The sequence below is a fragment of the Oncorhynchus kisutch genome, linkage group LG24 (genome assembly GCF_002021735.2).
Source record: "Oncorhynchus kisutch isolate 150728-3 linkage group LG24, Okis_V2, whole genome shotgun sequence".
Lineage (NCBI taxonomy): Eukaryota > Metazoa > Chordata > Actinopteri > Salmoniformes > Salmonidae > Oncorhynchus > Oncorhynchus kisutch.
Genome location: NC_034197.2, coordinates 13968595 through 14242806, shown reverse-complemented (window position 1 = coordinate 14242806; position 274212 = coordinate 13968595). Strand labels below are relative to the sequence as shown.

Below are 274212 nucleotides of genomic sequence, written 5' to 3'. Positions count from 1 at the left end.
TTGAAAAGGTACAATATTTCCTGTTCTGTCTTTCTACCACAGAGGACGGCCATCCGCTTACCTTAAAGGTAAAGTGGCTCGATTTTCAGTCAATTGCTGTAGGTGGTTTTTCGATATCACATACACCTCATCACCTTTTGATGTTGTGAATTATTACACATTAAGGACTTTATTTTCTGCAATAGTGCTGACCGCTTGGTCCCTCAACCCAGATGGTTAACTACTATAGGAAGCCTAGGCATAGAGCTCTGTAATTATTGTACAAATGTGTTTTTTCAACTTTTAAAATTGTATTTTGATAACAATGATTTTTTATTGCATATCTGGTGGTTTTGAGCCACGGATTTGCGGTTGACTGACAGGTTAAATATTTTTGGCTTGGCTAGCTAGTTAATGTTTTAGTTTTAAAAAATGCACCTAGAGGGCTTGTAGTGAGGACGACTGGCTACTATTCTGAACTTTGTGTGGTGAGCTTTTTGATGCCCAGAGCTGCTGAGGCATCAACCAAGTGGGGGCTACACAGAGTGGAAGCCCAGTGGTTATAAGACAGGCTGGTTCCAAGACTTGCCCTCTACAAGATCATCAGCAGACTCCATCACCTTTGTCTACCATCCTCTGACCAGCTCCCTTCACTCAAGCCATGAACTGACCCTCTCCATCTTCAGAGGATGCAGCATTCAAAGACTTCGCCTCTCTTGGTTGACCTGTCATGATACTGTACATTGCCTGCTTGTTTTTTGCTCTTGAATCGCTTTGAGATTATATGAAAAGCTCTTCTTCATCTTCTTTTTTTTTTCTTCTTCTTCTTCTTCTGTGGATTTTATATGGCGGTTGGCAACCAACTTGAAGGTGCATTACTGCCACCAACTGGACTGGAGTGTGGACCAGAGACAGTGAAGGTCTAAATCCTACCCAATAATCTAATCTCCCTAAGGAAATGAAATACATCATTAAATACTACATCCCCTGAAGATTTCCCCAGCAGTTCACTTTATCCTGGTTCTTCAACCCCGTTACTCCACAAATCCAATAACATTTGCTCCCTTTCTCTCACATATTTCTGGCACTGAAATAGAACATGTTCCACTGCCTTCATCTTCTGACAATGATCACACCTCCCAGTCGGATGTTTCCCCACCACTTTCAATGTACTATTAAGCCTTGTATGTCCAAGTCTCAGCCTTGTGACTACACTTTCCTCCCTTCTCTCTCGGCCTGAGGACCTCTCTGCCCCCTCCTTTTCCTGGATCTTATACAGGTGTCTTCCCTTACACACCCTGTTCCACAACTCTTGCCACTTATTTGTTAACCACTATTCTTATTAATCCCTTGGTTTCTGCTTTACTGATTGACAGTTCCATCTCAACATAAGGATGTTTAAGAGCCTGCTTGGCAATAATATCCACTTCCTCGTTCCCCTCTACTCCCTATGAAAAGGTCTGTAGAAATTGTAATGTAGAAATGTAATAACTTATTATTATTATCACTGATTAGTCCATTATTAATGTAGGCCGCTCTGTGTAGTGTCGCTCTGTGGTACAGGAAGGATATAGCTTTCCGCAGAGAAACACTAAGCACTACATGACTCAGAGATCCTCTGATATCATCCCCTATGTCACAGGGAACAGCACTATCTGTAGCCCATAACAGAATTTGGTCTTGTTTCTCTTTGGTCTTTTCTAAATAGAAACTCTGTAGACATTGATTACAATATTGTCTGTGAGTAGGTTAATGTTGTTGAGCCTATATAGTTTAATCTTAAATTAAAATAAAATGTTCACACTACAAGATTATCACCATGTGATATAGTTTGAATGGGACCAACTTATGAATCACCATGTGAACTCTTTCAGAATTGTGATCATGACTACGTCCCCTGGCCTTCGAAAACCTCATCCCCATGCAACACAGCTTTTTAGAGCTCTGATCAGCTCACTCCTATATGTGCCTGCCCTGCCCTATATAATGGAGCTATATACGGGGAGCACCAGTACCAGATCAATGTGCAGAGGTACGAGGTACTTATGTACATGAAAGCAGGGTAAAGTAACAAGGCATCCAGATAGATAATAATAAGAGGAAAATAAATAACAGTAGCAGCAGCAAATGATGATTGTAAAAGTGTGTGTGTTTGTTTGTGTTGTGTCGGGATGTGTGTTATGTGTGTGTGTATGTGCGTGTATGTAGTGTTTGAATATGTGAGGGATTTGTGTGACAGTGTAGTGTGTATATGGTGTGTATATAAAGTCTAGTGAGTGAGCGAAGGGTCAGTGCAGATAGTTTGGGTACCATTAATTGACTATTTAGCAGTCTGGCTATTTAACAGTTATGGCTTGTGGGTAGAAGCTGTCTCAGAGCCTGTTGGTCCTTGAGCCGATGCTCCGGTACCATTTTCCGGACGGTAGCAGAGTGAACAATCTATGGCTTGGGTAGCTGGAGTCGGGCAATTTTTCAGGCCTTCCTTTGACACCGCCTGCTATAAAGGTCATGGATGGCAGGGAGCTCGGCCCCAGTGATGTACTGGGCTGTCTGCACCACCCTTTGTTGTGCTTTGCGGTCAAGGGTGGTGCAATTGCCATACCAAGCGGCGATGTAGCCAGCCAAGATGCTCTCGATGGTGGAGCTGTAGAACATGGCAAATCTTTTCAGCCTCCTGAGGGGAAAGAGGTGCTGCCATGCCCATGACTGTGTTGGTGTGTGTGGATCCATGTTAGGTCCTTAGTGATGTGGACGCCAAGGAACTTAAAGATCTCTACTCGTGCTCTCCCCTCTTTCTGCTATAGTCCATGGTCAGGTCCTTGGTCTAACATGCTGACCACACCACTCGTGTCACTAGCGGTACACCTACACTGCTCTCGTAACTTAGCGAGCATTTGCGTGGCCAGGCGCTAGAATATTTGTGATGCTCAATGCGCCCATCTTCTCATTGGTTTTTCGGAGCATATACCTACTTACCATCTCCTCATTGGTGTTTAGGAGCATATACACACGTGGGTGATTGAAAGATGAACTGACATCCGCACTCCAGTCGGTTGTAGTAATGCACCGTAAAGTTGGTTGCCAACCGCCATATAAAGTCCAAAGAAGTAAAAAAGAAGCCTGAGGAAGGAGGAGAGATGACGGGAAAGGAATTTGGTTTACAGTTTTATCTATTTTATTTATTTAAACAGCGAGTAGCAGCAGTGTACAAGGGGTGGGGGGGGGAGTGTCAATGTAAATTGTCCGGCGGCGATTTTTATGAATTGTTCAGCAGTCTAATGGCTTGGGGGTAAAAGCTGTTGAGGAGCCTTTTGGTCCTAGACTTGGCGCTCCGGTACCACTTGCCGTGCGGTAGCAGAGGAGACAGTCTATAACTTTGGTGACTGGAGTTTCTGACAATTTTATGGGCTTTCCTCTGACACCGCCTATGATATAGGTCCTGGATGGCAGGAAGCTTGGCCCCAGTGATGTACTGGGCCGTTTGCACTACCCTCTGTAGTGCCTTACGGTCAGATGCCGAGCAGTTGCCATACCAGGTGGTGATGCAACCGGTCAGGATGCTCTCAATGGTGCAGCTGTAGAACCTTTTGAGGATCTGGGGTCCCATGCCAAATCTTTTCAGTCTCGGGGGGGGGTTGTCATGCCCTCTTCACGACTGTCTTGGTATGTTTGGGACCATGATAGTACGTTGGTGATGTGGACACCAAGGAACTTGAAACTCTGGACCCGTTCCACTACAGCCCCGTCGATGTTAATGGGGGCCTGTTCGGCCCGCCTTTTCCTGTAGTCCACGATCATCTCCTTTGTCTTGCTCACATTGAGGGAGAGGTTGTTTTCCTGGCACCACACTGCCAGTTCTCTGACCTCCCCCTATAGGCCGTCTCATCGTTGTCGATGATCAGGCCTACCACTGTTGTGTCGTCAGCACAACTTAATGATGGTGTTGGAGTCGTGTTTAGCCACGCAGTCGTGGATGAACAGGGAATACAGGAGGGGACTAAGTACACACCACTGAGGGGCCCCAGTGTTAAGGATCAACGTGGCAGACGTGTTGTTGCCTACTCTTTCCACCTGGGGGCGGCCCGTCAGAAAGTCCAGGATCCAGTTGCAGAGGGAAGTGTTTAGTCCCAGAGTCCTTAGCTTAGTGATGAGCTTCGTGGGCACTATGGTGTTGAATGCAGTCGTGGGTAAACATGGAGTACAAGAGGGGACTAAGTAGACACCCGGTGGGCCCCCATGTTGAGGGTCAGCATGGCAGATGTGCTGTTGCCTACCCGCACCACCTGGGGCCAACCCATTAGGATGTCCAAAATTCAGTTGCAGAGGGAGGGGTTAAGTCCCAGGGTCCCTAGCTTGGTGATGATCTTGGAGGGGACTATGGTGTTGAACGCTGAAATCTAGTATAAAAATTGAACTTTTTGGCAACAATGCAAAACGTTATGTTTGGCGTAAAAGCAACACAGCTCATCACCCTGTACACACCATCCCCACTGTCAAACATGGTGGTGGCAGCATCATGGTTTGGGCCTGCTTTTCTTCAGCAGGGACAGGGAAGATGGTTAAAATTGATGGGAAGATGGATGGAGCCAAATACAGGACCATTCTGGAAGAAAACCTGATGGAGTCTGCAAAAGACCTGAGACTGGGATGGAGATTTGTCTTCCAACAAGACAATGATCCAAAACATAAAGCAAAATCTACAATGGAATGGTTCAAAAATAAACATATCCAGGTGTTAGAATGGCCAAGTCAAAGTCCAGACCTGAATCCAATCGAGAATCCGTGGAAAGAACTGAAAACTGCTGTTCACAAATGCTCTCCATCCAACCTCACTGAGCTCGAGCTGTTTTGCAAGGAGGAATGGGAAAAAATGTCAGTCTCTCGATGTGCAAAACTGATAGAGACATACCCCAAGCGACTTACAGCTGTAATCGCAGCAAAAGGTGGCGCTACAAAGTATTAATTTAAGGGGGCTGAATAATTTTGCACGCCCAATTTTTCAGTTTTTGATTTGTTAAAAAAGTTTGAAATATCCAATAAATGTCGTTCCACTTCATGATTGTGTCCCACTTGTTGTTGATTCTTCACAAAAAAATACAGTTTTATATCTTTATGTTTGAAGCCTGAAATGTGGCAAAAGGTTGCAAAGTTCAAGGGGGCCGAATACTTTCGCAAGGCACTGTATTTCCCCTCTTGTCCAGGTGGCAGAGGGCAGTGTGAAATGCAATTGGTATGCTAATTGGAGAGGTTCTACTCTAGGGATGATGGTGTTGATGTGTGTCATGACCAGCACTTCATAATTACAGATGTGAGTGCTACAGGGCAATAGTCATTTAGGCTGTTACCTTGGCGCTCTTGGGAACATGGACAATGGTGGTCAGGTTGAAACATGTTGGGATTACAGACTGGGACAAGGACAGATTGAAAATGTCTGTGTATGCTTTGAGAACGTGCCCTGGTATTCCGTCTGACCCGGTGGCCTTGTGATTGTTAATCTGCTTAAACATTTAGCTCACATCGGCCTGGGAGAGCGAGATCACACAGTCATCTGGAAAAGCAGGTGCTTTCTCGCAAGGCACGGTGTAAAATTAATCGAAGCGAGCATCAAAGGCATTTAGCTCGTTTATGAGTTCTGTATCGCTGGTTAGCTCATGGCAGGATTTCCGTTTGTTGTCTGTTATCGTCTGCATACCCTGCCACATACGACATAGCCGATGTAATATGATTCCACCTTCCTCCTATCTTGTCCTTTTACATGTTTGATGTCTCGTCGGAGGTCGTAGTAGGATATCTTATGTGTGTCCATGTCCCGTTCATTGTAAACGGTAACTTTAGCCTTTATCCCAGCGCGGATGTTGCTTGTATTCCATGTTTTTTTGTTGGGATACGTTGTTATAGCCACGGAGGGGGTCATATTGTCTATGCACTTATTGATGAAGCCTGTGACTGTTGTGGTAACTCCTCAATGTTATCAAATATATCCTGAAACATACCCCAATCTGTTCTAGCGAAACAGTAGCCTCGCGTCTGTTTCGTCCGAGCACTTCTGTATTGAGCGCAACAAATGGATTGATTTAATTATTTCAGTCGTCACTAAATTAAGTCTACTACACATTTGTTTTAGGCCTACAGTTACATTAAGAAGTGTGTACATTTTACAGGCTAGGGCATCACTGATTAAATTAAATGAATAGTGCTACACCTTGAAATATTACAGGCTCAACTGATAGGCCTAATAACTGTTGTGCACATGGAACTGCTACTGTGTGTACTGTGGATGATAGTGAAACTTGTTGTTGACCGTCATTTTCCATGACCACTTTTTTATGCTTTGTGGAACCAGATTAGATCATGGAGTGCGATTTAGAGAGGGAGGGGCTTATAAAACGAAGAATTGCTTCGTCAACTTCCCCAACAACTTGTTTCCAAATTTCAACCAACGCCTCACATCGCTTCGCCGCCTCCACTTTCCAACTTGAAAACAAAGGTAAGTGTTATTTCATTCAAGTTTGTTTTTCAATTCTTTGATGTTATACTATGACTGTTAAATCTGAAATCAATAAAGAAAGAAAAGGTTAGAGAAAGGAAGAAAAAAAAGTTTGGTTTTGAGAATGCGGAAACGTCACGTTTAACTAAAGCTGTAGTCTAATATACCTTTTGTCTTTACGGTTACTTAGTAGTCAATTTAACTAATTGAATTTGGTTACTAACGATAAGCTAGAACAATAGTTACATTGTATCCTGCGCCCTCTGATTAACGGTTTGGTTGGTCATTGTTGCCTCAGCGATGGGTGTCGCAGTCTTGATTTTTAAAATGAGAATTTTAAAAAAAGTCCGAATTCCTATTACGGTCCCCAGTCAGTAATTGTTCCAATATCAATTGTTTACTCATGATTTGTTTTAAATGTAATTAATTTAATAAACCCATTTGTCACGTCAATCATACGAGGCCTTTCAGGGCTAGCGGCAGAACGAATCAATTGTACGGATCTTTGATTTCCATCGGCGTGCACGTTTTTTCACTGGACCCCATGTGTGCAGGCACTTGCGCGTTGACATGTTTTTAATGGGTGTAATAGTAAAGAACATAGGCAGCTCGTGTGTTTCAAGTTTGGTAAAGCTTACGTTTTAGCCTACCATTTCTACCGATCTGCGTGCCAGTTATGATTTTTTTATATGCGCAATTTTCGTGGAACAGTTTCATTTCAATAACGTTTTCATTTCTGAAAGTCATTGTCATGTGTTGAGTAATAAACATCTGAAGTAAAATGATACAAATCTTAGTTTTATTTCAACTATGGCGAGAGCACTAGCCTCTGCCATATGGACACATTAATACACTGTGCTCCATTGGAGGCTAAAGAAATAGACTATAGGCCAGTGCCGCAGTCGGCATATCTATCTTCCATAGTCTACTAAGTAAAATGCATAGGCAGAAAGCCGACAATTAAAAACAGTGGAAAATATCCTGATGAAAGAACTTGCATTTTCGATCACATTCATCTCTACTCCGCCTGTCTGCCTCCCTTTCAAGCCGTCTTCATTAGCTATTGAAGTTCAACGTATTAAAATTATGACTGGGTCTGGCCCAAAGCTGTAGCTAGCGACTTTCCAATATTATATCAACTAGCCTATTCAAACTTGAGTAAAAGTAAAGATACCTTAATAGAAAATGACTCAAGTGAAAGTAACCCAATAAAATACTACCTGAGTAAAAGTATTTGGTTTTAAATATACTTAAGTCTCAAAAATAAATGTAATTTCTAATATATACTTAAGTATCAAAAGTAAAAGTATACCCACATTCCTTATTAGGCAAACTATTCCTACCATTAAAGTTTGGGGTCACATAGAAATTCCCTTGTTCCTGAAAGAAGGAAAACATTTTTTTGCCCTTTTAAAATAACATCAAATTGATCAGAAATACAATGTTATTAATGACTAATGTAGCTGGAAACGGCTTTTTAAAAATGTAATATCTACATAGGCGTACAGAGTCCCATTATCAGCAATCATCACTCCTGTGTTCCAATGACACATTGTTTGCTAATTCAAGTTTATCATTTTTAAAAGGCCAATTGATCATTAGCAAACCATTTTGTAATTATGTTAGCACAGCTGAAAGCTGTTGTTCTGATTTAAAGAAGCAATAAAACTGGCCTTAGACTAGTTGAGTATCTGGAGCATCAGCATTTGTGGGTTTGATTACAGGCTCAAAATGGCCAGAAACAAAACAGAGCACTTTCTTCTGAAACTCATCAGTCTATTCTTGTTCTGTGAAATGAAGACTATTCAATGTGAGAAACTGAAGATCTCGTACAACGCTGTGTACTACTCCCTTCACAGAACGCGTAACTGTCTCTAGACAGAATATTAAAGGAGTGGGCAGCCCCAGTGCACAACTGAGCTAGAGGATAAGTACATTAGGGTCTAGTTTGAGATATAGACGCCTCACAAGTCCTCAACTGGCAGCTTCATGAGATAGTACTCGCAAAACACCAGGCTCAACGTCAACAGTGAAGAAGCAACTCTGGGATTCTGGCCTTCTAGGCAGAGTTGCAAAGTAAATACCATATCTGACTGGGAAATAAAAAATATAAGATTAAGATGGGCAAAAGAACACTCACTGGACAGAGGAAGATTAAAAGTAACAAATAATTCAACAGCAGCAGTAAAATAACAATAGCGAGGCTGTATACAAGGGGTACCGGTACAGAGTCAATGTGCGGGGGCACTGGTTAGTCTAGGTAATATGTACAAGATTTAAAGTGACTGCATTGATGATAAACACTGTAGCAGCAGTGTAAAAGAGGGGTCTGGGTAACCCTTTGATTAGGTGTTCACGAGTCTTATGGCTTGGGGATGGAAGTCGTTTGGACCTAGACATGGCACTCCGGTACCGCTTGCCATGCGATAGCAGAGAGAACCGTCTATGACTAGGGTGACTGGAGTCTTTGACAATTTTTGAGGCCTTCATCTGACACCGCCTGTTATAGAGGTCCTGGATGGCAGGAAGCTGCTAATCATTCAAAATGTAATGAGTACTTTTGCATGTCAGGGGAAAATGTATGGAGTAAAAAGTACATTATTTTCTTTAGGAATATAGTGAAGTTAAACTAGTCCAAAATCTAAATAGTAATGTACAGATGCCTAAAGAAAAAACTGAATAGTACTTTTAAATTATTTTTACTTGAGTACTATATACCACTGAACAGCAATTAAAAAATATATATATTTTTTTATGCTAATGATTCTCTGGTCATGCTCCCTGGTGAAGTATTTTTGAATGATTCTATTCAGACAGGAGTAACTGTATAATTTTGTTGACACATCAATTTACCTTGGGCAACCCAGCATCCTAAAGGCGTCCTGCATGCTTGCCAGCCGAAAAAGTTCGGAAGAGTTTGTGCATATATTATGACAACAATTTGTGACGTTATTGTTCGTTTTGGACGTCAGCAAGTTTTTTTCCGGCTGTTCCGGCACAACGTTTCTCTGGAGGCAAACCAAAGTCATAGCCGCCTACGCCCCTTCGTCAGTGATTGGTCAACAGTGGGATTTTTCACACAATTATTTCATTCAACGAGAAAGTTTTCATGCACATTTGTTCATTAAAAATACTGCATCAAACATCTTAGATGTAAAATTGTGTGACTAAGATCTCCTTGGCAAACCGTCTAAATGAATGACTCTTAACAATGCACTGTGAACCGGCCAATGTTACTTTCCAATTCGCAAGAGGCTGAAACCAGAGATCTGTAAATAATGACAAGATGCTCATGTCTCCGACCTAACAATGGGAGTATTTGTCCCAAAGGCAAGAGGCAGGCGACAAGCTTAGGTCTGCATATAATTCCCATATGAACTCATTTTTGTTTATCCTGGACATATTTTGGCGAGCGTGATCCCTCTCGCTTTGCCTCTTCCTCTCTGCTGTAACTATCAACAGAGGAAGCATCTGGGCGAGCGAAACAGCGCCTCCCTATATGTAGCCCATGTATCTGATGCTGTCTGGACCAAAAGATGTCATACTATTTCTGGCCAGACGGCATCATGACATCTTTTGGTCCAGACAGCATTAGATACAAGGTCTACACATTCTGAGACAGAGGAGCGCTGTTTCGCTCGCTTGGATGCTTTAACTGAAGTTGATGAATCTTTCTGTCGGCGTGCGTCTCAGTCAAATAAATGCTCAATATTTTATTTTTACGGGCAAGGGGGTACGGTAGGGCGGGCCAAGCCCCCTAAGGCCTACCCATAAATCCAACCCTGCATGCCTTTCCAGATGAAGCTCTGTGAACTAAAGTAGCCTAACCTGAAATGGGGCAGATTACAAACAATTAACTTAATAGCCTATGGTGGCCTCTTAATGACCTGTCACCCAATAGACACTGAACAAAAATATAAACACAACATGTAATCATTTCTAAGATTTTACTGGTTTCACTTGACTGGGAATACAGATATGCATCTGTTGGTTATATATATATATATATATATATGAGCATGCATCAGCAAACCAGTCAGTATCTGGTGTGACCACCATTTTCCTCACGCAGCGCGACACTTCTCCTTCGCATAGAGATGATCGGGCTGTTGATTGTGGCCTTTGGAATGTTGTCCCAATCCTCTTCAATGGCTGTCCTAAGTTGCTGGATATTGGTGGGAACTGGAACACGCTGTTGTATATGTCGATCCAGAGCATTCCAAACCTGCTCAATGGGTGAAATGTCTGAGTAGCAGGCCATGGAAGAAGTGGGACATTTTCAGCTTCTAAGAATTGTGTACAGATCCTTGTGACATGGGGCCGTTTATTATCATGCTGAAACATGAGGTAATGGCGGCGGATGAATGGCATGACAATGGTCCTCAGGACCCCATCACGGTATGTTTGTGTTTTTAAATTGCCTTCGGTAAATTACAATGGTGTTCATTGTCCTTAGCTTATGCCTGCCCATATCATAACCACATCGTCACCATGGGGCACTCTATTCACAAGGTCTGCCATCTTCCCGGTACAGTTGAAACCGGAACTCATCCATGAAGAGCACACTTCGCCAGCATGCCGTTGGCTATCGAAGGTGAGCATTTGCCTACTGACGTCAGTTACGAAGCCAAACTGCAGTCCGGTCAACACCCTGGTGAGGATGACGAGCACGTAGATGTGCTTCCCTGAGACTATTTCTGACAGTTTGTGCAGAAATTCTTTGGTTGTGCAAACCCCCAGTTTCATCAGCTGTCCGGGTGGCTGGTTTTAGACAATCCTGGCTTCTTCACCTGCAGATGTGGTGGTGCTGGGCTGTTGTGGTTACATATGGTCTGTGATTATGAGAAGAGTTGGATGTATTGCAAAATTCTCTAAAATGATGTTGGAGGTGGCTTATGGTAGAGAAATTAAATTATATGGCAACAGCTCTGTTGGACAATCCTGCAGTCAGCATGCATATTGCATGACCCCTCAACTTGGGTCATCAGTGGCATTGTGTTGTTACAACTGCCTGTTTTAGAGCTGCCTTTTATTGCATCCAGCACAAGGTGCACCTGTGTAATGATCACACTGATATGCCACACCTGTCAGGTGGATGGATCATCTTGACAAAGGAGAAATGCTCACTAACATGAATGTAGACATACAGTGCCAGTCAAAAGTTTGGACACGCCTACTCATTCCAGGGTTTTTCTTACTTTTTAAACTATTTTCTACATTGTAGAATAATAGTGAAGACATAAAAACTATGAAATAACACATGGAATCATGTAGTAAGCAAAAAAGTGTTAAACAAATCAAAATATATTTTATATTCTTCAAAGTATCCCCCCTTTGCCTTGATTACAGCTTTGCACACTCTTGGCATTCTCTCAACCAGCATCAACTGGAATGCTTTTCCAGCAGTCTTGAAGGAGTACCCACATATGCTGAGCACTTGTTGGCTGCTTTTCCTTCACTCTACAGTCCAACTCATCCCAAACCATCTCAATTGGGTTGAGGTCAGGTGATTGTGCAGAACTCCACCACTCTCCTTCTTGGTCAAATAGCCCTTACACAGCCTGGAAGTGTGATGGGTCATTGTCCTGTTGTGTGTTTAGCAGAGCTAAACGAGATCTAAGCCTAGGCGATGAAGCAACAAGTGATATCCTAAAACTCCTCCACACAATTTTGTATTTGTAATAATAGTTCTTTACAGTCTCACTAGTTAAAATGTATTTTTCTTTGTCTTGAGCCAGGGTCTTGATCCGGACTCACCATGGGTGTCGAGGGAAGAATGAAATGTGTGAAGTACCTACTCTTCTTTTTCAACTTCATCTTCTGGGTGAGTAATGCAGGTGGAGGTTTGGTATCCTGACTGGCTAGGATGTACTGCTTTTGGCCTTTTGAGTTCTGTACATCTGGTGGCACTAATACAACCTTCATTTAGATTGATTGTGAAATGCCTCTGACACTCAGTTAACACATCTCATGATTCATTAAGGAAGTTTCACAGTTCCTCGAACTGATGTAGTTTTAATGTGGTGTATTAGTTTGGTCCATGTGATATGTTCAAGACAAGTTAGGTAATTGGTAGACTTATTAAGAAAAGTGTCTTATTTTCACTAATACTGAAAATAAACATCTGGAAAAGGGCATGTGATCATCATGACTCTTTACAGCTGTAAAAGTTATACAAGCTGCCTCCAACTGTCGGTTGTGATGTAGTTAGTTATGCCACAAAAGGACATTTTTATGTTTGGTGTGGGACCGAGAGCAAGGTTTCTTACATTCTGTTAGCTTACCTCAGTTTCTGAGCCTCTTAATTGTTTGGCATTAAACTGTTATTTTAGTTACTTGACCCAGTTTATATGTAGCCTATAGCTGGTTATGTGTATTTATTTAAGCTATTTCTTTCCAACTCCCCAAGACTGTCATCACTTAGTCTTGTAAGGCCAATACACAGGAGTCTGTCAGCTGACCCAGGACACATACGCACACACATTCCTATTGGAAAATATAAAAAATGGTGTTAATGTTTAACTTCTAAAATTCCATTGAAAGAGGAAGTAATGACTTGAGAGGGAGGGTGAGTGAGAGAGAGAGGGAGCATGTGATGAATCTGAGTCTTGTGACCTGTTCAAAGTATTGTGAAAATATCATGTGACTTGGTTCTTTTTTTTTAATGGTCTGCATTCACTGATACAAAGCCTTCATGTGAAAAGTTAAGATCTCTTGACTAATCCGTGGGCTATGTTGTAATAAGAGGTCAGAACCTGCATGCGCATCGCTCTGTCCCCATTTAACCATTTAACAAACATCAATCTATTTTTGTTACTACCTGGACCTACCATTTTGGTTTTGAAGTAGTGAAACCAAACTACATGGTTTTGAAGGTGACTAAGAAGGATTTAGATTACAAATAAATAAATTGTGAAGCTTTTGTGAGTGGGGCACACTAGGCTGACAGGAACATTAAGCGCCCAACATTTAAACATTTCCTTTTTATTAAATCATTATTGTGCATATAGGTGTTTGACTTACTCAGAATGAAACACGCTTGCCGGGCCACTCTTGCCAGGCTGGGCATGGATGCAGAGTTGTTTTGATTTATTTTTTTATAGTTGGACCAAAGGTTTAGTCAAAATAACCCTACCAAAACGGAAAGCGTCTCTGAACGAGGTAATATGTCAGGCCTATTGTGCCAAAATGAATGACAGTGTATTGAATAGATAATATAACAAACATTAACAACTTTCTTCATGAAACTATTTAGCTAACTCCATGACGGTAGTTAAAGCAAGGGGCTATAGCAGCACACAAGTAGCCTACAAATGCATGCTGGGCATGTCCTGAGATCGTGAAGTGTGCACAATTGGAGAGGGCGAGAAGGCCCAATGTTCCAGCCTTTGGGGAAATTCGCTCCACACTCCAGTCAAATTGGGAACGCTCAAGCTCCACTCTCCTTACATACTCTGCTACAAAGCAAACTTTGGTGACCTATGACGCTTTACCACTTGCTCTGTAATGTGAGTAGCATTTTGATTTCAAAAACTTTTGAAACCTTTTAATTTACAAATGTAGAAAAATATAAACATGAATATTGAACATATACAATTTTGTTTATTTGTCATGTTTCAATATATCGTTAAACATAATATACTGTACAGACATATCGAAGTTCGCGGGTGGGATCTCTGTCTTGTTCCTAGCTCCTAAGCAACTTTACACTTTATATTTTTGTGTGTTATTTCTCACATTATTTGATCAATGTTTTTTGCATTATTACCTATAACTTTTGGATATTAGATTGGCGGTCACTCACCAGCATTTGGACCAGAAATACGACATTCCTAAGTTGTATCCTTTATTCGTCATTGTGGCAGTTTACAGGAACTCAAGTCCTTTTGTTAACCTGACCTAGAATACCTCCCAATCAAATGCTGTCCGCATTACCCCCCGAGAGAATTCTCTTCGGTCATCATCACAGCCGTGTATATTCCCCCTCAACCAGATACCACGACGGCTCTCAATGAACTACACTGAACTTTGTGCAAACTGGAAACCGCATATCCTGAGGCCGCATTTTAACTCTCTAGAGACAGCAGGAGTGGTAGAAATACTCTTAATGATCAGCTATGAAAAGCCAACTGACATTTACTCCTGAGGCGCTGACTTGCTGCACCCTCAAACTACTGTGATTATTATTATTTGACCATTTATGAACGTTTGAACATCTTGGCCATGTTCTGTTATAATCTCCACCTGGCACAGCCAGAAGAGGACTGGCCAGCCCTCATACCCTGGTTACTCTCAAGGTTTCTTCCTAGGTTCTGGCCTTTTCTAGGGAGTTTTTCCTAGCCACCGTGCTTCTACACCTGCATTGCTTGCTTTTAGGCTGGGTTTCTGTACAACACTTTGAGATATCAGCTGATGTACGAAGGGCTATATAAATACATTTGATATTGTAGCTGGGAACTTTTAATAAAGGATATCTGAGGGAAATGCTACCAAAGTTTTATCAACATCTCGCCTGTGCAACTCGCGCCTCAAACTCAACCATTGTTACACTCTTTTCCGGGACGGCTACAAAGCTCTCCCCCGCCCTCCCTTCGGCAAATCAGATCACGCGTCCATTCTGCTCCTCCCTTCCTATAGGCAGAAACTAAAACCGGAACTATCCATGGTAAAGACAGTTCAACGTTGGTCTGACCAATTGGAATCTATGCTTCAAGATTGTTTTGATCACGCGGACTGGGATATGTTCCGGGTTGCCTCTGAGAATAACATTGACGTATAGACTGAATCAGTGACTGAGTTCATCAGGAAGTGCATTGGGGATATTGTTCCCACTGACATTTTTATTTTATTTTTTTAAACCTATCCAAACCATAGATGGATTTCAGCATTCGCACACAAATGCAAACATGAACCACCACATTTAACTACGGCAAGGTAACTGTGAGCACGGGATGAATACAAACAGTCCAGTTATGCCCTCCGTAAGGCAAAACGGCAGTACAAAGTGGAGTCGCAATTCAGTGGCTTAGACACAACGTATGTGTCAGGGACTCCAGACAATCATGGACTCTAAAGGGAAAACCAGCCATGTCACAGACACTTTGAGAGGCTAGTTAAGGATCATATCACCTCCACCTTACCTGACACCCTAGACCCACTGCAATTTGCATACTGCCCCACTAAATCAAATCAAATCAAATGTATTTGTCACATACACATGGTTAGCAGATGTTAATGCGAGTGTAGGATAAGGCAGTGCGATTACGTCCGCCAAGCATTTCGCTATCTGGACAAGGGGAATACCTAGCTACCCTCAAAGCGCATCACTGAATTCTGAGCCCTGGGTCTGAACCCCGGCCTGTGCAAATGGGTCCTGGACTTCCTGACGGGCTGCCCCCAGGTGTTGAAGGTAGGCAACAACACCTCTGCAACGCTGATACTCAACATAGGGGTCCCACAAGGGTGCATGCTCAGTCCCCTTCTGTACTCCCTGTTCACCCATGACTGCGTGGCCACGCATGTCTCTAACTCAATCATTAAGTCTGCAGACAACACAACATAACAGTGGTAGGCCTGATTACCAACAATGACAAGACGGTCTATAGGGAGGAGGTGAGGGCCCTGGCGGAGTGGTGCCAGGAAAATAAATACATTTTCTCCCTCAACGTAAACAAAATGAAGGAGCTGATTGTGGACTTCAGGAGACCGCAGAGGGAGCACATCCCATCCACATCGACAGGGCTGCAGTGACTTTGAAAAGTTTTATAATTCCTTGGTGTACACATCATTGACAATCTGAAATGGTCCAGCTGTGCGGTGTTGCGCCTCTTCAACCTCAGGAGGCTGAAGCAATTTGGCTTGGCCCCTAAGATCCTCACAAACTTTTAGCTGCCCCGTTGAGAGCATTCTTTCGGGCACTATCACCGCCTGATATGGCAACTGCACCGTCCACAACTACAGGGCTCTCCAGAGGTCACACTGCCTGCCCTCCAGGACATCTAAAGCAACCGGTGTCACAGGAAGCCAAGAAAAAGATAAAGGACCTCAGCCACGGCCTGCCCCCCCCCCCTCCCCATTACCATCTAGAAGGTGTACGTGCATCAAAGCTGTGCCCAAGGGAGAGCGAGAACGCTTCTATCAAGACCATCGGTGTGTTAGTCACCATTTGCAGGCCTCCGCCCAGTACCCTGCCTTGAACTTTAGTCACGGTGACTAGTCTGCTACCACCCGGTTACTCAACCCACACCTTAAAGGCTGCTGCCCTATGTTCATACTTTCCTGTAGGAATAGGCCCTGTAACTATTGCTGTACATTTACTATTCTATTCTACAGATATACTACATATTCTATCCATATATTGTCTATATGTCCCATCATACAGTGCATTCAAAGTATTCAGTCCCCTCAACCTTTTCCCAAACATTAGCCTTTTTCTAAAAGTAATAAAAATACATTTTTTCCTCATCAATCTACACACAATACCCCATAATGACAAAGCTAAAACAGGTTTTTAGAAATGTTTGGAAATGTATTAAAATTGTAAAACAAATGTTATTTATTTAAGGATTCAGACCCTTTGCTGTGAGACTTGAAATTGAGCTCCGGTGCATCCTGTTTCCATTGATCATCCTTGCTGTTTCTTGATTGAGATATTGATTGGAGTCCACCTGTGGTAAATTCAATTGACTGGACATGATTTGGAAAGGCACACACGCCTGTCTATATAAGGTCCCACAGTTGACTGCAATTCAGAGCAAAAACCAAGACATGAGGTTGAACGAGTTGTCTGTAGCGCTCCGAGACAGGATTGTGTCGAGGTACAGATCTGGGGAAGGGTACCAAAACATGTCTGCAGCATTGAAGGTCCCCAAGAACACACTGGCCTTGTCATTATGGGGTATTGTGTGTAGAATGAGGAACAAACTATTTAATCCATTTTAGAATAAGGCTGTAAGTTGAGGTTTGAATACTTTCCGAATGCACTGTATATATTAATATTACAGACTGACATTGCTCTTCCTAATCTTTCTCTTAATTACATTTATTTAACTTTGTAGATTTTTGTGTATTTTCTTATATCGTTAGATATTACTGCACTGTTGGAGCTAGAAACATAAGCATTTCGATACACATATTTAGCAGATGTGGTTGTATGTGACCAATACGATTTGATTTCTTATATTCTTTCTTCTCAGGTGTTTAATGGCACACACTGTACATTTTATTTTTTACATGATAATCTTAATGAGTATTTGTATTGCTGTAAGGCTACAATTAGTGTCATGGCCTCTTTCTTCTTCATGTTATCATTTTCATCCCTCTGTGTACCTACCTGTCTCCACTATATAGAAACCAGGAATTGACCAATCCTATTCCTAACCCATGCCAAATATTTACATTGGTATTACCTGTGATGAAAGGACCTGAGTTTGGACCGGATGCACCTGGATAAAAAAAACTGGGGCAATGACTTATCACACCAGTGATATTCCACGGAACTGACCTGCCATTGTGGGTGTAGGTTTTGCTGGGTTCTTCCTCCTGTTAATATTAGGCTATATTGTCTAGGTGTTTTATCTTGATACATGACCGAAAGTCAGATCGGTTGTGGTTCGACCAGTTTTGCGAGTTCTCCGAGCTGTTCCTGGAGCTACTGCACATTTATTTCCAGGACTTTTTTTGAAAGGGGGAAATAGGAAGTCTTCATAAAATCTGAGTCAAAACACTTTGAAACAAAGTGATGATATATCAAACATGCTATATAACCCACATTTGACCTGGTGCCTAAACCAATCTAAACTATGGCTCAAATTAGGATATGGTACATGTTTTGTTACTTCCATAATTTCATCATACCTAGTAACTAGTATCCTGGATAACTAGTAGCCTGTCCTGTCATCTCTGATTGTGAGCAACACACCAGTGCGATTGGGCCTATATCCTAATACATAAATTCTCCATGTAGTACAGCCTTGCTGTAATCGGTCCAGCACCTGTCACCCAATGCATACAGAGGTGTGTTTGTGTGACAATCCTGTTTATTCAACCTACTCCGGTTGTTTGTTTATTTAAATGACCAGGGCTGGACGCCATTAGCAAATAACCATGATCGTAACTGTCATTCTAGAATGAGTGTCTTCACACACAAAAAAATCAGTAAATGACTTATTCGCATTAGGGCCCTTGATCATTCCTGTATTAGTTCATTTTAAATGATAACTTAAACACGGGAAAAAGGCCGGATCTGATGTACACTTGTCTGACATTTACATATTTCCGTACAGCACTTTGTGACATCAGCTGATGTAAGAAGGGCTTTATAAACACAATTGATTGAAATTTGACATACTTATAAATGGCAAGAAAGTACTTATTACCAATGTATCATTCAGTTGTACAGACTTCAAAGTTGGCTGTACATGTTCGGGGTTTAGGCTAAGTACGATCCTGTTCACATGACATATTTCAAAGTGTTTGTACAACAACAGATATTCAATGATTGTAGAAGCCCATGCATGCATGATGTAAAATTATTTGTGTATATTTCTGTGACCTCATCATTTAACTCTTTCTTCCATCTCTCCATTTATTTCTCTCTAGCTGTGTGGTCTGGCTCTGGTAGTGCTGGGAGTTTTGGTTCAGGTGGCTCTCCACAGCACCGTAGTGATCAATAATGTCTCGGCCTCATCAGCCCCCTTGGTCCTCATCGTGGTGGGGGTCATCGTCTTCTTCATCGCCTTCTTTGGCTGCTGTGGCGCCTGGAAGGAGAGCTACTGCATGGTCACCATGGTATGTACACATAACATGACATTTATGAAGTAGAGCTATTGCATGGCCACCATGGCATATTTACACATGACAACCTGTATTAGGGGAGGGGGCTGCTGCATGGTGGTCACCCTGGTATTCCAAACAAAACGTAATGTATCCAAACCATTAACTGCATGCATGTTTGATCTTGTTGAAAAGCAGTCTGAACAAACATTTGACAACGCTCCATACTTTTACATCTAGGCAAACTTTTTTCTGTAGTGAATGCAGTGTTTGTTACATCGACAGACATAACAGATTTTGTTACCTGAATTAGAGAAGGATTTTACAGTAGCTCAATCTAAATCCTTAATGTTCAGTACATCGGCTTATCAATTTATCAATGTGTTAAGTCCTTCAATCATCAAAAAAGAGCGTGTGTGTGTGGAAACATCTAGGAGCAACAATGGCTCAGCCGCGAAGAGGTAGGCCATGCAAATTCAGAAGGGGGCTGCAGAGTGCTGAAGCACATTGCGTGTAAAAATTGTCTGTCCTTGGTTGCTACACTCAAGACAGAGTTCCAAACTGTCTCTGGAAGCAACGTCAGCACTAACTGTTCATCAGGAGCTTCATGAAATGGGTTTCCATGGCTGAGCAGCCACACAAGCTTAAGATCACCATGCGCAATGCCAAGCGTCTGCTGGAGTGGTGTAAAGCTTGCCGACATTGGACACTGGCACAGTGGGAACGTGGTCTCTGGAGGGATGAATCACACTTCACCATCTGGCAGTCCGACGGACTAATCTGGGTTATGGTAGATGCCAGGAGAAGGCTACCTGACAGAATGAATAGTGCCAACTGTAATTTTGGTGGAGGGATAATAGTCTGGGGCTGTTTTTAATAGTTTGGGCTAAACCCCTTAGTTCCAGTGAAGGGAAATCATAACACTACAGCATACAATGACATTCTAGACAATTCTGTGCTTCCAACTTTGTGGCAACAGTTTGGGGAAGGCCCTATCCTATTTCAGCATGACAATGCCCCCATGCACAAAGCGAGGTCCATACAGAAATTATTTGTTGAGATCGGTGTTGAAAAACTTGACCTCAACCCCACTAAACACCCAGGGGATAATTTGGAACGCCGACTGTCAGCCAGGCCTAATCCGTGCCCAACTTCAAAATTGCTCGTGGCTGAATGGAAGCAGCAAATCCCTGCAGCAAATGTTCCAACATCAAGTGGAAAGCCTTCCCAGAAGAGTGAAGGCTGTTATAGCAGAAAAGGGGGGACCAACTCTATATTAATGCCCATGATTTTGGAATGAGAGATTTGACGAGCAGGTGTCCACGTACATTTGGTCACGTAGTGTATCTATCTGAACTCTGCGGTCATTTAAAAAAAAAGTTTTTATCATTTATTTTCTCCTAAGTTTTCTATCCTTCTGGGTCTGATCATTATCATTGAGATTGGTGCTGCCATCGCTGGATATGTCTTCAGAGGCAAAGTGAGTATACTCAGGCAGGTATACTCGGGTATTCCAGGCAGCTTTTTTTACACATCTATGTGTCTATACAGTAACTTTACTGTCTATATAGTATCAACATAGTTAACAGATGGAATTACTAAATGATGTTTCTGTTCTCTACTTAGCTGACAGTCATTGTCCATGATGGTCTCAATGACATGGTCACCAAGTACAGCAATGGCACCGCTGAATTCAAGAAGGCCCTGGACAACCTGCAAGTTGACGTTAGTATCAACCATTACATCTGACCGAAGAAACAACTGACATACATTTGATATTTTTAGGTGTAGTAATGTGCGACACCACTTAGTGCCTTCAGAAAGTATTCATACCCCTTGATTTATTCCACATTTTGTTGCAGCCTGAATTCAAAATGCTCACCCATCTATGCACAATAACCCATAATGACAAAGTGAAAACATGTCTTAAGGAATTTCAGTAAATGTATTGAAAAATGTAATGGAGAAATCTCATTTTTAAATTGGTATTCACACCAATACTTTGTTGAAGAACCTTTGGCATTGATTACAGCTGAGTCTTCCTGGGTAAGTCTCTAAGAGCTTTCCACACCTGGATTGTGCAACATTTGCCAATTTTTTATTGTTTTTTAAATTCTTCAAGCCCTGTCAAATCAGTTGTTGTCCATTGATAGACAACCATATTCCAGTCTTGCCATAGGTTTTCTAGTTGATTTAAGTCTAAATTGTAACTCGGCCACTCAGGAACATTCACTGTGTTCTTGGTAAGCAACAGAAGTGTAGATTTGGCCTTGTTTTAGATGGCTGAAAGGTGAATTAATCTCCTAGTGACTGGTGGCATTGACTGAACCAGGTTTTCCTCTAGGTTTTTGCCTGCGCTTAGCTCCATTCTGTTTCTTTTTTTTATCCTGAAACTTCCCAGTCCTTAACAATTACAAGCATACCCATAACATGATGCAGCCACCACTATGCTTGTAAGTATGGAGAGTGGTACTCTGTAATGTATTGGATTTGCCCCAAACATAACGTTGTATTCAGGACAAAAAGTGAATTGCTTTGACAAATTTTTTTGCAGTATTTTAGTGCCGTGTTGCAAACAGTATGCATGTTTTGGAATATATTTATATTCTGTACAGGCTTCCTTTTTTACTCTGTCTCAATTAAGTTACTATTGTGGAGTAACTACAATGTTGTTGATCCATCCTGTTTTCTCCTATCACAGCCATTAAACTCTTAACTGTTTTAAAGTCACCATTGGCCTCATGGTGAAATCCCTGAGCGGTTTCCTCCTCTCCAGCAACTGAGTTAGAAAGGCTGCATGTATCATTGTACTAACTGGGTGTATTGATACACCATCCAAAGTGTAATACTTCACCATGCTCAAAGGGATATTATATGTCGGCTTTCTTTTCATCTACCAATAGGTGCCCTTTTGTGAGGCATTGATAAACTTATTGTCTTTGTGGTTGAAATCCACTGCTCGACTAAGACCTTACAGATAACTGTATGTGTGGGGTACAGAGATGAGGGGGTCATTCAAAAATCATGAACACTAATATTGCACACACTGAGTCCATGCAACTTATGACTTGTTAAGCATGTTTTACTCCTGAACTTAATTAGGCTTGCCATAAAAGGTGTTGAATACTTATTGTCTCAAGACATTCAATCTTTTTAAACATTGAAAAACCATAATTCCACATTTTGGTGGTGACGAGTCTCTAATACATTTTAAATTCAGGCTGTAACATAACAAAATGTGGAAAAAGTCTAGGGGTGTGACTACTTTGATGGCAGTTTTGACTCTGCAAATGTCAAGCCATTTGTCATAATGTTAAGATGTATTTTGGACTTTATTTGCTTAATTTGGCACCTCCCCATGTAACATTACTCTATCCTTTTTAGTGTGAGTCTTCTATGCCATGTTTATCTTGTCTTGTCTTCTGTTGACATTATTAAGCAATATCCTGCCCTGCTTCCGGTCTGTGTTTTCCCCCCCATCTAACCAACAACCTTACTACCTCATTTTGCTGTTGTCTCTTCCTCCATCTGTCTACCCGTGTCATGCTCAAACTTATTCTCACCATGCTTGCTGTTCTTCTTCCAGCTGAAATGTTGTGGCGTGACCAACGCCACTGACTGGAAAGGCAAGTTTGGGTCTGTGAAAGACTCTGTTCCAGACTCCTGTTGCATCAATGTCACCGCTGGCTGTGGTCAGGGGGCCATGGGGGATGCACTCAAGATACACCAGACGGTAAGGTCCAACCCAGTGGTAGATTTATGAAAATGTGAAATAAAATACCAATTCATCCAAGCAAAAATACCTCCAGAACAGTGTATGGGTCGGGAATGACGTTTGTCTCGGATTGCTTTGTAGGGGTGTGAAACTGTTGTAGAGAAGCTGTTGAAGAAGAACATCATGTGGGTCATTGTAGCAGCACTGGTGCTTGCTTTCCTGCAGGTAGGAGCAAACGCACACAACCAAGTATATACATTTGCACATACAAATCCTGGGCTTGGAAGAGTCGCTGGTTGTAGATGCTAGTTCAACACGCACACAATTTTGCATGTTTTCTAACTGTGTTTTTGTGTGTTTTCAGATCATGGGAATCATATTCGCCTGCATGTTGATGGGGGGCATTCGCAGTGGCTACGAAGTCATGTGATCAGTTGGCCGAGGGGAGTGGCTGACAGTCAGTTGCACTGTCAGGTCATGTTATGGCCAAACATTTTGTAATTGAGTTCAATAACTTTTTAAAATGTACTTATTCAAGATGTTTAACGTGTGCCTTTGCACTGATGCCGAATATGACTCCTGCCAAGAATATCAATGTTTAGTTTTTTTTAGAAAAGTATATTTTTATTTAAATAGGGCAGCATTCTCAAATTGCCATTTGTACTTGTTTTTGAAAGTGAAATGTTAACTTTTGATCATATTCTACTCTAGAATATATTTTCAATAAAAGCTATTTAATCTGTCGTGGTTCCTCAATTTAAGAATTTTTATTACAGGTTTCAGTCAATACCTTTTTCAATTTAGTGTTGATTGACTGATGCCCTCTGTCCTAGTGGAATATCTGTGGTCTCACTAAGCAGAACAGTTGACTGAATCTATGGACAAGGCTGATGTAAATAATTGGTGACAATGCGCAGATCTAACTTATTTCTTCTTACTGTAAATGGCATTTCTCTACATTGACAAGTATTTCAGAGTACATTTTATTTGACACCAATCACCTTAATACACCAGAACTCATTTCAAAACAATCGAACGGGTTGAACAAGTAGAGTAAGAACATTAGTTGGCATATTTATGAGAATCTTATGGCCACTTCAAAACCACGGACTATCGATCCCGCAGCAAGGCACGAGGGCATTTCCAGGTTTAAAAAAAACTAACAGCACTGGTAGAGCATAGTGGGTTCAATCCCTAGGACCGCATGACTAAATCACCCGCTGAATGGCATTCCCCAGTGTCCTGAGATTCAGTATCACTTTACTGCATGTAACATTCCATCTACTCGATTCAAAGTTGGCTCTTCCCACCCCAAAAGCATACTTATACTGTACCACCAGTAAAATGACACCATATGCTCTCAAAAGGCTATGTAGGTGTGGGTTGGAATGTCTGCAGACAATTATTTTTCCAAATGTAACCTGTATTAATATGGTTAGCTGAACATTGACATAAGATTGACTTCCCCCCCCCAGCTATGCTCCACATCTTATGTGAAATCATCAGCTTCACAAGTAAACAAAATGACATTCAAGGCTGAGTACTGCACTTGAGCAGAGATTGCGAGTAAGCATTTCCCTGTACCATTTACACCTGGTGTATCCTGTGTACGGGACAACTGATTTGATTGAGCCTGAAAACATTGACCAGTTCAAGATATTGCAACAGTTGCTATGTAATCACATTTCCTTCACCACAAATCCACTGCATTAAGTAATCACTTTGTCCTTCTAAAAGTGAGTTGTGTAGATTGCAGATGTTGGCACCCTATGGAAAAGTTACCCTGCCCAGCATGTTGAATTAATGGAAGTGGCAGATCACTCCTTGTTCCTTCCTGTCAATGGTGAGAGGGCTTTGGGTAGTTGGCAGAGAGCAAGACCATACTGTGCACAAGCAGAGACACCTCTGACTCTGGGACAGAGGGACATAGAGAGAGTCATGAGGACAAACATATCACCCTCCCCCACAAATATTTTAATTGAACAGACCACGCTATCGGGAGATGGAAACATTTGATACCTTTCAGGTGAGAGGAGAACTGGAGCCACTGTGAAAGCCATTCCCGACACTGGTTGATGCTGAGACTGCCAGAATCAAGCCCCCTGACATAGCAGGCCTGATGAGACCAGGGTCATGTTATCAGTATGACTAGTATGTGTTCCATTTGTACATGTGGGTTTTTGCTGACATGATTCCGATTACATAGACAGTGGGTACAGAAAGTCAATGTTTGCCTTACAGCCTGAAAGACTACAGTTATTTACACACTAACAATATCCAAGTGGGAGGAAAAAAAACAATTTATTAAACTAAAATACCCTATTTGAATAAGTGAACACTTGGTGGAACCACCTTTTGCTTGAATTACAGCCATGAGTCGCTTTGAATACGTCTCGACTAACTTTGCACACCTAGACTGATATTTGCACATTCTTCCTTGCAGAATTGTTCAAGCTCAGTCAAATTGCATGGTGACTGCACTCAAGTCATTCCACCGATTCGATTGGGATTAGGTTGGCACTGACTAGGCCACTCAAGGACATTCACCTTGTCCTTCCGCCACTGTTTGGTTGCTTTGGGTTATTGTCATGGTTCGCGTTTCAACATCTTCCCATATTCAAATTCCTGGCAGAGGTCTCGGTTCTCTAATCTGTTTATATTTCATTGTTCATTTTCCTTTCTATCCTTACGAGATACAAACCACAGCAGGATGCTGCCACTGCTGTGCTTCACTGTAGGCATGGTGGTCTTTGGGTTTTCTCCAGACATTTTGTTTTGCATTCAGGCCATGAAGTTCAATTTTGGTCTCATCTGGCCAAAGCACCTTTTTCTACTTGGCCTCAATCTACAATGTGCTTTTTGGCAAAGCTCAAAAGAGACTTGATGTGGATTTTTTTGAGGAGCGGTATCTTTCTTGCCATCCCCCCCATAGGGGCCAGATTTGTGGAGCGCTTGTGATAGTGGTCACATGCACACACCAAAGTCACCATTGGTTTCTTGGTAGCCTGGCGGGGGGGGGGGGGGGGGGTATTTTACTGTTAATGCATTTTCAGAGTTTGAGAAAAAAAATACTTGGATATTGTGGGTAAATAAAGCTGGAAAAGTCACGTTTTCATTTCAGGCTGTAAGGGAACAAGGTGAACATTTTGAAAGGGGGTGGTGACTTGCTATACCCAGTGATGTGCACTGACCTGTCTCAGCTCAGAGTCATCCAACTGGTGCAGGCCATGTCTGCTGAGAGCACGGTCCAGCTGTAGCAGCTCTATGGCGTGGCTGTTCAGTCGAGTGCCAATCATGGGAGTTGGAAGGCGGGGAGTCAGGAAGAACAGGGGACAGAGTTGCCTCTGGAGAGAGAGGGACTTACATTGATGTAATATTTTTCAGCTGGTACAAATACAGTCTGATATACAGTACCAGTTAGTTTGGACACCTACTCAATCAAGGGTTTCTTTATTTTTACTAGTTTCTACATTGTAGAATAGTGAAGATGTCAAAACTATGAAATAGCACATGGAATCATGTAGTAAGCAAAAAAAAGTTCAATCAAAATATATTTTATATTCTTCAAAGCAGCCACCCTTTGCCTTGACAACAGCTTTGCACACTTGGCATTCTTTCAACCAGCTTCATAAGGTAGTCACCTGGAATGCATTTCAATTAACAGGTGTGCCTTGTTAAAAGTGAATTTGTGGAATTTCTTTCTTTATGCGTTTGAGACGGTTGTTTTGACAAGGTAGGGCTGGAATACAGAAAATAGCCCTAGTTGGAAAAATACCAAATCCATATTATGGCAAGAACAGCTCAAATAAGCAAAGAGAAACGACAGTCCGTTACTTTCAGACAAAGGTCAGTCAATACAGAACATTTTAAATCACAAAAACCAGTAAGCGCCATGATGAAACTGGCTCTATTGAGGAGAGCCATAGGAAAGGAAGACCCAGAGTTACCTCTGTGGCAGAGGATAAGTTCATTAGAGTTACCAACCTCAGAAATTGCAGCCCAAATAAATGCTTCACTGAGCTCAAGTAACAGACATGTCTCAACATCAATTGTTGAGACTGTGTGAATCAGGCCTTCGTGATCAAATTGCTCCAAAGGACACCAATAAGAAGACTTGCTTGGGCCAAAAAACATGAGCAATGAACATTAGACCAGTGGAAATATGAGTCCAAATTTGAGATTTCTGGTTCCAACTGCCATGTCTTTGTGTGGTTCCCACCGTGAAGCATGGAGGAGGTGTAATGGTGTGGGGGTGCTTTGCTGGTGACACTCTGGTTTATTTAGAATTCAAGACACACTTAACCAGCATGGCTACCACAGCATTCTGCAGCGATACACCATCCCATCTAGTTTGGGCTTAGTGGGACTATCATATGTTTTTCAACAGGACAAAGACAACACACCTCCGGGCTGCGTAAGGGCTATTTGACCAAGAAGGAGAGTGATGGAGTTCTGCATCAGATGACCTGGCCTACACAAATCACCTGACCTCAACCCAATTTAGATGGTTTGGGAAGAATTGGACCGCAGAGAAGGAAAAGCAGCCAACAACTGCTCAGCATATGTGGGAACTCCTTCAAAAATTCCAGGTGAAACTTATTGAGAATGCCAAGAGTGTGCAAAGCTGTCAAGGAAAAGGGTAGATACTTTGAAGAATCTAAAATATATTTTGATTTGTTTAACACTTTTGGTTACTACATTCTTCCATTTGTGTTATTTCATAGTTTTGATGTCTTCACTATTATTCTACAATGAATAAAACAGTAAAAATAAAGAAATCCTTGAATGAGTAGGTGTGTCCAAATGTTTGACTGGTACTGTACATGCAGTAAACCCATGGACTCATGTTTTAGGGAATTTCTGAATAAAGACTACAAGAAAAAAACTGACCATCTGATTTGCGTTTATTCTCTTGATACTCAGGGGAGCTCCAGAAAACAAGCCTCGAATCGCCTGGATGTCAGATATGTTAGGGTGTACCCCACTTTGCACCTAAAAAACACATGGACTGGTCAGACTTATTTTACTGCTGCTCTTTAATCATGTTACTTTCATTTCTTATATATATTCTTTAGGTATTACAAAAAAAATGCATTGTTGGTTAGGGCTTGTAAGTACGCGTTTCACTGTAAGGTATTCGGCACATGTGACAAATACATTTTTATTTGACATCAGTGTCTAGCTGCATTACAGTTATGGGAAAACATCCATGTTTGCCCAACAACATGTTGGACAATGGACACATTTGAACATCTGACATATGCAAGGGAGGGTTTAAGTGTTTCTGTATCACCCACCTTGTTGCAGAGGTCTAGTAGGCTGATCTTTAGGCGGCCATCTTTGACATGTGAACCTGCACTCTCAAGCCCCTTCAGCACAGCCCAGTGGTGCTGGGCCCTGTGGGAATGGTTCAATCCCTGGAACTCAGTCTGCTGCTGGGGGGTCCAGAAGTGGCGGATCAGGAGCTGGCGGGGGAAAAGGTACCTGGTAGTGAAAAAGAGAGGAGGGAAGCAGAGGGAGGAGCAGATGGAGGAATATGTAAGGCAGGGAGATGAAGGGAAGACAGGACACGAGGGGGGGGGTTAATACATTTAATACAATGTATTAAAGTTGGGGGCATACTGTATGGTTAAATCAACCTTTTAACTCCCATTGACTTGAGAATTAGGCTATTTTCTAACTAAATATGAATCAAAAGAGGATGTTGAGGAGATGACTGAAATTAACCCACATTAGGACAAAAACCAGGTAGTTGGCAAATGGAGGAATAGAAATTAACAGCAGTGGAATGGCTTTGATCATGTCTCTGCGAAACTGAAAGACAAAGAAAGGAAAAGTTACCATTTACTATAACCCATGCTAAGGAGAACTTTTCAGACTTGGACATGCAGACATAGTAAAATTAGTCCTATGTATTGCAGATCAAAGTGTTACAGTTCAAAGCCTTTAATGCAGATTAAAGACTGCTAACCACATTATCAAGAACTTTCCTTGTTATTCAAGTGTCTGCCCTAGCCTCGACCGACCTGCCTGAGTTTCTCCATATCACGATAGGGCAAGTCCTGGACTTCGACACTGTTGTTGAGCATCCTTGTTCTTATCACCGTCACCTCTTTGGCATCTTGGAAAAGGAGTTGAATACCTGAAAAAATGGCTAATTTTCAGTGTACTGGCAGCACAGAAGCCTGCCTATGTGATGCATGGAATTGTTACATATTGAGCTAGGCCACATGTGTTATTTTGCCTTCAAACGTGATATCTTATTGGTTTAATGTATATAGATAATTTTGCTAAGGTAATGTAGATCTGTAAATAGAGACAAATAAAGAGATGCATGATGCCAAACAAAGGATAAACTAAGGAGGCTTGATGACCAATCAATATCACTTATAAAGTTTAACCTAGTTCTATGGGAAGTAGTGTCTTACCTTTCGTAAAAGTGTGATAGAGAACATAAAAGCGAGGGAAATATCTTTGGAGGAAGAGTTCATATTTGGCATTGGCCCCTTGCAGCCTTGAAACAATTTGCAGGCCAATCCCTAGCCTGGATTTGGGGGATGAGTAGTGTCTGTACAGGGGCAGTCTAAAGGACACAAAACGATTGTAATGAAACAAGAGCGGCTCATACGTTCAAGCACTTAAAGAGTTTGACTTGTCGTTAAAAAGTAGTACTGTTTGTATGACAACTCAGAGAGTATCAAAATAAGATTTTTTTTTTGTTAAACAGAACTTTAATATTACAAGCTGGTTCAGATCCATTTGTGCCGACTTATGTCCAACAACTCTCGCAGTTGTCATGCCAAAAATGTAACGTTAGAATTCAAAATGTTGTATAACTAGCCTTTATCTGACAGTGAACAGTGGTTGGGTGTTGCCCGCCCAGACCGAACAGTCAATGAGTTTACTCCAGAGAAGTGCCACATAACAGCGGCTCGACAACATCACGATACAAGTATATAACGTCTTGAATGGGTTTTCATACCTTGCTCCAGAGGTGGCCGTGAAAGAGGAGTGTATAACTGTAACCCCATTAGTTCTGATTCCGTACAAATCCAGAGAGAAACGGCGGCCCACCGCCGCACAGAACAGCGCCATTTTTAGAAGGGCAGATTGACAGCTTCTCTCTGCGTGATTGGCTGTATGATTACCGTAATGTACCCAATGTTTACCGTGCCGCAGTCTAGCAACATTTTGTTATGTTGCTAAATTCTAGAATGATGACTAACACTATACTGAACAAAAATATGAATGCAACATGTAAAGTGTTGGTTCCATGTTTTATGAGCTGATATAAAAGATCTCAGAAATGTTCCATACCCACAAAAATGTCTCTCAAATGTCGTGCACAAATTTCTTTACATCCATGTTAGTGAGCATTTCTCCTTTGCCAAGATAATCCATCCACTTGACAGGTGTGGCATATCAAGAAGCTGATTAAACAGCATAATCATTACACAGGTGCACCTTGTGCTGGGGACAATAAAAGGCCACTCATTTGGCAGTAGGTCCAACCTGCATCACAACCACAGACCACGTCTAACCATGCCAGCCCAGGACGTCCATATCTGGCTTCTTAACCTGCGGGGAACATTAGGAATACCTTCCTAATACCGAGTTGCACCCCCCCCCCCCCCTCCTCTCTCCCAGGACTGACAAAAAAGGCAGAATGAATCACATAAATTAAAGTTAAGAGGCACTCTGGCAGTTCTTATGTTTTAAATAGATGCATGCTATATTATTCTCCCGAGTGGCGAAGCAGTCTAAGGCACTGCACCTCAGTGCAAGAGGCATCACTACAGTCCCTGGTTTGAATCCAGGCTGTATCACATCCGGCTATGATTGGGAGTCCAATAGGGCGGCAATTGGCCCAGCGTCGTCCAGGTTAGGCCAGGGTAGGCCGTCATTGTAAATAAGAATTTGTTCTTAACTGACTTGCCTAGTTAAATAAAGGTTCAATAAAATGTTACTTCAATTTGACTTATTGACTATGCGCATTTGAGAAAATAAATCACATTCACTATTTTGTTTGACTATAAATGCATGTTTGTAACCTAACCTTTGCCATGGTGATTAGTGTTTGTGTGTTCCCCTTTTGTAATATGATTTTTGCGGAAGTGTTTCCCTATACAAACTCTGCATGTAGGCTGTTAATGTATGTTCCTGACGCCCTCCTGCAGAGAGATTAAGATATTCCAATGTATTGCACATAATTAGATCTCTTCAAGATGCTCATTACGCTGAATGTGTAAAGTTGATTTAGCCTCAATGGATCTTGCTTTGATCTTTCAGTGATTTAATTTTATATAATTGGATTTTGGCCTGTAAAAATGTTTCATAATGTGAGGTGGAGTAATGTTCTGTCCCCATGAATGTTTACATGTCTACTAATTTGCATGTTGTGCTACAGAGAACTGAAGGAGTGAAATGGAAGGGGCATTTGAGCAAATTGGATTTAAGTTGGACTGGATGTACTGTTCATAAAGACTAGCTACTGCAAGCGTCATCACTGTCAATGTTCATTAAATTTGTATCAGAGCCACAGGCCTGCCCTAACCAGATGCATCTCAGCTGGCTCATGTAATCCACTGTGGCAGTTGAGCACACCAGCTCTGAGCAAGTGGGTTCTCTGGTAAGAGGGACTGCGATGACAGCTTTTGTCTGCCCCCCTATATTCTTGAAGTTGTTTGCCTTTGGTGGAAAATGCATCTACATTTTATTTTTCTCTATCATGGTTAGCAAAATTCAGTTAACATGGTTAAGTCTTGCGCTTGTTGTGGCTGCTTCCTGAAAATATGATTAAAAAGGTGCAATGCTCGTAATGTTGTCATATTTGCATTTTACAGCAAAGCTGTAGCTGTGTGTACAGCTAAACCACAGGTATCAACTCTCAAAGAAAGTGACTAGGAGTTATGCACTGTGTGTACACACATCTTAGTATAGTCTTTATGTTTCTGTCATAAGTGTCCAAGTGGATATTTTTTCTTGCTGTCAATCACCTTTTAGTTGACTGAACAAGGAGCAAAATTGAAACAGATGGGGGGTGGGGGGGACTCCCTTGTCGCTTCCTATTCATAACACAAGACTGGAGTGCCGGGCCGTTCTGCCCTTGTCGAGATGGGAAGGTATTGCAGCTGTTTTCACTGATGATGTTGATGCTGATGAGCTCAAGGTTGAAGCTCTAGGACTCCTACTGTTCTACTTGAAATATGGGGGACGAGTTCCTCTGGCAGTCTGATCCTAAAGACACGATCCTAATAGCGATCGGTCAGAGCAACTAAATACGCATGATCAAAAAACCAAAGATGAATGGTCTGACATACCCTTGGCATGTAGCAGTGCATTAGGCAGGAAATAATTATCGCATTGTGCTATCGTCGATAAAAATCATCAATAGACTGTAAATGACTGTTGGTTATCTACTGAAGATTAACGTATAGATCCCTTCCATAATCAGAGGTTGCATGGGTGCATTGCTGTGGCTTAGTACACCTCTCACTCCCTTAGAATTTTACTCTATTGTTTTGTGAGTGGAAAAACTGTAGGCGATGCATAAAAGCCTCAAGTACAACCATATATTGCATAGCTCCAAAACAAGATGGATTAACCAGGTTGTGGTTGATCGTGATCTCCTAAACCAAAATACTCTCTAGTAAAACATGATGCTTGTAATACATGACTGCTGAAAGCTATAGTGCTAAAAAGTCTGTAGTAAGATTTGAGAGCTATAGGATGCGGAGGAGGCAGGTGGATTTGATATAGTATGGCATTCTAATCCCTTATTTGGGTTATGGTTTTTACAATAGCTTCCATTACATGTGTTTGCCACCCGCTTTGGTCAACCTCCTGATTAGTGGTGACCTTCAGCAGCACGTTTATTGCCTTACCTTTGACATGAGCTATTTGCATTCAACTGCATAATGTAATTTGTTTTTAAACTCACACAAAAGAATCCAAAGAAGTTTACTGATATCCCACACATAGATGTTTATTGGTATTCCTACAAGGATGGAAAACATTCTATAGGGTAGGTATAGGCTGTAAAAAAGAAAACAAGCCCGATTTTGACAATTGAACTTTTAAAGGGTTCAGTGAACAGTGAATAATAAGAACAGTGAATAATAATATTCAAGGAACATACTGGAAACTTTATGATTTGAAAATAAAATAAAGATGTTTAATTAAACAAGTAGGCCTACAATCCTATGAGGCAACCATGATCATATCATTGTCCGTAGACGGTCTCCGGTCTTCTACAAAAATACTAATCATACTTTCTGTTTTAATTAGAAGATTGCAACCAAGGAAAAATATGCCAAAAATCACAGTGAGTGACAATACGCACAGGACCGCGATCTGCACCACACGCATTGTGAAGAGGTCATGTTCCTCTGGATGAGACGCACCGAATCCATTGTCGGTGATAACTGCTGCTGCTGCTGAAACGTTGCAGCATACACGCACAGTGTCAAATCCAGAGTGCTCTTCTTCGGACACTGTTTTATTCAGTATTTTCCCGGCGACATCCATGTTGTTGAAATCGTGTTTTCCTGCAATAAAGTTGGCTGCTTTCTTTTTTCTTCAATTAAATCGGACTTATCCAACTCTATGCAGTTATTCAATCGTCTTCTGTAGGCTAGAAGCGAAGAATGCCAAATGTTTCATGATTCTCAGAAAATTGATTCTTGGGTGAAATGATTCTCAAATTCCTAGTGAAATAGGCTACTCCCCGAACTATGATATTTCAAGAACACCTAAATAAAGCATGTCACGAGGGTCAGATGAAGGTTCATAGAAGGTTCAGCTTTTATTGAATAAAAACGAGACCGCAAAGACTTACATTCTTTTTAGTGTAACGACACACTGCTCTCTGAAGGTTCTTTGCCAAGCTATGTTTCTGACACGAGGTTTTTAAAGTAGGCGTGCGTGTGTGTATGTGTGTTCGCGCGCGCTTCTCGACATTGTTGGGCTGCCTTTGCATCACTCGTCATGTCCACCTGATGGCAGTGTTAATGAATTTGAAGCTGAGTATTCTATTTTCTTGACTTTGTATGTACGCAAGCAAACAAAAAACAGAATAACATTTTGAAACCCATCGTCTCCATATACATCTAGGCCTATGATTGATGTTTTCCTCTTTCCACTGACTACTCATATAACTAATTTCAACAACCGAACGGATTATATCGATTAGATTTGGGAAAAATCTGTCCAGTCTGCTTCGATTAGGACCTTGGTGATACTGTGTTATCTCTCATGGGCACTTTTATTTCATATCTCCAAAATGACCTTGTTCCAATTGGTGTTTTTTAAAAAGGTTTCTCAAGCCACAGGTAAGCAAGCATGAGCGGTACAAATTACGTTTACAGAGCTCCAAGGCCACAAGTGGCGCCTTATTCATAGAATTTGGATTTGCCCTGCCGACACATACTGAGTCTCATCCAAGTGGCATTATTGAATTCATGTGATGACTGGCTATTTTAAAATTGGCGTCTAATATAGGAGGTGTTCAGATGACAGCCTGCCTCCTTCCCTGTCGCCATCTGGGCTGAGATAATTTGAATCCCCCTAAAACATGACGTAGGCCTATACTCTGAACAAGACATGACTGGCACTTATTTCAACTAGTTTAATTTCTTTTTAATCCTTTTTAGTTGGAGCCATTGAATATGTGTGATTCTCGTAATGAAATACCATTTTCGTTGCATTGATTGAGCTGCTAAAATTATATTGTTATATGTAGGCCTAAATCCTACAATATGTGAGTAGGTTCCTTCTAGCCTAACAACTACTTGAGATGGTAATTCGTTTAGGCACATTGCTTGGGATTCCCTTGGCCTACACAAAGATATCTCTGTATTTCAATAGGGGGAGGAATTTTCAGCAAAGTGGGTTTTTATTCAGAGCTCAAGGTTTTTGGTTGTTGTGCTGTTTATGTGCAAGAGCAGATCTGTGATTCTCAACCAACCATTCCAGAAGGGGGGGGGGGGGGGGGGGGGGGGAGGTTCCTCGATCTGTCTGCCAGCCCATACAGTTTTCATACCCATTGACTTATTCCACATTTTGTTGTGTTACAACCTGAATTCAAAATGTATTAAATAAAAAAATCTCACCATCTACACACAATATGCCATAATGACAAAGTGAAAACATGTTTTTAGAAATGTTTGCAAAAGTATTGAAAACGAAATATAGAAATATCTCATTTATATAAGTATTCACACCCCTGAGCCAATACATGTTAGAATCACATTTGGCAGTGATTACCACTGTGAGTTTTTCTGGGTAAGACTAAGAGCTTTGCACACCTGGATTGTACAATATTTGCCCATTATTCCTTCAAAATAATTCAACCTCTGTCAAGTTGGTTGTTGATCATTGCTAGACAGTCATTTTCATTTCTTGCTGTAGATTTTCAAGCCAATTTAAGTCAAAACTGTAACTAGGCCACTCAGGAAGATTCAATATTGTCTTGGTAAGCAACTCCAGAGTATATTTGGCATTGTGTTTTAGGTTATTGTCCCGCAGAAAGGTGCATTCGCCTCCCAGTGTCTGTTAGAAAGCGGACTGAACCAGGTTTTCCTCTAGGATTTTGCCTATACTTAGCTCTATTCCGTTTCTTTTTATCCTGAAAAACACCATAGTCTTTGCCGATGACAGGCATACCCTTAACATGATGCAGCCACCACCATGCTTGAAAGTATGAAGAGTGTGTCACAAGGAGCGGAACAGGTGAACCCAAGAGCAGACTCAGATGAGGAGACTGGGATGAGGTAACCAAGGTATTTAATGAAACACGGGGGGAAGATTGAGTGCAGGCCAGGGGAAGCTTGGGCGGGTTGTAGGAAACCATGTGAGGAGGCTGAGGCTGGAGCGAGAGTTGTGGGACAGGTCCGGAGGGGAATCCAAGGGAGCATAAGTGTGGAATTCAGGACAGAGTAGCAGGACTGACAAGAAGTCCAACTGGAGACAGGGACCAGAGTCAGAGCGTGCAGAACTGTAGCAGAGAGGAAAACAGCGTCAGGCAAGGGAAACCAGGCACAACAGGAACAAACGGCTAGAAACATAGACTGACTGGGCAGAGATTACGATCTGGCAGTGTGGAAGTGGCAGGACTGAGTATTTGTAGAGGTCTTGATTATGGAACAGGTTGCAACAGGTCTGCTCTGACTCCAGCACACCTGTCTCCTCCCACACAATCACAGAGAGTGTGACAGAGTGGTAGTCGTTCATGTGCTGGGCTGGATTTTCCCCTAACACAACACTTTGTATTCAGGACATAAAGTACATTTATTTTCCACATTTTTTGCAGTTTTACTTTAGTGCCTTATTGCAAACAGGATGCATGTTTTGGAATAGTTTTATTCTGTACAGGCTTCTTTCTTTTTCCTCTGTAATTTAGGTTAATATTGTGGAGTAACTACAACATTGTTGATCCATCCTTTGTTTTCTGCTATCACAGACATTAAACTCTATAACTGTTTTACAGTCACCATTGGCCTCATGGTGAAACCCCTGAGTGGTTTTCTTCCTCTCTGGCAACTGAGTTAGAAAGGATGCCTGTATCTTTGTAGTGACTGGGTGTATTGATACACCAGCCAAAGTGTAATTAATAACTTCACCAAGCTCAAAGGGATATTCAATGTCTGCACTTTTTTTGTTATCTACCAATACGTACCCTTCTTTGCGAGGCATTGGAAAACCTCCCTGGTCTTTGTGGTTGAATCTGTGTTTGAAATTCACTGCTCAACTGAGGGACCTTACAGATAATTGTATGTGTGGAGTACAGAGATGAGGTAGTCATAAAAAAATCATGTTAAACACTATTATTACACACAGAGTGAGTCCATGCAACTTATGTGACTTGTTAAGCACATTTTTACTCCGGAACCTTTTTAGGCTTGCCATAACAAAGGGGTTGAATAGTTATTGACTCAATACATTTCAGCTTTTAGTTTTTATACATTTGTAACCATTTCTAAAAACATAATTCCACGTAAACATTATGAGGTATTATGTGTAGGCATGTGACACAAAATCTCAATTTGATCCATTTTAACTTCAGGCTGTAAAACAACAACATGTGGAAAAAGTCAAGGGGTGTGAATACTTTCTGAAGGCACTGAATCTACACTTTTGCTGAATCTGAACATGCGGTGTCTGTTAACAGCTTTGGTAGGCCTACTCCTTGTCCCAGCATGAGAGACTACAGTCTATGGTGCCACCAATGGATAAGAATGCAATGGGTGCATTTGATCAAATGCCAACGGCACCAATCTCTCATCACATGACATTTACAGTCACTTCCAAAATGATTGGCACCCTTGAAAAAGATGAGCAAAAAATAATGTATAATATAAAATCAAATGTTATTGGTCACATACAAATATTTAGCAGATGTTATTGCGGGTGTAGAAAAATTCTTGTTCCTAGCTCCGTGCAGTGCAGTAATATCTAACAATTCACAACAATACACACAAATCTCAAAGTAAAATAATGGAATTCAGAAATATATAAATATTAGGAGAAGCAATGTCAGAGTGGCATTGACTAGAATACAGTAGAATACAGTATATACATATGAAATGAGTAAAACAGTATATAAACATTAAAGTGACCGGTGTTCCATTATTAAAGTGACCAGTGATTCCATGTCTATGTACATAGGGGAGCAGCCTCTAAGGGTTGAGTAATCGAGTGGTAGCCTGCTAGTGGCAGTAACTCAGTTCAGGGCAGGGTACTGGGTGGAGGCTGGCTATTGATGGCTATTTAACAGTCTGATGGCCTTGAGATAGAAGCTGTTTTTCAGTCTCTCGATCCTAGCTTTGTTGCACCTGTACTGACCTCGCCTTCAGTCTCTCGCCTTCAGGCAGTGGCTCGGGTGGTTAATGTCCTTGATGACCTTTTTGGCCTTCCTGTGACATCGGGTTCTGCAGGTGTCCTGAAGGGCAAGCAGTGTTCCCCTGGTGATGCGTTGGGCAGACCACCCCACCCTCTGCAGAGCCCTGCGGTTGCAGGTGGTGCAGTTGCCGTACCAGGCGATGATACAGCCCGACAGGATGCTCTCAATGGTGCATCTGTAAAAGTTTGTAAGTGTCTTTGCCTCCTGAGGATGAAGAGGTACTGTTGCACCTTCTTCACCACACTGTCTGTGTGGGTGGATGACTTCAGATTGTCAGTGATGTGTACACTGAGGAACTTTAAGCTTTTTCACCTTCTCCGTCGAAGTGGATGGGGGCGTGCTCCCTCTGCTGTCTCCTGAAGTCCACAATCAGCTCCTTTGTTTTGTTGACGTTGAGGCAGAGGTTATTTTCCTGGCACCACCCTGTCAGGGCCCTCACATCCCTGTAGGCTGTCTTGTCATTGTTGGTAATCAGGCATACTACTGTTGTGTCGTCTGCAAACTTGATTATTGAGTGGGAGATGAGAGTGGCCACGCAGTCATGGGTAAACAGGATACAAGCAACCTTGTGGGGCCCATGTGTTGAGGATCAGCGTAGTGGAGGTGTTGTTTTCTACCTTCACCACCTGGGGGCGGCCCGTCAGGAAGTCCAGGACCTAGTTGCACAGGGCAGGTTCAGACCCAGGGCCCCGAGCTAAATGATGAGCTTGGAGGGTACTATGGTGTTGAAGGCTGAGCTGTAGTCAATGAACAGCATTTTTACATAGGTATTCCTCTTGTCCAGATGGGATAGGGCAGTGTGATGGCAATTGCATCATCTGTGGATCTATCAGGGTGGTATGCAAATTGAAGTGGGTCTAGAGGTGGAGGTCATCCTTAACTAGCCTCTCAAAGCACTTCATGATGACAGAAGTGAGTGCTACGGGGCGATAGTAATTTAATCATGCAAATACTTAGCAATACATAAATAACGAAAATACTGAGCCATACTGTATACTCAACATTTTTTTTTTTAAATACATGATTTTATACTAATACAATTGCTCAGAGAAAAAAACTCAGATAGGTGTTGATATTATTGGCACCCCTATTTTTAATACTTTGTGCACCCTCCCCTTGTAAGAATAATGACACTTAGTATGTTCCTGTAATGTTTAATGATATTGGAGAACACATTGGGAGTGATCTTAGACCATTGTTCCATACAGAATCTTTCCTGTATGTATCTTTCCTGTATACTAGATATCCTTTGGTCTGCAGCGCTTTTGGACTTCCCTCTTCAATTTAAACCACATGTTTTCAAAGGGGTTCAAGTCTGAACATTGTCTTGCTGGAAGATCCACCAAGTTTCAGCCTCCTGTCTGACATTTTGCCAAAATGTCCTCTTATAGAGTTCATGATGCTGTTGACCTTAAATAGGGCCCCAGTACTTGTGGAAGCAAAATAGCCCCATAACATCAAATATCCACCACCATATTTTGCAGTAGGTATGAGGTTATTTTCTGCATATGTTTCCTTCTTTTGATGCCAAATCCACCACGGTTTATTTATACTTGTTAAATTAAACAAAGTCAATTTTTTCTGAGAAATTGAATTAGTATAAAATGATATATTTCCAGACTCTTGCATTTGCCTCTGACTGCTCTGGGCCTTAGCTTTATTTTATTTTACATGGCTGCTTGTGTCTGGTATGTGATCCCTCTGACCTCCTCATGCCTGGGCTGGCTGGATGTCTGGGTGGTGTGCCTGCCGCAAACAAGTTTCAGGCAGGAGTCCAAGAGAATTGGAGCCCAAGCCTCCCTGTCACTCTTGTTTTATAATTGTAACATTCTCATGTTCTCACAGCCACCCCATTTCCAAAACAGTGCATGGTTGGTAGACAGTCGGTAGTGGGGTCTGGACTGGAGTGACCCTGTACTCTTATCCTTCTGAAGATTGTAAATCCATTACTTTTCAGTTCTCTTCATGTGCTCTTTAGGAAAGGTGATTTCTCTTTTTCAAAGGGTGGGGTACTCATACGCACAACGGCATGCCATTACCCACATAACTGCTGTAATCAGAGTGATAGTGACTCTATCCAATTACTCTTGCTGGATGAGTCTTGGTATTTTTTATTATAAGATTGCCATGACCTTCATAGGTTCCTATTGGGTTTCCATAGCAGACATTGAATTTTGTAATCTGCACATCAAGCGAAAAACATTCACTCCCTGCTCAGTATGCACCTCTTCCCAACACTGTCCTTTGGGTTTCTTGTCATTCTCTAATAGTAAGAGGCATATTAAACCAGAATATGTTCAGGTTTATGAGTTTTTCAATATCAGACAATGGGAAACTGAAACACCTGCACATGTATCACTACCACCTGTCTCTTAGTTGAAGCCCTGTGTTAAGGCTTAGATGGGGACACATGCATGCAGTAGGAGTAGCTAATTGGGACAAGGTGAAATAATCTGTGAAAGAATGTGACTCTTATATCTCTATAGTCATTTGAACTAGGCAGTAGTCATACAGACAGACACAGTATTGATTGTATAGCCCGGCACAGTGGACGTGTCATAATACCTATAAAACACAGTAATGGTTCCAATTGTTTTTTCCCCAGTCATTTTTGCATCTGGGATTTTAGAACTACTTTATATAAAGGTCTGTGTTTAGTGTAGTCTTATCCTGGCGTGACGTTTTGAGAACCGTTTAATTCTCTCACGGACAAGGCGAGTTTTATCAATAAATTCTTCTCAATTTACTCTCGAAAATTCAAAATGCTAATTAGCAACAGAGAAGACCTCAGCAAGACGACTAATTCCTACAGGAAGCTCCTACACATCATCTCTGGCATCTACTGTTCACCAGTGCGATCAGAGAGACCTTCTGTGTTCAATCAATCAATATATCAAGCAATGATCCTCTTATGTCTTAGCTAACCACTGACTACACTTTAGCTAGCTAGTTAGCAGAGCAGTAGATCTTAGCCTAGAATTGTTTGTACAGTACGTCAACTTTGGTGTCTATTTCAGACCTTATGGCATTTTTTAAGGATGAGCATAAGAGCATTAAAATGGGACAAGACCACTGTAAGTCTGGCCATGTGGAGAAGACCACTGTAAGTCTGGCCATGTGGAGAAGACCACTGTAAGTCTGGCCATGTGGAGAAGACCACTGTAAGACCGCTGTAAGTACAGCTATTGACGGGCATCCTACCGGTTTGGTCAGGGCCAGCATGAGGGATAAAGTTTATCCTGTGTCGGTAAGTGTAGCTATTAAGTTAACTTTAAGCATCTTAGTAATACAATGTGTTCTATACAGCTGTCAACATTCTCCAAGGAAAAATACACTTAATCAATTATATAATCATTAACCAGATTATCCCAGATACCAGACTTCGATGAGTGATAACTCAGTTCTAGAATGTTGTCATTGATGAGAATGAATTAAAAAATATATTGACATTCAGAATTGACTTTGTTTAGACATCCAGCCTGTACTGTAGTTTCATGACAAATCTTCAAAGGCACAGTATTTATTCATTTGGAGTGCTACATGTATTTATCCAGTCTTGATTTATAGGATCCTTCCCACTATATATTTTTTGTTGTGGTTGTAATGTAACCTTTATTTAATTAGGCAAGTCAGTTAGGAACAAATTGTTATTTACAATGACAGCCTACCCCGGACAAACCCGGACGACTGTGCACCGCTCTATAGGACTCCCAATCACGGCCGGATGTGATTCAGTCTGGATTCAAACCAGGGACTGTAGTGATGCCTCTTGCACTGAGATGCAGTACCTTAGACCGCTGCGCCACCCGGGAGCCCTATATCAATTAAAGGTTTATGGAAAAACTTCATGTCCTCATGTGAAAACGTGTTTATTAAATATTCTACAGCTGTAATGTCATCGATCAAATCAAACTTGATTTATATAGCACATTTATTGCAATAAATGCATTTCAACATGTTCAAAGTCATGCATTGAAAGGCATGTGGCACTTTAAATCTTTCCTCTTGGCAGGTCTCTATAGGTGACCAGGGGATTCTCTCTACCACATGGGAATGCCTCAGTGGAGCTCATGAGTCTTGCCATGCAGCCTATTTGGTCGGTTCACAATATCAGGCATATGGATGTGGAATGCAAGTGGAGGAAACCAGCGGTGTCCAACCAGGTGTAATCAGTGGAGGACCTGTACCTGGCCGAAGACTACAACCTTCTGTCCCGAGAGCCCAAAGAGCAGGATCTTCAGTGGCTAAGGAACAGTCTCTGTGGCAGGTTCAGTGGAATGGCATGTCTCCTTGAACAGGAGCCATAACAACCGCTACCCTTGCACCAACTCCAACAGGCACACCATGAGGAAAAGGAGGTTGACGGCCAGCAATTATGGAGCAGTGGTAAAGGCCAAGCGCGTTACTCCACCGCTGCTAAAAAGGGTCCTCAGATCAGTCATTGGATGGGGTGTTCTGTAAAGTGAGGCACAAATACCAAAGAGGAGGGCATTAAGGCATTCAAATGGCAACTGGCATGGATGTGAGAAGTCAGGGCTTTGTGGTCGCCATAGCAGTGGTTGTGGTCAAGTGTCCCTATAGTGCAAGGGACATTACCATTTAATAGGCAGTCGAAAGGATTTCAATATCAAGGAGGGAGGGTATATTTTTGTTGTTGTTGAAGTACCCCTTTTTCTCCCCAATTTCATGGTATCCAATTGGTAGTTACAGTCTTGTCCCATTGCTGCAACTCCCGTACGGACTCGAGAGAGAGGTGAAGGTCAAGAGCCGTGCGTCCTCCGAAACAAGACCCAGCCATGCCGCACTGCTGCTTGACACAATGCTTGCTTAACCCAGAAGCCAGCAGCACCAATGTGTCGGAGGAAAAATCGTACACCTGGCGACCGTGTCAGCGTGCATGCTCCCGGCCCACCACAGGAGTCGCTAGAGCGCAATGGGACAAGGACATCCCAGCCGGCCAAACCCTCCCCTAACGACGCCGGGCCAATTGTGTGCCGCCCCATGCTCTCCCGGTCGCGGCCGGCTGCGACAGAGCCTGGACTCAAACCCGGATCTCTATTGGCACAGCTAGCACTGTGATGCAGTGCCTTGGACCACTGCGGCACTCGGGAGGCCAAGGAGGGAGGGACTTACTTAGTGGCACCAGGTCCAAGGTCAGCTCCACATCACTGGAAGGGACACCTGCTTCTTTGTTGTGGGGACCACCAAAGTCTCAATCACCATCACCATCCAACGTGGCAACCTCTGACAGACTCATATTCCTTTTCATGTCAGTACCTGTTTTCAGGGTAGCCAATAGTCCAAAACTATTTCACAGTTCATACAATCACACACACACACACACACACACACACACACACACACACACACACACACACACACACACACACACACACACACACACAAGGCTCCCAGAATAGAATACGTTTTGCTGAAAGCAGCCAGCTAAAGTAATGTACTTAACGTAAGTTCAATCACAAAGGCTGGTCTGAGTGCATGTCTTCAGTTTCATTTAGTAGGACAACAAAATTCACATTGCATTTTACAGTGGGAATTTCCAGTGCCTTCATAAAGTATTCAGATCCCTTGAGTTTTTCCACATTTTGTTATTTACAGCCTGAATTTAAAATGGATTACCCCATAATGACAAAGCAAAACAGGTTTAGACATTTTTGCTAATTTATTAAAAAGTAACAACTGAAATATTACATTTACATAAATATTCAGACCCTTTACTAAGTACTTTGTTGAAGCACCTTTGGCAGCAATTACAGACTTGAGTCTTCTTGGGTATGACGCTACAAGCTTGGCACACCTGTATTTGGGGAGTTTCTCCCATTCTTCTCTGCAGATCTTCTCAAGCTGTGTCAGGTTGGATGGGGAGCGTTGCTGGACATCTATTTTCAGATCTCTCCAGAGATGTTCGATCGGGTTCAAGTCCGGGCTCTGTCTGGGCCACTCAAGGACATTCAGAGACTTATCCCGAAGCCACTCCTGCGTTGTCTTGGCTGTGTGCTTAGGGTCGTTGTGCTGTTGGAAGGTGAATCTTCGCCCCCAGTCTGAGGTCCTGAGCGCTCTGGTACAGGTTTTCATCAAGGATCTCTCTGTACTTTGTCCCGTTCATCTTTGCCTCGATCCTGATTAGTCTCCCAGTCCCTGCAGCTGAAAAACATCCCCACAGCATGATGCTGCCACCACCATACTTCACCGTAGGGATGGTGCCAGGTTTCCTCCAGACATGACACAAAGAATTCAATCTTGGTTTCATCAGACCAGTGAATCTGGTCTGAGAGTCCTTTAGGTGCCTTTTGGCAAACTCCAAGCGGGCTGTCATGTGCTTTTTGTTGATGAATGGCTTCCGTCTGGCCACTCTACCATAGAGGCCTAATTGGTGGAGTGCTGCAGAGATGGTTGTCCTTCTGGATGGTTCTCCCATCTTCACAGAGGAACTCTAGAGCTCTGTCAGAGTGACCATCGGGTTCCAGAGTCGTGGTGGTTCCAAACTTCTTCCATTTAAGAAGGATGGAGGCCACTGTGTCCTTGGGGACCTTCAATGGTGCAGAAATGTTTTGATACCCTTCCCTAGATCTGTGCCTCGACACAATCCTGTCTCGGAGCTCTCCGGACAATGCCTTCGACCTCATGGCTTGGTTTTTTCTCTGACACGCACTGTCAACTGTGTGACCTTATAAAGACAGGTGTGTGTCTTTCCAAATCATGTCCAATCAATTGAATATTCCACAGGTGGACTCCAATCAAGTTGATGAAACATCAAGGATGATCAATGGAAACAGGATGCACCAGAGCTCAATTTCGAGTCTAATAGCAAAGGGTCTGAATACTTATGTAAATAAGGTATTTCTGTTTTTTTATTTGAATAAATTAGCAAAAAAATCTAAAAACCTGTTTTCGCTTTATCATTGTAGGGTATTGTGTGTAGATAGCTGAGGAAATTGTTTTATTTAATACATTTTGGAATAAGGCTGTAACATAAAAAAATGTGGAAGGGGTCTGAATATTTTCCAAAGGTACTGTATATCTGTGTATGTTTAAATTATGTCTTACACCCAGAGTGAGAGAGTACATCACTTCCAGCACATCTCCTTGCTGAGGGTGGCGTTGATCATGCACTGCTTCTAGTGGGGTGAGCCTGATGTTCCGCATGTCACACCTCATGTCTAAAAGGGGTAATAAAGTCAAAATGTCGATTCATCTACAAATTCAATGTTTTACACAATATTGTATCATATTTGATGAGTAACTGACCTGTCCGTTCACAGGCTCGATTCGCTGTAGTCTTTACAACTGTACGCGTGCGCTCGGATCACACTGGCACAGGATGTCCATGCACCGGGTGGCCTGAGTGAAGCAGTCCTGTTGGACTGGAAAACAAAGAGACATTTGGTCAGTGGTGGGTCTTTTTCAATGCCGTATCAACATCTTTACCAGGATGGAAAAAGCATTATCATAACACATACACCTTGGACAATGTGACAAGTGGTCCCTCAACACCCAATCCTCAATCCTCATGCGTTGTTGTTTGTTCTTGTTTCCCAATCAACAGTCTGGATCTTTCTCTTCTGTCATGGTAGATGAGCTACATTTTATGGTAAATACAGGGCCAATTCTCTCTCACCGGAAAATGGCAGGTGTGATGATTCATTTTATTTTTTATATCGGTTTGATTGCGGGGAGGCACTGATAATGTCTGCAGTTTTCGGTTTGGCTATTTGTTTCAAGTGTATTAGTCTATAAATAAATCTCTTTGCCAAAATTCGTCATCTCTGCCATATCTTATTCGACGAGTAGTTGTTCAGAAATGTTTATTGCCAACATTTTACTCCCTCCTCGATGTTTAATATAACACACATACATTAATTATTCATTTTGGTTGCCTGTCCTGATGTGAAGTTTGTTCTATAAAAAGTATTTAACTCTGATGTGTGCCACAAAATTAAGGAAATTAGAAGGGGCGGAGGATTTCGGCAAGGCTATTTTCTTGTCTGCAGAAATTTTGGTAGCTCATGTTGACCAGTAGTGTGTGCCACAGAAAGTTTCTGGTAGGTGGGAGCTTTTCGGCACAACACCGGCCTAACGTTAACTAGCAAGTCTGACTACAGGAACGGTGAGTAAACGTTAACTAGCTAGCTAAATAACCCTTCCCTGGTGAACTAACGCTTACTAGCATTTCACAACGTGAAAAAGTAGCTGGCCAGCTCACTAAAGACTTGTCAATAAAAAGGTCACAACAGTCATTGTGCTAGCTTTCTTTTTACTTGTAAGGAAGGTAACGTGCGTTGAACCTAATTTATCATTGAATCATACAGTTTTATATATAGTCTATCCCGTGTTTAACCCATTTAATCCCGAATTTTCCCAGACATGAAAATATCCAAATCAAGTGTCATTAGTAACCCTTTGAGGTAATCAATCATTCTTTTTTGACATTTTAATGGAAAAGTAGGTGAAAAAGTGTGTTTTATGGTCGGTCGGTGGGATAATGTTACTTATCCTGAATTAACATATTTCTCGTATGCAGTTATCAAAGTTCTTATAAATCCCAACCCAGTTATTAACACATTTAAAGGCATTCTAGTGGCAATGCTGGGGACAGCCAGTGACATTCTAGCGTGACTATTTTACACATCAAAAACCCTTATACAACACGATATGAATACTGAGAGCAAAGACAACAAGACAACAACCATCAACGTATTTCAACATTGTTACTTTAGTGCCACATGTACTGAAACATTCATATTGTAACTTTATTGTAATATTTGAACTTGTACTTCAGTGCAATATTCATTGTAACATTGTCATTGTGACATTTTAGTGCAACATTCACTAACAACTGTATAACAGTCCTGTGATTCATTCCCACTGAACTACTTGAATATGCATTCAAGTAGAGGCCTACACTGAACAAAATACAATTATTTATATATATATATTTAAAAAGCACCACTGGACAATGAGTGCTTATATGAGACAATGAGTGCTTTTCTTCCTAGAGTCCGTTGTACTGCTTCTCCTCACCCTTTATCGACTTTTCTATTTGGTCTTATCTCCTTTTCTACTGTCCATGGTATATCTTGAAGCAATCAATGTGCAGTGGCGCTTTGCATTTCTCACATGCATAGGTAGTGTGTTTGTCACAATGACGACTTCTCTGGAACCGGTGCATCGTGTTGATTGGCCAGTGAGAAGCTTTGTCATATCTTGTCTGATCTTCAACAGTAGCAGCCAGTAAAGATCTCCTTCCATGGCTCAGTGGTTTCGTGCCAAACTTTTGCATATTTGGGCTATATACTATGTGTTTTGGAATCACATCAGTGGCAGGCCTCTTCGATCGTTTGAACACTCAATCTTTATTTTTTACTACCTGCAGCTTTTCCCTTGGCTCTTCTGGCTGACCCCTACGGCTTGTAGAGGCCCTTGGCTCTTCTGACTGGACCCTCTGGCGGGTAGAGTCCCTTGGCTCTTCATTACCAACAATGGAGGGGCGTGGGGAAGATTGGGGGTGGGGGTGAAGGGTTGGTCCAATATATCCAGAACTTGACTCAAAGTGAAACTAAAAGAAAGAACAGAGTAGAAAGTTAGGTAAAACAAGAACTATGTATGTGTATAACTATGTGTATACCTAGATGCACGGTGTTATCTCGCCGGTCACCATTGTTGCCGTCAACATGTTTACACATTCTATGACCACACTGAACAAAGGTGTGTAATTGCAAATGCATATATCAATACTAGACACCTTAAAAATGATGTGTACCAAAAATGTCCTATCTTTATGTTAACATACTTTACTAACCTGTTGTTTGGGAGCTTTGATGCAGCCATCCTCTTCTCATGGTGCATCCAGGAAGTAAACAGCTCTGGTCATGTGACAATTTACACTAAACATGTGACACTGCACATCATTCATTGAGATCCTTTATTATTTCAATATTTGCTGGAAATGCATTGATAGATCATTCAGTAACATTTTTAGAGCCTTATAACTGAAAACGTTTTTTTTACGGTCACTATTGTGACCGATGGGATTAAATAGGTTAATGAAAGGTATCCAATCACAAGTGAGAGAAACCATTGACATATGAGACAGTTCTGGGTTGGCCATACATAGAATCCAGAAAGCTATAGCACCTTTTTTCTAAGAGTGTATCTGGAACCAAAAAGGGTTTTGGGTTATGGCGACATTCACAGAACCCATTTGCAAGATTCCACTAGACGGACCCTGACGTGGAACCCCCAAGGTAAACTGATGTACTATCCAGGCCCAATGTACTATCCAGGCCCAATGTACTATCCAGGCGCCCAAAGGTAATCCTGGCTATGGTGACTGTGTCCTGTTGATTTCATCACCTTATATTTTGTTGGCACAATGTGCCTTGCAAAGCCCCACTGGGGGCATAAGATGGATGGACTGATGGCCCATATGGTGTGTATGTGCCAATATGAACACTTTGTACAACCAGCTTGATTACATCGCAACTGCCAGCAGACTCATTTGAACTTTCTCCAGTGCAATCTCTAGAAGTAGCCCCATAGGCCTAATGCCTAGAAGGCTTTTTTTAATCAATGCTTGAAGTGGACTAAAATTGGTGATGGTACTCATTTAATCAGACCTAAATTCACACAACTGGACTTTCATGCTGTGAAAAATAGAGAAAGAAATAGAGAGAACTACAATTATATTAGAGAGAAGAATTCTGTTACAGAACTCTTTAAAAAAATTGTATATGGAGCTGTGGTGTAAAGATGAACAATTCTGTCTATGTAATGCCCAAAACCAACTTAGATTGTATCACAATACATATGAAATGTTAAAGCCACAGTCTAAGATTTCCAGAAATGTCAAATAAGGAAGTACTGTAATCCTCTTGATTTGGAAAAATATGACTCCCGTTATCATAACTACTAAATGGTGTGTTTTTGCAGGCAAAGGAAACTGTGAACAAATGATGTACAATAGCTTTAAATCAAGTTGATCATTTCTTGAGCACTTTAATCATTTTATAATCAAGTGCTCTTTACATCTGGAAATGTCATGACTGCACATCTTGCAGATTGTGGCTTTAAGTAACCCATGCTAATTTAAAGACATTCATTGTCATGTATTACAGAGAAATAGTCACAATGGACACAATAAGCTATGTATAATATTCATAGACGCAAAAACCAATACAGTTGTAATATTTGTTTGAACTGTTCAATCATAGCTGCCATATCAGTGATATTTGCACAACATTACTGACAAATAGCATAATCTCCAATTGGTAGGTCAGGGAATCAGGGAACCTTCTCAGATTTCCTTATGATTGTAACATGTTTCAGTCACAATGCTACAGTCGATTCATTGTGCATATGCAATAACACCATTATAAAACAAGTACAATCTTGAACCTGAATTTTAAAAAGACCATAGCTAAGGCATAATATACGGACTTTGATGTTATAGTAAGACGATGCAGTCATTTCATCACCTTATATTTTGTTGGCACAATGTGCCTTGCAAAGCCCCACTGGGGGCATAAGATGGATGGACTGATGGCCCATATGGTGTGTATGTGCCAATATGAACACTTTGTACAACCAGCTTGATTACATCGCAACTGCCAGCAGACTCATTTGAACTTTCTCCAGTGCAATCTCTAGAAGTAGCCCCATAGGCCTAATGCCTAGAAGGCTTTTTTTTAATCAATGCTTGAAGTGGACTAAAATTGGTGATGGTACTCATTTAATCAGACCTAAATTCACACAACTGGACTTTCATGCTGTGAAAAATAGAGAAAGAAATAGAGAGAACTACAATTATATTAGAGAGAAGAATTCTGTTACAGAACTCTTTAAAAAAATGGTATATGGAGCTGTGGTGTAAAGATGAACAATTCGGTCTATGTAATGCCCAAAACCAACTTAGATTGTATCACAATACATATGAAATGTTAAAGCCACAGTCTAAGATTTCCAGAAATGTCAAATAAGGAAGTACTGTAATCCTCTTGATTTAGAAAAATATGACTCCCGTTATCATAACTACTAAATGGTGTGTTTTTGCAGGCAAAGGAAACTGTGAACAAATGATGTACAATAGCTTTAAATCAAGTTGATCATTTCTTGAGCACTTTAATCATTTTATAATCAAGTGCTCTTTACATCTGGAAATGTCATGACTGCACATCTTGCAGATTGTGGCTTTAAGTAACCCATGCTAATTTAAAGACATTCATTGTCATGTATTACAGAGAAATAGTCACAATGGACACAATAAGCTATGTATAATATTCATAGACGCAAAAACCAATACAGTTGTAATATTTGTTTGAACTGTTCAATCATAGCTGCCATATCAGTGATATTTGCACAACATTACTGACAAATAGCATAATCTCCAATTGGTAGGTCAGGGAATCAGGGAACCTTCTCAGATTTCCTTATGATTGTAACATGTTTCAGTCACAATGCTACAGTCGATTCATTGTGCATATGCAATAACACCATTATAAAACAAGTACAATCTTGAACCTGAATTTTAAAAAGACCATAGCTAAGGCATAATATACGGACTTTGATGTTATAGTAAGACGATGCAGTCATAGGGCCTGTGTAAATGTAAAACATTCCTTTATGTTGATCAGAATCTACTGTATAGGCTCTCAATTATAGCACAGCATGGTGGTATTTAAGTTGTTAACAGTCTGCTTTTGGTTCATGGTCTTTTAAAAATATCTATACATTTTGAATGTTTAAAACATACAATATACTTGCAGTGAAGCCGCTTAACTACATCAGTTATCTAGCAGATCTCACACAAGGTCTGTTTGCTAAGTTGATATAAAAATATAATTATATATGTATAAAAAAACTATTCTGTAGATATTCCCTCTGATACACTACTGAAGCTGTGTAAATAAACCACGTTGTCACGGCTGTTGAAGGAAGTGGACCAAGGTGCAGCGTGGCGACCGTACATTTTCTTTTATTATAAAAAAATGACGCCAACAAAACAACAAATGAGAAAACAACTGTGAAGCTACAGGCTATGTGCCATAAACAAAAGTCAACCTCCCACAAAGACAGGCGGATTGAAGTGCTACCTAAGTATGGTTCTTAGAGACAACGAGCGACAGCTGTCCCCGATTTGAGAATCCTACCCAGCCAAAACATAGAAATACAAATAATAGAATATAGAATACCAAACTAAACCAAAATAGAGACATAAACAGGATCGCTAAGGTCAGGGCGTGACAGTACCCCCAACCCCCAAAGGTGCGGACTCCGGCCGCAAAACCTAAACCTATAGGGGAGGGTCTGGGTCTGGGTGGGCATCTATCTGCGGGGGCGGCTCAGGTGCGGGACGCAGACCCCGCTCCACCACTGGCTCACCCCACTTTGGTGGCACCTCTGGTGCGGGGAACCTCGTCGCCAACCCCGGACTGGGGACCCTCGCAGCGGGCCTCGGACTGGGGACCCTCGCTGGGGGCTTCGTGCCATGAGAACGTCGCTGGAGGCTTCGTGCCATGGATCGTCACTGGAGGCTTCGTGCCATGGATCGCCACTGGAGGCTTCGTGCCATGGGATCGTCACTGGAGGCTTCGTGCCATGAGAACGTCGCTGGAGGCTTTGTGCCATGAGAACGTCGCTGGAGGCTTCGTGCTATGACTCCTCCGCTGGAGGCTTCGTGCCATGGGATCGTCACTGGAGGCTTCGTGCCATGGGATCGTCGCTGGAGGCTTCGTGCCATGGATCGTCGCTGGAGGCTTCGTGCCATGGATCGTCGCTGGAGGCTTCGTGCCATGGATCGTCGCTGGAGGCTTCGTGCCATGGATCGTCACTGGAGTGGAGAGATACACAGGAGGCCTGGTTCTGGGAGCAGGCACAGGACTCAGGCTGGGGAGACAGAGGAGGCTTAGTGCGTAGAGCTGGCACAGGGCTTACCGGGCTGGGCAGACTTACAGGAGACCGGGTGCGTGGAGTTGGCACAGGATATACTGGGTATATAGATGCACCAGAGGTCTGGAGAGCAGAGCTGGCACAACCCATCCTGGCTGGATGCTTACCCTAGCCCGGCAACTATGGGATGCTGGCACAGGACGCACTGGGCTGTGGTGCAAAGCATGGTGCCTGAAGGGTCACATGCTCCTCAAAGTGACTGTCTTGCTCCAGACTCCAACCCCTCCAAACTCTTTCGTCCCTCTCCACTGCCAACCACTCCTCACTCAAATGGTCCAAGAATTCCTCCTTGGTCTCGGACTCACCCCTCAGCACAGACGCCCACGTCATCTGCCCCCCCCCAAAAGTATTTTTGGGGCTGCCTCTCAGGTTTCCGTTGTGTACTCTCCTCCTGACCACGCTGCTTGGTCCTTTGGTGGTGCGAAGTTATTTCACGGCTGTTGAAGGAAGTGGACCAAGGTGCAGTGTTGTGAGCGTGCATTTTCTTTTATTATAAAAAATGACACCAACAAAACAACAAATGAGAAAAGAACCGTGAAGCAACAGGCTATGTGCCATAAACAAAAGTCAACTTCCCACAAAGACAGGTGAATAAAAGGGCTACCTAAGTATGGTTCTCAATCAGAGACAACGATAGACAGCTGTCCCTGATTGAGAACCCTACCCGGGCCAAAACATAGAAATACAAATAATAGAATATAGAATACCCACCCCAACTCACACCCTGACCAAACCAAAATAGAGACATAAACAGGATCTCTAAGGTCAGGGTGTGACACACGTCCACCTCATCTCCCACAGTTGACCACTGTCTACCATTTTGGTTGTGGATCATTGGTGGCACACTAACAGTTAGTGCACACTCAAAGCCATAAGTCTGAAATACTGCACTAAAACAAGGAAAACTATTTCAATTATAACACATTTTCATCACCATACTACAGCCATTGCTAATGAACGAGAGAGGTCCATTTTTCCTCAAGTACGATAGTGCTTGAATAGCTTCATATCTTTTTAAGTCTTACAGTATAATTCAGTACTTTCATGTGAAATCTTTGGGAGCATAGTTTCCTTAATTTGTCCCTACTCAACACTGAGACCGCTTGATCATTTGACGTTCCTTTATCGTCGCTTTAGCAGCACAAGTGCACAGTCGGTATTGTCTTATCTCGCTCTCATAAAGGCAGAATGTCCATGGTCATTCTGTCAACTATGGGGGGTGGTGGGACCAAGTCCTCAAGCTTGAGATAGAAGATGCGTTGCAGGCCCTGGGTGCAGAGAGTCCGTAGCTCAGGCAGTTTTCCCAGAAGGCGGGACAGGTAGTTGGGCCCAGTGGAGTCGGGGGCGCAGCTGGAGACGTGATCTCTGAGACAGGTGATTAGCTGGCTCTGGAACTCCTCCACCCGCTTTGGATCCTTCAGGCCGTGGCGGTCTGTGGAGAATCAGGAGACAGAAATGGCATGAGTGTGTGACCAGGTAAAGCAGAGTGAACACCAAAAAGAGAGGTCATTTTTAACATTATTCTATAACACAATAACATTATGTAGGCCTATGTGTCAAGATTCATGCATATTCAGCTTGTTCAGGCAGCTCAGGTTAGGGTGAGCATAAAGCTTGACTGCAGGCTCTGTGTTGCAACCTCATACTGTACTGGTTTATGGTGTCTTATCTCTAGCACAGCCTGGCAGGCTGATGTGTAAGCATAGGTGGGTTGAGCTCTCACCAGTGATTATGACCAGAGTTGTGAGGCAGGAGAAGGATGACACGTCCAGGTTCATGCGGTGGAGGCTCTGGGAGAAGTCCATGATGGAGTCTATCCAGTCACCGAAGCCCCGTATACACTGCATCCGGTGAAGCACCATGCCATTGCAGAAAATCAGCTTGTCCGTCTCAGGGTTGGACCTTGGGAAGAGAATATAATAGGGATGATTAACTTTTTTGGGTGGGGGGGGGGGATTCATGTTTGTTATAGCAAAAATATCTGCACAATGTTAGTTGTGGGTGCAATCACCCCAGTCATATCCATAATGTATGTACTGTATAATCATAGCAATACAGCGAGTAATGTCAAAACAACAAAGCCATGGCTCTGATTATGCAAGCTATTTTTTTGGGAGCGTTTTATTTTTTTAACAGCGATAACATTTGGTTCTTCTTTTCACCTGTATGCTAGTCGCAAGATGAACAGTTCTAAGAAGGCTGACTCCAATAGCAGCTCCTGGTCCTCGGAGCAGAAGGCGGTGAACCCAGGGATGCTCTCAGCCCACTTCCTGATCACTTCCATGGACTCCGTGAGGAGGTTGTAGAACTGTTTGATGTCACAAGTGTCCTCTTTCTCTGACAGACTGGCCACAGTCTCCTGGTACTGAATTACAAAGGAAGGAAAGAAGTTAGTTCTGTTAGTTCCATTAGGGGAATGCCCTGCATTCTCATGGTTCTATTTAGGCCAACAGCGTCATAATAATCCCCAAAAACAATAATAGATAGACCACAATGGAGAATTTTCAGTTGTCCTTACCTTGGAGTAGTCCAGTTTCTCAACACCAGAGTTTGATTCAATGTATTCTCTCACAAGAGAGGCAATGATGTCGACTCGAGACACAGCAGACGATAGGCCCTGGACTGCTTTTGGCTTGGAGGGCAGACGACCTCTTCGACCTTTTAAGCTATCTGTTCTCACAACTTCGAGAGAGAAATTGATAATGTCTTAGCAACTGAGAACTGAGAAAGAACAGTGGTTATGGTGAGAAATGTGGTAGTAAAATGAATCTGAAGGGCTCACCTTCTTTCACCATGCCTACTGCCAGGCACTTCTGGAAACGACAGAATTGGCAGCGGTTCCGTCGCCGCTTGTCAACTGGACAGTCCTTGTTTGCAAGGCACACGTATTTAGATTTTTTCTGTACAGTACGCTGCAAAGCACACAGAAAAAAAGCTTAGCTATGGTAGCTCAGTCTCTATACCAGTCCAGCAATGGCGATGCATGTATAAAATGTGTTTTGCATTGAATAAAAATGTATTAGACACAGTGCTTGACTTGGGTAGGAGCTCACCGGAGCGGAGTACCGACACCAGCATTTGTCTACTGCTACTCTTTTAGAATATAAGCTCAAAAGTATTGTGAATCTCATGCACCTAAATATAAACAGTACCTGCACCCAAAATGAGTACCGGCACCTTTTTCAGTTCAAGTTAAGCAATGACACTCAGTTATGGAAAGAAATTGACTGAAGAGAAAGGAAAAAGCTTCTCACCTTGAAAAAACCTTTGCAGCCCTCACAGGTGCGAACCCCATAGTGCTGGCAGGAGGCGTTGTCCGCACAAACAGCACAGAGACCCTCGTTTTCAGTAGGGCTGTGCGGTTTCGCAGACATTCTCCCTTCAATGAGGCCTGAGACATCTAGGGTGCCTGGCTCCTGGGTTAGAGGGGAGAAGGACAGGGTGGAGGGGTGCTGATGGCCCAGAGAGAAGGGGTCTTGCTCAGCCAGCTGGGGCTGGCCCAGAGGAGACAGATCCTCAACTGAGCCGGGACAGAAGGTGAAGAAAGAGGATGGCTGTGTTAATGCAGTCTTATCAGCCATCCAGCTGCCTGGGTTGGGAGAGTATGGACCGAAGGGCGAGTCCCAAACTGACGCAGGCTGGGTCTGGAAACCTGGAGTACAGGGAGACTGGGCTGACACAGGGCTGCCGAAAAAGTCAGAGCCACCAGAAGACAGGGCTTCGTCGAAGTAGCTCAGGGCCAAGGTGCCAGGGTAGCAGCCGTAAACCTGGAAGTCATCAATTTTGAAGGGCGGCTCAGGGTCCGAGGCGGTGGTAGGAGCTGTGGCAATCTGACAGGCATTAAACTCTCCATTGTAAGTGCCCACCAGGGAGTTGATGCTAGTCAGAGAAGGGGAAGAGAGCTGGTCCGTATGACTACTCACATCCATAGCTAACCTGGAGGTAAGGTCCAGGTTCAGAGACTCTGAGTTGTAGAGGCTGTTCTCATAAGGCTGAGCTCCATGTGGGGGGACATTCATTTCTGTGGATTCAAGGTACAGACAACTATCTGTGAGAAAATGGACTATGGCAATTTTACAGAGGGTCTGTGTGAGCTGACTTTAGGAGATCCTACAATCTTCTAGAAGCTAGTAATGAGTTTGGAGTGGACATCCTGTTCCCCTGGGTTGCCAATCCCTGAATAGAGAGGACTGTCAAATCTAGGTCATCGAAAGGCTTCACACACACACACGCACACGCACGCAAACATCCACACACACGCACACACACCCACACACATCACATCTGCTGCTACCAGACTCTTATTATGATTGCTAAATACTGCACAATTTAAACACTTGCCCTCCAATCCCCCCTTCCCAAACTTGTAAATATTGGACTATAATTTGTGCCTTCCTGTATTAAACTTATGCTAACTGTTTTCTATTCTACTGAGCTATTTACTTTGTCGTATTCTTATCTTTTATTACATATTTCTTATTGTTGTTGCATTGTCGAGAAGGAACCTACAAGTAAACATTTAGTTGGACAGTGTATACATACCACTAATAAAACTTGAATAAGGCGGTCTGAGCCTCCCTGACTGACCATAGATTCTTAGAAAGCATACTGTAGTTAAGTGTTTTCCTGAACTACATCTCCATTATCTGGAAATCCTTGAAGTTTAAAAACACACCAAACTACATGTCTGACACATCTGAAGGGGTTGTCTTTCAGAGTTGGGACTCAAATGAAGGAAGAGGAGTGTAGACCCCCCTACTGAATGTAACAGACTGATTTGAATGTCTATAAGCACAACTAAAGTCGGGGAGACTCTGTATCCGTGTCCTTGTAGCCACACTAGTATGCTTTTATCTGACTGTTACATTGCTTTATAAATAGTGTAGCTGGCAGTACATTAGATTAGGACACAGAAGGTGCACAACAGAGGCACTATGTGGGAACACCTGTGGTACCTCATACTGGTCTTATCATGCAGCATTCTTAGAACTGAATAACAGTATTAACATACCGTATGATTGTATAATGATAATTTCTTGTTATTTTTGACTTACCTTGCAGCAATTGACTAGCAAATATATTTTCTGAGTAACTTTTATTTGCCCTCCCATCAACTGTGGATGACATGCCCCCAGTTCTAAGGTATTTTGCATGTATGTCTTTTTAGATGTATGCATCTCAGGACAAAATTTTTTAATGTCAACAATAAAGTAAATAGCAAGGATGATTCATTACCTAAATAAATGTACTTAGAGAATGCACTGTAATATCATACTGAAAGCAATACCTGGAAGCTGAGAGCTTGCTTACCTGTTTATATCTCACTAGTATTTTAAGCAATATCCATAGTTACCTTGCATCTGAAGTTGCTCTGCAGTTCTGTTATTGAGATCTTGGGAACACATTTATACAATCAATTTTATTTTGCCATTACGTCAGAGGGACGCCCCCTTCAATGGTGCATTCAAGACAACTGAGAACTCGGAAGAATACGAGGTGAAATCATGACGTCAGTGATCTTTCGGACGAAAGCCGGAGCTCTAGAAAGAGGCCCGAGCGCCCGAGTGGGAATTCCTAGTTGGATGATCGTTCAAAACGAGTTTTCCCAGTCGGAACTCGTTTCTTTCAGAGTTCACAGTTGTCTTGAACGCACTGAAGTCGGGAATCGGAGATTTCCGAGTTCCCTGTTGTTTTGATCGCGGTGTAATTTCCCATACAAGCAATGCAGGGGCGAGGATCTGAAGCCAATCAGCTCGTATTCAGTCAGACGTCCTTTCAAGTGACGCGCTTGCGGGATTCCATTGATGCAAACGTCCCCAGAGTCATATAATCCATATTTGCTACAAACACAGTGAGACAGGAAAAAAATAATATATATACAAAAATACATAACTTTACGCAGAGCAAAACAAAACGGCAACTTTCGATGACACAGACAACTTTCAGTCGCTCTTTGGGCAATTCTAACAAACATAATCAGGCATGCTCGCTTAAACACAATGAGGAAGTAGCGACAAAACGAAAAAGATTTATTGCATTTTTACCCAATGTTAAAGATAGGTGGTAAAATGGTGTTGATTCAGCCAATCAAAGATGATAGATATGACAAAGTGGCACCTTTATCACACCTGCTTACCTCAGCCTGGTTTAACTTAGTTGTACTTGCCTATATGTATTTTTGTCATGTCAGTATTTCCTTTCCCTTGACACATGTGTTGCTGCTACAGTGACTATTCTTGGCCATTGCATGCTGATAAAAGTACATTATATTGTGTGTGTGTGTATATATATATATATATATATATATATATATACTGCTCAAAAAAATAAAGGGAACACTAAAATAACACATCCTAGATCTGAATGAATGAAATATTCTTATTAAATACTTTTTTCTTTACATAGTTGAATGTGCTGACAACAAAATCACACAAAAATTATCAATGGAAATCAAATTTATCAACCCATGGAGGTCTGGATTTGGAGTCACACTCAAAATTAAAGTGGAAAACCACACTACAGGCTGATACAACTTTGATGTAATGTCCTTAAAACAAGTCAAAATGAGGCTCAGTAGTGTGTGTGGCCTCCACGTGCCTGTATGACCTCCCTACAACGCCTGGGCATGCTCCTGATGAGGTGGCGGATGGTCTCCTGAGGGATCTCCTCCCAGACCTGGACTAAAGCATCCGCCAACTCCTGGACAGTCTGTGGTGCAACGTGACATTGGTGGATGGAGCGAGACATGATGTCCCAGATGTACTCAATTGGATTCAGGTCTGGGGAACGGGCGGGCCAGTCCATAGCATCAATGCCTTCCTCTTGCAGGAACTGCTGACACACTCCAGCCACGTGAGGTCTAGCATTGTCTTGCATTAGGAGGAACCCAGGGCCAACCGCACCAGCATATGGTCTCACAAGGGGTCTGAGGATCTCATCTCGGTACCTAATGGCAGTCAGGCTACCTCTGGCGAGCACATGGAGGGCTGTGCGGCCCCCCAAAGAAATGCCACCCCACACCATGACTGACCCACTGCCAAATCGGTCATGCTGGAGGATGTTGCAGGCAGCAGAACGTTCTCCATGGCATCTCCAGACTCTGTCACGTCTGTCACATGTGCTCAGTGTAAACCTGCTTTCATCTGTGAAGAGCACAGGGCGCCAGTGTTGAATTTGCCAATCTTGGTGTTCTCTGGCAAATGAAAAACGTCCTGCACTGTGTTGGGCTGTAAGCACAACCCCCACCTGTGGACGTCGGGCCCTCATACCACCCTCATGGAGTCTGTTTCTGACCGTTTGAGCAGACACATGCACATTTGTGGCCTGCTGGAGGTCATTTTGCAGGGCTCTGGCAGTGCTCCTCCTGCTCCTCCTTGCACAAAGGCAGAGGTAGCGGTCCTGCTGCTGGGTTGTTGCCCTCCTACGGCCTCCTCCACGTCTCTTGATGTACTGGCTTGTCTCCTGGTAGCGCCTCCATGCTCTGGACACTACGCTGACAGACACAGCAAACCTTCTTGCCACAGCTCGCATTGATGTGCCATCCTGGATGAGCTGCACTACCTGAGCCACTTGTGTGGGTTGTAGACTCTGTCTCATGCCACCACTAGAGTGAAAGCACCGCCAGCATTCAAAAGTGACCAAAACATCAGCCAGGAAGCATAGGAACTGAGAAGTGGTCTGTGGTCACCACCTGCAGAACCACTCCTTTATTGGGGGTGTCTTGCTAATTGCCTATAATTTCCACCTGTTGTCTATTCCATTTGCACAACAGCATGTGACATTTATTGTCAATCAGTGTTGCTTCCTAAGTGGACAGTTTGATTTCACAGAAGTGTGATTGACTTGGAGTTACATTGTGTTGTTTAAGTGTTCCCTTTATTTTTTTGAGCAGTGTATATATATACACACAGTCATTCATAATGTCACATGTACCATATAGTTCATGTGCAGGAGAGGCAGTCGAAGAGGATGTGGTGACCTAAAACTTGTAATGGAGAGGTAAATGTTTTATTTATTTATTTAACCTTTTATTTAACTAGTCAAGTCAGTTAAGAACAAATTCTTATTTACAATGATGGCCTACCCCGCCAAACCCAGACTACGCTGGGCCAATTGTGCGCCGCCCTATGGGACTCCCAATCACGACCGGATGTGATGCAGCCTCCATGCAGGCAGACATTATGTACATAGTATCTCAGTGTCAGTCTGGGGCCTAGTCCGACATTATGAACATACTGTAGTCTCGGTGATGGGCTCAAATCACACAATACAGGCAGGCTGTTACTATCTCCTTTCCACGCCTGGAGTTCGAATTTCCTCATGTAGGGGAGTGGGGTAAATTGAGACATTTTTTACATTCAGCATCACTCCGTCCTGGGAAATATAATATTCTTTCAAACAAAGATATCTACATATATTTCAGGATGTTGTGTATCCCTGGAAATAATCAGAATACATGTAAACATTACAGTTTTGAAAACATAGCTTGTCCAGACTCTTATGACTGCTTAACACTGCACAATGTAAACACTTGCCCCCAATCCCCCCTTTCCCAAAACACATGCTTTTCTATATTATGCTTATGCTAAATGTTTATTCTATTCTACTTAGCCATTTAGTGTTCTTATATTTTATTATTTATTGTGTCTTGGCACAACTTACCCTGTGTATGGGGTAAGTTGAGCATAAGGACAGGGTAAATTGAGTTGCCTACAAATGTATGTACAGAATTAAATAAGACCACTAACCTTTTAAAACCATGCCTGTCTTTACTTCCCAAACACAATTCAACACAATCACTTTTTTGTCTTTTAATAATTTAAAAGATTTAATACAGGCTAACACCTAACAGATACTTTTAATATAGGCCAGGCCGTGGTGTTAGCTCATTTCCCAGCGATAATGACTAGCGTTATGCCTGGGAAGAAAACACTTCAATTTGCTCAACCCCAAGGAAAACATTTTGACTACATTAGCCCACACAGCTACAAGGATGCACTTTCGGTGGCAGGTAACCTAGCAGTTAAGGGAGTTAGGCCAGTAACCAAAAGGTTGCTGGTTTGAATTCCCGAGCCATGAAGGTAGAAAAATCTGCAATTCTGCCCTTGAGCAAGGCAGTTAACCCCCAACAACTGGTCCCCGGGCAGCGATGACGTGGACGTCGATTAAGGCAGCCCCCTGCACATCTCTGATTCAGAGGGGTTGGGTTAAATACAGAAGACATTTTGGTTAAATGCATTCACTTGTGCAATTGACTAGGTATGCCCTTTTCCTTTCATTCTAGGTTCAGAACCTCGCATCGAAGCTTATAGAGACCCCAACTGATGTATAGAACAATCTTAAAATGATCTACTTTGGTTTAGATACAAGCATCATGAAACCTCTTAACACAATACGTTCATTTGACTTGGTGAAAAGCATTTTTTGGGACGTAACTTGGTTACCACTTTTTCCATGTGGTTTCTTAATTTCATGAAGTCTGTGAAGGATGACCTCTTCCTAAATATTTGGTAAAATGATTCATTTTGTGTATGGCTTCCTAGAAACAAGGGGTGGCTCAACTAACCCTTTGGCTCAATTTACCCCACTCTTCCCTACAGTTTAGCTTCCTGCCACATCCTGCACTGCACACTCATATTGTGCTGGTTGCCTGTGAATAGCATCCATAACTCCATGACCCCTCTGGAGTACTCAAAACTATTCATCTGTAAATGAGCTGAGTGTAGTGGGACACACAAACAAATCAGTTGCTTACTCAATCGGCATTGAGCCATCAAAACAACACACAATTAGCCTGACAAGCTGAAGACCTGGTCTCTAGCCTAGGCGGCAAATTGTAGCTCCATTATTTACAGACTGACTAGCCTAATTATGAAATTAACTCTCAAACAGATAACCAATGGGAACTAATGCAATGGTAGGGGTAGCATGTGGGCTACCTAAAACCCTGACACGTGACACATTCCTGTCTAAATATCAAGGCCATTACTCTGAAGGAAGCCAGACCCAGTCTCACTCACACGCTGCCTGCATGTGATGACCGCACCAGGCTTTATTCCAGTTAGGCCTTACTGTGTTCTGATTCTTCCTCTGTAGTTAAATGTGCCAAGAGAAAAAAAGAGACCAGTTACTTGTCTAACAGAACAACAGGGTAGTGTCTCCAGTGACATAGGCTATACTTGGTATATGGTAACATCAGTGGAATCCCTGTTTGTAATATCACCTTGGGTCTGGGAGGGTTGAGGGAAGAATGCAAAAGTGCCTCCTTGTCAAATGACTTTTTGTCTTACGACATCTGTTAAATGAATATTAACACAGCAGAGATCACAACCAGGAAAAGGTACAGAAATAGCTTTGCTTCCAAGAATCCTTGTCGTCATTCATATGGCATGAATAAACGCTTTCGTGAGAGGACACAAGCATGCTTACTAGAACTCCTGCATTCGTCACCAATGTCCTTATCAGGTTCCACTATCTATTACTCAAATGAAAAAAAAAAAATCACAAGTAAATACATGAAGCGTTTTAAATTTAGACAACTGAAATTATTTTACAACCTATGATCCTTCACAGCTGAGCACTAGCCGCCCCCCTGTTGAACTCAATTCCCTCGTTACCGTCTGCAGACCCCATGCCCCCGCCATGTATGCATGAACCCGGGTGATCCCTTGAGACAAACCTGGACATTTACCAAGATTTCATCACAACTCCACCGCTTAATTCTAAGGCAATCGCACTACGTACCAGGAGGAGACTTGCCCATAAAAGAACAACAGCAGTAGGCCTAGACATTGAACCTTCAAATATTTTGAGCACAAGCCAATTTTCACTCATTTGTAATGCGACCAATGTCATGCACCAAATGTAATAATAATTTCATTCACACTTCAATGGGTCCACTGGACAATATCTCTATAATGATGCCCACACACACTAAAGCACTTTGCATCTAGCTGTGGATAATATGTAGGCTATCTTTGTCTACAGATGAATCAATGACACAAAGGCTTAATTTAATGCATATGATTTGACATGACCTTCTGACTTGACCATTCTAATTTCGCTAGCTAGTTGAGTTGTGTGATTTCTATTAACTAGTTGGCTACTTGGGAATGGGCTGTTGAAATGACTAAATTAAAATTGCAATAACATATAAGCCTTGTTAGATCTTCATCTGTAGCCTTTCATGTCCAAGCTCAGTAGATGCCAACTCAACCCCATTAGAAACGAATGGGCTGTAGAAGTCATCTGCCCCTCCAGTTCAGCAGAGAACAGTGGTATCACTTCAAGGCTTTCCCGTTATGCTGAGGCTAGCACCAAAGATATTTATAGCTAAACCAAGATAGACCACTGCCTGTCGTTTGCAATGGGAACTAATGAGTCATCGTGGGCTAAACAAGCAAGGAGGTAGGCAGAGTCAAGCACCAGCTATAGAGATCGTATAGGCGTGTTCTAGCATGCGTCTGCATATTTCCACTAGGGCGCGCCTCCTCTGTGAAGAGCGCAAAAACTCAATTCGCCTTTGCACTCCAAAACAACGCGATTTATTTATTTTTTGCTAAGGGTAAGGTCTACAAAACTTTGTCCACTATGTTCATAACATATTCTAGTTCTGGGAACAGGAAACGGTATTGAGATTAAACGTTCCATCGAATGTCGCACGTTCCACCTTCCAAATGGGCTTCCTATCACTACCATATTTGGTAGTGAGTGGAAACGCCAAGCGGGTACTTCACATTTATACATCCGGTGAAATATATGTCTCATTGTTCCATCTGTGCTAGCACCACAGCAGTACTGGTACATACTATACATGCTCCATCTGGTGGTGCAATATGGGACTGATAATGATGATTATAATATGGGAGCGATATGGGTTGATATGTGCAGCCCTACATTGCATTTTGGTACACCAGAAGTACATTAATTTCCAAAGGAACGCTGTGTTTGCCTTACAACATTGCGTTACAGAGCGTTCAGTGTGGTGCATACGTTGGATTTATCGAGCGTATGCATCAAAGTATGTGTACACGGCTGGACAGAAATGGCATCAGAAGGCGAATGTTTAACTTTTGTTGCACACATATCCATATGATGCTCGGTACCAGTTTGCACAAAATCCTTGTCGGTGTGATCGAGGCGTGCGTGTACAAAACCTTCCTACTATTGAGCTGCACCCCCTTTTGACATCAGAACAGCCTGCATTCGTAGGGACATGGACTCTACAAGGTGTCGAAAGCGTTCCACAGGGAAGCTGGCCCATGTTGACTACAATGCTTCCAACAGTTGTGCCATGTTGGCTGGACACACGGGTAACTGTTGAGCGTGGGAAACCCAGCAGCGTTGCAGTTCTTGACATACTCAAACACGGTGCACCTGGCACCTACTACCATTATCTGTTCAAAGGCACTTAAATCTTTTGTCTTGCCTAGTCACCCTTTGAATGGCACACATACAAAAATCAAAATTCTTTCTTTAACCTGTCTCCTCCCCTTCATCTACACTGAATAATGTGAATTTAACAGGTGACAACAATAAGGGATCATAGCTTTCACCTGGATTCACCTGGTTAGTCTATGTCATGGAAAGATAATATTTTGTACACACAGTGTAGTTCTCAATTACCATCTGGAAGTAAAGTGATATTATTGGAAGCCTACACTACTATATTTATTATACTGTTATATGCATGTAGGCTAGGAGATAAAAAAAAAATATATATATAATTTTCAACTTATTTTAGAAGAAATAGGGAATTATTTAAGAAAAATGCAGGGGTGCCAATATATTTGGCCCGAACTGAAATGTACACTGTACAAAAATATAAACACAGCATGTTAAAGTGTTGATCCCATGTTTCATGAGCTGAAATAAAAGATCCCAGAAATGTTCCATATGCTCAAAAAGCTTATTTCTCTCAAATGTTGCGAACAAATTTGTTTACATCCCTGTTAGTGAGCATTTCTCCTTTGCCAAGATAATCCATCCACCTGACAGGTGTGGCATATCAAGAAGCTGATTCAACAGCATGATCATTATACAGGTGCACCTTGTGCTGGAGACAATAAAAGGCCACTCTAACACGGGCAGTTTTGTCACACAACACAATGCCACAGATGTCTCAAGTTTGAGGGAGATTGCAAGCTGTTGCCAGAGAATGTAACGTTCATTTCTCTACCTACCATAAGCCGCCTCCAACGTCATTTTAGAGAATTTGGTGTAACAGTATAACTTTAGACCGTCCCCTAGCCCATACCCGGGCGCGAACCAGGGACCCTCTGCACACATCAATAACTGACACCCACGAAGCATCGTTACCCATCGCTCCACAAAAGCCGCGGTCCTTGCAGAACAAGGGGAACCACTACTTCAAGGTCTCAGATCAAGTGACGTCACCGATTGAAACGCTATTTAGCGCGCACCACCGCTAACTAGCTAGCCGTTTCGCATCCGTTACATTGGCAGTATGTCCAACCGGCCCCATCAATGATGTCTGAAGCTTTATTTTATCACTTGCTTTTTCAAACTTCCTTTACGAAAAAAGATTGGAGTCAGTGTGTAGTGTATCTGCAGTACAACTGTAGTTCGAGTGCAGTATAACTGCAGTATGCTGCAAATACTGGTTCCAATATAACTCGTTTATTTTACTGCAGTAAGTTTGCAGTGTAACTTCAGTTAGAGTGCCACTGATTTCGCATTGGTTCTGGTGCTTTCTTCGATTCCAAGCTACTTTCAAACAGAGACCTCTACTGGACAACATATTTACAAGCATAATTGGGATTTTGTACATAAAGTTTCACTTGACTGGTAGTTTAGCAGCTAGAGTAGTGAACTATGGCAGATTCAGGACAGTGAATGTGTGAGGTCGACTCCTTTGAAGGCACACTATTTTGAAAATTGTTTTATGTGAAACCACACTTTCTGCACTGTTGTTCAAATAAGGGTTTATTTAGTATTAGTATAAGCGTCTGTGTTAAGAGTCCTAAATAATGCCACATATTCCGTTTTTGAGAAATAGTCAACTTCAACGCAAACCTTGTATGCCAACTAATGATAGGCTACTAAAGCCAACGATTTAATGCTGAGCCACAGTTTTGATGAAGACAATGGAGAGAAAACACGTCTATCTGATCATCACAAGCTGCTATTTATTGCTGACCAGCAGATGTCACTAATGTGCATTGGGAACAGATAATGAAGCAACTTTTTTTACACAATTTGGTGAACGCGCTGAAACCTTCATAAATCCTCTGTTTCCCATCACTACTTATACTTATTTTGTGTCCAAAACTAACAGTGAAATCCGACTCATCATCTATGGCTTTAAAACCTAAGTCGAAACTCTCGTCTGTAAAACTGGCTGCTACTGCGACCCGTAGAACGTGAAAGTAGCCAGGAACCATTAGAAAGAGTAGCATCAAGGAGCCAATTGAAAGAGGGGGTTAGTTTCCCCCGGCAGTTTTTCCCTGCATGGCGCCATACCCCAGTGCCTGGCGCAGTCGGCCCATATTGTACAAAACAGCAGTTGAGTTAGATGTGGCAGATTGTCCACATTGGGGCACAGTGAACTCACTGCTTTGGCTGATCCACAATTCTGGGACACATTTTCAGGTTGACCATTCGACACAGCATTTTTGAGGCTTTCGGGAACTCAGCTGAATTCATCTACACCAGTCAAATGGTTAGACATGGCATGGCAAATATCTAAGTAACAAAACGGTAATTTTGTTGGTATAGCCTACTTTCCAACAGTCCACGTGAGTTTATCACGCATGTAGGCTTCTGATCAAATTCTCTACTAATAATGTCCTAAAATGAAGTTAATTTGAATTGAATAGTGTATCGGCTTCATCATGGACATTTCTCTACATCATATTGAATAATGTGATCTCTCATGTAGTCTCTTCTGATTTGGCTTTTGTTGCACTTGGGTACAAAACACATTTTCTGTCATTGTATATTTAATAGGTTGTATGAGAATGACTCTATTGAGCCCCCCACTCCCAACATTCTTCCCCATCCACTACCCACACACCCACCGTGGGTCACACAACTTGGCTTATGGAGAAATGAGACTCACTGAGTGTTCCAATAGTGGTTTCCAGATCTATTGACGTCATTATTTTGATAGCTGGTTATTGGATAGAATACCAAATTCCAAAATTCAGCAAAATAACTTAGGACAATTCAATTTGTTCTCATGTTAGGATCTGCTTGAATTGTTCACAACCAAAAACCATACAGTCTCATATTTGTTCCAATGAGGCCAACATAACATATTCAACTCATAATTGGTCATGGTGAAAGAAAATCAAAATCCCTATGCATAAATGTAACATTTTCACCATTTAGGCGCATTAATCCATGAGCTCTGCATACTGCATTCGAAGAAATTGCCCATCACAGAGTCAACTCTGCGGGGGCAATAACCACAGGTAGCACAATCTAGAAAAGTGTCATGTGTATTACACCTATATACTGTATCTCTCCACTCCAGCCACTGGCTTTGTGGTGTTCACTCATAACTGATACGGCAGTCATGGCGGCCTGCTGCTGCCTGCTGTGTCTCAGTACAGATGTGGGCCCAGGGTAGTGAGTATTCATGGGCCATTTTCCCAGGGTCCCACGAAAGAGAGAGAAAGTATTACAAGAGGCCCAAACACACGTCAGGCCGAGCCAGGAAAGGAAAGGGGAGGCAATGGAACCTCCAGCACCCCCTCAGCTCTCTGTCAGACCCTAGCTGCAGTGTGGTGTGGAGCGCCTGTGGGTCAGAGGCATGCTTTTGTTTTCATTTCTCTCCAAGGCTGGGGATAAAACCCATCACTCTGACTCACAAATGTTGGATATTGGCTATCTTTCTTTCGCTATCCCCTGAAATAGTGCTGTTATTGTCTCAATGTTTCCTGGACCTGCTCAAGGTCATTGCGCCATGAATATTTTAACCTGCCTGCCTCTGAGAGTAAATAGGGACTTTACAGAGAGTATTCTTAATTTAATCTCTTCTCCAAGGCCATTATCGATTTGAGAAACAGTGACACAGGTAAAATCCCCATAATAACACAAAGCTGTATTTGTTCAGATTTTTTCATGAATCTTTAAAAATAAAGTGGGCTTAAAGTGAGTTTGGCCTGTGCCATCCCTACCCAGCCATGCAGGTTATAACGTTTCATGCAGACAAGGTTGCATGCCCCTGTTGGGCATCTCTATTCAAATCATATTTCATCCCAACTCACAACATGTGAGCACAGTACTGTTACCATAGCCGTGGGAAGTAGGGGTGCTGCAGCATCCCTTAAAAAATAATTTAAACATGTATTAAATTTTTAAAAAAATACATTCTATTTTTTTTCTCACAAAAGTATTGCTCTGGGCCTTTACTAGTCCTGTTAAAGCGGACTGACATAGGTGGCTTCCCATGGCTATGACTGTTACCATCTGTTTTGGTGTTATGTCTATGATCCATCTTGAAAACTATTGCCTCATACTCTGTAGCGGGAAATATATGGAGACCAGAAGAAGGAAAAAACACTGCCATGGCTAGTTCCTACACTGAGTGTACAAAACATTATGAACACCTGCCCTTTCCATGACATAGACCCTGGTCCTCAAGTACCCCCAACAGTACACAGATTCGTTGTGCCCCTTGACAAACACACCTCATTCGACTCATTGAAGGCTTGATGATTAGTTGACAAGTTGAATCAGGTGTGCTTGTCCAGGGTTTACAATACAAATGTGTACTGTTGGGGGAACTTGAGAGCTAAGGTTGGGAAAAACCAGTAGTGGAAAAAGTACCCAATTGTCATACTTGAGTAAAAGTAAAGATAACTTAATAGAAAATGACTCAAATAAAAGTAAAAATCACCCAGTAAAATCCTAATCTAAATGTATTTGGTTTTAAATAGATTTGAGTATCAAAAGTAAATGTAATTGCTAAATATATACTTAAGTATCAAAAGTATTAAGCAAACCAGGCAGCACCATTTTCTAGTTTTTTAAATTTATTTACCGATAGCCAGGGTTACCCTCCAACACTCAGACATCATTTACAGACAAAGCTTGTGTTTAGTGAGTCCGCTAGATCAGAGGCAGTAGAGATGACCAGGGATGTGTGTGAATTAGTGTGTGAATTAGACCATTTCTCTGTCCTGCTAAGCTTTCAAAGTATTTTTGGGTATCAGGGAAAATATATGAAAAAAGTACAAAATTGTCTTTAAGAGTGTAGTGAAGTAAAAGTAAAAGTTGTCAAAAGTATATATAGTAAAGTAAAGTACAGATACCCCCAAAAACTACTTAAGTAGTACTTTCAAGTATTTTTACTTAAAACTTTACAAGGTATTTCAAAACCACTGCTTCAGTGAGAGTGATATGTGATGTACTACATCCCTGGCATTTAACCACAGAGACACAACGTGAAAGTGTTGTATTTAATTATGTGGGCATGAATATGTCACGCTCAGAGATCACCACCATTTGAAACTAAAACGAAAAAAAGTACACCGTACAGAAACCACACGCCAGCCACCCTCACTTCCCCTATTCCACTGTGACAACTTTTACAAACAATGCACAAATGCAAATGCTGTCACTAATGTCATCTGGTTGCTTTGTTTTGAGTCTTCCACTTTCATTGTCGTCACAGATCCCCTTGGGATCTGTGATTCTCTTGAAATATCACATCACAGTTGACTTAGTGAGTGATATCCTCATTCTGGCATTATGTTATGGCCTCTCTCTCTCTGGTGGAGGGTGTGTGGGACAGTGAGTGTAGCTCTTGAGAGCTTATAGCCTATTAGTGAAGCACAATGCAACAGCAAGTGTTGTACCAGTGTTGACTTGGAGTCTCTCCATATGACATTTTTGAGGAGATGACATGTAATCTGTGACGAGAACAGCTGCAGTGTCCTAGCACCGAGGATCTGCACGGAACACATTATTTAAACATTGTATTTTGATGGCTCCTTAGGCCAATGAATCAGTTTAAAAATCAACAATCTGTCTACGTGTAACGGTTCTCTTGTGGTGAAGGAGAGTTGGACCAAAATGCAGCGTGATGATGATTCATGATATTTTAATGAAGGAAAAAACTATACATGAAGAAACTACAAAATAATGAAATGTGAAAACCGAAACAGCCCTATCTGGTGCAAACACAAAGACAGGAACAAGGACACTAAGGACAATATGGCTGTCTAAATATGGTTCCCAATCAGAGACAACGATAAACGATAAACACCTGCCTCTGATTGAGAACCACTCCAGACAGCCATAGACTTTGCTAGATACCTCCACTAAGCCACACACCCAATAACTAACAAAACCCCAAGACAAAGCACACCACAATGAACCCATGTCACACCCCGGCCTGACCAAATAAATAAAGACAAACACAATAATACTTCGACCAGGGCGTGACAGAACCCCCCCCCCCCCTAAGGTGCGGACTCCTGGACGCACCTCAAAACAATAGGGAGGGTCTGGGTTGGCGTCTGTCCATGGTGGCGGCTCCGGCGCGGGACGTGGACCCCACTCAATCAATGTCTTAGTCCCTCCTCCTCGCGTCCTTGGATAGTCCACCCTCGCCGCTGACCATGGCCTAGTAGTCCTCACCCAGAACCCCACTGGACTGAGGAGCAGATCGGGACTGAGGGGCAGCTCGGGACTGAGGCAGCTCGGGACTGAGGGGAAGCTCGGGACTGAGGGGAAACTCGGGACTGAGGGGAAACTCGGGACTGAGGGGAAGCTCGGCACCGAGGGGAAGCTCAGCACCGAGGGGAAGCTCAGCACCGAGGGGAAGCTCAGCACCGAGAGGAAGCTCAGCACCGAGAGGAAGCTCAGGCAGGTAGCTGGATCCGGCAGATCCTGGCTGGCTGGCGGTTCTGGCAGATCCCGGCTGACTGGCGGATCTGGAAGAGTCTGGTTGACTGGCGGATCTGGAAGAGTCTGGCTGACTGGCGGATCTGGAAGAGTCTGGCTGACTGGCGGATCTGGAAGAGTCTGGCTCACTGGCGGATCTGGAAGAGTCTGGCTGACTGGCGGATCTGGAAGAGTCTGGCTGACTGGCGGATCTGGAAGTGTCTGGCGGATCTGGAAGAGTCTGGCTGACTGGCGGATCTGGAAGAGTCTGGCTGACTGGCGGATCTGGAAGAGTCTGGCTGACTGGCGGATCTGGAAGAGTCTGGCTGACTGGCGGATCCTGGCAGACTGGCGGCTCTGGCTGCTCCACGCTGATTGGCGGCTCTGGCTGCTCCATGTAGGCTGACAGCTCTGGCGGCTTCTTACAGACTGGCAGCTCTGGCGGCTCCGTGCAGACTGGCAGCTCCTTGCAGACTGGCAGCTCCTTACAGACTGGCAGCTCCGTGCAGACTGGCAGCTCCTTGCAGACTGGCAGCTCCTTGCAGACTGGCAGCTCCTTGCAGACTGGCAGCTCTGGCTGCTCCATGCAGACTGACATCTCTGGCTGCTTCATGCAGACTGACAGCTCTGGCTGCTCCATGCAGACTGGCAGCTCTGGCTGCTCCATGCAGACTGACATATCTGGCTGCTTCATGCAGACTGACAGCTCTGGCTGCTCCATGCAGACTGGCAGCTCTGGCTGCTCCATGCAGACTGGCTGCTTCATGCAGACTGGCAGCTCTGGCTGCTTCATGCAGACTGGCAGCTCTGGCTGCTCCATGTAGACTGGCAGCTCTGGCTGCTCCATGCAGACCGACAGCTCTGGCTGCTCCATGCAGGCCGACAGCTCTGGCTGCGCTGAACAGGCAGGAGACTCCAGCAGCGCTGGAGATGAGGAAGGCTCTGGCAGCGCTAGATAGGCGGGAGACTACGGCAGCGCTGGAGAGGCGAGGCGCACTGTAGGCCTGATGCGTGGTGCTGGCACTGGTGGTACTGGGCCGAGAACACGCACAGGAAGCCTGGTGCGGGGAGCTGCCACCGGAGGGCTGGTGCGTGAAGGTGGTACTGAATAGACCGGACCATGCAGGCGCACTGGAGCTCTTGAGCACCGAGCCTGCCCACCACTGCATAACACGGTGCCTGCCCGGTCTCTCTAGCCCCCCGGTAAGCACAGGGAGTTTGCGCAGGTCTCCTACCTGGCGTAGCCCTACTCCCTGTGAGCCCCCCCAAGAAATGTTGGGGCTGACTCTCGGGCTTCCGTCCGCGCCGCCGTGCTTGCTTCGCCAACTCCATTCTCCGATAACCTTCCGCGCACTGCTCCATCGAATCCCAGGCGGGCAACGGCACTCTCCCTGGGTCGACCGCCCACCTGTCTATCTCCTCCCAAGAAGTATAGTCCATACTCGTGTAGTCCAAACTGTACTCCTCTTTGGGCTGCTCATGTTGCCTCTTCTCCTGCTGCACCTTGGGGCAGCTACACTCCCCTGGTTTAGCCCAGGGTCCTCTCCCATCGAGGATTTCCTCCCATGTCCAGAATTCCTTATTACGAATCTCCTGCTGCCGCTGTTGCTTCTCCTGCTGCTCCTGCCTGTTGACACGCTGCTTGGTCCTGTTGTGGTGGGTGATTCTGTAACGGTTCTCTTGTGGTGAAGGAGAGTCGGACCAAAATGCAGCGTGATGATGATTCATGATATTTTAATGAAGGAAAAAACTATACATGAAGAAACTACAAAATAATGAAATGTGAAAACCGAAACAGCCCTATCTGGTGCAAACACAAAGACAGGAACAAGGACACTAAGGACAATCACCCACGAAACACTCAAAGAATATGGCTGTCTAAATATGGTTCCCAATCAGAGACAACGATAAACACCTACCTCTGATTGAGAACCACTCCAGACAGCCATAGACTTTGCTAGATACCTCCACTAAGCCACACACCCAATAACTAACAAAACCCCAAGACAAAACACACCACAATAAACCCATGTCACACCCCGGCCTGACCAAATAAATAAAGACAAACACAATAATACTTCGACCAGGGCATGACACTACGTATGATATTTCTGTATATGCATCGTCACTCGTTATTAAATTGCTGTTGTGAATCAAATTGTACTTTCAGAACTGGTTTACTGTCAATCTTAGACAATGATTGGCATCATTACCGGAAATAATGGAACAATGTGTTATCTGTTTCACATTTAAAACAATGTACACATACAGCCATGCCTGGCCTGTGGACAAAGTGCTGCGTATTGTGCTTGGGACTCTGTGTACACAATTCTTCGGAATTACAAACACAATAAACATCTGGGAACACAGTACAGTATCTTTGAGTTCCATCCTCTCCCTCCTTTCCGGGAGCTGGCTCTTGGAAAACCCTGGTGAGTCAACATCCTCTCTCTTCATGGACAAACACTGGACTGACACATTCAGGGCTGTTCTGACACACAGCGAAGTGCAGTGGTGGCTGTTTTCACAGTCTGTACATCCATTTCCGAGTCTCTGCTTGTTTGGTTGATTTACATATGCTTGAAATGGTGGAAGATTAGGCTTCTAAAACTGGAATGTACAGTACCAGTAAAACGTTTGGACAGACCTACTTATTCAAAGGTTTTTCTTTATTTTACTATTTTCTACATTGTAGAATAATAGTGAAGACATCAACACTATGTAATAACACATATAGAATAATGTAGTAACCAAAAAAGTGTGAAACAATTCCAAATATATTTTAGATTTTAGATTCTTCACAGTAGCCACCCTTTGCCTTGATGGCAGCTTTGCACGCTCTTGGCACGCTCTTGGCATTCTCTCAACTAGCTTCACCTGGAATGCTTTTTGCAGTCTTGAATGAGTCTTGAATGAGTTCCCACATATGCTGAGCACTTGCTGGCTGCTTTTCCTTCACTCTGTGGTCCAACTCATCCCAAACCATCTCAAGTGGGTTGAGGTCGGGTGATTGTGGAGGCCAGGTCATCTGATGCAGCACTCCATCACTCTCCTTTTTGGTCAAATAGCCCTTATACAGCCTGGAGGTGTCCTGTTGAAAACAAATGATAGTCCCACTAAGCGCAAACCAGATGGGATGGCATATTGCTGCAGAATGCTGTGGTAGCCATGCTGGTTAAGTGTGCCTTGAATTCTAAATAAATCACTGACAGTGTAACCAGCAAAGCACCCCCACACCATCACACCTTTTCCTCCGTGCTTCACGGGGGAACTACATATGCAGAGATCATCTGTTCACCTACCCTGCATCTCACAAAGACACAGAGGTTGGAACCAAAAATCTCAAATTTGGACTCATTAGACCAAAGGACAGATTTCCACCAGTCTAATGTCCATTGCTTGTGTTTCTTGGCCCAAGTAAGTCTCTTCTTCTCATTGGTGTCCTTTTAGTAGTGGTTTCTTTGCAGCAATTCCACCATGAAGGCCTGATTCATGCAGTCTCCTCTGAACAGTTGATGTTGAGATGTGTCTGTTACTTGAACTGTGAAGCATTTATTTGGGTTGCAATTTCTGAGGCTGGTAACTCTAAGGAATTTATCCACTGCAGGTAACTCTGGGTCTTCCTTTCCTGTGGCAGTCCTCATGAGAGCCAGTTTATCATAGTGCTTGATGCTTTTTGAAACTGCACTTGAAGAAGCTTTCAAAGTTCTTGACATTTTCCGGATTGGTTGACCTTCGTGTCTTAAGGTAATGATGGACTGTGGTTTCTCTTTGCTTATTTGAGCTGTTCTTGACACAATATTGACTTGGTCTTTTACCAAATAAGGCTATCTTCTGTATACCACCCCTACCTTGTCACAACACAACTGATTGGCTCAAACGCATTAAGAAGGAAATAAATTCTACAAATGAACTTTTAACAAGGCACACCCACCTGTTAATTAAAATGCATTCCAGGTTACTACTTCATGAAGCTGGTTGAGAGAATGCCAAGAGTGTGCAAAGCTGTCAAAGCAAAGGGTGGCTACTTTGAAGAATCTCACATGTAAAATATATTTTGAATTCTATGACTCTATGTGTTATTTAATCGTTTTGATGTCTTCACTATTATTCTACAATGTAGAAAATAGTCCAAATAAAGAAAAACCCTTGAATGAGTAGGTGTGTTCAAACCTTTGACTGGTACTCTGTGTGCTGTATTGTACAGTATGAATGTGACTGTTTTTCTTCAACATCCCAGAACAGTCTGAACCTGACTACTTCCCCTCTCTCTAGAGACAGGAAACGGTTACTGTCGCCGCTTCCCTTCTTGTGCTTCTAACCCAGCAAAGACGTCCTCTTTAAGAAGTGCTGAAGTACAGCCATGAATGCGTCCCTCAGATCTCCGTAGGTGTCAGACCCCCCTTTGTCACTGGGTTGAGACATGCTAGGACAAACATAGTGGCGCAATAACTGCAATAACAATGTGTCTTTATATTGTTGAATGGCCATTGTCTTTGGATTCCTATATTGGACTAATATCCAGTAATAAATATTACCAACAATATTGGTTATCTTGGATCTTTAAATTACATGGACATTTTGGACATATCCAAACTTGTAGAGTGAGTCCAGCTCTGACGAAGATCATTCGCCTTGAGTCACTTCCTGCTATTGTGTATGAGGAGGGCATTCTCAGAATGGGAGGGAGAGAAATGAATTTGAAATGTGTCCATTTTATATCAGACACTCTGTCCTCACAACTGTTGAAAAAGCATTATGTAATACATCTCCCTGGTTACTTATGGCCTAGGGGTTAGCTAAATATGTTCCTAAAACATTTTGACTGGTGCAAACTCAGAGGAGTACAGATTAAAACTAATAATGTTGTCAGTTGTCCATGTTTTCTACACTTTCACAAAGTGGTTCTGAAATTAAACGCTTCACACTAAACATAGATTTTTTTTAAATAGAGTAGTCAGAAGCAATCATTGCAAATTCACATTTGTATTCTGTATAGAATTATATTTTTGGCGTGGTGATTCACACCCCTTTAATGAGAGTTAGAGCAGAGAGAGATTAGATAAAGAGCGAACATTGGTAGAATCCATAACGGTTTCTGTGAGCAAACATTGTAAACCTATTAGAAAGAGGAACCCGCATAAACAAACCGATAACTAGATCTGAAACCCATCACTCACCAGCTGCACCTCCACCACAACATCTAAAACAGATTACACTTCCGGTTGTAAGGAATCTTAGATGTACTGGTAAATCAAAGTAAAACATTTACTCTGACCCCATCATATGAGGTTAAAGCCTGCCACATAGAACAGATGCATTCTCTCCCTCCATAAAGAGTGGACTCAGAGGGGTGAGCTTGCAGCTGTTGTAGTTTCTCTAGAAGTTAATCTGAGAGACCAGCAGAAGCTCACTTGTGTGGGAAAATGGCGTGTGTCTATTTGTGCATCTGTGTGAACTCTGTGAACTACGATTGTCGCAGTTCCACTTTTATTAGAAGGACATTTTGTCGTCAAGCATTTTCACCGGTGCTTTTCTTTTTTTTTTTGGAATTTGCAGGCAATTTACAGAAGTAGATAAGGTTAGGCCTTCAGATTACTTGCTGTTTATCACTGCACACAAAAAGTATTAATATCCACCATTAGTGTTCTTTTTCCAATGAAGGTCAATATTTTGGTGCGTCTTTAGTACAACGAGAATGCCACCTCTCCACACAAGGTGAACTTTGTTTCAGGGAGCAGTCTAATAAACTGTGAGCGTTGATGCCAGCCTGTCAGTGTGTAAACTAGGAAAAGCAGGTCCTACAGGGGTCTGTAGGAGCAGGCACGTCGAGCCTCTGCAGGGTGACACAATAGGCTATGCAGTATCAGTTCCTCTGGAAAACAAGATGTCATGCTGTCAAAACACAATTTACCACATATTAGACCTCAGCATGACATGGCACTATATCGGGCTGTACGACTGAGTGGGAAGATATTCATTTAGAGGAGAATACAGATCAACATTGCCACACACGAGAAGAATACTGGGTGGGTCTACACTACAGGTACTGGCCTCGTTTGATGTTGTGTGACTTGTCCCAAACACTCAAACAATAGTATAATGGATGGCAGTATAGACAATGGACAACATAAAGGCAATTCTCAAGACAACAACTGAAGCTACCCATTGGGCACAAACTGGTTTAATCAACGTTGTTTCAGCGTAATGTGTCAACGTATTGTGATGTGGAATCTATGTGGATAAAGTAATCTAAGTAAACTGATGGTGAAATTTCAACCATAGGATTGTCATCATGGTAATCAAATGTCAACATAGACAAACATTATAAAATATGTTGAATTTGTATCTTTAAAGCAATGTCAGATCTTCAAAGTTATATCCACCATCATTACTGGAGAATTGCTCTATATACAGCTACCCTTTGGTGTCCTATCTTGGGTTTTAACCAAGCTCAGCTTAGCTATGTTATTTATCACGGACTATTAGCAATGTGCTATCATGAGAATGATTGTTGAGAGATCTCCACTTAAAAATGAAATAGATTCACTGTTGCTATCGAAGTCATTCCAAAGGGTAGGTTGAACAGAGCAAATTAAATGAGACCATACTTGATCACTCGTATATCATCAATGACACCATCTAGGCCTATATAGCCTCAGCAATGTCATCAACAGCTGTTGTTTCTATTCAACCCATAATTAAATAGAGTACAGACAATAAAATAGGCCTAGGATTTCAAGCTCTGGTTGATTTCAAATGTAATGATATTTAGTGACGTTGAATTGTGTTTGGTTTTCAACTCATCCAAATATCAACATTTATTTCCCCCCCTTTGATTTTCTCTATTTTTTTAAACTGAATGTTATCAGAGCTTCAATCAAAACCTAATATTAGATACAGGCAAACTGAGTGAACAAATAACACAATATTTTAATACTTATTTAATAAACAAAATTATGCAACACTCAATTCCCCTGTGTAAAAAAGTAATTGCACTCAATAACTGGTTGTGCCACCTGTAGCTGCAATGACTGCAACCAAACGCTTTCTTTAGTCATTGAAATAAAAATTAGTATGTACATGAATGTATAGTTAAAGTGACTTTGCATATATGATAAACAGAGAGTAGCAGCAGCGTAAAAGGGGGGGGGGACAATGCAAATAGTCTGGGTAGCCATTTGATTATCTGTTCAGGAGTCTTATGGCAATGGTCTTTGACCATTTTTAGGGCCTTCCTCTGACACCGCCTGGTGTAGAGGTCCTGGATGGCAGGCAGCTTAGCCCAAGTGATGTACTGGGCCGTACGCACTAGCCTTGCGGTCGGAGGCCGAGCAATTGCCGTACCAGGCAGTGATGCAAAAAGTCAGGATGCTCTCGATGTTGCAGCTGTAGAACCTTTTGAGGATCTCAGGGCCCATACCAAATCTTTTTTGTTTCCTGAGGGAGAATAGGCTTCGTTGTGCCCTCTTCACGACTGTCTTGAGGGGTTTGGACCATTCTAGTTTGTTGGTGATGTGGACACCAAGGACCTTGAAGCTCTCAACCTGCTCCACTACAGCCACGTTGATGAGAATGGGGGTGTGTTCGGTCCTCCTTTTCCTGTAGTCCATAATCATCTCCTTAGTCTTGGTTACGTTGAGGGATAGGTTGTTATTCTGGCACCACGCGGCCAGGTCTCTGACCTCCTCCTTATAGGCTGTCTCGTCATTGTCGGTGATCAGGCCTAGCACTGTTGTGTTGTATGCAAAGTTAATGATGGTGTTGGAGTCGTGCCTGGCCATGCAGTCGTGGGTGAACAGGGAGTACAGGAGGGGACTGATCCCGCACCCCTGGGGGGCTCCAGTGTTGAGGATCAGCGTGGCAGATGTGTTGCTACCTACCCTCACCACCTGGGGGCGGCCCGTCAGGAAGTCCAGGATCCAGTTGCAGAGGGAGGTGTTTAGTCCCAGGATCCTTTTCTTAGTGATGAGCTTTGAGGGTACTAGGGTGTTGAACGCTGAGCTGTAATCAATGAATAGCATTCTCACATAGCTGTTCCTTTTGTCCAGGTGGGAAAGGGCAGTGTGAAGTGTAATAGAGATTGCATCATCTGTGGATCTGTTTGGGCGGTATGCAAATTGGAGTGGGTCTAGTGTTTCTGGGACAATGGTGTTGATGTGAGCCATTTACCAGCCTTTCACTTCATGGCTACTGACGTGAGTGCTACAGGTCTGTAGTCATTTAGGCAGGTTGCCTTTGTGTTCTTTGTCACAGGGACGATGGTGGTCTGCTTGAAACATGTTGGTATTACAGACTCAATCAGGGACATGTTGAAAAGATCAATTGCACCATGTACTTTTAATCTAATCTCAACTGCAATCCAGGTCACTTGGTTCTGCTATTAGATGAAGCACAGTAATAACACAATCTGTTGTATTAATAAACAAAATATCTTACATTGTATTCCCATTTGAATTTTGCTGTACTTTAAAATGGTTGAAAGCATAGTGATGGACATTTGGGTGACAACTAAACCAAAAATCCAACATTGTTTTTCCATGGGAATTTGGTGGTGCTTGTAGATGGTTAAAAGCATAGTGATAACACATTGAAAATTCAACTAACTTTGGCTGTCTTTTTGACTGGGTGAATATACAGTAGGTTATCTCATTAATCTACATCTCAACCAAATATGACCCAATTATTCTCATTGAAATGAGATGGTGTGCCCAGTGGTCTGGCCATTTGAGTTAAGTAGGGAAATCAACCGTTCTGGTTCCTCCCCCGATTCCTCTCTTTGTATACCCCACTTGTCGAGTTGTTAGGGAGAAGCACAAGTGTCCCATCAAGCCATGCACTTGTAGTCTGTTTTGTATTCCTATCCTACCCCCTGTTCCACCCACCCCTGACACACACACACCAACCAAAAAACGAGGGGAATCCAGTAAGTCCACCAGTATGGAGAGAGATATGAGCAAAACTCTTTTTCACAATCGTCACCCACATCCTGCATGCGTAGACTGCCTACCCAACAGATCTCTTAACGCTTCCTCCAGAGACAACCAACACCATAGAGCTCCAACATGCCAGACACCTACACTAACCACAGTGTCGTTACTGTGTCATAGACCAGCTCTCACTTCCTCGTCTGAGCATTCTATTTTTATCAGGGAAAAGGTTCACGGCGACGACCCCCAGCCACCATAACCCCACCTCTGTCTGCATTGATGGGTCCCAAAAGCGGAAATATTCAGGCATGTTTCAAGACTCAACAACAGTAACAATTGGCACAGCATGACCCCAGCACACCATGTGGGCTTTGATGCTTGTAACCTTTGCTCTCTCTAGTCAAGGCTTGTTCAGTATGGATGCAGTACAGACACTAAACAGCTTCACAGTAATAATCCACATTTGACTGGATAAGAATTTATACACCAGGTGACAAAATGACCTCTGTTGTTCCAAGACACACCTAGTACGATTATGGAATGGAAACTTGAAATGCCAGACGTCAGCGCAAAAGTGAGTCAGCTGTTTTTGGAGAGGTATATATGGGTGGAAAGAGATCTCCGCTCCTGGTGAACTGGTCTAAAGACTTCATATGAAAAAACAGAGGGTTACTTCAAATAAAAAGATGATTGATTACACTCTCTCATAGGCTTACTCTTTCAGCAAACTCATCCATGGAAGATTGTTTTGTGGGTATATATTTTTTGAAGACCTGTTATTATGACACTGCGACAATGGTATTGGTACACATATGGTACACATATGACACCCAATCCCTCAAACTGGTGGGGTCATAGCTAGCCTGAAAGGTATTTTAACTCACAGCTCCGAATCAGCAGACATGTCCACTTCTCATGGTTCATGTCCTAACAGTACACCCTGGACATCCATCCCCTTTTACACACACAACAAATACAGCACTCTGGCTTAAATAAACAGCAGTGTATTAACAGTGGGGGGCAGAGCAGCCCCGCAGTCTCACCTCCCACTGTGTTAATTGCCCAGCACCAACTGCATGCTCTTTGTTTTGGCAGCTTTTTTGTAAATGCCCCATTCACACATTCATTCTGTTTGGGTCGTCATCGCCCTGTCTAATTCCCTGCTCGTTATGCAGTCAGACTGTAGTGAAAGAAAGGGCCCATTCGTTCTCTAACATTTTTAGGGCCACAAGCCACAAGCTTGCATAATAATCCCTCTCACATCAGCTTTCCATTCATTCACCCCTTCCTCCTCCGCTTAAAACAACAAAAGGGCCAGGGACTTAAGTGGTCCTGGCTCTGAATGTCAGAAACATGTCTAAATGCCATCAGTGTTCACAGCCCCTCTTCATGCAATTGTAAATGACTGAGCAGAGGACAAAGGGATTAGGGTGCAAAAGGAGAGAGGGACCATCGTAACCTCTTAGGTCAACTGTGACCCCCCCTCCCCCTTTAACCCCCTCGGCCTGACCATCTGAGCATTCAACAAACCATGGGAATGTAGTGAGCATGGAACCAAGAGCGCTCACCATTTGTCTGCAAGAATTGAAAAGGAGGGCAGCCGGATTTTGGAATGTTGGGCCATTCTTTTCTCAGCACATTCCCGCAGCGTCCCGACAACTAAATGACTGTCAGACAAAATACAAAACGGCCTCCTTTCTGGATTATGCCTCTCCGACAATCACAGCTTGAGAATCGGAAGAATGTTCAACCACCAAAACCCTCCTCCCCACCCTTGAGGCCATAACATTTTTTTAAAAGGGCCAAAAGGGTTATGAAAGCACATGAAGGGGATAGATATTACAAGTATCTCAGAATAATATATATTTTCACTGTTATTGTGTGACTGCTTCACAGTCTAAAGTGAAACATCTGGTGTTTTTGCTTATAAATGGTGTATTATGTTAACGTGCTGGGTCAGCTACAACTTCTTAGACCAGCTGTGGAATAGACAGTCAATGTACTCCAGGAAACAAAGTCTTCATACATACTAGATAAAAAAAACAAAAAAACAAGCCAGGCTAATCAAAATGACACATTTATTTTTAGATATTTTTGGCAAAGAACACAGGATCAATCTGGTACAAAGGCAGTAAACAAATGTGCCTCTTATAAAAAGTCTCATGTAATGAGGCATTTGTTTTCAACTGTCATGATGACAAAACAAATCTAATAAAAATAATTTTAAAAAGCACAAAAATAATAAAAATAATAATTCTGTACATAGGTCTTACAAGTCAAAAATAAATAAATAACTTATGAAATATAAAACCAGTAAGCAAGGTACAGTATGTACAGATGTCAAATCCTCTCCTGAAAATTGAGTGTGCTTCAAAACTCAAAGAACCATTGGTTCTACTGGACCAAATGTAACATTAACAAGTACAAAAGTATGACTGGATAGATTTGGCACTATTTGAAATCTTTGGTTGTTGGTTGTTAGTTTTAGAGAGTCAGAGGCAATGTTAAGTCTTTGGGTCAGAAAGAGTCTCCAGTTCTTTGGGTGTTTAGTCTGTTTAGTCCTCAGAGCTTGCTCTCCTCCTCCTCCATGGCTCTGTTCAGTCCAGGGATGAACTTGAGGAGGCGTCGGCGGAAGCTCTTCTGTTTGGGTTTCCTCTGTAGCGAGCTGAACCCTCCCGATTGCACTTTTTCCCCTGGTGCTGACGAAGAGTTGTTGGAGCCCCTCAGGTAGCTGCGTGTACTGGCGCTGCGGGTCAGGTGGGCCTTGGCCGAGGTGAAGAGCTCGCTGGCGGGACGGATCATTCTCTGCTTACCCTGGGGTGGCTTCTCCTGTTCCTGTTGGTCTTTCTCTGTGCTGCTGGTGGTTCTGGTGACGTCACCGTTGGCGTCGTTGAGGCGGTCGCCCTGCCCCTGGTAAAGACAGGTCTGGTAGAGTGGGTCCTCCTCTGTGGTGACACTCAGGTGGCTGGCGCTGCTGCTGGTGCTGCCGGTGCAGCGGAGGGCACGCAGGGCGGCCGGGCTCGGTGCGCCCAGACTACCGTACACCCCCGCAGACTCCAGGGACTCATAGATAGCAGCATCACTCATCACTATGCCTAGAGGACACAGGGAAAGAGTGTTACACATCTTGAATTGACTTCAAATTAAATTTACCTGAGATCATATAGATCAACATAAACGAATAACTTACCATGAACAAGCCTCTGCTCTTGCATCATCAAAGATCTGTATTCATCCCATTTCTCATGTAGGGTTTGCTGATAAAAGAAAATACAGCAATATTAGAAAGCAGTCAAAAAGGTGACATTTTGTGTGATTTCCAACTGTGAGCCTGATGGATGAGCTTGGGGACAGCAGCCGTCATCTTGAGAAAAGCCACTTGTTTTCAGATACTAAAAAGGTCCTTTCTACCAGCCAAGTGTAACGTAAGCTTGTAAAACTACGTGTCTACTTTCATTCAATGTGCTCTCACAGCCTTCTGTAAGCATGCTGGAAAGAATTTCTGTCGCTAGTCATGAAACAGGTGGGAGCAGAGGGAAAAACAGGTGGGAAAGGGGTTGGTCTAAATCTAGCGTGCTGCATGGTGAGAGAGCTGCTTTTTCGGGCTACTGGCTATAGGCTTTTCACTACACTGTCAGACTGATCCCAGTCACACACTAGCCTGGTCCCAGATCTGTTTGTGCTCTATAGTCAACTCCTATTGTCATTGTCACACACCACACTGGATACTCAATTTCTGTTGAAATGTAGAAGCAAGCAGAACCAGAGGTTTGCTAACAAGGGGAAGGGGGGGGGGGATTCACCTTTAGATACTGAAGCCTTGCCTCCAGTTCTGCTTTTCGAATGGAGTCGCTGTACACTGTTTCCAGCCTATAGTAAAGACAGTAATGTTAATGTTAATTCAGACACAGGGAGGCCAGAGAGCCACAAAGAAAAGTAAGGATTCAAAGCATACTCTGGGCCCAATTAAGAATAGAGAGGAACTTCAGAAGTAGCCATGTAAAGGCCCTTATATAGGAGACCCTAACATGCTAGAGTCTCGGCTCAACAGTTTACAAGTAGGGGGGGGGGAGCTTCAGGATGGTATCACGTTTCAAAACACCCACTAGACTGCAGCAACAGGTGCACATCTGAGGGGGTTTGTTGTTTTAACTGGGCTGATACAAGCTCTCTGTTAATGGTTCAATAGGCCTATATGTTTACTAGAGGCGAGAATAATTTGATGAAGTCTATAGTTAGACAAGAGGCATGAGCTGGGCCTCTCATGTGGTTAACTCCACAGCTTAATCAGTTGCCTTCTGAGTTTATAAAAATGGGTCTCGATTCTAATAGGCCTTTTATCTTTTACAAGCAGACAAAGAGAGTGAGAGTGTGGTTCCAATTCCAACAACCGTATATGGCTTGCTTCTAGGCAACTTTGGTGTGCAAACATGAACAGAACGGTTTAGAGTACGTCCATGTCACATTCATTGTATGGTAATCACTTGAAAGATATTACCTTTCTCCAGAATATCTTTCAGGAGCCACTAGACTAGATTTACAGAGTCAGCCATGAATGAGTATTCCCATTCTCAGTCAACAGCCAGACTACATGATCGATTCTGTGTGATTTTTGTACTGCTACACTGCGCAAGAAAAAAAAGACTCCAGATCTATCCGTATGAAAACGACAGCGTCGACAAACTCTTTATAAAGAACAGATTTGACTAGGGCCTATACAAAGTGGAGCATTGAAGTTTTGTTACCATCCACAACCAGCCCCCAATCCCCGTGCCAATGAGATCTGATCTGCTTACTTAATGGAGTTCCCAGAGGCCCTGATTAGCTGAACAATCTCCTTGTGCTGAAATCCGTCCACAGTGGTCTCGTTCACGCTAGTGATGGTGTCCCCTGTGCACAAAACAACACGCATGTTAACAAAAAGGCAACGGACCCAGTTCATTCCAGTGTGGCTTTATCACGGCTGTGGTTCTGCTGAGACTAGTTTGATCCCACTAGCGTCTGTGGTTTGTAGAGCAATAAGAAGCACTTGGTTGGCTGGTGCTCCTGCAGCCCATGTGTGATACAGGCACTCTAGTCTAAACCCTGGCTGTGTGGTCATGGCAGGCGACTTGGCACACGTGCTGTGGTTACCCACTTTTCCTGATAAGACAGCCTGAAAAATATTGATCAAGGATTTGTGTTACTCCATCTGTTACTGTCAAACTATGGCAAGTCTATTCAATAAAAATAAAAAAAAGATTTCAGATGGTTCTGACCCGACCTGGTTGGAGTTTCAGGCTGAAACACAATGCCTTTTACCCTCTGGTGAACCACACCCTTTTCTCCCCAGTGAGATCTTTTTTCAAATGTAAATCTTTATTTATCCAGGCAAGTCAGTTAAGAACAAATTCTTATTTACAATGATGGCCTACCAAAATGCAAAACGGGGATTAAAAATAAATACAATATAAATATAGGACAAAACACACCATCACAACAAGAGAGACAACACAACACTACATAAAGAGACTGAAGACAACAACATAGCAAGGCAGCAACACATGACAGCAGAGCAGGGTAGCAACACAACAACATGGTAGCAATACAACATGGTAGCAGCACAAAACATGGCACAAACATTATTGGGCACCGAGAACAGCACGTCACACAAAGCAGCCACAACTGATAAAGTCCTAATGGTTCAGTTTAGAGAAAAACACAGGGAGGGAACAATAAACAAGTCATGTATGGAATGTAGGAAGTGAAACTGACACTTGCATGTGTGATGTGATGTGTAGTGTGAAGGGGAGGATGTAGCCCTGCCTCTAGAGCGCCTTCTCTCTGAGATTAACAGACACGTATACTGTAGTATAAGGTTTAGAGAAATGAAATGTGAGAATATACAATTTCTTCGTTCGCTTCCCCTATTGTTTCTGATCAACTGGATGGTAATGATGATTCAGACTAGAAAGAAAATAGAGCATGTCTATTCAAGAATGCTATTTTTGAAATGCACACAAAAAAACATGATTGAAATAGACATGGCTGAGTTACTGTATGTGTTTGACAGAGGTATTGTATCTGGCAAGGCGGCAACGGAGACGAGGGAGTTGACTCATATGGTGTTTGTTAAATTAATCTCTCCCTTTAGTGTTTGTTGACTGGAAAATGAGTAGGCACACTAATATTTGTTCTTCCCTAACGCATTTGTGCTTGCGTTTACTTAGAGACTACTAGCTTCCTGGCTGGCAAACAAGAAAGGGGCGGGCTCCTATCAAAAACACCTGTCCTCCCTTCTTCGCCTGAGGTCTATATTCAGTAAAGGCAGGTCATGTACTGTATGTGTCGAATGCTGTTCAACACTAATTTAAAATTTAAAAAATCCCTATTGAACAGGGTTTTTCAGTTTCACTTACCGATTTTGAGTCCGGCTTGTTGAGCGGGGCTGTCGTCATGAACCTTGCACACAAACGTGCACATCTCCACAGAGTTCTGGTCCTGGTGGTGCAGCCCATATGTCTGGAAGAAGGTGGAATAATGACTTAGAATTAGAATTTTTGGTTGACAGCTTTTCATTCAAATAAATGTATTCTTAGGAACAATTAGATGCAGGGCATGGATATGTTCTTTCGTCATGTTCAAAGTCATTGGTAATTTCCCTTCACAAATGCCAAAAGGTCTATACCTAAAGCTCTAGGCTTTGCTGTGTAACAGACAGAAAGGCATTTGAAACCTTGAAGACAGTTCATGGTACAGGGGAGCCTAGCGCCTCTCCAACAGTATTGTTGAATATTTGTGATATTAAACTATGGGCTTCTGAGATTGTAGTCTGCATCTGAAGGCCAGACTCTGGCGAGGACCGTCAGACAAACCCTGTGCTACACAGCAGATTAGATAACATTGGCTGACGAAACTGCAAGACAGACAACTTCGAAACAGATAGGCAGAAGGAAGACAGATATCAATTTTGATGCAAAAAAATAAGCTTACATTTCCCTTGTGTGGTTAGTCGAAACTAATACAGCTCTCTATCAACATCTGTCATAAAAAAGGATATGAAAAGCAGTCTCTTCATGAGCCAGGACCTTTATCAACACATTTGGTTAGAACAATCAGACATATTTCCTTATGATTTACCAGTGACATTAAAAAACATTCTATTCTGTGTCATCATACTGCAGAAATATAAAAGGTAAACCAACAGTGTACTTGACACGCAAACATTTTCCACACATCTTGTTGACGACCTTCCTTCCTTGATTCACACATGACAGTTTCTATCTCGAAGGCAAATGTGACAACCACAGCCAGACTTCCCCTAAGTTGTCTTGTCAAAAGAATCGCGTAATTCAACTGCCGTCCGACAGCGTTATCCTGAGGTGACGTTTGAACTCAGGTTTTGCCTTGACATGCTTGTCTGTTGAGACACTAAGTGACAGACAAAATAATGGGCAATTCCATAGTCAGTAAATCATGTCAAATGCCACCTACTCAGGTGTAAAACCAGCTATCCACTGTGCATTCGGGAAGTATTCAGACCCCTTGACTTTTTCCCACATTTTGTTGCAGCCTTATTCTAAAATGGATTCAATAAAGACATTCTCAGCAAATCTACACACAATACCCCATAATGACAAAGCAAAAACAGTTTTTTAGATAAAAAAAAAAATACAGAAATCTTATTTACACAATATTCAGACCCTTTGCTTTGAGACTCGAAATTGAGCTCAGGTGCATCCTGTTTCCATTGATCATCCTTGATGTTTAAACAACTTGATTAGAGTTCACCTGTGGTACATTCAATTGATTGGACATTATTTGGAAAGGCACACAGCTGTCTATATAAGGTCCCACAGTTGAGAGTGCATGTCAGAGCAAAAACCAAGCCATGAGGTCAAAGGAATTGTCCATAGAGTTCAGACATTGAAGGTCCCCAAGAACACAGTGGCCTCCATAATTATTAAATAGAAGAAGTTTGGAACCAGCAAGACTCTTCCTGGAGCTGGCCACCCGGCCAAACTGAGCAATCAAAGGAGATGAACAAGAACCCGATGGTCACTGACAGAGCTCTAGAGTTCTTCTGTGGAGATGGGAGAACCTTCCAGTAGGACATCAATCTCTGCAGCACTCGGGCCTTTTTTGGTAGAGTGGCCAGGCGGAAGCCACTCCTCAGTAAAAAGGCACATGACAGCCCGCTTGGAGTTTGCCAAAAGGCACCTAAAGGACTCTCAGACCATGAGAAACAAGATTCTCTGGTCTGATGAAACCAAGATGGAACACTGAATGCCAAGTGTCACGTCTGGAGGAAATCTGGAACCATCCCTATGGTGAAGCATGGCGGTGCCAGAATCAAGCTGTGGGGATGTTTTTCAGCAGCAGGGACTGGGAGATTAATTGAGCAAAGTAGAGAGAGATCCTTGATGAAAACATGCTCCAGAGTGCTCAGGACCTCAGACTGAGGTGAAGGTTCACCTTTCAACAGGAAAACAACCCTAAGCACACAGCCAAGACAACTCAGGAGTAGCTTTGCGACAAGTCTTGAATGTCCTTCTGTCTCCCAGCCAGAGCCCGGACTTGAACCTGATTGAACATCTCTGGAGAGACCTGAAAATAACTGTGCAGCGACGCTCCCCATCCAACCTGACAGAGCTTGAGAAGAAACAGAGAAGAATGGGAGAAACTCCTCAAATACAGGTGTGCCAAGCTTGTAGCGTCATACCTAAGACTCAAATCTCTCATCGCTGCAAAACAAAGTACTGAGTAAAGGTTCTTAATTTTTTTTTGCTTCGTCATTATGGGGTATTGAGCGTAGATTGATGGGGGGGGGGGGGGGGGGTTACTTTATCCATTTTAGAATAAAGCTATAACGTAACAAAATTTGGAAAAGGTCAAGCGTTCTGAATTCTTCCCGAAGGCATTGTACAAACAGAAAGGAAAACTAGACAAACTCAAGTGTCATGCTCATCTACGTGAAATAATCTGTGAGCATTCTCCCTTTTTTTGACATGTCTGTGCAGTTGACTTCTCCATATCTCTCAACGCAGGCTTCCTTCCTTCCCAGACCCAGAGGCCTTCCACAGAAACAGAACATGCAAATTCCAATCCAACTATGCATTTACAGTACATAGTTTGATACTGACATTATCCTCTTATCACACTTAGAACTGGTAAAGTCCAGCGACATGATGGAAAAAGCACAGGATCCTAATGCCATCCATCTCTACCGTCTCTGGGCTTTGACCTCACTTCCTAAAGAACAGGGCTTGGCAGGAAAGGAGGGACCTCCATCCGAACCCTAAATTTAACCATCTATCTGGAATAACTATAAGCAAAACAAGGCAGTGTTGTGAACCTAGAGCAGTACTTTGGTAATGATGATTTTCACGGCCCTTACATTAGCCGGATTTTCACGGCCCTTAAATTGGCCGGCATCTCCTCTTAGAGGTGAGGCTGACAACAAGTGGTGCATTGAAATGAATCGCTGCAGGGACAGAGAGGAGGGAGCTCTGAAAGATAAAGGGGGCCTATGTGCAGAAGTCGGAGTGTTTACAGTGCTCGAGGGATTGGAATATAGTAGGTCTGACACGACACGCAGGAGTGTGAGAGAAGATTTTTACAAAACCATGCCGCTTTGAAAATAGACCCGAGAGAAAACAACTACAAAACCGCCTCCTTGTCTCCAGTCATGGGATGGGATTACATCAGACCCTTATATTGAGAAAGAATGAGGTTCAGGGATACATTTCTTAAAAGTACAGTACATACACATTAAAGTATGTGGACACCCCTTGAAATGAATTGATTTCGGCTATTTCAGCCACACCCATTGCTGACAGGTGTATAAAATCAAGCACACAGCCATGCAATCTCCATAGACAAACATCAGCAGTAGAATGGCCCGTACTGAAGAGCTCAGTGACGTTCAAAATGGCACCGTCATAAGATTGCAACCTTTCCAACAAGTCAGTTCGTCAAATTTCTGCCCTGGTCAACTATAAGTGATGCTATTGGGAAGTGAAAATGTCTAGAAGCAACAACGGCTCAGTCACGGAGTGGTAGGCCACACAAGCGCATAGAATGGGACCGCCGAATGCTGAAGCGGGTACAAATCGTCTACCTTCGGCTGCAACACTCACTAGCAAGTTCCAAACTGCCCCTGGAAGCAACGTCAGCACATGGAATGGGTTTCCATGGCCGAGCAGCCGCACACGAGCCTAAGATCACCATGCGCAATGCCAAGCGTCGGCTGGAGTGGTGTAAAGCTCACCGCCATTTGACCCTGGAGCAGTAGAAATGCGTTCTCTGGAGTGATGAATCATGCTTCACCATCTGGCAGTCCAACTGACACATCTGGGTTTGGCGGATGCCAGGAGAACAATACCTGCCCGAATGTATACTGCCAACTGTAAAGTTTGGTGGATAATAATGGTATGGGGCTGTTTTTCATGGTTTGGGCTAGGGCCCTTAGTTCCAGTTAAGGGAAATCTTAACACTACAGCATACAATGACATTCTAGACGATTCTGTTCTTCTGACATGGTGGCAAAAGTTTGGGGAAGGCCCTTTCCTGTTTCAGCATGACAATGCCCCCGTTCACAAAGCGAGGTCTATACAGAAATGGTTTGTCGAGATCGGTGAGGAATAACTTGACTGGCCTGCACAATGCCCTGATCTCAACCCCACCCAACAACTTTGGGATGAATTGGAACACCGACTGCGAGCCAGGCCTAATCAGCCAACATCAGTGCCCGACCTCTCTAATGCCCTTGTGGCTGAGTGGAAGCACTTCCCGTTGAACGTGGAACGAGCTCGGTTGTTGGTTGTTGTGGCAAAGTTTGTTGTTTTGAAAGTGTATTGGAAAGTTTCTTAGTAGCTAGTTAACTTTTTAGTTTGGATGCAGTTGGCATCAGTTGCTGGGACTGCTACTCTCTGTGTAGCTAGCTGCTAGCTAGCTTCCTATCAAGCTAACAGGGTTTCTTGAGGGCTTGAACGCATCCTGCAACAAAGTTAGCCATTGTGGCTGGGACTGCAGATTGTCGCGGGTTTGTGGCTGTCTAGATCCCTGCTGTTTATGGTTTCAAATCTTCCCTGTGACCTGCCGTCTGGAACTGCTAGGAGTAACAGCGTAACCTATGTTGCTAGCTACCATAACAAAGACCAAAGCCAGCGGGAGTACAGTTGAGGACAGTGGTGTCTATCACAGGTGAAGGATCTTTGAAACAAACAAAAAGAGTTCTACAAGCAGTTGTTACAACAACAAGAAAATAGCTTCAAGTGTGTTGTCCAAATACTGATTGATTCAATTAATAAAAGAATGGATGACCTGACCAGAGAGGTTCAGGACATGAACAGCTTGCAGTTATCCCAGGGTCAGCTCAATGAGTTGAAACAGGAGAATGGAAAGATGACAGCAATCTGTAAGTCATTGAGAGTGGACATTAGTTCTGTGTGTGAATCCATGATAACAATGACGGATAAATCTGATTATCTTGAGGGACGATCAAGGCGGAATAACATGGTTGTGGATGGAATTGCAAAATCTCCACACGAGACCTGGACGGAGTCTGAGGACAAAGTCAAGGAAATGATCTCTGAGAAATTGGAGATGGACCACAGGAAGATTGAGGTGGAGTGCACCCACAGGACTGGAAAACCCACCACCGGCCCAATGACAGGCCCAGGTGCTAACAGGCCCAGGTGCCACCTATTGAAGAGAGAAATTATTATGGGGGAGGTGTTGCTGTATATATATATATGTATATATATATAACCCATATATATTCAGAGCCATATCCATGTAATGCTTCGAGAATATCTTATGTCAAATGTTAATGAAGTGTTGTGGTTGCAAGTTAACTTTGCCCAAGTGCTAACAGTCAGTATATAAATAATGTGTGTGAAATGCTAGATCGTGTATGTGATGTAAACAGAAAGGACTACTTTCTTGGGGACCTGAATATTGACTGGTTTTCATCATGTTGCTTGCTCAAGAGGAAGCTTCTCACTGTAACCAGTGCCTGTAATCTGGTTCAGATTATTAACACTACAGGAACAAGATCATCCACATGTATTGATCACATTTTTACTAATACTGTAGAACTTTGTTCTAAAGCTGTATCCGTACCCATTGGATGCTATATCCAGGAAAGCCAAAGTTCCAAAAACTGGGCCTAAAATAGTATAGGAGATCATACAAAATATGTTGTGATTTATGTGGAGGATGTAAAAACAAAAATGTTGGTCTGATTGGATTAATAAGGAGCATCCAGATGCTGCACTTGAATAATATATGAATTTGCTTCTTCAAATTATTGCTAAAAACATGCACCTGTTAAGAAACTGACTATTAGAACTGTTAAGGCTCCATGGATTGATGAGGAATTGAAAAACTGTATGGTTGAAATAGTTGGGGCAAATGGAGCAGCTAATAAGTCTGGCTGAACGTCTGACTAGCTGGCTTACTGCAAATTGAGAAATTATGTGACTAAACTCAACAAGAAGAAACTGCATTATGAAGCCAAGCTCAATGATATGAAGAATGATGGAAAAACACGGAGTACTTTAAATTAAATTATGGGCAGAAAGAAATTCAACTCCATCTTTAATCGAATCAGATGGCTTATTCATCACAAAACCATTTGATGTTGGCAATTATTTTATTGATTACATCATTGGAAAAGTGGGCAAACTTGATAATGCCAACAATGAACAGTGAGCCATCGTATTCATGCATTAAAAAAAACAAATAATGAAAGAAAAGCATTGCAAGTTCGAATTTTGTAAAAGATGTGGATTTTTTTATTGTTATTGATCAATAATGACAAACCTCCGGGCATTGGCAACTTAGATGCAAAGCTACTGAGGATGGTAGCTGAATCTATAGCCACTCCTATCTGTCATATTTTGGATGTAAGAAATTGACAATAAGAAGATTGTGGGAGCTGTACTGTTAGATTTCAGTGCAACCTTTGATATTATTTTGACCATAACCATAAAATGTATGTTTTATGGCTTTTCAACCTTGCCATATTGTGAATTCAGAGCTATCTATCTAATAGAACTCAACGTGTTTTCTTTAATGGAAGCTTCTCTAATGGCAAACATGTAAAGTGTGGTGTACCGCAGGCTAGCTCTCTAGGCCCTCTACTCTTTTCTATTTTTACCGATGACCTGACACGGACATTAAACAAAGCATATGTGTCCATGTATGCTGATGATTCAACCATATACGCGTCAGCAATCACAGCTAATGAAGTCACTGAAACCCTTAAAGAGTTGCAGTCTGTTTTGGAATGGGTGGCCAGCAATAAACTGGTCCTAAACATCTATAAAACTAAGAGCATTGTATTTGGTACAAATCATTCCCTAAGTTCTAGACATCAGCTGAATCTGGTAATGGTATGACTATTGAACAAGTTGAGAAGACTAAATTACATGGCGTTACCTTAGATTGTAAACTTCCATGGTCAAAACATATAATTTAGATTCAATGGTTGGTAAGATGGGGAGAGGTCTGTCTGTAATAAAGAGATGTGCTGCTTTTTTGACACCGCACTCCAAAAAGCAGATCTAGTTTTGTCTTATCTTGATTACTGTCCAGTCGTGTGGTCGAGAGCTGCATGGAAAGACCTAGTTAAGCTGCAGCTGGCACAGAACAGAGCGGCACTTCTTGCTCTTCATTATAGTTAGAGGGCTGATATAAATACTATGCATGCCAGTCTCTCTTGGTTAAAAGTTGAGAAGAGACACGGCATCACTTCTTTTAATAAGAAACTGTTGAAAATCCCAAATTGTTTGCATAGTCAACTTACACACAGCTCTGACACACACACACACACACACACACACACACACACACACACACACACACACACACACACACCCCACCAGACATATTTTCACAGTCCCCAAATCCAGAACAAATTCAAAGTGTACAGTATTATATAGAGACATTATTGCATGGAACTCTTTTTCAAAAAACAGATAAAGCAACACCTCATGGCACAACAACTCTCCCTTGTTTGACCTACATAGTTTGTGTGTATGTATTGATATGTAGGCTACATGTGCCTTCTGTAAAATAAATAAATAAAAACATTATTTATGTAGTTCTGTCCTTGAGCTGTTGTCAATTAATGTTCTGTATTATGTCATGTTTCATGTTCTGTGTGGACCCAGGAAGAGTAGCTGCAATGTACCAACATCTAGTGGTAAGCCTTCCCAGAGAAGTGGAGGCTGTTGTAGCAGGGGGGGCAACTCCATATTAATGCCCATGATTTTGGAATGAGATGTTTGATGAGCAGGCGTCCACATACACTACATGACCAAAAGTATCTGATCGATATGCTGCTGACCATTCAACACATTTAGATTGGAGTGTGTATCTTATGGGATTTATCGGAAAATCAACCACATGGTTGGAGGAATCAATCTCATCTGAGTTAATGTGAACGTGAGGGAGAAGGACACTCAGAAATCAACAAATAACCCCCACCCCCCACCATTCCACGTCTATAATCTGTTTACCTGGATCTCAAAGCCAAAGGTCTCCTCCTCCTTCTTCACCAGGACAACAACTTTCCTAAAATGAAAAACGTGGATATGATTAGTTGATATCCAGTATTGAATATATGGGGATATGATTACTTGATATCCAGTATTGAATATTTTTGGGATATGACTGCTTGATACACAGTGTTGAGCCATGCCCCAATTGTGACTGGTGAGTGACATCACCACCTGGTGCATAAAACACATGGGTTCCTCATCCTCACTGAAAATGCTTAATAATGAAATAGCCAGAGTGCAATGGAGTGCTTTCCAACGATCTCTCCATAGATATTCACTCCAGATAATATCTTATCTGCTGTAATGGGACATTTAAAAGGAATAAAATGAACTATCAGTTCAATGATTAACACAATGTATTATAATGTTCCTTTCTGTAATAAACATGATTTTATTTGTGCAAGGTTGATGGTCACTAGACTTGAATGTTATGGACTGCTGATAGTGTTCGCGCCAGTCTAAAGGCACCAGTTCCAAGGACACTGGTTATTATTATGTTCTGGGAGGCTGTCTGATTCACTACCCTGTGTAATGCGTTTACAGAACACATGTAGTTAGGATACAAGGGCCTGCTCAGAGAAGGCTTGGGAGACATGCGCTCTGCTTATGTGTTGGAGGTGTTTCCCTGTTGCAACTTGTATTAAAACAGAGATTTTTTATTGACTTTATCAACCACGCTCTCCTTTTTGTTTCACGTGGAATTCCCTTGACATACGCTCTTGGATTTTTTTTTCTGCATAAAATACATGGACATCATGATAGCTAGCTGTGTAATACACTCATGGTTAAACAGAACTCTAAAATAGCAACAAAAAAAACCGAATTAAATAGTGAAAAGGTTGTCTCTTTTAGGAAGTGATGATAAAAAAAAAAATATATATTAAAAAATAAAATATATATATATATATATATGTATATATATATACACACACACACACACACACATACACGACATGCCTCAGGAGGACTTGATGGACTAGACGACAAGTCTGTTGAAGAGTTAATCAAATGGCTACCCAGACTATTTGCATTGAACCTTGCACACTCACTGGACTCCCACTACCCACACACACTCACACATACTACACTGACACTCCAACACACACTGACGCCACACACACTTTCACATATTCTGCTGCTACTCTGTTTATTATATATATCCTGATTTCCTTGGCATTTTTACCCCCACCTACATGCACATATTGCCTCAATTACCTGAACTACCTCGTACCTCTGCACATTGACTCAGTACTGGTACTCCTTGTATACAGCCTAGTCATTGTTTTTATAGTGTTACTATTTCCTTTTTTACTTACGTACCTGTCAATTCTGCATTGTTGGGAAAGGGCTCGTAAGTAAACATTTCACGGTAAAGTTTACACCGGTTGTATTCAACGCACGTGACAAAGAAAACTTGATATCTTACAGAATTAACAATTAAAAATTGCATTATAAATCATCCACAAAGTACACTACTAAGATAATAACTACAGTACAGCTACAGTAAAATGACAAATAAAACTCTTGCATGTTCTTATCTAAATTGCATGACAAGATATTTCTGTTGCCAAAACATGACAAGCACTCTTTTGTTTCCAAAGGGCTCTTTGCGTCATACCAAAAGTAAAAATGTCCAACGATCTAACTGGGCAGTGTGTACTGCAATGTCCACATAACATCATAACAGCATCCATAGATTAGATAGAAATGCATAATACATTAGAATGTCAAATAGTAATAACCAAAAACACAAAAAGGTTACTGTACTACTGCCTTTCTGTAACTCACCACATTCAAATTTCCCAAGAATCAAACCCAGAGGCCTCTGAAATACTCTAAATACTCTGAAAGCAGCCTACTGAAGTTTAGTTAACACATCATTTGGGCCTGTTGTGAATGAAAGGGTTTAGAGTAAGGCTGATTGGGTCTGTTCTGACGGTCTGTGTATGACGCGCTTCTTTCACAGTAAGAGTGAAAAAGTGACAGACACACCAATGTGTCCTGAAACTGACGGAAGGGTGTGAGATGACTGTTGGGCTTACCTCTGTGGCTCTGGTGTTTGAGTGAGAGGCTTCCACTTCTGCAGCCCGCCACTCTGTGAATTGAAAACATAACAGACATGAAATATGACAACCAAAAACAGTTTTTTGGGGGGGGGGTTTAGAACAGAAACCACACACGGGGATTTCCCAACTACGTACGTAGGCCAGGTTCAGTACACACCTCAATCTTCTCGCCCATCAGGTCCTCCTGAGGCATGTTGTGTGTGTAGTGTGTGTGTTTTTAAGCTACTGAGCCAAAACACGGGTAAGAAACAATTACAGATAGAACCAGAAATGCGTGTCTGTCTGTCTTAGTCTATATTTAGCTCTACTCTACGCTGTCCACTGTCTTGTGATGCCCAGACTGCTGATACGCCAAACTGTGTGTGTTTTTTTTTCTTTTTTCAATAACGATCTAAAATATCTCTCTATTTGTACAGGTTATACTCAGACTGTAGACAAACCAGATGTGTGTGTGGACTTGAGTCTTTGGTCCTCTTGCCACAATCACTGCATTGAGGGAAAACCCAAGCCAAATTGGGACCCAACCTCCACTTTACTTAGTGTAAACTACAAGTCTCTCATACTACATAACGTACTGTATTTAGCCTACAATCAATTCACCTCTGTTCTACCTCAATGATCCTAAGTGTTGACCCAATGAAAGGGCAGTTTTATGTCTCTACCTCTTTGGGCATAAAAAAAATGTTGCTTCCTTTATTTTCCAACACTCCCAGAATTGTCCCGGGCCCCTCTCAATGACTTCATTTATTCCCAGAGAGAGAGAGAGAGAGCGAGAGACTCCTGGGGGTGGTGGGTGCAGAGCAGGGTGCCCCGCACATTCCCCTGTTGTGGCCCCAGGCTCCAGATGATGGTGAGAGACATAGGAAGGAGGCCTGTGTATAACTCTGGCTGGCCTCCTAATACAGTACATCTATAGAACAAGGACAGCCAATGCTGTTGTGTCAAACAAAACTGTTTCAGCTTTCCCCAAAAAAATCTATTTAGCCAATCTACATCACAGTAAATTCCCAGATTATGATGCTGGGCCATGTGGAAAGCGTTGGTACGTGACAAGTGAACACCATTTATGTTGTTGCTTGAGTGTGCCAACTCTTGTACAAAGCTTATATCAAAACAGGAAACAATGCTTGGTGTGTAAAATAAAAACAGCAACAGACCACCCATATTGGGCTCAGACAATAAAGGGTCATACAAATATTCACACTGCTGTTTCTAAATCAAATCAAATTTTATTTGTCACATACACATGGTTAGCAGATGTTAATGCGAGTGTAGCAAAATGCTTGTGCTTCTAGTTCCGACCATGCAGTAATACCTAACAAGTAATCTAACCTAACAATTTCACAACAACTACCTTATACACATAAGTGTAAAGGAATTAATAAGAATATGTACATACAAATATTTGAATGAGTGATGTCCTAACGGCATAGGCAAGATGCAGTAGATGCTATAGAGTACAGTATATACATATGAGATGAGTAATGTAGGGTATGTAAACATTATATAAAGTGGCATTGTTTAAAGTGGCTAGTGATACATTTATTACATCAATTTTCCCATTATTAAAGTGGCTGGAGTTGAGTCAGTATATTAGCAGCAGCCACCACTTGAGATAGAAGCTGTTTTTCAGTCTCTCTAACACAATGAATGCCGTCAGACTCATATTTAACGCCAGACATCATTTTATATGCGCAATATATGTGCTAGTGAGAAGCCATGAGAAATGAACAAACTTTACATCAGACTTCAAATATTGAGCATATCCAAGATGGGCTCTGTTGCTGAAAGTGACACTGCCATGTGCTTTCATTCAGGGCATCATTCCAGGTGGCTGGGTGGTGAATTTAGCTTCTTTTTAAAAAAAAAACACATGAAACAGCTTTTTCCTGCAATCTAGAGCCATAATCATTATGCTTACTTAATTATATGTAAAACAAAATATGGTTTACTGACTGGTGGTTCTTTTTTTTTTTAAAGAAACTAAATATGCTTCTCTTCATCTCTGCAAAATTCTGTGTAAAGATTGAAAGGAATGAGAGTCTTACTCAGTACATTTAGTAATTGCTTGCTTTTCTAAAGTCTGCCAGCCTTGCCAGCTAAGACAGTTAGACAAGCTAGCGACTAACTGGATTGATAGCCTGACATGGCTTCTTAGTTCACTCTTACAAAAATGGGTTCCATAAGGGTTCTTCGGCTGTCCCCATAAGAGAACCCTTTTGGGTTCCATTAAGAACCTTCTGTGAAAAGGGTTCTACATGGAAACAAAAACATATTCAAGTTCTAAATAGCACCGTTTTCTCCCTAAGAGTGTACCTAGTTGAGGTTGGGAAGCTTTCTGGGCTAGCAAAAGCCAACTTCATGAAAATTGCTAGCTGCCAGGCTAGTAATATTACAGAGAAACAACAAAGAATATTTTTTAAAACAGGACAAGTCAAAGTGGGCACGTGCCACCTATAGGCATGACGCTTCTGCTTTCATTGATATCTTTAGTCGAATACTTCTGTCACCTTCCTGTGCAAATCGGAACTAGGACATTTTTAACTAACTAGTTGTAGATAATCACGTGCCACGTTCAACGCATTATCAAGTCAGAAATGACCGAGTTTCCTAGTTCTGAATATTAAAGGAGCAAGTGCAAGTTACAATGTATCCATCACTGTAACACAGGATACATACCTTTCTGTAGTTCCTTGGCAACGTTCCACCAGAGTAAGCCAAAGTCTTGTAATTATACACCTCCGATGAATTAGTTGGTAAATCCATAGTTTTACAACTGTCTGACTTTGAGGACGGAAAGTAAATTTCGTCCTGGCTCGAAAGTCCACTAGCTGGATCACAGGAGTTTACTTTTTTAAGCCTTCGAAGTGTCATATTCTTCATATTATGTGCGCTGTGATCAACAACAAAAAGCAAAGAAACAATAAAATGTCCACAATATCAATATCCCTCCCACTCCTCTATCGCAGCCAACACACTGATGCTTCTGTCCAGGCAGCATACACATTGTACAACTTCAAATTGGGAAGGCTGCGAGTACACAGAAGGCGGTCCCTACTGTGACGACACAATTGGATGGTTGTGTTTTCTTTTGTTTGGCGATCTTTGTGCACGTTTGCAAAAAGCAATGGGTCAAGAAATTAGCAATTTGTGCAGTGTGCAAAAGTCTCACATGCCTGAAAAAATACATTGCCTATATAGCCGGCATTCTCTTAAATCTAAACAAGAAGGCCTGCGTTTCTAAAAATGAAAACAGTATCGGTTTAAGATGGGCTACAGCTGTTTAAATTAGAAAGTTATCAGATTAGTTGGGAACAAACTTGGTCAAAGGCTGGGCTGTAATTACCTAGGCTTACATAAGTAGTAATTACTATTGTGTTCTAATGCAAGACGGATAGCATTACAGTTTTTGACAATTGCTTACACATCATTTCAGAAACTGTGGCTCCTTTTCACTAGACTACACACAAAACCCCCAAACACACACTTGCAAAACATCACACATCTCTTGCAAAACCAAAAACTTAATTCAAAACTATTTTAACTCTTCTCAAAATTGTGTTTTTGCATCAAAACTCTACACACACACACACCATCAAATGATTAGCTCTTATACATACCAACTACACAAGGATGTGACAAATGTAAAACACTACTATCTTGTCTTTTGCATGTTCAGTGGAGTCCACGGCAGTTTGTCATAGCACTCACACGTACATGTATATGCACAAATATATACAGTATGTATGCATACTCAGTATATATTTACACTACAAACAGAAATGCAAGGGGGGGAAAATGTATTGAGAAATAAATACTTTTTATTTACATCCAGATTTCGGGATGAACAGTAACAGAAATGCAAGGGGGGGGAAATGTATTGAGAAATAAAGACATTTTATTTACATCCAGATTTCGGGATGAACAGTAACAGACAGTAGAATATAAAAACAAATAGGCTTGTACTATAAAGAAAAATTAGGGTGCACCCTGTCTCCTATTTGGGCCTGGCCACAGCCCCTCATCAACATCACAAGCAATGTTCTCTCTGGCGTATCCAGCCCTGGCATGCCTCCTCCTTGTCCTCGTCCCCCTCTTACGCGCACTCCTCTAACTCTCTCTCCAAAATTGGCCTCCATTGTTGTCCAAACCAAGAACGCCAACCTGAAGCCTATCTACAGTGCTCAAGCTCTGGTTTCTAAGTGAAGAAATGAGCTCTAAGTGTTTTCACACGTAAGCACTGGGAGTAGATAAAGGGTTGTGGCATTTTGGATAGCAGTGTTTTCCAAACAAAACACCTGTTAGTGTTGAATGATGTGTCTAATGTAGAGAACTGTGTTTAGTGTTTTGTAATTGTAAACTGACTGTAAAGCTGATAATGCACTTGCAGATTTGCAGACTTGGTCTTAAGATTAGGTATATGAGTTAATGGTTTCACTGAGTATGCCTCAAGTACCACTTTTAGTGTGTAAACGATTGTAAAAAAAACTGCAAACAATAATACATGAGGTCATGTGCTACACATTTGTTTTATCATGGCTGTGATGTGGCATAGCCATGAGGCAAAGCAGATTGGTTAACCACCACAGCCATGGCACAAACACATGTACTCGAGTGTATTGTTGCTTTTGTACAAAGGGTCATCAGCATTATAACGCAAGATTATTTCCCAAACCATACATTTTTCAACAAAACGTGATGCTAAAAAACTGTCTGTCAAGAGCAATTTTAGGCGTTCTCTGATCGTTAGTTCTATTCGTAGTGACAGTCATGTACAGCAAAACTACCTCACACCTGTTTGATAGCTCCATAACTTTACAGGTTTCATTGGCAAACAAGTGGTTGCTATGGAGGCCCTTCTCCCTTGCTAGCTATCCAACTATACAGCTAACACAATTAATTCAGGCTGCAGCTGGAAAGTCCGCAAACTAGCTGCATTTCGTTTCGTTTGGCTTGCTTTCGTGGTTTCGACTGTCTCGTCCCGACTCGTTCATTATTATGGGCCACAGTGGAGAACGAATTGTAATATTGCTACAATGTTGCAAATATCGGAGATAACGTCTAGATACTTTTTACAGTGGAGGTCAAGTTTATAAATGGCATGACTGTGCAGATGAGACGGACGACAGTGGTCAGTTGTAGTAGTGCTTTGCTAGGTAACTACATAACCGATGGCACTTTTTATGAATGTACTGGCCATGTGTATGCTGTCTAGTATATCATGGGCAGATAGAGTCGAACAATGGGAAATCCAAACCACCCATTGTATAAATTGCTTTAATAATCCATCTGTGAATGTAGCCTATCAACGTAGGTATAAAGTCATAGGACCCAAGCCAATGAGGCCCACACAGAACCGACCGCTGAAACGGAGCAGGTGGCGCCCCCCTGTGATCATGCATATGTTTGGTAACCTAAACAGAGTTCGTGAGACCACAATACAATACCTTGATATTTATTAGGTCTAACTAATAAAGAAACGAATAATCAAATGGTTACCTATTCATTCGATAATAACCACACCAAATCATGTCATGATGGTTTATTGAAATATATACAGCATCATTTGAAATATTTTTTAACATTCTCAGGATTTATGATATGGCTAACCTCCAATTAGATATATTCAATAAGATAAACGGATGCCTTGCATTGAGAGAGAAGTAAACAATTCGTTTTCAATCCAAACGGTCACTCAATATATTACAACTAAAAGCTTATTTTAAGGTCTGCTTTTAAAACAATTCAATGTGGTTTGGTCTTAGGACATTGGGGCAAAGGGTTTCCTGCTTACATACAGAAGCACTAATGAGCGCATAATCATTTCAAATACAATCTGCATTAATTATGACTTGTGGGTATATTACCACAAGCTTTATGCATTGCAATTCAAAATATTTCATAGCTTAATACATCCTAGAAAAATCTAGACTTTCAATGACCATATTTACACACACACACACACACACACACACACACACACACACACACACACACACACACACACACACACACACACACACACACACACACACACACACACACACACACACACTTAGCAAGAAAAGAAAAGTCCTTTCACTGTCAATATTCGTATGAACATAAGATTCAACAACTGAGCCAAACGGAATAAGTCCCACAGACATGTGACTAACAGAAATTGAATAAGGTGTCCCTGAACAAAGGGGGAGGGGGGGGGGGTGTCAAAATCAAAAGTAACAGTCAGTATCTGGTGTGGCCACCAGCTGCATTAAGTACTGCAGTGCATCTCCTCCTCATGGACTGAACCAGATTTGCCAGTTCTTGCTGTGAGATGTTACCCCACTCTTCCACCAAGGCACCTGCAAGTTCCCGGACATTTCTGGAGGGAATGGTCCTAGCCCTCACCCTCCGATCCAACAGGTCCTAGACGTGCTCGATGGGATTGAGATTTGGGCTCTTCGGTGGCCATGGCAGAACACAGCAGGACATCACACACAGAACGAACAGTATGGCTGGTGGCATTGTCATGCTGGAGGGTCATGTGAGGATGAGCCTGCAGGAAGGGTACCACATGAGGGAGGAGGACGTCTTCACTGTAACGCACAGCGTTGAGATTGCCTGCAATGACAACAAGCTCAGTCCGATGATACTGTGACACACCGCCACAGACCATGACGGACCCTCCACCTCCAAATCGATCCCGCTCCAGAGTACAGGCCTCGCTCATTCCTTCGACAATAAACGCGAATCTGACCATCACCCCTGGTGAGACAAAACCGCGACTCGTCAGTCAAGAGTACTTTTTGCCAGTCCTGTCTGGTCCAGCGACGGTGGGTTTGTGCCCATAGGCGATGTTGTTGATGTCTGGTGAGGACCTGCCTTGCAACAGGCCTACAAGCTCTCAGTCCAGCCTCTCTCAGCCTATTGTGGACAGTCTGAGCACTGATGGAGGGATTGTGCGTTCCTGGTGTAACTCGGGCAGTTGTTGTTGCCATCCTGTACCTGTCCTGCAGGTGTGATGTTCAGATGTACCGATCCTGTGCAGGTGTTGTTACATGTTGTCTGCCACGGCGAGGATCAGCTGTCCGTCCTATCTCCCTGTAGCACTGTCAAAGGCGTCTCACAGTACGGACATGGCAATTTATTGCCCTGGCCACATCTGCAGTCCGTATGCCTCCTTGCCTCATGCAAGTACACGCAGATTAGCAGGGATCATGGGCATCTTTCTTTTGGTGTTTTTCAGAGTCAGTAGAAAGGCCTCTTTAGTGTCCTACGTTTTCATAACTGGGACTTTAATTGCCTACCGTCTGTAAGCTGTTAGTGTCTTAACAACCGTTCCACAGGTGCATGTCCATTAATTGTTTATGGGTCATTGAAAAAAGCATGGGAAACAGTGTTTAAACCCTTTCCAATGAAGATCTGTGAAGTTATTTGGAGTTTATGAATTATCTTTGAAAGACAGGGTCCTGAAAAAGGGACGTTTCTTTTTTTGCTCAGTTCTCACACACACACACACACACACACACACACACACACACACACACACACACACACACACACACACACACACACACACACGTCAAAAGTTTGGACACACCTACTCATTCAAGGGTTTCTTTATTTTTACTATTTTCTACATTGTCAAATAATAGTGAAGAATAATAGTGAAAACAATTAAATACTACATAACACATGTGGAATTAACCAAAAAGTGTTAAACAAATCAAAATATATTTTAGATTCTTCAAAGTAGCCACCCTTTGCCTTGACAGTTTTGCACATGCTTGGCATTCTCTCTACAAGCCCTTAACCAACAATGCAGTTGAGAGCAGCAGTAAAATAACAGTAAAAATATGTGTTATTTCATTGTTTTGATGTCTTCATTATTATTATTGTACAATGTAGAAAATAGTAAAAATAAAGAAAAACCCTTGAATGAGACACACGCAAACTGACCAAACTTTTGACTGGTACTGTACATACACACATTTAAAATGATCCTACTAAAATAGAATAACAAATTAGAAAATGCATTAGATGAATTTGGCTAAATTATGACAAAAGGCACACTAAGTTCTTAGCTTAAATATATAACTGTGGACATCAAGTTAATCTACAGCTGTAGTTTGTAAGGCTTTCATAATATAGACTTGCATTGTGGCAGAACAAAAACATACCTACTGAACTTTCTGAAAATGTTGGTCAACATCTCTCTAAAACATGCACATACCAACTGTTTGACAAACCAAGTTGCTTCAGTCATTTAAAAAGGTCCAATGTAACCGTTTTTACCTCAATATCAAATCATTTCTACGTAGCAATTAAATACCTTACTGTGGTGTTTTCATTTAAAATGGTCAAAAATAACTTCTAAGTAAAGGGCAATTCCTCAAGCAAGAATTTTGCGTGGACTGTCTGGGAGTGGTCTGAGTGGGGAGGGGAAAACTGACAATGAGCTGTTATAGATGCGATAAAGAGGTCAACGGAATGCAGACCACGGGGGATAGGAGGATGCCGGATTGGTGGACAACCAACAAATCTGATCTAACAAAGTGGATATTCGTCAAATCCGTCACGATTGATGCATTTTAACAGGCCCACAATTTGGGCTGGGTGATATATCGAATTATGTTTTATTATGTTGGAACATTGCTGTGGGTACTTGCTTCCATTCAGCCACAAGAGCATTAGAGAGGTTGGGTGATTAAGCCTGGCTCGCAGTCGACATTCCAATTAATTCCAAAGGTGTTCGTTGGGGTTGAGGTAAGGCCTCTCTGTGCAGGCCAGTGAAGTTCTTCCACACCGATCTCAACAAACCATTTCTGTATGGACCTCGCTTTGTGCACGGAGGCATTGTCATGCTGAAACAGGAAAAGGCTTTTCCCAAACTGTTGACACAAAGTTTGAAGCACAGAGTCGTCTAGAATGTCATTGTATGCTGTAGTATTAAGATTTCCTTTCGCTGGAACTAAGGGGCCTAGCACGAACCATGAAAAACAGCCCCACACCAGTATTCCTCCTCCACCAAACTTTACAGTTAGCACTATGCATTCGGGCAGTTAGAGTTCTCCTGGCATCTGCCAAACCCAGATTAGTCCGTCGGACTGCCAGATGGTGAAGTGTGATTCATCACTTCAGAGAAAGCATTTCCACTGCTCTAATGGTGGCGAGCTTTACACCACTCCAGCCAACGCTTGGCTTTGCGCATTTTGATCTTAGGCTGCTCGCCCATGGAAACCCATTTCATGAATCTCCCAATGAAACAGTTCTTCTGCTGACGTTGCTTCCAGAGGAAGCATGGAACTGAAGTTACTGAAGTCTGGATAAGTCTGGTTACTGAAGTCTGGATTTGGATATGTTTGGCTGTTTTAGCTGCATAACATCAATAAGTTGTCCCTTTTCAGGTTTAGAAGAAGTGACTGCTAAATGCTAAGTCCGGTTGGTATAAGCTGGAAGCACACAGAAATCAGTGGTGGTAATCAAAGTTGTTTTCAACTATATTGAAGTTGATTGAGGACTTGATTGGTGAAGATGATTTGATTTAACATGTATTGGGGTTGACATCCATACAAGCATTATACTCCTATTTCTACCTCAACATAGTGTGAAATACACAAACAATAGCATAAATGCAAATGTAGGCACATTTTTCAGGATCTCCACCCCACCGTGTTTCCATGGCATTTTCCTTGTTTTGGTCAACTTCCATTGACCTCTTTACCACATCTGTTGACACTGACAGAGAGGTTTGGAACTATTTCTTATCAGTCTATTCGCTAACTTACTACCATGGCCAAAACTCCTTCACAGCAAAACAGGCAGAAATGTTAGGCAGTATCTTCAAACAGCTCTTGCACTAAAAGGACATTATAATAATTTGCACAATATTACTCTAACCTCAGAGAGGAAATATATATAAAACACAGGAAAATCACATTTGACTGCACTGGGCCTTTAACAAAATGTACAATAATAAGCAAGTGTATACAGGCCAGCCATGTTACAGCTTGAAGCCAGGGGAGCAGGCTACTACTTTGAGCTGAAGAAGCTGGACCGGCCCTGGGGAGCCATCAGCATACTGGCCTGGTTCTTGTGTGTGATGTGAATCTAAAGAAGGAATATGAGCAAAAAGGTTGCTTTACTCAAATTACCATGTTTAACACCACGTTACCATGTTATATTAACAACGTATTATTAGCATCAAGTCCCATGGTCTCTAGCAACTGAACCTGCTTTCAACTCTGCTTGCCAAGCTGGCTTCCTAGCACTCACCGTACAGGGTGGCTGCATCCAGGGCTCTCCGTCTATCTGCATCGGTAAAGGTTTCTTCGTCCTGAGAGATGGACAGAGATAAGCAAGATAAGTAGTGGGGATAGAATGTTTTTGTATATCTCAGCCAGTCTGTACACATCTCACAATCACTCACCTGATTGTGATCTGGGAGGTTTTTGCTAGTCGTATAGCGCTCTTAAGTCCTGTATATATCTGTCCCATCTCCATGGCCCCTTCGAGGCCAACCACCTCCAAACGCCGGTCACTGACGTCTGATACGGAAGATGGAAACACTGAACATGCAATTCACACAGAGAGGCAGTCTTTTTCAGCCTGAGACCAGCTGTTAAGATTCAAACATACTTCTCAACCCATCCAGGGTCAAGGGCTTCTTCCAATGAAAATAACATTTATCTTTTAACAGCTGTGGCACGAGAACTAACATCTCACATGATATCCTAACAATATAATTTACCAGACCCATCTTTTAACATTTTGAAATCTTGAGCCCTTGGTTAAAGGCAAAGGATATCGCCGTACCTTGTCCACTGACTTTCAAGACTTCAGGGTCAACAATAACCACAGGCATTTCCTGAGGATTCATCAAGCACTTGCATTCACTCTTCTTTGCTTCTCCCCACAGGTTGGATCCACCGTGCATGCTGGGAATGTTGAGGACAGCGATCCCCTCCATAGAACGGCCACTCAGGTCTAATGGGGTGCCGCAGCACTGAGGGACGTACAACATCAGACAGAGCAACTTAATGAGATGCCATAATGAGATAAACATAAGGCATATATCGCAGAACTATCAGGTCGCCTGTGTTAACCACAACCTTTATGTAATTCTGCATGCTAAAAATACGTGCTTGTTTGCAGACTATGTTGAGGTACAGTGGGGAGAACAAGTATTTGATACACTGCCGATTTAACAGGTTTTCCTACTTACAAAGCATGTAGAGGTACACTTCAACTGTGAGAGACGGAATCTAAAACAAAAATCTAGAAAATCACATTGTATGATTTTTAAGTAATTAATTTGCATTTTATTGCATGACATAATTATTTGATACATCAGAAAAGCAGAACTTAATATTTGGTACAGAAACCTTTGTTTGCAATTACAGAGATAATACGTTTCCTGTACTTCTTGACCAGGTTTGCACACACTGCAGCAGGGATTTTGGCCCACTCCTCCATACAGACCTTCTCCAGATCCTTCAGGTTTCGGGGCTGTCGCTGGGCAATACAGACTTTCAGCTCCCTCCAAGGATTATCTATTGGGTTCAGGTCTGGAGACTGGCTAGGCCACTCCAGGACCTTGAGATGCTTCTTACGGAGCCACTCCTTAGTTGCCCTGGCTGTGTGTTTCGGGTCGTTGTCATGCTGGAAGACCCAGGCACGACCCATCTTCAATGCTCTTTCTGAGGGAAGGAGGTTGTTGGCCAAGATCTTGCGATACATGGCCCCATCCATCCTCCCCTCAATACGGTGCAGTCGTCCGTCCCCTTTCCAGAAAAGCATCCTCAAAGAATGATGTTTCCACCTCCATGCTTCACGGTTGGGATGGTGTTCTTGGGGTTGTACTCATCCTTCTTCTTCCTCCAAACACGGCGAGTGGAGTTTAGACCAAAAAGCTCTATTTTTGTCTCATCAGACCACATGACCTTCTCCCATTCCTCTTCTGGATCATCCAGACGGTCATTGGCAAACTTCAGACGGGCCTGGGCATGCTCTGGCTTGAGCAGGGGGACCTTGCGTGTGCTGCAGGATTTTAATCCATGACGGCGTAGTGTGTTACTAATGGTTTTCTTTGAGACTGTGGTTCCAGCTCTCTTCAGGTCATTGACCAGGTCCTGCCGTGTATCCCTCACCTTACTCATGAACATTGATGCCCAACGAGGTGAGATCTTGCATGGAGCCCCAGACCGAGGGTGATTGACCGTCATCTTTAACTTCTTACATGATCTAATACTTGCGCCAACAGTTGTTGCCTTCTCACCAAGCTGCTTGCCTATTATTCTGTAGCCCATCCCAGCCTTGTGCAGGTCTACAATTTTATCCCTGATGTCCTTACACAGCTCTCTGGTCTTGGCCATTGTGGAGAGGTTGGAGTCTGTTTGATTGAGTGTGTGGACAGGTGTCGTTTATACAGGTAACGAGTTCAAACAGGTGCAGTTAATACAGGTAATGAGTGGAGAACAGGAGGGATTCTTAAAGAAAGACGAACAGGTCTGTGAGAGCCGGTATTCTTACTAGTCAAATACTTATGTCATGCAATAAAATGCAAATGAATCACTTAAAATCATACAATGTGATTTTCTGGATTTTTGTTTTAGACTCCATCTCTCACAGTTGAAGCGTACCTATTATATAAATAAACCTCTACGTGCTTTGTAAGTAGGAAAACCTGCAAAATCGGCAGTGTATCAAATACTTGTTCTCCCCACTGTGTGTTAAGGTACAGCAACTCGCCCAAGCCTTCCCCATTTCTCCTTCTCCCAAATCCAGTCAGCTGATATTCTGAAAGAGCTGCAAAATCTGGACCCCTACAAATCAGCCGGGCTAGACAATCTGGACCCTTTCTTTCTAAAATGATCTGCCGAAATTGTTGTCACCCCTATTACTAGCCTGTTCAACCTCTCTTTCGTGTCGTCTGAGATTCCCAAAGATTGGAAAGCAGCTGCGGTCATCCCCCTCTTCAAAGGAGGGGACAATCTTGACCCAAACTGCTACAGACCTATATCTATCCTACCCTGCCTTTCTAAGGTCTTCGAAAGCCAAGTCAACAAACAGATTACCGACCATTTCGAATCTCACCATACCTTCTCTGCTATGCAATCTGGTTTCAGAGCTGGTCATGGGTGCATCTCAGCCACGCTCAAGGTTCTTAACGATATCTTAACCGCCATCGATAAGAAACATTACTGTGCAGCCGTATTCATTGATCTGGCCAAGGCTTTCGACTCTGTCAATCACCACATCCTCATCGGCAGACTCGACAGCCTTGGTTTCTCAAATGATTGCCTCGCCTGGTTCACCAACTACCTCTCTGATAGAGTTCAGTGTGCAAATCGGAGGGTCTGCTGTCCGGACCTCTGGCAGTCTCTATGGGGGTGCCACAGGGTTCAATTCTTGGACCGACTCTCTTCTCTGTATACATCAATGATGTCGCTCTTGCTGCTGGTGAGTCTCTGATCCACCTCTACGCAGACGACACCATTCTGTATACTTCTGGCCCTTCCTTGAACACTGTGTTAACAACCCTCCAGGCAAGCTTCAATGCCATACAACTCTCCTTCCGTGGCCTCCAATTTCTCTTAAATACAAGTAAAACTAAATGCATGCTCTTCAACCTATCGCTGCCTGCACCTGCCCGCCTGTCCAACATCACTACTCTGGACGGCTCTGACTTAGAATACGTGGACAACTACAAATACCTAGGTGTCTGGTTAGACTGTAAACTCTCCTTCCAGACCCACATCAAACATCTCCAATCCAAAGTTAAATCTAGAATTGGCTTCCTATTTTGCAACAAAGCATCCTTCACTCATGCTGCCAAACATACCCTTGTAAAACTGACCATCCTACCAATCCTCGACGATGTAATTTACAAAATAGCCTTCAATACCCTACTCAACAAATTGGATGCAGTCTATCACAGTGCAATCCGTTTTGTCACCAAAGCCCCATATACTACCCACCATTGCGACCTGTACTCTCTCGTTGGCTGGCCCTCGCTTCATACTCGTCGCCAAACCCACTGGCTCCATGTCATCTACAAGACCCTGCTAGGTAAAGTCCCCCCTTATCTCAGCTCGCTGGTCACCATAGCATCTCCCACCTGTAGCACACGCTCCAGCAGGTATATCTCTCTAGTCACCCCCAAAACCAATTATTTCTTTGGCTGCCTCTCCTTCCAGTTCTCTGCTTCCAATGACTGAAACGAACTACAAAAATCTCTGAAACTGGAAACACTTATCTCCCTCACTAGCTATAAGCACCAACTGTCAGAGAAGCTCACAGATTAGTGCACCTGTACCTGCCCACCTATAATTTAGCCCAAACAACTACCTCTTTCCCTACTGTATTTATTTATTTTGCTCCTTTGCACCCCATTATTTGTATTTCTACTTTGCACATTCTTCCACTGCAAATCTACCATTCCAGTGTTTTACTTGCTATATTGTATTTACTTTGCCACCATGGCCTTTTTTTGCCTTTACCTCCCTTATCTCACCTCATTTGCTCACATCGTATATACAGTGCCTTGCGAAAGTATTCGGCCCCCTTGAACTTTGCGACCTTTTGCCACATTTCAGGCTTCAAACATAAAGATATAAAACTGTATTTTTTTGTGAAGAATCAACAACAAGTGGGACACGATCATGAAGTGGAACGACATTTATTGGATATTTCAAACTTTTTTAACAAATCAAAAACTGAAAAATTGGGCGTGCAAAATTATTCAGCCCCTTTACTTTCAGTGCAGCAAACTCTCTCCAGAAGTTCAGTGAGGATCTCTGAATGATCCAATGTTGACCTAAATGACTAATGATGATAAATACAATCCACCTGTGTGTAATCAAGTCTCCGTATAAATGCACCTGCACTGTGATAGTCTCAGAGGTCCGTTAAAAGCGCAGAGAGCATCATGAAGAACAAGGAACACACCAGGCAGGTCCGAGATACTGTTGTGAAGAAGTTTAAAGCCGGATTTGGATACAAAAAGATTTCCCAAGCTTTAAACATCCCAAGGAGCACTGTGCAAGCGATAATATTGAAATGGAAGGAGTATCAGACCACTGCAAATCTACCAAGACCTGGCCGTCCCTCTAAACTTTCAGCTCATACAAGGAGAAGACTGATCAGAGATGCAGCCAAGAGGCCCATGATCACTCTGGATGAACTGCAGAGATCTACAGCTGAGGTGGGAGACTCTGTCCATAGGACAACAATCAGTCGTATATTGCACAAATCTGGCCTTTATGGAAGAGTGGCAAGAAGAAAGCCATTTCTTAAAGATATCCATAAAAAGAGTCGTTTAAAGTTTGCCACAAGCCACCTGGGAGACACACCAAACATGTGGAAGAAGGTGCTCTGGTCAGATGAAACCAAAATTGAACTTTTTGGCAACAATGCAAAACGTTATGTTTGGCGTAAAAGCAACACAGCTCATTACCCTGAACACACCATCCCCACTGTCAAACATGGTGGTGGCAGCATCATGGTTTGGGCCTGCTTTTCTTCAGCAGGGACAGGGAAGATGGTTAAAATTGATGGGAAGATGGATGGAGCCAAATGCAGGACCATTCTGGAAGAAAACCTGATGGAGTCTGCAAAAGACCTGAGACTGGGACGGAGATTTGTCTTCCAACAAGACAATGATCCAAAACATAAAGCAAAATCTACAATGGAATGGTTAAAAAATAAACATATCCAGGTGTTAGAATGGCCAAGTCAAAGTCCAGACCTGAATCCAATCGAGAATCTGTGGAAAGAACTGAAAACTGCTGTTCACAAATGCTCTCCATCCAACCTCACTGAGCTCGAGCTGTTTTGCAAGGAGGAATGTGTCTCTCGATGTGCAAAACTGATAGAGACATACCCCAAGCGACTTACAGCTGTAATCGCAGCAAAAGGTGGCGCTACAAAGTATTAACTTAAGGGGGCTGAATAATTTAGCATGCCCAATTTTTCAGTTTTTGATTTGTTAAAAAAGTTTGAAATATCCAATAAATGTCGATCCACTTCATGATTGTGTCCCACTTGTTGTTGATTCTTCACAAAAATATACAGTGTTATATCTTTATGTTTGAAGCCTGAAATGTGGCAAAAGGTCGCAAAGTTCAAGGTGGCCGAATACTTTCGCAAGGCACTGTAGACTTGTTTATACTGTATTATTGACTGTATGTTTGTTTTACTCCATGTGTAACTCTGTGTCGTTGTATGTGTCGAACTGCTTTGCTTTATCTTGGCCAGGTCACAACTGTAAATGAGAACTTGTTCTCAACTTGCCTACCTGTTTAAATAAAGGTGAAATAAAATAAATAAATAAATGTTTTTTTTTTAATGAGCTGATGCAAAGCTGTGCGTTTGCCATCCTCACCTCAATTGTAAGACATTCATTCAGTTTCTTGCACGAAGCGGAGATGGTCTCTGAGGTGGCAAACTCAAAGTACCACAACTTGTTCTTCATTCTGAAATATTGAACAACATTCTTGGATTCACGTAGAGTCATTTACACCATGCACAAGGTGACTACCCCTAAAAGGTCAGTCCCCACATGTACTATAGGACTCTGTGCTGGTTATTCAAATGTGTTTACCTGCTGTTGAATTTCTGGGGGTGTTTCTCTCTCATCGTATGAAAACGGTGGGCAATAGAGGCGTCCTGTCAACATACAACAAGTTTTGAAAAGTTCTGGTGTGTGCCGTAAGTACGTAGCCTGGTCACACATTTGTTGCCGTCTTCAACGTGAAAATGGCCATAGGAGTTGTCAAGACAGCACAAACAGATCTGGGACCAGGCTCATTCCCCTTGTTCCTAACTCACCACTCCGATGGAGAAGTAGTTGTTGATGATCTCATAAGGCACAGGGTCTCCTGTCTCATGGGGGTCCTCTAGGATCACCTCTACATTCCAGCGGTCCATCAGCACCGGGGTGCTGACCTCAATCTCCTTCAGGATACGACACAGATCTGTCCCATCATAACCTACACAGACCACAGAGGTACACTATAAGGGATCATTCTGTGCTACCAACGGTCCCACACACAAGTACAAAAACATACAAGAAACTAAGATGAAACACCCAGAGACAGTGATTCTTTCATCACATACAGTAGAACTATGGACAGCAAATAATGGATATATGATCCGTGAACACACAACGGGTATAATGAAAAAAGGTCAACCCTGTGCCCACCTCCTCCCCATCTAAGACAACGTGCGAGGTCATTTCCTGTGCCCAGGGGTAACACAGCCACAGGTGGCCGCACTTGAAGATTGGCTTTGTCTGATTGAACCAGAAGGGGAGAAAGACAGATCAATATCACCATTTCTGTGACATGTTTGAGTCTTTGGTTAGGAAATTCATAGTTTGTACACATAGACAAATCAACTTCAGTGTATCGGCATGTGTACCACATGGTTTACCAACATTGTGTACTTGACCCCACCTATGGCATCAAGTATCCAGCCCACAGTGCCGTCCCCTCCGCAAACCAAGATCCTGTAATCCTTCAGAGATCTGAAGAAGCACAGCCTGAAACACAGACGTAATATTATGTTGTGGGTGCAGGACAGGACCTAAATGTTGATGGCATCTCAGACAGATATAAGCCATTCAAGTCAACAAAGAGAGGAATTGTATTTTTTATTTTTGGGGTGATTTCTAAACATCTCTACTAAAACAAAAGATAGGTAAATAAATCTGACAGAAAATGCTTAACGAAGTCATCAAAAACATTGAGATAACCCATGACTAACATCACGGTTATATGTGCAAAACACCAAGTTTATATTAGACACCAAGATCACAGAAGATGACAAAATTTGAGGTAGAATAACTCAATGAACAAAAACATCTATCATAACACCATTTTGGGAAGATCCGTGATCTTTGTAGTTTTGTTCAATTTGGGACCTGGATATCTTTCTCAGCTCATTATTGAGATTAGTGCCTAGACCATATGCCTTCAACAGCACATCACATTTTAAGACATCAAAATAGTGCTGTTTAAACTTTAGTTTCCAGTGAATTTACTGTACAGAGAATGACCTCCGTTTTCCCAGTTTACTCTAGTTGTTGATGTCCGCAACAAAGACAGATGTGCCTTGGTTTTCAGGAGACTGCAGTGGTTTCATTTATGTTGAGAGGTAGGAGGGAGACCAGCATTTCTCATCTCTACAGCTGTTGCCATTCTCTCCAGGACACTCATCCTATTCTGACTGTGTTCAACCTACCGCTGCATCATGTCATTAACGGTCAAGGCCATGTCACTGACTGTACTGAGCAGGCTGGAGCTGCTGGCCAGCCCTTGGCACATTGGCTGTGGTGTTGTCAGCTTCCCAGAAGGAGGGAGTGGATCATGATACGTTGTGTTTTCATTGTGTACGGTTGCATTCTGATAGAGGCAATTATTCTTCAAGTTGAGGGGAAACGTTGTACTAATGCTGGGGCCCAAAGGTGGTCTGACTGAAGCACCATACAGAGGTAGTGTCAATAGGACTGGAGTTAAAGGAGCAACCAAATAACCTCCAAGAGATGGAAGAGGCCCCTCTGAAAGTGAAGATGAATCATCAAGTTAACTAAATGCAAAATCCCATATCTAATGTAATTAAGCTAAAGTAATGTTAACACAACTCACTCTCCGATTTCACAACTGCGACTGATGTTTCTTAAGAAGGTGCATTCCTCTTCCTCAGTCTTCAGTGATTGACTGTTGCTGCTCAACCTCAATCTGTGATCGTATCTGACCCTTCAAAACGTCTATAACTGCAGGCCCTACGACAGACTCCTCTACAGCTCCAGTACTGAGAACAGACTCCTCTACAGCTCCAGTACTGAGACCAGACTCCTCTGCAGCTCCAGTACTGAGACCAGACTCCTCTGCAGCTCCAGGAATGAGACCAGACTCCTCTGCAGCTCTAGTACTGCCATTAGCACAGTCAGTGTAGTCAGCTCAGCTATCACCATTGAGACCGTGTCTGTGCCTCGACCTAGGTTGGGCAAAACTAAACATGGCGGTGTTCGCCTTAGCAATCTCACTAGGATAAAGACCACCTCCATTCCTGTCATTACTGAAAGAGATCATGATACCTCACATCTCAAAATAGGGCTACTTAATGTTAGATCCCTTACTTCAAAGGCAATTATAGTCAATGAACTAATCACTGATCATAATCTTGATGTGATTGGCCTGACTGAAACATGGCTTAAGCCTGATGAATTTACTGTTTTAAATGAGGCCTCACCTCCTGGCTACACTAGTGACCATATCCCCCGTGCATCCCGCAAAGGCGGAGGTGTTGCTAACATTTACGATAGCAAATTTCAATTTACCCCCCAAAAAATGACATTTTCGTCTTTTGAGCTTCTAGTCATGAAATCTATGCAGCCTACTCAATCACTTTTTATAGCTACTGTTTACAGGCCTCCTGGGCCATATACAGCGTTTCTCACTGAGTTCCCTGAATTCCTATCGGACCTTGTAGTCATAGCAGATAATATTCTAATCTTTGGTGACTTTAATATTCACATGGAAAAGTCCACAGACCCACTCCAAAAGGCTTTCGGAGCCATCATCGACTCAGTGGGTTTTGTCCAACATGTCTCTGGACCCACTCACTGTCACAGTCATACGCTGGACCTAGTTTTGTCCCATGGAATAAATGTGGTGGATCTTAATGTTTTTCCTCATAATCCTGGACTATCGGACCACCATTTTATTACGTTTGCAATTGCAACAAATAATCTGCTTAGACCCCAACCAAGGAACATCAAAAGTCGTGCTATAAATTCACAGACAACACAAAGATTCCTTGATGCCCTTCCAGACTCCCTCTGCCAACCCAAGGACACCAGAGGACAAAAATCAGTTAACCACCTAACTGAGGATCTCAATCTAACCTTGCGCAATACCCTAGATGCAGTTGCACCCCTAAAAACTAAAACAATGTCTCATAAGAAACTAGCTCCCTGGTACACAGAAAATACCCGAGCTCTGAAGCAAGCTTCCAGAAAATTGGAACGGAAATGGCGCCACACCAAACTGGAAGTCTTCCGACTAGCTTGGAAGGACGGTACCGTGCAGTACCGTAGAGCCCTTACTGCTGCTCGATCATCCTATTTTTCTAACTTAATTGAGGAAAATAAGAACAATCCGAAATTCCTTTTTAATACTGTCGCAAAGCTAACTAAAAAGCAGCATTCCCCAAGAGAGGATGACTTTCACTTTAGCAGTGATAAATTCATGAACTTCTTTGAGGAAAAGATTATGATTATTAGAAAGCAAATTACGGACTCCTCTTTAAACCTGCGTATTCCTCCAAACCTCAGTTGTCCTGAGTCTGCACAACTCTGCCAGGACCTAGGATCAAGAGAGACGCTCAAGTGTTTTAGTACTATATCTCTTGACACAATGATGAAAATAATCATGGCCTCTAAACCTTCAGGCTGCATACTGGACCCTATTCCAACTAAACTACTGAAAGAGCTGCTTCCTGTGCTTGGCCCTCCTATGTTGAACATAATAAACGTCTCTCTATCCACTGGATGTGTACCAAACTCACTAAAAGTGGCAGTAATAAAGCCTCTCTTGAAAAAGCCAAACCTTGACCCAGAAAATATAAAAAACTATCGGCCTATATCGAATCTTCCATTCCTCTCAAAAATTTTAGAGAAGGCTGTTGCGCAGCAACTCACTGCCTTCCTGAAGACAAACAATGTATACGAAATGCTTCAGTCTGGTTTTAGACCCCATCATAGCACTGAGACGGCACTTGTGAAGGTGGTAAATGACATTTTAATGGCATCGGACCGAGGCTCTGCATCTGTCCTCGTGCTCCTAGACCTTAGTGCTGCTTTTGATACCATCGATCACCACATTCTTTTGGAGAGATTGGAAACCCAAATTGGTCTATACGGACATGTTCTGGCCTGGTTTAGATCTTATCTGTCGGAAAGATATCAGTTTGTCTCTGTGAATGGTTTGTCCTCTGACAAATCAACTGTACATTTCGGTGTTCCTCAAGGTTCCGTTTTAGGACCACTATTGTTTTCACTATATATTTTACCTCTTGGGGATGTTATTCGAAAACATAATGTAAACTTTCACTGCTATGCGGATGACACACAGCTGTACATTTCAATGAAACATGGTGAAGCCCCAAAATTGCCCTCGCTAGAAGCATGTGTTTCAGACATAAGGAAGTGGATGGCTGCAAACTTTCTACTATTAAACTCGGACAAAACAGAGATGCTTGTTCTAGGTCCCAAGAAACAAAGAGATCTTCTGTTGAATCTGACAATTAATCTTAATGGTTGTACAGTCGTCTCAAATAAAACTGTGAAGGACCTCGGCGTTATTCTGGACCCTGATCTCTCTTTTGAAGAACATATCAAGACCATTTCGAGGACAGCTTTTTTCCATCTACGTAACATTGCAAAAATCAGAAACTTTCTGTCCAAAAATGATGCAGAAAAATTAATCCATGCTTTTGTCACTTCTAGGTTAGACTACTGCAATGCTCTATTTTCCGGCTACCCGGATAAAGCACTAAATAAACTTCAGTTAGTGCTAAATACGGCTGCTAGAATCCTGACTAGAACCCAAAAATCTGATCATATTACTCCAGTGCTAGCCTCTCTACACTGGCTTCCTGTCAAAGCAAGGGCTGATTTCAAGGTTTTACTGCTAACCTACAAAGCATTACATGGGCTTGCTCCTACCTATCTCTCTGATTTGGTCCTGCCGTACATACCTACACGTACGCTACGGTCACAAGACGCAGGCCTCCTAATTGTCCCTAGAATTTCTAAGCAAACAGCTGGAGGCAGGGCTTTCTCCTATAGAGCTCCATTTTTATGGAACGGTCTGCCTACCCATGTCAGAGACGCAAACTCGGTCTCAACCTTTAAGTCTTTACTGAAGACTCATCTCTTCAGTGGGTCATATGATTGAGTGTAGTCTGGCCCAGGGGTGGGAAGGTGAACGGAAAGGCTCTGGAGCAACGAACCGCCCTTGCTGTCTCTGCCTGGCCGGTTCCCCTCTTTCCACTGGGATTCTCTGCCTCTAACCCTATTACAGGGGCTGAGTCACTGGCTTGCTGGGGCTCTCTCATGCCGTCCCTGGAGGGGGTGCGTCACCTGAGTGGGTTGATTCACTGTTGTGGTCATCCTGTCTGGGTTGGCGCCCCCCCCTTGGGTTGTGCCGTGGCGGAGATCTTTGTGGGCTATACTCAGCCTTGTCTCAGGATGGTAAGTTGGTGGTTGAAGATATCCCTCTAGTTGTGTGGGGGCTGTGCTTTGGCAAAGTGGGTGGGGTTATATCCTTCCTGTTTGGCCCTGTCCGGGGGTGTCCTCGGATGGGGCCACAGTGTCTCCTGACCCCTCCTGTCTCAGCCTCCAGTATTTATGCTGCAGTAGTTTATGTGTCGGGGGGCTGGGGTCAGTTTGTTATATCTGGAGTACTTCTCCTGTCCTATTCGGTGTCCTGTGTGAATCTAAGTGTGCGTTCTCTAATTCTCTCCTTCTCTCTTTCTTTCTCTCTCTCGGAGGACCTGAGCCCTAGGACCATGCCCCAGGACTACCTGACATGATGACTCCTTGCTGTCCCCAGTCCACCTGGCCATGATGCTGTTCCAGTTTCAACTGACCTGAGCCCTAGGACCATGCCCCAGGACTACCTGATATGATGACTCCTTGCTGTCCCCAGTCCACCTGGCCATGCTGCTGCTCCAGTTTCAACTTCTACCTGACTGTGCTGCTGCTCCAGTTTCAACTGTTCTGCCTTATTATTATTCCACCATGCTGGTCATTTATGAACATTTGAACATCTTGGCCATGTTCTGTTATAATCTCCACCCGGCACAGCCAGAAGAGGACTGGCCACCCCACATAGCCTGGTTCCTCTCTAGGTTTCTTCCTAGGTATTGGCCTTTCTAGGGAGTTTTTCCTAGCCACCGTGCTTCTACACCTGCATTGCTTGCTGTTTGGGGTTTTAGGCTGGGTTTCTGTACAGCACTTTGAGATATCAGCTGATGAACGAAGGGCTATATAAATAAATTTGATTTGATTTGATTTGATACAGCATTATTCAATAATCCTTTATTCTTTCTAGCTCTGAGCCTGTCATCTCGCTCCCTATGCTTCACATCGCTTACTGTTCGCCTCACGCCCCACACTGCATTGATTTCCCATGTAATACTGTCCCAAATTCGATGCCATTCACCACTCCAATTCCCACGAGTAAGATATTTCCGTGGCGCATTACCTGCCTGCTCAACACTTGTGTCTCTCTTTCACTGAAATAATTTTTTCGTCTGTTTGTCTGCTTTCTTTTGAACACGCAGAGCTGCCTCGCATAGTTTATAGCCTGTGACTGAGCCTAATTTGATCCAAATCCATCGAATTGGTTGAGGAATGTATTTATTCGCACAATGTTGAACTTTGAATGAGATAGCAAGTTGCTAGCTAGGCCAACCCTCTGTAGCGCCCCAAAGTTTCAAAATAAAAGTATTCACCTAAAAACTTTTAAAAAACATTTAATTATATAACATTTAATATAATATTCTAATGGCCAACACAGTAATAAGTTGACATTTATATAAACTTCGGTCAATTGAACAGTTTACTATAATTTTCGTGGTTTGAATACTTAAAGGACATCTACTGTCAAAGGTATTGAAGAACGTGTCAAAGAATCCACTAGACTACCATACTTTTAAAAAGTATACAGAGCTGTTCTATCATTCTGATGCTTTCGCTTTTAGAACTTCTCAAAACCGTTGCACTCAAACAATAAGATAACGTTCATGTTTCTGGTAATGAAATTATATTAAGGCTCACACACAATCACACTCCCAAAAAAGTAAACATGTTAAAAAAAAGACATTTTTTGGTTGATTCAAAGTAGCTAAATATACCTTAGTTGTCCAATTAGTGACGCATCACAACAGAGTCGTTTTTCATTTAATTCTCATACTGGTCTCTACCATATGCCGTTATCCATATGGGAAACCTTACCCCGGTCCAGGTCCACCATTGGAGAGGTTGTACACCTGCCGTGGATTCAGCAAATACTGAAATTTGCGCAGAACTCTGAAATAAAATATAACTTGTCATTGTAAAATACGAAGATTGACATGGTTTCATAGTGAACTATAAAATGCCCATTTGTGTAGGAGTGCTCACGAGTAGCCTCACCTTTCTCCCTGCTTGCCTCCACTTTTAGGGTTCACAAACACTAGAAGAGGATGAGTGTCTGGTACCGGATTAATCTGTTCAGGGATAAATAGTTACAGGTTACAGCAGTTTCACAAATGGAGACAAGATGTCTACATTGTCAGTGTATTCAGATGGAATATGGCTGTGAGGAACTTCCCAGCGACAAACTCTAAATAAGGTAAAAAATTGTTAGACACTGCTGTTCATGTGCTCATGTAACAGTATAACTTCCGTCCCTCTCCTCGCCCCAACCTGGGCTCGAACCAAGGACCCTCTGCACACATCAACCACAGTCACTCACGAAGCATCGCTACCCATCGCGCCACAAAAGCCTCGGCCCTTGCAGAGCAAGGGGAACAACTACTTCTAGGCCTCAGAGCGAGTGACGTCACCGACTGAAACACTATTAGCGCGCACCACCGCTAACTAGCTAGCCATTTCACATCGGCCACACTCACACCAAGTACTATCCAGCGGTCATGTGACAGGGTACTAGTATGTACCTGAAGCACCTGTCCATCAGGAGTGGTGTTGTGGTCACTGTCGTCAGCTGAGCTTGAGGAGACGTTCTTTATGCTGTTTGACCTCTCCTAATGGGGCAAATGGAGAAATGGACAGGCAACTAATGTCATCTTTAATTATTTGTTACTTTTATTTCAAACTTTTTTTTATTTTTAGGTATTTTCTTAAAACTGCATTGTTGGTTAAAGGGTTGTAAGTAAGCATTTCACTGTAAGGTGAAACACCTGTTGTATTCGGCGCATGTGACAAATAACACTTCATTTGAATTGCGCAAAGACCAAGAGGGGTGATTCATCACGAAAGTAGAACAAAAAACAACAACATGTAATACATATAAGGGTACTTTGGAGGAAGGATTGTTGACATACACTGAGTGTACAAAACATAAGGAGCACCTTCCTAATATTGAGTTGGACCCCTTTTTGCCTTCAGAACAGCCTGAATTCATCAGGGCAAGGTGTCAAAAGTGTTCCACAGGAATGCTGGCCCATGTAGACTCCAATGCTTCCCACAGCTGTATCAAGTTGGCTGGATGTCCTTTGGGGGGTGGACCATTCTTGATACACACACGACACTGTTGAGCATGAAAAAAATCCAGCTGCGTTGCCGTTCTTGACACACTCAAACCAGTGCGGCTGACACCTACTGCCATACCCCATTCAAAGGCACCTACTGCCATACCCCGTTCAAAGGCACCTACTGCCATACCCCGTTCAAAGGCATGCACGGTGGATCCAACCTGTGGGGAGTCTTGGCCATTAACCCTCTGAATGGCACACATTCACAATCCATGTCTCAATTGTCTCAAGGCTTGCTCTGTAATATATGAGTAGTAGTATTAATATAATTTTATTTTGTTTGTATTTTTACCCCACTTTTCCTCCCCAATTTCGTGATATTCAATTACGATCTTGTCTCATCGCTGCAGCTCCCCAAATGGCTCGGGAGAGGCGAAGGTCGAGTCATGCGTCCTCCGAAACATGACCCGCTTCTTAACACCTGCCCGCTTAACCAAGAAGCCAGCTGCACCAATGTGCAGAAGGAAACACCGAAATCAGCCTGCAGGAGCCCGGCACGCCACAAGGGGTCGCTAGAGCACGATGAGCCAAGTAAAGCCCCCCTGGCCAAACCCTCCCCTAACCCAGACGACGTTGGGCCAATTGTCACGGCTGGTAGTGACACAGCCTGAGAACGAACCCGGGTCTGTAATGACGCCTCAAGCACTGCGATGCAATGCCTTAGACCACTGTGCCACTCGGGAGGCCTATGAGTAGTATTTTGTTTTCAATAATAATTTTCTTATATAAATTTTTTGATTTGATTTATATCTCATTTTTGATTTGGCAAAATGTTCAATATCTTGTTAAACATGATGATACTCCACGTCTACAGGACAGGAGGTTGGTGGCACCTTAATTGGGGAGGACGGGCTTGTCGTAATGGCTGGAGCGTAATCAGTGGAATGGTATCAAATATATCAAACACATGGTTTCCACGTGATTGACTCCATTCCAGCCGTTATTATGAGCCGTCCTCCCCTCAGCAGCCCCCACTGATCTACGGGCATATCACAGTTCCAGAATTGGATCTCTGCTACTTTTAGAGTTATGATCCAATTTGTATGCATTACCAACAGAGTGAATGTGAAAATCGATTCAAAATGGTTGACCTCTGCTGGTAATTTGCAGAATGTGCAACATGGAAGCCTAGAAATAGCACACATAGAACATATATACCACTTCTTAGATTTGCTTTCAATGAGATTGACAGATCTATAACTCACATTTCTATGTGCATTTGGTCAGGTCGCCCAAAAAGTTACATATTGTAGCTTTAAAATGGGTCATAACTTTGATATAACTTTGATATGCCTGTAGAATATTATGTTCAATGATATATTTGGCCGCCTTTCGTTCCAGTACTCTGCTGCCTGTGACTGGAACGAATTGCAAAAATCGCTGAAGTTGGAGACTTTTATCTCCCTCACCAACTTCAAACATCAGCTATCTGAGCAGCTAACCGATCGCTGCAGCTGTACATAGTCTATTGGTAAATAGCCCACCCTTTTCACCTACCTCATCCCCGTACTGTTTCTATTTATTTACTTTTCTGCTCTTCTGCACACCAATATCTCTACCTGTACATGACCATCTGATCTTTTATCACTCCAGTGTTAATCTGCAAAATTGTAATTATTTGCCTACCTCCTCATGCCTTTTGCACACATTGTATATAGACCCCCCCTTCGTTTTCTACTGTGTTATTGACTTGTTAATTGTTTACTCCATGTGTAACTCTTTGTTGTATGCTCACACTGCTATGCTTTATCTTGGCCAGGTCGCAGTTGCAAATGAGAACTTGTTCTCAACTAGCCTACCTGGTTAAATAAAGGTGAAATAAAAAAATAAAAAAATAAAAAAATTGAAACATTTGCCTAATCTAAAATGGCATATTTTCAATATGTATGTTTATTTATTTCAATATTCATAAATTAATGTAAGAAAATTGTCATTGACATCAAAATACTATTCATATTACAAACACCAATTTTTGCTTTGTAGCACTTACAGATTAAACATTATGGAGTCAAAGGAGGCCTGGGTATTGCAAAAATGTCACAAATGTTCCAATTTGAATGAATTACTTCTCAACTATGCTTTAAAGGGGAAATCAGTAGTTGCTACATCTACATCATGAGCTTAGTTCAACTGCTGTTACTCATCAGAACTCCAAATATGAGCTTTCTTTCTCCAATGTTTGTAAACAAAAAATGTAAACAAACACGACAAAACTATACTTTTGATATCATGGACGGTCAATCCTTACATTCATAGCTATGTCTATGAATTTGAGATTGATTCAATTTCTCCACCCCCATCCCTCAGCTTTTTACTGAACCGAACCATGGGTGCGAGGCCACTTTGTTATTGTCAAATATATTTCAAATATCAAATATATTTCAACAATCCTTCATCCAAAGGACCCTTCGATTAATTAAATGTAGTGAAAATCCCAAATCAGGGTATTTTTTGTTCAGGATCACCCAGTGGCACAAAATAAAACAAGAAGCAATGACAATCTGATAACCAAATGTATCGTTTCTCAAGCTGGACATTTTAGATATCCTACTATTACCATTGCATGTGAGTGAATGTTGTTTTTAAGATAAGAAAAAAGTTATTTCGCATAGTTAAGGTTCCTAAACATATATATTTGTGAGCTTTATACAGTATATTCCATTTTATAGTGTTGGACAACTGTAACGGGGCAGTAGATGATCCAGTACCTTTATAACAGGGTAGATAGCCCAGGGGGGGAGGATATGGTCTCTGAGAGGTCCACAGTTACAGTCGGAGGGCTCCTGGGAGGCACAGTCATCATGGCGCTGGAACACAGTAGCAGCCAGAGATATAGCAAGCTCTTATCAAATTCTTAATGAATAAAGCCAATAACATTTGATTTCTAAAACCCTTTCTACATCAACAGTCGTCACAAAGTGCTTATATTATATATATATACACACATATATATATATTTTTACAGTTGAGTCTTTTATTTTTATAATAAAAAATAAAAAACACCACCCCAGTGCTTTATTGTTAAAATATGTAGTTCCAGACGTAGCTCTTGCAAAACCACTCCATTAACAGATTTCACAACAGATTGTGATGTAAATCCTCTGTGTGGAAGAAAACATCTGGCCTAATAATTCCAAGGGCCTGACTCTCACAACCACAGATCTACTCAGGAGCCCTCCCTCCTCACCATGGAGTGACACCAGACACAGTGTTTTCCCGTCAGCCCGTGATAACTCTTGATCTTCTTCTGACACTTGTCACACTTCCCAGAGTCACAGTTCCCACTGACCCAGTCATGGGTTGGAACCTGAGGCAAGAGACACAGGCCCAGTAAGATGCAAGACAGACACTGTACATAAACAGGGACAAAGAGAATGGCTCAGACATTCAAATTGCAACATACACTAAGAATGAAGAGGCATTGGAAATATTAACATTTTACAATGGAATTTGCAGTTGTTTGAGGAAAAAAACACTCATACCCCTGTGTCTTTCTTAGATTTGACATAGGTCCTGGTACAGGGAGCTGGGTTTATGTTGGCACACCGTCCATGGACCGTGTATTTACAGCCTTGAAAACAAAGACAAGTAAACAATGCATTACGTGTCTCCATTGTTGAACTATTATTGTCATTATCTCTCATTTATTGATTTAATTAATCATGTTAGTCAAGACTAGAAACGAGGTTGACGATTAAGTAGTCAATAAACATTGCCACTACATTGTTTTTCTATGAAAATTATTTGGAAATATACTGCAATGCATTGGGTGTCATAAGTCATTATGACATATCTTAGCATACATTTTAGCATAATCCGATTATGAGTATGAGATTTCATTAACTTGCTTTCAATTACATGATCAGGATAGATGTCTTTCTGCTCAAAAATGAGCATTGGGTGGATTGAGAATGTTAAGTTGTATTGCCCTCTAGTGGTGAGACTAGATAGTGTCACTCACAGGTGCAGCAAAGCCCCTGTTTCCTTAGTCCTAGCAGCATGCTCTGACACACGTTGCAGTAGACAGGCTTGTTGAAATGCTTCATCCTCCATAGGTGCTGCCCATCCTTCTGAGTCATCTGGGGGTGGAGGGGGAGAAAATACATATTATGTTACCATCAATGAAATATATATAAAGTATATTTTTTTTATGTAGTTTGCTGACAATTTTTGCACACTTCTAGAACAAACTCTGAATCTCAGGGTAAATGTCTATACTCCGCATAATCTAATCTCATATTTGGAAAGCACTATGTAAGCAATGCAAGCTTTGATACACATCTCATTCTAATATTGGCTCATGGTTGGAAATGGGGGTGTCATCTGCCATTAGTGATTCTATTCGCAGCAAAAATCATCAACACCAATCCTAACCCAGCTAGCACATTTCCCATTGGGCACAGATGTCAATTCCACGTCTCTTCCACATTGGTTCAACGTAATTTCGTTGAAATTACATTAAAACAACATTGATTCAACCAGTGTGTGCCCAGTTCCTTGGAAGTTGTGGGAATGTGTGTAGGGTGTTTTTAGTTTTCAGATTGTTGCGGGAACTACCTTTTCTGACCGGTTAAACTGAACATTTTGTGAACATTTCAGACAGTTCTGGAAACATTTGTTTTTAGGTTGTATGGAGGTTCTGAGAACCTTTACTCGAGTTCCTTGTATGTTTTCCTGGGAGGTTTTAGTAACGCTCGGAGAACGGAAATTACAGGTTATTTGAAGCTAATTAAATAACATACTGAGAGCATTCTCTAAATGTTCTGAATGCTTTCTCATGGTTATTAATTTAAGTTTTCTTACACTAAGAACAAAATGTAAAGGTTATTCAGATGTTTTTAAAATAACTTCCTTAAAACCTTTAGTGAATGTTTCAATAAGACATTTAATGACACTGCAAGTACAGATAGAAATTAATTTGCGTGGAACACATTCTATTTTCTATTGTGACGCAGCATCAGTGAAATTCAAACCTATGATCTTCTATTCTCTATCTGTATCTGGGGAAGGGTATAAGACCATTTCTAGAGTGTTCAAAGTGTCCTAGAGCACAGTGGTCTCCATTGTGAAACTACTACCCAGAGTCTGCCTAGAGCTGGCCGTCTGACATAACTGAGCAAGAAGGACCTTGGTCAGGGAGGTGACCAAGAACCAAAGACCACTCTGGCAGAAATACAAAGTTCCTTGGCGGAGATGGGAGAACCTTCCAGAAGTCTCTACAGTACTTCACCAATCTGGGCTTTATGAGAGTGGCCAGACGGACTCCTGAGAAAAAGGCACATGACAGCGCACCTGGAGTTTGCAAAAAGGCAGGTGAAAGACAGAGCATAAGGCAAAATATTCTGTGGTCTGATGAGACAAAGATGTAACTCTTTGGCCTGAATGGAAAGCGCTATGTCTGAAAAAAAAAACAGGCACAGCTCATCACCTGTCTAACATCATCCCTACCGTGAAGCATGGTGGTGGCAGCATCATGCTATGGGGATGCTTTTCAGTGGCAGGGACTCAAAGACTGGTAAGGATAGAGGGAACAATGAATGGAGCCAAATACAGGCAAATCTTTGATGAGAACCTGCTTCAGAGTGCAAACAACCTTAGAATGGGGCGAAGATTTACGTTCCAACAGGACAATGACCCCCAGCATACAGCCAAAGCAACGCTGGAATGACTTCAGAACAAGAATGTGAAAGTGGCCCAGCCTTGAGTGGCCCAGCCAAAGCCCAGACTTGAATCCCATTGAACTCTGAGGAGAGACTTGAAGACTTCTGATCACCGCCACGTCCCATCTAACTTAACAGAGCTTGAGAAAATCTCCAAAACCAAGATTTACGAAGTTGATACCGACATACCCAAGATGACTTAAAGCTGTACTCGCGCCAAGGGTGCATCAACAAAGTATTGACTCAGGGATGTGAACACATATAAATGAGATGTGTCTGTATTTAATTTTCAATCAATTATCAACCATTTCTAAGCATGTTTTTCACTGTTATTATGGGGTATTGTGTGTAGATGGATGTGATTTGTCTTATCCATTTTCAATTCAGGCTGTAACAACAAAGGGAATAAGTCAACGAGCATGAATCCTTTCAGAAAGTTGTGTATGTTTTTAAATAACATTCTTAGCTTTTCTGAACATTACGAAAGTTATTGTGGTTTTTAATGGAAAGTTATCATTTTCTGAGAACGGAGTGAATGTTTTTAAATAACACAGTAAAAGGTCACAGATTGTATACGCCCTTATCTAGATTAGACAGAAATCGACAGTAACAAATGCTTTTACAAACATTGGTTAAAATGACTCATGGTGCCTCAGCTCAAAGCCAGACTTCCAGTCAGTGTATGTGTATGAAGCATAGCCCCTGAACTCAGCAAAGTGAGAGAGCTCCGACTCTCATTGGTGGCCTGAAATAGCCGGAGGGGAAGTCCCTGGCATTGTTGTAGGGGCGCGAGAGAGACCAGTTTACAGTTCAGACCTTCAGTCAGCTAGCCAGACAGTCCACTTTGCCGGGCAGTCAACTAACAGACCCAGAAGAAAACAGCATTATCAATAAGTAGGCCTACCCACTATACCAAGATATTTTCTCAGATGCTAGTATTTCCAAAACCACAGTCTATCAGCACTTGGGAGATCAGAGTGCTGTGGCACCCCAATTAGTGTAGTTGTTTCAAACATAATCACTTCCTCTTTATACTGTAACAATCAATATCTATGTCCTTCCTTTCCGTTGTAGTTACTACTAATTGATGAAGATGGTGATGTTAGATGGAAAAGTAACAGCTAAAGTGGAAAAAGCTTAACTCACTCTGCTGGTGGTGCATAGATGCTGTATATATGAAAGATGTGACATTAGCAGGCCCGCAGCACTGAGTCAGCAGAAGGGTGTTGCAGAAGGCGAGAGAGAGAGAGTGTGTGCGCTCTCTCACTCTCTCACTCAGAGAGAGAGAGAGAGAGAGTGTGTGTGCGCTCTCTCACTCTCTCACTCAGAGAGAGAGAGAGAGAGAGAGAGAGAGAGTGTGTGCGCTCTCTCACTCTCTCACTCAGAGAGAGAGAGAGAGAGAGAGAGAGAGAGAGAGATGAAAAATAAACTCCAGAGACTGGTGGAGGCTGTGACATATTGCTAAAGCTGGTAGAAAAACAGAACATTAGCAGCGTAAACATGCACCAGGAAATAAGATCAAGAGGACGCATCATGTGTACTCCTCCCAGCCCAGGCTCCACAAAAAACCCGCTGACGCAATAAAGAGGAATGAGTGATGGATGGTCCAACTCCTACCTTCAGCCCTAGTAACACCAGGGTTGTATTCATTAACACACACCGTGGCAAAATGTTGTGCAATGGAAAAAAACAAGCCTTTCTTATTATTGGACAAGTTCAGGTAGTTCCTCCCTGTTTCAGTTAGTTTTCTTCCATTTTGTCCCTAATGAACACGAACTAGCAGGTGAACATGGTTCACCCACCTTCAGACCCAGTAACACCAGCAGGGGGACGTTGTTCATTCCTCCCTCCACCCACTCATCCAGAGAGACCGTGCCACTGCTGTCTGCGTCGATGGCCGTCATCATGTCCTTTAGCACCTGAACAAATGAAAGTGCCTTATAACTTAGTGTCTAAATAAGCATTCTTGAGTGATTGTTTGTGCAGCAGATATTTGCAGAAGACTTGAGGTATTTTCCCCTCTATTAAAATGATAGTCAGTTATTGTTAGAAATCCCAAATTTGACCACACTTACTGGTCTCAGCTCAGACACATCCCAACCGAGGTAATCTGCAGCGTGCATCATCTGAGCAATGATCCGGTCCACCTCCTGGGTTCATACAGGCAGGAGAGCATAAGTTATTGTGAGTTGAAGAACTGATATATACCTTGTGGAAATTAAAGGGTATAAGGGGACATCTCCTTCAACAGCCAGTCATTACATGTTATTACATTGTTATTACACTGAAATGGGTAATCTGGTACAATACCCATTACCCATTTCTATGTAGATCATGAAAAAAATATGACTAATTGCCTTACGGAGCTGTCAAGGACGCCATTGCCATCTCTGTCGTACAGTTTGAAAGCAACTGAAAGAGGGAGAAATTGGCATATAAAAATCTTGGACAAAGCCATCAAACAAAATATCTATAAAAAAAGAGACTGCAGTATGGAGCTGCGACATGGTGGAGAAAACAGGATCAAGACTCACACTCCAGCTTGTCTCTGGGCTGGCCATCCTCCAACAGGGAGAAGTAACACGAAACGTCCTTCAAAAATACCTCTTCTATGAGAGAGAGAGGTTTAAAGGAGGAGGGGGAAGTTAACACATAGAGCACACCTAATCACGTGCAGCCTGTGGACTTTGACAAATGAACTAGCGCCGAGAATAGGGAAACTGCTGACTATAGTCAGACAATAATATGCGTCTACGCCGAGGGACAAATAAACGTACTAGCATTGTCCTGCCCGTCAGGTTCAGTTCCGCTCTGGAAGGATCGAAAGAGGCGCTGGCAGAGATCCTTAGGGAAGTCCTCCACCTCCAGATAGGTCTTCAGGAAGAGACGGAAGCCCTCCTCATTGATACACTGCAGCAGAGGATGGGATATCAATCAATCAATCAATAATTCAAATGATCAATCAATCAAATGGGAAGATGACAGAGATCTCATGAGTCTTATCAAAACATTCTGATTTAGGAGATTTGGGTGCAAATAATCATAATTCCTAGACGTTACAATGATGAGGGGATTTGGTCAAAATATTTATTTATTTATAAATTAAAAAAAAACACATTTTAGTCGTTTAGCAGACCCTCTTATCCAGAGCGACTTACAGGGGGCAATTGGGGTTAAGAGTACACAGTACATAACCATAATGATCAATGCTTTTAGTCAGATTTTCCACTTAATGACTCTACTTCGAGAGTCGCTGCTTCTTTCTCATCATCCTCACTGAGAAAATTGTCTTTCTGTTCTGTAACCCATCGTTTCCCCATAAGTCCTTAAGTCCTAGTTGCTATGTGTTGTTTTTATCCATCTTATGAGAGAAGATTGGATTTAGCCTAATTATTTGGCAAATCCAACTGCTGATATCGGCAACATTGGAAAACCTGTCCTGTTAAATCACCTAATGGCTTACTCTGCATGATGCCAGCACAACGTCAGTCAGAGAACTTGCAGAATTGGCACGATTTGAAGAGGTAATTTCCATTAGTAACTTCAGCGGTTTGCAAAAATCCATCAACCCCTGAAGACAATTCTCTCCTAATTGATTTGATTTATATACAGCACTCTTAGGTAGTCATGTCATATTCATCAACATGATTCATGTTTACATTTTAATAGATTTTCTAAAAAGAAAACCAATGGGTATCACATGAGCATAACAATCACTCTCAAATGTCACGGCAAACTGTGTATTAATGTAGTAATGTACCACAGACATTTATCAAGAGGGACTGGGAGCAGACATGAGTTGTGGTTGGGTCGATATCAACCTGGCCATGGTTTCCTCTCACCTCTCCATGTCTGTGCTGGGCCAGCCTGCCATCTGCATCAAATTCCCTCAGCACATCTTTAACCTTCAGCGTGCAGTCTGGAAGGAGAAGAGACACACAGGACACACACACTCTTATTTTAGAGTACTACAAACATGAATGTCTAAGTAATGATTGTTACAGAGAATGAGTATAGAATCAGAAACTATAAGTGTTACTATAAGATAGCATGTATACCCCTTGATTTATTACACATTTTGTTGTGTTACAGCCTGAATTAAATATGTATTCATTTTTTTCCCCCTCTCCCATCTACACACAATACCCCATAATGACAAAGTGAAAACTTGTTTTTAGAATGTGTGCAAATGTATTGAAAATGAAAGTACTCACACCCCTTTGCTATGACAGTCCAAATTGAGCTCAGGTGCATCCAATTTCTTTTGATCATCCTTGATGATCACTACAACTTGATTGGAGTCCACCTGTGGCCAATTCAATTGTTTGGACTTGATCTAGACCTGTCTATATAAGGTCCCACAGTTGACGGTGCATGTCAGAGCAGAAACTACACCATGAAGTCCAAGGAACCATCCGCCGAGATAGAATTATGATGTCTATATCTGACATAACTACAGAGTTCGTTGGCTGAGATGGGGGAACATGCCAGAAGGAAAACAGTCTCTACAGTACTTCACCAATCTGGGCTTTATGGGAGAGTGGCCAGATGGAAGCCACTCCTGAGAAAAAGTCACGACAGCACGCCTGGAGTTTGCAAAGAGGCAGGTGAAATACAGAGCATAAGGCAAAAGATTGTCATCTGATGAGACAAAAATTTTACTATTTGACCTGAATGCAAAGCGCTGTGTCTGGAAAAAAAAACCAGGCACAGCTCATCACCTGTCTAACATCATCCCTACCGTGAAGCATGGTGGTGGCAGCATCATGCTATGGGGATGCTTTTCAGCGGCAGGGACTCCGAGACTGGTAAGGATAGAGGGAACAATAAATGGACCCAAATACAGGCAAATCCTTGATGAGAACCTTCTTCAGAGTGCAAACAACAGAATGGGGAAAAGATTTACGTTCCAACAGGACAATGACCCCAAGCATACTGCCAAAGCAACGATGGAATGGCTTCAGAACAAGAATGTGAAAGTCCTTGCGTGGCCCAGCCAAAGCCCAGACTTGAATCCCTTTGAAATCTGGAGAGGCTTGAAGATTGCTGTTCACCGCCTCTCCCCATCTAATTTAAGGAAGAATGGGAGAAAATCCCTAAATCTAGATGTGCAAAGCTGATACAGACACACCCAAGACAACGCAAAGCTATAATCGCCACCAAAGGTGCTTCTACACAGTATTGACTCAGGGATATATTAATTAGATATTTAAATTTTCAATCAAATATGCAAACATTTCTAAAAACATGTTTTCACTTTTGTCATTTTTTTTGTCACGGGGTATTATTGTGTGTTGATGGGTGAGGAAGAAAAAAATCTATTTTGAATTCAGGCTGTAACAATAAAATGTGGATTAAGTCAAGGGGTATGAACACTTTCTGTCGGCAGAAACGACAAATATATCATATTCTACATAGCAACATGAAATGTGTATCACATGACAGATGTATTACGGCATTCAAATGGATAACAGACACTAGGATAAGAAATCCAGTTTCCTATTCCTTCATTTTCCTTCAAATTGAGGTTCACAAAATGTCTGAATCCAGAGGTCTACCAAGAAAAATTGTGGGCCCAATGCGGCAACGTTTTGCAGATACTTAGTAAGAGACAGTCATCACCACTTCCACATATGAGAGCGTGTGGGTGTAAGGGGAAGGCGATGCAGGGCTGAGGAGGCTTCCTGCCTGCATGTACTCACAGTCAATGTACTGCTGTAGCTGGATGAAGTCGACTGGGTTCAGCTCCTTCACCTCTGGGTCTGTGGGGGCGGACATGCTGCCTGCGTCTGCACATACCGCCGGTGCAGAAAAGGGGCGAGAGGAGAGGAGAACGAGTTACATCAGTCTTCTGCTGCGTGAATGTGAAATGGAGGCGGCTCAGACATCAAACCAGAATTGAAAGCTGAACATAACAGTGCTAGGTAGTAACTCACAAGGCAAGGGCTTTGTTTAGAAAAGGCGCTTCAGATCATCACACCATGCAAACAGGTCAGCAACGGCCTGTTAAAACCCACAAAATTTACATCTGCAAATTGGCATGAACCACATAGTTCAACACCAGCATTGGCTTGCAAATACCCTCGGTGTCCTTTAGTCATCTCCAGTCATGATGTTAATAGTGTTCAGAGCAAATGTTTCAAAAACACCTGTCTTTCCACTCCCATGTTTCAAATGACATTGTTGATGTAACAACGAGCAAACGAATGCACAGTAGCCCAGTCCTAAGCTGACAAGCAGAAGCAGCTTCAAGGAGCATTTTGTACTTCAGAATGCCCCGTGGGCCCAGTACAAGCTCTGCATAAGCAGTATCAGGCCACAGACACACCAGAGACATTATACGTCTCAAGAGTTTTAGTCTCCCCAAAGCTTTTTTCAGAGTCTTGTCTGACCCAGTTTTCTATTCATTCATCAATTTGCATGCGTTGCTCTGTAAAATCTAACACCTCTTCCTGAAATAGTCTGGCAAGTGTCAACCTTTTCATCTTTGTAGCTCTCCATCCACAATTTCTCTCTTCATATCAACCAAAAAACAGCCATTTTTGGATCAAATCATAAAATAATGTAATAAATCATCTCCATTTTAAAATGGGTTATTGTCCCAGTACCTAACAGCACTACGGGAGTATAGGTCAGACAGTCAGTGTTATATCTACAGCAATCAAAAGTCTGTCAGTCATGGAGTAATGCTGAGAAAAGCAAAATAATAAACTCCTAAATGCCCACGTTCAATGTGACGTGGTACCACAATCTCTCTGTGCTAACAAAGGGTCACGTTGTCCCTTCTTAATTCCCCTCAAAAAGGTTAGCAGCGTTGCCTAGCAGTTTTGTTTAGGCAGCCAATCAGTTGAGAGGAGAGAATTGACAGGAAAGTGCCATTTGTTGATATGGCAGGCTTTTAAAAAGAACTACAAGGACTTATTTTATACTGCACATCATGCAACGTTTTGGATACCAGTTAGGGCCTTACTATACAGTTCAAATAATCTATCAAATAAAATTTGAATTGCTAATTTCTGCTAATTTGAAAGCAGACAATCAAAACATCTCAAAGAGCATACTAAAGTAGTGCTTCTAAACAACACATGGAAAATCCAGTTTTAGGCTACTTCCCTTGCCTTGCCTGTGGAAACAAGGAAGATGGCAGTTCTGCATGCCCTTAAAAGCAATACGCTGACATATGCATGTCTCTATTCCCTCATGTCGGACAGACGATGTACCACCCTTGTCTGACATAATTTAGGCCAGGGCAACCTGGGTCAAATCTGATTCACTACTTCCTGATCAGATATTATATTTGCAAGCAGGATTTTTACATGCAGACTGGAAATCACTAACAAACAGAACAACATGTGATATATATATTTATATATATATATATATATATATATATATATATATATATATATATATATGCAAAAGCACTAAGTCGAAATTGGCCCCATCATGAGCCACCCCATCCTAACCTTACCTCACCCCTACAGGTCAGGATTGTGCTGATTGTGATGAACATGGGAGTAGATTGGTAGAGCTGAAAGGGGGAGATCCAGGCAACCATCTATCAAGGCACAACAGAAACCTCAGCAGGTTCTTATCTGCCCGTGGAGTCATTCCACCTCAAAAAGCACAAAAAATAGGATTTCGACACCTACCATCTCAGATTGTGCTGAAATGGTTTCTGTAGTTGGAAACAGATAAGATGTGCATGCCTGAAACATTATTATGCTGAACATTTTTTAACTCTGAGAAATTAAGCTAATTGTACACAAAATTGGCAATTTAAATTTATAGGATTCATATAATATTCAATAAATATGGTACCCAACATCTGATTTGTACAAAACCTCTTCTTAACAATGTCATGAGGAATCTAAATAAATGGTCAAAATCTACCCATGGAACCCCCCCAAACTTCACATGGAGCCCACTCCAATGGCCAGTACACAGTATCAGTTCTCTATGTTGGTCAAGTAGTATCTAAGCTGTAGCTTGGAGTATTGTTTAATCATACTATGTAATTCTCAGTGAATTTGGTCAAAAAAATAAAATAATTGCATAAAAATTTGCCATTGAAGTAGCTGGCATTTTCCCCATAAATTAGTGTGAACGTACCCGGTTTTGCCCACCAGATGCCACTGTTCCTGCTACCCTACTATCCATTTTGCTGTTCTCGTGTTTATTAAATCAATTACATTTTTACTTGTGATTAAAATAAATTAGATCATAACAAGTCAAGCCAGTCCTCCATGAAGGAAATTCAGTTTGTCCTTCTTTAGCAACTAATACTCCATCATTGAATAGTTCAAAGAAATAGGGATAGACCTCTCAAAGAGCTTCTATGTTGCAATTCTCACATGAAGACTCTTCCAACTAAGCCCAAACGTGTTATGGAGAAAATGCCTAGTGACTGTTGTGACAACCCTAATAATATAATACAATTATAAACCATTGCATGGCAGTCTTATGTTTTTAAATACAATTATTAGAAAACATTTTATATGTTGTGTGTTTAGTGACAGTTACCATTAAATCTAACCCAATACCATTACCACTGCAAAACACCACATAGTGTGTGTTTGTGAATTTTACCATTGAAGACCCTTAGTTGCAGACCATAAGCACTGCTGTAGCCTAATGGTTTGCTTGTTCTAATCCAGACTTTTTTTTAAGGCAATAAACAACACCTACAGGGTTGTTTCCTGGACACAGATTAAGTATAAGAGAAGTACCAACTGAATTGTTTCAAGGAGGTTTTGCTCGAATTGTGAGCACAACATTTTGTATTTTACCTTTATTTAACTAGGCAAGTCAGTTAAGAACAAATTCTTATTTTCAATGACAGCCTAGGAACAGGGGGTTTAACTGCCTTGTTCAGGAGCAGAATGGCAGATTTTTACCTTGTCAGCACGGGGATTCGATCTTAAAACCTTTCGGTTACTAGTCCAACGCTCTAACCACTAGGCTACTTGCCACCCCATTTATTAATTAATTTTTTTACTTCAAGTTTCAATAAAAAGGTTGTTATCATTTAGTAAACACAAGAGACCAGCAAAAATGTATAAAAGGGTGTGGCAGAAGCAGGAAAAACAGTATCTGTTGGGCAAAACCTGGTACTTTCACATTAATTTATGGGGAAAAATACAAGCTACTTCAATGGCTAATTTCTCTGAATAGGGGGGAGAAAACATCACAATATTCACTGAGAATACATTATAGTATGAATAAACTATACTCCAAACCGCAGCTTCATACTACTTTTCAAACAGAGAACAGATACTGTATTCTGGACATTGGGTGGGGCTTTGTGGGGTTTGGGGGTGTCTGTGGGTGGCTTTGAACAATTCTTATTGGACTCCTCACATCTTAATCATTGTTAAGAAGAGGTTTGGTCCAAATCGAATGTTGGGTACAATATTTGTTGAATATTATATGAATCCTATAAATTGAAATGGCCAATTTGGGTGCAATCAATTAGTTCAAATTGTCTTTCAACAAAATAATGTTGCAGGAATGCTTATCTGTTTTTAACGACAGAAACCATTTCAGAATGATCTGAGCTGGTGGGTGTCATGGCTTGCTGAAATAAAATGGAATGACCCTGTGTTCTTTATACTCCTGTGTATACAAGCAGCCACCTGTCCCTTCCTGGGCTAGGCAATTATTTTGGTACAATTTCCAGAAATCAATTCAACATTACTGATTATTCATCTGTACTTGGAAATATACATTGAATTTTGTGATGCAAGCAGATGAAGTCAGAAGGGAGTTCAGGAGAGGATCTGTGTACATTTAGTTTTTCTCTGCGCAGGTATAGATTATAAAACAACATATATTTTGTTTACCATATTGCAGTGCAGTAGGTATCCTAATTATCCTTCATATATTCAGTGTATATAACCTATAGTTTACATATAGGCAGTCCATCCTTACAAGGTTCATTTCAAGGTATAGCTGTGGGGATGAACTTTTTCCATGCATGCAAGCTGTCGAGACGCCCACACCCTTTGTCAAGGAAATCTACTGTTTTGTAACAGTTAGGCTAGAGAGCAACAACCAATCTTAAACTTTTGTTCAAATTTTGTGGTTGAAAAACAGTCGTTTGCTTTGCACCGTGTCAGCATGCCTCATACTTGTCATAGCTAGTTGTTTTTCAATAGAAACCAAAATATTTTCGGCACCAACCTAGATGATCTATAGAGATTACATCAGGTAGGTTAACAGAGGGAAGGAAGGGCATGCTTGGTTGCTATGGAAAGTGTTTCCCTAAGTCAGCTGCGGTCCGTCAGCGCATTTTCACGGGTGACTGACAGGAGGGGACCAGGGAGGGCGGGGGGAGCCCTCAGCCCAGCCAGCCAGCCGCTATGAGTGTTCCCCTGCGCCCACGCCTCTCCTCCCACGCTACTCAGCTCTACCCCTCTAAACTAAAAGGCCACACAGACTAGATTGCATTTCACATGCAGATGCTTGTACTGTGACTCATGCTGTGAGCGGGGAATACTCCCTCACTCTAAAAATGGACCCTTTACTCATGAGGTCACTTCTCAGGTTTCATACAAAATAAAAAATATTTTTGTTGTTGAGTGTTGACAACAGAGCTGGAGTGAAAATTCTTGATAATGAAGTTTGCGTTCCTGTAACTTCAACCTTTACTTGTTTAGTCTTCCTATTGCACCGACAGTATCTTTCTTGTACATTATCTGAATTGAGCGCAATTTCTAATGTCAGATCAGATTACTAATCAAGTTATTACATTTACAGAAATGTAATTATATTTGAGACAACAAATGTCAGATGTCAGGCAGGGTTTGTCTGAGTGGAAAAACATACTATGAATCACACATTTCTGTCAAATGTGGGCGAGACACAGCTTGTTGCCTTTTAATTTTTTATTTCTACCAAACAATGAGTGTATGGCCCATCACTCTTTTGACATAAAAAAAACATACACAACAGGCTATGGGTGGAGGCAGTCCCGTGGAACACTGTGGTGCTTTGAATACAGACGAAACACAAACCCGGCCTGCACTTGTGAGCGTGCGCCCTTCCCTTCTGTAACCACGCCACTTTCACTCTCTGAGCGTTGCTACGTGTTTGGAGGACCTTTTCTCCTCTGTTACTGTATGCCTGCCTTCATAAAACCATTTAACTGTACAATCTGTGCACAGGGAGCAAATTACATTTATTTTTTATTGTTTCCTAATCACGCTGTCAATTGGAAAAACACAAACACAGGGATAACTAATATTTAACAATCGACATTTCATTCATTTGACTATCCGCCATTTAATATTATAGTTAAACAATGTGCAATCAAGTATTGTTTTTTAAATTTAGCTGACTAAGATCAAGTAATATTCCTGAGAAGCGAATAACAATGCAAGTATCGAATTAAGATTGTAGGATGAATGAGTTCCATAATACAAGGCGAAACCATGAGTTACAAGGCAATACTGGCAAAAGCATAATTCTAAGCATGTAGATCTTAAAAGGTGCAAGACAAAGCATGAACTAAACACACCTGCTCAGACCAAACAGTCTATAAGAGGAGTATTTCAACCTTTTCTGGAGGGAAGGGGTGTCAAACTCATTCCATGGAGGGCCTAGTGTCTGCTGGTTTTTGGTTTTGTCCTTTCAATTAAGACCTAGACAACCAGGTGAGGGGAGTTCCTTACTAATCAGTTACCTTAATTTATCAATCAAATCCAAGGGAGGAGAGGAAACACGCACACTCGGCCCACCGTGGAATGAGTTTGACACGTGCAGAAGGGTGATAGCAGGGCAAGAGAGAACAAAAGACCTTCATTCCATTTATACTAGATCAGACTTGTTTATATTCAAAATCAATTGTTGACCAACCATAGACCAAACCAAAAGTAAAACAACTAAGATATCCAATCAGATAGAACCAGCCAACATCCTCTTGAAAGGGGATCACAACTAGGTGTGATAACCTAAGGGGGTGGGCTGAGTACAACAGAGATGTTTACTCTGAGCAGAGTAAAAATTACCACAAAGATACAGTACCAGTCTAAAGTTTGGACACACCTACTCATTCAAGGGTTTTTCTATTTTTTTTTACTATTTTCTACATTGTAGAATAATAATGAAGACATCAAAACTATTAAATAACACATATGGAATCATGTAGTAACCAAGTGTTAATTAAACAAATCAAAATGTGTTTTATATGAGATTTTTCAAAGTAGCCACACTTTGCTTTGATGACAGCTTTGCACACTCTTGGCATTCTCTTAACCAGCTTCACGAGGTAGTCACCAATCAGTTTTGTTGTCACAGGTAGGGGTGGTATACAAAAGATGGTCTTTTACCAAATAGGACTAAGTCCATATTATGACAAGAACAGCTCAAAAAAGCAGAGAAACGACAGTCCATCATTACTTTAAGACACGAAGTTCAGTCAATGCGGAGAATTTCAAGAACTTTGAACGTTTCTTCAAGTGCAGTCGCAAAAACCATCAAGCGCTATGATGAAACTGGCTCTCATGAGGACCACCACAGGAAGGGAAGACCCAGAGTTACCTCTGTTAGAGAGGATAAGTTCCTTAGAGTTACCAGCCTCAGAAATTGCAGCCCAAATAAATGCTTCACAAAGTTCAAGTAACAGACACATCTCAACATCAACTGTTCAGAGGAGACTACGTGAATCAGGCTTTCATGGTCAAATTGCTGCAAAGAAACTACTACTAAAAGGACACCAATGAGTCCAAATGAGCTATTTTTGGTTCCAACTGCCATGTCTTTGTGAGACACAGAGAAGGTGAATGGATGATTTCCGCATGTGTGGTTCCCACCATGAAGCATGGAGGAGGAGGCGTGATGGTGCGGGGGTGGTTTACTGGTGACACTGTCTGTGATTTATTTAGAATTCAAGTCACACTTAACCAGCATGGATACCACAGCATTCTGCTGCGATACACTATCCAATCTCGTTTGCGCTTAGTGGAACTATCATTTGTTTTTCAACAGGACAATGACCCAACACATCTCCAGGTTGTGTAAGGGCTATTTGACCAAGAAAGAGAGTGATGGAGTGCTGTATCAGATGACCTGTCCTCCACAATCAACTGACCTCAACCCAACTGAGATGGTTTGGGATGAGTTGGACCGCAGATTGAAGAAAAAGCAGTCAACAAGTGCTCAGCATATGTGGGAACTCCTTCAAGACTGTTGGAAATGCCTTCCAGGTGAAACTGGTAGAGAGAATGCCAAGAGTGTGCAAAGCTGTCAAAGGCAAAAGGTGGCGACTTTGAAGAATATAAAGTATATTTTGATTTGTTTAAAACTTTTTTGGTTACTACATGATTCCATGTGTTATTTCATAGGTGATGTCTTCACTATTATTCTACAATGTAGAAAATAGTTTTAAAAAATAAGTACAACCCTTGAATGAGTAGGTGTCCAAACTTTTGACTAGTACTGTATATTAAACATCATTACATTCATTTAGATGGCACCAAAGTTATCTTTAGATATCAACTTTCAGATAGAATAACACTATAGCATCCATGTTTGGTATCTAACACCTATTTCAAGTCAGTCCTTTGTGTAACCGATGTGAAAAGGCTAGCTAGTTAGCGGGGTGCGCACTAATAGCGTTTCAATTGGTGACTTCACTCGCTCTGAGACCTTGAAGTAGTTGTTCCCCTTGCTCTGCAAGGGCGCTGGCTTTTGTGGCGCGATGGGTAACGATGCTTCGAGGGTGGCTGTCGTCGATGTGTGCAGAGGGTCCCTGGGGCGAGGAGAGGGACGGAAGCTAAACTGTTACATTTGGATACTGTAGACTACTTGTCAATTAATTCCATGGAGGGCTGAGTGTCTAAGGGTTTCACTCCTCCCTTGTACTTGATTGACGATTTAAGGTCACTAATTTGTAAAGAACTCCCCTCACCTGGTTGTCTAGGTCTTTACTGAAACCAAAAACCTGCAGGCTCTAGGCCCTCCATGGATTGATTTTGACACCCCTGGTGTAAAAAGAGCAACATTTTGGCCCCTCCATGGGGAGGGCTGACTGGCCCTTGAGTTGTGTTCTTGTGTTCATGGGCCATTTGCCATACAGCCCCAGGTGACAGATAGACAATAAGTTGGGGGCAGGGCCTACACACATCTCTAGCTACACATCTCTAGCTCTATTGAACCCGGTTAGATTCATTTCATTTCTCTGCAACAACAGACAGAGAAGATCCTTTCCCAGTGTGACCCACTTCCTGATGCGTCTGTAATCTTGTATTTTTGCTTATTAACCAATAGGTTCACCTGACCAGGAATGCCTCTCTCTATGTTTTCCTGTGATTATTTACATATGCAGCATGATCTGTTAAGTATGACTTGAATAGGAGTCTAGCCAGTATTTCCACAATGTTTTTTTGTCTTCCTCTCCTTCAGTGTAGAGGGAAACCAGGAAATTGTAATTTTAACAAGAACTGATGACCTCACTTAACTTGAATGAAAATGCTGACACTACACTGAAATACAAAGTACAGCAAAGTATTTCTTCTTAATCAACCTCATTGTTATTTTAGCTAAATTCCATATTCATACATGTAAATGTATCAGTCAAAAAACTCTGTTTATAATTTTTGAGAATGAAATTGAACAATAAACACAATATCTTCTCACAACAGAAAAGCTATTAAAATGTTGAATGTTTGTAATTTGCATAAGGTTTTTATAGAATGTATTTATTCCCCAGACTGGTTTGTATAGTCTGTTTGTTTTTCTATATTATATTTTGAATTGCTTTACAATAAATAAATAAAAACTATTTAAACATTTTAAGAAAAACTACAATTTAAAAAATGGTTTTTCCATTGAGATGGCAATAAGATTATGTCTAGACAAAAATACATACACAAATTACAAAATTGAAAGTTGACTGTTTGTGGTTTCATTACCCATAAAGATGTAATATGGTATAGGAAACCTGATGAACATATATCAGAAGGTACAAGCAGCAGTAGTCATAATTCTAAATGATGCAAGTGTGATTATGTTGTGTGCTGAGCAATGTGTTGGTTTGTCAGCTGTTTTAGGTGACAACTAGGCTTGTTCTTCTCATAACAAGAACATAAATTGAAGAGACAAATTGTATTTTTTCCCACCAGTTATCCTGCATTGATAAATATTTGCAAGGATGTCAACATATTCCACCCATACAAGGCTCCTTGCATCAGGAATCACATAGAGGGATAACATTATCTACAGACAGGTGGAAAAAGTAAGCGGTCTGGTCTAAAATATTGAGCCATAATATAGAGGTGACAGTTTAACACCGCTATATCATAGTAGTAGGTTAGCCTATCCTAGGCTATACCACATTGCCTGTGCAACCTCCAGGCTAGCAAGCATGTCTAAAGGTTAAGTTATAGGTTAAGGTGAGAAACTTACCACTGGGACCATCAAGCTGTAGATGTAACCTAGTATCAGAGTAGGCTGCCACTCAAAAAGTAGCCTAGGTTTTGCCCACCGAGGGAACCAACTGAGATCATTTGGGCGAGGCGAGGGATAGTGTAATCTCTCTCTTGAAATATGTATCTTACCCACATTTATAAGCGGCGCAACGAATCATTCACAGGCAATATGTACGCAAAGTTGTAAACGGACATACACGATGAATTGAACTTCAGCCAGGGTGACTGAATGAGGGATGTTTTGAGCGTCAATTACCTATATTTCGCGATGATGAGCGTTGTCCGGCCGTCGTTCTTCTTCGAGCGGGTTGGAGTGCTCCTCGGCGAGGGGGCACAATTCAAAGTTTTAGACGCAGCAAGATGCCCGAGACAGTCTGTGATGGACGCTGCAATAAAGTGGTCTAGTTGTCAGCTTTCATTTATCCAGATAGAATAGGAAAGATTGCCTGACTCCCACGCCCGACTCAGTAATGTCCCCCTCCCGAGCAATAAAGCATAGCCTGAAAGCACCGCCTCGAACTGTCATCTGCGCGCACTTTGACCGACGCGGTGATGATGTACATTGGGCTTGCCCTGTTTACTCCAGTCTAGTGAATGGGTGTGGGTTCTTCTTTGATCATTTATGTGGGCTCGGCTATAGAGCAGCGATGGACAAATCCAGTTGCAGTCGATGACTTCCCTTTAGCCAATATTTTATTTTCAAAGCGCTGTGCGCACTACATCTTCGGCCAAGCGGTCTGGACCAGTTTGGCACAGGTGGATGAGCTCTGTAACAACAGCATGGTTGTTGGTAGGCTTACCGAGCTCCCAACTGCCTTGTTACAGTAGCCTATAATGCAACATAATGTATATGTCAGTGTGGCAGAAATCAGTCCCATAACAGGGTGTTGTTGAGGCAATGATGGATTGACAGCAGCCTAAATATTGATTATGCCTAACTATTGTCCTTTTGATGGCTTGCATTTATGAGGTTAAAGCACTGAACAAACAGATGTCCATTGTGACATCTGGTCCAACAATACAATTGTACTGGCATACAGGTAGAAGCTGTCTCAAGCCATTAGATCAGTGGCAGGGGGGGGGGGGGGGGTTGAGTTGTAATAGTTGAAATTGGGTAGTGCATAATCCGTTTTCCTCTTGTCTAGTCAGTCATTACATACCTTAGAGAGCTTTTTATAACCTGTCAGAAATGTCCAGATCAACTAGCCCATGTCAGTAACGTTTTTTAGCTAGGTTTTGTAGCCCATAGATTTTGTTGTAATGCTTGAGCCACTTAAATAGCACATGAACACACATTAGACATGGCAAAATGTATAGAATTGAAAGAAAATTTGCTTTAAAATGGCAAAATGTTCTCTACCCCATGACAAAATGTGTGGAATTGCAGGAAATAAGCTTTAAACCTGTGGAAGATGTTCCCCAATGCTGGAAGAGGGGCCTGAGATAAACAATTTGGGAACCCCTGCATTAGATATACATTTTTTATTTTGATTTAACCTTTATTTAACTAGGCTAGTCAGTTAAGAATAAATTCTTATTTACAACGACGGCCTACCCCGCCAAACCCGGACGACGCTTGGCCAATTGTGTGCCGCCCTATGGGACTCCCAATCACAGCCGGATGTGATTCAGCCTGGATCATTGAACACCAAATAATGAATCAGAGGATTTTCCGGCACAATAACAAAAACATGCCATTTGGCAAAGCACATGGCATTCCATCCATTCACAACAAAGGGAAGGATTTAAAAGGAAAGTCCTCAAAAGAGAGTATGGGCTGCTGGCCAGAGCTCAGCGGACACTGCTGCTGTAGACATACTGTACACAATGACTGTACTGACCATGTGGGTGTTTGTGTGGGTAGACAGACAGACTGCTGCTTAGACCCCTAATGATCAGAAACCATGACATATGGAGGCCCTGCTTGTAAATAGGGGTGACTTGATACTGTAAGAAAGTAGCCATACAACAGTACCATGAGTATCATCACAATTGCCATTTTATTTATTTTTGTCTCTACACCCAACCACACAAAGACACAGACAGAAAGACAGGAACAAAATATAGAATACAGAACAAAAGATTCACAATCCAAATTGATCTTCATTTAATTGACGTGTTTGTACATTATGGTTACACAAAGTAACATGAAGTTAATTTCCAAATGTTTGTCAGTGGTGTAAAGTAACTAAGTAAAATACTTGGAAGTACTACTCAAGTTGTTTTTTGGTGTATATGTACTTAACTATTTATATTTTGGACAACTTTTACTCCACTACATTTCTGAAGAAAATATGTACTTTATACTCTCATACATTTTCCCTGACACCCAAAAGTACACTCTACATTTCAAATGCTGAGGCAGGACATAAATATGGTGTAATTAATACACCTATCAATATAACGCGCTGTCATTCCTACTACTTCTGACCTGGTGGACTCACCAAACACAAATACTGCGTTTGTAAATGATGTATGAGTGTTGGTGTGCACCTGGCTGTCCGTAAATAAAATAAAAATTAAAAAGGAAATTGTGCCGTCTGGTTTGCATAATAGAGGAATTTGATGTATAGCATTTACATTTACTCAAGTATGAAAATTGAGTACTTTTCCCACCATTGATGTTTTTTTCTACTCCATGTCTTTAGATCAAGTCCCTTTTTGTTTGTTATTTTAGTTTCATTTAGTTAAAAAAAAGCCTTAAGAGAAAATTTTGGTTAAAACATCAAAAAAAATCACAAAAAAATCAAAAACACAAAAAAGCTTCAATCTTGATTGAAATAAAACAGATTAGGCTACACAATGTTACACCCCAAATGTTTAATGTCAGTTGGACCCAACTTGATGTTGACTATGTACAACAGAAGCAAAAGGACAATTATAAGCTTAAATTGTATTTACATAACACGAAAACATCTTCAAGCATATTCTTCCAAATAAATAAATAAAATGCATGGCACAAAAAAATATGCTAAACATCATGACATATTCACAAAAAAACAATGCTGGAGTGAGCAAAACATGTCCAAAGGTAGCATCCTGAAACACATGGCCAATGTTTACACAGATAGCCCAATTCTGATCTTTTTTCACAAATTTGACCAATCAGATCAGCTCTGAAAATGATCTGATGTGAAAAGATCTGATTGGCCAAAAGACCAATTAGTGGGAAAATAAATCAGAATTGTGCTTCCTGTGTGAACGCAGATGGAAACCAACAGACAAAAATTACATCGTCTGATTATTGTATAAGAAGAATAGCTAGAGTGTATATTTTTTCAATATAATATTTATATTTACATAATTTTTTATACTCATTTATTTACACAACAGAAGGCGTAGGATGGGGGAATCTAGAGAAACTTAGATCAGACAAAGCTTTTAATAGCACATTATGTGACTCTTGTAAACATTCCATCTTAGAATATCCTGGTTATTATCAGTTGTTCTTTTAAGAGGTGTATTTTTGGAAATGTCCTTTTAAGGCAAAGATATTAAGCTCATATGTAAGTAATACTCTTTTTCTGGTCATTTTAGGATCCTTTCAGATCTTCCATTCTGCTTAACCTCCACCCCTTTTCACGTTCATCTTTCAAGAGACAAACAATTACATAACCACTGTGAAATTGAAGAAGGAAAAAAAAGATGTCTGCCACTCTGGTATGCTCCCATGATGATTTAGTCAGACGCAAAAAAAGACAACGTTTCGATCCGAGTTGGATCTTCGTGGATCAAAACATCGTCTTTCTTTAGGGTTACATCACCATGGGAGCATACCATTTCTTTTTTCTTTGATACGTTCGTCTGTCCTGCACCTGATAAGTATGTATTTTTGTATTTTTATATTTTTTCCATCGAGAAATAGACCCATAATTTGTATGTTTTTAGAGAGGAGTATTTTTAAATATTTTTTAAGAGGAATAAATCCCTGACATAAATGTCTGCACTCCTCTCTGCCAAACTATACGAGACATTCTCCTAATGTTGGCTAGTTTCTTATAAAATCTCCTTCCCTCCTTGCGTTCTTATAAGATCTCCTCCACCCCATGGGCAAAGATCATGACCAGGCCAGGCTCTAGGATCATGTCCTCTCCCATGTGTTGATTCTCACAGGCCATCAACACCACCGCCTGTTTCCCAGGGATCCGCTTGGCAACGTAGTTCTCGTAGTAACGCCGGTTCATCTGCCGCGTCTCCAGCGTGGCCAGGCCCTGCGGCCAGTTGCGCTCGTGGGCATTCTCAATCAGGTCATTAACGATGGACAGAGGACAGCCGCTGTCGATGAGTGAACGCTTGATGACCGCCTGGAGAACTGCATCTGGCGTGGAGATCATCCCACCCCAGCGTGTCACCCGTGCAGGTTGGAGGGAATTTACCCATCTGTTGGGCAGGAAAGGAACAGGTGAGATGGGGAAATAGGGAATTTACCCATCTGTTGGGCAGGAAAGGAACAGGTGAGATGGGGAAATAGGGACTTGTTTTTATAGCTCGAAAGAACTTTGTGTTAATACTGCTGATGTAAAAAAGGGATTTATTCAATTTGATGAAGTTCAGGGTGATTTAAGTGGTTGTACACACTGATAATTTAAACAAACAATATCTAAAACCCAGTAAATAGATGACGCTTGCTGAAATAAAATGCTGAAACTATGTAAAAATATCATAAAAGGACAGGGCCAGGGGAACAGGAGAGTAAACTCACTCCAGGATCTCGTTGTACTCAATGCTCTCCTCCAGGTTCTGCATGTTGGGGTTGGCGCTGCGTATTGCTCTCATGTAGGCTTTTAGCAGCTGGATGTCCCGTTTCTAACAGAGAAAGACAGACACATTATATTCCTGACCTTTGAGGAACAGAGCACTAATGGATTTTTATGAATTACGCATTTGCATATGTTTGTACGCTGTGTGTGTGTGTGCGTGTCTGTTTACTTGTTCCCCCAGCTGATGCTTGTGCTCTACAGCATTCTTCTCCAGTTCAGAGATCTTGGTCTGCTGCTGCTGTACCACGCCACGTAAGTGCCTGATGCAGTTGTGGTTGCACATCTCATCTTTTGGCATTTCTAACCTGTAGAGAAATTGTGACATTATGAAATTAAAGCCACTAGATCACTCAATTTGTATTTTATTTAACTAGGCAAGTTAGTTAAGAACAAATTATTATTTACAATAACGGCCTACCCCGAACAAACCCTAACCTGGATGACGCTTGGCCAATTGTGAGCTGCCCTATGGGACTCCCAATCACGGCCGGTTGTGATACAGCCTGGAATCGAACCAGGGTCTGTAGTGACGCCTCTAGCACTGAGATGCAGTGCCTAAGACCTCTGTGCCACTCGGGAGCCCCCACTCTAGAGACCACTACAAGACCAGATACGGTCACATTCTGCAGTTGTGGTGCGGCATGCCCAGGAACTCAAAAGTCATAGCCATGTTTTTCATTCTGGCCAGTCTGTTCTACTCTGCTGTGTAATGTGCTCTAAGGTGACTCACCCACAGCCCTCCTCACAGTTGATGGGCCTTTTGGGGTTGTGCTCACAGTCCTTCAGGTGAGACTGAAGTTGATCTAGCCGCAGTGTGGCTGTGCAGCCGAAGCCAGCATTGTCACAAGCAATCTGGAGTTTGGAGAGCATGTTGCGCATGATGCGGGGCACGGGCCGGAGGTGAGCCAGTGTCACCACCGTACGGTCCACAGGACAGATCTGCTGTTGATTGAACCACTGGGTGATGCAGGCGTTGCAGAAGGCATGCTCACAGTGTGGGGCCTACATGTGAGAGAAAATAATGAGAGGAGATGGAAAAGGGTAAAGAGGTAGGGGGAAATAAGTATGTTTTGTAATAAAAATAAGAATTAAATCAGTAGGTCTTTATCCCAGAAATAGGTGACTAGCTGAGAGGAAAGTTCGATTTTTTTGTAATAAAAATAATAATTCAATTGATAAAAGGAATTAACAATTCCTTGCACGGCCTGGCTGAGAAGGGAAGAGGGAAATGTAGGGCACTAACCTGCACTGGCTCCTCCAGTACCATGCTGCAGATGGGACACAGCAAGTCTTCATCCACCTCCCCTTGGAACCTGGTGACGTCATACCCCATGGCACATCACTGAGACACACACGTTTCTGCAGAATACAAGCCGGGTAGGTGAGTCACTGCCTGGAGAAAATCCATTTCACAATGCAAACCTGTCTAGAGGACTGTTTATGGCATATCTGCAAAAGCAATGCAGCAAAACGAACATACCCCATCCTGTGCAAGGAACAGAACTTCAAGCCTTGTTTTGTTGTTACCGTATTTTTAGCATCGTAAACAACCTCAGCTATATCCTCATGCTAAACAATGTCGAGTGGCTCAAACCAGTAGCTTAAGAGAACTAGTGAGAAAACAGAAAAGCAGTGCTATCACACAAATGGCCCTCATTTCTCCCATTCAGCAGGACTGTCAAAGGTCACATGGAGTGGCTTTGATGAGACATTGTATTGGGAGACATACACAATCAGACACATAAGCCTAACTTTCTAGGCATTTACTTAGAAATGATATCATGGTAATGACACAGAACTTAAACCTAAGACAGTACAGTATGGTTTGAAACTCCACAATTACTATCCTTGGGGCTGCAGCCAGGGTGGGAAATTAACATTATGGTCCACCAGCCACTGTGGCAGGTAGATTTTTTATTCTTTTTAAACAGCCACTGAGATTTTTTTTTACCTGTCAAAACATTGTTTTCACTATAATTACACCAAAAATCACCACAGAAAAAAATGGATCAGCATGCTTTCTATCGTTTCTAAAACAAGAAATGTATTACTAATAAGAAATAATGGGATACATTTCTTAAATTTCATTACATTTGTGACCTGTGTTTTAACCAATGTACATTAAAATAAACAATTTAGTATTACAATCTAAATGTACCTTTAATCCAACTGTCTGCATATTTCAAGATATGGCATATGAGTGTGCAGTGAGACATGGGTTGAATGATACTTGTGTCAATTATCTTGAAAAAACATGCACTTAAAAAATGGAAATCAACCAGTCCTCCATCTTTAATACAATGGAAATGTCAAATGCTTATTATCTAAATGTTGAAAGTGCGTGGGTAATAGAGAGAAAAAACAAAATGGTGCGGTTTGAGGCCATGTGGCGGAGAATGATGCAGGCGCTGGGTATGGGGGTGTGAGCATGGGGATCTGGGCAGGAGTTATGTTGTGGATGTTTGTGTGCGTCTGTCTGTGGATATATATATATATATATATAATTAAAAACATTTTTGTTTTTTTAATCTCTAACAGTTCTTCAAATGAACATCAAGAATCAACAAAGTGCCTGCCCTGCCAAAAACAGCTGAGTGATACAAATGATTCATTATGATTGTTCAGGGCTCTATGCTGACATTTCTTTTTTTAACAAGTACATGATGTGCTCCTATGTAAACATATAGAAGAAGCACACAAATAAATCAAAGTATTAGAGCGTTTTAATGACTAAACGTCCATGTATAACAGTTTTTTGGGAGTTATCCATGCTCAATCATTAGGTGAGATTTGCTCCAGGGTGGCGCAGTGGTCTAATAAGGCCCTGCATCTCAATGCAAGAGGAGCCACTACAGTCCCTGGTTCGACTCCAGGCTGTATCACATCCAGCCCGTGATTGGGAGTTCCATAGGGCTGCGCACAATTGGCCCAGCATTGCCCGGATTTTGCCGTCATTGTCAATAAAAATGTATTCTCAACTGACTTGCCTAGTTAAATAAAAGGTTTTTAAAAAGTGTTTAAAAAGACAAAACATTTTAGCTAACCCTTTAAGGGACGGACCGTTACCGTGGTAACTTCAGCACTCGCTTGTCTGTGGCGGAAGAAAAAAAAATCACCAACTGCGACGTCTTCCTGGCAGCAAACTCAAAGTAACATTGAAAAACAACCTAACATGAACAAAACGATGTAACTGGCCAAGAAACACGAGGAGTGTCACACTTTAGTACTATTTCTTGTCAAAACTAACCATTTATACATGTGGGTTTTGGATTAAAAACACTACCCAAATGCTCAGTGTGACGTGGCCGGTGAAATAGACATTCTTACCCCGCGATTGACTAAATCTGCCCGCATTTGGCGGGTGTTAATTTCCAACCTTGGTTGCAGCTGCTGCTTTGGCATACAGAGGATGAAGAGACGGGGCATTAAATAGTTTGATCTGACTAGGGCCTGTTTTCTGGGTGGTGACTAAGAGCCTGCTGATTAACACAATAGTGTAATCACAACTAGCTACCATAGATGATAGATTGTAGCCTAAACAATCAAATGGAGAACATCTCTGCTTTAAACCCTTGCTGCCTAGCCTCCCATATTTGTTGTCCCACTCACAGCTGACTTGTGACACATTTTCAATATGGCAGGCAGCAACACTACACAGAAGACTGGGAGGGATGGTTAAATAAGATATCTTATATCTAGCTGAAATTATAGGACATTTTACAGACTGTGGCTTTAATGAAATGCGATAGCTAGCTAGCGGTCTAACAGTTAGACCTGCAGCTTATAAATGTGAGTTATACTAACGTTCGTTAGCAAGCTGCCATCAAAGAGAGTCAACGTTAGTTTAGAAAATAAGTAAAGCCAACTAGCTAGATAGCTAGGCTAGCCATCACTAGATCAACCTAGCACTGCAGCTGACTAGCTTGCTAGGCCAACTGTTGGCTATATCAGCACGTTCTTGTTGACATTGCTAATGTTATCTTACTGTAACCCGTTTTCAAATTAAATATTCTGTTATCGGCATAAACACTTACGTCCTTGAAGAGCAAGCAAAATGATTGCGACAATTTCCGTAATTTCAGACCTCTGCTGACAGCTAGCTAGCCTCCAGCCACATCAGCTAGCCTAAGTAGGTTGTTGCTGGTTTGGCAAGCAAGCCACTCCGCCTCCTCAACCCGACAGGGGGGCGTCGGAGATGATTGAAATCAAATTATATATTAAAACATGTAAGATAAATAATTGTATACAAAAACATCTGTAGATATTATTGAAAATAAAAACAAGGCAACAGTGAACATGTCGTCCCCTACGAATGATGCAGCGCCCCCCCTTGAGCCAAGTGAAATATCGCGTGTGACTAACACATTTCAGTTAATTACGGACTTGAGCCAATCATTTTAATTTTGTATATGGGGGATTGCAATGGCAAGACGCATCACTCATCCATGTGTCTTCCAAATCAGGCCAGTGCTGTCTTAAATATCGCGTGTGACTAACACACAAACGAATGGGGGTGGAGAAAGATCCACAGTCTCCGATTTCATCGTGGGGACCATTATCACTAAATCTGGTTTGTAATTCAACGTGGGTCATTGGATGTGGGCCCTTCGGGGCTTCCTGTGGAAGTGGCTGACTCCTAAGGTCCCTTGCAAGACTACCTATTTGGGGCACTGTCCTCTGTGTTCTCTTTTTTTGTGGGAAGGTGACTGTGCCTCTTGTCAGGCCTGGGTCTAGACCACCATCATATTTTGGCTCCCATGGGCCGTAGATGAACCAGCAAAGACGGTGTGCTGGCTCTGGGGTTCAAGACAGAATTCTCCCCTTTGGACTTTTCTGACTATCATCGTCCGACTCATAATCTATTATCCCATTAGGTCTACTCATTCCGGTCTTTCATTAAGAGATTTTACTATTTACCTGTAATGTATTCTTCAACATTTAAGTGATAACGACTTGCATACAGTAGGCCTATCACCAGAAAGGTTGAGAGAATTAGACTATTCTTTTTGTGAAAATTCAATCAACTCAACACTTGTCAAATCAAATCCCATTTTACTTGTCACATGTGTCGTAAACAACAGACATGGACTAACAGTGAAATGCTTACTTACAGGCCCATCCCAAAACAATGCAGAGAGAAATAAAAAAGAGAAATAATAGAAAAGTAAAACATGTAAAAGTAATGATAGATACACAATGAGTAACAATAACTTGGCTATATACAAGGGGTACCAGTACTGAGTCTATGTGCAAGGGTACAAGTTAATTGAAGTAGATATGTACTAGGAATATAACTAGGAATAAAGTGACAGATATTTAAATAGTGACATACGCTGCTGCTACTGTTCACTAACTATTTAGCAGTTGTATGGCTTGGGGGTAGAAGTTGTCCAGGGTCCTGTTGGTTCCAGACTTGGTGCATCGGTACCGCTTGCCCTGCGGTAGCAGAGAGAACAGTATATGAAAGGAGGACCAAGGCACGCTTCATATAATGAATTAAAATGCCTTTATTAGTATGGCATGTTCAATAGAAACAAAGTTTCAGGGTCCCATTCCCTGACGAAGTTTTGGCCTTCTTCAGGGAGTACCAAAAAAAAGGAATACAATGTCCTCTTTGTATTCCTTTTTAAAATGATTATTTCTTTAACTTCCTGACGAAGGCCATGCAGCCGAAACTCGTCGGTAAAAGAAAACTGTTTCTATTGAACATGCCATACTAATAAAGGCATTTTAATTCATTATATGAAGCGTGCCTTGGTCCTCCTTTCTTCTTGATGACCAATTTACCCCTTTTACCAAAGAGCACCTTCTATCTACCAAAATGTACTATTGTGTAACTTAGTAGCGCTTCCCTTCCTCCTCTTTCTAACAGAACAGTATATGACTTGGGTGGCTGGAGTCTTTGTCAATTTTTAGAGTCTTCATCCGATACTGCCTGGTATAGATGTCCTGGATGGCCTGGAGCTCAGCCCCAGTGATGTACTAGGCCGTCTGCACTACCCTCTGTCGTGCCTTGCAGTCGGATGCCAAGGAGTTGCCATACCAAGCGGTGATGCAGCCAGTCAAGATGCTCTCAATGGTGCAACTGTAGAACTTTTTGAGGATTTAAGGGTCCATGTTAAATATTTTCAGCCTCCTAAGGGGGTAGCGGTGTTGTCTAGCCCTCTTCACAACTTTGTTGGTGTGTTTGGGCCATGATAGATCCTTAGTGATGTGGACACTGAGGAACTTAAAGCTCTCAACCGATATGAATGGGGGCGTGCTAGGGCCCTCCGTTTCCTGTAGTCCACGGTCAGCTCCTTTGTTTTGCTGACATTGAGGAAGAGGTTGTTGTCTTGGCACCACACTGCCAGGTCTCTGACCTCCTCCCTATAGGCTGTCTCATCGTCGTCGGTGATCAGGCCTACCACCGTCTGGCCCTCTGGGACATGTCCAATCTCTTGAAGCACTTCATGACGACAGCCCCATCACACTTACACCGTTCATCATGAAGGTCTTCGAGATGCTGGTCATGACCCACATAAAGGCCAGCATAAGAGCACACTGGACCCACTCAAATTTGCCTACCACTCCAATAGATCCACGTAAGTTGCCATTTCCATTGCTATTCACATGGCCGTAACACTTCTGGACAAGAGGAACACCTATGTGATAATGGTGTTCATTGACTACAGTTCAGCATTCAACACTATTTTTCCCTACAAGCTCAAAGCCCTGCGTCTGTATACCTCCCTCTGCAACTGGATCCAACAACACCACCTCCATACCGACTCTTAACACAGGGGCCCCCCAGGGGTGTGTCCTCAGTCCTCTGATGTACTCCCTGTTCACCCATGACTGCATGGCGTTGCACAACACCAACTCCATCATCAAGTTAGCTGACAATACCATGGTTGTAGGCCTGATAAACAACAATGACAAGTCAGCCTATAGGGAGGAGGTAAAGGTAAGTGAACTGGCTGAACAACCAAGAGTATAACTTGTTTCTGTTTTTTGTTTTATTTTCTACCTCTGGATCATTGGTCTTAATTTTAAGGTAATGGTTAGGCATAAGGTTAGCAGTGTGGTTAAGGTCTGAGGTTAACATGCACAGGAAATCTTATACGTTCTGTTCTGAGATAATCAGTCAATTAACATGACCTTTATGAATTATGAAGCCTTTATGTTCTTGTTTTGAGTACATAAATACTTCAACATTGACAAAATGTGACGGCTGATGAAGATTATCTCATAGAACAAAACGTATATGAGCTCCTAAACCTGCGTTGAACACAGACCGTCGGCGTTTATAAAACATCCATATGCTTTGGCCAACGAGACATGGCAGTTAGCCTCCGTTAGTGGCTATAAAAAGATGCCGTTCTCTTTAACGCCATTCCGTTCTAGCCAGGACATGGATATACTGAGGTTATGAACATTTCTCACGAGCCTTGGGCAATTCATCCTGCTTCATTGGAGAAGGTAGGTCAATTGCTGTTATCAATGCTTTGCGGCCTTATCTGTTTCATGACTCGGCTGTAAATGAACGAGTCGTTATAATATTAACTCAAAAAAACTAAGACTCACCCCCCCACAACCAGACTCTTCAATCCTCTAAGCAGCAGGACAAGATAATATGTATTTCGAGACTGGTGAAAGCAACGACGAACAACCCACGTGAGTTGCCTGTAAGGCCCCCCAAGAAATTTCAGGTTTTGTAGGTTCGCTGACCTGTCAAATGTTTTGGCATTCAGCAACTGTACCAGTTTCTATTTTGCGGACTAAATGAGGAACAAACTGACAACGTTCATTAAGGAGTTATTGAGACATTTCGCGGTACCTGATTTTAATGAACTTGCCTCTTCATATTCATTTTTGCAGTTAATCTATAGGATGTCACCTCTACTGACGCTCGCCGTGGGACTATTTTTCTGTCTGCCTCTGCTGGAGTTTGGGGCAGGGGCGCGACTTTCTCTCAGTGGCACAATGAAAACACCATGGAATATGACAGACAGGATATCAAATGGTAGCCGACAAGAGGGATCGACATCTGAACATTTAGATGAGGCTTTTGAAGAGCAGGTGAGACTATTGTGGAAGACAGGCTATACCAGTTTGTATTGTCTCCAGGCCTCTGAAATGTCTGAATTTGGCCTCAATAGATCAGCACTACGTAATTTAGAGTTGATATGGTCACAAGTTAACCTTTGAGACACTGCTGTCAACAACACTAAATCAATTTTGTGTGTTGTTAAAAATGGCCTACTCTAATAGTTTAACAATGCCAGTATTTTACCACGGATGATTATTGCTCTTTCTGATCCGTTCAGCTGTCCATTTACTCTTGTAAAATACCTGTCTTTTTTTCCAGGTCTTCTACTTGCAGCGTCTGTTCCATCAGTATGGAGACAATGGGACCCTGACCTATAAGGGCCTGCAGAAGTTACTGGGCAGCCTGGGACTAGGGCAGGTCAGTGTGTTGGAGATCAGCCACCGAGGGTCGCGGCACAACCATAACACTCTGACACAACCTCACCCTCCTCAAACACAATCTCATGACCATGACGATCAGGAAACCGACACCCCCAGTCCCAGTAGGCCTATTCAACCACCCCCCTCTGCAAACGCAGCCAGGTGAGAAACTGATATTACAACTGATTTGATCCCATGATTGTTAGAGATATCGAGCCACTTTTGAAGTACGGAAGTTTAGCATTTGTGCTCATCCGGTTATGAGTAGTTAGTTACGCAATGACACCTGAATAAACTGTGCTGCTTCTTCTTCTCAACCCCCTCTGAAAGAACCCCACAGCCTGGGATATCGGGGTCTGCTGGATCTAGGTATGAAGAGGGCACCACATTATCCTCTGATCATGGGATTAAGGAAGAGGTCCTTCCGTGGTCCCCTATTGCACACTCTATTCCTGTCCAAGGAATGTTTAACTCCCTTGTGTCAAATCACCCCACTCAGAGGCATCTTCACGGGAACGTGAGTAGTCAATAAAAGACAATTGATCTGGTTAATGTTTTGTGCCAAACGCACAAAGTTCACAACTAAATTCTGCTTACTGTTCTTGGCTAAATGTTATCCTCCTCAGGTTTTTATTTGACATGGTTATTTAAAGGGAGTTAATGAGAAAATTCGCTATCAAAACAATCCCCTTACATAAACAGTTTCTGTGGACATTGAATACTTTTAACCCTTTCCTTTTCAGTGTCTGAACGTTACTCAGCTCTTGTGGAATTTCGGTTTGGGAAAGGCACCCCACATCACTCCTGCCCACTTCACCCTCCTGTGCCCAGCCCTGCTGTACCAGATTGAAAGTGGTGTTTGTCTACGCCACCCAGAGACTGATGGGGCGGAGTCAGAAAGGAGTGTGACTTTCCTCAAAGGTGCATTTATGAAACTAGATACCAACTATGAGGGAATGATTTATTGATATAGGATGTTTTAAAAAGTAATGTAACCTTTTACAACTTGGAGCATAACTTAACAGTTAGGATACACTAAGACTTAACATAACCCTGGAAACTACAATACCCTATTGTTTAAGCAGAATGAATACAACATCAAAATGAATATAATATTATTATTTTTTTCTTCGCAGCTTTGGGATGGAGCTCCTTAGCTCTGGCTGTGATCAGCCTGCCGTCTCTGCTGTCTTTGAGCCTGGTTCCCCTTCTTCCCCCTGCCCGCTTACACTCCTTCCTCTGTCCAATGACAGCCTTGGCTGTGGGGACGCTGTGTGGAGATGCCCTGCTGCATCTCCTGCCTCACGTAAACACCCTACCAAACTGTCAAACACTACATGCATACCAGTGCTACTGTCTCTGTTTAGTCATGGAGGGTTAAGTTGTCAAATCTAGTAGTAAATATAAGTTTAAAATGAAATGCGTTGAATGAAAACCATGTCTTGTTTTATCTGTGTCCTGCAGACTAAGACTGGGCCACTCTCAAGCCACTCTGAAGAACAGGACTCCATACTGAAGGGCCTTTGTGTGCTGGGAGGGTGCTACCTCCTCTTCATCTTCGAGAGCCTTCTAGGACTGAGGACCCATTATAAGGTTAGCTGGATTTAGAGAATAACGGGAAGAGTTTGAAGTTGTGCCACTGTTTTATGATACACTGTGCATAGTAGTCATTGGGAGATTCTCAATTGCATACTCCTTGCGTCCTCCTTGCCTCCTCAAAATCCATTGGATGAGAAAGCCCGAGGTCCCGCCCCTCTGACCATCTCCTCCAATGGGTTTTGAGGCAGCGAGGAGAGAGGACGCGAGGTGTATGCAATTGAGATTTCACATGGAATGTTTAAATTTGTTTTTGTCATCAGAAAGTTAAGAGGAAGCGGAAGCAGCAGAACACCACTCTAAATCCTGACCCAGAGAGGGAGCTTACTGCTCTGCAGAGTGAGTTGGAATGTAATACTTAAGTAACTTGAGAGCATTTGAGTTGAACCGTTGCATTGTAAAACATCTTTCTCATCCCTCCCGTTCTTCAGGCCCCACTGTTCTTGAGCAGACACATTCCACTGAGCAGCATAGTCACGGTCATTCACACAGCCCACCTGGCCAGGAGCAGGTTGGGATGGGAAGCTTGGTGTGGATGGTGGTTATGGGAGATGGGGTACACAACCTTACTGATGGACTGGCCATTGGTGCTGCATTCTCTCAGAGTCTGGCTGGAGGTCTCAGCACCACCATAGCTGTGTTCTGCCATGAGCTTCCTCACGAGCTAGGTAGGTAAACACGAACATCTCACCTTTTTGTGAGGTGCATGTAAAAACAGAGATGGGTGCAACACATACAAGCATTGCACATCGACATGCCCTTCAAAAGTTTAAGCCTGGTACTATAATGTTTCAGGTAGACCTTTGTAATGAGTATGCGACTATCAAATTGATATATTGTGTTTCTCTTTGCAGGTGACCTGGCAGTGCTGATGGGAGCAGGGTGGCCTGTTCGTAGACTGGTTATCTTCAGTGCTATATCAGCCCTACTGGGTTTTGTAGGCTTGCTAATTGGCTCTGTCCTGGGCCACCAGTCAGCCCACATTTCCCCCTGGATCCTCACCCTCACCGCTGGGGTCTTCCTCTATGTGGCCCTCGCTGACATGGTGAGTCACTACAGTGGAAGGAGTTCCACACCCGTTTCACATTATCGGGGCAACATGAACCGCACTGTGCTGGGTCGGATATTTCCTTTTCACATCGTTCTTTCCAGCATGGTTCCAGCAACTACAGTGGCTGCGTAACCAGGCCAGCACAGCTCGGCTTAGTGTGAAAAGGCATTTTACAGACAACTGTGTGTATTAATTTGGTCAGTTTAATAATGCTGCATTTGTCATATTTTATCCTCTTGCTCAATAGTTGCCTGAGATGCTTCATGGTGATCCTGGCCCGATGGGTCCCTGGACTCGCTTCCTGCTACAGAACCTAGGCTTGTTGGCAGGGGGCGCAATCATGTTGTGTATTGCTCTGTTTGAGGACCATATTGCCTTCAACCTGGGTGACGTATAATTCAATGAAGGATATGAGTGGATCAGATTCTAAACCACTGGATTGGTTACTCTTTCAACTGAAGTGCAATTGGCCAATACCAAATGACTTCTTATCAGAGTAGACTTTGGTCCAGGAGGTAATTTGCATTACTAAAGGCCTGAAAAACATGATTTTAAGATGACATCAAGTACCAGCTTCGCTTTAAAGCACTCTGGATGCGTTTACACCAGCAGCCCAATTCTGATCTTTTGCCCAATTATTGGGGAAAACGCTTTACATTTAGCAGACGCTCTTATCTAGAGTGACTTACAGTATTGAGTGGATACATTTCTTGTCCCACGTGAGAATCGAACCCACAACCCTGGCGTTGCAAGCGCCATACTCTACCAACTGAACCACACAGCCCGACACAGTTTGATGGTTAGTGTGATCACGTGGAAATCAGCCTTGCAGGACCAGATGACCAAGAGAATGACCCTACACTGATTTTGCTTGCTTAAATGTTTTATGAACCTGAGGATTTTTTTTTCCTTCCTAAAATGTACTGTGCAACTTGTTTTCTACCGTTTATGAACATTGATTCATTTCAATGCGAGTCTTAATCCTATTTCAGAATGATTTGCAGTGGTTGAACCATACAGGCCGGAATAGAAGAATGTGAAGTTTCAATATCCAATTAAATCTTTTTAATCTTGAATACTGTATAACCATGTCAGCAATTCAATAAAAAGGTGGCCCTTTTATATTTGGCATTGAATCCAGAGCACTTCTCTTTCCACATCTAGGATTCAAATCAGAAACACACATTGCATTGAATATTCAGCAATAGCACTTTATTTAAAACACACAACCAACCCTAAGCCACAATACTGAATGACAAGACCAACTCGCTGCAGCAAACATTGTATAAAATAGATTTAGGTTCAAATGTTTAATAAATCATTTTAGCGTCAGACAGATTCTTCCAAAATTGTGAATTCTTTTACATTTCTATAACAAATTACCATTTACATATTGTCCACACAATGGAATAACAAGGCAAAGTGCTTTCAGGATCGATTGCATTGTCAAATAAAGAAATGGCTTGAGGTTTTTGGAGGGATAGTGGGGTGAATGGGAATGTGGGGGCAGGGCAAGGGTCTGTCTGGTCAGATACCGGACCTCTCCCTGGTCCCCTGTTCACATGGAATTAAAGCAGCTATACAGAGATTATGGTGGGGAGGCAAACACCTACCAACAGTTTGGTTTGGAGTGGATTAGTGTTTTTGAAGGCATACGGCTTGAGGGGAACAAAACTCACCCACGTACAGAATATAACAATGTGCATATAACCTGACTCCCCCATGACAACCTGTGAAAAATATATATTATGATAGTACCAAACCAGCTGTACGTATGTATGCAATAACTAACCCAACAAAACATTCACATTCCAGGAAGCTGTAAACTCTAACAGATGTAGAGCACATGAAAACATTTGCACATCGATTCAAGACAAAGACAAACAGAAAATGCCAATGTACTCATTCATGTAATTCATCCCAAAAACAAGGGGTTTTGCTATGCAAAGAGCACATCAGTCAAAATGTATGTCTAGCGTGGGTAGAAGACATGAGTCATAACACAGTCTGGCTTCACATCCCAGTGCTACTTTCTAACATGTTTTTCATAAATAATTTCATGTTGAACACACAATTATACATACAATCAAGCACACTTCATGTTGAATTATAATTGTTCATGGTAAACTAAGGTTCTCATAGGCTGTGTATTTGTTTGTCAAAACAGGTGGAGATGAACTCAAATCTGCAATTTAGAGGTAGGAAAAATGCAAACAAGTTTATTTCCATGAATACCATTATATGTACCAACCTTATAGAATTTGTAGTAAGTGAGAGGCGTGTTTATATTCCTTGACTGGCTATGTTTGAATTCATTAATTTGGAAATGGAGCTACATCATTGGTCCTGGTGTCATTGCCATCACAGGTCTAGAGCACATGCTGGTGATGGCATTTTCTTCTTACAGTAGAATAGTATTTGAAGGTTTGTAAATGAGGTAATCAAGAGTTAAAATAGGGAATGGTTCCTTCCGCTGGGGGGGAAAAAAAAATACAGAAACCTGTAGGTCGGTCATTCACCAGCAGTGAAGTTTAAAACTTGTTACCCAACAGCAAAGCTTGCAGAAACTATTGGAAAGTTTGGCGGACAAACCAAATCTCTTTTTAAAAAGGTGCATTGAGAAACCATTCGATTACAACTAATCATGTGCCCTAATTCAGACTCCTCCCCCTCTCCTGGCATGGGGTCCACTCCATAGTATTTACAACAGATAAGCCACTGAGTAAAAACAGGCAACTAACCCTTAGGTCGGTCTTTATCAGTTCACATTGAGTTAGGGTGCTGCAGAACAAATAAAGAAACAGCAGAAGGACCAACAAATATCACAGAATTTACCCAATGAATACATCCTTTCCCCATGTATTGCTCAGGGAGCACATAGGCCATAGAGTACCTCCAACTGATAGTGTCCCAAATCACTGTGCTCTCGGAGAATCCCCATTATGGAGATATACTCCAGAGGTAATCTGGCCACAGACTTCATTGTGGGTGAAGTATAACCTGCTTGTACAGCAAATTACTCTGCTGTAATGTCTAAAGTGGTTTTAGAATATTTCCTACCTCTGCTAATTTAAAAGGGTAATTTCAAGGGGAACAAGCAATATCGTACAGGCTCCCAGCATAGTACATGTCAAAAGGGTGTGTCAAAGGGTCTCCAACATGTCAAAAAGGTGTATACAGTAGGTATACACGTCCTACCCTAGGCACTGAGCTGATCTTACGATACTGGTACTCTTTATTCGCTACCTTTTCATTTCCATTGTCGTCGATATGTCCGATTTAGACAGGCCTGCCTACTTACATTAAGGGAGACCTGCCATTCACCACCTCAACATTATACTTGTGCAGTTCAGGAAATTGTCTCAACTTTCTTAAGCTGTTCTGATCTTCACTGTACAAGTTCATCACACACACTGAGCAAGTAGTAAGATTGTGAAAGACGCACACCCCCATTTAGTGAGGGTGAGATGAATTAGGGGGGAGACTCTCTTAATGTTTCTTCTGAAAACAAGGTATTTCAGCATTTCTTTAAACAACTTAAATTTACTTCCCCCCCCAAAAAACATTTAATTTGATACGGAGTACGACGCATACATACACACCTACACACGCAAGCAAAACATTTCAGATTCAAGGAGATTCCCTCCATAAAACGCCATCCAACTGCAAGAACACACACGGTTGATCAACAGGTCAAATCATCTTGTACATGGTCTCCCTTACGAGCAAGCAGCTTTGATACTTGAATATCGAAATCACACAGTCCTAAGAATGCAATTCCATATTCTAGACTCTAACAAGTGCCACTTCTCTGGACGCAAAGCAGCGGGGAAAGGTTCCAATCCTACTGCCAGCCACATAAAGTCTATATTGTTTTTGGCCTTGCAAACGCAGGACATGTTCTTTTACTTGAGGAAGGAAATGATAAATAAGGTTTATTGCACTCGTCTTTTTCAACAATAATTTTTTTTTTTTTTAAAGAGGCAAGCTTAAAGAGGACGATCTACCTCGCCCTCATGCTAATATCTGACAACGCATGTTATATTACAGCACAGTCACACTATCAACGCTACTAAGAAACCCCTACTTTCAATCAGTCTAATACAAAAACACTCCAAACAGTTACAGCCAACACATTATCATTACTACTGTACCCCAATAGGATTTTCACAACTTGATCTATTCTCTACAGCTAGCGAGTTTAATTAAATACATACAACTGAAACTGAATTGATATGCTCAGACTTCAGGAGAAACTACATTTACAGTACTGGTACCGACCATCCAATCTCATGCTTTCCTCGTCTCCATGACCACCTTTCTTGGCTCTAACCGCCACAGCATTGAGAGCCATCCTTGAGATGACATTAAAGAATAAAAATGGTTCCATCTTTGGATTTGTGCTTTCAAAAAGTTACTTCAATATTGGTGCATTCAACATCAGGTAGGATATTGTTCAGATAGTTCACTCCATATGACTCAAGTTCGGAGACCCATAGCATGCACACAGAATCGGCCAAGAACGTAAAACACGAGTTGCTTATTATAGCTCACATCACATACTATAGGTTGAGAATGTTATTTTCAGAGAGATGCGCTCTTCTATGCTTTTACATGTCATTCATAAGGCTTCCGGGAGGTAGAAATGGAAGACCATGCGGTAGAGAGAGCATTCATTTAAAAACACATTAAAAAAAAGGCACCAACCACCTCTGAGCTGGTTATCACACAGGTCCAAATGATGGAAGAATCGTGATGAGACCACAAGCAGGGGGAAAGCTAGCATGAGTGATACTCTACAAAACCTCCCACATTAACTAACTTGAGGGGGTAAATAATTACGGCATAGCAGTCCCCCCACTATAGAATGTGTTTTCACACTACTTTTCCTCATGACCTCCATTGAGTTACAGATTCTTCTGCCCTTCACATACTAGAACTCTAAATTTGGTCCTTAGAAATCACACTGACAACAAGGTAGATGTCTGTTCTTCCTTTTTCTCCTCTCCAACCGGTATGGAGGTACTTAATTAACAGCGTTATTTGGTTTTGGAGGTGACAGTCGAGCTGCCAAGACCGGTAATAAGTGAAATCCCAATTTTTCACTTACAAATATGGCAAAATCCCCCAAACAATCACAAGGCAACCTTGAGCAGTGTGCCACCAACATGGATGCAAGTGCTTCTACACCAAAATGATCTCTGTGTGCGAAATGACACCCCATTCCCTTTAGAGTGCACTACTTTTGACCAGATGCCGCCATAGGGCTTTGGTCAAAAGTAGTGTACTATGTAGGGCAAGGGTGCCATTCGGGACACATCCCATAATAGCAAAACCAGCAGAGATTTTAGCAGTCCCACTGGGAAACATAACTAACAAGATGTTAGGTGTTCTAACTTAGTAGGTACTGCAAGAAACTTGTTCCTTTGCCTTTAAAAGGCTCTGCTGTGAATTAAAGTTTTACATTTGTATTCGATGAAAGATACTTCAAGTAAGAATAGGGGCATCCATCGAGGACGAGGTAAATCTATTCCCTGTTAACCATACATCTGCAAACATCAAAAACTGTCCTATAATAATTACAAACCACAGGCAAAGAAATTACCATTCATTATTATTATTATCCATTTTTGCCAACAAATAGTCTGTCCAATTATAAATATTTTAAATCTTCCATCCATTCTTTTCTCCAGACTACCACCAACTCTATTATATGATTGCTTTCCACTTCCTACGATCAGTACTAAGTGGTTCAAACCATTAGTCACCACTGACATCATGACCTGTATCTGTGCCAGCAATGCTTCAAATCAGATCTTAGTAATCATTCAACAATTTTTTTTTATAATAAGAAATGTTCATTCTAACCATGGCTACCACAGTAAATGAGTCCAAACAAACACATTTTCTACTGACCAAGTACAGTATGACTATTATGCTTAAAGGCAAATAAAGGTTTCTATGGCACTAAATGGATGTAGCTAGCTAGGTGCATTTTCCTTTTCAAAAACTGGCTACCAACTAATGTAAAAAAAAAAAATGAAAGCATCTACAGCGTAGTTAGATGTCCTGTTCAGAAGATCAATCTTAAATGGTGTTCGAGATGAATGTTCACCCCCTCCAACCTCCTGTCTCCAGTGTCAATACGTGGTTATGACATACACATAGGGGCCTCGGTATAGCTGAAACACATTTAAGAAAGACCCATAACAGGAAGACTAATATGACAATTATTTCTTTCTGCTACTTTATCATTTCATGAATGCCAGAGGATTGCAGTGTAATAGTTCAAAAGTCAGGAGATGGCAAATAGTCTTGTTCCAATTTGACCTTAGAGTCACATGTCAGTCAATTCACGGCTCAGATTTATATTCAGTATGTACATTGCTCGAATGCATGCATATTTCTCAAACCCATTGCTATTCTTTTTCAAATATATATTTTTTATTATCCAATGTACTTTGGCAAATAAGGCCCTAACTGTGACCTAAGATTCCCATGTGACGACTACTCCGCAAATCTTCAATTGGCATCTATGAAATGCTTTGTTGGATTGGCCTAAACACAATCGAAGAGCAATAGATGTGCTACGCACGTCTTTCACAGTCATTAATGCTACAAATAATCCTTTCATTGCTTCCTAATATTAAACCCGAGGGAAATATATTTGACTTGTTTCTTTAAAGTCAGAATTATGATCTCAAGCTCCTTTACAATGAGTTCTCAGTCTATCAATGCAACACAGATATGGGGTAGTCCCAGATGGGATATATACTGAAGAACTGGCGCCATCAGCTGGACAAGGGGATTGAAAAATAAAATCTATATACATATACACACACACACATATATATCTGGCTCGTGTTCCTCTGCTCAGACGTCGCTGGCACATGCCAGATATGTAAAATACCTATCAGGTAACCACATCACTATGTTATAGCAATCAGGTGCCTGACGACACGCAGTCGATGATGTGGCACGCACCCGTCGGCTGATGCATGCAGTGTCTGAACTGGGGAACGTGAACCTGACCTGCTAGCCAGACACACCTGCGGTTGGATGATTGAGGTAATCAGTGTCTCTATAGTACAACACGCATCCCTCAGTGTGGAGTTAGGCGAGGAGCCTGAGGAGGATACAAGCACGGCGAAAGCAAGCCTACCTAAAATCACTGGACTAGCCACAAGGACTAGTTCGTGGACCCTGGGATGGCATCAAATCAAACCGCACCGTGATGACTGGATTTTGGACCATGAGATCTTTTTAGCTTTAGAGTTTTGAAGTTAAATCTCCGTCAATGAAGCAGCGTATTCAATCCTTGCAATCTGCTCCTGTCTTTTGCACTTTAGCTACAACCCATATGTAAATATACATATGCATGTATTCAGACTGCACACAGATATGCTAAATGTGTTAAAGTGCTTAACTATCTCAAGTGCCTTGGATCAGGGCTAAAATGGAACTGCATTGTAGTGTGCATACAACTAAAATAATGCCAATATGATTTTCCTGTTGTTCGTCAATCAATCCATGTCATTTGGTTCCTGGTTCCACACAGTCCGAGACTATTCTCTCCCCCGGACAACACTGACTATAGGGCACAAGATGATATGCTACTCTGGTATCATAGTAGGTCCTCATGTTTCTCATCCAGAACTAATGCATGTCATTTAGCATTCATCAAGAGAGGAGGTTGTGGCGAAGCAATGAAATGAAAAATGAGTCACTGAAATCTATTGATCCTCTGATGATGTCATGGAAAAGATGGTGTAAAAATATTTAAATTAAGTCAGGCAAAGAGCTCCAGTGGTCCGACACCACAAATCTACAACGTATGTAGAGCCACAAGACAGGATACATACCAAAAAAGGAATTTCACACTTATCGGCTTTACTAAAAACACAAGTATTACTACCGGCCATATGAGAGTGTAACAGTCTCCTCTCAGTTCCTTGCTACAGTAAGTAACCCTACATACCTACTAGGCTTTCAAGTCTCTCTAGTCAGTCATGAATTCTGCCCGGAAACATGAACAAATCAAGCTCAACCAAGGAATCATATCCTCAACAGATTAACAAGTCTGAATAGGATCCATCACTTCTCTGCTACCCAGTGGGTGAGACCCCAGGGTTCATCATATCATGCATCCGTACTGTCATGGAGGCAATCAATTGCATTTTTTGGGGGGGGTTCTAGGCACAGAGCGAAAAAATGCCTTGGACACAGACTTTAGCCATTAGTCTAGAATAGATCATTTCCATGTTGCTAGTATCGGTACTCAAACAAATAAGGTGAACATCAAACAAGATTTCCAAGGAAACAAAAGCCCTTGAGACTATGATTGTCTTTTTGATAACGTTCAAAATGCCAGAAATTAAATATTGCTTAAATTATACAACAATAAAAACAAAGGGAAGAACACTTGTCAGTCCAGCGTTTCAATCTCACACCAGAACTGACCATCGTACTAGACAAGATACAAGATACAAGCTTTTTGATAGAGTAACAGTGGTATTTCTACAGCTCCAAAACAGCTGAAGTAACATTTCAGATTGAACAAAGACAACATTTTGGGAAATAATACAAAATAGGATTCCTCTCCGAAGGTAATTCAAATTCAATGTACCAAAATGTTTTGGGAATGATTAAAGAAAAGAAAAATGGGAAATCAATTGAAATGGCTTGTAAGATTATCACTGAGCAGTAATCTTAGAATTCAAGATAATGTGCTCAGAAAACAAGAGGCTTTGCTGAAGGTCAATAGGGCGAGTCTGCTCCTAAAGACTTCAAATAAATAACCAAGGATTCATTGCTACTACTTTCCCTGTCTAGCCGTTCAGCAGCTGCAAAATGACTTAAGAGGTATCTCAACATCGATCTCTCTCTGTAAATATTTCTCAAATAAATATTTTGTCAGTCATAGCAGTGATATTCACCTTCGGTCATAATGTATATGCTTTAAACCAAATTCTCACTTAGTAAACACAAAATTGTGTTCTAGACAATACTTCAGCATTGAGAGCAAATGTATGCTGAAATGCCAACCTGAGCATTGTTCTCCTTCGTAAGGAGACATGCTTACATATTCATCTTTCAAACTTTAGCAGCCCTATGAAATTCTCCTCTATGAAAATGCCCCACAAAAAAAAAGAAAAACGAGGCCAAAAGTTGAAATATTAGGTTACCACAGAAGGTACATATTATAATTTTTTTTTGTTAAAGTCAGAATCTTTATATTTAAGCATTGCACTTTTGGGTAGGACTTTGTATGGTTCATTCATAAAGTCCTTTACTATAACCCGTTGGATCATTCTCCTTTTAGGAAGGCTGTGCATTTCTCTACGAGGCCAGCACATCATAGGATGTTAAATACTGAATGATATGAAGAGAAAAAAAGGGACTCAACAAAAGACTAAAAAGAAGGGAAAAAAAAGAATAAACAGTGCTTTTAGCTGTCAGTCATCTTTCTGTGCTGACGAGTACCTATTTGCGGGACATTATTTAAAGGGATTTTGTGGGTGGTTATTAGTAACCATTTTGGGACAAAGCAGTATTCCAGTGACCTTACAGAAAGAGAGATCAGTCTCAGTGTTAAGCACTAACTTATACAGAGCTGGGATAGATAGATGCTGTGGGCTCCATTTGCATATAGGTTTGACTGCACTTCAGGAGAAAAATCACTGACACACACACACACACACACACACACATATGCACAGGATACCCTGTGGTGGTGGTAGTGCTGTCAGACAGTAGATGTAGGATGACCTCACTCAGAAAGGCATCCGTCCAGGCTGACAGCGGCATGGCGGTCTTTGACATAGCCGTTGTGATGGTGGAGGCCTCCGTTGGGCAGCGGCGTGCAGGCAGCAGTGATGCCGCAATGCTTCAGTAGGTTGAGACTGGGGGAGACGGAGGAAGAGGAGCAGGGGCAGGAGGAAGGGTCCAGAGGAGGGAAAGGTTTCATGGTGGAGAGGATCAGAGCCAGGCAGTCAGCTACGTCCTTGTTGGGGGCGCAGGCCAGGGCTGGAGTGTGTCCTTGTCGACAACAAAAGCACAATCAGACCGCATACACTCGAAAGCTGTGGTCTATGGCCTATGCTCAAGGAAAACTGAAATACCTAAAACAAGTACCGTAAAACTTCAATTAAATAATGAGTCTCAAATAGCCGACCGTCTCTTGATAGCCAGGCAACGGCACACATTTCAGAAAATAAATGGCTATTTCAAATACAAGTAGGGGCTAGATTAATTGTTTACGGGGTTTAATGTTTGATTGGTTACATTAAATAATTCAGTAATGACTCTGATAAATGATCGCGATCACGCGTTTTTAAAATCGGCAGGAAGAAACTGTTAGCCATCGGCTGCTAACATCTGAGAACCGCTAGCTAACTGACAAAAACTGTCAACTTCGGGAGTACAGACCTCTAGAAAAAAATGTTTAAAAAATAAAAAATACATTTTAAAAATCGGCAAAGGTATGAACTACAAAAAATGCAGAGTCCAAGGAGAATCATTATTCTGTCAAGGAAAATATATTTTTCTATTTTAATAAAGGCATTTTAAGACAAATTAAACATGAGTGTGTAAATTATAGCACAAGAAATGAAGAATTTGATTAAAATCCTGGAAGGGAATGCTGGAATTAAACAATTAACTACGCAAATGGGAAAAAGGGAAAAGGAAAGACGCCTGGCTCAAATAGAAGCTCAATGAAAGTTTTACGGTAAGTAACAAAAAATCTGAAGTCAATTAGAAACAATTTCGAGCCCAAGCCCATAACATAACACTACATGGCGTAGGACTTTCTGATGTTTAAAATTAAGATGTTTGGGCAAAGGATAAAGTGGCTCTTACCCTCCTCATCCACTGCCAGCACTGTGGCTCCTCGACTCAGCAGTGCCTGGACAACTGTGGCCAGACCGTTGCGTGCTGCTAGATGCAGCGGCATCTGCAGTGCAGTGTTGGTTGCATTGATGAGGGTAGGGTTATGGATCTCCCCCAGAATCAGCAGGGCACACATCTCATGAGCCTGTGAGACAAATAGACAAAAAACATGCTTACGTCAACCATGATCATCAATACATGTTCCATCATCTCAGGTCATGAGAGAGGTGCTGCATAGTCAAGGATTTCTGAGCTCGGATGATATTTTAGGTGGTGCTTACTTTGCTGCAGGCCAGATGCAGGGCAGTGTTTCCATTGTCGTCCAGCAGTGTCAGGTCAGCCTTGGCTCGGTGCAAGAGGATGGCTGGAAATTACACAGGATTCACCCCAACAGATAACGCATTCACTCTCATCAAGCGTTGCCTCACAGGACTCTTTGAACTCTACCCTTTCGCAAAACATCAATGGAAAAGGTGCTCTGTAGACTTACCCACGGTGCCACTCTGTCCGTTGTCGGCGGCGACCATGAGAGCAGAGCGTCCGGTGTGGTCCACGGCATTGATCTCAGCTCCGTGGCGTAGGACCAGCTGCAGCCCCGCCACATCCTCAGCACATGCTGCGGCATGAAGAGGGGTCCTACAGGCACAGAGAGAGACAGCCCAACATTGGTGAGCTCAGTATCGCATGACAATGAAACTGGAGTCCACATTAAGTACAGAGGTACGTACATCTTTAAAGGTATACAAATGACAGGAGACACCCAAATAAACATCTAGTAAGATAACGGCACCTTGTTCTCAATAGGCCTTACCTTTCTTTAGTATCCCTGGTGTTAACCATCTGTACGCCAGCAGATTCCAACAGCATCTCTGCAGCTCCACTATGGCCATTCATTCTGCAATATCGCATAAATCAAAGATGACCAAACATGACTAAATTAGTGCTAAAACATCAAACCCATTATCCTTTCCCAAACATTGTTTGACAGACATTGTCCTAATCATGTACAGGTAACTGCCAAAATAAAGGAAACGCCAACTTAACGTCTTAATAGGGCGTTGGGCCACCATGAGTTAGAAAAGCTTCAATGCAGCTTGGCATAGATTCTACAATCGGTCTTCCACCAGAAATTCCATCATTTAGTATTTTGTTGATGGTGTTGGAAAACACTGTCTTAGGCGCCATTCCAGAATCTCCCATTAGTGTGTAATTGGGTTGAGATCTGGTGACTGAGACAGCCATGGCATATGGTTTATGTCATTTTCATGCTCATCAATCCATTCAATGACCACTCGTGCCCTGTGGATGGGGGTCATTGTCACCCGGGTGACGCATAGCCATGGTAGACAAAATAATGAGTCATGGGTAACTGCATATGTAGAGTCTGTCTGACAGTGGGCGTTGCGAGACAAGTGGGAGGATCAACACAAGTGGGTGTATGGAAACCTAACAGCTAATTGGGAAGATTGGTTGCCACTCAATACAGTTTTGTGCGGCTACTTTCTGCTTCCTTGTAGCACTTTAGCTAAGCCTAACCCTTTCCCTCCTAACCTGCCACGTCAGTGATCCTAACCTGCCACGTCAGTGATCCTAACCTGCCACGTCAGTGATCCTAACCTGCCACGTCAGTGATCCTAACCTGCCACGTCAGTGATCCTAACCTGCCACGTCAGTGATCCTAACCTGCCGAGCTAAAATGCTACAAGGAAGCAGCCACGCAAAACAATCGTGAGTGGCAACCAATCTACCCAATTAGCTGTTAGGTTGACACACCCACTGCTGTTTATCTTCCCACTTGTTATTTTGCAATGGCCACTTTTAGACACTCCACGTATGTAGTTACCCATACTTGAAAATAATATGCCTGCCCAGCATTGTTATACAGGGCACTAAGCATGATGGGATGTAACTTGCTTAATCAACTCAGGAACTACACCTGTGTGTGGAAGCACCTGTTTTCAATATACTTTTATCCCTCATTTACTCAGGTTTTTCCATTTTGGCAGTTACCTGTATAATCATGTTTAAAACATTGACTAGAGAATACTCACAGAGCACAGTGCAATGGGGTAAAGGAGTTTCCCTCCTGGATACTACAAGTTTTGTGTTCAAGTAAAACCTCCAAACAGTCTTCTTGCCCTGAGAAAGAAGACGAAAAGTGTGTTTCAAATTTGCATACTGCTAGCGATTTCATTTGAATAACGAACGGTCACGCTACAAAAACGGATATAGGTTCTCCCCTCACATTCGATTTATACATACATTTCATATACAGTACCTTCAGAAAGCATTCACACCCTTTTGACTTCTCCCACATTTTGTTTTGTTACAGTCTGAATTTAAAATGTGATTGTGTGTCACTGGCCAACACACACACACACACACACACACACACACACACACACACACACACACACACACACACACACACACACACACACACACACACACAACCCCATAATGTCAAAGTGTAATTATGTTTTTAGAAACATTTACAGATTAATTAAAAACATAAAACAGAAATGTCTTGAGTTAATAAGTATTCAATTCCTTTTGTTATGGCAAGCCTAAATAAGTTCAGGAGTAAACATTCGCTTGACAAGGCACATACTAAGTTGCATGGACTCACTCTGTGTGCAGTAACAGTGTTTAACATGATTTTTGAGTGACTACCTCAACATACAATCATCTGTAAGGTCTCGCAGTGAATTTCAAACAGATTCAACCACAAAGACCAGAGGTTTTTCCAATGCCTCGCAAAAAAGGGCACCCATTTGTAGATGGGTTAAAAAAAATACAAATAAAACAATTCTGACATTGAATCACTTTTGTGAAGTTAACACGTTGGATAGTTTATCAATATACCCAGTCACTACAAAGATACAGGCGTTTTTCCTAACTCAGTTGCCGGAGAGGAAGGAAACCGCTCAGATTTCACCATGAGGCCAGTGGTGACTTTAAAACAGTTACAGAGTTGAATGACTGATCAGAGAAAGCTGAGGATGGATCAACAACATTGCAGTTACTCCACAATAGTAACCTAAATTCCAGAGTGAAAAGGAGGAAGCCTGTATAGAATAAAAATATTCCAAAACATGCTTCCTGTTTGCAATAAGACACTAAAGAACAACTGCTAAAAAAGTGGCAAAGAAATTACCTTTTTGTCCTGAATATAAATCACTACGTTTGAGGCAAATCTAACACAACACATCATTGAGAACCACTCTTCATATTTTCAAGCATGGTGCTGGCTGCATCATGTTATGGGTATGCTTGTCATCCGCAAAGACTAGGGGGTTTTGGAGGATAAAAATAAGTGGAATAGAGCTAACAGACAAAATCCTAGAGGAAAACCTGGTTCAGTCTGCTTTCCAACAGACACTGGGAAATAAATTCACCTTTCTGCAGAACAATAACCTAAAACACAAGGCCAAATATACACGGGAGTTGCTTACCAAGAAGATATTGAATGTTCCTGAGTGGACAAATTACAGTTTTGACTTGAAAATGGCTGTCCAGCAATGATCAACTACCAATTTGACATAGCTTGAAGAATTTTTTAAAAGAATAACACGCAAAAAAGGTGTACAATCCAGGTGTGCAAAGCTCTTAGAGACTTACCCAGAAAGACTCACAGCTGTAATTGCCGCCAAAGGTGATTCTAACATGAATTGACTCAGGGGTGTAAATCCGTATGTAAATTAGATATTTCTGTATTTCATTCTCAATAAATTTGCTAAAAATTCCAAAAGTATGTTTTCACTGTCATTATGGGTTATTTTGTGCAGATGGGTGAGAAAAATACCAATTGAATCCATTTTGAATTCAGGCTGTAACACAACATGTGGAATAAGTCAAGGGGTATGAATTCTTTCTGAAGGCACTGTATACACTTATTGAACACGGACCTTGGTAAGCAGCCCAGTGTGATGGCGTGTACTCTTCATGGTCCAATAGGGAGTCAAGAGGGTCGGAGCGTGTGGCCGCACGCAGCAGACTGGCGAGGATGTCAGTGTGGCCGCGGGAGGCAGCGTAGTGCAGTGGGGTACGACCCTGGCCATCCCGACACAGTGCAGAGGCCTTGTGGTCCAGCATGGCTGTGACACATTCGTCACGGCCCAACGCAGCCTACGGGACAGGGACACACAGGGAGGGGCGAGGGACGGTAATGGAGTTATTTCCTCTCTGCTCCAACCTAAGAGTTACACAGCTAGATTTCCTCAAATTCTACTGTGCTTTAATAATTATTTCAAACTAATGCTGTTCCTTTAATAAACTCATGTTAGTGTTCCTCTCTATTACATAATGTTGTACAGCCTGGCTGGTTCAGTTAACTTTTTCACAGGACACAGTTACAGTAAGTGTAGTGGATGTGTAACCAGCCCAGTACTGCTCAGCTCAGTAGTGTGACTCACCCCTCTGTGCAGGGCAGTGCTGCCCCTCTTGTCTTTGGTGTCAGGCCAGGCCCCCTTCTCCAACAGCAGGTGGACACAGTCTGTATGGCCACCCAGGACGGCCAGCATCAGAGGAGTCCTGAGGATGAGGGGGACCACACAGTCATTTACATTACAACATCAACAATAAAGCCTCCTAGCAGGCGGAATGTGCGATTCTGCAAATCTTCAGTAAACAGCTTAAACGTTATTCCTGACTCTGGATCTATACTAAAAATAAACAGAATAATTGACGTCCCAACCAAAGACAACGTCAGCAAAGCTTCCTGGCAGGCAGTGAGAAACTGAGAGAGCACTCACTGTTCCTGCGTGTCTGTGATGTTGGTAAGGTCTGCCTCCTCCCCACTGTCCACCAGCATGTGCAGACATTCAGTGTGGCCGTTGGCAGCTGATATGAAATGACAAATATCATTTCATTACACACTCAACCCTGACTGCTAGTTTCTAAGCTATTACATACGACCTAAGACAGACAATATGGAACAATACGCAGGGACACCCACTTGCAAGTAAGATAGTCAATGTATTCATTACACCTGGCACATAAACTAACTTGATCAGCATCATTTGCAAAAATACATTCCACATCCAATTCTAGGAAGGGCGGGGGGGGGTTGAGAGGCATGGCGTGATCCGTACCTGCGACATGTAGAGGGGTCCACATGTGTCTGTTCTCGTTGAGGAGGCAGGAGGCCCCCTGGGCTAGCAGGACCTCGACACAGCGGGCGTAACCTCTCTGGGAGGCCACGTAGAGCACAGAGCGGCCCGAGGCATCCTGCACGTCCACGTACGCAGCAGTCTCCGTCAGCACACGCAGCGCCTGCCAGTGGCCATTATCAGCCTGAAGGGGGAGAGGAGATGGTGCACGACAGGAAACAGTCATGTTTTTGGCTGCTCTATAGGAACGTGGCATCTTCACCACACAGTCTCAAGCGGTGATGTATCAGAGAGGGCTTTAGGAATGAAAGGCACACTTACAGCTAAATGCAATGGACTCACTGGAATACTGCTCTCAATGTCTCCCAATGCGTTAAACGACATTTCCAGGAGCTGAAGGAACATGGTTATGCTGCATTACCGCCCACACAGCAAGGTCACGGTGAAAAACAATTCACCGGTTTAGCTTCGTACGGAATTGAACACAAACAGAAGGACTTACCAGCTCCAGGTTCTGCTTGTTGCCGTGGGAAGCAGCATAGTGAACAGCACTGTAACCTTTAGAGTTGACCAGGGACGGGTCGGCACCGTTGTCCAACAGATGCTCCAAACAACTACTTACAAAGACAGACAAAAATAACAGTCAAGTGGATGTCACGAAATAAACTAAATCGCAAGTCCTTTAAGCAGATCTTTAATTAGTGTTACATGTTCTGGACTGTGGCCGCTATACAAAACAATGGTTGCAGACAGTAAACTCACAAATAGGACTCCTTTGCTCCATCCTCCTCCCTCTGAAGAGTCCCGGGGAAATGTCGGTCCATTCTGGAATTGCAGAATTAAACACATTTAAGGACAAATTCCACACACAGCCATGTTTCCTGAAAGCGTGTTGTCATGCGTCAGTGTATTTTTGCGATGGAGTGCGAGTTCCTACCTGCAGAAGGCCTGGGAGGCAGCGGAGTAGTGCAGGGGAGTACAGCCTGTACGGTCAGGCTCGTTGACCTCAGCGCCAGCGCTCACTAGGGTCACGGTGCACTGGTACCTCCCATTAGCAGCTGCATAATGCAAAGGAGTCCTGAGCGAGAGAAGGCCCACAGAATCACTATCAGTCCATTCATCAAATGTATCCACAAAGCACTTCTTACAGCAGACGTTACCACAGAGCTTTTACAGTAACCCGACAATACCCACACCAGCATACGAGTACAAACAGAAAAGCAAACAATCAACGATCAAAAACTCACCTTCCCGACTTGTCCCTCTGATTCAAGTCGGTACCACTGCTTAAGAGCATGTTCAGACATTCAACGTTTCTGTCAGAAGAGAAGTGAGGAACACAATGACGAGAACGGCTGATTCGTTAGACGGCATTAACCAATACAGTGGCTCAGAGTCGGTCCCGTTTTGGAGTGCGGTTCTGACCCTTACCCTCCAGAGGCAGCAGCGTGTAGACACGTCCTCCCAAAGTTGTCTGGGATGTTGATGTCAAACCCGGCTGATAGAACGTGCTCCTTACTCATAGAAGAAACAATACTGTACAGCTGACCTGAGGGGAGAGGAAGAGGCAACTAGAAATAACATACACGTGACCCCTCCAGTGTATAGAATCCAACAGATGTGTGTGAATGAATGATATAGTATATATATATATATACTATAAGGTAGCAACCTGAGGAGAGTAGCTTGCGACAACAGTCTGAAAACCCATAGAGCACAGCCAGGTGCAGAGGGAACATCCCATGAATTCCTTGTCTGGCTGTATCTGCACCGTTGGTCATCAGAGTGCTGATCAGCAGCTCATGGCCGTACTTAGCAGCAACATGGAGGGGGGTATTGCCATATTTATCCACACTGTCAATCTCTCCACCTGGGGGAGGAAAACAAAGCAACAGGAAGAGACGAATGAGTAGAGAACCAGTGGGACAAGAGTAATTTAAAGCAGCCTCACAGGTCAGTCAGAGGGGTTGTCATGGTTACCGTTTTGGATGAGGATCTGAGAGCGGGTGAAGCGTCCGTGTATAGCTGCCATGTGCAGGGGGCTCTTCCCTTCTTTACTCTGGAGATGGAAAAAACACATGTTTTACTTGTCTTACAGACAAAATCATTGTTTAATCTCCACATAAAACAAAATGTCAGGGTGAAAATGGTGGTAGGGATGGCATTGGTCAGTCTTAGAGAAGGAGTGTGGATCTAGGACCAGTTAAGCCTTTTCGATAATAATGAATTTGATTATATGGACAGGAGTTTGCTGATCTCAGATCCCCTATCGTACTCTGAGACCATTTTTTAATACATTGGGGCCTCAAACCTGCTGGTTGACGTCAGCCCCGTTGTTGACCAGCAGCTCCAGGCAGAGGGCCCCGTTGGTGGATACAGCAGCCAGGTGCAGTGGGGTGTAGCCACTCCTGTTGGGCTGGTTGACGTTAGCTCCGTGGTTCACCAGTTCGTTGGCCACAGCCTCCTGGCCTGTGTAGCAGGCCACATGCAGTGCAGTGTTCCCAAAGGCATTGGGCTCATCCAGCTAAAAGAGCACCAACACACAAGACATGAGCATTTAGCTAAGTAACAAAAGGTTAAAAAAAAATAAAAAAATAAAGATTAAACAATTGAATTGTAATCAGAGATAATCCTCTGCCTCTTCTGAACATGGCCAGACCACGGTTGGTAATAAGTATTATTTACTATGGCTATCTTGAGAGTCCATTTACACATTTGAACTCCACACTCACCTCTGCCCCGAGCCTCAGAAGGTACTTGACGATGTCAATGTGTCCGCTGGCAGCGGCAGCGTGGAGAGGGGTGTAACCCTGCTTGTCCTGGCAGCCTTTGTCTGCACTCCGAGACACTAGCAGCTTCACCACCTCCAGATGCCCTATAAGACACAGGGGAGAGGCCGGGGGGGCCCGGGGTGTGAGGATGTGAGGAGAGGCCGGGGTGTGAGGGGCGGGAAGAGGCAGTGTGTCCTGTTTTTAATGGCACCCTCTTGTGAAGAGTACATCCACTGTTCATCAGAGCAGGGTGAACTGTAGTTTTAACTGACTATTTAACTATGACTATTTTTCTGAAACTATTGGATTGGCTGCCTTCAACTGATGGCAGGGCTGCATGTGGAACTGCATGTTGAAGATAGAATGAAATGAAGAGAGCACACATAATATCCTATACTATTCCAATCTGTCTGACGGTCATATCTAATCTACAAAATACATCAAGGTTATTAAAGCAAACTAAAACTAATCATGAAAAAATGAGTAAACTGAAATAAAATTAACAAACATGTTTGAAAAACTAAAACTATTATCTTTGACTCCTATACCAAATAAAATGAAAACCCCATTTGATTGTAAGCTTTTTATTTTATTGGGTTCACACTGAAATGGACTTTATCATTTAAAGGTAGACTCAGCGAGATGACTGCAGATATTGGCCGCGTCTCATTGTTTAGGTTAAAGCAACTGACTGTAGACGAAAGTCGAGGAGTGAAGTTGGGGGAGGTAATCGGCGACAGCAAAAGTCAGACACTAATGTGGTTTTCCAACAAAAAGGCTCAGTACAACATGGCAGTGCTGCCATTGTTTCAGACTTGGGTTCAAATACCATTTTCAAATATCTCAATTACTTTCAAAAATGTTCTTGTTTAAAACCACACAAGGGATAGTTCACTCAGAATACAAACTAACATGATTGTCCACCTACCAGGCTGTAGTTGATTCAAGGCAGTTCTGGGATATAAAATGTCCTTTCTAAACATAATAGCCATATTTGTTTACTCTTATCATACTCAGTGCCTGTGTAATAAAACTGGGATTACTTTTGGAGCCACGTTTTATTAGCACATATGAATTTTAAATGCATAGCAATGACCCAAGAGTTTTTGTAACCACTGTACACAAGAGGAATAGTGACTGTTCTTTATTCCACTTATGTAATAACTTATGCATTTGTAAAGCAATTTCCAAAGCCCTATGTAACAACAATGTTGCTATGGTAATAATCAGTTACTACACAAGGTATAAGAACTTGATGTCAAGTGTTACTGTATCACTTGGTCTCACTCATTCTGAAAATATATTTGTTAGTAATTTTGAAGTTGTGAAAGTAGTTTACTGTATTGTTGAGGTGATTCCATGTCCCTCGTGTATTTCATTCTAGGCTATAGGCAAATAAATAATATTTGAATATATGCAAGTTGTTTTTCTGAGACCTGATTTCAATATCAAAAGAAAATAGTTGCTTTTAGTTGAAATTCTATATAAACTATAATTTGACTACTTTGAGTATCTGAAAAGTTTGCATTTTCAAATAAACTACAAAATACAACAATGTTCTGCCCAGGTCTGCTGTTCATTCAACTTAAAACAGGACTTTAGGAGAAACAGCCATTTTTCATCACCTGACATTCTTGCCAAGTTTAGGAAATTCATGATTTTTCACCCATTTTTTGTTGTTGAAGCAATCAGCAGTTAAAACAATAAAATGCTCTTCGCGCCACTGTTTCAGTCAAAGGCTGATGGATGGGGCTGGATAAATGGAACCTTTCAAACTTATAGAGTGCATTGGATGCAAGGAATGACCATCCATTTTATAAAAATTATAGTTTTAACCCTGTTTTGAGGCTATACAGTGTTGTTTAAATGTACTTGTTTACAAACGGAGAAAAACTAGTTCATATTTGGGGTTCTGATGGGGTACGACAGTTGAACAAAGCTCATGAGGCATTTATAAGTTACATTCTTCAAGAATCAATGGGTACATATCATTCATTTATCAGTCCAATGGTGGATGTAGCAACTGCGGATTGTCCTTTTAAGAGTTTCCCAATGCAGATAACAGCTCACCCAAGTACGCTGCCCAGTGGATAGGCTGTCTCTCTCTCTTATCATTGGCACTCAAGTTGGCTCCTTTATTCAGCAGCAACTTCACCATCTAAGGACAGACAAAGTAAATATATTATATACATACATAGAATTTTCATCATTCATACACCTGCTAACCTGGGTCTGTATTCGCAAAATCATCTCAGAGTAGGCATGCTGATGCATGATCAGTTGTTCTTTATTTTAACTCATAACGAATAAAATGGGAGACCTGATCCTAGATCAACACTCCTACTCTGAAATGGTTTGTGAAAATGGCGCTGTTCTAAGTATAAACAATATTTCGAGCCCTCCCCTCTCACCTCCATGTATCCGCTTTGAGCAGCATGGTGCAAAGCGGTTCTGCCAGTGCGGTCTGGCATGTTCAGGTTGCTCAGCTGGGGGAGCAGGGCCTCTGCACAGCGTGTGGCTCTATTGGCAGCTGCAACATGCAGTGGTGTCTGCCAGAACTTGTCCCGTGCATTGGCCTCAGCTCCCTGCCGTAGAAGTAGTCCCACTGCCCTCTGGAGAGAGAAGGAATAAAACAGGGCTTGAGAAAACACTTCTTGACCAAACCCAAACATTGTCCATGTTTGAAACAGTTTGGTACTAAGTGCTATATAAATCTTAACATGAGAGAGATGATCAACATTCCTTACTTCATTCCGGGAGGCAGCTGCCCTGTGCAATGGAGTTAACCACACATGGTCCTTAGCATTTACATTTGCACCTATGAGAGTGTACAAGACAAGGAGCATTATTAGAGGGCCATGACAAGTACAGTAGAGTCATACTAATGAACAGACACTACACAGTGCTACTACAACTGCAAGTAGACCAAAACCACATTTTCATTGCACACACATCAGAAGGTCAGGCGGGGGCATTCTGTTTAGCGAATAGAAGTACCAGTGATTGGTCCATTTTGCTCACAATTACCTGCATTGATGAGGAAGTCCATGATATGAACATCTCCCAAACAGGCAGCAGCATGTAGCGGCGTGCGGCGCTCTTGGTCCTGTGGGGAAAAGACATAAATAAAGTATTTGTATTGAGATGCTAAATCTATCTCCCTATTACCCCATCAGCCACCAATAAGCACATTTGTGAAATATTGCTGAAATATTTACATTTAGGCCTTCTGTTGACTTTGTAATGTTATTGCATATACACACTACCGTTCAAAAGTTTGGGGTCGCTTAGAATTGTCCTTTTTGAAAGAAAAGCACAAAAAAATGTGTCCAATTAAAAATGGTTGAGAAATACAGTGTAGACATAGTTAATGTTGTAAATGACTATTGTAGCTGGAAACGGCAGATTTTTTTTATGGAATATGTACTTGTCCGATTGCTCAGTTGTGCACCGGGGCCTCCCACTCCTCTTTCTGGTTAGAGACAGTTTGTGCTGTTCTGTGAACGGAGTAAGTGGTACACAGCGTTGTACGAGCTCTTTAGTTTCTTGGCAATTTCTCACATGGAATAGCCTTCATTTCTCAGAACAAGAATAGACCAACAAGTTTCAGAAGAAAGTGCTTTGTTTCTGGACATTTTGAGCCTATAATCGAAGTCACAAATGCTGATGCTCCAGATGCCTTCTTTAGACTAGTTGGGTCAGTTTTATTGCTTCTTTTAACAGTTTTCAGCAGTGCTAACATAATTGAAAAAGGGTTTTATAATGATCAATTACCCTTTTAAAATTATATACTTGGATTAGCTAACACAACATGCCATTGGAACACAGGAGTGATGGTTGCTGATAAATGGGCCTCATGCACACGCACCGAAACTAAAAACGTCTATAAATATAAAATAACTCGAGATTTCACACCAGTGACCACAGTAAATGTTTTCCTGCCTATTAAGATTTAAATAACTTGAACATATATTTTTTGGGTAATATTTTTCACAATATTGTTTTCCTTTTTCCACCTTTTTAAAAATCTCCCCACGTACCTTCTGGGGACTGCCTTAACCAGATGGGTACACGTACCCCTTTTTTGGAAACACTGCTCTTGGACAAAGTTGCTTTAATCAACATATTTGCCTGTATTCACACTCCAGTGTAGTAGCCCACCTGGCACAGCCAGAAGAGGACTGGACACCCCTCAGAGCCTGGTTCCTCTCTAGATTTCTTCCAAGGTTTCGTCCTTTCTAGGGAGTTTATCCCTAGCCACCGTGCTTCTACATCTGCATTGCTTGCTGTTTTAGGCTGGGTTTCTGTATAGCACTTTGCGACATCTTCAGATTTATTGTACACCTATGTAGATATTCCTTTTTTAAAGCAGATTCTTGCTACAATAGTCATTTACAAAATTAACTATTTCAGATCAACTTGATGTTATTTTAATGGACAAAAAAAATGCATTTATTTCAAAAACAATGACATTTCTTATTGACCCAACTTTTGAACGGTAGTGTATATAGTAACGAGGTTTCTGGGAAATACGAAATAAATAATCTCATCACATGAACTGGGTAAAGGACCCACACGGCACCCATCTACTTGCAATAACTGGAGAGATGTTGAGATACAGTCCAATATCAATGCCATAAAACCGAGCCAGTGCTGCAGCACTGCCACCACAAGCATACCAGTGCATTGACATCCTCTTTCTTGTTGTGCAATAGTTGTTGAATTTCATCGGCATTCCGATTGAAAACCGCTTGGACCAGTGGAGGCTGGGGAGAAGAACAGGAGAATGTCACGCTGTGCTTAGCAAGGAATGGTAGCTAGTTAAGTGAACAGTTTACATACATCAATCAGCGATACTTGGGCCGCGCCGAGGTTTAGCCAACGTTAGCCATCTAACTAGCAATCCTACGACATTTCTTTCAGACAGATCCTTGCGTCAAACGTTATTGAACTATTCGACTTTTAGGAAAATGCTATCATAACACGGGATTAGCTAGCAAACCGACAGTCTATCAGCTAGACAGCCAAATAGCCAGACTGGCTTTTCAACTAGCATGCTAGCTACTTGCTAGCTCACCTGGTCTGTAATGTTGAGTACTCCCATCTCCCAAAATCAGCCAGGACGGAGCTCCTTCATTAGGGTGGAACTGCAGTGTATATTAAACGACAGTTTTGATTTTCATTTCTCAAAGTTAACTCATGTAGCTAGCGATCTGCATAGATAGCGCTTGATCTGTGTTGCTGTCCGTCTCTGCTTGATGTTTGTTTGTTGCTTCGGCTTTTTGCTATCCTGCACATGCGCAGTTTCACGCTCGTTCTAATTTAACCTCAGTGGTCTTGCTCTCCCAGACAATGCGAGGGCCTCTGTTTTCAAGGGGAACGACAATTATATACTACTAAATGCAATTCAAAATGTTCTCGTACTTTTTAAAATTGCACTAGATTAACATATAAGGAATCATGGTTTACTCCCAAAAATGTTTATTCGAGAGCAGGACCGCTGATATTGTAGGCTACCTCCGACACAGTTGGTGGCAGCAACGCATCGGTGGGTCAGCTGTTCTGTTTAATATTAGTTTGTCCAAAAACAGCACTGGTGTAAAGTATTTAAGTTAAAAAAGTATTTAAGTAAAAAATACTTTAAAGTACTACTTAAGTCGTTTAGGGGGTATCTGTACTTTACTATTTTTTTTGACAACTTTTACATCACTACATTCCTAAAGAAAATGTAGTTTTTATATCATACATATTCAATGACACCCAAAAGTACTCGTTACATTTTGAATGCTTAGTAGGACAGAAAAGGTCCAATTCACGCACTTATCAAGAGAACATCCCTGATCATCTCTACTACCTCTGATCTGGCAACTCACTAAACACAAATGCTTTGTGTTTCTGAGTGTTGGAGTGTGCCCCTGGCTATCCGCAAATTAAAAAACAATTATTCCATCTGGTTTGCTTAATATAAGACATTTTTAATAATTTATACTTTTACTTTTGATACTTAAGTATATTTAAAACCAAATTATTTTATACTTTAACTCAAATAATATTATACTGGGTGACTCACTGTTACTTGAATCATTTCGTAACGAGTTCTTTACTTTCACTCAAGTATGACAATTGGGTACTTTTTCCACCACTGAAAAACATTGCGGTCAAATATCATCTATTGACAAGATAGTCGAGTGACCGCTCTTAATGGAAATAAATGTCATCAAAGATGGAAGGAGGCGAGATTAGTTTGGACCATTCTATCCAACGAAAAGGCAGATAAGCATGTGAACAAGCATATTTTTTTATTTTATTTAACTAGGCATGTCAGTTAAGAACAAATTCTAATTTACAACGACGGCCTTCCCGTCATATATCCAATATAAAGTATTTGGGGGGGCAAAATGCCACGTGTGTCCACATATCAGTGCATTCGTAACAATTTAACCATTACGAAACGTATATTCGATCAAATAAGTCTTGACTTCCCTACAAAAATTATTCACTTCGTGGCCTTATTTTCGTGGACAGATTTTGGGCAGAGTAAACCATCTCGTTTCGTCTCGTCCTCTCTGGTAAGGTTTGTCCCTGGCCTGACCGACACCGGTATTTGTTTACTTTACTGAGCACAGAGAAGGACGATATTTTAAGGGGCTGTCGTCGTATGGGAAAACCCGAAAGCGCAATTTATGCACCCTCAGCGACCCAGGACATCGAGCTTAGAATAAATAGATTACTTTATTAACGTTTTTATAATATAGACTAAACGCGGCCTTTTTTGTTGCGTCTAGGCCTATTTGGATAAGTGAATTGCTTCGAATAGCCAATCCGAAGTGGGCGAAGATCAGTGTTTTCAGCAGTAACCTACAGATTCAATGATCCGTTCTCCAACTTGAGGTTGTAGTAAAATAACCCACATAAAATATAATGGCAGCCTCAACAACTGCCCGGAGAATGCCGATGGGTGTGCGGACATTCAGTGAATTTCTGGAGATTGCTGTTGGCTCAGGTCGCTCACCTTGTCACACCGCGGGGTCAAGAGAACATATGAGACAAACCATCAGGTGAGATTAATAAATGTATAATTTCGAGTGATAGCGTCAACCAATCAGTGCTGTACGTGCGCATTTAGCATCTATTTCAATCCCCCATGGGGCAGGTTTTTGTTACAACCAAGCACTGGTTGATATAATGAAGGTCCACTCTGAAGAACATTACGTGCTTTCTGTATAATTAGCATTTAGGACTAAAACGTTCCCTTTTCAATCACATGTCATAGGCTATGCATATTGTGTTATACTTCATATTTGTTTCACTATGTAAGTAGTTGCCTTACTCCTTGTAATTCGTATATTTCTGACGAATTCTATTTCCATGACTGTCACAGTTATTTGTAGTGAGCACCTGGGGTGTATTCATTACTCCGATTCTGTTGAAAACGTTTCTTCTGTTGCAAAATGTTTTTAAACCGAAACTGTTTACTCCAAACAGAAGACGTTTTGCAACGAAAATTTGAGTTTCTATAGGACAAATTCAGGTAGGGCTCTCCCTGTTTAGTTCTGTTTGCTCTGTTTGCGTCCATTTGGTTCTTAAACAGTGAACTGTTTCCTTTACCATACTTAATGAATACACCCCAGGGATGTATGACCAGGACTCCCAGAGTGCTTTGCCAACAGCAGGATTGGGACATGATGACATCAGTTCCCTGCAGCAGAACTTTCATGGGGTTCACCCCTGGGGGGTGTTCATTAGCTGAGTTCCGTTGCAAAACATTTGGTCTGTTGCAAATTGTTTTGCAATGGAAACCGTTTACTCTGGGAACCGAACGGAAGCAAACGGGTTGGGACCTACCTTCAGGGTAGCAGGGTAGCCTAGTGGTTAGAGCGTTGGACTAGTAACCGAAAGGTTGCAAGTTCTAATCCCCGAGCTGACAAGGTACAAATCTGACGTTCTGCCCCTGAACAGGCAGTTAACCCACTGTTCCTAGGCCGTCATTGAAAATAAGAATTTGTTCTTTAACTGACTTGCCTAGTAAAATAAATACATTTGTCCAATATAAACTCAAACTTGGCTAATGAATAGGCTGAGTGGGTCGCATTACATATAGTTCCATTCATGTGTTTACTCAGAATATAGCCTGATAGCTTGTCCGAAAGATTGACGGATAGGATACGACTGAGAATTCTTCCCCCTTTTGGCAATATATTATTTCTGCCCTGACTCTAATGTCAGGAAGCCTGCCTGGAAAAGGGTGTTTGTTAGAGATGTTGTGGTATTTTGAACATTTCCTCTCTTCATCTCCCTTCCCCATCAGACACTTGTCATCATGTGGTATTGTAATGACCAGGACTCCCAGAGTGCTTTGCCACCAGCAGGACTGGGACATGATGACATCAGTTCCCCACAGCAGAACCTTCATGGGGTTCACCAATAAGAGAAAGGAGTACTCGGAGCGAAGGATACTGGGGTAAGATGGTACCACCCATGAAAGAAAATATATTGTAAGACTATATTTCCATATGTACATGGTAAACCAGAGCTTGAATGCATAAATAGAAAGAAGCCATGGCTAGATTTCATATTAAAGTTTTTAAAAATAGGGCCTTTTCTATTTGAAACACAACATGGAAGTGGAAGGTGTTTATTAAGTTATGTAATGTTGTTGTTTTCAAACTCTTCTTACTATGCTGCTTCAGGTACTCTATGCTGGAGATGTATGATGTGGTAGCCAACGTGGATGACTACAAACTCTTTGTTCCCTGGTGTAAGAAGTCCCAGACCATCATGAAGAGGGCAGGCCACTCCAAAGCTCAGCTGGAGGTGGGGTTCCCACCCATTGTAGAGCGATACACATCCATGATCAGTGTGGTGCGACCCCACATGGTCAAAGTAAGTTCATTCCGCTTAATTTGGGATTAAAAATTCCAGTAACTTTCCTAAAATTCCCAGGTTTTCCAGAGATCTTGGTTGGAGTATTGTAGAGTTCCTGCTTATTCCCTCCTGATTTCAGGAATCTTCCAACCAGGATTACTGGAACACAGTTTTGCAACCCTACTTATCCCTCTTAATTTTGGTTTCATGAATTATGATGATAATTGTTTGTTTTGTGATAGGCGGTGTGCACAGACGGAACACTTTTCAACCACCTGGAGACAATATGGCGCTTTAGTCCTGGCATCCCTGGTTATCCCCGCACCTGCACTGTGGACGTTTCGGTGAATATGACAGCCCCAGCTTGTGGCCCTTGTCTTTATCTTATGCTGCCCACCTCTCTTCTAATCTTGCTCTCTATTTGTGCATACACCCTTTGCATGTGAGCAGTCTGACAAAATTACACTACAGTGTGTTCAGGAAAGTATTCAGAACCCTTGACTTTTTTCACAATTTCTTACGTTACAGCCCTGTTCTTTTTCCTCATCAATCTACACAAAATACCCAATAATGACAAAGTTTTTTATTTTTTTTATTTTGCAAATGTATATATATATATATATATATATATATTTTTTTTTTAAAGATACCTCATTTACATAAGTATTCACACCCTTTGCTATGAGACTTGAAATTGAGCTCAGGTGCATCCTGTTTCAATTGATCATCCTTGAGATGTTTCTACAACTTGATTGGAGTCAACCTGTGGTAAATTAAATTGATTGGACATGATTTGGAAAGGCACACACCTGTCTACGGTATATAACGTTCCACAATTGACAGTGCATGTCAGAGCAAAAACCAAGTCATGAGTTCGACGGAATTGTCCGTAGAGCTCCGAGACAGGGTCGTGCTGAGGAAGCATTGAAGGTCCCCAAGAGCACAGTGGCCTCCATCAAATGGAAAATGTTTGGAACCACCAAGACTCTTCCTAGAGCCGGCCGGCCGGCCGAACTGAGCATTCGGGGGAGAAGGGCCTTGGTCAGGGAGCTAACCAAGAACCCGATGGTCACTCTGACAGAGCTCCAGAGTTCCTCTATGGAGATGGGAGAGCCTTCCAGAAGGACAACCAACTCTGCAGCACTCAGCCACACTCAGCCAATCAGGCCTTTATGGTAGAGTAGCCAGACTGAAGCCACTCCTCAGTAAAAGGCACATGACTGCCCACTTGGAGTTTACCAGATGGAACCTAAAGGACTCTCAGACCATGAGAAACAAGATTCTCTGGTCTGATGAAACAAAGATGAAACAATTTGGCCTGAATGCCATGCGTCACATCTCGAGGAAACCTGGCACCATCCCTACGGTGAAGCATAGTGGTGGCAGCATCATTCTGTGGGGATGTTTTTCAGCAGCAGGGACTGGGAGACCATTGAGGGAAATAAGAACGGAGCAAAGTACAGAGATCCTTGATGAAAACCTGCTCCAGAGCACTCAGGACCTCAGACTGGCAGGACAATGACCCTAAGCACACAGCCAAGACAACGCAGTAGTGGCTTTGGGACAAGTGTTTGAATGTCCTTGAGTGGCCCAGCCAGAGCCCGGACTTTAACTTGATCGAACATCTCTGGAGAGACTTGAAAATAACTGTGCAGCGACGCTCCGTATACAACCTGACAGAGCTTGAGAGGATCTGCAGAGAAGAATGGGAGAAACTCTCCAAACACAGGTGTGCCAAGCTTGTAGCGTCATACCCAAGAAGACTCGAGGCTGTAATCCCTGCCACCAAAGGTGCTTCAACAGAGTAAAGGGTCTGAATACTTAGCGTTGAAGTCGGACGTTTACATACACCTTAGCTAAATACATTTAAACCCAGTTTTTCACAATTCCTGACATTTAATCCCAGTAAATATTCCCTGTTTTAGGTCAGTAGGTTAGGTTAGGATCACCACTTTTATTTTAAGAATGTGAAATGTAAGAATAATAGTAGAGTGATTTATTTCAGCTTTTATTTCTTTTATCACATTCCCAGTGGGTCAGAAGTTAACATACACTCAATTAGTATTTAGTAGCATTGCCTTTACATTGTTTAACTTGGGTGAAATGTTTTGGGTAGCCTTCCACAAGCTTCCCACAATAAGTTGGGAGAATTTTGGCCCATTCCTTCTGACAGAGCTGGTGTAACTGAGTCAGGTTTGTAGGCCTCCTTGCTCGCACACACTTTTTCAGTTCTGCCCACAAATATTCTATAGGACTTTGTGATGGCCACTCCAACACCTTGACTTTGTTGTCTGTAAGCCCTTTTCCACAACTTTGGAAGTATGCTTGGGGTCTTTGTTCATTTGGAAGACCCATTTGCGACCATCTTGAGATGTTGCTTCAATATATCCACATAATTTTCCTCCCTCGTGATGCCATCTATTTTGTGAAGTGCACCAGTCCCTCCTGCAGCAAAGCACCCCCACAACATGATGCTGCCACCAACGTGCTTCACGGTAGGGATGGTGTTCTTCGGCTTGCAAGCCTCCCCCTTTTTCCTCCAAACATAACGATGATTATTATGGCCAAACAGTTATATTTTTGTTTCATCGGACCAGAGGACATTTCTCCAAAAAGTACAATCTTTGTCCCCATGTGCAGTTGCAAACCGTAGTCTGGCTTTTTTTATGGTGGTTTTGGAGCAGTGGTTTATTTCCTGCTGAGCAGCCTTTCAGGTTATGTCGATATAGGACTCGTTTTACTGTGGATATAGATACTTTTTGTACCTGTTTCCTCCAGCATCTTCACACGGTCCTTTGCTGTTGTTCTGGGATTGATTTGCACTTTTCGCACCAAAGTACGCTCATCTCTGAGACAGAATGCATCTCCTTCCTGAGCGGTATGACGGCTGCGTGGTCCCATGGTGTTTATACTTGTGTACTATTGTTTGTACAGATGAACGTGGTACCTTCAGGCATTTGGAAATTGCTCCCAAGAATGAACCAGACTTGTAGAGGTCTACAATTATTTTTCTGAGGTCTTGGCTGATTCCTTTTGATTTTCCCATGATGTCAAGCAAAGAGGCACTGAGTTTGAAGGTAGGCCTTGAAATACATCCACAGGTATACCTCCAATTTACTCAAATGTCAATTAGCCTATCAGAAGCTTCTAAAGCCATTACATTTTCTGGAATTTTCCAAGCTGTTTAAAGACATTCAACTCCGTGTATGTAAACTTCTGACCCACTAGAATTGTGAAATAATCTGTCTGTAAACAATTGCTGGAAAAATGACTTGTCATGCACAAAGTATATGTCCTAACCGACTTGCCAAAACTATATTTTGTTAACAAGAAAGTGGTTGAAAACGAGTTTTAATGACTCCAACCTAAGTGTGTCAACTTCTGACCTCAACCGTATGTAAATGTGGTACTTAAGTTTTTAATTTTGTATATATTTGCAACATTTTTGAAAAACCTGTTTTTACTTCGTCATTATGGGGTACTGTGTGTATATTGACGTGGAAAAACAAGGCTTTAACGTAACAAAATATGGAAAAGGTCAAGGCGTCTGAATTCTTTCCCGAATGCACTATATCTATATATATATGCACACAAAAGTATGTGGATTTGGCTATTTCATCTATACCTGTTGCTGACAGGTGTATAAAATCTAGCACACAGCCATGCAATCTCCATAGACAAACATTGGCAGTAGAATGGCCTTACTGAAGAGCTCAGTGACTTTTGAACTGGAAACCTCTAGGAGCAACCGGCTCAGCCGTAAAGTGGTAGGCCACACAAGCTCACAGAACGGGAACGCAGAGTGCTGAAGCGCGTAGCTCGTAAAAATTGCCTGTCTTTAGTTGCATCACTCACTACCAAGTTCTAAGCTTCATTTGGAAGTAACGTCAGCCCAATAAATATTCGTCGGAAGCTTCATGAAATGGGTTTTCATGAGCAGCTGCACATAAGCCTAAGATCACCATGCGCAATGCTTAGCATCGGCTGGAGTGGTTTAAAGATCGCTGCCATTTGACTTTGGAGCAGTGGAAACGCGTTCTCTGGAGTGATGAATCACGCTTTACCATCTGGCAGTCTGACGAATGAATCTGGGTTTGGCGGATGCCAGGAGAACGCTACCTGCCCCAATGCATAGTGCCAACTGTAAAGTTTGGTGGAGGAGGAATCATGTTCTGTGGCTGTTTTTCATGGTTTGGGCTAGTTCCTTAGTTCGAATTAAGGTAGATCTTAACAGTACAGCATACAATTACATTCTAGACTAATCTATTCTTCCAACTTTGTAGCAACAGTTTGGGGAAGGCCTTTTCCTGTTTCAGCATGACAATGCCCCCGTGCACAAACCGAGATCCATATGGTTTGTTGAGATTGGTGTGGAAGAACTTGACTGGCCTGCACAGATCCCTGACCTCAACTCAATTCTGACTACGAGTCAGGACTAATTGCCCAACATCAGTGCCCGACCTCACTAATGTTCTTGTGGCTGAATGGAAGCAAGTCCCCACAGCCATGTTCCAACATCTAGTGGAAAGCCTTCCCAGAAGAGTGGATAGTTATAAATCAAATGTATTTATATAGCCCTTCGTACATCAGCTGATATCTCAAAGTGCTGTACAGAAACCCAGCCTAAAACCCCAAACAGCAAGCAATGCAGGTGTAGAAGCACGGTGGCTAGGAAAAACTCCCTAGAAAGGCCGAAACCTAGAGAGGAACCAGGCTATGTGGGGTGGCCAGTCCTCTTCTGGCTGTGCCGGGTGGAGATTATAACAGAACATGGCCAAGATGTTCAAATGTTCATAAATGACCAGCATGGTCGAATAATAATAAGGCAGAACAGTTGAAACTGGAGCAGCAGCACGGCCAGGTGGACTGGGGACAGCAAGGAGTCATCATGTCAGGTAGTCCTGGGGCATGGTCCTAGGGCTCAGGTCCTCCGAGAGGGAGAAAGAAAGAGAGAAGGAGAGAATTAGAGAACGCACACTTAGATTCACACAGGACACCGAATAGGACAGGAGAAGTACTCCAGATATAACAAACTGACCCTAGCCCCTCCGACACAAACTACTGCAGCATAAATACTGGAGGCTGAGACAGGAGGGGTCAGGAGACACTGTGGCCCCATCCGAGGACACCCCCGGACAGGGCCAGACAGGAAGGATATAACCCCACCCACTTTGCCAAAGCACAGCCCCCACACCACTAGAGGGATATCTTCAACCACCAACTTACCATCCTGAGACAAGGCTGAGTATAGCCCACAAAGATCTCCGCCATGGCACAACCCAAGGGGGAGCGCCAACCCAGACAGGGTGACCACATCAGTGAATCAACCCAATCAGGTGACGCACAAAGGGTGGACCAACTCAATATTAATGCCCATGAGATGTTCCTATGATCAAGTGGCCACATACTTTTGGTTATGTAGTGTATTTTCTCTTTCTACTCTGTTTTTCCTTTTTCTCTTTTGTTTGTCTTCTCTGATTTGATATTCTACCCTCTCCCTCCTTCCTGCCACACAGATCTCGTTTGAGTTCCGTTCCTTGCTCCACTCCCAGTTAGCAACTGTGTTTTTTGACGAGGTGGTAAAAAAGAATGTGTCTGCCTTCGAGCGCCGGGCCGGCACGCTCTACGGCCCACAGACGTGCGTCCCACGGGAATTAATGTTCCATGAGGTACACCAAACGTGAGGTCCATCTGGCATTGTGTGCCCTTGCCCTAAACCAGCCTGCACCTTCACCCTGGCAGTCCCCTGTATCACCTAGCTGGAGCAGCAGGACACTACATGACAACCGCCTTCAGTCTCCATTACCACCAAGGCCCAGATACCAATAGCCTGGTCCCAGGTCTGTTTGTGCTGTCTTGCCAACTCCTATGGTCACATTGGCATGACAAACAGCTCTTCTGAGATCTTGGACCATCTGTGACAGCAGATCTATGACCAGGCTAAGCTGCCACTAGTGCATCCTCCTCACATTATAGAGTAAGGACCAAGCAATCAGTGTGGGCATCAGCCTGGCTTATCACCCTACACAACTATAGTTGACTTGAAAGTCCCATATCCTAGCCTGGATCATTTTCGTGTAAAAAGCTGCCATCTACCTCCTCACAAGGGTACACTCTTCAGCACAGACCCCTTGTTGCATTGACGTGTGTGGGCAATTTTAAAATAATAATCCTTCTAAGTCTAATTGTAAAACAAAAAAGCCACTACGCAAATCAGAATAGATTGCTGTGTAATCATGAGTGAGCAGGACACTATTGAGTGAACGAATGACATGGACCATTTTGAGTACGTCATAGTATATGACTGCTTTAGACACTGTAGATTGCTGAAGAGTGGGTGCAGGTGCACTCCACTGACCTGCTAGGTTCTAGTCATCCAATCCTGTAAAATGAATATATCTTAAAGGGGCAATCCATAGTTGAAACAATAACAATTTAAGCATGCTCCCCAACCACTGTTTCGGTAAAAAGCTGAGGGATTGGGTTGGATAAATGTAACTACTCTCAAATTCATAGACAGATCTATGGATACCTGGACTGACTACCCATGATATCAAAATTATAGTTGTAACCATGCCGATGTTAAAATATATGTTGAGGCTATACAGTTATTTGTATTTTTTACATTTGCTATGATTGCTTGTTTACAAACATTGGTAATAAAACAAGTTTATATTTTGGTTTCTCATGGGGTAAACTCGTGAGGCATTTGTTATTTGTCAAGAATCAAATGAATTCTATGTCCAAAAATGGATTCAGCAACTGCAGATTGCCCCTTTTTTTTAATATATATATATATTTTAAATGTATTGTTTATACCAAGAAGTGCTTTTTAGAAATGATTTATTCTATATATTTTTTTAAATAGCAAGCCAACTGCTTCCTTTGTGTGTAGAGAGAATGTTGTTGAAGTGCTTCATTTTTCATAGATTAAAACAATCATTGGTAATTTGCACCTTTACATCAAGCACATTCAATTGTCTTCAATGTTAAGCTTTATGTAAATATGGAGAACAGGAGCTGTGAAAATTCTATACAGTGTCAACACAAGCTGCCTAGCGAGTTCATAAATGAAACAAGACAAAGTATTGCAATTATTTATGCACGATATGGCTACTTGTGTAGGATATTTTCTTTGGAATTGCATTTGTTTGTTTTGCCTTTGTTTTAATGGGAATACATTTGAATTTCATTTAATAACAAAGGGCTCAGTCAAACCGATTTGTTTAATATACCGGTATGTATTTGCCCTCTGCTATGATGGTGGCATTTACTCTCAGGTGTCATGAAAGGTGAACATAGGAAGCAAGTGTACATCTTTTAAGATTTACGACTATTTGTTTGTTATTAAAGCAAGAATCCCAGACTCATAAGAAATGTCTCAATACTTCAAAGCAACTTCCTGTCTTTATCCAGTCTCCGGCATCAAACACAGGTAGTAGTACTGCTTTTGAATCTAATTGCACTTCACAAGTAGAAGCAATGTAGTACAAGCCACAAAGCTAGGTGTTGATGCCATATTGCATTCATTTACCCAGTCCCAGTGAGCTGTAAGAGACTGGATATGGAAAATGAAACTATTAAGTGTGTGTGAATGTAAGGCAATTGCATTTGTGTGCATGTTGTGTGTATTGTAAATGGAGGAGGTGGAATGAATCATCCTACTGTATTCATAATTAGGCCTACCTTTACTTATTATTTCAATGAGTTCTAAGTGAGCAATAATGCACAGATGGGTGTTGAGACCCATAGAGTGTATGAGCATAGTATGTTGTTTTGAGTTTTGCATGCTGATCAAAGTTGTTTTGCCTGTTAATCATACTTTAGTGTGTATGCATTTCCACCTGTAGCCATGGTATCAGTTGTACAGCAAACACTACAGTGTACTGTGCTCTCCTTTTCTTTTCCATTAGAAATTCTGGTTTTGACCATGAGCAACTGGACACTGCTCAATACAAAATTAGTTATCAATGGAATATGTGTGCATGCAATGTAGTTATAGAGCCAAAGATATTTCCACCACTCGTAAATGAGATGTTTAGAAAAATAAAATGCGATTGTTCCCGACGATATACTTTTTGAGAATCATGGGAGTGTAATGTAATCTAGCCATAAATCACTGCTTTCAGAAGTTGTGGCATGTAGCAAGCTGTTCAGGTCACCTTAGGGATTTGCTCAAGTTAAAAACTTGGGCAGGTGGTGTAGAGCTGTGGGGACTCTTGTTAAGAATGCCTTGGTTTGTTGCTATGTAGCAAGGGACGTGCAGGGGTGGGTGTGATGCGGCCTTTTCAAAAGGAAACCAAAGCGCAAGCAACGAGAGCAGGGTGTTGGTATCTGGGCCAGTTATTAATAACGACAGAGAGGAGATAGTTAAAATACCTATTTTCCTATTATTACTAGGATTACAAATCTCCCGTAAACCACCATATCCATGACACTCAAATCACAAAATATGAAAAACAATTACTTGCATATTGCATGATACTTCACCAAACCAGAACAACAACCAGAACAACTGAAAGCCCCACTTCCTTGTTAATAATTCAGCTATCTAGCCTTGTAAACAGAGCCTCATGACTACAGTTGGGCCTTATGCAACAGCGGTTGCCACTAATTGGTTGTTTCAGTGTGTGTAACATTATCCTCTGGCTGGTCTCATGACTGCAGTTCTTCACAGAGGCAGAGCTGAGACTTGCTGGGCAGATTTGACACTGCCCTTATGGTAAACCGGCTAGTTGTGTGTGCTTTTACATGCACAGTATATTCCTTCATTTCAACACCTAGAAATCCCATCATGTACAGTCATCCAGGAATGGATTACCAGTGAATTTTCCATCTGTTATTGAATAAAGCTAGTCAGTTTCCAACCTCTTTACACACAAGTAAAAACAAACACATGGCACCAAGTGTTAAACTCATTTATTGGTTTTCCATTTTTGTTGTCCTCGGCTCCTTTCTCCCATTTGACCTATCCAGCCCCATCCCGCTATAGTTTCCCAAATGCATCCAACTTCAATGGCTCTTCCCTGGTTTCAGTCTCCTACAGCTGCTTTGATCAGAAACAACCAGATGTTCCACAAGACAAACTAAGAAAATAAACAAACTGAAAAATGTGAAACCCAAGAGACAAAAGCAAGGCATATAAAATTGAAGTAAAAGTCAAACATGGATTATTTTGTTTTTCAAGTGAGCGGGGTCCCACTGATGCGACACAAGATGGAGTGTTGATAATCCTATATTGAAGCAGGCAAGGAAAGCTGCTATGGACCAACTGCTGCTATGGGCCTGAGAGCCAGCTTGAATCAGTCAAAGCAAACATCCACTTAGCAGCAGCAGAAGCCCATACAAATGGGCAATAGATTTATTTACAAGACAGCCAGAGTACGTACATCTACTTCATTGTAAGAGTAACTTTCAAAACATGTAAAACTGAAATATGGTGATGAGTGAGGTTGGAAGTCACACAGCTGTATGACTGAGCAATATGGTTGCGTAGGAGCTCATACATTCAAGCTATACATATTTATAACTATATACAAAGTATAAATAAAACTACAAATGATGTACCCACTATAGGATTATCCTCTTTATACATTACATGGTTATTCAGTCAACACCCAAAACCTCTAATAAAAAAGGACTAAATCAAAATAGGGGTTTTCCTATTTCTATTTTCCTATTTTGGAGTAGCAGCTCAAATCACTGAAGCACTCTTCTGGTGCATAATTAACAACATACATTATACTCCAAAATTAGACAGGACCACAACAGATAAAAAGCTCTTCTTGGCTGCATACTTATGTTCAAGCACATACTAAAAAGCAGAATACCATGTCCTTCTCTCAATCCTTCAAATATATAAGTCTATGCCATTACTATCAGGCCTTTGGGTACTCCAGGTTACAACCAAAGGTCTTCGATCATATGCTCCTACCTACACATATCAATCCTACATTTCAAAAGATGCCCAGACAGAAAATGAAAGGAAAGAATGTAAAACAAGTTGAATGACAACAAAAAAAAAGGTTATTTTGATCAGAGGTGTGTTCAAGGTTAAATCCATTGAAGTCAGGGAATCTGGTGAGACAAAAAGATTTAAAGGGGCAGTACTTTTTTTAATATATATATATTTTTTTACTGATTTGCATTCTTCCTTGGATATATTGAACATCTTCAATAGAAGTTAGATACTTTTACAAGGTTGAAACGTTTTCCTTTACTGGAGTGTAGCTACTGCTAGAGTATAGTCAGGGAGAAATTGCATAGAGAAACGTGGTGAGGGTTTCAGGCAACAACAAAAAATATATTTCCCTGTTGGTTCAGATTAGGCAAGACATTCCAGACAATATTGACGCTTCAGCAAACATCAGCAGAAAAATGTGACTCAAATTAAAAGTTACTTGCATCCTTACTAAGTTAGCAAAAATGTTTGATGTCAAACTACCACTCAAGTTAAATATAGATGTAAGACATACTCAAGTGAAATCTCAATTGATGACTTTGTGATTTCTCTAATTCCCCACATAAAATTACATTTTTTATGTAGCCTGGAAATCAAACTGCTCAGAGTGAAACAATGGTAAAACAGAGCCATCAGGTTGGATTGCATACGACTTAAGCCCCTTGACATCTTCAATCAGTTGGTGCAGCCCAGTCCTCACAGGCACATGGGGATGAGATGCCAGCAGACTGCATTGGCCTACTGTACTGTAAGTGGCTTGAGTCTGAGGAACAGAGGTAGGTGGAAACTAATACCGAGGTGGGGCAGTCCAGGCCACATTACCAGAGGCATGGGGTTAGAGAACACTGGAAATAAATTATAGTTGTAATTTCTAGGCAGGTGAAGTGTATACATGATTACCTACCTAACACAGTCTCACACTAAATCAGGGCCATGCACAGACCTTTCAGGGGGCAAGTGCCCCCCCACCAAAAAAACAACTCATAATTCACATTTTAAAATTCTGAACATGCCAACTGCCTCTGTAGTGAACATTTTACCAAATCTGAGCATAGACATTAATTTCTGCAAAACACTCACTCATCACATATTGTAAGGAAGCTAGTTACAGTGCCTCCTGATTGACATGGGGAAAAGAGGGTGAGCGGTCAGCAGATCATTGATTGACCTGCTGGTTAGCTAGCTCCATTGTTTTTTAATGATTGTGATTTATCTTCAATGCTCTTAAATAATAACGTAATATAATATGAATTATCTTTTAACTCAAGATATATGGCTGGCTAGTGGCTTTTGTGGATATTTTTGTATATGGTGATTAGCTAGCATCTAGACTGCCTGTGTTGCTGCCGACTGAGGAAGGGATGGAGTTGGGTTGGAGCGAGGGTCGTTGATGCAACCGTTCCTCTCCGTCTTTTTGCCTCTATATGCTGCACGTATCAACCAACCAGACCGGATATTGATGATGTTAATCAAAATGTTATGCTGCTGCGGTAGTACTGTTGACATTTACACACACTGGACCGGTGGCCACATCTCAAGCCATGCATGTTTGGAGACCAGCATACACAATCTCAGTACAGGGCAGTCTGGGATAAAGGTGCAACCTGGCATGCGCAAGCTCTGTACAGGGCAGACCATCAGGGGCAACCAACGGCCGGGGTGGGTGAACTTGACAACGTCACACCGACTTGCGGGCAATGGGTTCAGAACAAAACTTTATACAAAAAAATAAAATGATACCACAACCCAAAAGGGCACTTGGCGAGTGGGAGGGCCAAGGGACAGGAGCTGGGCATAGGTTGACTTCTATCTGTGCACATGCCTGCGCTAAATCATGTAAATATTAAAAAGCCCTTTTTGGATAAAAAAAAAAAAAGTGTACTGTCTCTTTGAATCTCTTCCATGGGGATGGGGGCATGGTCAGCTTTAATTTGAAATACGCCATGCAAGTGACGCGACAATTAGCCTTGTAGTTAAAAAAAAACTTTTCTAGGCTTTTTGAATGGTCTTCAAATGAGCAAAAATGTAGCGCAATGGTCGTTTTAATGAATTTGATATAATCTTGAAGCCCATTCAAAAGACCAGGTACATGAACACGGAAGTATGATGTAGGAACGCGTCACTTGCACACGGTATTTCCTCCCCCTCATCTTCTTCAGCCGGACTTATTGGCCCCCACCAGGGTCATGAGTCCGTCTGTGCTCATGGACTTGGGGCGCTCCAGAGGGAAGCCCAGGGCTCGGCTCCAGATAAGTTGGGCCAACACACCCAGAGCTCGGGACACACCAAACAGCACAGTGTAGTAGTTCATCTCTGTCATCCCATAGTACTGTAGCGGAGGAGAGAGATCAGGGAGAGGTCAAATGTTTGTTGCAGAGGTCAGTGATGATTGAAAGGCTGAACTCACAGGTGCTAATATGTGCTGTGATGCTTTTGATTAAAACACATCTGACTAACACTGACCAGTCAAACAGCCCACTTAGAAATTGCAGGTGGTCCAAAAAAACCAGATCTGTATTACATGACAATATATGCAGTACAATAGGACATTGTTAAGGAGAACACATCTCTCTCACCTGCAGCAGAACTCCACTGTGGGCGTCGACATTGGGCCAGGGGTTCTTGGCCTTGCCCTGCTCCAGCAGTACTGGGGGCACAATCTTGTAGAGCTGGTGCACCAGTTTGAACATGGGGTCGTTGGGCAGGTGCTTGAAGGCAAACTCCTGCTGGCATTGGTACCTGGGGTCAGTCTTCCTCAGGACAGCATGCCCATAGCCTGGCACCACCTATGGGGGTGAGAGAGGGTGTGAAGGGTGATTAGCAAGGTTTACCCTTCTCTCCGGGTTAACTGGTTCTTAACGCAAGGGATGTTTGAAACCGAGAAGCACAACATGGGATAACTTCTTGCAAATACTTTATGGAACTGAAAACCACACTAGTGATGCCATATGGCCTCATAAGGCTGTTATGGTCACTGGTGGGTAAGGCAATATGTGTCATAGTAGTGAAGCCAAATGTTTTGAGCCATCTCTTACCCTGCCAGACTTGAGTGTGTTCCAGATGTAATCCCTCATCTTCTCATCAGACACCTCCCCTCCCATCTCCTTCTGCAGGGCCGTCAGCCACACCAGCACCTCCTACAGGGCACACAGAGAAACACATGAGAAACACTAATAACCTCAGCAAGGCTAAAACAGAAATACTATTATAATGCCACTCAATGACTGCTTATGATGTTTATAAGAATCATGTCTATCCATCTATCCACTCATGACTCCAAGAGAGAACAGGTCAGTGAGTCAAGAGTATGTAAATTCTAGTGGAGCAGAGGACAGGATTGACAGACCTGGTTGGCCAGCCCATGCAGAGGTCCAGCCAGCCCGTTCAGAGCAGCACTGAAGGAGAGGTAAGGGTCAGAGAGAGCACTGCCCACCAGGTGACTGGTGTGGGCACTGACGTTACCTCCCTCATGGTCACTAAAACAGGAAACCCAGAGACAGTTGGTTACTATGTTATTCATCACAAAATTGGAATTGACAGTAAATTATTACTAACGTTTTTACAGACCTATATTCAAATAGATTTATCCAAGACAATTTTTAATTGTGTCTAACAAAGAATTGTTGTCCTGTCAAGTGCATTATATGAACACTAGAGGGCAGAGAACATACATTTGAGGGTTTCGCAATTCTCTATCCTTCAATGTCAGAATTTAATAGACAAAATGGCTGCCCCCCCCAAAAGTCAAATAAATCAATGACATAATGGTTAATTCTAATATGAATACATGGGTTTTGTATTTCAATGACCAGGGCCTGAAACTAACTTTTTGGTTCACCAACCACTGTGGCAGTTTTTTGTCGCGAAAAATGAGCATGCTTAGTAATGTTTCTAAAACAATCAAATGTATTACTAGTAAGAAGTGACCAGAGCCTTTTAACCAAAATATATAAATACATGTAAAAATTAAAAGCTCTGACTTCTCCCCCCCTACTAGCACTGACCTTGCTGAAAGATACTTTATTGTGGAACATTTTACTTACTATGACTCAGATATGTGGTTGTCCCACCTAGCTTTCTTAAGATGATTGCACTAACTGTACGTCACTCTGGATAAGAATGTCTGCTAAAATGACTAAAATATACATTTAATAAGACAAAAATGTTCCGCTGCCCCTTTAAGGGCGGGGGTTACCGTGGCATTTGGAGCCACTTGAAGCTCCATCATAGTCCCAACACATGTATGCCTACGCACAGCAATGTTCTCGAATATTGGACCGTTGGCATTCATACCTTTCAAAATTCTCAGCACAGCTCAAGTCATCTCTCCAACCGTCACCACATTCAAATTCATTTTTTCTTGTTATTCTGTTTGTTTTTTAATCCTCTTGTTTGTTGTGTAGTAAATATATCCGTTTTGATTTTCATTCTTTTAATATTTTTTTTCTTCCTGTGAAGCACATTGTCTAGCATTCCTTGTCTGAAATGTGCTGTATGAATAAAGCTTGATTTGATTTGAATTGAATAGAGGACGCGTACCGGAGACGCGCTGGTTGGGAATTGTGGGGAGGTAAGCATTCGGGGCTGTGTCCCCCCACTGATGGTGGTCTCAGAGCCACGTATCTACAGCACGTCACAATGGGGTGCTGGATTATCGCATCCTAGTGTCTGTGGAGTAAGATTTAAACTCGAGTCGTCAGTCACAGCGTGCCTGTGAGATCATCGGACTAGTAGCCGATGAGTCTTCGCTAGCAGTTGAAGCAAACTCAAACATTGAAAAACAACCTCGCTATTGAACAAAACAATGTAAATAGCCGAGAAACACTCCCTTTAGTAGACTTTAGTAAATTAGACCAACTTTCATGAGAAGCTCTTCTAAAAATTAATCTTCAGTGCGCACAGCTTCCCAACCAGGCAGTGTTGCTGCGTGAACTGGGATATACATTATAGGATCCGTAGTTCTTTGTGTGATTAGCTGCCAGCCATGAAACAAAAGGACAAACGCTTTGAAAACAGCTAAATGAGCTCATACTTAACTTCTAACTCTATTTTACGTGAAACGCTTCACTGTGGAACCCTGAGCACACCACCCTCCAACATGGCTGGTGAAATAGACATCTTACCCGCCAATGCCAAAATCTACCCGCATTTGGCGTGCGTTAGTTTTTGGCTCCGTCAATGGCCCAAATACACCTAGATGGTAATAATGGTTGAAATGTACGTCCTTAAGACTGGTTTCCCAGACAATTTCAACCTAGTCCTGAAAAAAATAACCTACTTAAAATGGAAATTCTTCGGCTTAATCTGAAACTGGCCCATAGTACCATACCTGTGGATGGTAAGGTAGAGCCTCATTAGTTCAGTGAACTCAGCAGAGTCGCTGTAGCCCAGCATGTTGGCGAAGTTAGCGGACCAGTCCAGGTTGGAGTCGATGGCGCCAATGGTGCTGCCCTCACGGTACAGGTTACGGTAGATCTTAGCAGCAACACACGGCAACTTGGCAATCAAGTCCATGGAGTCCTCATAGATGAACTGGAATAGAGTAGGGTAGGTAGTTTAATCAACAGTCAGTAGACTATCTCCCACAGGATCTAACTGAACGACATGATAAATCACACAATTACTTCTGCAAGTGTAGTTATTTTCTGTTGACGTTTCAGTCTGTGAGCTTTTTCTAGACTGCCTGTCGAATTCTGGGGATGTAATTCCTTGCACCCCGCAAGAAACGGTGTTGATTTATTTTAGCCTCTTATTCTAACCAGGAAGTTGAGGAAAATATACGCTCTTTTTCAAGGGAGACCTGGTGTGCATGTTAACATTTTCCATTAAAGAATGGACACTTGAAAAGCACTTTAGTGAGGATTACTCATCCATCCAGCATCACCCTATGCTTTAATGTATTCACCCACACCTGACTGTACTGCATTGTAGTGTAATGTAATGAATGCAAACCTGGGTTTTAAAATGGTATTTTACATTTTTCAAGTACTTTGATCGTCAGCTTTAGCCCGCCTAGAGGGCCAGATGTGCAAAGTTTACACCTTCGGGACTATTGTTATTCATTTTGCCAGGCAAGCTCAATCAAGACACAGCCAAAGTATTTGAAAGATTTCAAATACTAGGTCTGTGAAGATTCTGTGTGTGTGACTCACCTCCCAGTACTTGGCCTTGTTGACGCCCTCAGAGTAGGCCCGGGCAAAGCTGCTCTCGCTGTTCAGAGCTGTGATGGCAGCACTGAACTGGGACATGGGGTGCAGGTTGGTGGGGAAGTTATCTAGCATGGTGACCACGTGGGAGGGGAGTGCTGCCCGCTTAGCCCATTCTTTGGACAACCAGCTCACCTGAAAAGATGGGATGCAAATAGGATTGGCGGGTTCAAATAGGGACAATAAAATTGCCACAAGTCAGAACGGAAATGTTCTTTAATCCCAAACACTATAAATCCCCGCCACATGGCTACGGTTGTAGAACTTCAATGTGAGTCATCAGGAACAAAAAGTAAAACTCGATTGTTGCTATGCCTTCCTCCTAAACCATAAAATAACTTGCTTGTAGTTTGTAATAACATAGGAAATTCCTCTAGCTGAGACATATGAGGGTCAAATTAGACCTCTTAAGGTGGCTTCAAGACAGTGCTGCAGCAAACACTACTTCTGGTAGTTTTTCTAGAATACAGTTCTCTGTTTCACTACAAGGAAGCAAATTTTAAAAAGTTGATTGGTCATCTTTGTATATATATATATATATATATATATATATATTTTTTTTTTTTTAAATTTGAGTAGACAATCGTCCCATTGTAACCCTAGCCCATCCAGTGTTAGCCCCTTCACACCTGTTCCTCTGTGGGGACCTGTCCTGTGACCAGCAGCCAAAAGAGGCCCTCAGGCAGTGGCTCCTGACCTCCTGGAGCCTTGGGCAACAGCTGCTGACACTCCGGAATGCTGTAGCCCCGGAAACGGATTCCCTAATGAAAGGAACATTGGATCATACAAGGAGTCGTGCTTAATATAGTCATCATATATGGCAAATGAGCGTAGTCTAAAATGATGGCACAACAAACCACAACAAAGGGGCAGTAGTTACTGCAAATGCAGCTTTATCAACAGAATTATTTGGAATATCTTAACATTCTAGGACTCTTAACTGCCACCAGCTGAGGTTACTGGAGGACCAGTGAGATAACACTTCCATTGACACCAATTTATTTTACAATTCAATGCATGTAATCAGAAGCAATTTAGATAAGTGCCTATATGGCTTACACACAAAGGTTAATGGTGCTCAGCGTCAACACTTCAATTATTCTGTGGGTGTTACTGTTTAATGGATTGTGTGTGTTGTGAGGACAGGAAACACACCTCATCAGGATCCAGCACTGAGGTCTCGTACACCAGACCCTTCATGCCCCTCATCCCACCATAGACCTGTAAAACAACACACAAACACAAATTACATTCGGTACAGAAAGCTCAATTAAGGCTAGACTGATTTGCTCTTTGACCAGTCCAGAAATAGCATGCGTCTCTAAAATCAAATGCGTAAGGAATCAGATGAACCATGACCCTAATCATTTTGCATTCTTCAAAGGCATAATAAGGGTGAAGAGGTCATGTGAATGATAAACATGCGTGGATGACACAGGCAAAGCGGAGGTGTGTGTGACCCTGCAGTGATAAATGGTGTGTGAGGCAAGAGCTGTGACTCAGCTATGACTGTGCTCAGCTGGCAGGGAACTGGCTTAGACATGTGACATCACATGACCTCTAGTATGCTAAAAGGGAGATGGCTGAGGGGCAACATCAACATCATGTATGTGGTTTATTTCTACATCAAAAGCCTTTCTGATTCTCTTGTATGGTTTTACCAACATCAGGTTCTGAGTTACTGAATATGGGTCAGTTACTTACCATATCAACAGTGATCGATCCAATGTTGGTTTTTCCATACTGCTGTTTGAAGCTCTTGATCCTACTTTGTTCTTTTGGAATAAGGTCTGTTAGAACATCCTTTAGATTCTGCAAAAACACAGACATGTCTCACTAAAGGCTCAGTCAAAAATTACATCAATTCAAAAACAGCCTATATAAAAAGACAACTACAGAGAGCCTAGTGAACTTTTGTGTTAGTCAAACAAACATTAGATCCAAAACATTCACTTGTAAGACACTGGCTAATAAAGTTCTCCGCATGGTACATAATGACAGAGAGAACAGAGAGGGAAACCATCTCTTTTTGTCAACCCCTATTAAAACAGATTAACATCATGCTTTACTAACAATGATGATAATAAAGGGCAAATTGATGAGTTCTCTTGAAGAGGTAGTCTGATAGTGCTTACTGTTGAGGAGCTGGCATGTCTGGACGCCACAAGGATGCAGGTGACATTCTGCAGAGGAAAATGCAAGTATCAGAAAACATCAGCCTGAGTATATATGGTCAAAAACCAGAGTTGTCTGCTTTCCAATTTCCAAACTGTAATACCTGCATCTACTAAAACGAGGCCTAATTGAATCATTGTGCTGACAGTATCATGAAATCCTGATTGCTTGCTGCTCCTCAGTTAGCCTATATCCCGAGTGGCGCAGCGGTCTAAGGCACTACAAACAACCTGGTTCGAATCCAGGCTGTATCACAACCGGCCGTGATTGGGAGTCCCATAGTGTGGCGCACAATTTGCCCAGTGTCGTCCGGATTTGGCCAGGGTGGGCCGTCATTGTATAAGAATTTGTTCTTAACGGACTTGCCTCGTTAAATCCAAAATAAGGGTTCTCCAACTGTTGTCCCACGGGCAGAATTTGGGCCACAAGTTATTTTATTTTCCCCCCAAGTTCATATTTTTATTGTTGGACATTAAAAGGACTGTAAAAACACCTGCAGAACATCCCCAAGCAATTTTAATTAGGGAAATCTGTTACAAAGTATTCCCACGCATAATAGAGAGATATGTAATTATGTTCCAGCCCCTGACCATCCACTCGAGAACAAAAATAATAAATTGGCCCGCCACTGAATGTAGTTGATGAGCCCTGGCCTAGATATCTAATTCCAGAGCAGTGCCATTCCTGGATTATAGATAGGGCAATCAACATCCTTACTGATTTAACATCAACTGTGGCTTTACGCAAAAGCTTCAGCTACAATCCAACATCAACCATAGAAAAATCTAAAAAAGAGGCCTGTGTGGAGTATCTGAGAAGGACTGCTCTGTATGCAAGCCATCTGACCCACTGTCTGTGCTGAAGGAAACAAGCAGGACCTGCCTTTTTAAATAGTAGCACAATCATGGATGACAGTCAGGAGGACAAGGAATCCTTGGCAGAGAACGCACAAAAAGAGATTGGAGAAGGGATAAGAGGACCATCTGGCAGAACTGAAATAGACAAGGTATTGAATAGGCTAGCCAACAAACCTTTACAAGACAACGCTGACAAAGGAACTAGGAAGAAATGCAACCAAGTTTCTGAATGGGCAAGCACCGTCTTAAATCACTATGCATATGTCTAATTACAACATGTAACATTTGAATGGATAATATATTCCCTTGGATAGGCCTACTGGGAGTCATACTGAAATATCCTACAAATTCCCTCAAATGACAGTCCCTGAACATCAAATTCTAGCTGATATAATGACATAGGAATCTTTGAATTGTCTTTGATTTACCAGAACCTAACTGCAATGCTTAGATAATTGACAAGGAATTTCCACTCTGTACAAAGTTCAGAGAAACAAAATCCTGAGGCATCATCTCTGTCTGAGGAGTTGAAGGTGCACAGTCCAAAGAAGGTGGCACAAAGAAGGGGATTATTGTGATGTGTCAGCTGTCTTGGCAATAGAAATATCTGGGCAGGAGGCTAATTGATTAAGCAGTACTGTAGGTTACAATCTGACGCCTAACCAGGAAGGTAGCAGTGGCACCCAGGAATCAATACGGACCTCTATGAAACAAACACAAGACAGAATTCTAATCAATGTGTGTTCTTAAGCATGACACAGGCATAGACTTATTAGATATTAGATAGCTAAATTAAAGGGACACTTCGGGATTTTGGCCATGAGGCCCTTTATCTACTTCCCCAGAGTCGGATGAACTCGTGGAAACCATTTTTACCATTCTTGCTACATTGCTAGCAAGATGGAGAGACGTAGTAATAATACAACACCTGGAAATGAACAAACATAGAAAGTTGCTGTTGTGTTGGCTAATAGCTATGAATGGACATGTTAGGGCTGAAGGTCAAATGAAGGGAATAAGAAGATGTGGATGAGCATGTTGACTAGCCAGCCAATTAACTTGCCACTGTTGGCAGTAATAGTAGCTAGCTATAAGAAATAGTAAAGATGTTGGATTATTCAAGCGTGCAGTTAAACTTAATTCCATGTGAGAGGATAGACACATAACTGTCAAACATGACCCTCCTCAGGCTATCTAATCGTAGCTAACTAGCATGTGCCATCTCCTGTGTCAACTGACTAGCTCGCAGATAACCTTAACAAACTGACGAAGCGCGCCAGTGCCAACACAAAAATCGTTTACAAGAAATAGGACCATCGTTGCCAAGCACCAAAACTGTGTGGCAATGTGTAGCCACTACTAGCGTACATGAATGTGCTTGAAAATAACAACCAACATATTTCCTGGCGAAAATATAACTGTTAGCTAGCTAACGTTAGTTGAAATGCAAGCAAACTACTATAGTTACAGCTAACACTGACGCGTCCACCCTACTTGGGATATGTTATTTGCCTCGACTTACCTTTGAATTAAGGAGTCTTGGCGCTAACCTGCTGATACCTGTAGTCAGAAAGGACATGGTGTCTGTGGAGAAAATATAATTTATTGTATTTCCGAAAGTCAATGGTTGAAGGTGCCCCGACAGAAAAAGCACTACTGAAGGTTGAAGATGGATTGGGGCCCGCATGTAGGCGTATCGTTGATTGGATGGTGGTTGTAACGAAATGTAACCTGATTGGTCAGTTGAGACTCGTGTGTCTCTATCAATCGAAACGATTGGCTAAGGCAGACGGAAAACTGGAGTATGTTTGAGAACACGTTTCCGTTTCAGTCTGTCACACAATTTAAATTAATTGAGTCAGAGTAAAACCAAAGATGGTAGAGAAACTCCGTGGTAAAATTCATTCAAGTATGGTCAGGGGATGTTTCTGGACAGGACCATATAAACTCCAGGTGTAGATCTGAATTAATTGGATACATATAAGCAATATGGGGAAAATACACAGCCATATTCTTGCCAAATCTATGGGTTACGGCTGTTGGGGTCTAGGGAGGGTAGGGTAAAAGCACCTGGCACCAACGAGACAGTTGCAAGAAATTCTGCGTGACACAACAGACAGTTCACTATTTCAAACCTGGTACTTTGGCTGAGGCTCCACTTGTCCTCTCCAAAGCCGTCAGTGGATGGGGAGCTTTTCCAGGAAACTCACTAAACAATATTGCAAACAAGGACTTGATTCTTTATTGTAAGGGTTTAGTCAAACAAACAAAAAGGAAACATTTCAAGTCGGGCATTCAATTGCAAACAGACTACATGCAGTGCACCATGGATGTTCCATGGCTTTGATTGGGAGGTGTTGCAGTACACAATACAATGAACAACAAAGTATACATGACTATCAAATTAAATAAAGAAAAACATAACTAACTTCTGAAATAGATGTTCAAGAAATGTGCTTTTATATTTTGTTGGGTTTGCTCATTCTGATTGTATCCATCCAAAGTTACCAAATACAACTGTTGAAAAGAATCGTGCAAAAAGCATGGGAAATACAAAGTCTATAACATCTGCAAGATTGGATACATCTCAGAGTTTGCATGGTGAATGAATAGGCTTGTAAACATATAATGTATTTGGCACATTTTGAGTGACAGTAGGCCCCTTCTGTATATGCATTACATAACAGCATAACAGGCTGATTTGAACCAAATTAGGATCTGCAGGATAACAAAACCTAAACGAATAGTAAACCACTTTACTTCATGCAGCCATTACGACATGCATGTTTAGACTATTTTGTAAACATTATGTAGAATCAACATTAAGACCTGGCCACGGTCACTTCTTTGATAATGGATCAACACAATGTAAACAATCAGCGCAGACTCAATTCAAACAGCACAAACAAAATAAATGCTATATTCCCAAAGTTACTCATAAGTGGTACAGTAGGCTCAGCTGTGATCTGATATTCTTGGTCCATCTCCACTCCGGTGTTCTTGCTGTGGGAAGAGACTAGTGTCTAGTAGTAGTCTGACCTGGGGTAATGCATAGGAGAGTAGTCCTCACTTCTCAGTATGTCTCTTCAGTACCAGAGTACTTAGTCGTCCTCCTCATTCTCATCTGGCTCCTCTATGGAGGCCAGGAGGGGGTTATGTCTCAGGCAGGTCTGGAGGTAGTGCACCAGGGTCTGTTGAAAATGCTGGATGCTACGCTGCTCTCTCAGGGTGTGGCCCTCGTCTGGGTACAGCTGCAAGGAGTAGTTGGCCTCTACCTTCACCAGACGGCTCAGGAGCTCCGCACTGTGCTGGAAGTGAACCCGTGCTGCATGCCCAAAGCCAAACAAACACACGAGACACAATAACACAAATGATCAAGTAAGCAGGTCAGGTATTCATCAGTAGAATTTAATATTTCTGAAAAAACATGGACAAATGTAGATGTTAAAAGCAAAGCAAAGTCTCACCGTCTGCAGTCCCATGTAGTAAGAGGAAGTTCTCATCTTTAAGCTTGTGAACATCTTCCAATACAGAGGCCGTCTGAGGGGTCACAACAGAGACAGGAAGGACATTATAACATTACTCTGGACCCTGATCTCTCTTTTGACAAACATATCAAGACTGTTTCAAGGATAGCTTTTATCCATCTACGTAAACATTGCAAAAATCTGAAACGTTATGTCCAAAAATGATGCAGAAAAATGTATCCATGATTTTGTCACTTCTAGATTAGACTATTGCAATGTTCTACTTTCCGGCTACCCGGATAAAACACTAAATAAACTTCAGTTAGTACTAAACACGGCTGCTAGAATCTGTGACTAGAACCAAAAAATGTGATCATATTACTCCAGTGCTAGCCTCTCTACACTGGCTTCCTGTTAAGGCTAGGGCTGATTTCAAGGTTTTACTGCTAACCTACAAAGCATTACATGGGCTTGCTCCTACCCATCTCTCCGATTTGGTCCTGCCATACATACCTACATGTACGCTACGGTCCCAAGATGCAGGCATCCTTATTGTCCCTAGAATTTCTAAGCAAACAGTTGGAGGCAGGGCTTTCTCCTATAGAGCTTCATTTTTATGGAATCGTCTGCCTATCCATGTGAGAGACGCATACTCGGTCTCAACCTTTAAGTCTTTATTGAAGACTCATCTCTTCAGTAGGTCCTATGATTGAGTGTAGTCTGGCCTAGGGGTGTGAAGGAGAACGGAAAGGCACTGGAGCGATGAACCGCCCTTGCTGTCTCTGCTGTCTTATCCGGTTTCCTGTGTGAATTTAAGTATGCTCCCTCTAACTCTCTCTCTCTTTTCTCTCGAAGGACCTGAGCCCTAGGACCATGCCTCAGGACTACCTGGCCTGATGACTCCTTGCTGTCCCCAGTCCACCTGCTGTCCCGGGTCCACCTGCTGCTGCTCCAGTTTCAACTGTTCTGCCTGTGGCTATGGAACCCTGACCTGTTCACCGGGCATGCTACCTTATCCCGGACCTGCTGTTTTCAGCTCTCTCTCTCTACCGCACCTGCTGTCTCTAACTCTGAATGATCGGCTATGAAAAGCCAACTGACATTTACTCCTGAGGTGCTGACCTGTTGCACCCTCGACAACCACTGTGATTATTATTATTTGACCCTGCTGGTCATCTGTGAACGTTTGAACATCTTGGCCATGTACTGTTATAATCTTTACCCTTGCACAGCCAGAAGAGGACTGGCCACCCCTCCGGGCCTGGTTCCTCTCTAGGTTTCTGCCTTTCTAGGGAGTTTTTCCTAGCCACTGTGCTGCATTGCCTGATGTTTGGGGTTTTAGGCTGGGTTTCTGTACAACACTTTGTGACATCAGCTGATGTATAAAGGGCTTAATAAATACATTTGATTGATTGATTGATTGATTGAACAATTAATCAAATGGCCACCCGAACTACTTGCATTGACCCCCCCCCCCCCCCTTTGTTATTTTGTTATTTTGATTTATTTAAAAAGGCAAGTCAGTTTAGAACAAATTCTTATTTACAATGACAGACTACCCCGGCCAAACCCTAACCTGGACGACGCTGGGCAAATTGTGCACCACCCTATGGGACTCCCAATCACAGCAGTTTGTAATACAGCCTGGAATCGAACCAGGCTCTGTAGTGACGCCTCTAGCACTGAGATGCAGTACCTTAGACCGCTGCACCACTCAGGAGCCCCCAGCAGTGTAAAAACTTGGGAGTTTTTACACTGCTGATACTCGCTGTTTATGCATAGTCACTTTACCCCTACCTACATGTACAAATTACCTCGACTAACCTGTACGCCTGCACATTGACTCGGTACCTGTACCCCCTGTATATAGCCTCATTATTCTTCTTTTATTGTCACTTTTTATTTAGTAAATCTTTTCCTAACTCTATTTTCTTAAAACTGCATTGTTGGTTGGTCAACTACTTCTCTGATAGAGTTCAGTGTGTCAAGTCGGAGGGTCTGCTGTCCGGACCTCTGGCAGTCTCTATGGGGGTGCCACAGGGTTCAATTCTTGGACCGACTCTCTTCTCTGTATACATCAATGAGGTCGCTCTTGCTGCTGGTGAGTCCCTGATCCACCTCTACGCAGACGACACCATTCTGTATACTTCCGGCCCTTCTTTGGACACTGTGTTAACAACCCTCCAGGCAAGCTTCAATGCCATACAACTCTCCTTCCGTGGCCTCCAATTGCTCTTAAATACAAGTAAAACTAAATGCATGCTCTTCAACCGATCGCTACCTGCACCTACCCGCCTGTCCAACATCACTACTCTGGACGGCTCTGACTTAGAATACGTGGACAACTACAAATACTTAGGTGTCTGGTTAGACTGTAAACTCTCCTTCCAGACCCATATCAAACATCTCCAATCCAAAGTTAAATCTAGAATTGGCTTCCTATTTCGCAACAAAGCATCCTTCACTCATGCTGCCAAACATACCCTTGTAAAACTGACCATCCTACCAATCCTCGACTTTGGCGATGTCATTTACAAAATAGCCTCCAATACCCTACTCAACAAATTGGATGCAGTCTATCACAGTGCAATCCGTTTTATCACCAAAGCCCCATATACTACCCACCATTGCGACCTGTACGCTCTCGTTGGCTGGCCCTCGCTTCATACTCGTCGCCAAACCCACTGGCTCCATGTCATCTACAAGACCCTGCTAGGTAAAGTCCCCCCTTATCTCAGCTCGCTGGTCACCATAGCATCTTCCACCTGTAGCACACGCTCCAGCAGGTATATCTCTCTAGTCACCCCCAAGACCAATTCTTTCTTTGGCCGCCTCTCCTTCCAGTTCTCTGCTGCCAATGACTGGAACGAACTACAAAAATCTCTGAAACTGGAAACACTTATCTCCCTCACTAGCTTTAAGCACCAACTGTCAGAGCAGCTCACAGATTACTGCACCTGTACATAGCCCACCTATAATTTAGCCCAAACAACTACCTCTTTCCCAACTGTATTTAATTTTTATTTATTTATTTATTTTGCTCCTTTGCACCCCATTATTTTTTTATTTCTACTTTGCACATTCTTCCATTGCAAAACTACCATTCCAGTATTTTACTTGCTATATTGTATTTACTTTGCCATCATGGCCTTTTTTTGCCTTTACCTCCCTTCTCACCTCATTTGCTCACATTGTATATAGACTTGTTTATACTGCATTATTGACTGTATGTTTGTTTTTACTCCATGTGTAACTCTGTGTCGTTTTATCTGTCGAACTGCTTTGCTTTATCTTGGCCAGGTCGCAATTGTAAATGAGAACTTGTTCTCAACTTGCCTACCTGGTTAAATAAAGGTAAAATAAAAAATAAAAAAAATAAAAATTGTCACTTTTTATTTAGTAAATCTTTTCCTAACTCTATTTTCTTAAAACTGCATTGTTGGTTAAGGGTTTGTAAGTAAGGTTGTATCACATCCGGTCTTGATTGGAAGTCCCATAGGGCGGCGCAAAATTGGCCCAGCGCTGTCCAGGTTTGGCCGGGGTAGGCCGTCATTGTAAATAAGAATTTGTTCTGTACTGACTTGCCGAGTTAAATAAAGGTAAAATGTTATTTAATAAAAAGTAAGCATATTGGTGTTTGTGGGTAAAGATGATCCTCACCAAGTATGTGTGCTCCTCCTTAGCTGGGGGACCTAGATACCTCTCTGAAAAGGCAGCATCTATAAATGGTAGAACAAGTGTGCTAAGAATTAATGGCTGTTCTGTGCTAGTAGGTTTGACACTATTGTAATGATGATATGGTCTTCACTCACTGTAGAGTTTGAAGTCTGTTATGGGAGCAACAGCGACTGCACATTTAAACAGCTGGTCAGATGCAGCTAGCATCTTGAGGGATAAATAACCACCAAATGCCTGTAGAGAATAACATGAGCAACATAAAACAAAAATACTTATGATTTATGCTTTTGCAACATTATGTACATTACATGGAACCGATGTGTGCACTTGGTCAGATGACCAGATAACATTGTTTCAATGTTTTCTTAGTAAACAAAGTAACCTTGCCATACAGGGCAATCCGCCGATCATCAATGTAAGGCAATTGCATCAACCACCTGTGGGGGGCCAAACAAACAACATCATAGTTAATATGTACATTATGTAACCATTTTTAGTATATATAATCAAGGCCCATAACATTGTAGGTTGGTAACTAACTCCACGACTCCTAGTTGATCTTTGACTCTGAGGGAGCTGAGCTTGCGGGGATCCACACTGCTGATCTTCTGCCCCCAGCCGACGCCACTCCTTCCATCCACCCAGGCTAAGGCCACGTCATGAGTACTAGCAAGCACCTCAGGCCATCCCATAGCAAACTCCTCCGTCACCGACTGACTGCCTGGAACTCCATCCCTGCGTGACAACAAGAGGAACAGGGTGAGCTAGTTTGGACAAAAATGTCAATTTGGAAGGACTGAGCAAAGGGCAGGGGTTAGAGATTGTAAATGGGATGTGGAAGCCAAACAAGTCAATTAGTGGTTTAGCCTGTTGGTCAACAATGGGGAAATCAATGTCTGTTCAAATTTATGTAATAGGCCGCAAAACTGTAAAAGTGAATCGTTGATATTGGCTCATGTTATGAGGCTTAATACAATTCCATTAGCATGTTATAACACCATTGATGAGCTTAATTTATAATGCATACTAACTTACACAATGATGAGGAGAGGGAGCAGCTTGGCCTCATACCTCTGGGGCATAGACAGCTTCAGGTGCAGATCTAAATGAAAACAGACAAAGGTGGGCCCACACTCAGTCTCAGCTGAGATATACAATATATACATACGCTACCGTTCAACAGCTTGGGGTCACTTAGAAATGTCCTTGTTTTTGAAAGAAAATCACATTTTTTTCCCATTAAAATAACATCAAGTTGATCAGAAATACCGTGTAGACAATGTTAATGTTGTAAATGACTATTGTAGCTGGAAACTATCTACCAAGGCAATCAGAGGCCATTATCAGAAACCATCACTCCTGTGTTCTAATGGCATGTTGTGTTAGCTAATCCAAGTTTATAATTTTAAAAGGCTAATTGATCATCAGAAAACTCTTTTGCAATTATGTTAGCACAGCTGAAAACTGTTGTCCTGATTTAAAGAAGCAATAAACCTGGCCTGCTTTAGACTAGTTGAGTATCTGTATCATCAGCATTTGTGGGTTCAATTACAGGCTCAAAATGGCCAGAAACAAAGCACTTTCTTCTGAAACTCGTCAGTCTATTCTTGTTCTGATAAATGAAGGCTATTCCATGCGAGAAATTGCCAAGAAACTGAAGATGTCGTACAACGCTATGTACTACTCCCTTCACAGAACAGCGCAAACTGGCGCTGTAAATATTGTAGAACAGAAAGAGGAGTGGGAGGCCCCGATGCACAACTGAGCATGAGGACAAGTGTCTAATTTGAGAAACAGAAACCTCACAAGTCCTCAACTGGCAGCTTCCTGAAATAGTACCCTGAATAGTCTGGGTAGCCAGTTTGACTAGATGTTCAGGAGTCTTATGGCTTGGGGGTAGAAGGTGTTAAGAAGCCTCTTGGACCTAGACTTGGCGCTCCGGTTCCGCTTGCCGTGTGGTAGCAGAGACGACAGTCTATGACTAGGGTGGCTGGAGTGTTTGACAATTTTCAGGACCTTCCTCTGATACCGCCTGGTATAGAGGTCCAGGATGGCAGGAAGCTTGGCACCAGTGATGTACTGGGCGGTTCGCACTACCCTCTGTAGTGCCTTGCGGTTGGAGGCCGAGCAGTTGCCATACCAGGCAGTGATGCAACCAGCTCTCGATGGTGCAGCTGTAGAACCTTATGTGGATCTGAGGACCCATGCCAAATATTTTCAGTCTCCTGAGGGGGAATAGGTTTTGTCGTGCCCGATTCACGACTGTCATGGTGTGCTTGGACCATGTTAGTTTGTTGGTGATGTGGACACCAATGTGTGGACAACCTGCTCCACTGCAGCCCCATCGATGAGAATGGGGGCATGCTTGGTCCTCTTTTTTCTGTAGTCCACACTCATCTCCTTTGTCTTGATCACGTTGAGGGGTAGGTTGTTATCCTGGCACCACACGGCCAGGTCTCTGACCTCCTCCCTATTGGCTGTCTCATGTTGTCGGTGATCAGGCCAACAACTGTTGTGTCATCGGCAAATTCAGGAAGTCCAGAATCCAGTTGCAGAGGGTGGTGTTAAGCCCCAGGGTCCTTAGCTTATTGATGAGCTTTGAGGCCACTATGGTGTTGAATGCTGAGCTGTAGTCAATTAATAGCATTCTCACTGTCACGGGCGTCGTCGTGGAAATGACCGGACCAAGATGCAGCGGGGTGAGCATACATTTTCCTTTATTTATGTAAATGTCGCCCACAAAACAAGAAACAAAGAAACGACCGTGAAGCTTACTAGGGCTATAGTGCCACTAACAAAGATAACTACCCACAAAATACTACGGGGAAAAGGCTGCCTAAGTATGATTCCCAATCAGAGACATCGATAGACAGCTGCCCCTGATTGAGAACCATACCTGGCCAAAACATAGAAACAGAAAAAATTGAAATAAAGAAACTAGAATGCCCACCCTAGTCACACCCTGGCCTACCCAAAATAGAGAATAAAAGCCTCTCTATGGCTAGGGCGTGAGGCCGCAAAACCTGACTTTAAAGGTGGAGTGTCCTGGTGGGCATCTCCATTCCTGCGGTGGCTCTGGTGCAGGACATAGACCCCCTCTGCCTCTAGCTCCCACCACTTTGGTGGCACCTATGGTGCGAGGACCCTAGTCGCTGGGGACCCTCATTGCGTTGTAATTGTAATCCATGGTTTCTGTTTGGGGTATGTACTGTATGTACGGTCACTGTGGGGACGACGTCATCGATGCATTTATTGATGAAGTCAATGACAGATGTGGTGTACTCCTCAATGCCATTGGAGGAATCCCGGAACATATTCCAGTCTGTGCTAGCAAAACAGTCCTGTAGCTTAGCATCTGCTTCATCTGACCACTTCTTTATTGATCCCGTCACCGGTGCTTCCTGCTTTAATTTTTGCTTGTAAACCGGAATTGGGGGAATAGATTTATGGTCAGATTTGCCAAATGGAGGACGAGGGAGAGCTTTGTATGCGTCTGTGTGTGGAGTATAGGTTGTCCAGAGTTCTTTTCCCTCTGGTTGCACATTTAACATGTGGTGGTATGAAAACAGCTACAAAGAATATAGATGAAAACTCTCTTGGTAGGTAATGTCGTCTGCAGCTTATCCTGAGAAACTCTACCTCAGGCGAGCAATGGCTCAAGACTTCCTTAGATATCGTGCACCAGCTGTTGTTTACAAAAATACATAGACTGGTCTTACCAGACGACGCTGTTCTATCCTGCCTGTACATCATATAATCAGCCAGCTGTATGAGTCACGCTTCCCCATCTGGCAGTCCGACGAACTAATCTGGGTTTGGCGAGTGCCAGGAGAACGCTATCTGCCCCAATACTTAGTGCCAAATATAAAACTGGGTGGAGGAGGAATAACGGTCTGTGGTTGTTTTTCATGGTTCGGGCTAGGCCCCTTAGTTTCAGTGAAGGGAAATCTTAACGCTACAGAATTCAATGAGATTCTAGACAAATCTGTGTTTCCAACTTTGTGGCAACAGTTTGGGGAAGCCCTTTCCTGTTTCAGCATGACAATGTCCCTGTGCACAAAGAGCGGTCCATACACAAATGGTTTGTCGAGATCAGTGTGGAAAAACTTGATTGGCATTCACAAAGCCCTGACTTCAGCCTCATTGAACATCTTTGGGATGAAATGGAATGCCGACTGCGAGCCGTGCCTAATCGCCCAACATCCGTGCCCAAACTCACTAATGCTCTTGGTGGCTGAATGGAAGCAAGTCCCCGCAGCAATGTTCCAACATCTAGTAAAAGCCTTCCCAGATGAGTGGAGGCTGTTATAGCAGCAAAGGGGGGGATCAACTCAATATTAATGCCCATGATTTTGGAATGAGATGTTTGACGAACAGGTGTCCACATACTTTTGGTCAAGTAGTGTATAGAGAGAGATATGTTCAAACTTCATCTAATAGCCAGGGTGTTTATTTGCTTCAATCACTGAACACAACTGGTGCTTTTTAGAGACAGGCTTCTATTTGAGCCAGGCGTCTGTTTCCTTAATGCACAAATCTTTTGCTAAGTAAAAGGTTGAAAAGACTACCGCACTGTTTACTGTGACCAGTGTGACCAGTATAAACATCAGAACAAACCCATAGCAGTCGCTATTCACCCCCGATTTCATGTTTCCGCACCACACTTTCACTTGTTGCACCTTGTCATGCCTTGTACCTCGTGTAGTTGCAGCAAGATCACAGCAGATAGACTTCAGAATTCAATGCTTGTCCTGGTCCCCAGGATGTCAGGAGATGCCTTCAATACCATCCACTAGGGGCACGTGAGTACGTATTCCTTGATTTTTAACCATCAAATTATTTTCTGTTTTGACAACATGAACCCTTACCTACTTTCACTTCACCCATAGACATTTATTCCCACACTGCTGTTTCATCCATGGCAATGATGTTGCTCTCCTTTATCTTCTTTTGTAAAAAAAAAATTATGGTGCTCGTCAACAATTCATTTAGACGCAGCGTTTATTTGCTGAAATGCGTGCTGATGCCTGACAATCAAAAGGGACAGGCTGCTATTCAAGACTCAAGAATTTAATTGAAGTTTTACGGTACACTGTAGCAGAGCTCATCAGTATTCTCCCCCTGAAATCTGTGTGCGCTAAACTAAAGCACTAGTAAATGAACTCCCCCGAGTCATGTGCGTCATTGTAACAATGAGTTAGTTCATTGAGTATGTGTACAGTGCACACACCAACACACACACAAAAAGCACACACATACACACACACCTCCCCGGAGAGCATGAATCAGGCACTCGCTCCCATGGAGCCCTAATCAGCTAATTAAAGAAAGTATTTTCTTCATGGGCATGCTTCTATATTTGGCTTGTTATTTAGAGGCCTGATATAACTGGAACTAGTCTGTTCTGTGACCATTTGAACCCAAAACAGTCTCTGTTTTGTTATGTTAGTTAATATGAATGATCATTTTAGACTCTGTGACTATGGGCCCAGAGTGATATCACACGCTTACCATGGTTGTCTGCTGTGAGGGTCTTGAAGACAGTCTCTGGGAGTCTCTTCCCATATAGGGCCTCAGAGAGTGGTGTGTTGTCCTCCAGAACTATGTATACTAAAGGAGATCATACAAACATATATTGACATTTATACAGCCTATTCACAGCTACTCCCCCTACCCATTTTCTGAAACTGCTTTAAAAATTGTTCACTACCGGTTATGTTTGTTTGTACATACTGCTCTCTACTGGCCACTGTCAAAAGTGTCTGATGGTAGAAAAAGTGGAGCAGGCTAGTCAGAGAAACCAGACTGTATAACTCACTGGAGGGGTCCTTAGTGCTGTGAACTGTCACCTTGGGGACTCCGGGGCCTGGAGAAACAATGATCAAAGACAATGAAAAGGAAAACATATATATTTGATTATCCTTGATTCAAGCAGGAGGATGTGCTTGTGTGTGTGGGGCACCTACCAAGACAATAAAGTGTGAAATATGTCTGATTGGGGCTGAACTCTGCTTTGAAAAAGCTGCAACCATCTAGAAGGTAGCAGGTCAGACACTGGCGTTGAAAGATCCCTTTGAGGTCCACACTGAGAGAGAGGAAGACAACAGAGTGACCAAATACCTTAAAGAACTAATGGATCTGAAACTATTCAGCTGTCCCAATCAATATCTTATTAAGATTGTAAATTACACCTTAATTAAACAATAATACATTGATAGAAATGCTAAAATGAATTACTGAGTTGACTTCTCAAACAAGAATACGACTGACTTCTCAAACAATAATACAACTCTTCCAAGGTTGAAAATAAGGGTACAAGGGTACAAAAAAAGAATGCATACACCTTCCCCAGAAAACCCACTTTAAAACCACACCTTTCTCTCCCTCTGCTCTATCCTCTAGCGAGGCCCAAAGCAGAGTAATAAAAAAACTATATATAACATATAAGGTGAATGAACCTGGGGAGCTGAGCACATTAATCACAGGTTGTGGATCAGTCTTTATGCCTGCGTCCCAAATGGCACCCTATTCCCGATACAGCGCACTACTTTTGACCAAGGCCCATTAGGACTCTGGTCCAAAGTAGTGCACTGTATAGGTAATAAGGAGCCATTTGGGACGCATTCTCTACCACAGCACTGAGTTGGCTTGGTCCCCTCTCTGATAAATGTGTTAGGTGGGCAGTCTGCCTAAAGCGCACTGGAGAGGAATGGCTTCAGCTGCTGAGCTATATAACCCTTCAGCTCACACCTCACTTCTCTGACCATCCACCTTCTCATGAAACCCAAAAGCTGTTGAGCCACCATTGCTTTGACTTGAATTTCATGCAACTAGTTTTGTTTCGTTGGCTACCAAACTAATATCTTTGTCTTAAAAATCGGAAATTACATTCCGTAAAACAAGGGTATGTTTTAATAACTAAAAAGTCTGGTTTTGGGATATAAAGCCAATTTGACTTCATCAGTCAAAGCCAGCACGCCTTCAAAGGAGGAAATTCGGGATCAAATAGTTTTTGACAGGGGATGGCCTCACCTGTACAGATGTCTGCTCTGTCTGGATTCTTCTGTGCTGAGGAAGTAGCTGCAAACGGAGAAGACATAGTGATGCAGTCAATAGGAAACAGTCAATCAATATGTTAGTCCATTTGGTATTTATGATTTACACGCTTCACTCAACAAATTCATGGTATCAGTTGATTTGCAGACACTCTCAATAAGGGTGAATTACAGAACATGCCCAGTGATTTGAGTCTCACTTTGACTCCATTGTCTATACAGTGGAATGTACAGTATATGAATGCTGTGCAGTATGAGTGTCTTGCTTGGAGGCAAACAGCCATGCCAGCCACCACATGGGCAATTCCCAGCTAGCACATTTGGTTCCTTGGAAGTTATTGGAAGGTATGTTTTTGGTTTCACATTGGTTGTGGGAACAAAGCCATGAGTTTCCTGACTGGTAAAACTGAACGTTTTGTAAACGTTTTGAAAACAGAAGTGATCATTTCTCCTGTTCTGGGAACATATATTTTTAGGTTGCAGGGAGGTTCTAAGAACATTTTACTCTGGTTCCCTTAAAGTTTTCCTATATGTTATTTGGTGGCTTCCAAAATACTTCCGTAAAACTTTCACTGAATATTTCAATAAGACTTTTAATAACACTTCTACCTTATTTTGAATACAATTTTCTGAATCCTCAAGCACACATAATTCCTCTCTTTCTTTCTTTCTTTCTTTCTTTCTTTCTTTCTTTCTTTCTTTCTTTCTTTCTTTCTTTCTTTCTTTCTTTCTTTCTTTCTTTCTTTCTTTCTTTCTTTCTTTCTTTCTTTCTTTCTCTCTCGGAGGACCTGAGCCCTAGGACTATGCCTCAGCACTACCTGGCCTGATGACTCCTTGCTGTCCCCAGTCCACCTGGTCGTGCTGCTGCTCCAGTTTAAACTATTCTGCCTGCGGCTATGGAACCCTGACCTGTTCACCGGACGTGCTACCTGTCCCAGACCTGCTGTTTTCAGCTCTCTAGAGACAGCAGGAGCGGTAGAGATACTCTGTATGATCGGCTATGAAAAGCCAACTGACATTTACTCCTGAGGTGCTGACCTGTTGCACCCTCGACCACCACTGTGATTATTATTTGACCCTGCTGGTCATCTATGAACATTTGAACATCTTGGCAATGCTCTGTTGTAATCTCAACCCAGCACCGCCAGAAGAGGACTGACATAGCCTGGTTCCTCTCTAGGTTTCTTCCTAGGTTCTGGCCTTTCTAGGGATATTTTGCTAGCCACCGTGCTTCTACACCTGCATTGCTTACTGTTTGGGGTTTTCGGCTGGGTTTCTGTACAGCACTTTGTGACATCAGCTGATGTAAGAAGGGCTTTATAAATACATTTGATTGATTGACATAGAAATACATTTCCTTAGGCATTAATCATGCAAATACATTAATTTTTTTATTGTGACATGGCATTTGTGAAATTTGAACCTATGCTCTTCTGTTCTCTATCCATGGAATTAGTCCCCTGTGTTACCAGAATGTTTTTTACACATACAAAGCTGTTAATTTTTGTCTATTCAAACAAACCCCATTTCAAAGGAAACAAGCACTCATTAAGATCAGGTGTGGCCAATTAGTGGGCGTGGCCAACACACTTAAGATAGAATTTTGTTGATGCTGAGAATGGAATGTATGTTTTTAAATAACATTCTTAGAACGTTGTTACTCTGAATGTTACTAAAGTATTCTTGTGTTTTTTATGGAAAGTTTTCTTCATGTTATGAGAATGGAATGTTTTGTTAATAAATGTGAATGAATATATATATGTATATATATATATATTTTTTTTTTTTACATTCCCAGAATGTATAACGTTCTCGGGAACAATTTGAGAACATGACTTTAAAAGAACCGTTCGGAAATCTGTAGGAAACGTTATGCTGAAATACTGAAATTCCCACAGAAGAATGTTGTTTCTTAACGTTCCATTAACTATTTGAGAACATTCCCAATGTCAAACCAGTTGGAGAACGTTCGTAGAACATTACCAAAATTGAAATTAAATGTAATCATGTTTGAACTTTTAAGAAACATTCTGTTAAAGTAAATGAAATACCAAAATCTCAAGTTCATTAAATGTGCAGAAAATGTTTTACAGCCAAGCAATTCCCAGAAAGTTGTGGGAAGGTTGTATGCTAAACAACCATAGGACAACCACGCTCTCACCAAGCTCTAAGAAACAAATGGTTCTCAGAACGTTATGTGCTAGCTGGGTTGGGACTTTGTGCAACCATCTGGCTACACCTTCCGGTTCCCATCATGCTCAATGAGGATGATGCTAGCACACACACACGCACACACACTACACCTCAATTTGTCTAAGCATGAAGGACTTGTGCCCCGAGCCTGGTACTGACAGAATAAAACAGTGGACTCGGTCGAAGACCATCTAATACTGTCTTGTTCAGTTTCAGCTGACTTGATCTGAGCGAAAACAAAGCCAGATCTGTTTTAAGTGAATACTACATGTTCTCTTTAACTTAGATCCATGAACTTTTAGGGATCATGGGCTAGTTCTTTAAAATTGCAATAATACCAGTATGTGTTTTTCTGTCCTAATCATCGTTCTACAACTGTAGCCTACTTGCAGGTTTGGGTAAGTTACTTTCTAAATATAATCTATTACAGTCACTAGTTAGTTACCTGAACAACATTTTTATCAGTGATGTAACTTTTGGATTACCAAAAGTCAGTAACGTAATCTGATTACTTTCAGTTACTTTGGATTATTTTCCCCTTAAGAGGCATTAGAAGAAGACAAAAAGGATCTATCAAACACATTTAGTGTTTTATAGACTCGCTGACCACAATGCTGAATTGAATGTCATTGAGAAAACAGAAAAGTGTCATAACATATTTTTTTTAGCAAACATCCTTTCTAAATTTAAAAGTAATCCAAGTAATCATCTAGTTTTTCAAAAGCATATGTAATCTCATAAAAATATGTTTGCTTGTAATGATTAGTTACATAAAAAAATAACTAACAACATGTAATCAGTTACTCCCCAACCCTGCCTACTTCTCACTTCTAATCATGCAAAGCAAATAAATATAAGCCCATATCGTTTTAATGATAATTTCTCAGAATGGAATACTTTGCTCCAGCATTTAACTATGCCTGTATAAAATGTTAAATAGATGTGGGTTGATTCTAGCATCAAATTGCAGAGGCTCTCACATACAGCTGAAGTCGGAAGTTTACATACACTTAGGTTGGAGTCATTCAAACCCCTTTTTCAACCACTCCACAAATTTCTTGTTAAGAAACTATAGTTTTGGCCAATCGGTTAGGACATCTACTTTGTGCATGACACAATACATTTTTCTAACAATTGTTTACAGACAGATTATTTCACTTGTAATTCACTGTATCACAATTGCAGTGGGTCAGAAGTTTACATACACTAAGTTGACTGTGGCTTGGAAAATTCCAGAAAATGATGTCATGCTTTTGAAGCTTCTATTAGGCTAATTGACATCATTTCAGTCATTTGGAGATGTACCTGTGGATGTATTTCAAGGCCTACCTTCAAACTCAATGCCTCTTTGTTTGACATCATGGGAAAATAAAATGAAATCAGCCAAGACCTTAGAAAAATAATTGTAGACCTCCACAAGTCTGTTTCATCCTTGGGAGCAATTTCCAAACGCCTGAAGGTACCACGTTCATCTGTACAAACATTTGTACGCAAGTATAAACACCATGGGACCACGCAGCCATCATACCGCTCAGGAAGGAGACGTGTTCTGTCTCCTAGAGATGAATGCACTTTGGAGCGAAAAGTGCAAATCAATCCCAGATCAACAGCAAAGGACCCTGTGAAGATGCTGGAAGAAACAGGTACAAAAGTATCTATATCCACAGTAAAACGAGTCCTATGTAGACTTAATCTGAAAGGCCGCTCAGCAAGGAAGAAGCCACTGCTCCAAAACTGCCATAAAAAAAAGCCAGACTACAGTTAGCAACTGCACATGGAGACTAAGATCGTACTTTTTGGAGAAATGTTTTGAAACAAAAAAATTATGTTTTGGCAATAATGACCATCGTTATTTTTGGCGGGAAAAGGGGGAGGCTTGCAACCAGAAGAACACAATCCCAACCGTGAAGCATGGGGGGAGGAAGCATCATGTTGTGGGGGTGCTTTGCTGCAGGAGGGACTGGTGCACTTCACAAAATAAATGGCATCATGAGGGAGTAAAATTATGTTTATATATTGAAGCAACATCTCAAGACGTCAGTCAGGAAGTCAAAGCAGTGTCTCCTGACCCCTCCTGTCTCAGCCTCCAGTATTTATGCTGCAGTAGTTTATGTGTCGGGGGGCTGGGGTCAGTTTGTTATATCTGGAGTACTTCTCCTGTCCTATTCGGTGTCCTGTGTGAATCTAAGTGTGCGTTCTCTAATTCTCTCCTTCTCTCTCTCGGAGGACCTGAGCCCTAGGACCATGCCCCAGGATTACCTGACATGATGACTCCTTGCTGTCCCCAGTCCACCTGGCCGTGCTGCTGCTCCAGACCTGAGCCCTAGGACCATGCCCCAGGACTACCTGACATGATGACTCCTTGCTGTCCCCAGTCCATCTGACCGTGCTGCTGCTCCAGTTTCAACTGTTCTGCCTTATTATTATACGACCATGCTGGTCATTTATGAACATTTGAACATCTTGGCCATGTTCTGTTATAATCTCCACCCGGCACAGCCAGAAGAGGACTGGCCACCCCACATAGCCTGGTTCCTCTCTAGGTTTCTTCCTAGGTTTTGGCCTTTCTAGGGAGTTTTTCCTAGCCACCGTGCTTCTACACCTGCATTGCTTGCTGTTTGGGGTTTTAGGCTGGGTTTCTGTACAGCACTTTGAGATATCAGCTGATGTACGAAGGGCTATATAAATACATTTGATTTGATTTGATTTGAAAGCTTGGTCGCAAATGGGTCTTCCAAATGGACAATGACCCCAAGCATACTTACAAAGTTGTGGCAAAATGGCTTAAGGACAACAAAGTCAAGGTGTTGGAGTGGCCATCACAAAGTCCTGACCTCAATCCCAAAGAACATTTGTGAGCAGAACTGAAAAAGCGTGTGCGAGCACGGATGTCTACAAACCTGACTCGGTTACACCAGCTCTGTTAGGAGGAATGGGCCAAAATTCACCCAACTAATTGTGGGAAGCTTGTGGAAGGCTACCCGAAACGTTTGACCCAAGTTAAACAATTTAAAGGCAATGCTACCAAATACTAATTGAGTGTATGTAAACTTCTGACCCACTGGGAATATGATGAAAGAAATAGAAGATGAAATAAATAATTCTCTCTACTATTATTCTGACATTTCACATTCTTAAAATAAAGTGGTGATCCTAACTGACCTAAGACAAGGAATTTTTACTCGGATTAAATGCCAGGAATTGTGGAAAAACCGAGTTACATTTTTTTGCACTAAGGTGTATGTAAACTTCTGACTGTACATGTTATGCTATGTAGCATCACACACAGGGGCTCTCACATACATTTTCCCGTTGTCCTCGTCCAGGGCACACAGCACAGTGACATCCCAGTTCCCGGACGTCAGAAAGCGAGGAGGGACAGAGGGGATGGCAGGCTGTGTCACATTGGAGGAGAGAGAAAGAGAGGGGGATGAATACAGAAACAGACAGACTGCCAGTGGAGAGGAGATGCCGAGAATAACATTGTCAGCGGAATGTAGAGTCATTCAGACACACACAATTCAGATACACAGTCACATATACCTAAAATAATCACTGCCTAGACAAGACTTCAGTCCTCTGCTATTAAAATCTGTATAATCACATACTGTTGTATGTCACCCTGTTGAAGGCTTAACAAGCAGTCTGACGTTAAACCAGTGGAGGATGACACAGAGGTGTTAAACTTTATTGCCCTCACACTGACCTGCGCAGGGAGACTGGCAATGTGGCGGAACTCCCCTCGGGCACCCTGCTTGGCTGGCAGTGTCAAATAAAACCAAGAGCCATCGGATGAAAACAATGGCACCTCCTGTTGGACAAATGAGTCAGGCATGGTCAACAATAACAATCCAGGAAATGTCACAAATGGGTCGATTGAGACTGTATCAGCGTACCAGTTTCAATGAGTAGCAGATTTTGGGAAATGAGTGACGCCTACCTGTCGTTGATTTTGCATTAAGTCCATGACCATAGTGTGTTTCTGTGGAATTAAAACAGAGATACAAAATAAAGAAAATGTATCAACATAATTAAGCAGCCAAGGTTAATATTGTAATCAATCCATAAGGTCTGGTTGGAGAGAGATGGCAGAGAAATGCTGCAGCGTGTCATTGGAAATTCATCACAGGAAGTATAATTGACCTTATTTAAGCTGGAAGGAAGAGATATGGTGGCTTAAGAAAATCAATCCAAACCCCCCAGTGTGTAAAGGAGATGAAAATGCTATAAAAGTAATGCATGGCAGCAGAGCGAGGAGACCCTATTGAATTACTGTGAAATAACCTTTGACCTCTCACCTCTGAACATGCCCCTGTGGTAGCCTCACACACACAGAGCTCTGATTGGTTCTGGGCCCGGTTCAACCAACGCACCACCAGACGAGTGCTGCTGATCCACTTCACCATGGAGATGTAGCTGTCTCTAGGGAGACATTTGAAGAAAAAAAATACAAGAAAAGAACGTTTCATGGACAGTAAAATAAAATATAAACGTTAACAACATTAGTCCTTAGTTGAGCTACAGTATGAAGTTATATTTTGGAGATGGTACCTGGCCCTGAGAGAGTCTGGAGGGATCATCTCTAGAGTGTGAGCTGGACCATAGAGATTCACCACAAACAGGCTGACTGTGGGGATAGTGGAGCCAGCCTGTTCACACAGACACACAGGTTCAGACTATTACATTAGTTTGATGACATGACAGTCTTGGAGCTAATTGGTTAATTATATATTTTTATATATATATATTCTTTATATTTTTTATAATTATATATATTTTTTAATATATTATATATTTTAAAATCAGTGTTTACCTTAGGGTAAGGAAAGAAAACATTGGAGGGATAGACTCCACCCAGGAAGTAAGGTATCTCCATTAAGGGTGTGGCAGAGTTGTTGATGGTGAAGTATGCCAAGCGAGCTCCATCTTTGGACCACCAGTGGGCAGAGTAAGTCAAGAGCACTTCCTCTGTAAACATTTTACAAGAGAACAAAGCAATCAGTTTCAATACACATTTGTTACTGATGGAAGTCCAAATGTTACACATTGCCAATAGTGCGAACAATGTATCAAAGTCATATATTATCTGCAATACCATACATCTCAGGGAACAGCTTTCAAAACGACAAACCTCATTTTGCAAACAGTTGGAAACAGTTGGCAATCAATGGCTATGATAGAGATAGGTTAAAGGAAAACTCCACCCAAAAACAATATTTTGGTCTTTGTTTCATTACCCCATTGTTGACATAGTCCCAAAATGTTTTGCTTGTCAGCACTCAAGTTTTCAAGATATGCGACTTTCAAAACACAGAAATCATGCAAAACGCAGCATCATATGATGCAAAATGCATCATACAGGGATGATTTCTGTATTTTGAAAGTTACTTATCTTAAAAACTTGAGTGCTGACAAGCAAAACCATGGACTACTTAAGCAAATCGAGTTGTTTTCCTTTAAGGTGTTAGTGGATGTGGCTGCAGTATCTCTTACCCTCATACATCCAGTCAGATAGACCATTGACCACCAGCCCCTCTCTGCCTGTGGATGTGAGGCGTAGGGTCTTACTGGTCATGGCTGGCTGGTAGTAGATATCTCCTTCAAACACATAGGCCTGGCAGCAACAGAGAGACAGTACTAATCCATTATCAAAGCAAGCAGATAGAGAGCTCAGTGTTGGCTGGCTGAATCAAACGTCCTGTTGACTCCAAGTGGGAATGCATCAGCCAGCCAAGTTAGAGGCCAATACATCTCAGCTTGCCACTGACTGAATGTGTTGAAGTGCCATTGGAACACAAACATTGCACTGAAAACACTTTCCATTCATAACACAAAATCATCCAATATTAATCTGCAACAAACACTGACATGTTGTTTTTTAATCATTATAACTCCAATATTAAACACAGATAAATAGAGGTGTTGTAGTTTTGTTGTGGTGTTAAACGCATTTCTAGTCCACCAGACACTGTTGAGGTGGGATGCAGAATGAGTGAGAGCTGCTGCCTTACCAGCTGGTTCCCTTGCGGTCCCCAGGCTGCGTACTGTATCCCTGCCTTCTCCCCCGCTGGAGAGTTAAGCTCCAGCAGATCCCTGGGACAAACACAGAATCCCTCGATTAGGAACAAATGGCCTCTCTAAAGCCACTAGTGGATAACGGAGTAGAACGTAGATCCGTCCATGCCTGTTCATAAGCATTTGATAGGTATCGTAAAAAAGACAAGATGCAAATGCAAAACCATACAGAGATTGAGGTCGGTTCATGCAATGGATCAATACCTCTTTCAATGCATTGGAACAGCACTATGTTCCTCCTAAAAACAGGCAGGCATCTTGTAACAAGACATAACCAGGCATTTCATTTTTTGTAAAACGAGCAGATCCTTCTGAATTTCTTTGAGAGGCATTGATGCTCCTCACAAGGCCCAGGCTTTCATCCACAGATACAGGGGAGCTCTTCTTTACTGGTGAGCCAGCAGGTAGGAGGAATCTCTGGCTGTCAATTTCCCAGCTTACTCTGATAGTTTACAGTCAGCGAGGACAATGTTAAGAGTAATGGATATGTCTGACATAACAGATGACGTTCAGATGAAAAGAGACACACTTGGAGGTGCTTGGTCAGTTGAGGCCTGGGCCCGCTTGCGTTGGCAATACACATGCCCAGTGCAGCCCATGCATTAACATTCACGGATCTACAGTACCTACCCATTAGCCACATTGTAGATGGCATAGGATGCTGTAAAGGACTGAGAGAAAACCTGTTGGAGGTAGAGGACATGATGGGCACAGTGGTCCAGAGTTACTCAAGAACACACTCAATCTCAAGCACAGACACACGCATTACAGTTAGACCATAGGACAATCCAATTAAGTGAATGAACGGCCAACAATTCCATCAATCATATTGCATTGTCGCAAACATCCGTTTTATCTACCCAGTCAAACAATGATAACTCAGTCTCTCCTGACAGAGAATAGGAGACATTAGAGGAATGATGTCATGTGAGGATGTGAAAGATCGGGAGTATGTCTTTCTCTAACCCCTAAGTAACATAAATACAGCCAATATCCCTCAGATTGAAAAAGATCCAGAGTGGTAACTCATCTTGACAAGTGAGCAGCTCGGCAGGCTGAAGAGGACACTCCATTTCTAAAACAAAGACTTGAAGTGTGTTGTTTGCCCACTAGCTTCTGAAAGAAGCCAAAGGAAAAGCCTGGGAAAGCGTGTCCCTAATGTAATTGAATGTCACGTCTCCAGTAGCATACTTAACAGTGCAATTGGATTACTTCCCATATTGTTGGTCCTCTAAACCGAGAAACACAGAGAGGCAAAGGAGCATGACTGTAAAAAGAAGGGCTATGTTTCACACCAGAATATGTCACCCTGAGAGAGAAAGGTCCCTTTCATTGCTTATGAGGAAGAGGCCACTGCACCCAAAACAAAACACAATGACAACAGAAAACAGTTAGATCTGAAGAAAACTGAGGCGACCTTAACGGCCACCTTACAAATCATTCCCTTTCTCTTAGACACGCATACAAGGGTGAGCACAGATACATATACGCAAAGGCCCATGCCCACGAACACACACAGGAACTGTAACACACATGTAAAGGATGAGGGTCTGAGCCAGAGGAGTTCACGGCTATTTAACAGGTCACAGAGCGAGCAGTGTGGTGGCAGTGTAACGAGACGAGTCCCTCCCGCTGGGTGGAGGGGTGTCGCCTTATCATTCCGCACTCTGGTTAATTAGCGCTTTAGGAACTGTCAACAAAATAGACAAAGGTGTGGCTCATCATTTATCATTAGGGGAGGGAAGAAGGATACTGAGTGCGAGGAGGGGACTGTGTGCGTACGTGTGTGAGTGTGTTTGTGTGTGGCCGTGCGTGGGCGTGCATGTGTGCGTGCGTCTGTCTCAGTGTGTGTGTGTGGGTGCATGTCTGAGAGCGTGCGTGTGTGTTACAGTTCCTGTGTGTGTTCGTGGGCATGGGCCTTTGCGTATATGTATCTGTGCTCACCCTTGTATGCGTGTCTAAGAGAAAGGGAATGAATTGTAAGGTGGCCGTTAAGTAGGTAAGTCATAAATCTTTCCCCAGTGTTCCGCCAGATTGTTCTTCTGGCGGATTGTCCCCCCCCATGACTTTACCCCAAATGGAGGAGCCACACTGTAAACAGACGAGACCAGCATGTGTGGGCTCACTTGGGACCTGGCGGCAATGGGACAGTAATGAGATTACAACGGTCCTTGTATGAGGCGAGATATTGGTAGGTATTGTTGCGCTGCAGTAGGGTCATTCCATCCATTTAGGTACCTTTTGAGAAGTGTAACTTTATTTATTTATTTTTTAGTTTAGTTAGATTGTACAAAATTGTAACATTATGTCATAGAGAGCACATGTTGAACTTCATGAAAAACACTTTCCCCTCTAAAGAGGTTAGCTTCATTGGAATCAGGCATCCCACAGCAAAACAAGCTGAAATTCACTCATTTCATTAATCTGGTTGGACTGTCCTCATATTTAGCCTCGCAATGAAGTATTGGACATGTTCTTTCCAGGACAACCTGGGCTGCAAGTAGAACACAAATTAATTTGACATAAACAGTTGCATGCATGAGTTTTAAACGTCAATAAAAACAAATTGGTCTGCCAAGCAAAAACCTGATTTAAAAAAAAAATGTATTTATATGAATGCTGTAAGAAGAAAAATGGTTTGCTCAGTGGGAAATTAATATCCAACTAGTCAGTGACAACTGCGTGGAGTTTGACGTTTATAGACACTATGTCCTGGGATTTCCTATGATCTTCTGTGTAGAAGAACCCCTTAACCTTCTAGCGACTCTTGTGTGGCTTGGGAGTGTCATAGAGCAAAATATCTGCGTGTTCGCAAGAGTCTCTGCTTTTCATAGATAGGTCACAGTAGTTTGGAACTAAAACTGTTCTTACTTTACAGATGTTTTTGTGAGAAGAAAATGTGTTTGGGATCCGCCCTTGTCTTATAAACATCGCTCTAACTCAGTTAATCACACCAAGTAATAAAAGAAAATAACATGTTATTGTGGGTGGAGCACAATGTATCAGCGGATGCAACAGATGTCGACGGATCCAGGAGGTGAGAAGTCCAAAACGTGCCGGCATTACCGTGGGACCAACAAATTACTATGGTAAGTGCCTATTAAGCCCGTTACAGGGTTGACCGTTACGGGGTTGACAATTTCATCTTAAATCAACCATAAATCCACTTGTTGTTCAAACATTTCTAGCCTGTCTATCTATGGGGTAACAGGGTTGATGCGATTTGTTCGACTCGCTCAGTTTTCCACCAGGAAACACCAGAAAATGGCCATAAAGAGCAGAACCAGCTCACCTGCTTTTACGTTATGATTTGACTATTAGATGTTCAATGTTCCTTTGGATTATTTTTAGACTGTGCAAAGGGTGGCTATTTTGAAGAATCTCAAATATAAGATATATTTAGATTTTGTTGAACACTTTTTTGGTAACTACATGAATCTATATGTGTTATTTCATAGTTTTGATGTCTTCACTATTATTCTACAATGTAGAAAATTGTAAAAAAATACTTGTCTGAGTAGGTGTTCTAAAACTTTTGACCGGTAGTGTATATGAATCACTAATCACATGAAATAAATAATAATCTTCAGAAATGACGTTCTCAAAACAGCAAAATAACGAGGGCTTAACAATGAAGGTGAAACATTTGAGAAATCATGGGGTTAAGTGGGCTAAAAATTTTCTAGAATTCACAGAGGGTTCACTGAGGGTCATGTCAAAATGCTGCATTTTGTCACTGTAGTAAGTCTTTACTCATAAAAAAATCTGATTGATTGAATTCTCTATGTGGTCTAGATTAAGGGGACTTAATTTAATATAACAGGCTTTTAAAATGCAATATTGGTGCACAATTTCTACTTTAAATATCAAAGGGAAGCTAAAGGGACTCATTTTGTGGAATGACCCAGTACACACAATACAGGGATAATAGATTTCTTCCCCCAGCCCATTGTTAGTACTAAACCTGCATTTCTCTCTGGTAGTGCCTCAATATGCTGTCTTTGATACAAGCACTTCATTGTCTGTAACTGCAGAGCAGACCCAACCCTCCAGTTGTATTTCCTTTCTTTCTAAATTGCACAGTCTTGGCAGTTTCCACCTGTCTGGCTCTGGCTGCATTTCCTCATCCCTTCCACTCTATCTCCATCCATCCTCTCCTTCCCCTGTTTTTGTGTCAAACAAAGGGAACAACTCTCACAAGCACTGACGCAAACACACGCATGCATCAACGCACCCACGCAGACACACGCATGCATCAACGCACCCACGCAGACACGCAAACACACGCATGCATCAACGCACCCACGCAGACACGCAAACACACACATTTGTCAGACTATTGGCCATTTTGAGGAGAGATTGAAACCTCTGCTACACAGGAGGTTTGAATTTGTTCTCTCCCTTATGCCCCCCTCCCCCGCCACCCGTACTTCTAACTATACCACCTCTCTCAAAATCTATTTCTTTTTCGCCCACTAGGCACAAACCTCCCCAAAGCCTCACAGCTAATATGAAATCCAGGGGAGAAGCCTTTCAACTTAACACACAGCCCACTCATCCATTTCCCACCACTGCAGCCCTCTCCTCTAAGCATCCATCCCACTCATTCTTTTACACCCCTTCTGATTGATTTCGATTGGACAGGGTGATCTAGGGGCGAATGGTGCGTATCAAATATTTGTTCTCCCCCTATTGCTACTGCGTCTCTCTCTTCTCTCCCTCTCTTCTCTCTCTCCCTCCCTCCCACCCTGCCTCTCTCTATCTCTCTGTCTCACTCTGCCATTCTCAGCGGCACACCGCTCCTCTCCCCAACAAGAAAGCCTGTGCTTGCGGGCAAACGGCTATTGTCAGCAGAAAACCCCTAGAGATAGAGAGAGAAAAAAGCGAGGTGGAGATAGATAGAAAGAGTGAGGGAGTGAGGCAAAGCAAAGCAAAAAGAGAGGGAAAGACGGATCTTGTCGCAACCTGATCTGTTTCACCTGTCTTGTGCTTGTCTCCACCCTCCACCAGGTGTCTCCCATTTTTCCCGTTATCTCCTGTGGATTTATACCTGCGTTTTCTGTTTGTCTGTTGCCTGTTCGTCTTGTTTTGTCAGGTCTTACCAGCGTGTTTCCCGGTTCTCCTGTTCTCAAGTTTTTGTTTTCTAGTCTTCCCGGTTCAGACCTTTCTGCCTGTCCTGAGCCTGCCTGCCATCCTGTACCTGCTTGACTCTGACCTGCTTTAACAACCTCTGCCTGCCCTCGACCTGCCTTTTGCCTGCCCCTTTCGAATACTAAATATTCTGAGAATCAAACTGCCTCCTGTGTCTGCATCTGGGTCTCATCCTCGTGATAGATCTGACTCCATTTAATATTATAGTAAAACCAGGTGCAACAAAGTATTATTATTAACTAAGATCAAGAAATGGTCATGAGAAGCGAACGCAAAACACAAGTATTATTAAAGAACTTAGTAAAAATGAATGATACCATTATACAAGGCATAATGCTTAAGCTACAAAGCATTATGAGAGAGAGAGAAGAGAAGTCATAGCCTGAAAGGCCATGTCCCAAGAGTCCATGGGGTGGAGAGAGTATCTCACCAGCGCAGGTCAGGAACAAAGAAGAAAAAGGCAATGAATCGGATGCCCCTTTATAACATCTGAGCTGTTGACCAATGGCATTACTGTAAAGTTAACCTCCAATCAGATATCAGACCTACAGGATGTAAAGACAACAGAACATCTGCTTCTCAAAGGTGACACAAGAGAGGGTTGGAGAGCAACACAGAGAAGGCTGAATTACTAAGACAACACAAAGGAAATCCTTGCATACAGTGTAGAGTCACTTTGGGAGCTGGGCCGCCCTACAAAAGGTATATGGTATGATCATAAACTACTAAATAAGAAAACCTAGGAGAGCAGATCCTAGAGCAGATCCTAGAGCAGAGTGAAAGAGAGGGAGAGGGGAGGAAAGAGGATGAGGGAGAGAGAGAGCAGATCCTAGAGCAGATCCTAGAGCAGAGTGAAAGAGAGGGAGGAAGAGGGAGAGGGGAGGAAAGAGGATGAGGGAGAGAGAGAGCAGATCCTAGAGCAGAGTGAAAGAGAGGGAGAGAGAGAGTGAGAGAGAGAGAGAAAGAAAGAAAGGGAGGAAGAGGGAGAGGGGAGGAAAGAGGATGAGGGAGAGAGAGAGCAGATCCTAGAGCAGAGTGAAAGAGAGGGAGAGAGAGAGTGAGAGAGAGAGAGAGAAAGAAAGAAAGGGAGGAAGAGGGAGAGGGGAGGAAAGAGGATGAGGGAGAGAGAGAGCAGATCCTATACACTCAGAACAGCAATATACAGTATCTGTTCTGGGCTCTTTAATAAGGTGGAAATTGTGCTGAAGGCACCCCCCTCCCATTACCCGTATATTACACCTCTTGCTCCCTCCTTTGGGGAAACGGGAAGCTATTTATTAAGCGACTGGATATTTACAGAAGGAAAGAGTCGGCGGGGGAAACAGGGAAAGCTATTACTATTATTACAGGGAAAGAGAGATGAGAAAATGCATGTGTTATAAGAGTTGTTTGTTATGCTGGGGTTTGCCTCAAACCACCTGCAATTGTGCATTATACATTAGACTCTAGTATAAGCTCCTCATTAACATTCCCCACCAAACCAGCAGGGCGATTTCATTACTGCATGCAGTTCCAACTTTAACACCCCATCTCCCTCATCACATCTCTGCCTCCCCCTCGCCGCACACTGCTATCTACATCAAACTGATCCCTCTCTCTCAGCCATCTAATTCCCTCCATTCTTCTACACCACTTCCCCCATAATTACCTAGTCTGAATATTCCCCATACATTTTGCCCGTGATTTGACTATTTGACTAATAGCATGTAAAACATGTAAAACAACAGAACGACAAATCTGTCGTTCTGCCCCTGAACAGGCAGTTAACCCACTGTTCCCAGGCCGTCATTGAAAATAATCATTTGTTCTTAACTGACTTGCCTAGTTAAATAAAAGGTAACATTTTTTTTTTTAAAGACTGCTGCAGTACTGTAGTAGCATCACTAGTTCTCTATTTTAAAAAGCGCATTCACACATAGGAGGACCCTTTACCGGGAAGAATCTACTTTCACCCTGCTCCCACCTAATCTCTCTCTCTCTCTCTCTCTCTCTCTCTCTCTCTCTCTCTAACTGTTTCATAAGGGACTTTCCTCCCCCTCGTTCATTCCACTGACTGTAAAGGCTGGATTAGAATGCATGTCATTAATGTACTACAGCCACCATGCTGTGGTGAACATGTTAGTCGCAACAGAAACAGATTTGACTCAACTGATTTTCTCTGATGGTCTGGAATAAGCTTGTGGCGCTGCTGTGCAGAACGGTGTGCGAGTGAGTAGAAAACCACATGGCTTGCAAGTCATCTTTGGTGTCATTGGGTATTACTACGGCTGTGAGTATGATAATTGATCCGAATGATTGACACTGTAAAAAATACGGAAAGAGCAAGCTATGAGCATGTTATTTGGTCAAAACAAGCATCACTCACTGGCTGAATGTTGTATGCCAACAGGACAAACCTCTTGTCTGCAGACACATGGAACTTTGTGGTCGTCAGGTCCTGGAAACACGGAATGAACAATATATCAACAACATGCATACCTCCTAAAATTAAATGATACACGTGTCAGTAACTTACTTGGATCTCATATTAGCCTTAACCTTCAAGAACAACATCGCCTCGGGGCTCATATGGATAATGTCAGGGATTGCACTTGGAAAGCCATGGCCCTAGGTGCAGTATCCCTGCCTATATCATCCACTGAACGCTAAATACTTTTGTAGGATAGCAACAGAGATGATAAACTGGTGAGAGCCAGAGAGGAGACTTCTCCCCATCTTGACAACAGAACCCCGCGTAGCTCCTAGGCAATGACCCAGATAGGTTTTTCAGCATCGCTTTGCCAAACCAGGCACTCTTCAAAATGAGGCCCTTGCAAGAAAAATCTCTTTGAAGCCATATGTTGAGGGCTTCAACTGAACAGTGAGGGAACCAAATAGACCTCCTCTACATAGCTATATTAGAGTGAAAGTTACTACTGCTCTTTAGTTTTTCTAAAACTACAAAAGTTTGAACAGTCATTCTGTATCCTCTCTCCATCTGGGAGGCCCTGTCAGTCTATTGAACGGTCCCAGTTGTCTGGCTGTCTCTGTAAATGAGCCAATCAATAGTGGAATAAGTCTCCTCTACTGTAGGGCCCCAGCGCCGTAACGGGCTGTTACTCACCAGGGAGCTGTTGTCCAGCAGGGTAGCTGTGAGGTTGGAGTGAAGGCTGAAGGACAGGATATGGCCCTCTCTGCTTCTGAGAGCAACCTCATTCTCTGGAAGGGACAACACAGGTCCAAGGGAAATGTGAACCTTTTAGTTGGTTCACTCGATTACAACATGAATGGAAGTTTGCATAGGCTTCCCTACACATGTTGTATCTTGTTCCCCTCCTTCGGGGTATCAAGGTTTATCAAATCAAATTTTATTGGTCACATACACGTGTTTAGCAAATGTTATTGCGAGTGTATTGAAATGATTGTGCTTCTAGTTCCGACAGTGCAGCAATATCGAACATGTAATATCTAACAATTTCACAACAAAAACCTAATACACACAAATCTAAGTAAAATAATGGATAAAAATATATAAATATATGGAATAGCAATTTCAGAGCGGCATAGACTAAGACGCAATAGATAGTATAGAATAGAATGCAGTATGTACATATGAGATAATGCAAGATACGTAAATATGATTCAAGTGACATTAAAGTTATTAAAGTATGCGGCACATAACTGTTGGTTATTTGTTCTTAAGTTTGACAGTAATATCTCACTAAATCTCCTGATACTGACATGAGTCAGCTGAGCTTTCAGATATCAAACAGGGGCAACGGGATAATCTGGGTTAGCTCAGATAGAGCTAGAAGCTCTTACCATTCAGCCAGGTCACACAGGGGTCGTGAACGGTATACTTGTCGTTCGCCAGATCCTCCATGGTGAAACGGGATTGCAGTAATAGATGAGACTCATCTTCCAGAAAGAGAGAGAGAGAGATAATATGACATTGGAAGTGTCTCTATTCCTGTGGAACTTTTGTGAGTGTAATGTTTATTGTTCACTTTTGTTTGTTATCTATTTAATTTGCTTTTGCAATGTAATCATATGTTTCCCATGGCAATAAAGCCCTTTGAATTGAACGTTGAGAGAGAGAGAGAGAGAGAGAAGGAATGAAAGGAATGTTTGTGTACACCATATCCACCCAGGAATGAACATGAAGCTTACTCTATTTCACACAGTCCAATGCACAGCTGTTCCTGGACAATAGCCTCTTCTTAGCATAGCACTGGAGTCTCTGCTTTTGTCTGAGTGTCTTTTCAATGCAGAGGAACTTTGTGTTTATCTTCATTGGCTTGTTTTGTCCTATAGGTAATGGTATTGTTGATATGTTTGTCTGATGGAAAGCCTTGTGAGTCCGTTCCCACTCCTCCTCCCACTGCATCCTCTCACCTCCTCTCTCTCTCTCTCTCTCTCTCCCTCCCTCCCTCTCACTTCCTCTATTCTTCCACTCTCCCCCTTCACTCCATCCCTTGCCTTTATTCCCTTCTGCTCACCCTCCTGCATTCAGATTCTCTCTTTCTTTTTTTTTTTACCTTTCCTTCCCTCCCTATTCCTTCTCTTCTCTCTCTCACTCTGTGTGTCCTCTTACCAGGTGTGAGCATGATGACTGAGAGGATGACCAGCGATAGGACACCCACAATCACCACCATGGCGATCGCAATGCCCTTCCAATTCCGTGGTGGACCAGTAGAAGCATGCATGTCCTGCCAAGAGAAACACACACACATAGAAACACATGCACATACACAGTGATGAGCGTTGTGACACACACACAGCTGAGGGAGAGAACATTAGTGCTGCTTCATTTCCGTAGTCTCACAGCGGGGTTTCTCTGTCAGACAAGCGGATCTGCTGTGCAGGCTACAGGGAGACTCTGGGGGAATAAAAGCTGCTCGAAGCCCTTCACTATGACAGGAATCTGTGTGATTTAGAGTGATTCTCTTTAAAGCAGAGCGAGAAAGTTTGCCAGTGAAAAGCTTGAAATTAATTGCAGACTATATTTTCTGTCATGGCGTAATTTCTCGATACTGACGCCTCATTTCACCTGTTACAGCTTTAATGGGGCATATGGTAGGGGTTGGGAGGGAGGGAGGGAGGGAGGGAGGGAGGGAGGGAGGGAGGGAGGGAGGGAGGGAGGGAGGGAGGGAGGGAGGGAGGGAGGGAGGGCGCACTTTCCATGAAAACTAGAAGACCAGGAGACAGTCTGCAAGAAAAGCATTTGTTGGAAACATCTGTATAGAAGTCTGTGGTGCAACATGATAAATCAAACAGACTTGACGGGAATTTAACAGAACGTTTAAGAACACAAGGTGAAACATAAATAAGATTGAGCATTACAGTACAAGAAACAGCTGCCATAGGAATATTATGTCTGTATATTTTCATCAGATGCTCCTTCGAGTTCTACTAGAAAGAGAGAGCCATGGTATCAGCAATTAAAGATAACGGCAGACGAGCTACTCTGTGATCCCTCAGAGTGTCTGCCTGTCTGAGACCGGACGCTGGAGCCCAATGCTCACTGATGTGTGAGAGCTCAATCACAGAGCAGCCATAAAGCTCGGCTTTCATTATGGCCGCCTGCCTCTGTAGCCTGGCCTTGTCCTTGGAGCCACAGAGCCACGGGCGGGCTGCTGTCCCCCATCACCATCACCTTCCTCCAGGCCTTGATGTGGCCTGGAAACAGCCATGCGGATCGCTAGTTGACAGATTGCTGATCCTCCATCCAGCCCTGTGTTACACCAACTGTCTCTGAACCGTCACTATACAGCAACTTTAGCACTCACACACACACACACACTAATTTCTCCTTATGCAATGTACAATCCCCAATCTTGGTCACTGTTGGAGGAAATTATGGTTGAAATGACTAATTATGTATACATTCCAATCAGAACTGACTAGTCCAAATGCTATGATGTACTGTACATATATGAATTTTCTCTCTTGTTCCCATTCCCAATTGTATATAATATAGTCAGGAGTTTAGTAACAATGACGGTCTGTTCCTTGTACAAATGAATGAACTATCTCCAGATGGCAGGGACGGACTATCTCCAGACTGTCTAGAATGTTGATTTACAGTGACTGACCTTGGCTTTAGGAGAGGAGGGAAGGCCCGAGAACTATAGGGCCTCTCTACCGGTGTTATGAAGAGATAGAACATTTAGGAAACGCTGACGTCATTTTCAGTTTATAACCTGTGGTAAAATGTGTATGTACCCAGTACTCTCTGGAATTAAACGCTATTACCTGACTTTTAAGGCTGGTCTCGATCTGTTTCATGCATAATTAATGAATTTACAACTCATTAATGAAATAGAGAGAGTGCGAATAAGGTTTTGGCTACAAAACATATAGGAATTTAGAATTCCTCTAACAGTCACACATACTCAGAACCTGTCTGCATACCTGAAACATGTGTGGAATGTCTCACAATGGGAAAATGGTAAGATAACGAGGGGACAACTCCTATACCTTGACTGGTTGCCAGTATAGACTTGATTTTATTAGGATGCCCATTAGCCGATGTCAATGGCATCAGGTAGTCTTACTGGGGTCTGACACATACCAAAACACATCAACATGTAGTGTGCATCTATCAGTTACACATACAGTACATGTCAGTACTTACACACAACAAGTAGGTCACATGGGGGAGTGGCGTTGTGCCGTGAGTTGTTTCTTCATTTGGTTTGCTATTCACTTGCGCAACATGAAATGGAAGGGAGTTTCGTGCAATCATGGCTCTGTATAATACTGTACATTACCATGAATTTGTTCTGGACCTGGTGACTGTGAAAAGACCCCTGGTAGCATGTCTGGTGGGGTAAGTGTGTGTGTCAGGGCTGTGTGTAAATTAGACTATGCAAACAATTTGGAATTTCCAACACATGAATGTTTCTTATAAAAACAAGAAGTGATGCAGTCAATCTTTTCTCAATTCTTAACCAAGAGAGACTGGAATGCATAGTATTGATATCAGCCCTATAAAGAGCAAAATGTGCCCCTCTGTTCTGTGCCAGCTGCAGCTTAACTAGGTCTTTCTTTGCAGCGCTTGACCATATAACTGGAAAATAATCAAGATAAGATAAAACTAGAGCCTGCAGGGCTTGCTTAGTGGAGTGTGGTGTCAAAAAAGCAGAGCATCTCTTTATCGCAGACAGACCTCTCCTCATCTTTACAAGCATTGAGTCAACATGGTTTGACCATGGCAGTTTGCAATCTAAGGTAAGACAAAGTCATTTTGTCTCCTCAACTTGCTCAATAGCCACACCATTCATTGCCAAATTCAGATGAGGTCTGGGAATTGGGAAATGATTTGTACTAAATACAATGCTCTTAGTTTGACAGATGTTCAGGACCAGTTTATTACTGTTTATTACTGGCCACCCAGTCTAAAACCGACTGCAGCTCTTTGTTTAGGGTTGGACTGACTTCACTACAGTAGCTGTGGTAGGTGACACGTATAGGGTTAAATCGCCAGCATATATGGACACACAGCCAATGTCTTATCTTTATTAGATCATCCTGGCTCCGGTTTCATAACACATCCATATTAAAACCACTACTTGCTGGGCCAGTAGGGACAACCCCCACCGCGGTCCAGAGAGATACCAAACCAATCCAGGCTGTAACACAACCGGCTGTGATTGGGAGTCCGATAGGGCGGCGCACATTTGGCCCAGTGTTGTCCGGGTTTGGCCGGTGTAGGCCGCCATTGTAAATAAGAATTTGTTCTTAACTGACTTGCCTAGTTAAATAAAGGTTAATCATAATAAATTGATGTGCAGGCAAAGTCCTCCCAACCTCATCGACTGTGCTTGACTTGCTTCTTCTGGGAAGTATAAGAGTATCATGGCAAATACTGTCAGACTGGCCAATAGCCTCCACCCCCAGATCATCAGGCTGCTGAATAGCCACAAGTCAGCTAACTGCTCCCTCTGTCCCCCTCTTGCCCCCTGGACTACCTACCCCTCCCCCCATTGCTGCTCCCCCCATGGGTATTCTACATTTACCCTGTCCCCACCTCCCAAATGGACATTTATCTTTGCTACAGTTGTAAATGTGTATATATTATTATTACTATTACTATCTCATTCCCTTCTGTTTTTTTTACCTGCACTTTTGGAGCTTGGAGCATAAGAATTTCACTGTACCTTGCGATTACATCTGTGACCCTGTGCATGTGACTAAAAAACGAATCTAATCTAAAGCAGAAACGCACACACACACACACACACACACACACACGCACACGCACACGCACGCACACACATGTCTCTAGCAGAGAATCTACTATAGACAGTGTTTTGATTTCAAAGTCCTTCCCTAATGACTGCATACAACACGCTAAAACATCCGCCCTAATGGGATGCACCGCGACGGGAGGCGTGGTGCATTAGACTACACTTCCAATTAAGGCTGCATGCACCGTTGTAAGAAGATAGAGAGCGAGAACCCTGTGCATGCTGGCTGGGGGAAGAGGGAGTTTTGTCAAAGTTGTTGCAAAAGAGACACAGATACAGGAGACAGGAAGAGAATCCCAAGTGTGGATACACACAGCCAACACAGTCTGGATGGATTTCAGTGATGGTGATGCTAAATCTGAGGAATTGATGATCCAACACAGCACTGGCTGCCAGAAGAGGTGGACAGATGAGGGATTAGGTCCTGTCAGTGAGCAACCTGCTCAGGCTTGATGTTAATATCAACAGCAGGCACACTTTCTGCTGACCCAGAAAAGATCCTCATGAAATGAAAATACATGAATCCTGTTTAACACACTCCTCAGTGAGCCATCCATCCAAAAGAGAGTCGAGAGGAGCCTCCAGATAAAGCTTTGATGAAGCTGTCAGTCAAACCGACACACGGGCAATCTACTGCTATGCAAAATATAGATTTGTAAGGGCAACCGACCATGGATCTCTTGGGGAGAGCACCTTGCGAGAGTCCTCCACAAACATTTCCAGTGCTGACTAAGTTCATTGCATCAGTAAGAGGTAACAAAGCTCCACTCCCAACATGGCAAACAGACAGAGCAGATCAAGGGAATTACCCTCAACAAAATGAGATGATTGATACCGTGTGCAGCTGAACAAGGTCCAGTGGGAAACAATGAATAGAAAGAAAGCAACCCGTAAAAGGGACTTTTAGATGGACGGACCACTGCAGAGCGTCCCTCCCCGCAAAATATGACAACTTGAGGAATCACGGGACATATACCCCGACCCCTTCACTGAGAAACACAACTAACGATTACAGGTAACAGCCTCTTCTTTAAATGAAACACATGCTGTATGTACATTGTAATAAATTCATTGTATTGATTGGCTACAGACTCAATAAGAGAAACCACACAAAATACAATGAATTACTAAATTTGCTCCCAATGCACCAGAGCTAGTTGGTGGGAGATTCCATATGGCTGTTAAGAATTCATGATTAGACTCTGGGGGATGTCCTTAACTCCTTGTCGGTCTTTCATTGGAACAGGTGGTGAACATACCATAATAAATCATCTGAAGCAGAATCACACAACTTGTGATGCTACTATTGACATGTTTTTTTTTTACCTTTATTTAACTAGGCAAGTCAGTTAATGGCAAATCAGTCAATGACAGCCTTGGAAAAGTGGGTTAACTGCCTTGTTCAGGGGCAGAACGACAGCTCGGGGATTCGATCTTACAACCTTTCGGTTACTAATCCAACGCTCTTAACCCCTAGGCTACGCTGCCGCTGACTCTCATCTACATATGGTCATTTCCATGTAAAAGTTCATAGGAGTGTATCAAATTTTGCGTCAAATGAAAGCTAAGACTGTATATTTTGGGGAGATTAAGGCATAGATTCCCTTTTTCAACCATTTTCCATCCCCCCCAAAAATTGTCATAGGTAAAGGCTTTGGTATCTGGATAAACAGGTGGAAAAGGGGTCTTAGAAAACATCTACCGAGAAAAGTCTTAAAAGGTATAAGAAATACATCAAAACAAAATAATATTGACGTAAAGACGTTTATATTTAGTTTCTGAGAAATTGTTGACCTTCTGTAAATTGAAGAAATATTTCCTTGTGCTTTGTAATTCTGTTACCAAAAACACACACATCTTTATGATGTTTTCAAATGTCTCTCCCTCATGAGGAGGGAGGATAGTGAAAGTTCACAGAAGTAACAAGTAAAGGTAGACCTATCAATTAGTTATAGGGATTTTACTGATATACATTTTCTTTATGAATTAGTAAATTATTTAAACTCCTAATTCCATAACCAAATTGGAATTGGAATGACCAAAATATCATTAACGAAATTACTGCAACTGAATTGGCTACAATGGGAAATCATAATAGTCACAAACCACAGTTGGGTCACCTGCTACTGTCCTCCCTTCCACTGGCATCCTGTTAAGTTCAGCTCAGAATTGTTTTCTTTGTCTTTCTGTTATCTGATGGTCAAACCAAGAGTGTTAAAACAGTCTGGAAAACCCCTCCCTCTCCCTCTCCAGTTAATATCAACTTTCCCAGCTCTTACTGGGAGAGTTGAAATTTGGTCATTCCACCCTGGCCTTGATGTTAATGTCCATAAATGGACTGAACTGGACCAAATCTGAACCTAGCATAGTTTGAATAGCACAGTACAGGGCAGTACAGTACAGTACAGTGAGTAGAGTACAGTAGAACACAGTAGAATACAGTACATTACAGTATAGTGAGTAGAGCACAGTAAAGTACAGTACAGTGAGCAGAGGGTGGGGACAGATCTTTTTCCCATCATATTTTGGTGGGTCATAGAGAAAAAATCACTGTTTTATAGCTCATCTCATGCTATTGTTCACATTTTGCCATGAGGCTTAGACAAAATGTTGCTGTCTTAAAGCTAATTTCCTGCTGCTCTACACAACTTTCACGAGGCTGAGAGAAAATTATGCCGTTTTAAAGCGTATTTCTTGCAATTCTACACATTTTGCTATCATATGCTTTCTGGGGGGGGGGATGTGGGGTTGAGGAGGCTGACAAATTTGCCCGTTGGGATAATACCACATAATGCAGCACTTGCCTCATTCACATGGAACAGACACACTGCTTTAGCCTCCTCTGCTGCGAGGCATTCTCCTTTCCCTTTCATGCATCCCACCAAGCATTATAAAATGACTGTACAAAAGGGCTCTGGGTGGGTACTGTATGACTGCTGCCCCCCCAGACTACTCCTCCTCATTGTCGTGTCTGCCTTGGGGAGAATGGGGTGTGATGCCACTGTAAAGCATGGGCGAGAGGAGAGATGATATATGAGAGAGATATGCGTGTCCTTTCAGATCCTGATGCAGGCACACACGACTGATAAATACAGCCTGAATGTTCTGTTTCCCCAAACCCATCACAGATAAGAGCTCCCTATCTGTCTACAGAAGTGTGAAATCTGTGAAGACAGAAGCACTGAGGTGCAGGAGCTACATGAATTGCTTTGCTGTGTAAAATAAAAGGCATTGATTGGGACTGGGCCATAGCACAGAGAGACATTAGCCTGGGAAACGATAAGGGATATGGATACGCTGACTAGTGTTTGTGGCTTCCTTGTTTAAGCTACAAAATTGAAGGGATTTATTCTAAATTGAGGGGATATGTAAAAAAAAATCCAAACTGGCTACTTCAGACAATTATTTACATGTCACACACTATGAAACATACCAATACAACCTAATACAGCACTGATTAAAAACATTTTTGTTAACATTCTGACACATGATTGGTCAGCCATATGCATTAGTGCAGCTCTGAACTGAAATGCTGCCATGGTTCAATTGCTGCTGTCACTGAGAAGGTGATGGGTGATGTATATTATTAGTTAGACAATTTGTCAAGGCTATAAAGTATTGCTGTACTCGAGATGAAAAGCATACAGCAACAGACTAACTCATCTCCAGGGGCAATGTAATTCTCAGAGAATTCATTTAAAAAAATGTTTGAAGCGATCAGCAACTGTCCACAAAGATGCAACCGACTACCGTCACATGTTGTGACTGACATTTCTTGGTGTCAGCAATTCTGCGACCTATTGACAGCCTGCAAGTAGGACTTCATAGCATGCAAAAACTGTTGCAACTTCTTACTTCTCTGTTTGGATAGGCTCACAGAACTGCTGAATGGGTATGTAGTGGACAATTCATTACAAAGGGGCAAAGAAATATGACATTAAAATCAGTGGCAAACAAAAGTATGAAACGTAAAATGCAGAAGAACATAGGGTCTGGCGATAAATAATAGGCTACTTTGATATTCAGATTTTACATCAATTTAATTGAGTGGGTAGATTGCTTGTACACTTTATACAATTAGGCTACAGAATAAAATTGATTGTCCATCCATCCCCTGCTCATTCACACTCTGTGATTGCAGAGCTCTCTTTATCAGCATGCAGTATAAATATATAATAAAGTAAGATCCTCCCCTTTGGCATTGGTAATCCGGTCATGATTTCACTTCAGATTACGCTACAACTGAACAGGCATGTTAGATCTATTCACAAAACAAACATAAATATTTCAATCGCGATAACCGCAACGGGAATGTATGAGGTGTATTCAAATCTACATAATTTAACTGTGTCAGTTTAACAAAAAAGTCACCACATTAAATCAGTTTGCGATAGAAGAGACGAATGCTGATATGTTTTGGGCTACAATGCACGACCACTGCAGTCAGAGCAATTAGAGCACAGAAGCTTGTTCAGGAAATGGCAGTATGAATTACATATTTAAAGTATGAATGAAAGATTAAAACGCAAAAACAGATACTTATCGATAATCAAATCATGTTGATTTAAATGAAAGACGCGGACTGGTCACAACAGAGAAATACTAACAGGCGCATTTACAACAGTAGCTAAAAACACATACGCGCACAATCACGCACACGCGCAACTTCAACGTTTATGCATGCTTATCAGAGAGCTGCATCAATGATATTTACACAGATACAGCTCAATGATATTTTACAACAAACATAAATCGTGGAAGCAACTTAAAAATAATGAAACTATTCAGTAAGCCATTTACCAGGTCCGTGGTCATGTTCTGTTGAGTAGTGGCAATCATCTTTGCTGTCTTCAACAAGCGTCTTCCTAGAATTAAATCGTGCTCCTTTAGCGTTTGGTCTGCATGCATGCGTTGTTCGCACGTTGTCCAAGTGAAAACATTGATCTCTCTCTCTATCTCTCTCTCTCTCTCTCTCTATCTCTCTCTCTCTCTATCTCTCTCTCTCTCTGAGGGAGGAAGAGTTTTGTGTGTGTGTGTGTGTGTGTGTTGTCCTGTATATGGTCATTTGAAAATTACTCACTGATTTTCCACCCATACCACTGATTAGCTCAGAAATTAATCAAGACACGGTCAAAACCTCTGTCTCAGCAACATTTCATGGTCATACCCACTTGCCCAGTGGGTAAGTATAACATCCCAATAATTATCATAATAATCATCTTCATCATTAAAACGTAATATTGATTATTGTGGATTTTCCCAAATTTTCATTAATGTTTGCCACATTTTATTTAGGCTACTGTTGCTTGCAGGACTGTCTGATCTAGGATCAGAGCTAAGAGGTAACCGTTTTATGGGGCTGCTGGCCCCTATACGCGTTGACGTACAGCTACGTGAAGAACGTCAGTTGATATTCATTGGCTAGTGGGTACATTTGAAATTAAACGTGCCTATTTTACTTGAATACACACTTCCAGGAGCTGAGCTTGAGATGATCCGAACAAAAGAATAACACACTTGCTTATCCAGTGCCAAAAGAGAGGTCAAAAACATTTGGCTGTTTTGTCTGCCTTATTTCATTACTCAGAGTGGTGGACTCAGCAAGCGGTATGTAATTGTAACGTTAGTTATTCTATTAACGTTAGCATGCTAGCTAGCTGTAGTTTTTTGAATCATAGTTACATCACTAACAATGTTGGCTAGCCTAGCTAAATCTACTGTTGCTTGCTAAATTAGCTAAATGTTTTGTATGTGCGTGTAAGCTTTTTTAAAATGACAATCAACATGTTTACTCAAATCTTCAACGTTAGTTCGGTTACTATGATGAATAGAGTAATAGGAATGGCGTCTTTTTAGGCACTAACGTTAACTCCGTCATGGTTCGTTGGACAAAAATGTGTGGGTTTTGAATAAATGCCGAAAATAAGGTATGTGGCAAACACAGGCTTAGGAGATCTTACACGTTTTTGTTCTATGAGATAATCTTCTAACCTCCCCTTTTTGTGAAATGTGATTATTTTATATAATCAACAAAAAAAAGCACAGGCTCAATAATTCATAACGGTAATTTTAACTGACTGATGTAATCTCATGAAACGCAACGTAAAATCTTCTACGGCTGTGTTAACCTCGGACCTTGTATTCGGAGTTTAGCCAAAACCGTATTCTAGTTAAATAAAACAAGATTCTTTCCTCATAGAAATGGCTGAAGGTAAATCCTTTTCGGTTATAGGACTAACGTTACAAGCTCTGATTAGGGTTCACCAGTAGACAATTGTGCTGAAACAATTAGCTTGGGGATGATGTTATTCAATATTGACATTTATATTTATGAGCCTCATAGAAGTTCATGATCAGTATTGGTTTCTATGTGCCCTTTATTTTTCCTAGAAGATGGACACTGCTGTGATGAACCTACACAGCTTGTTTGGCAATCTGAGGTCTCATGTAGACATACTCAATGAGAGCATTGAGCCCCGTAAGTAATTCTGTTTAATTTGATTTGACAAGGAGATTAATAATATAGACAATGGATAAGATGTATTTAAAGCTAACACACATTATTGTACAACTTCCCTTATCAGAGTTCATCCAGATGGCCCTCAACTTTGAGGACTGTCGTCGTAGATGGCTCAGGCTTGAACGGGACCTGGGGTCCTGCAAGGAAGTGCTTTCCAAGGCAGAAACTGAGAGGGGAGCCCTGGAAGTCAAACTCAAGCATGCTCGAAATCAAGTCGACGTGGAGATCCGCCGCCGCCAGAAGGCAGAAGCTGACTGTGATAAGTTGGTGTGTATGCACAGACAAAGTCTATCTTCATATTTTCTTCTCTTCACTGGCACCCTCAGACTGGTTCACTCTTCTCCCAATAAACTGTCAAATGGCTTCATATGACTCCTCTCACCTCCGCTCTCCCTGTGTTCTTCTGTGTTACAGGACCGCCAGATCCAGCTGATTCGGGAGCTTCTGATCACCGAGGGCTCCAGCAATAGCATCCAGCTGAATGAAGAGCAGCGTTCTGCTCTGGCCTTCCTTAACGCTCGTTCTCAGGCGGCACCAGCCAACCTTAACACCAGCCGAAGGTAAGGACCCACTTCTCGTGCCTTGCTCCTGTTCATGGGTTGGAAAGCTTACCAATGCATGTTCTATTAACATATCAACATCTGAAAAGTTACAGTATTTAATTTGGTTATTTTCCATAGATTGAAGACCATAGATGAGTCTGCCTCCATTTCATCAGACATCAGCTATGATAAAACAGATGACTCTCTGGTAAGTTTATATATTTGTCTTGTCTAAATGCTTAAGCCTCTGAATCAAGTATATTACTCATCCAAACCTTTAGCTTGGAGAATGGCTAAAGCAATTCATAATATAATAATATAATATATATGCATAATATAATTGAGATGATAAGTTGGCATATTTTGCAATAATGAACCTGCTCTGTTTGATAAACCATTCCAGGACTGGGACTCATCCATCGTGAGAACTGTGCGACTGAAGAAACGTGAAAAGAGGGTAAGCAGTTCATTGGAATTATTTATTGAATGTGTAAATGAAGGGTGCGGTGGTGTATTTGTTATTAACATGTTTGACATCTTCATTACAGCGTTCTGCCTCAAGAAATTTCATTGATGGTCCCCCATGTGCTTCCAAAAGGTCTCGATCAACAGGCAGAACTTCTGAAAAGGTAAAGGTTTCATTTCTGTAAATATGCCCATTGTCCAAAAACATCTGAAACCCTTTAAAGGGTATCTTAAAAAGACAGATGTCACACACTTTATTTTTTAATGCAAATATATCTATTTTTTACTAGCATTGACTTTGCTGATAACTATTTTATTTTTGTTTAAGAAATGACTTACTACGACTGTTGTGCTTGTTTCACTTAGCTATCTTATTGTGAAATTTCATTTTCAACTTTCAGCACTACTTGAACATCAACATATGAAAATTGTGCGTTTTGTAGTTAAAAAGACAAGTGTTTCCAATGCACTTCAACCAATTAGTAGGAAATGCTTACTCATTGGTTAAAATCACATGATGTACACAGATGTCATTAGAAATGCTTATCTTCCTGTCTTTTTTTTTTTACTACCAAACATAGGAATGCACCATTTTCACATATGTTGCTGTTGGGGTGGTGCTATGATGAAATTTCTGAATGAATGTGCTAACTGCAAGTCTGGATACGAGCATCTGCTAAATGAATCAAATGTAGGTAACTGAGAGCGGTTACTCATTATACGGTTGAGTTTTAAAGTGAGTTGACTGATCTGTTTAATGGCTGTAGGGAAATGAGTCTCTTGTGGCCAAGACTACAGTGACCGTGCCTGCTAACGGAGGTCCCATCGAAGCAGTCTCTACTATTGAGTCAGTTCCCTACTGGACTCGGAGCAGGAGAAAGACTGGTAACAGCTCTTAATCATTTACTGTTTATTTGGTCAACTTTAAAATGGAAGATGGTCTTTTTATGTCGACGCATTATCTATTTATTTGGGAAGCAGCACGCAGCGGGACTGTTAGTTTATCCTTGACAATGTGACCTGTTCATAACTCATAACTGCTTTGTCAGAGCAGTATTTGACCTCTCTCGCTCCTACTTGTTCAGCTACACAGGAGTGGGACTCTGAGTCAGTAAAGTCTGAGGATGTCATGTTCAAACAGCCCAGCAGGCCTCAGGAACCCAGCACGCCCCAGGGCAACGGGGGTGTCCGTTTGCATGAGTTTGTCTCCAAAACGGTAGGAATGTCATTTTGTTTTCAGTCAGAGAGCGTTATCACATGGGTGAATTTAGAAAGGCTATTTTATTGAATTAGCTTTTGTAATAAAAACGTGTTGCTTTGGTTCTTATTTTCAGGTTAAAATGACAAGTTATGGTTTGTGCGAACTTGTATCAACCAGGCTTTGTTTTACCTCACGCACAGGTTATCAAGCCAGAGTCATGTGTACCTTGTGGCAAGAGGATCAAGTTCGGAAAGATCTCCTTGAAGTGTCGTGACTGCAGAGTGGTCACCCACCCAGAGTGTCGTGAACGCTGTCCCCTGCCATGTATCCCCAGCCTGAGTGGCACTCCTGTCAAAATCGGACAGGTACAGGATTGTTTCTTGTGAATTCTCAGCTTGTATTCATATACTCAAACAATACGTTCATTCTGATACATGCGTGATTGTGATTTCAGTGTAGTCTAATGGGATAACCATTCCCTCTTAAATGTATTACCGATCCCAGGGTACGCTTACAGACTACGTCTCCCATGTCCAATCTCCCATGATTCCCTCTTTGGTGGTGCACTGCGTCAATGAGATTGAGCAGAGGGGCCTACATGAGGTGAGTTGTCATCTCCAGTCTGTTTAAAAAATATTTAAAAAATACAGCCTCACACCGAGCTGTATTTTTGTTTTTTTAAGCTTAGTTTATACAGTAGTAATATAGTGTGAAACACAGTAAATAGTTTGAAGCTATCTATGATTGAGCCCAGTTTCACCATGCTCTTTTCTCTCCCAGACCGGCCTCTATCGGCTGTCCGGTTCAGACCGCACGGTCAAGGAACTGAAGGAGAAGTTCCTGCGTGGGAAGACTGTCCCGCTGCTCAGCAAGGTGGATGATATCCACTGCGTCACTGGGCTCCTCAAGGACTTCCTCAGGAACCTCAAAGAGCCCCTCCTCACCTTCCGCCTCAACCACACCTTCATGGAGGCTGCAGGTTGGTGTTGGCCCTTAAGTGATAAAACAATAACTTTATCACTCTGTGGTTGGTTTGGCCAGTGGTAGACTGGATAAAGGTGTCTTTTAGTTGCTTTGCATAGCCATTTTGTCCTTGAGCACACTAAATGTTTTGGTTAGTAATACAGTTAAGTGTTCCTTCATGATGTTCTTGGTCACCAATAAATGTAGTTACTAAGTCCACCAATAAATGTAGTTACTAAGTCCCTGCAATGTTAACTTCTTCATCTGGACTAAAACAAATAATAATCCATGTCTACAACTCAACTTCTGTGCTCTCTACTGACGTTTCACTTTGTCCTCAGAGCTGGCGGATGAGGATAACAGCATTGCCCTGATGTACCAGACAATCAGTGACCTGCCACAGGCTAACAGGGACACCCTGGCCTTCTTGGCCATTCATCTTCAGAGGTTAGCATCTGCTGTGCAGCTCTCCTTACTCATTTTAAATGTAATTGTTGCTCCCTATCATTGACCCTTTGAGCTTTGTTGCTTGTTTTCCCCCTTGATAAATGGGCTCCTATTGCCCAACATTCATTCTCTTTCAGGGTTGCACAAAGCCTGGACACTAAGATGGACATCACCAACCTGGCTCGGGTGTTTGGGCCAACTATTGTTGGCCATGCAGTGCCTGACCCAGAGCCCGTGACAATCCTGCAGGACACCAAACGCCAGCCCAAGGTAACTCATTACAGCAACAGTCTTGGTTTAATTAACTTGCAGTAAAAATACCATGGTTACATTTTAACGTCTAATTATTTTAAGTCTTGCAAGTTTGATCTGTTTTGCCCCTTCAAAGAGGATGTGGCAATATGCTGTAATTCTTCAGGAAAAAACAGAAGCTAATGCATTTCTATTATTACCCAGGTTATTGAGCGTCTGCTGGGCCTGCCGGTGGAGTACTGGAGCCAGTTCATGATGGTGGACCATGACCAGCCGCACCCTGATCACATGATTATCGAGAACAATAACTGTTATACCCCTGACCACAAAGGTGAGCCTAGTCAAGCATTATCTTAGCAACCCCGTACCAAATCCCACGTGAGTGCCTGCCTCTGGCCAGGTCCTCCATTTAGGTTAATGTGTTATTGACAATTTATGAAAATATGTTATATTTAAAAACAAATGCAAATCAGTTGGTTACCAACTGGGGTAATGTGACTCATGTTGACTGTGTGTATTGATATTGTTCCAGTGAGCATGCTGGGTCCTCTCACCACTCCAGAGCACCACCAAATGAACAAAACCCCGTCCTCCAGCTCTCTGGGTCAACGCATGAGGTCCACCCTGAGCAAGACTACACCCAAGTAAGCGCTCTGTCCTGTCATGCATTTTACTTATTCATTTTACTTATACACTGCAATGTGTATGTAGTTCCTGGCTGAAGGACTTGGGTTTTCACTAGTCTCAATGCAAATGCCATTTTTCAACAAAAAAGACAGCCTTAACTTATTCAGAGGTCATCTACATTAACTTAATTCACCAAGTTCATAATTGGTTCCCTTTTAACGTTGGCTTCATTTGACTAATGCTAATACTACTCTTTTTTTTTTTTTTGTGTGTAACTTTCAGGTTTGGGAGTAAGAGCAAGTCTGTCGTGGGAGTGGGAATCACCAGTCGCCAAGGAAACTTTTTTGCATCTCCGCTCCTCAAGTAATCCAAAGCCGCTGCAGAGCAGCTCTGTTCAATACCTAGCAGTAGATAGGTTTTTACTTGTTTTATTTTAGACCATTTTACACAATTGAGACAGTAATGGTTCCACAGATGTTTTATATTTTTAAATGGTAGGATTTGTCTTTTTTACGTGTGCAAAAAAATATATATTTTTCCAATCAAAAGGGAGGGTCTCTTTGGAGCTCAGTTTTTTTTAAAGTTGGCTCTGAATCAAGATGCTTTCCGTTGATTTCACATCACCTCTGGCAATGACATGTACTAGGTTTGTAGATACAATTTAAGGTTTTTCTTCAGTATCCTCCTGTGATTTATTTACAAAGAAACATTTGAACATTGGTTGCGAATGTGTGTGTCTGAATTTAGGCTGTTGGAAAAAAGGGCTGTTCTTATGAATATCTAACATGCAATTTGCAGAACACCAGTTAGAAAACAACTTTGCATAGAGCTTTTTATGACGGGATTGAACGGAGTTGGCACTGCGGGTGGCATTATATTTCTGTTTTTTTTCCCCCTGTATTTGTATAATCACTTTTGAAAGGTCTACATGCTTTAGCAGTTTGATCGTACATGTTTAACTCCATTTGTCTTTTACATACTCAAGACTAGCCACAGTATGGCAATACTAATATGATGCGGTGTTCTTTAGCTATAATTATCTAACAGAGGTAACCAAGTAGCTGTATGCTTGGTGAGTCCAAGTTCATTTTGCCATTTATTCATACAACTTGATTATACGTTTTACTTTTTCTTAACTTAATTTTTTTAAATTTCTAACTGTTACCTTTTTATTTAACTAGGTAAGTCAGTTAAGAACAAATTCTTATTTACAATGACGGCCAAACCCGGACGACGCTGGGCCAATTGTGCGCCGGCCTATTGGACTCCTAATCACGGCCGGTTCTGATTTAACTTAGGTTTAACATTTCACCCATTACACTTTTCTGAGCGTTCTATAATATAGCTTATACTACAAGTAGTCCTTGGACATTGATTACTTTACTTTGATTTACTATACACTCATGACCATCTTTGTTTGCACAATGGAAGGTTGGTTCTGGCTATGTTCTGTGCCCCTAGTGGCCTAGAACGCTGCATTGCGTAACTGAGAATCTGTGTGTAGAAATGGGGGCATTTCAACAAGAATGTAACATTTCCTTTGATCAAAGCTTTTTCTGGTCAATTTGTTTTGTACATGCTGTATGATCTGTGATTTGTAAAAACAGTATACAGTACATTTAAACTGGTCTCTCGTTACCTTTCATTGTTGCTGCACTAACTTAAAAAAAATCCAGGAAATGCTTGAGGGCTACAAAGTATTGAAAGCGGGTGCGGTTCCTGAGTTAAAGAAGCAATTAACATCCCATGTATGAAAATGCTGATCAGGCTGTTATTTTGGCTACCATGGCTATGCCCCTATAGGATGACGATGCCACCATCCACAGGGCACGAATAGTCACTGAATGTTTTCATGCTCATCAAACCAATGTATGCCATATCAACCACCAGACCTCTACCCAATTGAACACTTATGGGAGATTCTGGAGCAGAGCCTGAGACTGCACTTTCCACCACCATCAACGAATCACCAAATTAAGGAATTTGTGGAAGAATAGTGTTGCCTCCGAGTTTCAGACAGTGATAAAATCTATACCATGGTGCATTGAAGCTGTTCTTGCCCAACACCCTATTAAGACACTTGGTGTTTCCTTAATTTTGTCAGTTACATGTAGAAGAATGTAGATAATTCAGAATATTATTGTAGTCAGGTCATTACTCAAGCTGTGTTCTCACTTCCTCTAAACAGTTTATTTGCTCAAAGTGCAAGGAATAACAGTCCTTGCTTATCTTCCAAAGCAGACTAGACCGAGTAGCACTGATACAAGCAGGTTTACTACATCAACTGACTTTTGCAGTGGTAGAAAAAGTACCCAATTGTCAATATATTTTCTATTGAGGTGACTCAAGTCACCCAGTAAAATACTTTTTATAAATAAGTATAAATCATTTCACATTCCTTATTGAGTAAACCAGACCCGCATGATTTTTCTAGTTTTATTTACGGATGGGCAGGGGCACACCATTTACAAACAAATCATGTTTAGTGAGTATGGCAGTAGGAATGACCAGGGATGTTCTCTTGATAAGTGTGTGAATTGGACCATTTTCCTGTCCTGCTAAGCATTCAAAATGTAACGAGTACTTTTGGGTGTCAGGGAAAATGTATGGAGTAAAAAGTACATTCTTTAGGAATTTAGTGAAATTGTCAAAAATATAAATGGTAAAGTACAGAACCCCAAAAAACTACTTAAGTAGTACATTCAAGTATTTTTAAACCACTGGAATTTAGACAACTGAAAAGTGGTATAGTTAAAATTGTGGATTTTAAGTAAACCTGTTTATCAAAAACATTTGTGCAAGATACAATCTGAAGTTTCTGCGTGTGTATATGAGAATATCAAAGACAACCAGCACATTGGATGCTTGATGATTACAAATGGTCCTGTTCAGTAAGTTCCCCTTGTGCCAGAACACCCTATTAGAAAGTATGTAACACATCAGAACTTGGGAATTGGCCAAAGGAGAGGAGTGTTCTTAACGTAGTTTTGGAAGGCAGGGTCTGAGCCCCACTTCTTCATGGCCTGCTTCTCCAGGATGGGAATGCCACTGACATGACGCAGCAGGAACCAGACAAACAGAGGAGATAGCACACTGGCATACTGGGGACCCTTCATCACTGATGAGGCGGAGAGGAAGAGTCCAGACCACTGGAGTATCTCCCCGAGGTAGTTGGGGTGCCTGCTGTAGCCCCACAGCCCGCTCTGGATGAACTTTCCCTGGAGAGAATGGAAAGGATGAATTGAGGCTATTCTCTGGGTAAATAAATATTCTATAAATTAACATACAAATACAGGAAGTTTATTTTCAAAGGTTTGAGAGTGGTTGGGTTTTCATCATACGACAGCATGTTGTAGTGAGAATACTTTGCAACTCCCCCACTGCATCCATGATAATTATAAAAAGTCAACGTCCTGAAGAAAAAAAAACAGCCCACCAAGCTGACTCACAGCATTATCTGGGTCTCCTTTGAAGAGCCACTTCTGCTGGTCAGCAATGGCTTCCGTGGCAAAGCCAAGGCCCCATATCCCCCAGCCCAGGTAGTCCCTCAGGCCCAATGGCTCATCTCGCTGCTCACTGTTCAGGATGAGAGTAGGTAGGAGGGTCATGAACACCCAAACAGCTGAAAGAAAGAGGAATAAATTATGTACTGAACCAATGGTAGATTAGTCCACAGATATGGTCCATCCTACCAATCTATAAATAATAATTGCAGACATGTCAAGATAATGCTCCTACTCTCAATTAGAAATTCACCTGGGTCCGAAATATAAAACCTTTTCAAAAGAGTACTGTACTGTCAGTGTCCAATGGTAAACCTAATGTATGTTCTCCCATTTGGGCAAAATGCACAATACCCTGATATCAGTGGCTATTCTAATCTGGTTTCATACATTTATGAAGAGCAAAACGGCTGAGCAGTGAGTTAAAATTGATTGCTTGAGGACGAAGTAAAATAACTGCTGTGGTGGCTGAGTGAGAATAAGAAAAGCCAGCGACCATAATGATTCAAAGTACCTTGAACACTCCAGTACACAAAGAATGTCCCTGGGCTGTCTCTGACATTGTTAAACCTGCGATCCTGGCCGTCCTTTAAGATCCGCATGAAGAGGAATGTTCCAAGCCTGCAGAGGTTAGAACATAGGCATTAGTTTGACATTAACCCCGCCATTATTCATTAACTCAACTTGAATGAGTCCCATCCTTAGAGGGTTCTGCGATTGGGCCGGGCCAAACCTCAGCCTTGGATAAGACTACTAAACTGATACAACACTTTGTTGATTGAAAAGTAAATGATCAGAGAACACTAAAGCTCTGCAGGTGTTTATAGTTTTTTTTGTTCTTCTCCATTGTTAGGATGGGAATTCATTGATGGGCATAGCAGGTGACATTAGATTGGAGACCCTGCTGTCAAGCTTACCTTACTCCCCATGCTGTCACCAATCCGGTCTGCACATTTTGCCTCAAATGACGAGTCCCTCCCCAATAGCGACTCAGGTGGGCGAGTAATATAAATGTGCCAGACCCTAAAAAAATACAACCAAGGTTCATCAGCACAAGACATGTGTCCCTTTAGGCATGGTACATGGCTCTGCCCACTCCTATCACACAGAAGTTGCACAGTAAGGCGTGTTCAATGAATATTTTACCCAGGAGCCTACTGACAGAGTGACAATTAGCTCCAAAGTACAAGGGCAAAACTTTCCAAGAGCACAGACAGCTCAGAGGAGTGGCACAAGAATTTTGTCAAGGAATGCCCATTCATCAGTGTCTACAGGTAAGTTGCAGTCTTTTACATAACTAACGGTGAAGTAAATTATATTATTCTTGAATGGCACATACTGTCACAACAGTTTTTACTTGCCCATTGAACTTTCACAGATCATATATAGATGTCGACAATATTATACTGTAACAATGAAAAACTCTACAATTGCCTCACTCAATCCATCAAATTCAAGGGCCTACATAACTTCTGTTTTCATTTAGTTTACCATGCTATTGTTGGATGATCGACAAAAGACGGGCTACAATAAAACTACTGCTGTAGTTACTCGATGACCGGAGTTGGGACTTACAGCACCAATTGCATTTGCGCGAACTACAACGTAACAATGTGTGACAAACATCTCGCGATAGGCCAACACATTTAACACCAATCTCGCGCTACAATGTAAACATTTGTTTAAAATCATCCGGATGCGCTATCGAAGCTAGTTAATAGATGTATGTTGCAGCATTATCTGGCTAATTTTAACCTTTGAGTGGAGGCTTGTAAAATTGGTAGTCAGTTGGCCGTAATGTTGAACTAAGCTGATTTTCGGAAGATCCTTAAGCTTATCTGAATGAGGGAGGAGTCCTTGAGTTGTTTTACAACAAAGCGGTTTAGATAAGTGTTTTTGTAACATTGATATTCATCAGATACAACATGCTATACTTGAATGAAAAACACAATGCCTGATTCCAATGCGTACGTTTAGTTTGACCGAACGAATGTTTATATTTTATGACAAAACCATATACACTGGGTGATTTATTCAACCAACCACAATATGAAATCATAGCGATTCACAAAACAAACAAAACGCTTCGGTGAGAATTGACATACCGGTCGGCTTAAATCAAGTGTTATTACCTGCTAAGTCATAGAACTTCTCGGTTTTGAGAGCTGCTGCAATGGCCCATCCAGCCCACTGGATTCCCAGGTCTGTAGCTGCACATTTCACTATCGTACTGCCCATTATCATGTCCAGTAAGTTATGGAACAACAACTGGTATTCCAACATCGGACCACCCCCACTTTCTTCAAATAACACTCCAGTATAAAGTTCACTTCTTCCATAACATTTAGCTTCTTATTCTTGGGTGGGGTTTACCGGCGGTTGGCATCCAACGGTACGGTGCATTACCGCCACCTACTGTACTGTAGTGTGGGTCAGCGACAGGGAGAAACTAAATCCTACCTGCCATCACCTTTCTCTTAAAGATAACAACATATTTGAGACTATATCTAACGACGTTCTAATCAATATACTATTTAAACAAATCTGCTGATATCCCCTTCTCACATCATACTAGATCTCAGCCTCTCTCTTTCACTCTCATACTGCCCACACTGTATCAATACATACTCCACTGTCTCTGTTTCCTGGCAATAATCACACTTTCCTGTTGGATGATTTCCTATCAGATTGGATGTCTTATTCAACTGGCCGTGTCCAACCCTTAATCTTGTAAAAGAAATAGCTCCCTCTCTTCTGTCTTTTCCTGCCGTCCTCCCCTCCCCGACTTTCCTTGTACTTGAAATAAATGCCTGCCCTTAGTATCTCTATTCCACTGGTCCTGCCATCTCTGCACCATCACTGTCAATATCAGGCTTTTTCCCTCTGACTTGCTCATTGAAATCATAACATCAATAGCCCCACTACTAAGTGCTTGATTAGCCAGTACATCAACTGCCTCGTTCCCCTCCAACCCCACATGGGCTGGGACCCAAGTACACCTTATCTGTACCCATCGCTCTAATCCTGCCATGGGTTTGTATTACCTCATAAAGGTCTTGTATGCTACATGAGCTAAATGACAGGAGACTCATCAACACTGCACATGAATCAGAGCAAATACTGTAACTACTCTGTCTGGCTTGATGTCCTCTACCCACTACAAGGCCAACAGTATGGCCATCAGCTACGCCGTATATACAGCCAGATGATCTGTAATACGTTGGCCTGCGTATTACCCACCCACCCAAAGCTTGTGTTCCGTCTTCGCTCATGTTCCCAGCATGCCTGTAAAATCCCTTTCGAAGGATGAGACACCCCATGGCCTTGTAGGTTGACACAATAATTAATTGCCAGCTGCTGTCTCCTAATCTGCAATGGCATATCCCCCCCATCTCCACCTGTAGTGGACGTCAGAAACGCACTACTACATATTCTGAGTCCTTGCCTCTGTATGACATCTAGACTTTCCAATAAAGTCCAAGCTGCCGAACCATACACTGCTATAGTCTATTATAGATCAGATTAATACAACATACATGGTCCTCGATGAGGAACGGCCAGCCCCCCACTCCTTCCCCGTCAGACCGGATCAATGCAACATACATGGTCCTCGATGAAGAACGGCCAGCCCCCCACTCCTTCCCCGTCAGACCGGATCAATGCAACATACATGGTCCTCGATGAAGAACGGCCAGCCCCCCACTCCTTCCCCGTCAGACCGGATCAATGCAACATACATGGTCCTCGATGAGGAATGCCCAGCCCCCCACTCCTTCCCCGTCAGACCGGATCAATGCAACATACATGGTCCTCAATGAGGAATGCCCAGCCCCCCACTCCTTCCCCCTCAGACAGCGCATCACATTTAGCACCTTCTTACACTTTCCCAACACTCTCTCAATGTGTTCTGCCTAGGTCAGCCTAGTGTCAAAGTACACTCAAAGGAGCCTGAAGGACCCCACCCTCTCCAAGTTTCTCCCATATAACCTCAAGCGTACCTCATCTCCCACCTTTCTCCTGGTAAAGAACACTGTCTGAATTCTCTACAGAGAACCTGAATCCCCACAATAATGCCCACTGCCCTACCTCATCAATTGCTTCCTGACTATGTAATTCCATAATACTATGTAGGAGTGGCTTGACTTGGAAAGATATGACAGGCCCACTAAGAAGATGGAATTGTAGTCATAAAACTGCCCTATATAGCTACACATTAGCATGCCGCCAACTTTTTATATATACATACAGTGGGTAGAACAAGTATTTGATACACTGCGGATTTTGCAGGTTTTCCTACTTACAAAGCATGTAGAGGTCTGTAATTTGTATCATAGGTACACTTCAACTGTGAGAGACAGAATCTAAAACAAAAATCCAGAAAATCACATTGTTTGATTTTTAAGTAATTCATTTGCATTTTATTGCAAATCTAACTCGTTCTTTGAATGTAAATTTGTCCAAGTTTTGGGAAAACCTTGCAAAAGACTTATTTACCATTATGAACACTACCCATGTTTTTGACATGAAGGATATGTTACTATTGCAATGATAACAAGACCATTGAAATGATTGTGCATTTTTAACATTCTTGTTGCCAAATACTTTATACACAAACAAAAATTCCAGGATTCTATACCAAAATTACACATATTTTTGATTGAATTGAATGATCTTGTTAAGACATTATCCCTCGTGAATAACAACAAGAATGACTTTTTTTCAGAGTGAATACAATTGCACTAAAAATTTTAATTTTTTATTATTTTTATATTTTATATTTTTTTGTATGTTTTAGTATTTTCTTGCTAATACCTGTGTTTTGTTTTGTTAGACATGTTTGATGTAGCAATGTAAGTTGGTGATTTTTGTATTATGAATAAAATAAAATAAAAATATATATCGTTTTTTAAATAATTCCCAGTTGTTTTGAACGCGGCAAAAGCCTGTACTTTTATTTCGGCCAACCACATCATTGGTCATGACTCACGATTGCGGTAATGTTTAAATGTCCTGCTAACCCCTCAGACAGTATACCTTATCATTTTACTGGCTTGGCACGCATCAACAACCTATTATTGTTGTCCAACGTTTAAAAAATGTGTAATTGTCATTGATATGGAAAAGTATAAACAAAACGGTAGTCTGCATGCAACCAGCAGTCTGGTCGGGCAAATAGCAACATTACCTGCTCAATTCTTTGCACCGAAAAAAAAACATTCGTTTAAAAATGTGGCTATTTAGGATATGTAAATTGGCTATGTACGATATGTAAATCTAACAAGCCAGGCAACTAAAAGCTACTTTCTAGCCAATTAAGTTTTGGTTTGCTAAACTAGCTCCTTTAAATAGCTGTACGAGCCAGCTCATTACTACCAGAACATATCTGACAACGTTTAGAATTGAACGTTAAGAATTGAGCCAACTTTTTATTCACCATAACAGAAAAATTAACATATTACATGGTAATTATTTACAAATGATTTACAAGTATGGCGAGCTGCTAATTTACTGTTTGTGAATGTGAAGAAATGAAAGCAGTGCATTGCAATCTGTCAATCTGGAGGAATTAAAAATGCATCGTGTTACCATGACAACGGTTGTAACAACAAAGGTCAACGTTGAATGTCTCTTGCTCTTCGTCAGGTTATTACTCGTTATTTCTTATTTTTACTCCGTTGCCGCCTTAATAATGGCTATTTAAAAGGTGAATGCCGACGAGGTGTAAAGATAGTGCTGTATAAAGGAGATATACATTGCCCAATTGTTTTTACAGGCAACATACCGTGAATCCTATGTGAAATAATGAATACACTAGTGATTATGCACTTTTGACATGATGCACGTAAATTACTGCATACTTGACGATATATCTGTCCCACCAATATTCTAACTACTTTTAGGTTGCCAAATGAGAACTCTCTATTCTATACAGACAGATTCATCTTTGTAATCTGTTCTTTCCCCTATCGCTACATTCCCAAGGATAAAAAAAAAAAACTCAACAGGGAAAAGCAAGAAAGGAAAAGGGGAAAGTATGTCAGAAGGCCACAGTCCAAAAGGAGGTGCTGGGGTCTTTGCCAAAAGAGTCCAAAGGCAACTGAGCAGGGGCAAGGAAAAGGTATGCTTTACATTTCTCAATATAATGCACAGCATGATCTCCAAATGCCTCTCAATCTAACATTAGAAGAAAAGCATAAAGGTTCAAGCCATTAGAGGTAGCTTGACGTGTACATGTATTTTGTTCCTGACTTTTTAGGTCTTGCAGAAGTTTGGAAAGACAGTGGAGACCAAAGATGAAAGATTTGAGCAATGCCTCTTAAATCTCACTGACCAACAGGTAGTCTTCATTGGCAGTCAATCTCCATGCATGAACCAATAATATATATTCACCGATATTTTATGATTTATCAAAGGCATGTCAATCTGCCCCTGTAAATGCCAAAAATGAATGTATAGCCTACAAATGACTCGATAACCTCTGTTTGCAGACTGATGGGAACCAGTTATACAAAGACCTAAAGCATTACCTTAGTTCTGTCAAAGGTAAACATTTGTTCTGTCTGTCTATGTTGTAAATGATTGTGATCTGTATTTGATTTTTGATTTGATTTATTGGGATCCCCATTAGCCGACGCCAATGGCGAAAGCTAGTCTTACTGGAGTCCAACACATAAACACATAACGAAGAAAAAAAACACATTTACAGACAAAATACTTTACAACTTACATACATTTAAAAACATGATGCATGATGATGTAACATGTATGACGTTGTCCCTAAATTGCATGGTTTTCTATAGCTTTACCATCAGCGGTGTCCAAGGCCTGATAAAATGTGATCCGTGTTGTCCACTTTTTCACAGAAATGCGGGAAGCTTCCAAACGGCTTTCCCAGTCTCTGTATGATGTCTATGAGCCGGACTGGGATGGAGAAGAGGACCTGGGGGCCATTGTTGAGGTCAGTCATCGCACTGCTGTATTATTAAGGATGACGTGCATGACTTCTTCGTTGGTTGTTATAACGCACATTTCTGTAAAAAAACAAATATATATATAAATATATCCTATGCCAACAGGGTGAAGACCTCCTGTGGAATGATTATGAGGCAAAGCTGTTAGATCAGGCGCTTCGTACCATGGAGTCTTATATGAGCCAGTTCCCAGATGTCAGGGTAAGGCTGGAAAATGTGTGGGTGGCGCACACACACACACACACACACACACACACACACACACACACACACACACACACACACACACACACACACACACACACACACACTTCCTAAATACAGTATGTTATCTTTCAAGTGCATCCTTCCTCTCCTCCAAATCCCCAGGAGAAGGTGGCCAAACGAGGCAGGAAGCTGGTTGACTACGATTCATCCCGTCACCACTTGGAGGCGATGCAGAATGCTAAAAAGAAAGATGATGTCAAAATGGCCAAGGTCAGACAGACAAAAACCCCTGTCTACTTACTTTGCACAGTAATGATCATTTAAGCTAAGCTACAAAACTCGATCTTATCATGGTGGTTTTCTCTGTACAGGCAGCTGATGAAGTGAACATAGCCCAGAGTGTCTTTGAGGGCATCAACAGAGAGCTGAGGGATGAGCTCCCTGCTCTCTATGACAGGTAAGGAGTCAGAAGTCAGCACAGAGCCAGATAGCAGAATGACATACCATTCAAATAAATACATCATCATGTCAAGTGTCTAATGACATATTCAAATTAATAATATTTTTTTCTTAAATTTTGTTCCTAAAGCCGAATTGGATGCTATGTGTCAGTCTTCACAGCCATCTCAAATTTGCGGGACACCTTCTTCAAGGAAATGACTACTGTATGTGCAGTTCATATTATTCACAATAACTTGGGTGGGAATACACATCCAACAATAGCAGTCATGTGGGGCTTTGCTTTGGTTTATACAAATGATCCGAACTGTTTTGTCTGCATTTAGGTAACAAAAGTCCTAGCTCTTTCGATTTATATATTTTCTTGATCTGGTGTAACTTCCTCTCTTTCAGTTCAACAGTGATTTGCAGAATGTGATGAAGGATCTGAAGGATCAGCATCCAGACAAGGTATTTGTCATCAAGGGGTTGAATCGGTAAGTTGGTAAGGATTTTACATCTCTCACCGGCACAAAAAAAAAATATAATCTTAATTGACTTTCCTCCCATTTGAGTCTATCAATGGGTTGTGGTCTGGGATGAACTCAACACAGAGTGTATTATAAAGCATAATAGTAGTCAAAGCAAAAGTAAGTGTATCAACATGTAGTCATATCCCCCCTCTCACATATCTTTCAGGACTGGCTCTCTGATGAGGCGATCTCTCATGTCCCCCAAGTCATGGAAGGCCAGCTTCTCTGACTTCCATCAGAGTTCTAGTCCAGGCAAGTCAGGCACCCTCACTAGAGACAAGTCCAGCTTCAGATCACCTAGTAGTCCTCGCTATGATGAGTCACTCACCAGCACACCTGCAGTCTCCTCATGGCCCCTACCTATTGAGGAGCCCTCCTCAGGGGCCAGAGACCTGGATGCAAACTCCACCCGTAGTGAGGATCCTTCTACAGAGAAGAAACCAGGGTCTAAAAGCAGGGATGACACCACCACCACAGAAGGGGCCTCCGGCAGTGGTCAAAAGTCAGGGGAAGAGAAACTGGCCGAGGAAGAAAAGGGTGTTAAAAGGGGAAAGTCTGAGCCTTCTTCAAAACAGCACCCTGCTGCATTAACTGAGAGTACCTCCGAAGTGCCAAACTCCCATGACATGGAGAGTGTTGAGCTCCAGCTCTCGTCCATAGACACCCCCCAACTGACCATAGAGAGCTCTGTGGCCAATGAGGACGCTGGGGTTCATGGTGTGCAGAACGGAGCGGCTACAGATGGCTCTGATTCTGACATAGAGGCCACTGGGCTTGTCCAAGAGGTGAGTTGTCAGGATGAGATCTCACTGTAAAAACACAGACGCAACCTTTTATGGGCTCTCGTATGTGGTACGTTTGATTTACATGCCGGCCTACTGTAATCAAGACAGGCAGTATAATAATGGGATGCCATCGACAGCTGCTAAACCTTTTTGATCTACTGGTCTATAACTTGTCACTTTGGTCTTTTACTTTTAGGCAGAAAAATTGCATATCCAGGAGCCAGAGGATGTGAAAAACACTGTGGTGTAATGAAGGATCTCTGAGGAAAATGTTGGTTCCTGTCTGAAGTAACTATAATTATGGATAAGGCTGCTTTTCTTCTTTGTTAACTGTCAAAATGTTTTGTGTTTGTTCACTGAACTAGTTATAGTAATAAGGGAGAGGGGCTGAATACTGCACGAGGGACATAGGATAAAAATGAAGAGCCTTCTCAATATTACAGGCAGGATATAAGAATATCTGCTGTTTCCTCCAGCTGCCTAAGATCTGAAAGCTCTTGCTTGTGGACAATATATTTTCAATAGAGCTGTTTTGTTTTTATTAATAAAATGAGTGGTATGCCTGTTTGTGCTTTGCATAGGTTTCTGCCAATAATCCAATACTGCGTCACCCAATTGTCTTTTAATTTAATTGTAGAGAAACAGCAAGTTCACTAAACTGTGATTGACTTTGCAAAATTGAATAGAAAATCAAATAGAAATCCATAGAAAACAATGATTTATTATCTGTGTGTGCTAAAGTGTACATGAAGAACTTTATTATTGATTAAACAAATGTATATTTTTTTATAATGGCTTGTTGAGTGATACTCCTGTAATTGGAAAAACTGGAAACCTAATTGGAAACCTAGAGGTGTCTTTTGATTAATTATGTATTTATAAACAATTTATCATTAAAGTGATAACATCTCTGCCCCTTGTGTCTTGATTTGTCAGTACTGTAAATATTCTAGATCTGCAACAATATTGGTGCAACATGAAACCTCCCAAGAGCCATTGTAGCAATGTCACGGGAGCTAGCACACATGCGCAAGGCAAGAAAGTTTAAGCGGTGAGCACAGCTGTCTGTTTTTATGTGTTTTCTTTTTCGTTGCTGGATTACTAAAGCTAGCTCGCTTAAAATACTGTATTTCGTAACTTTTTTTTGTTTTAAAGAAAAGTGGTGTCTAAAGAAATGTGACCAGCAAGCAAATATCGCTCAGCAGATATCTCTACTTCCTCAGCTAAAGTACCTGGGGAACCTCAGCTCCTTTCTCTTATATCGCCGCGGAGTTGAGATGACTGGTCGCGCGATATGCTAGCAACATTGTGTCATTATCAGTCGATTCTTGTAAAAATGTCAATTCTGAAAACACTTTCCTGTGCCTATGTGTGTCCTGTACAACAGCGGTCCCTTCCACGGGGTGCTGAAATTCATACTTTTAATAAAAAATAATAGCTAATAAAACCAGCGACTTTTTTTTCTCGTACTATGTAAACATATTCAATTGGGTCCATGCTATCATTTGGGATGTCTCTACCCCTTTGAAGTTGACATGATAAATGAGTTAGGTAAGGTTTAGGGTATTCCGGATAACACGGACCTAATTTAATGTTTACGTACACAGCTGCATGATGAACAATGGCAGCATTTAAAGAGTGATGTACCCAACTAGCCAGTAAACATGCTGTTCCAGGCGACAGTTTGAAAAAATACCTAAACGGTTGATATGCAGAAATTATACCAATACTCTACCCTTTATTGTATTTTTTATTTCCCGGCTATGGCATTTTACCCTAGAGACAGTTCTTTGTCTGCATCGACCACATCACGACAATGACTCATTTCAGTATTTGCATCTGTTATTCTTATATGTCCTAATAAAAATAAACTTATTTCACCTTTATTTAACCAGGTAGGCCAGTTGAGAACAAGTTCTCATTTACAACTGCAACCTGGCAAAGATAAAGCAAAGCAGTACGACAAAAAACGACACAGTTACACATAGGATAAACAAAAGTACAGTCAATAACACAATAGAAAATATGTATATACAGTGTGCAAATGGAGTAAGATTAGGGAGGTAAGGCAATAAATAGGCCATAGTAGCAAAGTAATTACAATTTAGCAAATTAACACTGAAGTGATAGATGTGCAGATGATGATGTGCAAGTAGAAATACTGGTGTGCAAAAAAGTAAATAAAAACAATATGGGGATGAGGTAGGTAGTTGGGTGGGCTATTTACAAATGGGCTATGTACAGCTGCAGCGATCGGTAAGCTGCTCAGATAGCTGATACTTAAAGTTAGCGAGGGAGATATAAAGTCTCCAACTTAAGCGATTTTTGCAATTCGTTCCAGTCATTGGTGGCAGAGAACTGGAAGGAAGGGCGGCCAACGTGGGTGTTAGCTTTGGGGATGACCAGTGAGATATACCTGCTGGAGCGCGTGCTACGGGAGGGTGTTGTTATGGTGACCAGTGAGCTGAGATAAGGCGGAGCTTTACCTATCAAAGACTTATAGATGACCTGGAGCCAGTGGGTCTGGTGATGAACATGTAGCGAGGGCCAGCCGACGAGAGCATACATGTCGCAGTGATGGGTGGTACATGGGGCTTTGGTTACAAAACGGATGGCACTGTGATAAACTGCATCCAGTTGGCTGAGTAGAGTGTTGGAGGCTATTTTGTAAATGACATCGCCGAGGTCGAGGATCGGCAGGATGGTCTGTTTTACGAGGGTATGTTTGGCAGCGTGAGTGAAGGAGGCTTTGTTGCGAAATAGGAAGCCGATTCTAGATTTAATTTTGGATTGGAGATGCTTAATGTGAGTCTGGAAGGAGAGTTTACAGTCTAACCAGACACCTAGGTATTTGTAGTTGTCCACATATTCTAAGTCAGAACCGTCCAGAGTAGGGATGCTAGTCAGGCGGGCAAGTGCGGGCAGCGATCGGTTGAAGAGCATGCATTTAGTTTTACTAGCGTTTAAGAGCAGTTGGAGGCCACGGAAGGAGTGTTGTATGGCATTGAAGCTTGTCTGGAGGTTTGTTAACACAGTATCCAAAGAAGGGCCAGATGTATACAGAATGGTGTTGTCTGCGTAGAGGTGGATCAAGGAATCACCAGCAGCAAGAGCGACATCATTGATATATATATAGAGAAAAGAGTCAGCCCGAGAATTTAACCATGTGATACCCCCATAGAGACTAGCAGATAACCCATGATAATTGAATGAGATTCTATTCTTTGCAATAAACTTTGGTTTTATATTTTGCTAAATTACATAATTAAAGACAAATAGGTTTCAGTGAAGCCTGTTATTATGAGGAAGTGAGTGGATGTGAGTAGATATTTAATGAGACTGGTTTCCAGGCTTGCCAGGTCTAGGCATATTTCTAGCCGATGCCCATACAAGCCCTGAACTAGTCCTAACAGTTTTCACAGGAAGAGAGGTGTTTGCCACATTTATCCAATAGGTGTCTCCATAATGACAATCTAAATAAAACTGGTACAATTGCTTTACCTTGTTCTCAGCATTTCTCCCTTTATTGGTTCATCACACCAAATGATTTAATCTGAACTATAAAAGAGGGAAACGAAGCGGTCTTCTGGTCAGACTCCGGAGACGGGCACATCGTGCACCACTCCCTAGCATTCTTCTTGCCAATGTCCAGTCTCTTGACAACAAGGTTGATGAAATCCGAGCAAGGGTAGCATTCCAGAGGGACATCAGAGACTGTAACGTTCTCTGTTTCACGGAAACGTGGCTCACTGGAGAGACGCAATCCGAAGCGGTGCAGCCAGCGGGTTTCTCCACGCATCGCGCGGACAGAAACGAACATCTTTCTGGTAAGAAGAGGGGCGGGGGCGTATGCCTTATGGCCAACGTGACATGGTGTGATGAAAGAAACATACAGGAACTCAAATCCTTCTGTTCACCTGATTTAGAATTCCTCACAATCAAATGTAGACCGCATTATCTACCAAGAGAATTCTCTTCGATTATAATCACAGCCGTATATATCCCCCCCCAAGCAGACACATCGATGGCTCTGAACGAACTTTATTTAACTCTCTGCAAACTGGAAACGATTTATCCGGAGGCTGCATTCATTGTAGCTGGGGATTTTAACAAGGCTAATCTGAAAACAAGACTCCCTAAATTTTATCAGCATATCGATTGCGCAACCAGGGGTGGAAAGACCCTGGATCATTGTTACTCTAACTTCCGCGACGCATATAAGGCCCTGCCCCGCCCCCCTTTCGGAAAAGCTGACCACGACTCCATTTTGTTGATCCCTGCCTACAGACAGAAACTAAAACAAGAAGCTCCCACGCTGAGGTCTGTCCAACGCTGGTCCGACCAAGCTGACTCCACACTCCAAGACTGCTTCCATCACGTGGACTGGGAGATGTTTCGTATTGCGTCAGCCAACAACATTGACGAATACGCTGATTCGGTGTGCGAGTTCATTAGAACGTGCGTTGAAGATGTCGTTCCCATAGCAACGATTAAAACATTCCCCAACCAGAAACCGTGGATTGATGGCAGCATTCGTGTGGAACTGAAGGCGCGAACCACTGCTTTTAATCAGGGCAAGGTGTCTGGTAACATGACTGAATACAAACAGCGCAGCTATTCCCTCCGCAAGGCTATCAAACAAGCTAAGCGCCAGTACAGAGACAAAGTAGAATCTCAATTCAACGGCTCAGACACAAGAGGCATGTGGCAGGGTCTACAGTCAATCACGGACTACAGGAAGAAACCCAGCCCAGTCACGGACCAGGATGTCTTGCTCCCAGGCAGACTAAACAACTTTTTTGCCCGCTTTGAGGACAATACAGTGCCACTGACACGGCCTGCAACGAAAACATGCGGTCTCTCCTTCACTGCAGCCGAAGTGAGTAAGACATTTAAACGTGTTAACCCTCGCAAGGCTGCAGGCCCAGACGGCATCCCCAGCCGCGCCCTCAGAGCATGCGCAGACCAGCTGGCCGGTGTGTTTACGGACATATTCAACCAATCCCTATACCAGTCTGCTGTTCCCACATGCTTCAAGAGGGCCACCATTGTTCCTGTTCCCAAGAAAGCTAAGGTAACTGAGCTAAACGACTACCGCCCCGTAGCACTCACATCCGTCATCATGAAGTGCTTTGAGAGACTAGTCAAGGACCATAACACCTCCACCCTACCTGACACCCTTGACCCACTCCAATTTGCTTACCGCCCAAATAGGTCCACAGACGATGCAATCTCAACCACACTGCACACTGCCCTAACCCATCTGGACAAGAGGAATACCTATGTGAGAATGCTGTTCATCGACTACAGCTCGGCATTCAACACCATAGTACCCTCCAAGCTCGTCATCAAGCTCAAGACCCTGGGTCTCGACCCCGCCCTGTGCAACTGGGTACTGGACTTCCTGACGGGCCGCCCCCAGGTGGTGAGGGTAGGCAATAACATCTCCTCCCCGCTGATCCTCAACACTGGGGCCCCACAAGGGTGCGTTCTGAGCCCTCTCCTGTACTCCCTGTTCACCCACGACTGCGTGGCCACGCACGCCTCCAACTCAATCATCAAGTTTGCGGACGACACAACAGTGGTAGGCTTGATTACCAACAACGACGAGACGGCCTACAGGGAGGAGGTGAGGGCCCTCGGAGTGTGGTGTCAGGAAAATAACCTCACACTCAACGTCAACAAAACTAAGGAGATGATTGTGGACTTCAGGAAACAGCAGAGGGAACACCCCCCCATCCACATCGATGGAACAGTAGTGGAGAGGGTAGCAAGTTTTAAGTTCCTCGGCATACACATCACAGACAAACTGAATTGGTCCACTCACACAGACAGCATCGTGAGGAAGGCGCAGCAGCGCCTCTTCAACCTCAGGAGGCTGAAGAAATTCGGCTTGTCACCAAAAGCACTCACAAACTTCTACAGATGCACAATCGAGAGCATCCTGGCGGGCTGTATCACCGCCTGGTATGGCAACTGCACCGCCCTCAACCGTAAGGCTCTCCAGAGGGTAGTGAGGTCTGCACAACGCATCACCGGGGGCAAACTACCTGCCCTCCAGGACACCTACACCACCCGATGCTACAGGAAGGCCATAAAGATCATCAAGGACATCAACCACCCGAGCCACTGCCTGTTCACCCCGCTGTCATCCAGAAGGCGAGGTCAGTACAGGTGCATCAAAGCTGGGACCGAGAGACTGAAAAACAGCTTCTATCCCAAGGCCATCGGACTGTTAAACAGCCACCACTAACATTGAGTGGCTACTGCCAACACACTGTCAATGCCACTGACTCTACTCCAGCCACTTTAATCATGGGAATTGATGGGAAATGATGTAAATATATCACTAGCCACTTTAAACAATGCTACCTTATATAATGTTACCTACCCTACATTATTCATCTCATATGCATACGTAGATACTGTACTCTATATCATCGACTGCATCCTTATGTAATACATGTATCACTAGCCACTTTAACTATGCCACTTGGTTTACATACTCATCTCATATGTATATACTGTACTCGATATCATCTACTGTATCTTGCCTATGCTGCTCTGTACCATCACTCATTCATATATCTTTATGTACATATTCTTTATCCCCTTACACTGTGTATAAGACAGTAGTTTTTTTTTGGAATTGTTAGTTAGATCACTTGTTCGTTATTACTGCATTGTCGGAACTAGAAGCACAAGCATTTCGCTACACTCGCATTAACATCTGCTAACCATGTGTATGTGACAAATAAATTTGATTTGATTTGATTTGGTTGATAGTGAATGGGTGGCAGGTAGTTTAGTGGTTACAGCGTTGGACTAGTAACTGACAGGTTGAAAGATCGAATCCCTGAGCTGACAAGGTAAAAATCTGTCGTTCTGCCCCTGAACAGGCAGTTAACCCACTGTTCCTAGGCCGTCATTGAAAATAAGAATTTGTTCTTAACTGACTTGCCTAGTTAAATAAAAGTTAAATTAAATGCTGTTAACACAATTTTTAAAATTGTGAAATAGTGTTAATAGAAGTCACATTTCTCTAAAATAATCGTATTTTCAACGAGTATAATAATTGAAAAGCCCCCAAAGTTTTTGGCTTATTTTATTCCACTAAAATGTCTATTTGTGTGGCTGCAGCCTGATGTCCCAGTAATACATCCCTCTGGAGCAAGATGGAAAGGAAAGAGGAGTCCATCATGAGTCCAGTACATTAAGAGTTAATTAAAAAAAAAATGTAACCTTTATTTAACTAGGCAAGTCAAATTCTTGTTTACAATGACGGCCTACCCCGCCAAACCCAGACAACGCTGGGACAATTGTGCGGCGCCCTATGGGACTCCCAATCACAGCCGGATGTGATACAGCCTACAATCAAACCAGGGACTATAGTGACGCCTCTTGCACTGTGATGCAGTGCCTTAGACCACTGCGCCACTCGGGAGCCCGAGATTTAATGGCTAGTTTTATTCTACTATTAATCAATCGCTACTATTATAATTTGATAGTCAGTAATGGAGTTAATCGGTTCCTCTCTGTGCCGCTGCGCGCCACTCCTCTGACTTCAGCTTTCTGGCCAATGTTCGCTAGCTTGGTGCATACAGGGCTTGAGACTTAACTTGTTTCATCACCGTCTCAGAATCATCCCGAAGTGAAGATGAACAGTCCCAAATTTAAAAAATAATATTTTTTATGTTTTGATATGCCAACGTGGGTCTACTCATAGGACCTAGGTCATTCACAGTGATTTAAAAGTCTAATAAGAGTAGCCTACTACTGAAATAGATAAATGGGGCTGTCAACTGAGCCAGAAATTCACATAAAACATTTCTTGCCTCAAAAAAAAAAATCAACATTGGAATAATATTTAAAGTGACAATATGTCACTTTTTGGGCGACCTGATAAATTCACATAGAAATGTGAGTTATAGATATCATTCTCATTGAAAGCAAATGTTAAAAGCGGTAGATCTGTTCTGTGCTCTATTTCTATGCTTCCCATTCTTAAGGGAGAACTCCACCCAAAACTATATTTTGATCTTTGTTTCATTAGTCCAAAAATGTTTTACTTGTCAGCACTCAAGTTTTGAAGATATATAACTTTCAAAAAACAGAAATGATCCCATATGATGGATTTTGCATCAAAGGGGATGATTTCTGTGTTTTGAAAGTTACATATCTTGAAAACCTGAGTAGTGTGTAGCTAGTTAGTACTACTTAATTAGTTAATTGTTCTCACATCACATGTCATGGCTGCCTGCTGCAGTGCTCTCTCAACACCAATGACTGTGCTCAACACACACACCCCTTCTGCCCTGCCCACCAATCATTGACTCACTCAGCAACAGCCTGCATCACTGACTGATAGTCAGCAGTAGCAGGTCACAGTGAAATTAATAAAACATAAAAATGAACAAAGTGGTGCAATTTAGATGTAGCAACCAATACACTTTCACCCGCAACATCGTTTTCAAAGTACCCCAATTTCTGTCTTCTCATCTATGTCCTCTACCACTGTAAATAGCTTACATGATTCAAACATTATTTTTTTTTTTCTACAAATCTCTATCCCGAATGATTGTAATGTTACCTGAATTTAGTACTGTTGGTTTGGAATACAGGGCTTTTTACTTAAGAGTTTGTGTGTTGTGTAAACAATGACTTGTGAATCTGACATCAATCACCATGACTTCTATTCCACCCATGACATATGGGACATTTTATGTGGCACTTATTTCACAAAGACAAAATACATTTGATGATATTTGAAGTCAGCGTGTCAATAAAATACTGTAGCCATACTTTCCTTCAGAGTTGATGATGCCCAACCCTTTTCATAACGGCTCTGTTGTTTACCTCTGATTAATAAGACATTGCGTAATGTCATATAGATTCAGTAATTAAACTTCGGCATTACTTGAGGTTCTGGCATGTTTCAGTGTAGCCAAACTTCAGTCCCTATTCTAAAAGCAGTTGCCTCTCTCTCTCCAGTGGTCATCGTAGGTGTGCTGCTGATGCTAGCTGGCCTGGGTTTCCTTCTGCATCGGTACTTGTGCCACAAGGGTGCCTACAGAACCATAGGAGAACCTTCCCCGGTGGAAGACCCTGATCAGGCCCACGGTGAGATTGTAACTGACGAAAAGGAGTACTTCATTTGAACTTGATGGAAGGATGAAAAGGAGGAATGCGAGGAGAACTGTTTGTGGGTGTTAAAATGTTATGTGCCAAACTGAGAGGAAACAACCATCTTTGAAGGCCATCTACAGTATTTCTGCGGTCTTGAGGAAAACCTACATAGATTATACCCAAGAAAACACTCACTTATAGGCACAGAAGCTGGACAGGAGATGAGATGCATTAGTTAAAGAGGTCTGTGTGCGCACACTGATGGACTTGTGTGCACATAAGAGATCGTTGTGGAACACTGGTGGATGGAAGACTTCATGAGATTCTTGCAGGTAAATGTATTAAGATGGCATCATAAACATGCCTCCATTTCAGTGTCATCACAATTCAGGTATACATCTGCTCCCCATGTCACCACTGAAGGCTTTTAATTTATTTTATTTTTTTAACTTTTTCTGTATTTAATGAGTATCTCGGGG

The 274212-nt window shown here is 42.2% G+C and overlaps 15 protein-coding genes across 24 annotated transcripts; 5 read left to right on the top strand and 10 right to left on the bottom strand.

The window, feature by feature from the left end:
- The first annotated feature begins 6327 nt into the window (after positions 1 to 6327).
- On the top strand, positions 6328 to 23699 carry LOC109869183 (CD63 antigen). The gene is made up of 8 exons (XM_020459133.2): positions 6328 to 6466; positions 12205 to 12290; positions 19067 to 19255; positions 20646 to 20720; positions 20867 to 20965; positions 22827 to 22973; positions 23097 to 23180; positions 23320 to 23699. Exons 2-8 carry the CDS (start codon positions 12225 to 12227, stop codon positions 23383 to 23385), a joined length of 726 nt encoding a protein of 241 aa, XP_020314722.1. The 5' UTR covers positions 6328 to 6466; positions 12205 to 12224; the 3' UTR covers positions 23386 to 23699.
- Positions 23700 to 23919: 220 nt separating this feature from the next.
- Positions 23920 to 30318, bottom strand: letmd1 (LETM1 domain containing 1). Its single transcript, XM_020459132.2, has 9 exons — positions 29938 to 30318; positions 29384 to 29538; positions 28982 to 29097; positions 28687 to 28769; positions 28253 to 28439; positions 27846 to 27947; positions 26147 to 26299; positions 24975 to 25071; positions 23920 to 24866 (listed from the first exon to the last, which is right to left on the bottom strand). The coding sequence occupies exons 1-9, from the start codon at positions 30048 to 30050 to the stop codon at positions 24793 to 24795; spliced, it is 1080 nt and encodes a 359-aa protein (XP_020314721.1). The 5' UTR covers positions 30051 to 30318; the 3' UTR covers positions 23920 to 24792.
- A 2633-nt stretch (positions 30319 to 32951) lies between these two features.
- Positions 32952 to 33859, bottom strand: rprm3 (reprimo, TP53 dependent G2 arrest mediator homolog 3). Its single transcript, XM_020458655.2, has 2 exons — positions 33793 to 33859; positions 32952 to 33588 (listed from the first exon to the last, which is right to left on the bottom strand). Exon 2 carries the CDS (start codon positions 33480 to 33482, stop codon positions 33156 to 33158), a length of 327 nt encoding a protein of 108 aa, XP_020314244.1. The 5' UTR covers positions 33483 to 33588; positions 33793 to 33859; the 3' UTR covers positions 32952 to 33155.
- An 18419-nt stretch (positions 33860 to 52278) lies between these two features.
- LOC109869612 (nuclear receptor subfamily 4 group A member 1) lies at positions 52279 to 57298 on the bottom strand. Of its 2 annotated transcripts, none has more exons than XM_020459861.2 (7): positions 57170 to 57298; positions 55071 to 55837; positions 54599 to 54728; positions 54335 to 54498; positions 53979 to 54181; positions 53540 to 53718; positions 52279 to 53248 (listed from the first exon to the last, which is right to left on the bottom strand). In XM_020459861.2, the coding sequence occupies exons 1-7, from the start codon at positions 57219 to 57221 to the stop codon at positions 52992 to 52994; spliced, it is 1752 nt and encodes a 583-aa protein (XP_020315450.1). In that variant the 5' UTR covers positions 57222 to 57298; the 3' UTR covers positions 52279 to 52991. The 2 variants fall into 2 exon arrangements, with proteins under 2 accessions (XP_020315450.1, XP_020315451.1); XM_020459862.2 differs by lacking the exon at positions 57170 to 57298 and adding an exon at positions 57127 to 57158.
- Positions 57299 to 81662: 24364 nt separating this feature from the next.
- Positions 81663 to 99258, bottom strand: tamalin (trafficking regulator and scaffold protein tamalin). The gene is made up of 8 exons (XM_020459243.2): positions 98896 to 99258; positions 96193 to 96245; positions 94109 to 94163; positions 86000 to 86102; positions 84398 to 84491; positions 83405 to 83471; positions 82792 to 82858; positions 81663 to 82696 (listed from the first exon to the last, which is right to left on the bottom strand). Exons 1-8 carry the CDS (start codon positions 99097 to 99099, stop codon positions 82164 to 82166), a joined length of 1176 nt encoding a protein of 391 aa, XP_020314832.1. The 5' UTR covers positions 99100 to 99258; the 3' UTR covers positions 81663 to 82163.
- Positions 99259 to 101743: 2485 nt separating this feature from the next.
- Positions 101744 to 143152, bottom strand: LOC109869595 (diacylglycerol kinase alpha). Of its 2 annotated transcripts, none has more exons than XM_020459830.2 (24): positions 142866 to 143152; positions 132884 to 132970; positions 131024 to 131100; positions 129959 to 130091; positions 129716 to 129790; positions 129544 to 129593; positions 129257 to 129331; positions 128984 to 129100; positions 125483 to 125600; positions 125004 to 125092; positions 124709 to 124828; positions 124230 to 124328; positions 120925 to 121011; positions 120401 to 120474; positions 120221 to 120295; positions 113652 to 113737; positions 113399 to 113488; positions 113026 to 113186; positions 112799 to 112863; positions 112580 to 112670; positions 107011 to 107200; positions 106625 to 106742; positions 106471 to 106531; positions 101744 to 106305 (listed from the first exon to the last, which is right to left on the bottom strand). In XM_020459830.2, the coding sequence occupies exons 2-24, from the start codon at positions 132957 to 132959 to the stop codon at positions 106228 to 106230; spliced, it is 2205 nt and encodes a 734-aa protein (XP_020315419.1). In that variant the 5' UTR covers positions 132960 to 132970; positions 142866 to 143152; the 3' UTR covers positions 101744 to 106227. The 2 variants fall into 2 exon arrangements, with proteins under 2 accessions (XP_020315419.1, XP_031659822.1); XM_031803962.1 differs by lacking the exon at positions 142866 to 143152 and adding an exon at positions 133118 to 133167.
- Positions 143153 to 144590: 1438 nt separating this feature from the next.
- Positions 144591 to 151720, bottom strand: LOC109869433 (E3 ubiquitin-protein ligase NRDP1). The gene is made up of 6 exons (XM_020459591.2): positions 151404 to 151720; positions 148613 to 148728; positions 148100 to 148371; positions 147539 to 147674; positions 147312 to 147415; positions 144591 to 146989 (listed from the first exon to the last, which is right to left on the bottom strand). The coding sequence occupies exons 2-6, from the start codon at positions 148700 to 148702 to the stop codon at positions 146635 to 146637; spliced, it is 957 nt and encodes a 318-aa protein (XP_020315180.1). The 5' UTR covers positions 148703 to 148728; positions 151404 to 151720; the 3' UTR covers positions 144591 to 146634.
- Positions 151721 to 154633: 2913 nt separating this feature from the next.
- On the top strand, positions 154634 to 159596 carry LOC109869538 (zinc transporter ZIP10). Of its 4 annotated transcripts, none has more exons than XM_031803960.1 (12): positions 154634 to 154830; positions 154971 to 155036; positions 155230 to 155430; positions 155720 to 155982; positions 156151 to 156337; positions 156564 to 156741; positions 156957 to 157126; positions 157285 to 157413; positions 157680 to 157755; positions 157848 to 158084; positions 158271 to 158461; positions 158715 to 159596. In XM_031803960.1, exons 1-12 carry the CDS (start codon positions 154780 to 154782, stop codon positions 158862 to 158864), a joined length of 1899 nt encoding a protein of 632 aa, XP_031659820.1. In that variant the 5' UTR covers positions 154634 to 154779; the 3' UTR covers positions 158865 to 159596. The 4 variants fall into 4 exon arrangements, with proteins under 4 accessions (XP_031659820.1, XP_020315330.1, XP_031659819.1 ...); XM_020459741.2 differs by having other exon boundaries at positions 154950 to 155025; XM_031803959.1 differs by having other exon boundaries at positions 154950 to 155036.
- Positions 159597 to 159657: 61 nt separating this feature from the next.
- Positions 159658 to 182689, bottom strand: LOC109868971 (serine/threonine-protein phosphatase 6 regulatory ankyrin repeat subunit C). Of its 2 annotated transcripts, none has more exons than XM_020458757.2 (26): positions 182317 to 182689; positions 181919 to 182005; positions 180267 to 180345; positions 179987 to 180057; positions 179651 to 179851; positions 179310 to 179397; positions 177201 to 177343; positions 176780 to 176992; positions 176449 to 176527; positions 176141 to 176338; positions 175900 to 176017; positions 175716 to 175784; positions 175406 to 175546; positions 175231 to 175293; positions 174971 to 175085; positions 174790 to 174861; positions 174451 to 174652; positions 174112 to 174199; positions 173773 to 173890; positions 173266 to 173485; positions 171409 to 171496; positions 170169 to 170252; positions 169848 to 169993; positions 169639 to 169721; positions 169328 to 169502; positions 159658 to 168505 (listed from the first exon to the last, which is right to left on the bottom strand). In XM_020458757.2, the coding sequence occupies exons 1-26, from the start codon at positions 182341 to 182343 to the stop codon at positions 168237 to 168239; spliced, it is 3237 nt and encodes a 1078-aa protein (XP_020314346.1). In that variant the 5' UTR covers positions 182344 to 182689; the 3' UTR covers positions 159658 to 168236. The 2 variants fall into 2 exon arrangements, with proteins under 2 accessions (XP_020314346.1, XP_020314347.1); XM_020458758.2 differs by having other exon boundaries at positions 174971 to 175082.
- A 1101-nt stretch (positions 182690 to 183790) lies between these two features.
- On the top strand, positions 183791 to 194979 carry coq10a (coenzyme Q10A). 2 transcript variants are annotated; one of them, XM_020458809.2, is made up of 5 exons: positions 183791 to 184297; positions 185548 to 185700; positions 185930 to 186122; positions 186347 to 186448; positions 191621 to 194979. In XM_020458809.2, the coding sequence occupies exons 1-5, from the start codon at positions 184161 to 184163 to the stop codon at positions 191786 to 191788; spliced, it is 753 nt and encodes a 250-aa protein (XP_020314398.1). In that variant the 5' UTR covers positions 183791 to 184160; the 3' UTR covers positions 191789 to 194979. The 2 variants fall into 2 exon arrangements, with proteins under 2 accessions (XP_020314398.1, XP_020314400.1); XM_020458811.2 differs by lacking the exon at positions 183791 to 184297 and adding an exon at positions 184409 to 184552 and having other exon boundaries at positions 191621 to 193472.
- A 27-nt stretch (positions 194980 to 195006) lies between these two features.
- On the bottom strand, positions 195007 to 206992 carry LOC109869003 (citrate synthase, mitochondrial). Its single transcript, XM_031803958.1, has 11 exons — positions 206826 to 206992; positions 204407 to 204454; positions 203976 to 204083; positions 203427 to 203492; positions 202901 to 203032; positions 202218 to 202406; positions 201395 to 201597; positions 199412 to 199541; positions 199101 to 199202; positions 198642 to 198851; positions 195007 to 198394 (listed from the first exon to the last, which is right to left on the bottom strand). Exons 1-11 carry the CDS (start codon positions 206988 to 206990, stop codon positions 198221 to 198223), a joined length of 1527 nt encoding a protein of 508 aa, XP_031659818.1. The 5' UTR covers positions 206991 to 206992; the 3' UTR covers positions 195007 to 198220.
- A 530-nt stretch (positions 206993 to 207522) lies between these two features.
- LOC109868895 (inactive dipeptidyl peptidase 10) lies at positions 207523 to 246473 on the bottom strand. 2 transcript variants are annotated; one of them, XM_031803954.1, is made up of 25 exons: positions 245954 to 246473; positions 237496 to 237610; positions 236724 to 236819; positions 236026 to 236120; positions 235288 to 235359; positions 228402 to 228454; positions 227708 to 227789; positions 227190 to 227310; positions 226510 to 226664; positions 226248 to 226345; positions 225995 to 226118; positions 225637 to 225678; positions 225403 to 225507; positions 225000 to 225091; positions 219481 to 219528; positions 218415 to 218533; positions 218267 to 218314; positions 217960 to 218058; positions 213484 to 213550; positions 212989 to 213183; positions 212831 to 212885; positions 212583 to 212682; positions 212431 to 212489; positions 208771 to 208843; positions 207523 to 208628 (listed from the first exon to the last, which is right to left on the bottom strand). In XM_031803954.1, the coding sequence occupies exons 1-25, from the start codon at positions 246059 to 246061 to the stop codon at positions 208405 to 208407; spliced, it is 2445 nt and encodes an 814-aa protein (XP_031659814.1). In that variant the 5' UTR covers positions 246062 to 246473; the 3' UTR covers positions 207523 to 208404. The 2 variants fall into 2 exon arrangements, with proteins under 2 accessions (XP_031659814.1, XP_031659815.1); XM_031803955.1 differs by lacking the exon at positions 228402 to 228454 and having other exon boundaries at positions 235319 to 235359; positions 245954 to 246269.
- Positions 239617 to 253799, top strand: racgap1 (Rac GTPase activating protein 1). 2 transcript variants are annotated; one of them, XM_031803956.1, is made up of 17 exons: positions 239617 to 239733; positions 247544 to 247631; positions 247738 to 247940; positions 248088 to 248233; positions 248354 to 248423; positions 248619 to 248672; positions 248764 to 248844; positions 249448 to 249565; positions 249766 to 249896; positions 250082 to 250246; positions 250386 to 250484; positions 250662 to 250860; positions 251186 to 251291; positions 251429 to 251561; positions 251748 to 251874; positions 252076 to 252187; positions 252453 to 253799. In XM_031803956.1, exons 1-17 carry the CDS (start codon positions 239722 to 239724, stop codon positions 252535 to 252537), a joined length of 1929 nt encoding a protein of 642 aa, XP_031659816.1. In that variant the 5' UTR covers positions 239617 to 239721; the 3' UTR covers positions 252538 to 253799. The 2 variants fall into 2 exon arrangements, with proteins under 2 accessions (XP_031659816.1, XP_020314211.1); XM_020458622.2 differs by lacking the exon at positions 239617 to 239733 and adding an exon at positions 246538 to 246760.
- Positions 253800 to 254592: 793 nt separating this feature from the next.
- si:ch211-210c8.6 (uncharacterized) lies at positions 254593 to 258092 on the bottom strand. Its single transcript, XM_020458625.2, has 5 exons — positions 257806 to 258092; positions 256591 to 256696; positions 256188 to 256294; positions 255620 to 255792; positions 254593 to 255388 (listed from the first exon to the last, which is right to left on the bottom strand). Exons 1-5 carry the CDS (start codon positions 257954 to 257956, stop codon positions 255110 to 255112), a joined length of 816 nt encoding a protein of 271 aa, XP_020314214.1. The 5' UTR covers positions 257957 to 258092; the 3' UTR covers positions 254593 to 255109.
- On the top strand, positions 256754 to 265522 carry bin2a (bridging integrator 2a). The gene is made up of 12 exons (XM_020458623.2): positions 256754 to 256947; positions 261656 to 261791; positions 261930 to 262010; positions 262162 to 262216; positions 262537 to 262631; positions 262750 to 262845; positions 263014 to 263121; positions 263223 to 263308; positions 263441 to 263516; positions 263704 to 263786; positions 263989 to 264607; positions 264804 to 265522. Exons 2-12 carry the CDS (start codon positions 261708 to 261710, stop codon positions 264855 to 264857), a joined length of 1437 nt encoding a protein of 478 aa, XP_020314212.1. The 5' UTR covers positions 256754 to 256947; positions 261656 to 261707; the 3' UTR covers positions 264858 to 265522.
- Positions 265523 to 274212: the final 8690 nt, after the last annotated feature.

What these genes read in the sequence shown, in the direction of transcription:
- letmd1 (XM_020459132.2), bottom strand. Translation starts at nt 30,050, where the DNA reads ATGGCGCTGTTCTGTGCGGCGGTGGGCCGCCGTTTCTCTCTGGATTTG. An exon ending in ATATGGAGAAACTCAGGCAG is followed by an intron (nt 28,770 to 28,981) that starts GTCGGTCGAGGC and finishes TTTGTCTTTCAG; the next exon opens with TTTCGCAGAGACATGATCAA. An exon ending in GAATAAACGCAAATCAGATG is followed by an intron (nt 26,300 to 27,845) that starts GTCAGTTTTTTT and finishes CTCTCTCTCCAG; the next exon opens with AGGCAACTCTGTCCCCTGTT.
- bin2a (XM_020458623.2), top strand. Translation starts at nt 261,708, where the DNA reads ATGTCAGAAGGCCACAGTCCAAAAGGAGGTGCTGGGGTCTTTGCCAAA. An exon ending in TAAATCTCACTGACCAACAG is followed by an intron (nt 262,011 to 262,161) that starts GTAGTCTTCATT and finishes CTCTGTTTGCAG; the next exon opens with ACTGATGGGAACCAGTTATA. An exon ending in CTCCCTGCTCTCTATGACAG is followed by an intron (nt 263,309 to 263,440) that starts GTAAGGAGTCAG and finishes TTGTTCCTAAAG; the next exon opens with CCGAATTGGATGCTATGTGT.
- LOC109869003 (XM_031803958.1), bottom strand. Translation starts at nt 206,990, where the DNA reads ATGCGGGCCCCAATCCATCTTCAACCTTCAGTAGTGCTTTTTCTGTCG. An exon ending in CAGTGCTGGATCCTGATGAG is followed by an intron (nt 203,033 to 203,426) that starts GTGTGTTTCCTG and finishes TCCTTTCATTAG; the next exon opens with GGAATCCGTTTCCGGGGCTA. An exon ending in ACACACTCAAGTCTGGCAGG is followed by an intron (nt 198,852 to 199,100) that starts GTAAGAGATGGC and finishes TCACCCCCATAG; the next exon opens with GTGGTGCCAGGCTATGGGCA.
- LOC109869433 (XM_020459591.2), bottom strand. Translation starts at nt 148,702, where the DNA reads ATGGGGTATGACGTCACCAGGTTCCAAGGGGAGGTGGATGAAGACTTG. An exon ending in TACTGGAGGAGCCAGTGCAG is followed by an intron (nt 148,372 to 148,612) that starts GTTAGTGCCCTA and finishes TCTCACATGTAG; the next exon opens with GCCCCACACTGTGAGCATGC. An exon ending in GAGTACAACGAGATCCTGGA is followed by an intron (nt 146,990 to 147,311) that starts GTGAGTTTACTC and finishes CCTGCCCAACAG; the next exon opens with ATGGGTAAATTCCCTCCAAC.
- rprm3 (XM_020458655.2), bottom strand. Translation starts at nt 33,482, where the DNA reads ATGGATGTCGCCGGGAAAATACTGAATAAAACAGTGTCCGAAGAAGAG.
- LOC109868971 (XM_020458757.2), bottom strand. Translation starts at nt 182,343, where the DNA reads ATGGGAGTACTCAACATTACAGACCAG. An exon ending in AAGAGGATGTCAATGCACTG is followed by an intron (nt 180,346 to 181,918) that starts GTATGCTTGTGG and finishes TTTTCCCCACAG; the next exon opens with GACCAAGAGCGCCGCACGCC. An exon ending in CAGCTGCCTCCCGGAATGAA is followed by an intron (nt 179,852 to 179,986) that starts GTAAGGAATGTT and finishes TTCTCTCTCCAG; the next exon opens with AGGGCAGTGGGACTACTTCT.
- LOC109869538 (XM_031803959.1), top strand. Translation starts at nt 154,780, where the DNA reads ATGAACATTTCTCACGAGCCTTGGGCAATTCATCCTGCTTCATTGGAG. An exon ending in GAGTGTGACTTTCCTCAAAG is followed by an intron (nt 156,742 to 156,956) that starts GTGCATTTATGA and finishes TTTTCTTCGCAG; the next exon opens with CTTTGGGATGGAGCTCCTTA. An exon ending in TGCTGCATCTCCTGCCTCAC is followed by an intron (nt 157,127 to 157,284) that starts GTAAACACCCTA and finishes TGTGTCCTGCAG; the next exon opens with ACTAAGACTGGGCCACTCTC.
- LOC109868895 (XM_031803954.1), bottom strand. Translation starts at nt 246,061, where the DNA reads ATGCATGCAGACCAAACGCTAAAGGAGCACGATTTAATTCTAGGAAGA. An exon ending in CTGTGTGACCTGGCTGAATG is followed by an intron (nt 236,121 to 236,723) that starts GTAAGAGCTTCT and finishes TGTCCCTTCCAG; the next exon opens with AGAATGAGGTTGCTCTCAGA. An exon ending in GGATTGCCCTGTATGGCAAG is followed by an intron (nt 212,683 to 212,830) that starts GTTACTTTGTTT and finishes TATTCTCTACAG; the next exon opens with GCATTTGGTGGTTATTTATC.
- LOC109869183 (XM_020459133.2), top strand. Translation starts at nt 12,225, where the DNA reads ATGGGTGTCGAGGGAAGAATGAAATGTGTGAAGTACCTACTCTTCTTT. An exon ending in GATATGTCTTCAGAGGCAAA is followed by an intron (nt 20,721 to 20,866) that starts GTGAGTATACTC and finishes TTCTCTACTTAG; the next exon opens with CTGACAGTCATTGTCCATGA. An exon ending in CACTCAAGATACACCAGACG is followed by an intron (nt 22,974 to 23,096) that starts GTAAGGTCCAAC and finishes ATTGCTTTGTAG; the next exon opens with GGGTGTGAAACTGTTGTAGA.
- coq10a (XM_020458809.2), top strand. Translation starts at nt 184,161, where the DNA reads ATGGCAGCCTCAACAACTGCCCGGAGAATGCCGATGGGTGTGCGGACA. An exon ending in TCGGAGCGAAGGATACTGGG is followed by an intron (nt 185,701 to 185,929) that starts GTAAGATGGTAC and finishes ATGCTGCTTCAG; the next exon opens with GTACTCTATGCTGGAGATGT. An exon ending in CCTGCACTGTGGACGTTTCG is followed by an intron (nt 186,449 to 191,620) that starts GTGAATATGACA and finishes CCTGCCACACAG; the next exon opens with ATCTCGTTTGAGTTCCGTTC.
- racgap1 (XM_031803956.1), top strand. An exon ending in ATAAAACAGATGACTCTCTG is followed by an intron (nt 248,424 to 248,618) that starts GTAAGTTTATAT and finishes AAACCATTCCAG; the next exon opens with GACTGGGACTCATCCATCGT. An exon ending in TTGGCCATTCATCTTCAGAG is followed by an intron (nt 251,292 to 251,428) that starts GTTAGCATCTGC and finishes ATTCTCTTTCAG; the next exon opens with GGTTGCACAAAGCCTGGACA.
- LOC109869612 (XM_020459861.2), bottom strand. Translation starts at nt 57,221, where the DNA reads ATGTGTTCCCAAGATCTCAATAACAGAACTGCAGAGCAACTTCAGATG. An exon ending in AGAGCAACTTCAGATGCAAG is followed by an intron (nt 55,838 to 57,169) that starts GTAACTATGGAT and finishes TTGAATCCACAG; the next exon opens with AAATGAATGTCCCCCCACAT. An exon ending in AACTCTGGTCATAATCACTG is followed by an intron (nt 53,249 to 53,539) that starts GTGAGAGCTCAA and finishes GATTCTCCACAG; the next exon opens with ACCGCCACGGCCTGAAGGAT.
- tamalin (XM_020459243.2), bottom strand. Translation starts at nt 99,099, where the DNA reads ATGAAGAATATGACACTTCGAAGGCTTAAAAAAGTAAACTCCTGTGAT. An exon ending in CAAACACCAGAGCCACAGAG is followed by an intron (nt 94,164 to 96,192) that starts GTAAGCCCAACA and finishes TTTTCATTTTAG; the next exon opens with GAAAGTTGTTGTCCTGGTGA. An exon ending in ACAAGCCGGACTCAAAATCG is followed by an intron (nt 84,492 to 85,999) that starts GTAAGTGAAACT and finishes TTTTGTGCACAG; the next exon opens with GGGACACCATCACTAGCGTG.
- si:ch211-210c8.6 (XM_020458625.2), bottom strand. Translation starts at nt 257,956, where the DNA reads ATGTTGGAATACCAGTTGTTGTTCCATAACTTACTGGACATGATAATG. An exon ending in GAAGTTCTATGACTTAGCAG is followed by an intron (nt 256,697 to 257,805) that starts GTAATAACACTT and finishes GTATTTTTTTAG; the next exon opens with GGTCTGGCACATTTATATTA. An exon ending in GTGACAGCATGGGGAGTAAG is followed by an intron (nt 256,295 to 256,590) that starts GTAAGCTTGACA and finishes TAACCTCTGCAG; the next exon opens with GCTTGGAACATTCCTCTTCA.
- LOC109869595 (XM_020459830.2), bottom strand. Translation starts at nt 132,959, where the DNA reads ATGTCCGCCCCCACAGACCCAGAGGTGAAGGAGCTGAACCCAGTCGAC. An exon ending in CTGGATACTTGATGCCATAG is followed by an intron (nt 113,489 to 113,651) that starts GTGGGGTCAAGT and finishes TGGTTCAATCAG; the next exon opens with ACAAAGCCAATCTTCAAGTG. An exon ending in TTGTCTTAGATGGGGAGGAG is followed by an intron (nt 113,187 to 113,398) that starts GTGGGCACAGGG and finishes TGGTCTGTGTAG; the next exon opens with GTTATGATGGGACAGATCTG.